This window comes from Carcharodon carcharias, chromosome 23 (genome assembly GCF_017639515.1).
Source record: "Carcharodon carcharias isolate sCarCar2 chromosome 23, sCarCar2.pri, whole genome shotgun sequence".
Taxonomy (NCBI): domain Eukaryota; kingdom Metazoa; phylum Chordata; class Chondrichthyes; order Lamniformes; family Lamnidae; genus Carcharodon; species Carcharodon carcharias.
The window spans coordinates 48,761,307-49,049,664 of record NC_054489.1 but is presented as its reverse complement, the minus strand read 5'-3'; positions in this window follow the sequence as shown (position 1 = coordinate 49,049,664).

Here is a 288,358-nt window from a genome sequence, read left to right as displayed (position 1 = left end):
AGTGCCAATGCCTTGCAAAGAGGAGAGCCAGTGCAGAAAGAGGAGAAATGCTCACATCCGTTCTGCCAGGGTAAGTCACTCTTCTCATCACTCTTAACTCACACGCTCACAAACCCATCACACATCCACAGGATCTCACACCTCAAGGGACATCACCACTAACTCACACACACACCCTCACATCTTCATCAGGATCATATCCTCTGGAGCTCACATCCTCATCCCATCCAATGCTCTGCTCACCACATAAACTTTCCACACAGTGCCATGTGTCCTGCTCACACTCTCTCCATCTGTTTCATGCAGGAGAAGCTGGCTCACATCAGCAGGGAGAGGTCTCAGACTGGGTGTGGGAGTGGCCCAAATTAGATCCCTCATCCATTTTGAGGAGTGTGCCATCACACTGACTGACAAGGACATAGACCGTGCCTGCAGTGATGGTGAGGTCGGTGGTGAACACCCATGGGAGGATTGCGCACCTATCATCTCTCTCTCAATGAAATATGAGTGGTCTCTCTCTCCTGCTTTTGACTCTGCTGCCATGCACTAATTATCTCTACTTTGGTTCACAGGGAGCTCTGCCAAGCGACCGACACTCTCAGCCAGCCAGTCCCTCAGCTCCATCCAGGTCCTCACCTCCAGCCAGGAGGACACCTCCTCCATTGTAGAGCTGGAAATAAGCAGCCTGGAAGACCCATCACAGCGCTTACCCACACCCTGCACCAGTGCAGGGACACACACCTCAATATGACCAAGATCTAGAGCAGGCTCGGGTTCACAATCTGGTGGTCACCACATGGACACGTGTCCGCAGCAGGAGGAGGCAGGTTCAGCCGAGCTCCCTGACACTCAGAGGGCTGCTGGGGAAGAGACATCTGAGTCAGATGATGAACCTCTGGATTCAGCCTTCCAACTCATTGTGGAGAGTCAGCAGAAGGTGGGGGAACATCACACAGAGCTGTTGAAAACCCTCAGCAGAGTAGCACGTGAGTAAGAGGAGCACGTCTGCCTGCTGTCTGATGAAGTGGTGCCCACATGTGCCCATATGGAGGTCTCCATGGGGAGGATGGCAGATGGCATGGTCCAGCAGAACTTGGAGATTGAGGCAGACCTTCAATCCATCATGGCAGCCATGGGTGAGTTCCTGCAGTGGCAATGGAAGAGGGAAGCAGGGCACCTTGACCTCACTCCAGGTGATCAAGGAGTCAGGCTGGGGGTCTCAGGCACCTGAAGGGATTAGGAGCAGCAGCTGGTCACCACTGGGCCACCTGCTCAGGAATCTCAGAGGCTGTCTGCTCCATCTGAGTCCCCTTTGCCTGTGAGCCCCTCAACCTCGTCCTCTGTCACCACAGAGGGAGCAGCTGGTCCACAGGAGAACAGCCAAAGCAAACAAAAGCCCCCCAAGGCCTCAGCTCTCCAGAGGGCACACGCCAAAGTCATCAGAGGCAACAGGGTCAACCATTGCACAGGCTGTCTCCACCCCTGCTGCAGATGTCAGGGTAGCAATTAGAAGAAGTGGTGGGTGTAGAAAAGTTAACAAGTTCTGAGCACAGTTAGTTGCACAGGTGAATACATTTTGTCACTTTATAATCTGAAAATATATTCACTTTCACTGAATAATGTGTAATGTTGTCTCTCAGCTTCACTGACAGGCTACACCAATGCTCCCCCTGCCTTTCCCCCACCCCCACCCCCTGCCTAGCAGTTAAGCTGCAGGCAGCCAGACCACAAGTGATCCTGAAGGGAGAAGCGTGTGTGTGACAGGGCCTTTCGGAGCCTTGTACAAGCTCTCTCCCACACATGCTGGTCCTTCCTCCTCACACTCACCTCAATGTCCTGAGTGTTTTCAATGCTGCCTGCTGGGGTCTCTTTCAGTTGTCCATCTAAGCCAACCTGCATCTCCGCCCACCCACTGATCACGCTCCCAGCAGCACTTGTATCTGTCCAACACAAGGCTCCGCTCACTTTCCGTTTGTAAAACATGGTTGTCATAAGGATCTCAGCTCCCCCATCCTTTCCCCTCCCCCAGTTATTCATGTCCTTTCCCCCATCCACACTGACCTCCCCAACCTCCTCCTTCCCACCCCTGAGTCCTTGTCTGCCTACCATCCACCTTCGCCGTCCCTTCTACTGTCGCACCCCCACCCTCCCACCCTATGTGCTCACTCTGCCCCCTCTCATACTCACCATTCCCTCCTACCACACCCACCCTCAGTTCACTACCAAGGAAGCAGTCCTCCACAGATCCCTCCCTTGCACATTCAGCTTGGCATCAGCCTGTTACTCCCTCCTTCACCCTTACTCCCTCCTCCCCCTGGACTCCTTCCTCCACCCCTCCACCCTTAACCCCTCCTCCTCCTCTTTTCTCCACCTGGACTGCTTCCATCCCTCTGAACCCCTTCCTCCCCCTGGACTCCTTCCTCCCTCTGAACTCTTCCCTCCACCTGGACTCCTGTCCCCTCCAAACTCCTTCCCAGCTCCAAACTCCTTCCCCACTCCGAACTCCTTCCCTTACACCTTCCTCCCCCCTTACACATACCTCCTGACCTCACCCGCCACCCTGATAAACATTCCCATCCCAGTCAAACCTAAAACTTCCTCTCCCATCTATGTTGTTTTTGTTTGGTTTGTTATAATGTAAATCTTAAAATGTGAATCTTGTCCTCTGGTCCTTTCTGATTGTCACTGGGAAATTCATCCTTTTTTGAAAGTTATCGATCTCTAAGGGTACTGTAACGATACCAGTTACTGAGTGGCTTCCCATGACCACATGGTGGCACAAGAGCAAGACAGGGAAGTTCACCAGCAAGCGCTCCCCTTCCTCACCATTGCCAGGTGACAGGTAGATAGGGAGAGGCCACCAGTAATTGCAGTGATGATGGGGGTTAAGAAGCAGGAATCAGGCGGTAGGGGCACAGTAATCCTCCCCTCCCTAAATTGACCTCAATCCTGGGTGCAATCAGTTATGAAAATGTCTTCCTGGAATTCCAGGTTTGATTGTGTTGAAATCAATGTTTAAAATGCTCCTTGAGTTTGAATCCACGCTCTACTCCCCTTCTGCAGCAGGAAGATCAGCTAACCTTCAATTAGCTCTTTGAGGGTCTCCTGTGCCTAACGGGAGGAACTTGAGCAGCCTGTCAACCATTTCTGTCCAGCTCAGGCTTTGAATTTTAATATTTTCCATAGGGCTTGATTATTCTTAGACCGTGATGTTATTGGCCAGTGTGCTTGAAACACTTTAAAACCCGGGGGATTATTACACATTGACTGCTGGATAGGATAGCTGCCTGCTATTGAAGGTGGTGCTCCTCTGCCGGGCCTCCCGGTTCAGCCTCCAGGAGTTGAGCTTATTCAAAACCCTGCTACCTAAATGTCCTAACTCACATCAATCCCTTTCGTCCACCACCCGATGCTTGCTGACCCACACTGGCTCCTGGTCCAGCAGTGTCTCGATTTTAAAATTCTCATCCTTGTGTTCAAATTTCTCCATGACACCCCTGCTCCCAATTCACCTTGGATAGATTTTTTTTACTAAAAACCAACTTGCTAGATCCCAACTCAAGAAAAAAATCAGGGAATAAATCAGAAGTAAATTTCAACTTTAATAATTCCAGTGCTATTGGAGTTGAATTTTGGTCCTGCTCATTAGCAGAGCTCATCAGAATCCCCAGGAAAATGATGTAAAAGCCAAGCTTCCAGGCCTTGAAGGAAAGAAAAAACTTGCCTTTATATAGTGCCTTTCATGACATCAGGATGTCCATAAGTACATGACGCTTGGCTGAGAGCCCAGACATCTATTAGAATAACAGAACACCTGCACCCCAAGGAAACATTGTTTGATTGACAGCACTGGCTCTCTGATCACTTTGATCAATTTCACAATATTTGTTGGCATAAGTAAGTGGTTTCAAGTGTTTGTGGTTTGTGGTTTTTGAAACTTCAAAGGGCCTGGATGATTAACACTCTTATTAGCCTGTCCAGACTGTTTTTTCAAGCATAGGGGAAAGTTATCAATGGAACACATTTTCTTCAAAACTTTTCTTCTACACATCCAACTTTACACTGGGTGTTCATGGGTCTTAGAAAGTGGACAGTGGATCAATGTGTGCCAGAAGTGCCAGAGCTTGGGCTAGGGGGCATGAGAGGCCTGAACGGGTGGGTGGGGGTACGTAACTTGGCATGGGGGCAAAAGAGGGTCCTTTTGAACTTAACTTTTAAAAGGCCCCCTCTTGTACACTAAGGTTCACGACTCTTCTAAGGGGCTGTGAACCGTGACTAATAACCTAGCCTGAATCTATGGAAATTGCAGAGGAATAAAACATGCCTATCCCTGCAATAGAGCCAACTAGGTCAGGAGTGCCAGATGCAGGCTCCTGAATGGCACTCCCAAAAATCGTACAGCCCGGGAAGTTCATGTTTCGGGACATGGTGGAAGTAGAGACCATCAGTGATTTCAAAAATGCACTTGTGGAAAATAAACTTAAAGGGGGATGGGGTTAGAGTGGCTTGCCCTACATAGAACTGGTATCAAATCAATGGCTATATAGCCTCCTTCTGTTTGCCGGAATGACTTCATGACTCATGATCCTGAATTAAAATGTTTTGAGCTGAAAATGCATGTTTTTTTGCCTTATTGAGGTTGTTGAATGTTTCGACCCCAGTGGAAAGGTGTCAAAACATTCCAACGCAGTAACGATCACCCAGACTTGGATCAGGCGAATGACTTCTCGTTCATGGTGGAGATCCTTGGTGATCGGAAAGTGGGAAAGACAAACATTGAAAAAAAAATCCATCTTGGAATGAAGTCCTGCAAATAAAGCTGGCGTAAGAAATGTATAACGAATTACATAATTTTTAACAAAATCATTAAATGTGAAGTTGTGTTTCGGTATGTTAAATCTCTCCTAAAGTTTTCTCACCAAAGGTTGACCTCTCTTTCAAACTTCACACTTGAGTTCAGGAGCTTTCTCTACATATAACAACAACTCCTCTGTAGAGTAGAATATCCTTTTTTTATACTGTCTCTCCATTTTCGTTGTACCAAAGTGCATCACCTCACACTTCCCCACATTGAACTTCATCTACCACATATCTGCCCACTCTGCCAAGGTGTCAATGTCCTTTTGAAGCTCTACACTGTCCTCCTCTTGGTTAACAATTCTCCCAAGTTTTGTGTCATCTGCAAATTTTGAAATTGTCCCCTGCTCACCAAGATCTAGATTATTTATATATATCAGGAAAAGTAAAGGTCCCTGGGGAACTCCACTACAAACGTTCTTCCGGGCTGAAAAATACAACTTGAGTGGACATTCAAAGGATTTTCAGAGAAGGAGCCTTTGAAAAGGAAAACCATTTGAATAATGGCATAGCGGTATGAAGGGTAGATGTTATAATGATTGCAAGTCTGTTGGTGAAGCATGAAACTCGATACTAATATTTTTCATATTAATAGGTTTATTCACAATATGCAGCATAATACATGTCTGTTTCCTGTCTACTACACCCAGTGTCCCAGCAGGCTCTCTTTATAAGTGCTCTAAGCACTTAATTAAACAATGCCTTTCTCCTATGTATCCTAAAAACATAATTAACATATTCTTAATGGCAGAGACCACCAAGGCAGGTTGTTGGTTTTGTTTTATTCTTTCACAGGATGTGGGTGTCGCTGGCTGGGCCAGCATTTGTTACCCACCCCTAACTGCTCTTGAAAAGGCGGTGGTGAGCTGCCTCCTTGAACTGCTGCAGTCCATGTGGTGTAGGTACACCCACAGTGCTGTTAGGAAGAGAGCTCCAGGATTTTCACCCAGTGACAGTGAAGGAACAGCGATATATTTCCAAGTCAGGATGGTGTGTGACTTGGAGGGGAACTTGCAGGTAGTGGCATTCCCCATGTATCTGTGGACATTTCCTTCTAGGTAGTAGCAGTTATGGGTTTGGAAGGTGCTGTCAAAAGAGTCTTGGCGAATTTTTGCAGTAGATGGTACACACTGCTGTTACTGTGAGCAGATGGTGGAGGGAGTGAATGCAGCTGAAGATGGTTGGGCCTAGGATATTACCCTGAGGAGTGCCTGCAGTGAAGCAGATGGTTGGTGGTGTGCCAATAAAGTGGGCTGCTTTGTCCTGGATGGTGTAAGTTTCATGAGTGTGGTTGGACTTGCACTTATCCAAGCAAGTGAGGAGTATTCCATCACACTCCTGACTTGTGCTTTGTAGATGGTGGACAGGCTTAGGAGAGACAGGAGGTGAGTTACTTGCCTCAGGACTCTTAGCCTCTGACCAGCTCTCGTGGCCACAGTATTTAAGTGGCTGGTCCAGTTCAGTTTCTGGTCAAGGGTAATGCCCAGGATGTTGATAATTGGGGATTCAGCAATGGTAATGTCATTAAATGTCAAGGTGAGATGATTAGGTTCTGCCTTGTAGAGACAGTCATTGCCTGGCACATGAGTGGCGTGAATGTTATTTGCCACTTATCAGCCTGAATGGTGTTCAGCCTTGACTGCATGAAGACACAGGCTGCCTCAACACAAGAGGAATTATGAACAGTCCTGGACACTGCACAATCATCAGTGAACATCCCCACTTCTGATCTTATGATGGAAGGAAGGTCATTGATGAAGCAGCTGAAGATGATTGGTCCTAGCATACTACCCTGAGGAACCTCTGCAGTGATGTCCTGGATCTGAGATGTCAACATCCAACAACCATCTTCCTTTGTGCTTGGTATGACTCCAATCAGTGGAGAGTTTCCCCCTAATTCCCATTGATTCCAGTTTTTCTAGGGGTCCATGATGCCACACTCGGTCAAATGCTGCTTTGATGTCAAGGGCAGTCACTCTCACCTCACCTCTGGAATTCAGCTCCTTTGTCCATGTTTAGATAAGGCTGTAATGAGTGGCCCTCGTGGAAAGTGAACTGAGCATCATTGAGCAGGTTATTGCTGAGTAAATTGCCACTTGATAGCAGTGTTGAAGGCACCTTCCATCACTTTACAGATGGTTGAGAGAAGACTGATAGGGGGATAATTGGCCAGGTTGGATTTATCCTGCTTTTTGTGGACAGGACATACCTGGGAAATTTTCTACATTTTCAGGTAGATGCCAGTGTTGTAACTATACTGGAACAGCTTGGTTAGGGGCATGGCTACTTCTGGAGCACAATTCTTCAGTACTATTGCCGGAATGTTGTCGGTTGTATCCTTGACGGTTGTACCATGGACAAGGACATCATCCATACGGTAGATGACTCCTTTCAGGCCCTGTAAGATGGCCGACATTGTGTGCTGAAAAATCTTGGGTGCCGAGGTAATGCCAAGGGGAAAACTATTGAAGCAGAATCTGCCAAATGAGATGATAGATGTTGTCAGCAACTTAGATTTCTCATCTAAAGGAAAGCACCAGAAGCCATTGTTGGCGTCAAGTTTCGAGAATCCTATGCTCTTGGAGGATTTGGTCAAGCTGTTGTCCACTGAGGGCATTGGTTGGAATTCCCTCGCCGCTGAGCTGTGTCAGGTTGATATAGATGTGAATGGAGCTATTTGTCTTCAGAACTAGGACCATCTGGAACACCATACTGTCATCTGAGTGACGGGGGAGGTGACCTCCATCTTGATCATCTCTTCAAGTTGCTGTTGTGCTTGTTTGCTAAGTAGGTGCTGTATTTCCTGCTGTGTAAAGTACATGGGTTTGGCATTGCTTCTCAATGTTATGCTGCACGCAGTCTTCAGTCGTCCCAGCCCAGTGGTAAGTTTTGGAAAATCCTTTTTAAAATTGGAATCAGATCCTTTCTGGGTAGTCGCATTGATCTTTTGGATAAGGTTAAGGTTGACACAAGCTTTCCTGCTCAGGAGAGAAAATTCTTGCTTGTGGAGCAGATTAACATCACTCGAATTTGTTTGTTTTTATATTCAAGCATTTCTTGCAGATTTTTTTTTCATTCATGGGATGTGGGCTTCGCAGGCTGGGCCAGCTTTTATTACTTATCCCTAATTGCCCTGAAGAAGATGGTGGTGAGCTGCCTTCTTGAACCGCTGCTGTCCATGTGGTGTAGGTACACCCACTGTGCTGTTAGGGAGGGAATTCCAGGATTTTGACCCAGCGACAGCAATATATTTCCAAGTCAGGTTGATGAGTGACTTGGAGGGGAACTTCCAGGTGGTGGTGTTCCCATTTATCTGCTGCCCTTGCCCTTCTAGATAGTAGTGGTCGTGGGTTTGGAAGGTGCTGTTGAAGGAGTCTTGGTGAATTCCTGCAGTGCATCTTGTAGATGGTACACACTGCTGCTACTGTGCGTCAGTGGTGGAGGGAGTGAATGTTTGTTGATGGGGTACCAATCAAGCGGACTGCTTTTTCCTGGATGGTGTCAAGCTTCTTGAGTGTTGTGGGAGCTGCACTCATCCAGGCAAGTGGGGAGTATTCCATCACACTCCTGACTTGTGCCTTGTAGATGGTGGACAGGCTTTGGGGAGCCAGGAGATAAGTTACTCATTGCACGATTCCTAGCCTCTGACCTGCTCTTGTAGCCACAATATTTATATGGCTAGTCCAGTTTGCTTTCTGGTAAATGGTAACTCCCAGGATGTTGATAGTGGAGGATTCAGTGATGGTAATGCCATTGAATGTCACTGAATGTCTTGTTGGAGATGGTCATTGCCTGACACTTGTGTGGCGCGAATGATACTTTTCACTTGTCAGCCCAAGCCTGGATATTGTCCAGATCTTGCTGCATTTGGACATGGGCTACTTCAGTATCTGAGGAGCCACGAATGGTGCTGAAAATTGTGCAATCATCAGCGAACATCCCCACTTCTGACCTTATGATGGAAGGAAGGTCATTGATGAAGCAGCTGAAGATGGTTGGGCCGAGGACACTACCCTGAGGAACTCCTGCAGTGATGTCCTGGAGCTGAGATGACTGACCTCCAACAGCCACAACCATCTTCCTTTGTGTTGGGGTTGACTCCAACCAGCAAAGAGTTTTCCACCTGATTCCCATTGACACCAGTTTTGCTGGGGCTCCTTGAGCCACACTCGGTCAAATGCTGCCTTGTGTCAAGGGCAGTCACTCTCACTTAACCTGGGATGTTCAGCTCTTTTGTCAATATTGAACCAGGTCAGGAGCTGAGTGACCCTGGTGGAACCCAAACTGAGTGTCAGTGAGCAGGTTATTGCTAAGCAAGTGCTGCTTGATAGCACTGTTGATGACACCTTCCATTACTTTACTGATGACGGAGAGTAGACTGATGAGATGGTAACTGTCTGGGTTGGATTTGTCTTGCTTTTTGTGTATAGGACATACCTGGGCAATTTTATACGTGGCCGGGTAGATGCCAGTGTTGTAGCTGTACAGGAACAGGTTGGCTAGGGGGGTGGCAAGTTCTAGAGCACAAGTCTTCAATACTATTGCCAGAATATTGCATAGCCTTTGCAGTATCCAGTGCCTTCAGCCATTTCTTGATATCACATGGAGTGAATCGAATTGGCTGAAGGCTGGCATCTGTGATGCTGGGGACCTATGGAGGAGGCTGAAATGGATCATCCACTCAGCGCTTCTGGCAGAAGATTGTAGCAAGTACTTCAGCCTTATCTTTTGCACTGACGTGCTGGGCCCCTCCATCATTGAGGATGGGGATATTTGTGGAGCCTCCTCCTCCAATGAGTTGTTTAATTGTCCACTACCATTCATGACTGGATGTGGTAGGACTGCAGAGCTTAGATGTGATCCATCAGTTGTGGGATCGCTTATCTCTGTCTATTCCATGCTGCTCATGCTGTTTGGCATGCAGGTGGTCCTGTGTTATAGCTTCACCAGGTTGACACCTCATTTTTAGGTATGCCTGGTGCTGCTCCTGACATGCCCTCCTGCACTCTTCATTGAACCAGGGTTGATCCCCTGGCTTGGTGGTAATGGTAGAGTGGGAGATATGCCGGGCCATGAGGTTACAGATTGTGTTTGAGTACAATTCTACTACTGCTGATGGCCCACAATGCCTCATGGATGCCCAGTCTTGAGTTGCTGTTCAAAATCTATCCCATTTAGCAGGGTCATAGTGCCACACAACATGATGAAGGGTATCCTCAATGTGAAGGCAGGACTTCGACACCATAATGAATGTGCGGTGGTCACTCCTACTGATACTGTCATGGACAGATACAACAGCGGCAGGCAGATTGATGAGGATGAGGTTAAGTGTGTTTTTCCCTCTTGTTGGTTCCCTCACCACCTGCCGCAGACACAGCCTAGCAGCTATGTCATTTAGGACTCGGCCAGCTCGGTCAGTAGTGGTGCTACTGAGCCACTCTTGGTCATGGACATTGAAGTCCCCACACCCAGAGTACATTCTGTGTCTTGCCACCCTCAGTTCTTCCTCCAAGTGGTGTTCAACATGGAGGAGCACTGATTCATCAGCTGAGGGAGGGCAGTAAGTGGTAACCAGCAGGCGGTTTTCTTGCCCATGTTTGACCTGATGCCATGTGACTTTTGGGGTCCGGAGTTGATGTTGAGGACTCACAGGGCAACTCCCTTACGACTGCATATCACTGTGCTACCACCTCTGCTGGTGATGGGATGGTGATGGTGGTGTCTGGGACATTATCTGTAAGATATGATTCTGTGAGGATGACTATGTCAGGCTGTTGCTTGACTAGTCTGTGAGACAGCTCTCCCAGCTTTGGCACTAGCCCCCAGATATAAGTGAGGAGGACTTTGCAGGATCGACAGTGCAGATTTTGCACTGTCGATTTTGGTGCCCAGGTCGATGCTGAGCGGTCGGTCTGGTTTCATTCCTTTTGTGTGATTTTGTAGCGGTTTGGCCATTTCAGAGGACAGTTAAGAGCCAATCACATTGCTGTGGGTCTGGAGTTACATGTAGGTCGGAATGGGTAAGCCGGGCAGATTTCCTTCCCTAAAGGACATTAGTGAAACAATTGGGCTTTTACAACATTTGACAATGGTTTCATGGTCATCATTAGACTTTTAATTCCAGATTTTTATTGAATTCAAATTCCACCACCTGCCATGGTGGGATTTGAACCTGGGTCCCCAGGGCATTAAGATAAAGGCAAAACACTGCGGATGCTGGAAATCTGAAACAAAAGCAGAAAATGTTAGAAAAACTCAGTACCTGTGGAGAGAAAAACAGAGTTAATGTTTCGAGTCCGAATGACTTGAAGATTCATGGTTCTGAAGAAGAATTATTCAGACTTGAAATGCTAACTCTGTTCCTCTCTCCACAGATGCTGTCAGACCTGCTGAGTTTTTCTAGCATTTTCTGTTTTTGTTTCCCAGAGCATTACCTTGGGTCTCTGGATTACTCGTCCATCGAAAATACCAGTACGCCATCACCTCCCCAAAACACCTTTGACCTGGAGCTTGATTCCTCCTGGTCCATATAACTGTGTTGTGGGTAGTTCAGGCTCCTGTGAATAATCTGAAATTCATGCGGTGGCTATTTACAGATATTTCAACGTTCCAAAATGTGAACCTGGAATCTTTCATTTCTCCCAAGAAGCATTGTTGGATTCCTTCTTGGTGGGGCTCATCTATCTCAATAACTTGTTTGGGATCCTCCTCATGTTTTGTGGTTTTGGACCTACTCATCTTTCCAAAGTGTCCCAGATGGTTGCAGTGAAAGCACTGCTCTGTGATTGCTGGACGTTGCTCTCATCTGTGAGGTCTGTTTTGTGCCACAGTGCTGACATGGTATGCCACCATCTTATGTTTTGTTTGGGTATTTCTTTCCTTGCCCTGAAATTTCCTTGCCCTTTAGCTGCTTTACGAACTGCACTGTTGGGGTTGGCCTGTACCAAGGTTTAACTTCACCATGCTGAATGGATCAGTTTTGCTGGTGGACTTCTGATTGTCTGACAATTTGAATGGCTTTTCACAATGTCAGATCTTCTTTAGATTGGAGTATATCAGAAAGAACATCATTGGCCAATCACACTACTACTCGGCACCTTGTGAGATCCAAACGTAAGGTCATCATAGTCACAGCCAATCTATATATCTCATTTATGAGCCTACAGGTTCCCTGGGCTTTTCAACTCTTGTTACATTTTGCTAGCTCCAAAACCTTATTCCTCTTAGGCTAAAGTGAGCGTCAAAGGACTTCATGACTTCTTTAAAGTTATCCCTTGTCTGGCAATTATGCTGTTGGCTATGGAACCTACTGAATATAATAGTGTAATCACTTGTTTGGGCTCTGTTTCCTTATTGCAGCCTAATGCTGATGCTATCATATATCGGAAAAATCTTCTTCTCCTTAATGCCTAACTTTGCTCCTGGCCTGGCCCTTCTATCTGCCTTAATTGTTCTGACAGCATTGATTTACTATCCATGGCCATTTTCAGCACAGGGGAGTGAGTACAGCTTAAATGTTTTGCTCTTTCTTCTTGTGCTTGTTAAGATTTGACGGGCTCCCCTCATGGTTTAAGAGCCGTTTTAAACTTCAGTGATTCTGCAAAAACTCTTTTGAACAAATCATTTTGGCCAGCCAGTTGCTTTCCTGAGCTTGGATAATCCAATTTAAGCCAATTTTTTTTGAACTGACTTTTCTTTACATTTTTTTTATTGTTCATGCATGGTCACCATGTGTTATGGCTCTGCTTCTAGGTCCAGGCTGCAGTGTTCTTCAAGTGGTGCTCATTAAACAGCTGGTCTGTCAGTGCTGTCTGATTAATGCGCTGAATTTAAAAGCTTATTTCTGCTCACCCTTTTGTGATCTGGCTAGGTCCTTTGACTCTGCTTTCGATCGAGTCTTGCAGTGGACCTCCAGGTGCTCAGGTGAAGTCCTTTTACGCTGCACAGTGGATCTTTCTTCTGCCCTTCAGGCTCCACACCTGTAATGGAGCTTCTTAGGTGATCTCCAGCTGTGTATTCAAGGTCTTCAAGTAAGCACTTCTTTAAGGTCAGACTGCAGTTTCTTTACTTCTCCATTCTTAGGGATTTTGGGGTCCTTCACCTGCTGCCATCATTTTGTAAGGTTGTATGTTGTCTCATGATGAGGTCCAGAAGCTTGTACGGTTAAACATAACTGTTTATTAATACCACATAACTATATACATATATACCGGATACAGTCCTGACGAGGTGTTATTTTCATGCCACTTCTACCAGACTCACTATTACACTCTATTTATTACTCCCATGTGATTCGCAACATCAGAATGTGCACGGTACTGTTTCCCCAGTCCTACTTTAAACCTTATAGTCCCGAACACGTTAATATTACAGAGTCAGATGTCAGTTAGACTGGGCACAGATGACATATCCCCTGAATAATGACCCAGTTTACTTTTTACAACAAGCAAGGTAACTGTCGATACAGTGCAACCAATCATATTGAAAGCTTCAGTCTAGCTTCTACAACTTCTGTGCCTCCCTGGAAATCATGGCCTCAAATCCAAGAAATGGATTTGAGCGCAAGTGTTGCATTTGCTGCCAGATCTTACTAGATCATCTAAAATAAAACAGCTCCATCTCTAAAACCAAAAGGAGCATTTCAAACTCTACTTCCCACCTGTAAAAGCAGCTGCTTTGAATCCTGCCCTGACCTATAAAATGACTTCTCTATCTGCCCCCCCAACTCACTGCCTGTTCTACCACAGCTCCTCTTCCCTACATCAGCTGCTACTCTCTACCTCACCCCGATCTCACCTCACTCCTACCTCAACTTATCCCTACCTCACCTCAACCTCAAATCACCCCACCTCACTTCACCCCGACATAAACTCACTCCTATCTCACCTCACCACTATATAACCTCACCCCAACGCAACTCATCCCTACCTCAACTTACCCTAACCTCACCTCACTCCTACCTCATTTTGCCCGTACCTCAACTTAACCTACCTTATCTCATCCCTACCTTAACTCACCCACAACCTCAGCTCTGACCCCTCTGATCTACTTTTCCACAATTTCCACTTCAGCTTCCACCAAGATCTTCTTGTCTAATGAGATCCATCAGTTGCTGCATTGAGTCACCTCTCATTTCAGACCATTCAACTGTTCCTCACTGCTCAATGACACTAAGGAGTTGGAGGGGGCTTGCGGGGGTGGGAGAGGCTGCTGGGAGTTGGAGAATGAGTTTGAACGGGGTGTAAGATTTCGGGGTTCGGGACCACAGGTACCTAATTAGGCAATCGACTGATCATAAATAATTTTAAGATAGTTTATTGAATTCATTAAGAAATAACAGTTTAGATATGATACATTCAATGATTAGACAGAAGAATAAGTATATGACCCTTAACAGCTTGTGATAATAGCATTCCGCTCTCTAACCGAAGTGTTAGAAAACTCTTCCCTCACCTTCGCGATCTTCCTCCTCCTCCTCCTCCGATCCATCTTCCATCTGAGGAAGGCAGCTGCCCAACGAGCACTACCACCTCACCAGCACCTCCTCAGCGGTAGCTCAGCCCCCTACCACCAGTATGACGCCAATCTATAGACCCTTTATTGGGGGCTGGTAGCTTACCCAGTGCCAATCATCTATCTAACTATTCTGATTCTGACCAATGGATACAGGACTAGTACTCAAAATATCAGGGTGGTTACCACCCACCCTGTGTGTCACCCTACTCAAGGTCAATGTTTTGGTTTACATCATGCTGTGGGTCATATCTTGGTCTTTTCTAAACACTTGGGAGATAAGGGGGTTTACAGGATACCATCTAACAACTCAGGAATGTCAACACGACAGCCTAAAATAAGACTGTTTAGAAGTCAAAGTGTTTAGGAATCCTTTTTTCAGAAGTCAGTGTCGCTTGGCTGATCCCATGAAATGTAAAAAATACCCACTTATTAAAGACCTCAATTTCTTACAGGGGAGTGATAGCTAAATGTTTGCCCTGAGTGAGGAGATGTGGATAACAAGGGTGAAGAACATGTAGATTTGAGCTGTTCAATGATAGAGTCCTCAGCAATGAGCTGAATGCTCAATGAACCCGTTCATAGTGAAGGGAGGAATATTGACTGGGACACAGGGGGAAATTCTGATCTTCTTTGAACTATGCGACCTTTGACATTCATTTGAACCTAGTTGAAATTGCATTCCACTGAGTATTGAATGCAGCTTGGAGTACAGATAAAGTGTGACAATTGGAGCCCGAGGCTTGACTTATTTCAGCTCTGAGAATTCATCGCACTAACAAGATGGAGGTAACCTTCCAGTGGATTATCAGCTGGGTTTGATAGATGTGGAGGATGAGGATGAGGTAGCTCAGGCATTTGGAGATTGGTGACACCAAGTGCTGTGCTGTGTATTTTTACGGTCTGAGTGGCATCTACTAAAATCACAGGTTGTACTGGGGGCCCTGGTGGGACAAGCTGGGCTTATTTCTGATTTCTGGCACTTTCAGTCCCTCACCTCAACATTTGGTAAGGGAACACCCAGCTGAGTGAGTTGTGCTGTTTGTCTGGATCACCCATCATCCTTAAAGGGAAAATATATCTGAGTTACCCCATAATCCAAAATGGTCCATCTGGGCACTTGCACATTAATCTCATTGCCAAATTTTATGAAGCCATTTTGTGGGGAATCTTTGGGTTCTGGGAGCAGCCATTTGGTGTAGGATTCCTCTTCCATGAAGCATAAAGTTCCACTCGAATGACATCACAAATGGGGGAGGGGGGGGTTGTGTTCAATTTGTGATGTCACTGAAGTGAAGGCTCTTGATTTATGGGAGTTATTGAACTCACTCTCCACAGCTCTAACTTCTGATATCGCTGGAGATGTTAGCTTCCGGAAGGTAAGGATTCAAAACAAAATGGCCATTGAGCAGCGATTTTAAAGCCTATGGTCAAAGGTATACAAGTCTTGTTGTAATATCTGTAAATCTGGCCAAGACCCACACCAGGAATTAAATAGCTAGGCTAACAGAGCATGGAGGGGGACGGGTCTGCGTTTGCATTCTAAGAAGTTAAATCGAGATCCAGTTTGCATGTTCAAATGATATGAAAGATCCAAAATCATTTGTAGAAGAGCAAGAAAAAGCAATCAATTTAAACTGGCCTTAAACTGATCTCTAGACATAAATAGAGAAAAGTGGAAGTAGATTTGACACTTAGTTTACACCAGCCGCATATGCCTTTTGAGGCTTAAATCCATAATTTCTCTTGCATGATGGTGTGGCGTAATGGCAATGTTGCTGGCCTAGTAATCCAGACACCTAGGCTAATGCTCCTGGGACATGGGTCCAAATCGCACCGTGGCAGCTGGTGGAATTTAAATTCAATCAATAAAATCTGGAATTGGAAGCTAGTCTCAGTGATAGTGATCTTGAAACTATCATCGATTGTTGTTAAAAACCCATCTGGTTCACTAATGTCCTTTAAGGAAGGAAATCTCCCATCCTTACCTGGTCTGGCCTACATGTGACTCCAGACCCACAGCAACGTGGTTGACTCTTAACGGCCCTCTGACATGGCCTAGCAAGCCATTTAGTCCAAAGACAGTTAGGGATGGGCAACAAATGCTGGTCCTGCCAGCGACACCCACACTCCACAAAAGAATGAAGAAGGAAAAGTAGCAACATGGATCAGAGATTGGCTGAGTGACAGGAAACAGAGAGTTAATGGAAGTTTTTCAAACTGGAGGGAGGTTTGTAGAGTTCCCAGGGGTTAGCGTTAGGGTCATTGTTCTTCCTGATATATATTAATGACCTAGACTTTGATGTACAACATTAGCAGATTATATGAAACCCAGAAGCATTGTGAACTGTGGGAAGGGAGTGTAGAACTTCAAAAAGGGCACAGACAGGTTGGTGGAATGGGTAGACACAAAGTAGATAAAATTGAGAAGAGTGAAATAATTTATTTTAGAGGCATTAGAGAGAGTGCAGAGAAGATTCATGAGAATGTTTCCAGGGATGAGGAACTCCAGTTACATAGATACATTAGAGAAATTGGGACTATTTTCCTTGGAGAAAAGAAGGTTGAGAGGAGATTTGATAGAGGCATTCAAAATCTTGAAGGGCCTGGACAGAGTAGATAGGGAGAAACTGTTCCCATTGGTGGAAGGATCGAGAATAAGAGGGACCAGATTTAAGGAAATTGGCAGCTGTCTAGACTATTATACCTATTAACATAGAATTATTACATTGCAAAAGGAGACCATTCAGCCCATTGTGTCTACACTGGCTCTCTGAATGAGCAAATCACCCAGTGTCATTCTCCTGCCTTCTAGTTGGAACTGGTTGATATTGTGTACATGACAGGATTAATTTATGACCTCAGAGTAAAGGCATTCCAAAGTAGCAGTGACCACAATATAATTGAAATTTACATCCAGTTTGAAAGGGAGAAAAGTGGGTCTAAGACTAGTATCTTAAACTTAAATAAGGGCAACTATGTGGGAATGAAAGCTGAGCTAGCTGAAGTGAACTGGGAAACTAGGCTAGAGGATAGATCAATAGAGAAGCATTAGCAGACATTTAAGGGGATATTTCAGAGTATTCAGAATAAGTACATTCCTACTAAAAAGAAAAATTCTAAGGGGAGGACCACCATCCGTGGTTAATTAGGGATGTTAACGAAGGCATCAAACTTAAGGAAAAAGCATATAACCCTGCAAAGATGAGTGGCAGGACAGATGATTGGACAGAATATAAAGAATGGCAGAGAATGACTGAATGGTTAATCAGGAGAAAGAAATTAGACATGAGAGGAAGCTAAAACAAAAACAGAATTACCTGGAAAAACTCAGCAGGTCTGGCAGCATCGGCGGAGAAGAAAAGAGTTGACGTTTCGAGTCCTCATGACCCTTCGACAGAACTTGCGTTCGAGTCCAAGAAAGAGTTGAACTCTTTTCTTTTCAACTCTTTCTTGGACTCGAACGCAAGTTCTGTCGAAGAGTCATGAGGACTCGAAACGTCAACTCTTTTCTTCTCCGCCGATGCTGCCAGACCTGCTGAGTTTTTCCAGGTAATTCTGTTTTTGTTTTGGATTTCCAGCATCAGCAGTTTTTTTGTTTTTATATATGAGAGGAAGCTAGCTAGAAATGTAAAAACAGAAAGCAAGAGTTTCTACAGGTACTTAAAAAGGAAAATAGTAAATAAAGTGAGTGTTGGTCCTCTAAAGAGTGACAGTGGGGAGCTAATAGTAGATTATAAGGAAATGATGGAAGAAATGAACAAATATTTTGCTTCTTTGTTCACTATAGAGGATGCAAAAACATTCCAGTAATAGCTGCAAATCAGGAGGTGAACGGGAGAAAGGAACTTGGTGAAAATGAAATCACTAGGGAAATGGTGCTGAGAAAATTGATGGAGCTGTGGCTGGCAAGTCTCCAGATCCCGATGGACTGCATCCTAGGGTCTTAAAAGAGGTGGCTAACGAGGTAGTTGATGCGCTGATGATAATTTTCCAAAATTCGCTAGGTTGTGGAAAGGTTCCATCAGACTGTAAAGTAGCAAATATAACCCCTCTGTTCAAGAACGGAGGGAAGCAGAAAACAGGAAACTATCGGCCAGTTAGCTTGACATCTGTCGCGGGAAAGTTATTAGAATCAATCATTAAGGAGGTTACAGCTGGACACTTAGAAAAACTCAAGGTAATCGGAAAGAGTCAGCTTGGTTTTGTGAAAGGAAAATCATGTTTAACCAATTTATTGGAGTTTTTTAAAGGAGTAACATACACAGTGGATAGAGGGGAGCCTGAAGATGTACTGTACTTGGATTTCCAGAAGGCATTTGATAAGGTGCCACATCAAAGATTATTACAGAAAATAAAAGCGCATGGTGTAGTGTGTAACATATTAGCATGGATTGAAGATTGACTGGCTGGCAGAAAGCAGAGAGTATGTATAAATGCACCTTTTTCTGATTGGCAGTATGTGATGATTGAAGTCCCGCAAGGGTCTGTACTGGGGTCTCAACTTTTTACAATTTACATCAATGACTTAGATGAGGGGAGTGAAGACATGGTAGCTAAATTAGATAGCTAAGATAGATAGGAAAGTATGTTGTGAAGAGGAATGAGGAGGTTGCAGATGGAGAGGTTGGGTGGGCGGGCAAAGATCTGGCAAATGGAGGTTAATGTGGGAAAATGTGAAGTTGTTCACTTTGGCAGGAAGAACAAAAAAACAGAGTATTACTTATATGGAGGATGGCTGCATAATTCTGAGGTGCAAAGGGATCTAGGTGTTCTAGTACATGAGTCATAAAAAGTTAGTATGCAGGTACAGCAAGTAATTAAGAAGGCTAATGGAATGCTATCCTTTATTACGAGGGGGATTGAACATAAAAGTAAGGATGTTATGCTTCAGTTATACAGGGCATTGGTGAGACTGCACCTCGAATACTGTGAGCAGTTTTGGTCTCCTTATTTAAGGAAGGATGTAAATGTATTGGAGGCGGTTCAGAGGAGGTTTACTAGATTGATACCTGGAATGAGTGGGTTGTCTTATGAGGAAAGTCTGGACAGACTGGACCTGTTTCCAAATGGAGTTCAGAAGAGTGAGGGGTGATTTGATTGAAGTTTACAAGATCCTGAACGGCCTTGACAAGGTGGATGTGGAAAGGACGTTTCCTCTTGTGGGTGAGTCCAGAACTAGGGGGCACTGTTTTAAAATTAAGGGTCGCCCTTTTAGGACAGAGATGAGGAGAATTTTTATCTCTCCGAGGATTGTGCAACTTTGGAATTCTCTGCTTCAGAAGGTGGTGGAGGCGGGGTCATTGAATATATCTAAGGCAGAGGTAGATAGATACTTGTTAGGCAAGGGAATCAAAGGTTATTGGGGGTAGAAGGGAATGTGGAAATCGAATCACAAGATCAGCCATGATCTTACTGAATGGCAGAGCAGGCTCAAGGGGCTGAATGGCCTACTCCTGTTCCTATTTCTTACGTTATGTTCTCCCTGTAACCCTGCACATTCTTCCTTTTCAGGTAATAAGCCAATTCCCTCTTGAATGCCTCGATTGAACAAGCCTCCACCATACTCACAGGCAGTGCATTCCTGATCCCAATCAATTGCTGCATAAAAAACCACTTCCACGTATCACTATTGCTTCTTTTGCCAATTACTTTAAATCTGCACCCACCCCTTCTCAATTCTTTCACCAGTGGGAACAGTTTCTCTGTTAGAATGTCCAATCCCTTCTCATTTTTTACCTCAATCATTATGGTTTCCTTTTATACCTGATCGTTAGCTATGTCCCTTTTCCCTGCTGCCAATATACTCTTTCTACTGAGTATGGCTACTCCAAAAAAATGGAGGGGACATCCCCTTCCAGCCCCCTGTGGTGTGGCAGCATGAGCTTTGGCAGTCCGTGCTAACCATTGGCCCAAGCAGCCACCAACAACCAGAGTCCCCCAGCTCTGGGCCACTCTCCATTCAAGGAGCAATTGCTTCATTTGTGCATGGCTGTTTGTATGTTTTTATTTCTGCCTAACGGGCCATGCAAATCGTATGTCAATCACATCAATCATTGTGAATACAACTGATGAATATTGATTAATATTGTCACAGATCACTGATAATTGCCCAGGCTGTATCATTATATTCACTTCATTGACTTGAAATTAGCACTTTAACGAATGCAGTGTAACACATCCTCCCTGTAATCAGTCAATTAATCCTGATTAATAGTGGTTGAGTTTAATGAACTATCAATGTTGTCCCGTTCTTTACTAAAGCTGTCATGTGCTGCAGATAATGATGTTTGCTGGTTAAAGTGCTTCAAGTGAGTGTCATTCTGGGAAATTGCCCATGCATTCTACACAATTAAGTGGAGATGACATGTTTGAATGTAGTTTGGAATATGCTGAGATGACATTCTTGAATGCTGACTGCTGCAGCAAGCTATTTTTGGTTTACTTTTCAAAAATTATGCCGACAGCCTCATCAAGACTACAGCATCAGTACTTGCAATATGTGTGTTCATTATGGTTCCTCAGATCAGCATGGTGCAATGGTAAACTGGAAGAGAGAGAGAGTCCTGTGTTGAAAGTCAGTATGGTGTGACACTAACCTAGGTGGCGAGTCATCGCTGTATCCAGGGTCAACATTGTGAGTCGCTAACCCAAGTACAGAGAGAGTCCTGTGCCCAGACCCTTTAGGACACTTCCTCAAAGAATTGAGGGATCATTAACCAGGGGGGTATAGATTGAGGGTAAGAGTTAGGAGGTTTAGAGGGGAATCAAGGGAAAATGTTTTCACCCAGAGGGTGGTGGGGATCTGGAACTAACTGAATGGATGGGAGAAGCAGAACGCCTCATAACATGGGAAAAGTATTTGGATAAGAACTTTAAGCCACCTAACATAAAAGTCTATGAACCAAGAGCTGGAAAATGATGTGCCACAAAGTTGACTAACTGAGATGAATAACATAGATACATTTGGAGGAAGCTGCATGAGGGAGACAGGAATTGAAGGATATGTTGATAGGGTCAGATAAAGAGGGTGAGAAGAGGCTCAATCGGAGAAGAAACTCTAACACAGACCAGTTGAGCTGAATGGCCTGTTTTTGTGCTGTAAATTCTATGGCCTGAATTTTGCGCTCGTTGGGCGCGTGTGATTGGCTGGTCCAGAAGCAGCCGTGGTGTCCACTTCTGCCTGCGAATGTCAGAACGACACGATTTCATGCTGCCAGCGTGAAATACGCCCGGACATTGGTGCAACACAGCTGGTGGGGGCGGGAATGTGACAGGCGCTGGGTCGAATGGGGGTATGAAACAAGCACAGGCAGCTCACTGAAGGTAACTGGAGATGGGGAGGAGCCTAATGGAGCTGTCAATGAGAAACTGGAAAATTTGGCATAAATGATGGCCTCAGCAGCCAGTGGGCATGGCAGGTGGGATGCCAATGCTAGTAGGCACTCTGCCCTGTGATTCTCAGTCAAGTGCCTGTGTGGTCTAATGGAGGCAGTGAGTGCCCGGCGTGAAATACTCAGGCTGTGGGATGACAAGAGGAGGCCACCCATTCAGATGAAGAAGGCTTGGACAGAGGTGGCTGCCCACGTGAGTGGGCACGAGGTCATGCGCTGCATGTGGATCCAGTGCTGGAAATGATTCAATGACCTTCCGCGCTTCGTAAGGGTGAGTACCAACTTGGCATAGAACTGGGTACAGGTGGAGGGTGGCTGTGTGTCACAGCGCTCAGAGGTGTGAAATGCATAGTGCCAAATGGCAAGTAGCCCTGTCCCTGCCAAGGGTGGGAGATGTTGCTGCTCACCTTGTGTGTATGGAAGGGTGAGGAGTAGCAATGTGACAGGCACCTCAATCTGACTCTCGCTAGTGGGGGGAGGGTGGGGGGAGGGCGGTGTTTGCGAAGCTGGAATGGTGTTGCAGGTTGATTTTGGACGAATGAATGCACTTGTTTACTTTTAGGAGAAGAGAACACATAACGCGCTGACACGCACATGAATGGATGGTGGGGTGCCCAATATCCTGATCCTGTCCAGGTTTGAGATGGGTGCCTTGGACATGGAATGTGAGCGGGAGTAAGATCCACAGGTCTCGAAGAGGCAGGAGGCTCGGAGGACAGTAAGAGTGCAGGGGGTAGATGGGAGACTGAGGGAGAATTCAAGAAGGCCAGGTTGTGACATCTCCAATGAGAAGTTCAAATCCAGAGTATCCATCGCTTGGCCACTCACTGAGCCTTTGTGAGGCACATGTCCATTTTAGCAAGCAATCGTCATGCTTGCACAGACACTTAGTGATGGCATTCTTAGCTGACATATTTTGTTTTTCCCTCACTAACACCATCCTTATGATGTGCAGCTGGCCCTGAGGATCCTTCCTGACACCCGAGCCGGAACTGCTGAGCAATGCACTCAGCTCACACCCGCTCTCTGCACCAAGCACCGTGCAGATACAGGCATGTCAGTGGGCTATAGCAAGTTGGCTCTGTTGGGACTGCACTGTGGCGAGGGCACATCACACTCGCTGGATCAGCTGGTGGAGGCAGAGAGTGCCCACGGTGCCAGCAGTCGGAGAACTGATGGTGATCAGGACCATACTGAGTCTGAGGGAGATGATGAGCCTCTGGAGTCATCCATCAGGTGGCAGATGCAGTTGTTCAGTGTGATTCGTGGGATGATCTGGTGGAGATCCCTAAGGGTTTGTGCGCCATGTCTCTGTCATGGAGCAGTCCATGTGGATCGTGAATGCTACGTTGACCCTGAGCACCGAGCACACAGTGTTATGACTCACTGGGGTCAGTGCACTGCAATATCAAGCAGCCACAAATGTGAGAAGTTTGATTAGGTCACTAGATTGCCCCAATTTCACCTAACTGTTTATTAAACAAATTCTCAAACAAATGCTGTGAGTCAATGGGTAACAGTTTCACTTCTGGGGTGAGGGTTGTGGGCTCAAGTCCCACTCCAGAGACTTGAGCACAAAATCCAGGCTCACAACTCAGATAGTGTTACATTGTCCTCTCTTTCAGATGAACTGTTAAACTGGGGCTCTTATGTACCCAAAGGATATTTCAAAGAAGAACAGGGAAGTTTTCCCTGATACCCTGGCCAACATTTATCCTTCAACTGACGTCACTAAAGTCAGATTATCTGGTTCTTAATCACATTGCTGTTTTTGGGATCATGCTGTGTTCAAATTGCTGCCTTGTTTTCTACATTAAAACATACTGCACTTAAACGCTCTTCCTTGGCTGTACAGGAATCCCTGAAGTTATGAAAAGCAATACACAAAGGGAAGTCTTTTTCTTGGCGATAGTCCTCCTCCACATTTACAAATAAGGAATGGATGCTTGAGTGAGGCAATGCAGCCTCTGTGGCCATTTACCCTTCGGAAGAGTTAATGAGAGAGATTTCCCTCAATAGTGAGAACCCATTGGAAATGTGCCTACCCCTCTGGCCCCACTGCCAACTTGGGGAGTGTTCCCATGCCTGGGACCACTGATCCCTGGGAGTCCAGCACAACAGAAAGGAGTTGGGAAATAGCTGCAGTTTAAGAGGATTCAAGGATTCAATTTAAAGGGAGAGGGGACTGCATAAGTCATCAGCTGGGAAGAATGTGTGCATGTTCACAGGAGCTCACTACATGGAGAGACAAGAGAATTTCACCAAGCTGCTCTTTGAAGTTGCTCCACATGACTCCCATCAATATAGAATCTGAGTGTTGCTTCCTTACTGGTATTCTGTCTGACGCTGCCAAGGAGATGGAATGTCTGCCAAGGCTCACACCCACCACTTGCTCGCCATCAACATGGGTGGTGCAATCCACTCCATAAGGTGGGCAGGAGGAAATGAGTGTGGGATTTAGAAGAAAACTTCCCTAACACAGTGTTATGACTCACTGGGGACAGTGCACTGCAATATCAAGCAGCCACAAATGTGAGAAGTTTGATTAGGTCACCAGAATGCCCCAATTCTACCTAACTGTTTATTAAACAAATTGTCTTTAACCAGTGGCATAAGGAAGAAATATGAACAGCTAACTTCTAACTGTAAAACTTAAACTCTACCACTTCTTAACCCCTATACACAAACACACACACACAAACATAAGTCACACAAAACATGGATTTTAAAGGTGAGATGAAACAGTTCAATGTCACCAAGCCGGAGTGTGGGATTCGATGGGTTAATTTTGATTGATGTCTTCAAAATTCCTTGCAGTTTGTTGTTAATGACACAAGATGGTCTTCCAGCACTTTCACTCTGTAGTTCACTGGTTGAAAACTTGCTTTTCAATGTCTCTACTGGTGATTTTCCCCTTTTCCTCTTGACAGAGGCTTTTTCAGAGGGAGCAGGTTACAGGGATATGAAGAAAAAGCTAGATAGCTAGCCTTTTAGCTTTACTGGAATCTCATAAACACAAGAGAGAGAGGTTTTAAGTGTGTTCTCTTTGCATGCTAGGATCTCTCTGCTCACTGATATCACACAAAACCTTGGTCACCTGATCAGGAGCAATTAAAATGTTGTTGTTAGGCAGTTCCCCTTGGTTCAGGACCGCTTTCTGGCACCATTTTGTCCAACTTGGCACACTCTGTTTCAGGACATAGCAACATTGTATATTCCTCATCCTGTTCCAGTGAACATGTCTTTCAACTGCAGCTTTGATAGTTTTTAAAGCCACAGTCTAATTTTAAAACCACAGTCCAAGAAAAATAAAAATAGGTTCTTTACAGCAGCATCCTCCATTGAGAGAGTGCCTGCTCTCACGGAGATGCAGCTTCAGAACCAGACTTAGGGGTTCCAGGGATTGCACTCAAACCTGCAAGACCACACACAGGCAGTGACCTAGTCTTTCTGCTGGATGTCCGTCCATCAATTGTGAACCAGGAAGTCCAGGCGTGCCTCACACTGACGGACAAGGTGCCTGCCATCTCTGTTGGCTCCTCTCAGAGTGCTCCAGACAAGGGCGGCAGCTCCTCTGCCCCTCTGCCAGTGACTGTGGCATCTACTGAGGCTGCGACGACTGAGGGGCTCCGAGCCAAGTCACTGGTCGCACCCTCCCAAGCGGAGCCTGCTCAGGCCTTGTCGGCCAGAGGATGACTGCCAAGGTCATCAGGGTTGACAGGACAGCAGAGTCAGCAGTCTGCCTCCAGTGCTGCTGCCAGTGAGGCGTGGAGCACCGAAACGCAGCACTTGCAAGTGAAAGTTTAAGGCACCATGAGCACAGGATGGGGTTTTCACAGGTGACATGCATTCATTTCATCAGTGCTATGTACTGTTTTTGTGTGATTTGGCAACCATATTATGTTTTATTCCTTGTTTGCAACTCTGGTAAAAATATAAAGCAAGATTTTGTTTCAATTGCCTGAGTGCCCTTCATGTTTTCCATAGGTGCAGCCTCATCAATGCCTCATGACAGGCAGCAGGGGACAGCAAACTTCATTATAGAGCTTGTGAGGTGACACTGGGGTCATGATGTTCCCTTCTCAGAAATGTGTCCCTAGGAATGAGATCGAAGCCAAGCCTTGGCAGGCCTATTTCTAGGAGTGGTGAATCAAGGTGTCCCTGCCTCCCTGAGGGTTCCTCAAGCCCGCTTCCACATCCTCACCCTGTGACTCCCTGACTCCTCATCAGATCCATCAGTTGAGTGTTCCTCTGAGGCGTGTGGAGCTGCCTTGATATCCCCATCCTCCAATGGGTCCCCCCACTTGCCAGTGTCAGATTGGGCAGAGAGCAGCAGACAATGACTATAAGCAACACGTGCTCCGGAGGATGTTGCAGTGCACCCCCTGATTAGTCCAGGCAGCAGAACCTCATCTTCAGCAGACCATTGGTCCTCTCCTCCACTGCCCTCACGGAGGCATCACTCCTATTGTACCTCTCTTTCACCTCTGTCCTAGGGTACCGGAGTGGTATCGTGAGCTACCTTTTCAATGGATACCCTTTATCACCCAGTGACCAAATCTCCAGCTGAGCTGGAGCCACGAACAGCCTTGACACCTGAGAGATCCACAGAGTGTGTGCATCATGGGAGCTCCCAACCTGCACGGACTTACACAATCTGAGTCCTGTGATCACAAGCTATCTGCACATTCATAGAGTGGAATCCCTTTCTATTCACAAAGACATCCGCCTGACCTGTTGGTGCCACATGAGTGCAGTCTATGGCACCCTGGATATGGGGGAACTCAACAATGCTGCAATGCCTCTAGCTCACTCAGCCTGGCTGGCTTGGTCTGTCTGGTAATGAATGAATGTCTGAACAGAGTGTCAGTTGCCAGCTTGATACAGCTATGGACAGCTCCACACAAATCCCCTAGAGACCCCTGGAAAGATCCCAATTCATAAAAATTGAGAGCTACCATGACCTTCAGAGCCAATGGCATTGGGAGCTCACCCACACAGTTGTAGACAACCTCCAGCCCAATCTTCTGACATAATGATATCACAGTGTCCCTAGAGAGACAGCCTCCTGCGGCTCTGGATTTCAGACATATTGGGGTAGCTGGATCGCTACCTGTACACTCTGGCAGGAGGATAGTGGTGTCTTCTGTTGTCCCCTCTGCCTTGCTGTCCCTACTGCCTCTGTACCTCCTGAGCCTGCACCTCTCCTCCCACAGGTGTCTCCCTGAGACACTTCCTGTGGAAGAGTTAATGAGAGAGATTTCCCTCAATAGTGAGAACCCATTGGAAGTGTGCCTACCCCTCTGGTCCCACTGCCAACTTGGGGAGTGTTCCCATGCCTGGGACCACGGATCTCTGGGAGTCCAGCACAACAGAAAGGAGTTGGGAAATAGCTGCAGTTTAAGAGGATTCATTTAAAGGGAGAGGGAACTGCATAAGTCATCAGCTGGGAAGAATGTGTGTATGTTCACAGGAGCTCACTACATGGAGAGACAAGAGACCTTCACCAAGCTGCTCTTTGAAGTTGCTCCACATGACTCCCATCAATATAGAATCTGAGTGTTGCTTCCTTACTGGTATTCTGTCTGACACTGCCAAGGAGATGGAATGTATGCCAAGGCTCACACCCACCACTTGCTCGCCATCAACATGGGTGGTGCAATCCACTCCATAAGGTGGGCAGGAGGAAATGAGTGTGGGATTTAGAAGAAAACTTCCCTAACACAATTCCCTCACTTCTGTGCCTTCAGCTGTCTATGTCCTAAGCTCTGGAATTTCCTCCATAAACCTCCCTACCTCCCTTTCCTCCTTTATAGCACCCCTTAAAACCCACCCAGCCTAATATTTCCTTATGTGGCTGGGCGTTAAAGTTTGTCTGGTAACCCTCCTGTGAAGCACCTTGGGGTGTCTTACTGCCTTAAAGATGCTATATAAATGCAAGTTGTTGTTGTTCTTATACCATTCTGAACTGCTCATATATGGTCAGAAATGCCCAGGAGCGCTGTGCCCAGAATCTTCAGCAGTGGACAGAAGAGAATTGGAAGGAAAGGGTGCTGTTCAGTCAGTTGCTTCGCTTTGCTTTTTAATGATGATGGATATTTGTAGTTATTTAGACTAAGAATATGAAGCAGACCCACAGGATATATTCCGCACACCACTGCGCATTTACCAGATCTTCTACTGCGGGTTTCTATCACTGTCTTGGATTTGACATTTCGATCAAGTTGCCCTGAAGTGTAGAAGGCAGTGTTTCTCTGCTTGCCAGTTACAAGCTCATGGTGTCACACCACAATTAACCTGCATTCATGGGCATTCACCCAAGCCACACAAAAGAGTCTCCTGTATAATTACACTTATTGAGCAGCCTAATCTGCACGGCTAATACAATGTTTGATTTACTGAGCAGATATTTGCTGAGTGAAGATAGTAAACAGACATATTAAAGGAGATATCCATTCATCTGCATTTTGAATAGTCCAGTGTCTCGGAAATCTGCCCTTACACTCCCAGGAGCTGGAATTGAATTGAAAACAGAACCCAATCTTTGGTTCAATCTGTAGAAGGAGTAGGGAAGAGAGAGTTCAAAGGGATGTTAAATATCTTCCTTGTATTCATCTAATTTATAGAATCTTAGAATGTTATTCTAGAGAAGAAGGTCATAAAGCCCTTCATACCTGTGCCAACTCTTTGAAAGAGCTATCCAATTAGCCCTTATCCCCTGTCCTTTCCCATTGCCCTGAACATTTTTCCTCTTTAGCATTTATCCAATTCTATTTCGAACATTAATATTGAATTTGCCAACATCCTCACAGATAGATCATCACAGCTCACTGTGTAAAAACAATTCTCCTCACGTCCTCTTTGGTTCTTTGGCCAATTATCTTAAATATGTGTCCTCTGGTTACCCACATTTCTGCCGGTGGGAACTATTGACTCTATCAAAACCTCTCATCATTTTGAACATCTCTATCAAATCTCCTTTTAACCTTATTTTTGGACAAATCTAGTTTGGAACCATGTTTTCTGTACACAGTATGCTGACATCCTAGCTGTCTCATGTACCCTCACCTGAAAGCATGGTGACATATCACCTGGCCTCTCCTCACTAGGTGTTCTCTAATCTGGCAACTTCACATCAATGCTGCATGTGAACTGCCGAACACCGTCAGAGATCTGAGTATTCAGGCATTCAGATAGCAGTTGGAGGATGGAGCACCAGGGCTAAGCATGATTCAGAATTGAGGAGGAGCAAGTGGAGGTGACAGCGGAGGGAGCTGGTGAGGGTTCCAGACAGTCCTGTTTACTCCACGGCTCAGGGTTTTTGTAGAATATTGTAAAATGTGAGCATTTTATTATATGTCGCCCTCTCTGCTGCCCTCTCTCGTGGGGAGGTGTAAATAAAGTTAGTTCAATAATGGCTGCCTGTAGTTGAGCATGTGTTTGTCTAACTCAGTGCAATACCCAATATAAAGATAACAACATCATCTATTTTAAGCGGGCAGGTAATGTTGTATATTATAGATCTGAACAGTTTGTTAAATGGCCCTCTCTGCTGCCATCCCTGGTGAGGAGGTGCAAATGAAGTGAGTTCAATAATGGCCACCTACAGTCGAGAAGGCAGCAGAGAAGACAATATGTCAAAATGCTTAGATCTTGCAATAACCTACACACTTTCCCCACATAAACAAAAACTCGCAGATTAAAATGTAAAATAATATCTGTACATATTTCCAAAATTACAGTATGACTAAACCAAATTTTACAGGTTAGGTTGCCCATTTATTATTTATGCTGATAACAACTAAAACATAAATAACCAATACGACCAGAGTAATTTACATGGAAAAAGATATTTTGTTTGTCCTTAACACCAGGATGTATTTAGCAAAAATATTATTCAACAAGAAATAATGAAAAGACTAACTTTTTTCTTCTTCCTTCCTACATACTTTCAATTAACTTCAGTTTTCAACGAAAGAGCACGAGGCGAGAGAGAGAGCAGCGAGATACAGGATAAAAGAGCACGAGGGGAGAGAGCAGCAAGACACAGGGTAAAAGAGCACGAGGTGAGAGAGAGAGAGCAGCGAGATACAGGGTAAAAGAGCACGAGGGGAGAGAGCAGCAAGACACAGGGTAAAAGAGCACGAGGCGAGAGAGAGAGCAGCGAGACACAGGAGTGCAAGGGGGGAGAAAGTGGCGAGACACAGGATAAGAGAACACGAGGGGAGAGAGCAGCGAGACACAGGAGTGCAAGGGGGGAGAAAGTGGCGAGACACAGGATACAAGAGCAACAGGGAGACAGAGAGAAGTGAGACAGAGGATAAAAGAGTACGAGGGGAAAGAGAGCAGTGATGGAAGTGAGAGCAGCAGAGGCCTGTTGGTGGCTCCAGACTAGACTGACCAAGTTCTGTGAAAATCGAAGTATCACGTCACAGGGAAACAGGTAAGTGTTTTGCTGGTGATCCCACGCATAGAATAGGTTCTCCTGATTTGGTCAGGGACAGGCGGCTGTGACTGCAAGTGAGTCAGGTAAGGGGATCAAGAAGCTGGAAGTGGAGGATCCTCAGCCTATGCAATTTTCCAGCAGGTTTGAGGTTTTTGCAGCTTGTGTGGACAAGACCGGGCCTCAGGGTGGCTCAGCAAACTGACCGTGGTGCGGTGGTACAGGAAACCATTCAAACAGGAGGAATAAATGGTAACGCAGTGTCAACATTGACACTGTTTTCTGCAGACAAAAGCGTGAGTCCAGATGGTTGTGTTGCCTGCACGGTGCCAGGGTTCAGGACCCCTGCGCGGGGCTAGGGAGGAACTTTCAGTGGGATGGGGAGGATCCAGTTGTTATGGTCCACGTAGGTACCAACGATATAGGTAGGACAAGGAAAGAGGTTCTGTTTGCGGAAAAAGCAGAATCTCAAAGGTAATAATCTCTAAATTGTTACCTAAGCCACAAGTAAGTTGGCGTAGAGTAAATAAGATTAGGGAGATGAATGCGTGGCTCAAAGACTGGTTTGGGAGAAGTGGTTTTCGATTCATGGGCTACTGCCACAAGTACTGGGGGGTAAAGTGGGAGCCATACATTTGGAATAAAAACAGAAAATGCTGGAAAAACTCAGCAAGTCAGACAGCATCTGTAAAGAGGGAAACAGAGTTAATGTTTCAAGTCAGTATGACTCATCTTCGGAGCTACACAGTTGGGATTGTCTTTGCCTGAACTGTGGTGGGGCCAATGTTCTGGTAAGTCATGTAACTAGGATGCTAGCGAAGACTTGAAACTAAATATGGGAGGTGGTGATAGGGGCACGGGGTGTGTGTGTGGGGGTGGAAGGATCACTTGAGAGGGAATGTGATAAATTAAAGGGAAACAACAAGGTAACAGAACAGGGTAATTTGGGTAATGATAACCAGAGAGTGTTAGGATGGGACAGAGTGTACAAACCACACTAGCAGATAAGGCCAGAAAAGGCCAAAAAGGTAAAAAGAAAGAGTTTATGGTGTATCTGAATGCGCACAGCATTTGTAACAAAATAGATAATTTGTTAGCACAAATGTATGACCTGATGGCCATTACAAAGACATGGCTGCAAGGTGACCAAGGCACGGACCTTAATATTAAAGAGCATTTGATAGGAAGCTCGGAAAAGGTGATGGGGTAGCTCTGTTAATTAAGGATATCATTAGTACAGTAGTGAAAGCTGACCTTAGCTCAAAAGAGCAAGATGTAGCATCGGTTTGGGTAGAGATGAGAAATGGGAAAGGTAAGAAGTCACTTGAGAGAGTAGTTTATAGGCCCCTTAACTGTAGTTACATGGTAGGGCAGAGTACACAGGAAGAAATAAATTGAGCATGTAAGAAAGGTACAGCAATAATCATTACGTAGGGGGTAACAATATAGCATGGATGGATGATTGGTTAGCTAAAAGGACAAAAAGGAGATAAGGGGGAACTGAAGGCTGCAAGGGTGAAGGATGAGATAACAGGAGCAACTGCAGATAGAATAGTATGGTTACTTAAAAAATTAATGAGAAACATTATAATGAAAACGAGGAAGATAAGAATTGTAAATATGTGCTACCATGCCTGTATCATGGAGAGAGACACCATGGCAGGCTGTGGTTCTCTCTCCAGCTTATGCTAAATAAAGCCTTTACTTACTTTAAAGGTCACAGATTTGGAGTGGTTGTTTTTACCACAACAACTGGCATAGTCGGCAGGGTCCTCACAATGTCAGTCACTGGCACCAGATCGAATGTCAACAGCAGAGGACAGGTGAGTATGTTCATTTACTACCCATTAAATAGGGCGGTTGGCATTCAAAGCGGGGAGCTGGTAGGCTGATTTGAGGATCCAAACCAGAGTATGGGTCTGTGAACGGAGTAACTAAGGACAGTGTGGCAGCACTTAACCAACAGCCATGTGGTAAAACAGTGGTAAAGACCATTTCCTAGAGAAAGCTTGGAGAAAACCATTGTAGTAAAACAGTATCAACCATTTCCTAGTGTCCGGTGTAGTGAGAGAAGCACAGAACGCGGAGGGATCCATCTCCTATTAAGAAAGCAATAATAGTAGTCAGAATATAAACATAACATCAACCATGGCAGACAGAAATTTAGAGTAGGGACCCAAAGCGTCCCCCAGTGAAGTTTTGGCAAATAACTTAAAAGGTGAAAAAAAATTCAATTCATGTAAGTCACCGAAGCTTTTCTTCTGGGGAGAGAAGGAGAGAAAGAGAGAGAGAGGGAGAAAGGTGGGGGGTTAATAAACACTGATCATCAGGGGCAGAGGAAATGTGAACTTTGGTTGTTTTGATTATCCCTGCAGGAGGAAGTCACAACACTCCCTTTATCCAGCTCCCCCCACACCCCCACTGCTATTTAAAGTTTCATTGAGAATATGAAAGTTCTAAGTTAAGATAAATGTTATAAGAATGGAAGCATTCATATCTTTATATATGTGTGTGTTTGTGTGCAAAGAAGAATTTGTGTGTGAACTTTAATGTGTCCCTTCCCTAAATTGTCAATTGTGGTTGGAGTTTTGGCACATTGAGTTAAAAGCGTCACAATGTGGATTGTGAGTGGGAGCAAAGGACGGTATAATTAAACAAATGTTAAGTTCTAAGGTTCAAGTTGAGATTTCTGGCCAAAAATCACAATTGGAAGATAGTCTAAAGAAGATACAGCAGATTCCAAACTGGCAGGGAGTTCACTCTTTCCAACAGCAGCTTCAGATTCCAGGCTGCTGAATTAATCCATTTTGTCTCAAGCAGAATGGACCCTTGTGCTTTTATAAAGAGATAAATGCAAATGTAACAAGATTTCGAGCAGCTTTAAGAATCTAAGAATTGATATGTGGATTTTCAGTGCCTCAGGACAGTCACGCCTTAGAGGCTTCATGTTACCTTTTAAAAAAGAATTTGACTTCACCCGTTCAGGCCAGGAGATCTGATACAAACACACTGACCAATGAGCATTAGTACCTTTCAGCAAGCTACTTTTGAAAAACTATGATGCTGTCTAAGATAAAGAATATGTGTTGATAAACATGTGGGACTTTTAATCTGGATACAAATTCATACACAAAAAAGAGGTGATATTAATTTTGATAGTGCGAATTACAATTCTTACAAAGTTTAAAAATTTGAGGTTTGATTCCTGATAAAGTCCTCAAAAAGGAAAGGGAATTTTTATTTTAAAATGTTTGACGAAAATTGGCACTAATTCAAATGCTGCAAGATCCTGTACTGAAAAAAAAAGAGTTTAAAATGTTCCTGTAGGTAGGTCTGTTGCCAAAATATAAAGATAAGCCTGAAGCCTTGATGAAGTTTGGCAGAAATTCAATTTTTAGTAGAGTTAAAGAAGGCAGCTCAACAATGCTGCTATTTGAATCTGGGATAATTTTAAAATGAGAAAAAAAGTCAGGCACAATCTAGTGTGTTAACTTTGAGAAAATAAAATGTTGTTTAAGGGGAAGACGACAAAGAAGCAAAACATGTTAATACCTGGAATCAAATAGAAATGTGTGATTTCTATTTTAAAAATAATACTTTGGACTGTAAAGTCTCTCCAGATAACCTGAATGAGATAAGACGGTGACTATTGCATGTGTAAAATGGTATGAGGAAATGATTAAGGGTAGATGATAGAGTTTGGGAAAGAGGACACAATGTGTGAACTTATTATGAGAACTGAATTTGATAATCTGGCCATCACCTGAGACATTGGAAATGCACAGGGGGAACAAGCAAAGATCTAGAGACAGAGACCCTCTTTGACATGAAATGGTTAATATGGCCTAAAGAGCAAGGAAACTTTTTAAACAATCAAGGCAATAGAGAAACTGACTTTAAGAAAGTCTCAACATGACCATGGCCAGGGGGAGTAAAAAAAAATTAAATTAAAGGTATGAAGAATCTTTGATTGAGACTATTGAAGGATAAGGGGAAATAATACTTTACAACAATTTACCACAAGATGGACACAGGTAAAAGGACAGCTGGAAAAAAGATGAGTGGATGTATTACTGACCATATCCATGTACCTGCAAGCTACAACAAGTAGGACCACAGGATTAACACCATGATGACAGGCAGAGTTAAATGGCTCCAGAGGGAACCACCACTGGAAGTGAAGATACTGACCATTGAAGGATAGGATAAGAAGGTGCATTGTAGACTTGTATATCCAGCTTAAGGAATTGAGGTCCGAGGTGAGATAGCAGCAGGACGTAGTGGAACAGGAAAGAAGTGAGGGGGAGCAGCTCCCTCAGGACTTACCAGCAGTAAGGGTTAAGGGGGCACTGGAATGACTAGGGGCAGAATTTTCTGTTTGGCGTGCGGGGGGGCACATAAAATGACATGAGGTGACATCGGGCGTGTTTCCTGACATCACTGCACATCAATCCGATCTTCTGTTCGGCAGGCACACAGCGGAGTTGGCTGCACACCCATCGAACTGTCAAAGGCCTCTTAAGGCCATTAATGAACTAATTGAGGAAGCTGCCCTTCCAGCCTTAAGGTTGTCATGCAGGTGAGGAGCCCAGGTGGCCTTCGCATTTTTCATGAAACCTCTTCCACAGGCAGGATGAGGTTTCATGAAGGTTTCATTCATCAAATCTAAATTTTTATGAAAATTCATAAACATGTCCCAGCTCCCTGCCTCAGGGAGAATTCTGTGCTCTGTCGTGCGCACGAGCGAAACAACACAGGCCCCGACTCTCCCCCCTCTCCCCACCCACACAGATAGCGCTGACCGCTTCCAGGTGCAAGTCACACCGGGCGGGCCTTAATTGGCCTGCCCATGTAAAATGGCGGCGCGCAGCCAATCGTGGGCGGCAATTGGCTCCGTAATCACCTGCGCCCACTCCTGACTGGCCCACCCAACCGGGAGAAAATTCTCCCCTAGGATCTACCCCGGGATGACAAGGGCCTTACTGGATAATGATGACTAGTTATGTATGTGTATGTTTGGAAGCATTAGGCACAGGTGAAACCTTATAGCTCACAGTCTGTTTCTGTCAGCAGCAGCTCGCTTCACTGTTTTGTTTCAGACAAATCCTAAGAGCAATGGCCATCTGGAGGACAGCAGCAGCAATAATCACCCTCTCAACAACAACAGCAGCAAAGGAAGCACCCACTGTGAACATCAGTAAAACCACCTGTCTGCCTCCAGGACACTACGTGCAGCAACCTAAAGGAGGCGGCAGAGAGTGGATAAGGAAACCGAGCATTTGGATTCCTGATAGAGTCACTACTGGTAGTCATGGTGTTACTCAGGTTATCTTATCGAATAGTGGACAGTCTGGCTCCGGTAACATTACCTCAACTTTTACTCTAGTGACACGGCTGGGAATGTGGACATAAAGAGAGTGTACAACACCAGCTGGGGTGTGGTATCTCTGTCCAACGCAGGACTGAACATTACGGTGGGATGGACTAATCTTCCCTCCTTTGTTTGGGAGCCAGGATTGTAGGGACAAAAACAATAAATGCTGGAAAAACTCAGCTGGTCTGACAGCATCTGTGGAGAGAAAGACAGAGTTAATGTTTCGAGTCAGTATGACTCTACTTCAGAGCTAAAGGGAAGTAGAAATGTGATGAAATTTATACTGTTTAAGGAGGTGGAACAGGTGAAGCTGGATAGAAGGCCAGCGATAGGTGGAAGCAAAGGAGAGATTGACAACGATGTCATGAACAAAAGGTCAAAGGGTTGTTAATAGTGGTGGTGCTGGCTAGAGGAGCTGCTAATGGTGACATTAAGAGTGGAAAGCAGAATGTGATAATGGCCGGACCAGGGTAAGCACTCTGGAAAGTGACAGATGGCCCTAGTCGATGTGGGGAGGGGACAATGAAAATAGGATAAAAGCTAGGGATAAAACAGTCAATAAAAATGGAAATAAATTTTAAAAATAATAAATGAAAATAAGTGGGAACATTTGAAAAATAAAAAATAAAAAAATAAAAATGAATATAGAAAAAAGGGGTGGAACAAAAAGGGGTAAGGATGGAGGAGAGAGTTCATGGTCTGAATTTGTTGAACTCAATTTTAAGATTGGAAGGCTGTAAAGTGCCCAGTTAGAAGATGAGGTGCTGTTCCTCCAGTTTGCATTGAGCTTCACTGGAACAATGCAGCAAGCCGAGGACAGACATGTGGGCATGAGAGCAGAGTGGAGTGTTGAAATGGCAAGCGACAGGGAGGTTTGGGTCATTCTTGCGGACAGACCGAAGGTGTTCCGCAAAGTGGTCACCCAGTTTATGTTTGGTCTCTCCAATGTAGAGGGAACTGCATTGGGAGCAGTGAATGCAGTAGGCTAAATTGAGGGAAGTGCAAGTGAAATACTGCTTCACTTGAAGGGAGTGTTTGGGCCCTTGGACAGTGAGGACGGGGGAAGTAAAGGGGCAGGTGTTGCACCTTCTGCGGTCGCATGGGAAGGTGTCGTGGGAGGGGGGCTGAGGTGTAGGGGGTGATGGAGGAGTGGACCAGGGTGTCCCAGAGGGAACGATCCCTACGGAATGCCGACAGGGGGGTGGAGGGAAGATGTGTTTGGTGGTGGCGTCATGCTGGAGTTGGCGGAAATGGCGGTGGATGATCCTTTGTATGCAGAGGCTGGTGGGGTGAAAAATGAGGACAACGGGGACCCTATCATGTTTCTGGAAGGGAGAGGAAGGTGTGAGGGCAGAGGCGTGGGAGATGGGTCGGACACGGTTGAGGGCCCTGTCAACCACCGTGGGTGGGAAACTTCGGTTAAGGAAGAAGGAAGACATGTCAGGAGCACCATTTTGGAAAGTGGCATCATTGGAAGGACATTGGAGGGACAATATTGCCAAGAGCATTGTATAAATGTTATTAATGGTTTGATTGTAGCGAGATGTGGTTTTAATTTGTCAACTTGGGGGTATTAGAAATCCACTAAGTGCCCAGCCACCACGTCACTGCCCCTGGATGGGATAGTCAAAATCGGGAAACCTAAAGTAGTATCACATGATGTTAGGATGGTGACCTTAGAAGTGACCTATAATGTCACCAGGCTCAGCCCAAACCTTCTAGCGACTTATGGCGATCATGCCGAGTGCGCTAGCTGGGCGAGATGACCCTTACAGCATTTGACCCAGGATTACCAGGCCTGCTTGATCCCGGGAATTCTGGATATCAGGAAGGGGAGAAGGAAGAGCTGAATTTTCTTAGGAGATGTGGGGGATGTTTGTTTATAAGTGCAAATTCAGCCCTGACCTCACTGCAAATCCTTGATATAACTGATTATGCCTCTTGGATAGCTAAGGAGACAGCCGGAGGACGGAGGTTCATAGATAGGGGAATTGAATACCCACTTACAGTTGTACCGGTCCAGGGAGAATGTATAATGTAAGGGTTAAAACTAATATTCCAAGCTATTATTAATGTAACAGATTCACAGTTAAGGGGAGGGCATGTGACATATTGGCTTGGGACTTGATAGATAATGTTGGGCCAGATATTGAAAATATAAGATTTGGTACTGCACCTCTGAACATATCGGGCTGTGGAGAAATTAGACTTCGTTAATTTACAAGAAGAACGACAGGAATTAGTAGCTACATAGCCCATGATAGGAGGCATGGGAGACACAACAACATTTCTGATGAGTATACCACAGGAATATACTAACAGAACATATTGGGGGCGGGGGGAGGGATATAAATTTGAATCCCCGGGAGTGGAAAAGAGTGGGTGGGTGCATCAGTTAGGTTCCAGGGTGTTGTACTGAGTCGCAGTATTACATCATCTGCTCCTGTTATACCCTGAAACCCATCAGTAAAGATTCTGCCATCACGGTGTCAGTTAACCCTCTTGAAGGGACCTGCAAGGCAGTCCAAACCTCCCCTACACAGTGGTGCTTTCTGACAGACTGGGCTAGAGTCAGATATGGAGGATTGGAGTGTAACAATAACCACGCCTTCTGCTTACAGATCATCACCGGCTCCTTTACTGTGCAGGACTTTCATCTTCTGGGTAGGGGCCTCACTGGTTATGTATTCTGTCCATGGTGGGGTGGTACATTAAATATCGATGACACCCCAGGCCAGATGGCTTGGGTAGCAGTGGAGAGAGCCCTGATCAGTACTAGGAGGTCTATGGAACAAAGCCTTCAAGCAATCATGAAGGGAAGGCTGCAGGTAAACCTAGTCACACGGACGGCTAGGAAACTGGAGTACTCTAGAACTCTAGAAATCTAGTCAAGATGCTGAGAATGCAGTCTAACTGGTGGGAAGTAGGGAGGATGGCAGCAGCCATCATGTCTATTGTGGTCTTGTTTCTTAGCCTCTGCATTTGCTGTTACCAGGGACTGATGGTATCCAAGTAGTGCAGATGGTAATGTTGGCTAATAAAGGATATATCCTGGTATCCAACACAACCTTCCAGCAAATCTGGTACACTTATGAAGATTTTGCAATTTAATAAAACTATGGCTCCGGGTCCAGCCTAGGTCATTAGCACTTAGGCAAATTCATAAGAGAACAGTAGGTTAACGGATCCAAAGCCCACCAAGCTCTAATAGATTCCCTCGCGCTACTGATGGGTGGAAGGTCTCGGGAATGTCCTGCCTGGACCAGTAGTTCCTGACCAGGGGTCAAAAGGAGAGACTGAAGTGGGAAAAATGAAATGATTTTATGAAGATTGTTATTAAAAGGTGCATTAATAGACAAATGTAGCAATGAGAGATCTTTCTAGGCATGATGGGAAATTTAGCCAATACTATAGGCATGAAGCAATCTTTAGCCAAGGATAGTTCCAGAGGCAGATAGCTCAGCAGGTGTAACAATAACAGTGTTCACAGACATTCATTACTGAACAGGACAGGAAGGAGATAAGGGAGAAACTAAAGGCTGCGCCCTAGGTTGAGGGGTGAGATTATGGGAACATCTGTTGTCAGAAGAGTATGGTTAGTTAAGAAATTAAAGAGAAACATCATTATGAAAGCCAGGAAGATAAGAATTATAAATATGTGCTACAAAGCCTGTATCATAGAGAGAGGAACCATAGCAGGCTGTGGTTCTCTCTCTCCAGCTTATGCTTAAATAAAGCCTTTACTTACTTTAACGCTCACAAAATCAGAGTGGTTGTTTATTCCACAACAGAGGGATAGGATAATCAGTTCCTGCCAGAGTGAAAAAGTCTACTCCCAGCTTCACCCATGGTCTCTCTGGGATGTTATGCATCATCAATGGCTCTCTAGCTTGTTTAACTGGGTACTCGTTGCAATCACCGCATTGGCTGATGTGGTCTTTAATTTCGTTGCTCATGTTTGGCTGGGAGAGCACTTCTCTTGTCTTGCTCAGAGTCAATTCAATTCCTCAATGGCTTGCAATGATGTGCTTTGCATCTCTCCTCTCATCTTCTTATAAACAGAGAAAATAGGAGGAGGAATAGGCCATTCAGCCCTTCGAGCCTGCTCTGCCATTCATTATGATCATGGCTGATCATCCAACTCAATAATGGGGAACAAAGAAATGGTTGACCAACTAAATATATACTTTGGTTCTGTCTTCACAAAGGAGGACGCCATCGCCTTTTCCTTTTTGTCTGTCCTTCCTAAATACTGAATACCCCTGGATGTTCAGTTCCCATCCCTGGTCAACCTGCAGCCATGGCTCTGTAATCCCGACTATATTATACCTGTTCACATCGATTTGTGTAGTTAATTCATCCACTTTATTGTGAATGCTCCTCGCCTTAAGGCTTGCCTTTTTAACATTACTTCTCCCATTCCCACTATTTCTCACTGAGGCCGTGTTTGATTCTTGCCCTTGATTTCTCTGACTATCACTTTTCTTATTCCCCTTTCTGTCTTTTGTTCTTGTCCTTGATTCCCCTTCTTCTGATCCTTGCATAGGTTCCCATCCCCCTGCCATTTTAGTTTAAACCCTCCCCAACCATTGTAGCAAATGTTCCCCCGAGGACATCAGTCCCGGTCCTGCCCAGGTGTAACCTGTCCAGTTTGTACTGGTCTCACCTCCCCCAGAACCGGTCCCAATGCCCCAGGAATCTGAAACCTTCCCCCTCACACCATCTCTTCAGCTATGTATTCATCCGATTTATCCTATTTCCAATCTGACTAGCACGTGGCACTGGTGGTAATCCTGAGATCACTACCTTTGAGGAACTACTTTTCAATTTACTTCCTAACCCCCTATATTCTGGTTTTAGGATCCCTTTCCTTTTTTCACCTATGTTGTTTGTACCAATGTGTACCACGACCACCCTCCCCCTACAGAATGTCCTATAGCTGCTCTGAGACATCCTTGACTCTAGCACCAGGGAGGCAACATACCATCCTGGAGTCTCGTTTGCAGCCACAGAAACACCTACCTATTCCCCTTACAGTTGAATCCCCTATAACTATTGCATTCCCACACTCTTTACTCTTCCCCTGTGCAGCAGAGCCAACCGTGGTGCAACGAATTTGGCTGTTGCTGCTTTCCCCTGAGAGGCCATTTCCCCCAACAGTATCCAAAGTGGTATATCTGTTTTGCAGAGGAATAGCCACAGGAGATTCCCACACTGCTTGCCTAGAACTCTTGCTCTGCCTGGTGGTCACCCATTCCCTTCCTGCCTGTGGACTCTTAGCCTGCGGTGTGACCACCTCTCTATACATGCTATCTGTGATGCTGTCCACCTCGTGGATGCTCCACAGTGTCCCCGGCCCCCGCTCCAGCTCTGAAACCCAGGCTTCCAGGAGCTGCAGCTGGAGACACTTCCTGTACACGTGCTGGCCCCGGACACTGGAAATGTTCCCGGCTTCCCACATAGAGCAGGAGGAGCACACCACGGCTTTGAGCTCTGCTGCTATGACCTACCCCTTTAACTTAAATTAAACCTTTTGGAAAATACTTAATATTAAATAATATGAATTACTCTAGGGCCCTTCTTCCCTGCTCCTTGTTGTTACAGAATATAACCCTTACAAATGATGAACCCAAAATAAGAACATAAGAACCATGTGATAAAAGTGGTAAATTCTTACCTGAGTGTACTCACGGCACTCAAAGGATCATCTTGTTCCCTCCTGACCAAACTCCCTCAGTGACCTCTGCTTTCCCAGCTTCTCTTCAACTCCCGACTCTTCTCGCACTCTTTTTCCACGGATGTGGATAGGGATGATGACTCTATTTCCTTTGTACAATATGCCATCTTGGGCTGACAATTCATCTCGGTGTGCCCAATATGTGACCACTGGTGTGTCCTTGATGCTCTCAGGCCATCCTTTCATCACTGCTTCTTGTAGTACTTGGACAGTTGCATGATGTTGGGTAGTTTGCTTGATTTGAGCAAGGCGCTTGTCTGTCAGTTTCAATGGCCAGGGATTTTCCAGCCCCACCATGGTGGGATCTGCCACAGGGGATGCGACGGGCCAGCCAAGAACCCACTAGCTTTCAGCGGGACTGGACGATCCCCATGGTGGATGGGGGTAGAAAACCCCACCCCAGGCCTCTGCTGGGTTGATGGCTTCCAGATCATTGGAGCTGCTGCTTCAGGTTGAATATGGAAGATGTCGCATTCTGTTGTTGCATCCTCAACTTCCTTCATGGGCAGTGCTGCCCTCGACAGCATGTCTGCAATGTACGATTATTTCCCTTGCTTGTATGTCACGTACAGATGATATCTTTGTAAGCAAAGTAACATTCTTTGCAGACGCTTTGAAACAGATAGTAGAGGTTTAAGAAAAATGCTTTGAAGGGGTTTGTGTTCGGACTGCACAGTTACTTTGTCTCTCCCAAGCAGGTATTGATGAGAATGCTCACAAGCAAAAACAATACCAGGAACTCTTTCTTGACCTGAGCATCGTTCCATTTGTGTTTGTGCCCTGGATGCAAATATGCTGTGTCCTTGCTGCACTAGGGATTGCTCCAAGACCCATCTCAGTGGTATCACACTGCAAGGTGACTTCATTATTGATGTCATAGTGCTTCGGCACTGGCATTGTCATCACTAGTTGTTTGGTTTTAGTGAACACTGTTTCTTGTTCTGGGCCCCAATACCACTGCACATCCTAGGCAGTGAGCTTGAGTAATGGGGATAGTTCACAAGTGCAACAATACTTTGCACTGCTTTCACATCTATTTGTTGCTGCATCACTGCTACAGCTCTCACCTTGGCAGGATCCAGGTGAAGACCTTTTTCTGTCAGTGCATGTGCTATGTACTTGACTTCAGGCACCTTCAATTGCAATTTATTCCTGTTCAGCTTCCGGTTCATCTGGCAAGCTCTCTCCAGCAGTCTGTTAAATTCTGATCTTGATCAGCTATGGCTTCTTCCATTGTGTCTCCACATCCATAGACTAGTAGATCATTTACTATGGCTTCCACTCGGTGAAGATCACTGACTATCTCATAGTGTCTGTGTTGATACTCTTCTGGAGCCATGGAAATGCCAAACGGCATGCACTACCATCAGTATCTCCCAAACAGCATTCCGAATGTTGTTAGAAAGCTGCTACTTTTACCCAGCTTCACTTGCCATTATCTATCCTTTGCATCTAGGGCAGTAAAGATCTTTGCCTTGGCAAGTTGTGGCAAAATTCCTTTGATTGTTGGCATGGGGCAGTGAGATCTCTTCAGCGCTTTCTTCAGATCCTTTGGGTCTAAGCATGCACTTAGCTTTCCAGGTTGTTTCACTCCTACCATGCTGCTAATCCAGTCTGTGGGAGTCGTCACTTTCTTGAATCCTCCCTTCTTTTCCAGCTCTTCTATCTTGTTTTTTAGGCTTGATTTGAGGGCAGCTGGAACTCTTCTCATCAGATGCTGAATTGGTCTTACACTGTCAGCTACTTTCAGATGATATTCTCTTGTTAGACATCCCAATCCTGTAAACACATCTTCCTACTCCTCTCGGATTTATTCAGTAATCAATGGTTTTGTGTGCTGTGACACCTTGTAAATTGCTATTGGTACATTCAGGGTTACCTGTTCAGGCTTTAAACTTGCTTCAGCTGAGATGGATGGCTGTTGCATCCCATCTATGATCTGGGACTCTAGATCTTCCTTCTTGCCGTTGCATTGGGCTCTCAGACTAACTTGTCCTCGGTCTGAGTATCATGCCATCATATAGCCTCAACCTTACTTTCAAGGGCTTCATTTTTGGATTGCCATGTTGAGCCACTTTGCGCAGGTCTGTGAAGGTCATGATGTTGCTGACATACCAGTGTCTGTCTGGCACATCATGTTCGCTTGATACTGTCCTTCTGCGGTTATTATTGTAACTGTCACATGCTGGACAGAACCAACTTGTTCTATGACGTGTAGTGCTTCATCAGCCTCTTCTGCTGACATCTCTCCTGTGGCTATCTGTTTAGGCTTGTTTGCTTCTTTCCAGCCAAACACTTGTGTGCAAAATGATTTGGCTCCTTGCAGTTAAAACACTACTTTCCCCGTGCTGGGTAATCCATCTTTTCTTTCGTATGATGTTGTTCGCAGTATTTGCATCTTACCCTTTGTCTGCAATTGCTCTGCTCTTTCAGCCTGAAATGTCTGTCAGCATAATGTATCTCCTGGTCTGTTCTGCCATAATGCGCTCTACCTGATGTTTTATAAGCTCTGCATTTCTACACACGTCTATTGCTTTCCTGAGTGTACGTTTCTCTTCTTTCAGTAAACTTGCTCTCACTGAGGGGTCTCGCAGGTCTAAGACTATTTGATCTTTAATCAGATCACCTTTTAGCTTCCCAAATTCATTTGATTCTGCCAGAAGTGTTTCTGCAGTCACATACTGATCTATTGTTTCCTTTTCATCCTGAGTTCTAGTGTTGAATACATAGCGTTTATAAGTAATGTTCACTCAGGATGCAAAATGTGCATTCAAGGCTTTTAAAATCTCTTTTTCCTTTGTTCATCGGTTAGATTTAATACAATTTGTAGCAGTCCTATCCCAGCAGTGTTAGAAGCATTGCTGCTATTATTAGTTCTGGCTTGTTAATTAACTCTGTTGCCCGCTTGTAGTTTTGCCATTACAAGTGGAAAAAACTGCCAGTTCTGCCACAAATCACCTGTCATTTCTACCAGAAAAAGGAAGGGAAAGTTTGCAAACATGTTCACTCACCCATGTTCATTCATTTTACTTGCAGCCTTTGATTTGTTTCCTTTTCCTTGTGTTTTTTTAGCAGCTTTTAGCAGGTTTGAATATTCCTGTGTGCCTTTCTGAGCCGTGACATCGCTGCAGAATTTTCAGAGCTTCAAAACTCTATTTTAGATCCACTTCTGACACCATGGGCGGAATTCTTCCAAAATGAAACTAAGTGTGGGGGCGAGCAGTTTCGCCAGCACCCAGTCTGCTACCTGTGATGGTGCCTGATTCTGCGCTTGGAGCCTCATGAACTATGTAGAGAAGCGTTTTGCTCCAATGAACTGCTGGGTCAGGAGCTGATTCGTCCTTCCACCCTCAGCTAATGGGTTCAAAGGTCCAGGCACCATGTTTAAACACCAGTCCAACACGCAATCTCAATCTCTCCAGCCCACCAGAGATGTCTGCAACCCATAAGAGAAAGGCCGAGAGCCTCAGGACAAAGTCTGCACCCTGCCTCACCCACCAGGCCCTTCAGGCCTTGGTCAGATGGCATGGGCTCTACCCTACAGGTGGCTGCAGGAAGTACAGCAGCCTCACCTCTCCAGCCTGGTGACACCCGCACCCGAAGTGGCACCCAATGCAGGAAGTGGATGAATGATCTTATCCGCTCCGCCAGGGTAAGTCATCCTTCAACACCTTCTAATATCAAACTCTCATCATGGCATCATGCACTCAAACAGCTGCTCTCTTCAGGGGTCTCACAACAATCATTAGCAGGGGACACATATCAACACTCACTCTCTCCCCGAGACTTCCACCTCACCACCATCCCATCGATCATGTTGCTCACACTCCATCCTCTGGCCCTTCTGGGCTCACCACACACAGGGGACATGCATCTCACCCAACATCTGCTCCCTCCCTTTTCATCAGTTGCCTCTCTTTCTTCTTCATACAGGCCAAGCTGGAGCACAACAGGCACGAGAGAACACAGACCGGGGGAGGGACATCCGACATCATTCCCCTCAGTGAGTTTGAGGAGGCTGTAGCCGAGCTGACTGGGGTAGGACAGGGATCGCCCCTGTGGGGAAGGGGAGATCAGCCTCTCCCAGCAACGAAGTACGGATCACAGCTCCATCACTTCACCAAATCCTGTGAGTCACATGCAGCCTTATCTAGCTCATCGTCATGAACTGAAACTCTTTCCAATTTTCTAGGCACAAGCACATCGAGGCCCCCAGGCCAGTCCAGCATCAGTGTGATCCCCGGGACCTCATCTGAAGAGGAATCTCCAGAAGAACCGTGATGACACTCTCACACCCGCCACCAGATCAAAGGGTAGGATTTCCCGGCCAGCGAGTGGGGGGTGGGACCCCGCGTCACTTCAATTTTCAGGTCGATGGGGGCGAATCAGCTGTGCGCCCACCAACCTGTCAAAGGCCTATTGAGGCCATTTAAAAACTAATTGCAGTGGTTAAAGGACCTGCCTGTCCAACCTTAAGGCTGGTGGGCAGCCGGGAGCCCTGGCGGGCTTCGGAGAAAGCATTAAACCTCATCCACGGGCAGGATGAGGTTTCATGAAGATTTTAAAAAATTGAATTAAAGTTTAACTAAAAGTGATGGACATGTCCCAACCCATGTGACAGTGTCACATGAGAAGACATGTCAGGGAAATTTTATTTTTCTATTTTTAACCTTTTTGAATTTGGTGCCGATCTCCCTGAGGCAGCGCTTAGCCTCAGGGAGATGAATGCGATCTTTCCTGCGCATGTGTGCAAAACAGCACACTCTTAGCTTAGGGAATCCCCCCCCCACCCCCCCCCGACCTGTACAGAGAGCACATAACGCTTCCAGGCGGACATCACGCTGGGCAGGCCTTTATTGGCCCGCCCACATAAAATGGTGGCACGCCCCTGATCGACGGCGCCGAACGGAGGCACCCCTGCATGCGCCTGCTCCTGAACTTCCCCCCCCAACGGGGGGAAAATTCTGCCCAAAGACACATACATTGGTGGGGCACAGCTGTAGGTTAGGCTCGGGCTCACTTTCTGGGGAACACCTCACTGACACATCCCGGCAGCAGTCAGAGGCAGGATCAGCCCAGGTCTCCGGCACTCGGAGGGCTGCTGGAGAACAGCCACTCGCTCAGTCCGAGTCAGATGATGAGCCTCTGGAAGAGGCCACCAGCTCAATGCTGGAGATGCAACAACAGGCGGCAGAACATCAGCCAGAGATTCAGCAGTCACTTAGCAGACTAGAGCAAACGATGGAGGAGTCTGTCCATGTTCTGTCTGATGTCGTGGCTCTGAGGTCACCATAGGAAGGCTGGCGATCACCATGGAGACCTTGGTCCATCAGGTCTTGCTGGATTTACGCTGGGCCCTGCACTCCATGGCCACACACCCTGGTGGGCACCATCAGGATGTAGGCGACATGGGGATGAGGCACCTTAACCCCCTCTCCAGGTGCACCATCTCCTGCAGGAGTCAGGGTGGGGCCCTCGGACACCCACAGGGGGGATGAGCATCAGCCAGACACCCTGGGGGCCTCCTCTCAGGACACTCCAAGGCTGTGCAGCCGCTCACAGCCCCCTCTGCCTCTGACCCCACCCACTCCAGCTTCTCAGACCGCCAAGGACGCTTCTGTCCCTGAGCAGGTGACCCTTATCAGGCCGGGGCCCTTCAGGTCAGGGGCCACCAGAGGACGTCTGCCAAGGTCATCACAGACATCAGGACGTTGTAGTCAGCAGCTGCCTCCACCTCTGCTGCAGATGTTGGAGCTGCACCCAGGCCTAGCGGTGGGTTAGGAAGGTTAAAAAAAATTGATGTCACTTTCGGGTCATGGGCATGCTGGACATGTAAATAAGTTGCACTTTTGTTAATACATTTGATGATTTTGTGAATGTTCCTGTCAACTGTTGTGATTTTGTACTTGGGAACCCTCTTATTTCCAGGTTTAGCCTTCCTCGCACTCAGTGATAGTGTCCCATTGTGAGATTCACATCCCTGTGATGTCAACCTCAGTTAAACTAGTCTCCGCACCCCTTGTGTGATGTCAGGGAGATGTGTTTAAATCTTTATTTGAAGTGTGTGATGTAAGCGTTTCTAACCCTTCTTCCTCAGGAAACACCTTTGAGTGAGGGCAGCTCATCAGCATCGATAATCTAGAGACATTTGTGTCTCCTCAGTGATAGCGGCAGAAGAAAAGAGAAGCCCAGGAGGAGGAGATCCCTCGGCATGTCCACATCTCAGTCACAGCCGTGTTTGTGTCATTAGACGGTGGTGAAGGTTTCAAGTCTCCACTTGCATCGCTCTTGTTCCTCAGTGGACTGTCAGTTCCCAGAGTGATCTCACTCACAGGGCCCCACCGACCAAAGCAAAGATCATGCCCTGGCGATTCATGAGGCCAGAATGTGCAAGTGTGAATATGGGACTCGTTCTCACTGCAAGTGGGTGGACATCCCCTGAGATAAAAAAAGGTGGCATTGAGGACTGGGAGAGATGTGGCCATATTCCCTCACTTAACTTTACTCTTCCTGGAACCTGTCAGCGATTAACATATCACGGGCACGTCTCCCACATCTTCCTTCATCATGATCGCGCTCATACTGACCCTCATCAGCCTCCTAAGGTTCCTGGGCCTCTGGATCTTCATCCTCCGATGAGCTCTCCTCCACCCCCAGCTCATCCTCTGGCAGGAGTTCACCTCTTTGCATAGCCAGATTGTGAAGGGTGCAACACATTGCAATGATGCAGAAACCCCATCGGGAGTGTATTGGAGTGAACCACCTGAGTCTTCAGAAGCCCTGTGGTCCGCTCTATAAGGGAATGTGTTGAGCCGTGAGCAGCATTGTACCTCTCCTCAGAATTACTCTGAAGATAACACACCAGTGTAGTCAGCCAGTGTTTCAGTGGGTAGCCCTTATCTCCAAGCAGCTATCCTCAAAAATCTCAGGCACCTAGGAGTGACTCAGGATGTAGGAGTCATGGAAACTCCCAGGGTACCAGGAACAAACGTACAGTATGTGTTTCTGGTGATCACACACCAGTTGTACGTTGATGGAATGATAGCCCTTGCGGTTTATAAACATTAGGGGCTGTTGCCATGGAGCCCGTATAGCCACTGGGTGCAGTCCATTGCACCCTGCACTCTTGGGAAACCTGAGATGGCGGCGAATCCGGTGAATCTTGCAGCCTGTCTATCTTCATCCAGAACAAACCTGGCATAATGATGGGCCTTCCTGTAAAGGGCATCTGTGACCTCCTTTATGCATCAATGTGTTGCGGACTGAGAGATGCTGCACAGGTTGTCTGCTGATCCTTGGAAAGAATCAGAGGCCAAGAAACTAAGTGCAGCGGTCACCTTCAAAGCCACTGGCTGGAGATACTCTCCAAATCCACATGGTGTCAGATCTTCACGAAGAACGTAGCATATGTGATGTTCCAGATCTAGGGACAAGCGCAGATAAGCACGGCATTGCGTCTCACTCATTTGTAAATAGGAGACTCTTGGACAATAGGTCTGGCGATTTGCCCTCATTGCCTGGGGGTCACCTCCTGACCCTCCTGTTCATGCTGCGGCTCCCTTGACCATGTCCCTCCTGCTGGAGATGTGCACGGAGTCGCCTCTCCCTCTTTCACCTCCTCCATTACATTAGGACGCTGTCAAAAGCAGCATTGAGCCCTGGATCCAAATCTGCTTTTGCCTTTTCTCTGAAAGGAAACATTGAAGACATTAATGATTCAAGGGGCAAGAAAGTGAAGCTCAGAAGATGAAACATTTGGAGACTGTAAAGCTCCATAGTTTTTCCTGCCCTACTTGCATGATGGCTGATGCTGCCTTGTCCCTGAGACACTAGCGCACACATCGAGGTGACCAAGATGGCATCACAGATAGGTAACATCCTGAGGCCTGTGTAGGATACTAAAGTTTCAGTGAGACAAGTGACCCAACCTAGCTCTGTACTCCAATCTCTGATGTGGCATTTTAATGACCAATCAGTTGCTCATGGTCAATGAGTGGATGCCCTTTGGCCCATTAGGAGTTTCAATTCTGGTGAACATGTGACAGGCCTTCACTGATGGAATGTCATATATGATACAGCTGTGCCTCCTTCACTACTGCCTGCATTCCCAAATTCTACATTCCGATGTGTTACTCTTGAGATGAGCGACTGTGATGTGAAGCCACTGAGTTCTGAGTCGCCCTTTAACAGCACTAATGAAACCATTGGTTTTCAGTGACTTTCATCACAAGGAGGTCTTCCTCCTTTCTCTCTAAACAAACCCCTGCTCACTCCTGCGGCAACAAGAGGTTAGAGGACGGCCTCAGAAAGGCCCCTTCATGTTCGCCCTTCCCCTGACTGCCATTCCACAGCCTTCCCTCCCCGTTGCCCCCTCGTGTTCCCCTTCCCTCTCACTGCCATTCCACAGCCTTTCCTCTCCTTTGCCCCCATCGTGTCCGTTAACCCACCCCCTCACCTCACAGCCCTCCCCGGGTGGAAATGTTAGTGTCTGAAAGCGGAGGCCTTCATGAGGACCACAGCACAGCGGTATTCCTCTGGACAGTGAAAGCAAAGAGAAGGAGCAGACCAACCCTAAACCCCAACAGAGCAGCGTTCATTGCAACAAAACCAGAGCAGCGCTATGGCATGTATGTTCACTCACCCCGACATTACCAACGAACTGAGGTCCGACTTGTGCAGCCAGCCCTTTACAAATGGGTTTGAGGCTGATGTAATTATCCCGCTGGTGTGACGGAAGATTGGAAGGCATGGGAAGATTTTACAGAGTAAAGGTCCCTCTACACTGTCCCATCAAACACTCCCAGGACAGGTACAGCACTGGGTTAGATACAGAGTAAATCTCCCTCTACACCGTCCCCATCAAACACTCCCAGGACAGGTACAGCATAGGGTTAGATACAGAGTAAAGCTCCCTCTACACTGTCCCCATCAAACACTCCCAGGACAGGTACAGCACGGGGTTAGATACAGAGTAAAGCTCCCTCTACACTGTCCCCATCAAACACTCCCAGGACAGGTACAGCACGGGGTTAGATACAGGGTAAAGCTCCCTCTACACTGTCCCCATCAAACACTCCCAGGACAGGTACAGCACAGGGTTAGATACAGAGTAAAGCTCTCTCTACACTGTCCCCATCAAACACTCCCAGGACAGGTACAGCACGGGGTTAGATACGGAGTAAAGCTCCCTCTACACTGTCCCCATCAAACACTCCCAGGACAGGTACAGCACAGGGTTAGATACAGAGTAAAGCTCCCTCTACACTGTCCCCATCAAACACTCCCAGGACAGGTACAGCACGGGGTTAGATACAGAGTAAAGCTCCCTCTACACTGTCCCCATCAAACACTCCCAGGACAGGTACAGCACGGGGTTAGATACAGAGTAAAGCTCCCTCTACACTGTCCCCATCAAACACTCCCAGGACAGGTACAGCACGGGGTTAGATACAGAGTAAAGCTTCCTCTACACTGTCCCCATCAAACACTCCCAGGACAGGTACAGCACGGGGTTAGATACAGAGTAAATCTCCCTCTACACTGTCCCCATCAAACACTCCCAGGGCTGGTACAGCACAGGGTTAGATACAGAGTAAAGCTTCCTCTACACTGTCCCCATCAAACACTCCCAGGGCAGGTACAGCACGGGGTTAGATACAGAGTAAAGCTTCCTCTACACTGTCCCCATCAAACACTCCCAGGACAGGTACAGCACGGGGTTAGATACAGAGTAAAGCTTCCTCTACAATGTCCCCATCAAACACTCCCAGGACTGGTACAGCACGGGGTTAGCAATTTTTGTATTCATTCATGAATGTGGGCTTTGCTGGCTCGACCAGCATTTATTGCCCATCCCTAATTGCCCTTCAGAAGGCAGTGGTGAGCTGCTTCTTGAACCACTACCATCCACGCGGTGTAGTACACCCCCAGTGCTGTTAGGATGTGAGCTCCTTCAGTGACAGTGAAGGAACAGCGGTATTTTTCCAAGTCAAGATGGTGAGTGACTTGGAGGGGAATTTATGGTGGTGTTCCCATCTATCTGCTGCCCTTGTCCAGGTTGTAGAGGGGGAGGTGGGGGCCGGGGGGTTGGGGGGGGGCGGGGGGGGGCGGTGGGGGAGGGGTGTGTGGGGGTGGTGGGGTGCCGGTGGTGCCAAACATCCGGGCCTGGGGGCTAGGAGGTGTCTGGGATCGTTGTTTTCAATAGATTTCTCAAATCATCCACTGAGCAGCCAGAGCTTCAGACCTGAAAGACCGGCTTTAAAAAAATTGGAACTATTCAGCTGAAGTTTCCGATTTTTTAAAGCCGGTCTGTCAGGTCAGTTTTACTAGTTGCTGCGTTGCTGCTTCTGACCTTCAGGCAACTTCGTGATTCTGAATTTTTTTTTTTAAAAAAGCCCGTCAGAAAACCATGAAGCTGCCCATTGGTCAACAGCAGCAGCAGCAACTGTCAGGAGAGTGATCTCGGTTAAAAAGTGGTAAGTGAAATCCCTGTGATTTTAGAAGCAATTGGATGTTGTGTGTGTATGTGTGTATATGTGTGTGTGTGCGTGTGTCTGTGGGAGGGAGATTGAGGGGGTGGGGCAGGTTGGGGGGCTGGAGTTAGAGGCTGGAGGGGTGGGGCAGGTTGAGGAGGGGGGGTTGGTTTTGGGAGACGAATGGAATTTGCAGGGGAGGGTGGTAGGGGGAGGCTGGACTGCTGAGGGTGTGGTTGAGAGGGGTGGGGAGATGTTGTTGGAGGAGGGGTTGGGGGGAAGTTGAGGGGGTGGGGGAGGTTGTGGGAGTGAGCGGGGGAGGTTGGAGGTGGGGAAAGTTGTGTGGGAGGGGGTGGGGGAGGTTGTGGGAGGAGACAGGGGAGGTTGGAGGTGGGGAAAGTTGTGTGGGAGGGGGTGGGGGAGGTTGTGGGAGGGGGCAGGGGAGGTTGGAGGTGGGGAAAGTTGTGTGGGAGGGGGTGGGGTAGGTTGTGGGAGGGGGCAGGGGAGGTTGGAGGTGGGGGAAGTTGCGTGGGAGGGGGTGGAGGAGGTTGTGGGAGGGGGTGGGGGAGGTTAGGATGTCAGGGATGTTGGGTGGGAGAGGGCGTGGGAAGTTGGGGGTGTCGGGAAGGTTGTGGGTGGGGGGGAGGGAGGTTGGAGGGGTGCGGGGGGGAGGTTGTGTTGGAAGGGTGCAGAGGGAAGGTTAGAAGGGAGGTTGATGTGGGAGCTTTAACTCCCACCAATTGTTGTTCCCCAACCACCTCTGTGTTCGCTGACCTCCACTGGCTCTCAGTCAAGCAAGATTTTTAAATTCTTGTCCTTGTTTTCAAATCTCCTCCTTGTCTCTGTAATCTCCATCCAACTTCCTGAGATATCTGCACTCCTCTATTTCTGCCCTCTTGAGCATCCCTGTCTTTAATTCCTTTAATTCACCATTACTCGATGTGCCTTCAGTAGCCAGGGTCCTAAGCTCTGGAACTCCCTCTCTAAATCTCTTTACCTCACTTTTCTCTCTTAAAGCCTACCTCTTTGACCAAAATTTTGGTCATCAGACCTAATCTTTCCTTATGTTGCTTGGTGGTATATTTTATTTTGCAATGCCTCTGTGAAGAGCTGTTGGACATTTTATAATGTTAAAGCGGTATATAAATCAGAGTTGCTCATTCTTTTGTTCCCTGGAGAAGATCCTTGTATTTCATGATCAATGCATGTTCTGAATTCTGTTACCATCCTTGCAAATAACGTTTGTACCTTCTGCAGTGCCTCAAGATCCCTGCTGCAATATGGAACCCAGAACTACTTCAGTAAGTCTGGTCTATCTAAGGTTCTTGGGGCACTCTCGATCACAATGCCTCTACCAATCAGAGTTCACTTGCCAACCAATCAGCACTCTCTTTCCATACGGTATAAATATGTTGTTCCCAAAGACATTGGTATTTTCTTGCGAATTGTCCTATTGAGTGAAAGACGAGAAGCTTTGACACGAATGTCTTTTTTTCAGCAATACTGAAGTTCTGTAATACCAAACAACTAAGATTCTATATAAATTCAACATTGTATTACTTTCAGAGTTTCTGTCCTGAGAAACATTTACCCCCTGTTCTGACCCACCTTCTGCTGGTATATTTGTGTGGGTACCTTTCATTGTCTGTTGGGCAGCTCTTTCCCATGTTATTCTGCCCAGATGTGATGGTTTGCCTGAAGCCAGTGCTCCTTGGGAACATCTCTCTGACTTTATACAAAACATCAACTTATTCATTAGTCCATATTTCTTTAGGAAGAGGTTATGTTTACATTCATACCTGTCATTTTTCTTGAACTGTTCAAAAATGTTACCTCAACAACATCTCAAACTGCATCATCCCGTGAGAGGCCAGTTCTAATGAGATACGGGTAAGATTGATTGGTACAAGGTTTATTCACTACAAGCAACAGAGGAGCTCTTAAAACTGTGTGACACAGCAGCACAAAAAGTGTTTTACTTCTGCAAATATTCAGTATTCTCAGCCCCGCAGGTACTGACCCATGTTGGGGTACAGATCCCCCTCCACTGTGCAGGCACTTACCCTATTGCCGCAGAAGTTCAAATACTGCAGCTGTTTAACTGCTGCAGATTTTTTGGACCATTACTTGTGTACTCCGCAGCATCGGATTTGAGGGGTACTCCAAAGATGCGCTGGGGAATCCCTCTGGGAAGTTCCCAGGTAAGGGTTTGCATGGTAATTGCCCAGAGGTGCACACTTCCTCTGGTCAATTGCGCTGCGCTGGGAACCATCCGAAAATGTGGTCTAAATTGCAAACTTTGGATGGTTCCGCCAGGGTTACACCAGCAGTTCTCAGAAACAGTTAGAAGAATTAAAACCTCCTCTAACTTCCGGGCAGCTATTGTAAAGATCCAGACCGACCCTGTGGGACTACCGCCACATCCACAATCATCCCCCCCCAGCCACAGGACTCACCCCACCCCCCGAAACCCCAACCCCTTGATCCCCCAACGCGCCCAACCCCGCTCCCCATGCCCCCAACCTCCGACATCCCCAACCCACCCGACCTCCAAATGCCCAACCTCCGACCTCCGATCCCTCACCTCCCCCGACCTCCAAACCCCCACCTACCCTGACCTCCGACAACCCCACCCCATTCCTCCGATATCCCCCTCAGACCACGAAACCCCCCAAACTGCCTCCCCGAACTTCGGAACCCCTGCCCCCACCCCTCCAGACCTTGGACCCACCCCCACCTACCCCTGCACCTCTGACCCAGTCCCACCAGACCTCCGACTCCCACCCATACACCCGGATCTTGGACTCCACCCTACTCCTCATGGACTCCCAAACCCCCAACTCCACCCCACCGGATCTCCAATTGACCTCACCCCCTGTCCTCATAACCCGCTCTGACACACCCCTAATCTCAGACCCCTCTCCCCCTCACTGCCCCCCAAGATCTCGAATCAGCCCTCCACTCCCTAAGGAGATCCGATCCCCCCACCCACCGGGCTTCCAACTGGCACCCCCCCCCTTCCCCACCTCACCCCCACATCCCCGGACTGCCGCCTGACACCCCGGGCATCCCCAACGCCCAAATCCTACCCACTCACCTTAGACACTTATCTTCCTCTGGCCTGTCAATTTCCCCGGCCTTTTAAATTTACCTGCTTTATGGCAGCAAGTGTAGTAAAAAAGGGAGTGTGGCCCTGCTTGAATCTGTTGGAGCTGCACTTCACTGGGGCCTGTGAGGGGTCTTTTGATGCAGGCCCCAAGCAGCTCCGGCAAACGGAAGGGTCGGCATAATTTTCAAGACCAGGTAAGTGTGGATCTATTTCTTCTAATTCCTGCGGCAGCGGTTTCCGACACTAACTGGAAATTACGGCCCATTAAGTGCCGCAGAGCATCAAGCGCTGTAATAAAAACAGAAAATGCTGGAAATATGTAGCTGGTCAGGCAGCACCTGTGAAGAGAGAGACAGAGTTAGTGTTTCAGATCAATGACCTTTTATCAGAACTGGGAAAAGTTATAGATGAAATAGGTTTTGTGTAAGGGGTGGGTGGGACAAGGACAAAAGGAAGGTCTGTGGAAGACAGGAGAGATTGAACAACAGAAGAGTTAGTCTTTCAGGGCCAGAGTGAATGGAGATGGGGTAAGAAAAGAAACAAAGAAACAATTGACTTTTACACAACTGGAATGTCCTGTCACATTCCCTTGACCAATTCCATGGACACCCTGCCTGAGGAGTTCATTCAATGGATACAGTAATGTTGCCAAATTTGCTATGAATGGGACATAATAATTAACTCAGCCCAAAAATGATCCGAGTTTAGAGATATTTTGAGGGTGTGGCACAATTCTTATTGTTTGAACCTTACTCTCGGTAGATTGTAATCCATCTTTGTCTACCCTGTGACCCAGAAACTCCAGAGTTCTGAAACATTTCACGTGTGTGTGCCTTCGCCCGAACTCCAGGCTTTTCCAAATGTTGGAGCCCTTTATTCAGCCTCTCGTCATGGCTCTGCCTGTTTGGAGCTGAACTAAGTATGATATCCAGACGGCTCACTACTGCCTGAGTCCAAACTCACCCCTTGGAAAATTCCAGGGCTGAAGGAACACCAAATGGCAGCCTCTGAAACTGAAATAGACCCATGGGTACATTACTAATCAAATGTGACTTAGACTCATCGTCTAACTCAAGTTGCTGATAAACAATTGTCAGGCTTGGCTTTGAAAAAATCTGTCCCCTGGACAACATTGTGAACAGATCCTCTATGTTTGGTGACGTACCGGGTGGATTACATTAGAGGACCTGATTTACGGTTACCTTATAATCCCCACTTATTCTTACACTACCATCTGACTTTGGTATTACTGCTGTGGAGTAGCCCAATTACTCTGTTCTCCTTTAGACAAATGGCCCATATCTTCTGGTCTCTGGATCATCAGAAACTGCATGTGTGACCCAAGATGCATGTTGGGCCCCTGCGGAAGTCCAGATACGCTGACCTTCATGCAAATTGACCAGGAAGTTTGAACTTCCAACAGGCAATTCCCCTGCTACCCGGAACTATCCGCGAATGTCTCCACCTCTGAGTTAGAGTTGGAGACTTTGACAGCTCCAATTTACTTACCTGTATAGTTACCCAGGAAATGTTAGATTAAAAAACCCCTTGTCCATTCCTGGGTAACTACGGAACTGACCCCCATTCACACACACTGATGCTCCCCATGGTTCCCCCTTGAACCCCCTCATCCTGGACCCGACCTGTCAACTCCTCCCGACCATGCTAACCCCAACTGCCCAACTACGGCTCCTGAACCAACCAGACTACCTCTACTTACCTACTCACCTACCTACCTACTCACCTAACTACCTGCCACCCTACCCACCTGCCACTTGACCCACATGCTACCCTACCCACATATCATTCTACCCATCTACCAACCCACCCACCCAGTTACCTTACCCTCCTACCCACCCTACCCCTTGACTCATTCACACTGGACATTTAAAGTGCCATAAAAAGAGGGCCGTGTCCAGTCCTCTCCCAATGCTAAAGCAGCGATGGAGTTCTCTGATGGACTGTATGTTCTGCATTTCTGGGGAATCTGGGCTCTGGACACCCATCAGGCTGCAGAAAAGTACAGTCAGAGCAGCAATCCGACTGTGATTGCCGGTTCATGGACGATCCAGGCCAATGTTCTCAGTCTCAAGTCTTTTCAGTTCCTGCTCCACTTTCTCCCTTAGAGCAAAGGGCACTGGATGAGACCTACAGTAAACTGGCCCTTGTGTTCCACTGAACCTGTACTTTAGCCTTGTATCCTTGAATCGGTTTGCCATTTTCACTAAACACCTGGGGGCAAAGCTCATTCCAATTTAAACTTATGTGCTGTTAACTAGTTTTATCCTAATAAGGTTGGTTTTTCACCATTCTCTACAATGATGGGCAATTTTGCACATTACTCCTTGTATATGACTGGCATTTACACACTTCCCATAATGGGGATTTTCTCTTCTCCATAACTTGGTAATTCTATGTGTTACAGACAGGGGAGAGAGGCTAATTGAACTCCTTTATTTTCCTTGCCATCTGTACGTAAGCAGAGGTGTATTAATTTTTGAGACAGGCTCTGGTGTGTTCCCCCAGACCCTCGGTTTGTGAAGTCAATTTTAAAGTGACTCACAGCAAACTCTCTTTCGGGTTAAATCAGAAGTATTGTTCATCATACATTCAAACCTGGGGGGTGGTCGTCGAAACTACATACACACACAAAAGCACACAGGAAGGAGTTGGAAAGAAAAGTTTTATAACTAGGAATAACTTAAAACAAAAACCCGAAAAATATGGATATAAATTCACAAGCATGTCCAAGTCCGTGAGGGTTCCTTCATGGAGGAGTTAAAGTTCAGGCGGATTCAGCTAGCTGAATGCAGGAGTTGCAGAATTCCTTTAAAGTTGGTGATGATGCAGTGAGACAAGGTTAGTACACAGTGGCTTGGCTTGGTCTGCTCCACAGGCAGTGACAGGAATCTCCTGAGAACCAGGCTTTGAGGAGGTTTAGACTTGAGGCAGGCTTTGTTGTCAGCCTGGAGTCCTGCTCTGGTATTGACAGGCTGGATATTAAACAGCAGACAGCCCTGGGATTCCAGGAATGTAACATTAAAACTTTCCAAAAGCTAATTGAGCTGAGGTCATGTGGAGTTGCCCATTGATAAGTCAGTTTCAGGGTAACAATCAGTTTCTTTGCTTCTGGTCAAAATCCATCGTTCACCTTAGGAGATAGATGACGATTATTAGCACCTCTGCAGCTAACACAAGTTTTCATGGCTCTCTCTTTGTTATACCAGGCCGAGAGACAGACCGTCTGCTGTTCCCTTATGTTGTTGATTGTAATGGGCCCACACCATGATAGGTGTGAAATTCCACAAAGATGAGAGTTAAGCTTTGTCCTGTAATTACTGTTGGAAGTTTCCAGAACTGTAGCCAAATTGCGAATCATATGATCGATAGCAGCCATGTGATTTAGTCCAGTGCAATCCGTTTTTAAATAAACAGAAGGTAAGGTTTGATTTAAACAGTTTATGATCTCTTTCATGTCTTATGGACATGACATTTGCTTGATTTCTCCAGCTGATGCTGACTCAATATTTTATGGTAGAGCGATTCAGGAATCACACTAACTGATGCGCCTGTGTCAACCTCCATGTTTATCAGATCTCCATCTCAACGCTACTTGGACTGCTGGACATCCTTGGGTCACAACCGACTCCTCATCGAACTGGTGTTGTTTGACAGCCGTGTGCAGTGACTGCCTTTTCCTCCAGCCAGTGTTTTCTCTGTTTATATTCTTTCGCCATGTCTTGGCAAGATGATCCTTCTCCTTGCAGCAAGAGCACTCTGTCTTCACAGATGGACAACTTTGTGCCCAATATTGGCCTAAGCAATGGTAACAGCACATTTCTGTACCTTTGCTCCCACTAACTGTTGTCGTTAGGGCCTTCTGCTTCCTCAGCTTCACCTTAGTTACTTCAGCAGAAGACTGGCAGTTGTTAACTCTGACTTCTCTTGAGTCGCATTCTGCTATGTCCATGGACAATGCTGTTTGGCGAGACATGTCAACTTTAACTTTAGCAATGTTAGCAACTTAGTGTGAATGTGTTCACTTTTTAAACTGCACACAAATCTGTCCCACAATGTTCTACATACAAACATACGAATTAGGAGCAGGAGCTGGCCATTTGGTCCCTTAAGCCTGGTTCACCATTCAGTAAGACCATGGCTGATCTGATTATGGCCTCAACTCCACATTCAATGACCCTGCCTCCATTGCTCTCCATGGAAGACAGTTCCAAAGATTCTTGACCCTCTGGGAGAAGAAATTTCTTCTCATGTCTGTCTTAAATAGGAGACCCCTCATTTCCAAACTGTGTCCCTTATTTTGGGTCTCTCCCACAAGGGGGTGATTTTAATTATTTTAAGTTATTTTAATTATTTTAAGTTCCCTTTCACTTCCTGGTTTACAATTATTTCTGGGATGTTATTTGTATCTGCTACAGTGAAGACAGACACAGAGTCTGACACAGACATAGAGTCCATTATAAAAGATTTAATAGCTGAGCACTTGGAAAACATGACAGAATCAGACAGAGTCAGCATGGATTTACAAAAGGGAAATCATGCTTGACAAATCTACTGGAATTTTTCAAGGATGTAACTAGTAGAGTTGATGAGGGGAAGCCAGTGGATGTGGTTTATTTAGACTCTCAGAAGGCTTTCAACAAAGTCCCACATAAGAGATTGGCGTGTAAAATTAAAGCACATGGGATTGGGGGTAGTGTATTGAGATGGATAGAAAACTGGTTGGCAGACAGGAGACAAAGAGTAGGAATAAACGGGTCTTTTTCCAAATGGCAGGCAGTGACTAGTGGGGTACCGCAGGGATCGGTGCTGGGACCCCAGTTATTCACAATATATATTAATGATTTAGATGAAGGAACTAAATGTAATATCTCCAAATTTGCAGATGACACAAAGCTGGGTGGGAGGGTGAGCTGTGAGGAGGATGCAGAGATGCTTCAGTGTGATTTGGACAAGCTGAGTGAGTGGGCAAATGCATGGCAGATGCAGTATAATGTGGATAAATGTGAGGTTATCCACTTTGGTAGCCAAAACAGGAAGGCAGATTATCTGAATGGCTATAAATTGAGAGAGGGGAATGTGCAATGAGACGTGGGTGTCCTTGTACACCAGTCGCTGAACGTAAGCATGCAGGTACAGCAGGCCTTAAAGAAGGCAAATGGTATTTTGGCCTACATAGCCAGAGGATTCGAGTACAGGAGCAGGGATGTCTTGCTGCAATTGTACAGGGCCTTGGTGAGACCACACCTGAAATATTGTGTGCAGTTTTGGTCTCCTTATCTGAGGAAGGATGTTCTTGCTATCGAGGGAGTGCAGCAAAGGTTTACCAGACTGATTCCTGGGTTGGCGGGACTGACATATGAGGAGAGATTGAGTCGGTTAGGATTGTATTTGCTGGAGATCAGAAGAACGAGGGGGGAAATCTCATAGAAACCTATAAAATTCTAACAGGACTAGACAGGGTAGATGCAGGAAGGATGTTCCTGATGGTGGGGGAGTCCAGAACCAGGGGTCACAGTCTGAGGATATGGGGTAGACTATTTAGGACTGAGATGAGGAGAAATTTCTTCACCCAGAGAGTGGTGAATTAGCTACCACAGTTGAGTTGAGGCCAAAACATTGTATGTTTTCAAGAAGGAGTTAGATATAGCTCTTGGGGTGAAAGGGATCAAAGGGTATGGGGAGAAAGCGGGAGCAGGCTAATGAGTTGGATGATCAGCCATGATCATAATGAATGGCAGAGCAGGCTCGAAGGGCTGAATGGCCTCCTCCTGCTCCTCGTTTCTATGTTTCTATGTTCCTATGTTAAATATTTGCTGAATTTATCCACCATTTCCTTATTTTTCATTAATTCCCCATTCTCAATCTCTAGAGGACCAACACTCACTTTTTTTCCTTTTTAAATACATGTATAAACTCTTAATATCTGTTTTTATATTTCTTGCTAGTTTTCTCTCATCCCCTAATTTTCCCTCCTTTTTAATCTTTTAACAATTCTTTGGTTTTTTTTATATTCTGTTCAATCTTCTGGCCTGCCACTCATATTTGAGGAATTATATACTTTTTCTTTCAATTTGATATCATCTTTAACTTCCTTAGTTAGCCACAGATGGTGTATCCTCCCCCTAGAATCTTTCTTTTGCACTGGAATGCATCTTTTCTGAGTATTCTGAAATATCTCCTTAAATGTCTGCCACTGCATGTCTACTGACCTATCCATTAACCGAATTTCTCAGTTTAGCCAGCTCTGTCCTCACATTCTTATAACGGACCTTTTTAAGTTTAAAATATTAGCCTTAGATCCACTCATCTTTCCCTCAAACTTAATGTGAAATTCATTCATATTATGATTACTGCTACCTGGGGGCACCTTGACAATGAGGTCATTAATTAATCCTATCTGATTGCCCATTACCAGGTCTAGTATAGCCTCTTCTCTGAAACTGTCCCAAAAACACTCCATGAACTCATCACCCAGGCTACCTTTGCCAATCTGATTTGTCCAACCTATTTGTAGATTGAAATCATCCATGATTATAATTGTACTTTCCTCACAAGCTTCCTTTATTTCTTCCCGTAAATTCTGTCCTACAATGTGGTTACTGTTAGGAGGCCTATAAACCACTCCCAGAAGTGACTTTTTACCTTTACTATTTTTCATCTCTATCCAGGTTGATTCTACATCCTGATCTCCAGAACTAAGATCATTTCTCTCTATTGTACTAATGCCATCCTTAATTAACAGAGCTACCCCTCCACTTTTTCCTAGCTTCCTGTCCTTCCTAAATGTTATGTACCTAGAATATTCAGGTCCCAGTCTTTGTCATCGTGCAGTCATATCCCTGTATTGGCTATCAGATCATGAAGATTTATTTCTATTTGTGCTGTCAATTCATCCATTTTGATATGAATGCTATGTGCATTCAGGTACAGAGCCTTTAGTTCTGTCTTCTTACTAATTTTGTAACTTCTAGCCTTATCTGCAGGTTCATTCTTAGGTTTGTACACTCTAGCTGTTTCTGCCACACACTGATCATCATTTCCCTTATTCCTAACTTGCTTTCTTGCCCTGTTTTCTATATTTAATTTATCACATCTTCCCAACCGTGTTCTCTTGCCCCCACTATTTAGTTTAAAGCCCTCTCTACTTCCCTAGTTATATGATTCATCAGAACACTCCACTCCAGCATGGTTCAGATGAAGACTGTCACTTTCACAGAATCATCACACATTGCAGAAGAGGCCCTTCGGTCCATCGAGTCTGCACCAACACATGAGAAACACCTGACCTACCTACCTAATCCCATTTACCAACACTTGGCCCATAGCCTTGAATGTTATGATGTGCCAAGTGCTCATCCAGGTACTTTTTAACCCATCTCCACCACCCTCCCAGGCAGTGCATTCCAGACCGTCACCACCCTCTGGGTAAAAATGGTTTTCCTCACATCCCCCCTAAACCTCCTGCCCCTCACCTTGAACTTATGTCCCCTTGTGACTGACCCTTCAACTAAGTGGAACAGTTGCTCCCTATCCACCCTGTCCATGCCCCTCATAATCTTGTACACCTCGATCAGGTCGCCCCTCAGCCTTCTCTGCTCCAACGAAAACAACTCAAGTCTATCCAACCTCTCTTCATAACTTAAATGTTTCATCCCAGGCAACGTCCTGGTGAATCTCCTCTGCACCCCCTCCAGTGCAGTCACATCCTTCCTATAATGTGGCAACCAGAACTGCACACAGTACTCCAGATGTGGCCTCACCAAGGTTCTATACAACTCTAACATGACCTCCCTACTTTTGTAATCGATGCCTCGATTGATAAAGGCAAATGTCCCATTTGCCTTTTTCACCACCCCACTAACGTGCCCCTCCACCTTCAGAGATCTATGGACACACACACCAAGGACCCTTTGTTCCTCAGAACTTCCTAGTGTCATGCCGTTCATTGAATACTTCCTTGTCAAATTACTCCTTCCAAAGTGTATCACCTCACACTTTTCAGGGCTAAATTCCATCTGCCACTTATCTGCCCATTTGACCATCCTGTCTATATCTTCCTGTAGCCCAAGACACTCCACCTCAATGTTAACCACCCGGCCAATCTTTGTGTCATCCACAAACTTACTAATCCTCCCCCTCCACAAAGTCACCTATGTCATTTATATGACTTACGAATAATAGGGGACCCAGCACAGATCCCTGTGGTACGCCACTGGACACTGGCTTCCAGTCACTAAAGCATCCTTCTGATATCACCCTCTGTCTCCTACAACTAAGCCAATTTTGAATCCACCTTATCAAGTTACCCTGTATCCCATGTGCATTTGCCTTCTTTATAAGTCTCCCATGTGGGACCTTGTCAAAGGCTTTGCTGAAATCCATATAAACTACATCAACTGCACTACCCTCATCTACACACCTGGTCACCTCCTCAAAACATTCAATCAAATTTGTTAGGCATGACCTCCCTCTGACAAAGCCATGCTGACTATCCCTGATCAAACATTGCCTCTCCAAGTGGAGATAGATTTTCTCCTTCAGAACTTTCTCCAATAGTTTCCTTACCACTGGTGTGAGACTCACTGGCCTGTAGTTCCCTGGCTTATCTCTACAACCCTTCTTAAATCACAGAACCACATTAGCTGTTCTCCAGTCCTCTGGCACATCCCCCGTGGCCAGAGAGGAATTAAAAATTTGGGTCAGAGCCCCTGCGATCTCCTCCCTTGCCCCCCTCAGCAGTCTGGGACACAAATCATCCAGACCTGGAGGTTTGTCCACTTTTAAGCCTGCCAACACCTCCAATACCTTGTCACTCCCTATACCAATTTGCTCAAGAACCTCACAGTGTCTCTCCCCAAGTTTGATTCCTTCATCCTCTTTCTCTTCGGTGAAGACGGATGTGAAGTGTTCGTTCAACACTCTACCCATGTCCCCTGGTTCCACCCATAGATTGCCCCCTTAGTCCCTAATGGGCCCTACTCTTTCCCTGGTTATCCTCTTTTCATTGATATACTTATAGAATATCTTGGGATTTTTCCCAACGGTACAGCTCTCACTTTCCCCAGCACTGGTGCCAGTGCCCCATGAATCAAAACCAATTTTTCCCACACCAACCTTGGCATTTAATTCTTTAATCTGATTTACCCGATGTCAATTTGTTCATGGCTCAGGTAGTGATCCAGAGACTATTACCTTTGAGTTTTGGCTTTGTAATTTAGCCCCTAGCTACTCATAATCCCTCAGCAGAACCTTTTTCCTCATTCTACCTATGTTGTTGGTACTTACTTGGACCATGATCACTAGTTCCTGACGCTCCCACTGCAATTACTCCAGCCCAAAGCAGATCTCCTAAATCCTGGCACTGGGCAGGCAAAACAGCCATCTAGTCTGCAGAGAACTGTGCCTATTGTTAGGAAATAGAGATAGTTCAAGCAAAATATATGTTTATTTGGGTGTTAGGAATAAGGTATATCTTTAAGTTTAACATTAATTTGTAACTTTTTCTATTTGTGGGTTAAAAGGTGAAACCTGGGATCTAGTTACATTTTTTGAGTGGAGACAGTGGGTCTAAATCTGTTTGTGTTCCTGAATTTCTCATGAGATTTATGACTCCTGAAGAGAAGTTAAAGCAAACACAAGAGCAAAAAAAACTGTGCTGTTGCTAAGCAACAGGGGTCCAGAAAGGGACACGCACACACATACACAGAAAAACAGCAGTCTGAGTGCAATTGGAAGACATGAAAAGGAACAGATAATAGGTGCCAAACTAAAGAAGAAAGTCCCCAGAATTCAGGGAATGGAACAGGAGAAATCACCAAGAAGATCTTCTGGTCAAAGGAAGGACAGGAACCTGGAAAAGGTACTGTTAACTGAAGTTAAGAGTGAGGAGCAGAGGAAAGCTTAAAGGAAGAAAAGCTGCAAGGAGCAGATTTAAAGCGAGAGGCCAGAAGGTCCAAAGAGATGGCTGAAGGTCTGTAACTCCTTGCTATGGCCATGTGGAGCAGTGGTGTACTGTTGACAACTGAGTCAGTGTGAGACAAGTGCGTGGAAGAAAGCTTGAATGCATGTGGTGACCCAGGGAAGAGGAGTATTGGAAAGACCGTTCGAAACTCTGGAGGTGGACACTTGCTGAAGGCAATTGAGAGAAAGCGTCGGTTTAGGAGAAAATTCCAAAGTGAGTTCTTGGAAAATTAGAGATCAGGAACCCTTGTGTGAAAGACGGAGTTCAGTGAGACCAGTTGGCTCACAGTGTGACAAGCATCTGTGGGGAGTTGAGGAGAGATCCATAGCATCTCTTTGGGGTGGCATCTGTCACTTGGTTTCAGAGTGTTTGCCTATTGGTTTACATGTTCTGTGTACTTACTGGGAACATTAAAGTATAAGGTAACTTGTGTAACTTGTGTTATCCTTATGAAACTGAATATATCTGTAAAGGCATTGTTGTGGGTGAAGGAGTATTGTAATATTGTTCATCTCTTGTTGAATAATTTATTAATTCTTTTGTTAAAAGTTCATCAGCTGACTCCTGTGACTCTGTTCAGTAGCCACTCTCCATGTATCCAAACAAAAGATAAATGTTAGTATCTGTCAAATCTGGTTCCACCTTGAGATCTGGATTGTTCAGTATTAACATCAGCTGGGATCATAATGCTATTCCCCTGACTATGCTGTCCCCAACTACCATTACATTCTTATTAACTCGCCCAACTTGAAAGGCTTCCTGTGCCATGGTCAGTTCACTCATATATCCTGCAGCTAGTGCTTTCATCCATACAGACTGCAAGGACCTCAAACCTGTTGGACAATTGCAATGGCTGAGCTCTTCCGCTTCTACCTTCTGGGTCCCCATTCCTGCCTCACTCGCAGTCACACCGTCCTGCCCCTGACCATAGACCAAATCAGAAGACCCTATCCTAAGAACTGTAACTGCCCCTGGAACAAAGTGTCCAGGTAAATTTCCCCCTCTCTGAATGCATCGCAATATCTGCAGCCTGGCTTCAAGCTCATTGATTCTGAGCCAAAAGTCCTCAAGCTGCAAACACTGAAGACGTGTTTACCCTGGATCACATCGGCATCCAGGGGTCTCATGTCCTGCAGTCGCAACACATCATCTGCCCTGTCATATTTATTATGGGTTAATTAATTTATTTTTCTTAATTACTTTATAATCAATAAGCATTGCTACTCCCAATAACATTTACTAATGCTAGTAAATGTTATTACAACTAACAAAAGCTTTTATTACAAATACTAATAAATTACATAAGTTTTGAAGATAAATGAATAAAATATTCCCCAGACAATCACTTTTCTGTTTTCCTGTGATGTTGTTATGATGTGGCAGATGATCTGTACCAGACAGACCAAATCCACAAGGGAAACTTGGCCATGCTATCACAATGGTTTTGCAATTTGTAATTATTACGAGATGTGTACACTGAATTTAGAAGTAATGAGTCAACTAAGACATTTAGAGATTTTAAAAAGTAAATTAAAATATTTATTAACGAAATAAAAGATCTCAAGCACATACATAAGACTACAATTACTTAATACCATAACAAATCCTAAAATCCCTAATTAACCTGATTCCCAATTACACACCCCCTTTAAGACAACAGTCCAAAATAGATTTTAGATTAAAAAAAACAGGAAGTTTACACAGTACCCACTTGACAGTGAAATTCCAAATGGCTTTCTCTAACTTTAGTTACTGGACAAAACAGACTTATGCACAAGTGGATGGAAGCTTCTTCAAGGCTGTTTCACATACTCCTGTTAGATCTTACATGGCCCCAAAAATGCCTTTCATTCTCCTTTATATATGTTTCTCCCTTTTTAATATATCAATTCAATTGTTCCATGTCTTTGGAACTGTACCTTTCCCATAATATAAAAACTTTCATATTGCCAATATTGTCAGTAACCTTTGGGAAAAATAAAGACAATCCTTAGCCTTACTTGTCTGGCTAGTTGTAAACAGACTAACATCCTTTGAAATCCAAACATCCGTTCACTTATCTAAAAATGCAAATTCCCTTCACACCTTACAAGCTAAGAAAGTATCCATATATACTCTTACACCTTCTGGGCCTGTTTCTGTCAGAAAGATTGCCCGATTCCTTTCCCCCGCTGCCTGATTAACAGCTGGATTATCAGGACCATCGAGGATATTATTAGCAGTGAAAACATCTCCAACTACTTCACATACCCACCAAAATCCTTTTCTCGGTCATCACACTCTCCCAGTGATAGCTGTTGACGCAGAATTTTTTGAAGGTTAGTCCACCCACATGTACAACAGCCTTTTCTCTAAAATCAGATTCTTAAGCCTGTTTCTCAGTCATAAAATATCACAGTTCCTCCGCTGGTTTGCTGGAAGCTTTTTCAACCAAGTTTATTTGGTTAGGGAAATCCACTATCCAACTTTGTTGCCAGACTGTGATATCTTTGAAGGACAGAAATACTGATGCACACACATGGGCCTGAACTTTGCGCTCATCGTGTGTGTGTGATTGGTGGACCTGGAAGCAGACGCGATATCCGCTTCTGCCCACGATCACAAGCTGAACCTGGCCAATTAAGGGGCAGCCAGCGTGAAATGTACACTGACAGTGGCTCAGCACTGCCGGAGGGAGTGGGAGTGTGAGCGTGCCCGGCGCTGGGTCCAATGGGGACCTGGAGAGGGTTTCAAAGTTATACAGGCCGCTCCCTGAAGGCTGCAGAGCTTCAGGAAGCTGCTTCAGATTGAATGGAAGGATTTTCCATTGGCAGGAGTTATGGCCTCAGGAGCCACTGCCCATGCCAGGCAGGAGGGCAATATCAGTGGGCACTCTGGACCCCCCTGCTCCTCTGATGACTGCCTGTTGTCACGACTCACTGGGAATAGTACGCTGTAATATCAAGCCCCACTGTTCCCCGAGCCATCGCAAATGTGAGAAGTTTAATCAGGCCACCAAATTGCCCCAATTCTACCTGACTGTTTAATTTAGGCTACAAGAATACGAGCACCAGGTTTGTAAACTTAACAAGGAAGTAACTGTTTATTAAACAAATTGTCTGTAACCTTTGGTAAAAGAAAGAAATATGAACTGCTAACTTTTAACTCTATAACTTAAACTCTACCGCTTCTTAACCCTGATACACAAACACACACACATACATAAGACACACAAAACATGGGTTTTAGGGGTGAGATAAAACAGTTCAATCTGCACCAATCTGGAGTTCAGGATTAGATGGTTGCTTTCTTCCAAATTCCTTGCAGGTTGTTGTGGCTGACACGAGGTGGTCTCTGGTTGAAACTTGCTTTTAATGTCACCATTGTTGATTTTTCCCCTTTTCCTCTTAACTGGGGCTTCTCTAAGAAAGTAGGATACAGCGATGTGAGGAATAGCCAGCTAGCTAGTATGGCAGGCTTACTGGAGTCTTACAAAACACAGGAGAGAGCGGTTTCAGGTCTGTTCTCTTTTCAGGTTAGGAGCTGATATACTGCACTATCCTCACGCCGAACCTGGCTACTTGGCCAGGAACCAATCAAAATGCCGTCACTCGGCAGCCCCCTCTTAAACCAGGTCTCCTTTCCAGCACCATCCTGTCCAACCTGACACACACTCTTTCAGGGGATAGCAACATTGTAGATTTTCTTCTTCCTGCTCTGGTGAACATCTCTTTTAAACTGTAGCCATGGTAGTTTTTAAAGCCACAGTCCAAGAAAAAATAAGAAAATGTTCTTTACACTGTGCATTCTCCTAGAGGCAGTGAGTGCCCAGCGGGAAATCCTAACGCTGCAGGATGGTAAGAGCAGGCCACCTCACCAAACCGAGAAGATACGGATGGAGGTGGCTGTGCATAATGCTGTGCACTGTACATGGATCCAGTGCTGGAAAAGGTTCAATGACCTTTTGCGCTTCACAAGGGTGAGAACTGACTTGGCATGGAGCTGTGTAGGGATGTCCTGGAGGGTGGCCACACTTCATAGCGCTCAGACATCTGAGGTGCAGAGCACCAAATGGCACTTAATCCTGTGCCATCCAAAGCTGGGAAATGTGGCCACTTGGCTCGGGTGTGTACAAAGGTGGGGTGTGCCAATCCGATGGATGTCTCAACCTGGGTCTTGTGGGGGTGAGGGGTAGTGAGGGGGGTGCGAGGCAGGTGTGGTGTGATAGGTAGAGGGGGGACTAATGAGAGCACATTTTCTGTGCAGGAAAAGAGAAGCCATAATGTGCAGGAGCATGCATGAACAGGTGGTGGAGTAGCCAAGCCCCTGATCCTCTCCAAGTTTGAGATGGACATGGAATGCAAGCGTGGAGCAAGGTCCACAGATCATGGAGAGGCAGAAGTCTCGGAAGAAGGTAAGAGTCCAGTGGACAGGTGAGAGACCTGGCGGAGATCCATGATGTTCTGCGTGCCATGGTCTCTGTCTTGGTAGAGCCCATGTGGAGCATGAGCACTGCATTGACCCGGAACTCCAACTGCACAACCTCTTCCATGGAGAGAATGGTGACTCTCATGGAGAGGCAGCTCAAGGAACAGAATCAGGGCTTTCTGGGATTGCGTTCAGACCCACAAGCCCTCACACTGGTACTCCAGCAGATCACTAGCACCTCTCAAGGTGCTCCGGACGAAGGCAGAATCTCCTCCGCCCTTCTGCCAGTGGCTGTCACATCTGATGAGGCTGTGATGACTGAGGAATGCCCAGCCATGGTGCTGGACGCATCCTTGCATGTGGCACCTGCACAGGCCCTGCCAGCCAGAGGACGGCTGCCAAGGTCATCAAGGCCGACAGGACATCAGGGTCAGCAGCTGCCTCTCATGCCACTGACAGCGAGGGGAACACCAAGACATAGCACTCACAAGCAGAAGTTTAATGCACTGTGAAACATGAGGGGTTGTCATGGGTGATAGAACTTTCATTAATATGTCTGCATTGTACAATTTGTGTTTCTGGCACCACTATACAAATATCTCATTATGTGTAATGGTCTGGATGTGCTTGATGTTTTTCATAGGTGTTGGGCATGGGGGTTACTCATGACAGACAGGAAGGGCTGCAAACTTTATTTCAAAGGTCGTTACTTGACATAAGGGTGAAGGATGGTCTCATCAGGAACAGTCAGTAAGATGGCATCACCCTTGCCCTCACTGTAAATCCTGCCCTGGAGGCCTGGCTAAAAGAACGGAAAATCAAGGCCTCGCTGGTCTCCCTGCCTCCCATAAGGCTTCCCACTTCTGCATCCATGTCCTCAGCCTGGGGTCCACCCTAGGCTCCTCCTCAGGCCCATCACTTGAGTCGTCCTCTGTGGCCTGTGGAGCAACCTCATTGTCTTCATCCTCCAGTGGGTCCCCCGTTGACAGAGCCAGAGTGTGCAGTGGACAACAACAATAAGCGAGATGAATTCTGGAGGATATTGCAGTTCTCCCCCTGATCGGTCCAGGCAGTGGAACCTCATCGTGAGCAACCCAATGATCCTCTCAATTACTGCCCTGGTAGAGCCATGACTTCTATTGTACCTCTCCTCCGCTTCTGTCTTTGGATGCCCGAGTGGTGTCATGAGCCACCTATTCAGGGGAATATACTTTATCATCCAGGAGCCAACCATCCAACTGAGCTGGAGCAACGAAGAGTTTTGGCACCTGCCAGTGCCACAGAATATATGCTTCATGGAAGTTGCCAGGGTACCTGACACAGACCTGCAATATCTGAGTCTGTGGTCGCAAACAACCTGGACGTTCAGAGATTAGGACCACTTTCTATTGATGAAGGCTCACCCGCTGGCACCTTTATGACCATATGCGAGCAATATATGGCACCCTGGATGTGGGGGAGCCCAGCAATTGTAATGAAGCCTCTGGCTCACCCAGCCTGGCTGGCTCTGTCAGTCTGGAAATGAATGAAGTGACCCGTCTGAACAGAGCATCAGTGACCAGCTTGATGCAGCTGGAGGCAGCAGATTGGGAGATACCACATGGATCTCCCACTGAGCCCTGGGAAGAACCAGAAGCGAAAAGGTTCAGGGCCACTGTAACCTTAGGAGCCACTGGTATAGGGCCATCTACGTAGGAGATGTCGAGAGTGTCCCCTCTGCCTGTGACCCTATCACCTCCGGCTCTACAGGCTGAAGAGGATGCAGCTGCCCACCTCAGGAGATCCAAAGCGGGCTGGGGCCCTCAAGGCCTCAGATCTCCATAGGACGTCCACCAAGGTCATCACAGGAATGGGGCTTAGCAGTCAGCAGGCTGCCTCCACCTCTGCTGCCAATATCCAGGATACACCAAGACGTAGCATTAGGGTGAGAAAAATTAAGAAATATGAATGGCTAAATGGTGGCATGGGTGTTCATTTACTGTAGATATCTTTCATCTTTGAGTTCATAATAATGGTCACATTATGTGAATGCCTGTTACATATGAATCTTCGCACCCTCTTATTGAGGGGCTGACCTGAGCTCCCACTCTGAGCCTCCCTGTGTGAGACTCAGATTCAGTGGTGTTTAGCAGACTCACGTTAGTCACATACCCCTTGTGTCATGTAAGGGAGATGTGTCAAGCCATATCCTGAAAGTGTCTGCACGTTGAGTTCTGATCCTTTAATCCTTGCTAAACACCATGGAATTATGTGTGGTCATGTGTCTTGATAGTTTAAAAATAACATTGTATCATCAACACTGAGCTGTGTTCAGTGAGTGTGAAATCACATGACCTGCACCCATTATAGTCTCAATAACCATGTGTGAATCTCTGTGGCTGGACAAAGTGTCTCCTTCAGGTAGTAACGACTGTACAAAGTGAAGCTGATGCAGGCCGTGTGCTGGATGCTGCCTTTCACCTCGCACACCAGCTCGATGCAGCTTTGGGTGCTGACCTTCCCAAGAATGAGGGCCTTGTGATCCTCGAGGGCTGAGGGTCTGAGGCTGAATGCAATGTCACTTCTGATCACTGACACGGTGCTAAGGGACAGGAGAAATACATTCGGATCGCCTTGTCTGGACCTTACTCCTGCTGGAACCTTGTGGCTATCAGTGTGTCACGGGCACCTCTTCCACCTCCCACCACTGCGAGGGTATTCTCAGCTGGAAGATGACCATCGTCACCCTCTTCAGGTTCCTGCCCCTCCAAGTTTCACTGTCCGAGGAAATCTCTGCCTCCTCCATGTCTGGCAAGAGATCTCCCCTTTGAAGAGCCCTTCTTCTCCTCAATCTGAGATCTGCCATCAAGAATTGACCTTGACCCCAATCCTGCTTCTTCCTGTGGACAGATAGATCCAAGAGATGAACGTAGCTTGACCAACTATTACAGACCTCCCACTCTCAGCCAGGAAGCCACTGGCATGGCCTTGGGTTGTGCTTGCGCTAGCCGTCTCACTGTTCCAGCCTTGGAGCTGAGACGCTCCCTCACAGATCATCGGTGTCTAAGGAGCCACCCCAACACCTGACACCTCAATCCCATGGAGGATAGAAGGAGTTTCAGCACTGCCATGCAAAGGCACTCATAGGCTGCCTGATTAGGTCAGGGATTACTCCTGCTTTGCACTTTTGGAATGATTGGATCCTTGTGCCCTGTGACCCGAGTCAAATGGACAATGCGGTTTGCAGTGTTTGATAGATCTTCTTGCATATATCCAGCAGCTGACCTCCCTTAATGGCTGGCTGCCTCTTCCTATCTCCCATTCTTCTGATGGTTAAATACTCAATGAGACCACCTGTAATGTGACACCAATGCCGGCTGCAGTCTCGAGTAAAAGCACACCACGAGCTACTGGTTCCAACTGTAAATTCTCAATCAAGTGTTGATGACCTTCTATCTGCTGAGCCTTCATCTCCAAGTTGAGAATCTAGTAAATATGAGGCTGCCCCCTGAAAGGGCCCTGGGTCCAGCCGGGGGCTCCTCCCACACTGCCTCCGTCCCCTCCCATGGTGATTTTTTTTTAGTTTTATTTTTAAACTGCATAAGTGACTCAGGGTCTCAAGATGGTGTTGCTGCATTTCTACTTCCGGATCAGCTTTGACCCTCCCCCTGTCACCGTCCATGTTCCTCTGATCATCCTGGAACCCTACGATGTTCAGGTGGACCCCCCTCCGGTCACTCTCCAGCCTCCTCCAGTAACCCTGGAGCCCAAAGTATTTGTTGTGGACATTCCTGCTCTCCCCATTGAACCCATCACTGTGGATTCCCCGTGCCCCATGTGGACATCGCCCCTCCCCATCTCGAGGCTGTGTGCACGGTCACATATAGAGGGCATCCCACCACCCCCACCCTCAATCCCCCCCACCACCGAGAGCTTTGAGTACTCCCCCCTTTATTACATTTTCCCCATTTACAGGTTAGAGAAATGGTCATGGTTGGGAGGGATCATCTGCAGCCAGTACCGAGCCAGCTACCCCTGGGATCACCGATCACTGTGTGTGAGGCACTAGCCACACCCTGCACACAAACTGTCCACTGCTCCCATTGAACAGCCAGGCCTTACCCTCCCTGGACTGGGACCACGATGCATGTGCCCTGCGAGGCACCGTAGCAGCCTGCAAAACCCCAGGATGGCCTCAAATATCTCACCCTGACCATTTGGCCTCAGCCCCAGGACTATGATTATCTGATACACACCTTCCCCTCCCCACAAAGTAATGAGTTTCTGTATTCCCCTTCTCTCTTGTGCATCACTCATTCCCCCTTCCCCCAGTCATGAGTCTGCATCTCACTGCCTCTCAATGCCACACTCACTCCACCCATCCCCCTCCTGAGAATCCGTGCACCCCTTCCATGTCATGGTCCCTCCACCACCTCGAGTCATCCTCCTGCCTGCCATCCCTCTTTCCTTTATTCCTATTACTGCCACCCACCTCCAGCCTTCTCTTTGCCTGCCAATCCCTCCCATTCCCTTATTCCCTTCACCCTCATGTCTCTGCCTATTCCCAACACTCCCCACCCCTAGCCACCAGCCCCATGCTGGTCTCTGCTGGTAGAGTGTAACCCTACCTGCACCCCACAGCACCCAGTGTGAGAAGCCCGGCCTGTGCCCCACAGCACCCAGTTCAAATGAAGACTGTCCCAAAGGAGCAGCTCTCTCCTTCCCCAGTACTGGTGCCCGTGCCCCATAAATCGAAACCCATTCCTCCCAAACAATCTTTGAGCCATGCATTTGCCTCTCTAATCTTATTTACCCTACACTAATTTGCAAGTGGCTCAGGTAGTAATCAAGAGATTATTACCTTTGTAGTTCTGCTTTTTAAATTTAGATCTGAGCTGCTCGTAGTCCCTCAGCAGAATCTCCTTCTTAGTCCTACCTATGTCATTGGTACCTACGTGGACTATGACCACAGGATCCTTCCCCTCCCACTCCAAGTTCCTCTCCAGACCAGAAATGTCCTTAACCTTGGTACCAGTAGGCAACACAGCTTCGGGACTCTCTGTCTTTGCTGCAGAGGACAGTATTTGTTCCCCTAACTGTGCTATCCCTTATTACTAAGACATTTTTCTTTTCTCCCCTCACTTGTCTGGCTCTCGGTTACATGGTACTGTGGTCAGTTCACTCATCCTCCCTGCAGTCTGTGCCCTCATCCATACCGGGAGCAAGAACTTCATACCTATTGGACAAGGGCACTGGCTGAGGCTCCTCTAATACTAAATTCTGGATCCCCATACCTGCCTCACTTGCAGGTACACCCTCCTGTCCCTGACCACAATCCAAATTTAATGTTATTAATCTAAGGGGTGTGACTGTCTCCTGAAACACTGTCCAGGTAACTCTCTCCTTCCCTGATGTGTCGTAGTGTTCGCATCTCGAACTCCAGCTCATTAACTCTGAGCCAAAGTTCCTCGAGTAGCCAACACTTACTGTAGATGTGGTCACTGTGCGTCGCACCACTGTCCACCAGACCCCATATACTACAGCTGCAACACATTGCCTGCCCAGCCATCTCTATTCTATTTAATTAATTAATTTGGATGACAAATTTTTTAAAAGTGAATTTCTTAACCGTACTCTTCAGCCGTAATAACATCTCCTGATTTAAACCCCTTGGGCAATCAAAAGAGGCACAGAAGAGATACCCACCAATCACCTACCTGTTTTCCTTTGATGTTAGGTTCTGACAGGTAGAAACAGGGCAGTTTTTATCTCCTGACATTGCTGCCCTTCTCACACAGGTCCTTCTCACACAGGTCCGCTCTCCTTATGGGTTCTCTCTCTCCAACTTCCGTGCTGCTTTATGGGCTCTCTCTCTCTCTCCAGACTCCACGCTGCTTCATGGACTCTCTCTCTCCGAGCTCCGCGCTACTTTATGGGGTCTCTTGTAAAACCATTTACATTTATCTTATATTCTAACATTCAGCATAAGTGTGAGGGAAATGTGAATTAACAAGCCAACTGTAGTTGAACACCCCACGTTACACAATAAATGCCAAATGCGACCAAAATAGATCCCATGAATTTTCAACAATCCACCCAGATGTCAGTCACACTGTGAGTCAGCCAATCTCATCAAAACTTTGCCTCTCTCACAAGGATTTCTAATCTTCACTTTCAAAGATCTCGCCTTGGAATTCTCTCCAAACCTCACTCCAACTCAGGTGGCTTCAACGATGGACCAACTTGCAAGGTTTCAATCGCATCTCTGGAGATTCTGTTAACATAGAAACTAGGAGCAGGAGTAGGCCATTTGGCCCTTCGAGCCTGCTCCTCCATTCATTATGATCATGACTGATCATCCAACTCAATAGCCTGCTCCCACTTTCTTCCCATACCCTTTGATCCCTTTCGCCCCAAGAGCTATATCTAACTCCTTCTTGAAAACATACAATGTTTTGGCCTCAACTACTTTCTGTGGTAACGAATTCCACAGGCTCACCACTCTCTGGGTGAAGAAATTTCTCCTCATCTCAGTCCTAAGTGGCCTACCCCATATCCTCAAACTGTAACCCTTGGTTCTGGACTCCCCCACCATCGGGAATATCCTTCCTCCATCTACCCTGTCTAGTCCTGTTAGAATTTTACATTTTTCTCTGAGATCCCCCCTCATTCTTCTGAAATCTAGCGAATATAATCCTAAACGACTCAATCTCTCCGCACATGTCAGTCCCGCCATCCAAGGAATCAGTAGGGTAAACCTTCTTTGCACTCCCTCTATAGCAAGAACATCCTTCCTCAGATAAGGAGACCAAAACTGCAGACAATATTCCAGGTGTGGTTTCACCAAGGCCCTGTACAATTGCAGCAAGACATCCCTGCTCCTGTACTCGAATCCTCTGGCTATGAAGGCCAACATACCATTTGCCTTCTCTACCGCCTGCTGCACCTGCATGCTTACCTTCAGCGATTGTTGTACGAGGACACCCAGGTCTCATTGCACATTCCCCTCTCTCAATTTATAGCCATTCAGATAATAATCTGCCTTCCTGTTTTTGCCACCAAAGTGGATAACTCCACACTTATCCACATTATACTGCATCTGCCATGCATTTGCCCACTCAGTTCAATTCTCGAGTATGCTCAAACACTAGCTCACAAGCACAATTTCAGCTCTTCGGCTGTGCTAAGCAGAATATCACTGCTCCCAACTGGTATCTTTGCTTCAATAACCCACAGCACAGAATCGTCAATGTTCAGCTGTCTTCTTGGATCTTCAGAGCTTCTCTCCAGCCCAGTTCACTTAAAGTCTGCTCCCTATAGCCCTTTCTCTAATTGGAGCCTATTTCTCTGCTCCTCTCTTTTCTTAATCTAACTGGGACCTGTTTCTGTCCCCTGTCTTTGGGCCCTTACCTGGGACTTCCTTTTGGGACCTCTCCCTGTTCTTCTCCTTTATGTGCTGGCTGGGACACCTCTTGGGACCTCTCCCATCTCCCTTGTTCCCTGCCTAGGACACTTTCCAGTTATGGCGCTCAGCACCTGGTCACCTGACTCAGGTTTTCGTGTCCCTCTTCTTCTGCACAAGTGCACAGGGCCAGTCCTCAGCCCAAATAACATAAGATGTAGAATAACACATGTGGAGCCTGTTCCTGGCCTGCGCACGTGCAGGAAGCCCAAGGTTTGTCAGGACTTAAGAGTTCCTGACCTCCGTGCTCAAGATCAAGATAAGTTGGCTTGCATAACAATGTGAATAAACAAACTTCTTTATTTAAACCCAAGAAAAGCTTGCTGCTGGTTATTCAAGTTGTCCGCACACCCAGGGGTTAAGAAACACACATCTTCCTTTTCAAATACACACTGATTATAGACAGCAAGGGAAGGGAATGGGGGTTTCAGTTCTCTCTCATCCCTGTCCATGACACAGTTGATTGCCATTTAAAATGTCTCCTAGGCTCATTAAAAAGGCTGCATGGCATTTCAGTGGCTGGCACTTCGACTAACATCCCCTCCTAAACAGCAACCAGCTGTTTGGGAGGACACACTGAATTAATGTCAATTTCAAATATTACTTAAAGGGATATTTACCATTTAAAGGAATGCAGACTATTTCATGGCTATTGCTGCTGGAGCCTCCAAGAGATATCAGGCGATCTGTTCAGACACTTCATCAAGATTTCACCAACGCTGGACTAACATTTATTCCAGAAATTCTCTGAGCACTACACCTGAAAATAAACTAAGTCCCATACTTTATTGGCCACTTTACATGAATCTCCAGAGGTCCCCAGCATCACAGATGCCAGTCTTTAGCCTATTTGATTCATTCTATATTATACCAAAATAAGGCTGATTGCACTGGATACAGAAAGGGACATAGGTGTGAAATATCTTGGCTGTCATACTTGAAAACCTGTGCTCCATGACTAACCACACCATAGCCAAACTGTTCCAATACTGCTACAAATCTGACATTTACCCAATGTGTAAATTTGTAATCTGGCCACTTATCGCCTCCTCAGTCTATTCTCAATCATCAGCAAAGGGATGGAAGGTGTCATTGACAGTGCTATTCAGCAGCATTAACTCCCCTGCCCACTGATACTCAGTTTGGGTTCTGCCAGGAACACTCAGCTCCTGACTTATTACAGCCTGCACATACAAACATGGACAAAGAAGCTAAATTCCAGAGGTGAGGTGAAAACGACCCATGACCCATTGTGGTATTCGAGAACTCTAGAAAAATTGAAATGAATGGGAATCAGTGGAGAAGTCTCCACAGGTTGGAACCAAACTTAGCATAATGGAAGATGATTTTGTTTGTTGCAGGCCAATCATCTCAGCCCTGGGCCATTGGTGTAGAAATTTCTCAGGGTAGTGTCCTAAGCCCAACCATATTCAGCTGCTCCATCAATGACCTTCCTCCATCATAAGGTCAGAAATGAGGATGTCTGCTGTTGGTTGAATGGTGTCAGTCTCATTCACAAATCCTAAATCATTAAACAATCCAGGCCCACAATGCAGCAAGATCTAGACAGCATTCAGGCTTCAGCTGTTAAATGGCAGGGAACAGTCACAACACACAAGTACCAGGAAATGCCTTTCACCAACAATAGAACATCTAACCATTTCCCTTTGACATTCAACAGTATTACCATTCCTGAATTCCACACCAGCAACATCTTGGACAGTTCTTCCCAGACTATTTTCCAATGTGATCCCATTTTAACGTTTGAAAATTAACATGATCCCAGATTCCAACCAAAGCAAAACAGCAACAGTGTAACATCCAGAACTTAATTATTAAACTGTTTTCAGGTTAAATTGGCTTCTTTGCCTTTGTAATTGGCTGGCTCACCTTAGGAGATGCTCTTTGAGTTTGTCCAGAGATGGTTAACACCCTTTTAATTTGAACTTGTTGCTATGATAGCTCTGATTTTCGACATTAGAAAGATGATTGTGGTTTCCTGGCATATTCCTTGTGAACGGTCAGTCTCAAAGTGTCACTTGAACTTGTTTGGCTTTGCTCTTTTGCCAGACTGCACTCGGAGACAAATGAGGCATCTTGGCTTTTCCTTAGATTTGCAGACACAAACCCATATTCGAGGAAAGCCTCATGGTATTTACCAACACGTTTCTTAACTTTGTGTTTTTCATTTGCAATGGAGTAAAAAAGCTCACTGCTGGAGGTAGAAACTCTGCATTAAAATTTGTTTGTTGGCAAGTCGCTGTTAATTATCAAAATGACTCTCCAAGAGGCTGCTGAGCAGCAGAGGAGCACCAGGCGAATCAGGAGCTCTGGAACTTTCTGCAGTGGCTCTTTCCCAGCCCCCTCACCCCAGTCTTCTAACCACAACTCCTCCTCCCCCTAACTCACTCATCCTCCAATCACAGCTCCTCCTCTCCTGAACCCATTCATCCTCCAGTCACAGCTCCTCCTCTCCCTAACTCACTCATCCTCCAATCATAGCTCCTCCTCCCCCTAACTCACTCATCCTCCAATCACAGCTCCTCCTCCCCCTAACTCACTCATCCTCCAATCACAGCTCCTCCTCTCCCTAACCCACTCATCCTCCAGTCACAGCTCCTCCTCTCCCTAACTCACTCATCCTCCAGTCACAGCTCCTCCTCCCCCTAACTCACTCATCCTCCAATCACAGCTCCTCCTCTCCCTAACTCACTCATCCTCCAATCACAGCTCCTCCTCTCCTGAACCCACTCATCCTCCAGTCACAGCTCCTCCTCTCCCTAACTCACTCATCCTCCAGTCACAGCTCCTCCTCCCCCTAACTCACTCATCCTCCAATCACAGCTCCTCCTCTCCCTAACTCACTCATCCTCCAATCACAGCTCCTCCTCTCCTGAACCCACTCATCCTCCAGTCACAGATCCTCCTCTCCCTAACTCACTCATCCTCCAGTCACAGCTCCTCCTCCCCCGAACTCACTCATCCTCCAATCACAGCTCCTCCTCTCCCTAACTCACTCATCCTTCAATCACAGCTCCTCCTCTCCTGAACCCACTCATCCTCCAATCACAGCTCCTCCTCTCCCTAACTCACTCATCCTCCAATCGGAGCTCCTCCTCTCCCTAACTCACTCATCCTCCAATCACAGCTCCTCCTCTCCTGAACCCACTCATCCTCCAGTCACAGCTCCTCCTCTCCCTAACTCACTCATTCTCCAATCACAGCTCCTCCTCTCCCTAACTCACTCATCCTCCAATCACAGCTCCTCCTCTCCCTAACTCACTCATCCTCCAATTACAGCTCCTCCTCCCCCTAACTCACTCATCCTCCAATCACAGCTCCTCCTCTCCCTAAACCACATCCTCCAATCACAGCTCCTCCTCTCCCTTGCCCACATCCTCCAATCACAGCTTCTCCTCACCCTAACTCACTTATCCTCCAATCACAGCTCCTCCTCTCCCTAACTCACTCATCCTCCAATCACAGCTCCTCCTCTCCCTAACTCACTCATCCTCCAATCACAGCTCCTCCTCTCCCTAACTCACTCATTCTCCAATCACAGCTCCTCCTCTCCCTAACTCACTCATCCTCCAATCACAGCTCCTCCTCACCCTAACTCACTTATCCTCCAATCACAGCTCCTCCTCTCCTGAACCCACTCATCCTCCAATCACAGCTCCTCCTCTCCCTAACCCACATCCTCCAATCACAGCTCCTCCTCACCCTAACTCACTTATCCTCCAATCACAGCTCCTCCTCTCCCTAACTCACTCATCCTCCAATCACAGCTCCTCCTCTCCCTAACTCACTCATTCTCCAATCACAGCTCCTCCTCTCCCTAACTCACTCATCCTCCAATCACAGCTCCTCCTCACCCTAACTCACTTATCCTCCAATCACAGCTCCTCCTCTCCTGAACCCACTCATCCTCCAATCACAGCTCCTCCTCTCCCTAACCCACATCCTCCAATCACAGCTCCTCCTCTCCTGAACCCACTCATCCTCCAATCACAGCTCCTCCTCTCCCTAACCCACATCCTCCAATCACAGCTCCTCCTCACCCTAACTCACTTATCCTCCAATCACAGCTCCTCCTCTCCCTAACTCACTCATCCTCCAATCACAGCTCCTCCTCTCCCTAACTCACTCATCTTCCAATCACAGCTCCTCCTCTCCCTAACTCACTCATCCTTCAATCACAGCTCCTCCTCTCCCTAACCCACATCCTCCAATCACAGCACCTCCTCTCCCTAACCCACTGATTCTCCAATCACAGTTCCTCCCCTTTCCCATTGTTTGAGTTTATTAACATGCTCATGTCATACACCACCCACCTAGCCTTTTACACCCCTCATCAAAATGGGTAAAAACTTTAGTTCCAATAGAAATATCACTAATTAAACAGTTTTTTAACACTTAAAAATGAGGAATTGTTTGTGGAGGCACAGACCTCAAAATACTGTAAAACAACTGTACCAATGGCTATCCAGGAAAACGAATTATCTCTCTCCGGTTGGGATTATTTCACAAACAGTGTTATCTGCTGATCACCGGGAACCAATCCTCGGCCACACGGTGTCCATAAAAATAATTGTAAACCATCCAATTTTAACACTCAGTTATTTTACGTATAAAAACCTCCCTGTCTTGATTGCAAGCACATGATGGTGCTTTACCCTCCCCTCCCTTCCCCAACCCACCAAAATGGGGATCAATTGAGTTGATCGAGCCAAACAAGCTCTCGCATTCACCCCTCTCTATTGTGTAACTCAGCTAATCAGTATGCAATTAGAAGGTGGGACTTCTACTGAGCAAACTATTGGGATTAAAGGGTGACAAGTCCCCAGGACCTGATGGCCTACATCCCAGGGTCTTAAAGGAAGTGGCAGCGGAGATAATGGATGCATTGGCTATAATATTCCAAAATTCCCTGGATTCTGGAAAGGTTCCAGTGGATTGGAAAAATGCTAATATAACACCCTTATTCAAAAAGAGGGGGAGGCAGAAAGTAGGAAACTATAGACCAGTTAGTTTAACATCTGTCATTGGGAAATTGTTGGAATTCATTATTAAGGTAGTAGTAATGGGGCATTTGGAAAGTCGATTGCAATCCGAGAGAATCAGCATGGTTTTATAAAGAGTAAATCATGTTTGACTAATTTGCTAGAGTTCTTTGAAGATGTGACCAGCAAAGTGGGTAATGGGGATCTTGTGGATGTAGTATATCTGGACTTCCAGAAGGCCTTTGATAAGGTGCCGCACACAAGACAAGATCACATGGAGTAATATATTACCTTGGATAGAGGATTGGCTAACCAACAGAAAGCAGAGAGTCGGGATAAATGGATCTTTTTCTGGATGGCAAGCTGTAACTAGTGTGGTGCCACAGGGTTCAGTCCTTGGGCCCCAACTATTTACACTCTATATTAATGACTTGGATTCAGGGATAGAAGGTACTATAGCTACATTTGCAGATGACACCCAAATAGGTGGGAAAGTAAGTTGCAAGGAAGAAATAAGAAATTTACAAATGGATATGGACAAGTTAGGTGAATGGGCCAAAATTTGGCAGATGGAGTTTAAAGTGGATAAGTGTGAGGTTATCATTTTGTTCGGAAGAATAAAAAGGCAACTGCTTCAGTGCAGAGGGATTGGGGTGTCCTCGTGCATGAATCGCTGAAAACTAGTATGCAGGTACAGCATAAAGAAGACAAATAGAATTTTGGTATTTATTGCTAAAGGCATAGAGTATAAAATAGGGAAGTGTTGTTGCAACTGTACAAGGCATTGGTGAGACCGCACCTGGAGTACTGTGCACAGCCTTGGTCCCCTTACTTGAGGAAGGATATAGTTGCACTGGAGGCGGTTCAGAGGAGATTCACTAGATTGATTCCAGAGATGCGGGGCTTGTCTTACGAGGAGAGATTGAGCAGTTTAGATCTATACTCGCTAGAGTTTAGAAGGATGAGAGGAGATCTAATTGATGTATATAAGATGCTAAAGGGGATAAACAAAATAGACGTGGAGTGGATGTTTCCCCTTGTGGGGCATTCTAGAACAAGAGGCCATAGTTTTAGGCTAAGGGGTGGTAGATTTAAATCAGAGATGAGGAGGAATTACTTTTCTCAAAGGGTCGTGAATCTGTGGAATTCACTACCTCAGAGTGCAGTGGATGCCAGGATGCTGAATAAATTTAAGGAGGAGATACACAGATTTTTAATTAGTAACGGGTTGAAAGGTTATGGGGAGAGGGCGGGAAATTGGAGTTGAGGACAAAATGAGATCAGCCATGATCAAAATGAATGGCGGGGCAGGTTCGAGGGGCTGAATTGCCTACTCCTGCTCCTAGTTCTTATGTTCTTATGTATTTGATGGAAAACAAACTAAAGAGAGGTAATCACCAGTTTTTGGGCTTGAAGCTCATCTTAGCTATGATCCCAATTATTCTTCCCATGGCCCTATATGAGGACTTGACCCATGGTTTGGGAATTCTAATCTTGGGGGCCACCATTAACCATAAACTGAACTTGACCAGCCACATAAATACTGTGACAGTAAGAGCAATATTCACCACCTGACTCCCCAAAGCCTGTCCACCATTAGCCAGATGTTGTGAGTGTGATGGAATGCTCTCCACTTCCCTGGACAAGTGAAACTCCAACAACATTCAAGAAGTTCGATACCATCCAGGACAAAGCAGCCCGCATGATTGACACCCCATCCATCACGTTAAACATTCGCTCCCTCACTGATGCGCAGGGTGTAATTTTCCGTGCCCTTTGGCGTTGGGCATCATGGCAGACTTGAGCAGACAATATGGCGGGAAGGCCAAAAATCGGTTTCATGATGTCCTGAAACCAGTTTGCGATTGTCTGCCCAAGCCGCCAATGGCGGGCTGCATTTCCCACCACCGGATATCGGGAACTTCATTTTAATACATCTGCCTAGCGTTATAAGCCCAGCTGACCGGGAACCATCCCCCCCATGCTGGGTCATCCAGGTCGGGCTGATGTGTTTCACAACTGAACATAAGCGAGGTGCACCTGGCAAGCTGCACTTCACTAGGGACTTTGAGGCTTGTTTATCTGCCTTGCTTCGGTCAGCACTTGCACTCATCAGTGCCAGGCTTCACACGGAGCACCACATCACTTTTAGGGGAGCTCACAGGCAGATCTCTACTTATGAGATCAGCCGTAAGGCAGGGGTGGTTTTCCAACAGCTGCAGGGCCAGGGCTTGCTTGGAGAAGGAGGAGAAGTGGCCTCAGGCAGGGGAAGAGGCTGCAGGGCGAGGGCTGTACTGGGGAAGGTGGGTATCCCAGAGCGTGTGCGGGGACACGTGTTGAACTGTGCAAGTGGCCTCAAGAGAGTGAAGGCTGAGGAGGCAGCCTCCAGAGGAGATGAGTCCAGATGGAGATGTGAGGGTGTGTGTGAGAGAGTGCTGATGTGTGGTGATGTCCTTTGAACTGGCAGTGAGTGAGATGCCAGTGAACGTGTGATGGGCTTGTGAGTGGGTGAGTTTAGAGCGATGAGATGATTGACCAATTCTGATGACATGGATGAGATCATTCATCCTCTTTCTGCACTGGATAACAAACCTCTTCCGTGCAGCGTTAGCACTGACCACCACTGCCACCACCTCCCAAGCTGGAGTGGTGAGACTGATGGGCCTCCTGCAGCCAGAGCGGGGGTAGAGGCATTGCGGCAGGCTCCAACTGTGTCCAGAATGTGTCCCAGGGATGTGTCACTGAATCAGCAGGCTGCAGTCTTCTTGTCTTTTGGGGTCATGTCTTCTGTGCAGCAGTCCTGGACTGGCAGTACTGAAAGGTGTGCGCACAACTACACTTTAAATATGGCGCCCGGCATGAGGAAGCGGGGAGGAGACAGTGTGGCAGGTGAATCAGAGGTCACCCGCCAGCGAAATGATGTGTTTCCCGGGAAGACATGGTTAATGAGGAGCAATTGGGATGATAGTGTGAAAACTCACCATTGCGGCCAGCGGGTAAAATGTCCTTTTGCCTGCCAGCTACTGCACTTAAGTGCAAATGCGGGATGATTCCATCTACAGTAGCTGCCGTGTGTATCATCTACAAGATGTACTGCAGCAACTCACCAAGGCTCCTTTGACAGCACCTTCAAAATCTGCGACTTCTACCATCTCGAAGAAAATTGCAACTAATCTCTGTGTGAGTGCCTAACCTGTAGGTTTCTGGTTTGTGCTGACCAGCATGTTTAAGCCACACACCCATTCTGCAAAGCCCGCTAATGCCTTCTACGATTTTGTCACCGTCTTCCTCACTATTAACTACAGCTCCCAATTTGGTATCATTGCCTGATTTTGAAAGGTTTTCTTTGATTCCAAGTCCAAGACATTTATGTCACTGTATGAAGAGGTTGAGACACAGGCCGGAATTTTACTGCCCCTTCGAGCTGGGGGCAGGGCTGTAAGATGCGCCGAGCCATTCTAAACTCCACTGACTTCGGCGGGACCATAAAATCCCGTTGGGGTAAAATTCTGCCCATGGCGAAGTGTTAGATAAGAGCAAAGTGTGAATTTTAACCTTAAGCATGTTTTGGCCAGAGAGGGTGAAAGCAAAATGCAGCCCAAGACTCCAATTGAGGCCGGGATATTGTAGCTTTTAGGCCTCATTGGAGTGCTATCAGACAACATCCTGCCCAGTCTGGCCGGGAGAGCAACTGAGAGCAGGGAAAGCTTGGATGCCTCTCAGCTTCGGGTGGGCTGTAGGTACTGGATGGGGATTTAGGGAGTGTCTCCTGGGAGGGAAGGGGTAGGCAGGGAAGGGGTAGGCAGGGAAGGGGTAGGCTCTTCCTGGAGGGTCTCCTCGGTCTGCAGACCCATCTCAGCCTGGCAGCAAACCCAGGACTATTTCCCTTTTTATATTTTTAGTGATCAGGTTTGTTTTGTCTGGCAAATGTTAGCTACGCCCTTGGTATTAACACATTAGTTGGTGCTTGAACAATATAGGCAGAGACCGATTAACTGAACAAACACTGGTAGTATATTGGAACTAAAAACAGAGCATTAAAACCATGTGTGCTTCTTCAATCACCTCCAGCTCTAGACTTTCAGTTACCCAGGTAGCCCACGCTGTATAGTGATTGGTCAATACGGTAACATGGTCAACTATCTACACTGTCTTAAAGGTACATAGTGCTCCGCTCTACCACATCCCTCCCTCTTTACTTGAAAGTACAATTGACATGCATCACAACATCCCAATTACTTACATGAATAAGTCAGGTCTCTCAGGGGGCTTCCTTGGACGTGTCGAGTGTTGTAGCTCAATGGCCTCGGCTGGTTTCTCCGAGACCTCTTCTCAGGGGTCAATCAGGCTCTTTGGTGGAAGTGGGCAAGTTTGTGTCTTCAACCCTCTCGGGTCCAACAGGCTCCACCGGTACTTCCAAATCATGTGACATTTATTCCACATGTGGTGCAGACTCAAAATGCAAATGATGACGGTATTCCTTCTTGTGGGACTGTCTCTCTTCTCCAGAGAGGATCCACTTGTCATCTAATTATTCAGCTGTTTATCGACACATTATAGGAGAGAGGTCCTGTCACAGCACTCACTTCACCCAATAGCCAATTGGACCCATCTCCAAAGCTCTTCTTAGGAACTGTGTCTCCCGCCGTGAAATTTCTTCCATGATTATGGCCATCATGTCTGGCCTTCTGGGCCCCTTGGCTTCTCTCCACCACACCCACCCCCCCTCCCTAAATTCAGCCTGATGAGAGTTAGACCGGGGTGCGGAGACATCTCTTCATTAGTAATTCAGTGGGAGTAATACTGGTGGTCGTGTGTGGCATCGTGCATTATGCAAACAGGAACCGTGACAATCTGGTGCTGATGGAATCCCCGTCCAGCTTTTTCATCCCAGACTTAAAAGTTTGGACCGCCCCCTCAGCCAATACGTGGAGTCGGGGTGGTAAGGAGAGGCTTTGATATGAATTGTTCCATTGAGGGTTGTAAACCTATGGAACTCTTCACTGGTAAATGCAGCCCCTTGTCTGACCTGAGCACCTCTGGTAACCCGTGTGCTGCAAAACTCTGTCGCAAACGGTCTATGGGGGCAGATGTGGGTGACCGGACTTCGTAGACATCCATCCACTTGGAATGAGCATCTATTAGTGAAAGGGACATCGTGCCCAAGAAGGGCCCCATGTAGTTGACATGGAGGCTCATCAATGGCCGCCCAGGCCATTCCCAGGAGCTAAACACGGGTCGGGGGGTGGGGGGGTGGTGGGGGAATTCGGGTAGCTTTTGTAGCTGCTGGCATTGAGGACAACTTTTGACCAGGGTTCCGATGTCCATGTCCATTCCTGGCCACCACAAGTAGCTGCACGTGAGCATCTTCATCCTACTAATGTCAGGCTGAACGCTATGCAATTCGGCCAGGAATGGCCTTCGCCCTCTAAGGGGAGCGATAACCCTTACTCCCCAGGGCAATGTGCCGCCCTGGCAGAGGAGCTCATATCTGCGATTGAAATATGGCTTCATGTTATCAGGCCTTGGCTCGCCTGACCATCCATTCAAGACCTGCTCCCGGACGTGAGTGACCACTCACGGATTTGTTTGGCCTGGACAGGGCAGGAATCCAAAAAATTTACTAAGACAAGTTCCTGGGGAATTGGAACCTTCACGTTGTTATCCGGTGGGGGAGGCAGCTCAGCGCGTCAGAATTGGTGAATAAAAGTGTATTCGTGAGCAGCCAATATTAGTGCCCACCTTTGGATGTGAGCAGATGTGATGGGGTATCACTTTATCCTCCCCAGATAATCCCAGCAGAGGCTTGTGGTTGGATGTAATGTGAAAATGGTGACAGTGGAGGTATTGATGGAATTTCTGAACACCAGGCAAGCCCTCCTTCTGAATTTGAGAATATTGTCGCTCTGCAGCACTGAGCGTGCGAGCTGTATAACCAATGGATCATTCGTAGCCATCTGCCATCCGATGTGAAAGTACAGCCCCTACTCCATAAGGGGATGTGTCGCAAGTTAAAATCAACTCTTCCTTTGGTTCAAAGTGGACCAGTAGGGCTGATAAGCTTAACAATTGCTTTACCTTCAGAAACACATTTTGGTGCGGAGCTTGCCAAATCCATTTATGGTTTATCTTAAGCAATGTGTATAATGGAGCCAGGACGGTTGATAGATTTGGGAGAAATCACCCACAGTAGTTTATCGTGCCTAAGAAGGGCCTTTAGATTTGTAATGTTTCTCGGTGCAGGTGCCTCGCGAATAGCCTAGACCTTTTCTTCCACAGGATGCAGGTCCTGGCGTTGACCTTATGGCCCCAGTAAACTACCTCTTTGGCTTGGAAAAGACGTTTTTCTCGCTTCAAGTGCACAGCTGCTTGTGAGAAATGTTTCGGGCGGCTCCCCCAAATTAGCTAAGTGTCCTTCATCAGTTAGTCCAGTGACTAAGATATCATCCAGATAAACAGTGACATGGGGCAATCCCTGAAGCAGATTTTCCATGGTGCACTGGAAAATAGCACACGCTGATGAGACCCCAAAGGGTAGCCAAGTATATTGATACAATCCTCGATATGTATTGATGATCTCAAATTCCCTAGAGCCTTCTTCCAACTCTACCTGCTGGTGGGCATGATTCATGTTGAGTTTTGAATATGTGATGCCCCCTGCCAATTTCAAATATAATTCGTCAATGTTCGGTATCGGGTGTGTATTAAGTTTGGCCACATTGATTACAGTTAACTTATAGTCACCACATAAGCGAACACTTTGGTCTGGCTTCAGTACGGGTACTATGGGTGCTGCCCACTCGGAAAATTACATCGCTTGTAAAATACCCAACTTTTCCAGCCTGTTTATCTCAGTCTTGACCTTGTCCTGTAGAACATCAGGGGCTGGTCTTGCTCTGATAAATCTGGGGTTGCGTTAGGGTCTACATGGATTTTGGCTTGTAGCCCACAAATCCTTCTTAGCTCATCACTGAAAAAGGAAGCGTACTTTTGTAACAATTCGTGTAAGTTTCTCATTCAAATTTGAAAAATCTCAGCCCACCGCAATTTAATCTTTTTGAGCCTGTTGCGACCAATTAAACTGGAGACTCCCCAGCTAAGGGGTAAATTTGCAGGCTGATCGCCATACTGCACCAGGACTTGACATGTCCCTTTCACTCATTTCTTCACCCGTATATGTTTTTAATTTAGTGTCCGATTGTTCCAAACTATTCAAGTGTCTGAACGTATGTTCTCCTGTGACAGACATTGATGCCCCAGTGTCAACCTCCAGCTTGATGGGTTGTTCATTGACTCTAACGACTACCTAGATTGGTTCAGCTCTAGCCACTTTCAGGTTGTGTAATGAGTAGATGTCAGATTCTGCTTCCTCTGGTTCTTCAACGAGATTTTGCCTTTGCTACCCCTTATTTTTAAGATGCTGTCTCAGCCGATCTTGACAGTGCTGCACATTATGTGACCATTGTGGTGGCAGAATAAGTATTTGATATTTCTGAACTGTCGATCGCCTGCAGGCTGCCTGGATGTATTTCTCTCATTAATGTTGTGGGTTTTCACTGCAGTATTGTTGTTCTTCAATGGTCTGTACATAGTGAGCTTTTCCCGCCTTTCCTAGGAGTCCAACATTTTAGCGCCTTTTGTTACTGGCCCTTCCCACCCTACAAGATGGACGGTGCCATTTTGTGTATCTTTTGTAGCCTCTGAGTCTCTAGCAGCCTCTCCATGGCTGTTGCCAATTCTAATGCCTTACTGAAGTCTAGATTAGTTGCAGTTTTGAATAGCATCATCCCCAATTCCACATATCAATCGGCCTCTCAACATGTCATTAAATGAAGTACCGAACTCACAATATTCCATTAATTCCCTTAAAGCAGCTGCACAGTCAGCGATTGTCTCTCTTGGAAGACTATTCCTTCAACTGAATTTAAGATGCTGCATAGTGACTGAGGGCATCCACTTCAGTTGGTCTTTTTTACAATGTTTATTAACTCATCAAAAGCCTTCGTATTGGGGGGGTTTGAAGACGTGAGGCTGCGGATCAGTCTGTGAGTTTTACTCCCGCATGTGGACAAAAGAATTGCCCTCCCCCATGATGTTGTTAGCAGTAAAGAAGAACTCTAGGCCCTCGACATAATGAGAGCAGTCATTGGAAACGGGGTTGAATGGTTCATGATGCCCAAACTGCACACTCGATGACTAAGGAGACTATGCTTTCCAACAGCTTTCAAAGTAGTGACGAAGTTAATAGCTGGCTTGCCGCAGCTTTCCTGATTGCTGTCAATTGATCCAGTTTATCCTCGTCACCAGTTTTATGTTTTTGGTTATCAGGTTTGCTTTGCCTGGTGAACGCTCGCTGAGCCCTTGATATCAACACATTAGTTGATGCTTGAAACAATACAGGCAGAGAGGGCTGATTAACTGAACAAATGCTGGTGGTTTATTGGAACTAAGAACAGAGCGCTAAAACCATGTGTGCTTCTTCAGTCGCCTCCAGCTCTAGACTTCCAGATACCCAAGAAGCCTGCACTGTGTAGCGATTGGCCAATACAGGGTCAATTAACTACATTCTCTTAAAGGTACGTAGTACTCCACTTTACCACATCCCTGTTCTGACCTCGGCTAAAATCCAATTGCATCCTAGTGATGTAACAGGACGCTGACTTGCACAAATTCATGAGGCTCCTAACTTCAGGCAACTGGCTTACCCACTGGCAGATTACTATTTGAGTCAGCGAGAAAGGATTGAGAAAGGATTTTAAGTACCAATGCCATTGTGTTCCATCAGGAGGGTAGGGTTAAGATCGAGCCTCGGGTATTTCCAACAGTTGGCACCTTGAGCTTGGATTTTTCTGTTTGATAATACTTTAATAAAGTGGTAACCTGTTTCTACATATCCTGCCCCCAGTGAGGTACGAAATCTCACAGGCCAGCCCAAGTTGTCCACATGCCTAGCGGTAAAACAAAACTAATCAGAAAATCCAGGCCACGCTTGGGAAGGTACAGCTTCTCAGACTCTGATCTGTATCAGATTGGGCAGCAACTGTACCAGCATGGGGCAGCATGGTCGTTGCTTGGGAGTATCATGACTGAGCTGCTGTCATAAACCCACCAGCAGTTGGTCAATGGGTTCATAGCAGCAGACTGGGGAGCAGGCTGGTCATCTGCTCTCAGTGAACGGGGTACAGCATGACAGAGAGGAATAGTGAGAGCTGTCTGTGAGTGCAGGAAGATCGAGAAGAAATTCCTGATCGGCTGCTGAGTGGTTTGCTGCAAAACTTTCAGCTGATAGATATAGATGGAACAAATCATTTCAACATGCTCAGCATTTTGAGCCTGTTGAATCCATCAGCTGAGCACCTGCTCCGTCAGTTTGGAGGCTATCTATGTTACTAATGAGCCTCAGAGATTAACATCGCGTGTCTACAACTGACTTGACTCCTTTGTCATTTGTAGTCGGTAATTGATAGTTATCCTTAGGGCTTGTATCATAGTCAATTGCCACTCATTCCAAGGTTTCATCAGCTGCACACTACCCATAAGGCAAGAGATTGAGCAGAAGAAATTTGCAGCGTTCAACTATGCAAACTTGGGAAACTACATAAGTAAAGTACTCTGGGCTCCCCTAACGGTTCAGCTGTAATTTATTTAAAATTCATTCATGGGAGGTGGGTGTCACTGGTTGGGCCAGCAAATTATTGCTCATCCCTACTTGCCCTTGAGAAGGTGGTGGTGAGCTGCCTCCTTGAACTGCTGCAGTCCATGTGGTGTAGGTACACACACAGCATTGTTAGGAAGGGGTTCCAAGATTTTGACCCAGCGACAGTGAAGGAACGGTGATATATTTCCAAGTAAGGATGTTGAGTGACTTGGAGGGAAACTTCGAGGTGGCAGTGTTCCCATCTACCTGCTGCTCTTGTCCTTCTTAGATGGTAGTGGTCATGGATTTGGAAGGTACTGTCTAAGGAGCCTTGGTGAATTCCTGCAGTGCATCTTGTAGAGGGTACACACTGCTGCTATTGTGTGTCAGTGGTGGAGGGAGTGAATGTTTGTGGATGGGGTGCCAATCAAGCAGGCTGCTTTGTCCTGGATTCCCTTGCAATGCCCCACTATACTCAAAAGACCAGTCTCAAACCTAGCCTTCACCTGTCAGGTTCACTAAAAACATGTAGACATTGATGAACATCACACCAGAACCATGAGTAAAGGTGGCATGAGAGATGTACTAGCATATGAACAGATGAATTAGGAGCAAGAGTAGGTCATTTGGCCCCTCAAGCCTGCTCTGCCATTTAATAAGATCATGGTTGATCTTAATGTGGCCTCAACCCCACATTCCGACTACCCCTGATAACTTTGTCTCCCTTGTTGGTTAAAAATCTATCTACCTCTGCCTGAAAAAATATTCTATGATCTGCCTACACCAGTCACTGGGGAAGAGAGTTACAAAGATTCACAACCCTCTGAGAGAAAAAAAATTCTTCTTATCTCCATCTTAGATGGGAGACCCCTTATTTTTAAACTGTGGCCCCTAGTTCTAGTCTCTTCCACCAGGGGAAGCATCCTCCCAAAATCTATCCTGTCAAGTCCCCTCAGGATCTTATATGTTTCAATAAGATCACCTCTCATTCTTCTAAACTCCAGTGGATACAGGCCCAGCCTGTCTAAGCTTTCTTCAGGAGATAAACACCACACCCCAGGTATCAGTCGAGTGAAAGCAGCTAGCTGTTTGCTGAGTATCTGGTAAGTAGTTAAGGTCTATTCAATTACTAAGGTTTAAAATAGTATGCAAATTGGTGGTAAAGTTAATGAAATATATTAAACAAGCATCATAAATGAGTGATTAACATAATTAAGTAATTATTTAAAACACATTAAGGATGGCAGGGCAGGTGACGTGTATAGGTTGCAGTAGGTGGGAGCTCCTGAATAACATTGTGATCTTCAATTAGTGTTTGCAGCTCGAGGAACTTTGGCTCAGCTGGAGGCTGAGCTGCAGACTTTGTGACACATTCAAGAGGGGGAATGTTACCTGAATGCTTTGTCCCATATTATTGGCACCCCATCCACAAAATTCATTCCCTCCACCGGCAACACACAGTAGCAGCAGTGTGTACCATTTACAAGGTGCACTGCAGGAACTCCCCAAGGCTTCTTAGACAGCACCTTCCAAACCCATGACCGCTACCATCTAGTAGGACAAGGGCAGCAGACACATGGGAACACCACCCCATGGAAGGTCCCCCCCAAGTCACTCACCATCCTGACTTGGAAATATATCACCGTTCCTTCACGATCACTGTGTCAAAACCCTGGAACTCTCTCCCAAACAGCACTGTGGGTGTACCTACACCATATGGACTGCAGCAGTTCAAGAAGACGGCTCACCACCACCTTCTTAAGGGCAATTAGCGATGGGCAATAAATGCTGGCCTAGCCAGCAATGCCCACATCCCATGAATTAATTTTAAAAATCCACTTTGTCAAGACCACTCAGGATCTTGTGTGTCTACACTGCTGCCACTGTGCGCAGGTGGTAGAGGGAGTGAATATTTAAGGTGGTGGATGGGGTGCCAGGCTATTTTGACCTGGATAGTGTTGAGCTTCTTGTGTGCTGCAGGAGCTGCACTCATCCAGGCAAGTGGAGAGTATTCCATCACACTCCTGACTTGTGCTTTGTAGATGGTGGACAGGCTTTGGAGGTCAGGAGGTGAGTTACACGCCACCTAGTCTCTGACCTGCTGTTGTAGTCACAGTATTTATATGGCTGCTCCAGTTCAGTTTTTGGTCAATGGTAACCCCTAGGATATTGATAGTGGGGGGTCAGCAATGGTAATGCCATTGAGGGTCAAAGGAGATGGCTAGATTATCTGTTGTTGGAGATGGTCATTGCCTGGCACTTGTGTGTCACAAATGTTACTTGCCACTTGTCAGCCCAAGAGTGAATATTGCCCAGGTCTTACTGCATTTGGACACAGACAAGCAGTATCTATGGAGTCGTGAATGGGGCTGAACGGCTTGCACTCATCCCCACTTCTGACCTGATGATGGAAAGAAATGTCATTAATGAAGTAACTAAAGATGGTTGGGCCTGGGACACTACCCTGAGGAACTCCTGCAGCGATGTCCTGGTACTGAGATTGTTGACCTCCAACAACCACAACCATCTTCCTTTGTGCTAGATGTGATGCCAACCAGTGGAATGGTTTCCTCCTCATTCTCACTGACTCCAGTTTTTCTAGGACTCCTTGATGTCATACTTGATCTAAGGCTCCTTTGATGTCAAGGGCAGCTACTCTCACCTCACCTCTGGAGTTCAGTTGTTTTCTTCATGTTTGAACTAAGGCTTTAATGAGGTCAGGAGCTGAATGGCTCTGGCGGAACCCAAACTGAGTGTCAGTGCATAGGTTATTGCTGAGTAAGTGCTGCTTGATAGCACTGTCATGGCATCTTCCATCACTTTACTAATGATGGAGAGTAGATTGATGGGGTGGTAATTGGCCGGGTTGGATTTGTGCTGCTTTTTGTAGACAGCACATACCTGGGCAATTTTCCACATTGTTGGGTAGACGTCAGCGTGTTAGATGCACTGGAACAGCTTGGCTGGTTGGGAGAACAAGCCTTCATTTTAAGCTGACCAGAGCTCTGTACAATTTGACCTCATTTGACCTGAATTCTACTGTTTTATCATACTGTTCAACATCCCACTTTAGATGGTAGAATGATTTTTGATCATCTGATCTACTGTTATGACACAGCAGCTGGTAAAGCTGAGTTATTTAAAAAGTCCAGAGGGAAACTTTAAACAACTGTCATAACTCATATTTTCATTTGATATATTTGAGATGCAACTCTGAATTCAGGCATAAAACTGTCAGTTCTTGCGAGGTTTTTATATCAAATTACATGAGACATTTATTAATTTACACACGTTTGACATATACACATGGCTATAAGTTACTAACATAACTTTTAACAAATTCCCAAACTAATCTCCACCAAGGCAACATAGACTTTAAGCAGACACTAGGCAAAGCATTTTCATCTTATCAATTCACAATGAGGTTCCTTTCACTTTGGTTCCTGTGCAGCCAGTTGTAGGCTTACAGCTGCTTTGATATTACATGCCTCTGCATTGTGCACACAAAACTGCTATAACTGTGTTATACCCAGCACTTCTCTTTGAATGTAAACTCTCATTGTATCATCAGCCCCTTTGAACTCCACCTCTTCTAACAATAAAACCTCTTTCATCATACCAATTTTATTAGTAATATTAACATATTGCTTGGTCTCTGCTGCCAGATTTCACTCCCCTTCTTGAATGCTCTATTCAACAAAATGCAAATGCCCTCTACCTCTCTTACATCTCAAAACTCCTATACATCAAAGCACCTAGGCTAGCTGGCTCTAATCCAGTTAAAACATACACAGACACACCCACAGACTAAACCTCTATTAAAAAAAATAATATCCAACATTATATACATTAATAGCTTCATGACATCTACGAGGAAGTCAAATGTTATGGAGGATAGACAGGAAAGCAGAGTTAAGGCCACGATCGGATCAGCCATGATCTTATTGAATGGTGGAGCAGTCTGGCGGGGCCAAATGGCCTAACCCAGCTGGAGTTTCTTATGTTTTTATCTTATATTTGTCACATTTTTATAATGATATAAAGGCACCTATCACTCATAAATAATTGGGTAAACGCTTTGTGGGTTCATTTATTAAGACTAGCACATGAGAACAGGTATACAAATATGTAAAGCCTGAAGACACATCAGCAGTAGAGTTGTGTGCGCTGTGCTCTGCTCACGGGCCAAAGTGAAACTAAACTGGATCACATGACACACTTCTCCTCTTGTGGTGACATGCTGCTATCCTTTACAGGCATATTACAACACTATTAACTTTGTTGACTGCTGTCCTGCAGTAGTTGGACATGTTTTACTTTGAGTCTCAGATTATTTTCATACCATTCATGAATGTCGATTTTAATTGAATTACATGGGATGCACGATACACCTGGTTTATGCTGCTTTTATCCTCCAAATGAGCACCCCCCCGCCACAACCGCCACCCCCCCCCCCCCCCCCCCCACCCCCCCCCACCCTCCCCCCCAACGCCATCGCCCCCCGGGGCTTTACTTCACCTCACCTTGTCAACATATCCTTTGATTTCTTCCTCCTTCATGTGTTTACCTAGTTTTCCCTTAAATGCACCTATGGAATTCACCTCAACTACTCCTTGTGATAGTGAGTTCCACATTCTCACCACTCTCTGGGTAAAAAAGTTTCTCCTCAATTCACTATTAGATTTATTAGTGAACATCTTATATTTATGGTCCCTGATTTTGACTCTCCCACAAGTGGAAACTCTCGATCTCAACCCTGCCAAACATTCCATAAGGAATAAGGTGAAGAAGACAAGTTGTTATGAGCACAGTTCTCTTCAGGCTTCAATGCTGGGGACACAACACCCTCATTGTCATCTTCAGCATGTCATGAAAGGTCATCAATCTCACAATGATCAAGGACAAAGCACAAGTCACCTTCGACCCTAACAATGGGGCTATCCTTGGGAGGCGCAGTAGCCTAGGGACCATGTGGCCACTATGGAATGTGATAAGCACTCCACTAGCACACATCCTTAAGCAAGTACCCGTAGTACAGTCCATTCAACAATGGCAGCAACAAGTTAGTGGCCATGGAATCCTTCAAGAGGCTGAAACACTATTCTATACATGGATGCACTCATGCCAGTGTGACAGCAACTTAGCAAGGTGGATTTAAGACAAAGAACGTTTGTCAATGGTTAGTGCTTGACCATCACAAGACAGAGCTACATCTGGACAGCACCATCTCTCCAAACACCAGCTCATACATGATTAATGCAGAGGCCACATCTTGATACTGAACTCCAAGATGCCATCCGACATCAGGGCACAATGATCTGTCACATGACGGCATGCACCCAAAGCCGTGAGTTATATTAGCATTGTCCTCAGAGTGCTTCAGCAGGGCCATCATGTGATTATTGACAAACACTCTGCGTTCATCAGAAGCCTGCCAAGTTTATGTCCTGCATTTCCTTGGCACCTGGAAGAGACGTGGCCCAGTCAGTTTTAACAAAGCAGTCAATGATAACTTAGTCCCTTCATAGATACGGATGAGCAGTCAGGAGATGTGCCGGAGCATCGTTTTCATACCATTACAGTCCTCGACATTGTCCATCTCACTAAGGTCAATCTCTTCTAAGTCAATAAGTGCACAGCCTTGCAATGAATTTCTTATTGATTCGAATTCTGTGACTTCACAGGGGCATTCCGTGAAACAACGCTAGTCTGCCATTCAGGAGCAAAGTATGATCCTCACAGGTAATGTGGCTTCGTCAGGATGAGCACACACCTCTGACATCACACGCTCATTCCTGTCAAGCAGACATTTCAAATGTCACTGAGTAGAACCAACTTCCATCGTTCGGTGTCATGCCCGGGGAGAGTGGGAATTAATAAAGGAATAATGTTCAGCCTTAAACACAGAAATTAAATAATGCTGTAGGGAGGCATGAAAGGCTACGGTGCTCGATGATGAATACTACTGTAACCACAGTCTCACAGTCATAAAATAAATATCACTGTAAAGTGCACTTGGGTAGAAAGACCCCAAAGTTGCTTGCAACAACTAACATCTACGAACTACCGACTTCAGTGAGGCAGCATCAGGAAATTGCTGACATTAATGAACAATTTTCATGAGGTCACATAATGTCTGCTTGAGATGCAAGGATTACATGTATCTTGCCAGGTATCAATTCTGTATAGGATGTGCCTTTGTCCATTGTGCAGATGTGGAACTTAAGGCAATTGACTGTGATGAGATTGAGTGAGACTTAATGGAGCTGAGGGACAAGATGTGAGATAATTGGGGGAGAGGTTCATTTGAAACCTTGAATGAATGTAGGATCTTGCATTATATCGATTAGCCATTCAATACTTGAGACTTGGAGAGGGATAAATGCAAAATATACTTACAATAGTAAATTTACAGAACAAATAGTAAACTTTGCCTGTGCCACCATCATGTATCCAAAATTTCTTAATTTTCCTGACTTTATTGCTATGTCTAGGTGCATCCCCGACATCCACAGTAGAGATGGAGGCAGCCTGCTGACTGCTATGCCCTATTGTCTGAGATGACTTTGGCGGATGTCTTCTGTAGGCCCGAGGCCTGATGGCCCCCGGTCTGCTAAAGGTCTCCTGCTCTGGGGCTTGCGTGGGTTGACCTGTTGGGGTTGATGGGGTTACAGAGAGGTGGGGTTTGGGGTGACCCTTGGAGTGACTAGGCTGGATGCCCCAGGATGTCTGGCTGGTGCACCTCCTCCCTTTGGGTGCCAAAGGCCCCTCCCTGACAACTGGCGGGGAAGGGACACCTGGACAGAGGTTGCCTAGCCACTGCTGGAATGTACCCATCGCTACAGGTCCAAGCGCAAATCCAGCAGAAACTGCTGCTGCTCCCTTTCCAATGGAGACTTTGATATGCTCACATATGGCAGCCTGGACATCAGACAGAACGTGGATGGACTCTTCCATCCTTCATTCCAGTCTGTTGATGGCCTCGAACAACTCTGCCTGATGTTTCCCTGCCTTTCTCTGCATCTTGAACATTTCTCTCAGAGCCAATTGAAGAGGCTCAGCATCGCACCCAGCAGGGGCCTGGTCTCCAGCTGTCCCCTGAGTGCCAGGGACCTTGGCTGTCAATGCCTCTGCCTGCTGTGGATACATGTCTGTGAAGTGATTGCCAGATTGTGAACCCGAGCCTAACTCTAGAATTAGCACCCACCGAGGTGCGTGTATCTGCACTGGTGGAGGGTGCAGGTGAACACAGTGTCGGATCTTCCTTGGATGCTCCCTCTGTCTCCTCACCTGAGGTGCTCTGGTGACCAGGGATGAGTTGGCTGCTCGACCTCGTCCTCTGCCTTTTCTTGATCGTGTCTGGAATAGAGAGAAGAGATAATTAGCGATGGACTAGGCAGGCTCCGACATTCTAGGTCATTCACAGTCATTGTCCGCATGTTGTCGATGTATACAGGAGGGGCCATCACTGGTTCTTTGGGGGAGGCCGATCTCACCTTCCACAAAGGAATGATCTCCATCTTGTCCAATGAGCCCTGCCACTTGCTACTCATGGGATGAGAGTGTTCCAAGTTCAGGGGTGTCCCTTGCAACCCCCCAAACCCACCCCCGAGTGATCTTTTCCTGCATAAAGAAATATGGATTGACTGTGAGCACTATGGGTGAAGGAGCATTTCAGAAGCACGCATACCTGTTGTGTGTGCTGAGACCTCCCTTGTTCGGTATAAAGATGCTATTTGTGCCAATCTTATCTAAGATTGTGAGATTAAAGCATCTGGCAGACATGCAGTGCTGATGTCCCATCTGCTGGTTGTGTGTGACTTCCCTATAGGCTCTAACCCTTAGACTGCCTGGTCCCTTATGAGAGCGTGAGTTTGGAGTGAGTAGAAGCTTCAGATCATTCATTCTTTTCTGTGCTGCTGGCCATGGGTGCTGACCTCCCTGGTGACCTCCCCCAGGCCGGCGTGGTGAGGTGGGAGGACTTCCTGCTCCCATCCTGAGGAAAGAGGACCTCCTGTCTTTCCTGGACAGCCTGAAGGAAAATCCTCAGGGAGGCCTCACTGAACTATGGAGCCGGAGGTTTGCTTCATTTCGTTGCCATGGTAATGAAGAAGCTCACTATACACCTGGCCTGCAGCGAGTGAATGCGTGTACAGGTGCCGTTTAAATATGGTGCCAGGACATTCGACCCCATGAGGTAAGGGTGGGGTGGACGTATCCTTGGCCTCGCTGTCACACGATTCGACGAGCTCCTCGTTTGTGCATAATTAATTAGCAGAAAGGTGGAAAATTAGGTGTTAAAATCTGCCCCACCGTCCAGTGGGAATCAAGCTGACTTACTGCATGTCATCCCCCAAACGGAAAATTCCACCCACAAGACGGAAAATCCCACCCCAAGTGCATTCTGCTGGGCTCAGTAACTCCTTGAAGCTGCCACTTCAGTGAGATCACAGCCCATTCTGAAGATGCTGCAACTTGCTGGATTCCAAAGGTATTGACCAATTTCCAGTCAGGTACCACCTGACTACTCTGTTCATGAAAGGCAGTGAATTTAGGTGAGTTATTGGGGTTGGGGGTGGGGTTGGGGTTGGGGCTAGTATTGAAGATTGTGAACATCATAACTGAGCCTGATCCTTTTGTGAGAACATTAGAAATAGGAGCAGGGATAGATCATTCAGTCCCTCAAGTCCGCTTGGCCATTCAATACGATCATAGCTAATCTTCTGCCTCAACTCCACTTTCCTGCCCATTTTCCAGGTCCCTTGAATCCATGAGAGACCAAAAATCTGTCTATCCCATCCTTAAATATACTCAACAATGGAACATCCACAACCTTCCGGAGGAAGAGAATTCCAAAGATTCACAATCCTTTGAGTGAAGAAATTTCTCCTTATCCCTAAATCATTGATGCCTTATCCCATGGCTGTGCCCCTGTGTTCTAGATTCCCAGCCAGAGGAAACAGCCTCTCAATATCTAAATAAAAACAAAAAAACTGCGGATGCTGGAAATCCAAAACAAAAACAGAAACAGAATTACCTGGAAAAACTCAGCAGGTCTGGCAGCATCGGCGGAGAAGAAAAGAGTTGACTTTTCGAGTCCTCATGACCCTTCGACAGAACTTGAGTTCGAGTCCAAGAAAGAGTTGAAATATAAGCTGGTTTAAGGTGTGTGTGTGGGGGGCGGAGAGAGAGAGAGAGTGGGAGGTGGAGTGGGGGGTGTGGTTGTAGGGACAAACAAGCAGTGATAGAAGCAGATCATCAAAAGATGTCAACAACAATAATACAAAAGAACACATAGGTGTTAAAGTTAAAGTTGGTGATATTATCTAAACGAATGTGCTAATTAAGAATGGATGGTAGGGCACTCAAGGTATAGCTCTAGTGGGGGTGGGGAGAGCATAAAAGATGTAAAAAAAAATAAAATCACTGTCATAATATTATTGATATTTGGTCAAATAGATCCCATTGGATCAGCCACACTGCTAATGTATTGTTGTTGACATCTTTTGATGATCTGCTTCTATCACTGCTTGTTTGTCCCTACAACCACACCCCCACTCCACCTCCCACTCTCTCTCTCTGCCCCCCACACACACACCTTAAACCAGCTTATACTTCAACTCTTTCTTGGACTCGAACTCAAGTTCTGTCGAAGGGTCATGAGGACTCGAAACGTCAACTCTTTTCTTCTCCGCCGATGCTGCCAGATCTGCTGAGTTTTTCCAGGTAATTCTGTTTTTGTTTTTGCCTCAGTATCTATCTTGTCATGCTCCTTCAGAACCTTGTGTGTTTCAGTTAGATCACTTAACATTCTTCCAAACTCCAGAGATTATAGACAATAATGACACATGTACACCCCCCAGACAGGAATCACATGGTGCCGAGCTGGAACCGAGGCCTTGGCTGGTTTTGCTTCTCTCAATCCCAGGGACATTGTTCTTCCCAGAAGCCAGACTAAGATCAAATAAGATAGTGATCAATCTTTCCATTGTTTTGGTTCAAACATTAAAGGCATCAGATCACTGATCTACGGGAGGGGAAGCAGCCCCACCCAGCCCCACTCCTCACAACAACCCCCAGTCCCAAATTACCCCTACCATCACGCAACAGCCCACCAGCACCACCCTCTCCTTCCCCACCCAACCCCTTACCACTAGCCCACCCTTTAGTATAAGAGTTCAGTACTAATATGGTTAATATGGGACTATGTACAATACCATCCACACAGTGATGTAAGAGAATACATGACCTGCATCTAGGGGTCAGTCTAGTGTTGGACAGAGAGATGTGCACAAGCCAGCATGGAGACAGCCCCTAGCTTGACTCTTTTACTATGTATATGTACATAGTTGCTGCAGTTAATATATACATACTGTTAACCTACTTAAGACTAAAAGGCTTTATTAACACCTGCCAAACAGTGTCCAGCACCCTACAACATGGTGGCAGTGGTCACCCTACATCACACACCAACCCACACCACCACAGCCTACCCACTTCCTTAGTCAATTCCCCCGCACTCTCTCAAATTCCAAAGCACCACCTCCCACACCTACTAACTCGCTCTCACCAAAACCACCACATACCCTCCCTCGGCACAGCATGCAAGCTCAACACATCCCAACCAACCCCTCCCAACCCCACCCACCCCGTCCCGCCCCACCCCACCCCAACTTCCAACAACCCACTCTCGCCACCTGCCTGAAAACCACTCAGGGTTAAAGCTGAGCCCAAGCTTTCACTAGTTGTGCAAAGGATTCTAAAATCTGACACTAAAATCAACATGAAAGCACAAATAAAGCAAAGCATCTCATTGATCCTGAAAATTCTTCCTAACTGTTTTTCCTAAAGTCATAAAGCCCCATTGCTTTAAGACACCCTGACGTGTAATATCCTCTTTAAAAGGTGTCCTGTAGGTGAGGCACTCACATTAGGAGAAGCCCTGACTGTGAGCATCTCTCATTAAAAGGCACCCTGAGGAAAAGACACCCTCTTTAAAAGAGGCCCTGTTGAGCAGGATCATTAAAAGCAGCGGTGATGATGAAAGTTCTTCATTAACAGTGCAGTTAATGGTGGCGCTCTCATTAAAACAAGTCCTGGTGCTGGTGTGGATTCAATGGCATTTTATTTTTAAGGAGGGGTCCCGCAGCTAATTCTGCCTCTTGAGTACACAGCTGGTTAGTGCTGAGATCACCTGGTTCCTTTCAATTACAACCATCATGAACCAGTTTGACGGATAGTCTTACTGTAACAGTCTGCAGGTGAAGCCAGGGTTAGTACCAATTGAATCTCACAAAAGCAGCAAGAAAGGTTTCACTTATAGTCAAAAATCTACGATAATCCACTCAGCGACAGAGTCTGACGCAGACTATCAGCCAGACCATTTTCAAACTTACATTTAAATTCTGTCTGTGGCATAATGTAGGTTAGATACAGAATAATGCTCCCTCTACACTGTCCCCATCAAGCACCCCCAGGGCAGGTACAGCACGGGGTTAGATACAGAGTAAAGCTCTGTTCAAACTGTCCCCATCAAACAATCCCAGGATGGGTAATTTTGTGCCAGCGTGGGAATTCCTAGTTGTGGAGCGCATTCTGTGTGTTGCGCTGATTTCAAACCCACGAGCACTTGTAAAGGAATCCCTGCTCAATGTGTACCGATTGTACATATTTAAGATAATATCTTAATGGAAGCTGTGCAGAGAAGGTTCACTTGACTGATCCCTGGGATGAATGGGTTGTCTTACAAGGAAAGGTTGGACAATTGGTCCTGTATCCATTGGAGTTTAGAAAAATGGGAGGTGATCTTATTGAAGCGTATAAGATCCTGAAGGGATTTAACAGGGCAAATGCTCAAAGGATGTTTCCCCTTGTAGGGGAGACTAGAACTAGGGGCCACAGTTTAAAAATAAAGGGTCTACCATTTTAAGACCGAGATGAGGAGATGTTTTTCCTCTCAGAAGGTAGTTAGCTTGTGGAATGATCTTCCACAGAGAGCAGTGGAGGCTGGATCATTGAATATTTTTACGTCTGGGTTGGGCAGATTCTTGACTGATAAGAGAGTCAAAGGATATAGGGGGTGGACAGGAAAATAGAGACCACAATCAGATCAGCCATGATCTTATCAAATGGCAGAGTAGGTTCAAGGGGCTGAATGGCCTTCTCCTCCTAAATTGGATGTATGTTCATATTTGCTGTTTGAGTACAAATGAGAGAGAAATTTGGTGATCAGAAGTTTTAATAGATCAAAGAATTCAAATGATTATCAGTTCCTGTGTGATCTGACATTTGACTGTCACCCCGGAGCATGACAAATATAGAATGTATTCAGTGAAGTGTCATGTCCAGTGACTGACACTGAATCATTTACAAACCCCTGCTATTTCAGTTGGGTGGGTGTCCTTACCTCCTACACAGACTGTACAATTTCCACAGAGGATTTGATACTTGGATACAAAGAGAGTCACTTGACCTTGTGCAAGTAAGATTGACAAGTTTTACCACATGCTTACAGTAACAGTGTGCTGCAGCAGTTCTGAAAACTATAAAAGAGCAAAGGAAACAGGAGCAGGAGTAGACCATCCAGCCTCTCCAGCTCACCTCTCCAATCAATACCATCGTGACTGATCTTTAGCCTGGGTTCCAGCTTCCCACTCACTCCTTATATCTCTCGATTGTCTGAGTGACTAAAATCCTGTCTATCCCAGACAAAGTAAATCTTGTTCATCTCATCAGAAATTCCAACTCTGCAGCCAATTGAGTAGATGGAGTCCTGCTGGTCGCTGTATGGATATATCGAAGCAATAACTCCGACTGAGAAGGCATTCAGCTCAGCTGCCTGTTACTCTGCAGTGGACGCTGGAAAGTGATTCTTTTCCTTTGTGCTTCTTCCTGCGAGGCTTGAACAGGTCTACAGATGGCTGGCACGCGGTCACCTGTACCTCATCAGATTGTCCATCAGTCTTCTGTGAACTCAGGCTGGGAGCCTCAGCAGTTAGCACACCATAGCTGTGCCCAATGCCCACAGCCCCATGTTCCAGAAAGTGATCAGTTGGTAACAATCAAGACTGGGGGCTTAGGCTGTAAGGTCTTTGTAGAGTTGACTGTTGATGTCAGTCAGGTAGCTTGTTAGCCAGTCAATACAGCCTACTGGCCAGTTACATGGCACAGGCTGGATATTAACCAATGGGACAGGTATATGGCACAGACCAGATGTCAAAAGAAAGAATTGGGATTTATATAGCACCTCTCATGACCTTGGGATGACCCAAAGTGATTTATAGCCAATGAAGTACTCATGTGACAAAAACAGAAAATGCTGGAAAAACTCAGCAGGCCTAGCAGCACCTGTAGAGAGGTAAACAGAGTTAACGTTTTGAGTCCATATGAGCCTTCTTTAGAGTTAAAGAGAAGCAGAAATGTCATGAAATTTACACTGTTTAAGGGAGGTAGAGCAGGTGAAGCTGGATAGAAGGCCAGCGATAGGTCGGGACAAAGGAGAGATTCTCAAAGATACCATGAACGAAAGGCCAAAGGGAGTGTTAATGATAGTGGTAAGGGCTTATAAACAGTGCTGATACTGGCGTAAAGATAAGGAAGCAGAATTTGATAATAGCAGGACAAGGGTCAGCACTTTGAAAAGGACAACATGAACAAGTGACAGATGACCCTTGTGGAGATGGGGGGAGGGGAGGGGATGGGGTGGGGAAGAAAGGATAGAAAATTGGATTAAAGGGAGGGATAAAAAAGAGGATAAAATAATGTTTAAATGAATAAAAATAAATAAAAATAAAAATAAGTGGATAAAAATAAAAATGAATGTAGAAAAAAGGGATAAAAAAAGGGGTGTGGATAGAAGAGAGAATCCACGGTCTGAAGTTGTTGAACTCAGTGTTAAGTCTTGAAGGCTGTAAAGTCCCTAGTCGGAAGATGAGGTGTTGTTCCTCCAGTTTGCGTTGGGCTTCACTGGAACAATGCAGCAGGCCAAGGACGGACATGTGGGCAAGATGCTGGAAATCCAAACCAAAAACAGAAATATCTGGAAAAATTCAGCAGGTCTGGCAGCATCGGCAGAGAAGAGCAAAGTTGACGTTTCGAGTCCTCATGACCCTTCAACAGAACTAAGTAAAAATAGGAGAGGGGTGAAACCAGCTTATATTTTACCTTCTCCTATTTTTACTTAGTTCTGTTGAAGGGTCATGAGGACTCGAAACATCAACTTTGCTCTTCTCCACCGATGCTGTCAGACCTGCTGAGTTTTTCCAGATATTTCTGTTTTTGTTTTGGTCATGAGAGAAGATGGGGTGTTGAAATGGCAAGTGACAGGAAGGTCTGGGTCATGCTTGCAGACAGACCGAAGCTGTTCTGCAAAGCGGTCACCCAGTCTGTATTTGGTCTCTACAATGTAGAGGAAACCACATTGGGAGCAGTGAATGCAGTAGACTAAATTGAGGGAGGTGCAAGTGAAGTGCTGCTTCACCTGAAAGGAGTGTTTGGGTCCTTGGACGGTGAGGAGGGAGGAAGTAAAGGGGCAGGGGTTACACGTTGTGCGATTGCATGGGAAGGTGCCATGGGAAGGGGATGAGGTGTAGAGGGTGATGGAGGAATGGACCAGGGTGTCCCAGAGGGAATGATCCCTGCAGAATGCCGCCAGGGAGGGTGAGGGGAAGATATGCTTGGTGGTGGCATCATGCTGGAGTTGGCAGAAATGGCGGAGGATGATCCTTTGAATGCGGAGGCTGGTGGGGTGAAAAGTGAGGACAAGGGGGACTCTATCATGTTTCTGGGAGGGAGGGGAAAGTGTGAGGGCAGAGGCCCGGGAGATGGGTCGGAGACAGTGGAGGGCCCTGTCAACCACAGTGAGGGGGAAACCTCGGTTAAGGAAGAAGGAAGACATGTCAGAAGCACCATTTTGTAAAGTGGCACCGTAGGAACAGATGCAATGGAGGTGAAGGAACTGAGAGAATGGAATTGAGCTCTTACAGGCAGCAGAGTGTGAGGAGCTGTAGTCAAGGTAGCTGTGGGAGTCGGTGGGCTTGTTATGAATATTTGTGGATAGTCTATCACCAGAAATGGGGACAGAGAGGTCATGGAAAGGAAGGGAAGTGTCAGAGGTGGACCTTGTGAAGGTGATAGAAGGGTGGAAATTGGTAGCAAAATTGATAAAATATTCTAGGTGCAGACGAGAGCATAAAGCGGCACCGAAACAGTCACTGATGTACCAGAGAAAGAGTTGTGGGAGGGGGCCTAAGTAGAACTGGAACAAGGAATGTTCCAAATACTGCATAAAGAGACAGTCATAACTGGATCCCATGTGGTTACCCATAGCCACACCTTTTATTTGGAGGAAGTAAGACAAGTTTAAGGAGAAATTATTCAGCGAGAGAACAAGTTCAGCCAGATGGAGCAGAGTGGTGGTGGAGGTCCAAGTACACAGAGGAGTACTTATCATGATTTTAATGCAGGAAATGTGGTAGCCAATTTGTACACAGCAAGCTCCCACAAACATCAGATGGATAATGAGCAAAAAATCTGTTTTCAGTGATATTAGTTGAGAAATAAATATGAGGGAATAACACCTGGGATAATACCTGGCATGTGGCCTATGGGCAGAGTCATCCAGTCCCGTTGGTGGTGGGCATCAGGGCATGTGGGGGGGGGGATATTTGGTGGGAGGGCAGAAATCAGTTTCACGCTGGAGTGTGAAAGCACAGCGGAATCATTACTATGGCGAAACGCGAATCCTGTTGGAGGTCAGTGCAAATCTGTTTTGCATCCCAGTAATGGTATGCAGAGTAAGGCATAACTGGAACCGCTCCCCCCCCCCCCCCGCCACCGATGGCAGATTTACCATTATGCTGGCGAGAAAACATATCAGCCCAGAATGTGACATGCAAAAGTCGGTGCTTACCATTAGAGCCTTGCTCAGATCACAGACATCCAAGGAGAAGGAGATGCTGGAGCCCTATAGCTACTGGACCCTGGAGGAACACATGCATCACATGCTGGGTGGATTCTCTTGGACATGGCTCCACCGCGAGGCAGTTCTCGGAAGGTGGGAGATCTACGCTGATGCTCCGGGTCTGCTTTGGAACATCAGGGTTTTGGCCAGGAGCTGCTATGGATGATCGACAAAATAATAAAAAGTCAAAACTAAAGGCACTGTATCTAAACGCACATTGTCTTCAAAACAAAACAGATGAACTGACAGCACAAATAGAAATAAATAAGAACTATTTGATAACCATTACAGAGAGATGGCTGCAGAGTGATATAGATTGGGATCTGCATATTGAAGGGTACGTGACATTTGGGAAGGACAGGAAGTTAGGAAAAGGTGGAGGGGTGATTCTGTTAATTAATGATGGTATTAGCACATTAGAGAGAAATGATCTAAGTTCAGGAAACCAGAATGTAGAAGCAGTTTGGGTTGAGATGAGAAATGATAAAGGCAAGAAATCAATTACAGGAGTGATGTACAGACATCACTTCCATAATGTACATTCTAGCTACACCGTAGGAACAGAGTATAAAAGGAGAGATAATGGGAGCTTGTCAGAAAAGTACAGCAATAATCGTGGGGGATTTTAATCTACATATAGACTGGAAAAATCAGATGGGCAAAGATAGCGTAGATAAGGAGTTCATGGAATGTTTTCGGGATAGTTTCCTAGAACAGCTTGTTCTGGAGCCAACCAGAGAGCAGGCTATACTTGACCTGGTATTGAGCAATGAGATAGGATTAACTGAACACCTCATAGCGAAGGCACCTCTCGGCCGCAGCGATCATGATATGATTGAATTTTACATTCATTTTGAAGGAGAAATGAGCGTGTCCAAGACGAGTATTTTAAACTTGAATAAGGGCAATTATGAGGGCACAAAAGCAGAGCTAGCTAAAGGGAACTGGAAGATGAGGTTAAGGGACAGGTCAATAGAGTTTCAGTGGCAGACTCTTAAAGGGATATTTCAGAATGCACGGAATATATACATTCCAATAAGAAAGAAAAATTCCAATGGCAGGGCCCACCATCCATGGTTAACTAAAAACGTTAATTAAAATATCAAATTTAATGAAAAAGCATATAATTACATGAAGACGGATAGCATCCAGAAGATTGGAAAGAATATGAAGAACAGCAAAGAATTTCAAAAAGATTAATAAGGAAGGAATAATTAGAGTCTGAGAAAAAGCTAGCTAGTAATATAAAGATGGATAGTAAGAGTTTCTGTCGATATTTAAATAACAAAAGAGTTAACAAAGTGAGCATTGGTCCTATAGAAAGTGTGTCTGGGGAATTGATAATGGAAAGTGGGGAGATGGTAGATGAATTAAACAGGTATTTTGCTTCAGTCTTCACTGTAGAGCACACAAGTAACATCCCGGAAATAACTGTAAATCAGGAAATGGACGGGCGGGAGGAACTCGGGAAAATTACAATCACCAGGGAAGCGGCACTGAGTAAATTATTGGAGCAGTGGGCTGACAACTCCCTGGGTCAGGATGGACTTCACCCTAAGGTCTTGAAAGAAGTGGCTAGCATCGGTTTTCATTTTCCAAAATTCCCTAGATTCGGGGAAGGTCCCATTAGATTGGAAAGTAGCATATGTAACTCCTTTATTCAAAAAGGGAGGGAAACAGAAAGCAGGAAATTACAGACCAGTGAGCCTAACATCTGCCATAGGGAAAATGTTAGAAGCTATTATTAAAAATGTTATCACAGGGCTCTTAGAAAAGTTCATGGCAATCGTGCAGAGTCAACATGGTTTTATGAAAGGGAAATCATGTTTAAGCAATTTATTAGAGTACTTTGAAGGAGACACATGTGCTGTGGATAAAGGGGAACTGGTGGATGTACTGTACTCAGAGTTCCAGAAGGCATTTGATAAGGTGCCACATCAAAGATCATTGCGGAAAATAAAAGCTCATGGTGTAGGGGGTAACATATCGGCATGGATAGAAGATTGACTAGTTAACAGGAAGCAGAGAGTTGGCATAAGTGGGTCTTTTTCTGGTTGGCAGAATGTGACAAGTTGTGTGCAGAGGGGACAGTGCTGGGGCCTCAACATTTTACAACTGATAAAAATGACTTGAGCGAAGGGGCTGAGGAATGGTTACTAAATTTGCTCCGACACAAAGGTAGGTAGGAAAGTAAATTGTGACGAGGGCATAAGGAGGCTACAAAGGGACACAGGCCAGGATTTTCCATGCCGACTGGTGTTGAGCATGTTCGGTGGCCTGAGCCGACCAAATGGCAAGAAGGCCAGAAATCGGTTTCGTGATATTGTGAAACCAGTTTGCAATCAACCGCTTCGCCCATTGATGGCGAGCTGCGTTCCCCACCATCCGAGGTCAGGAACCTCATTGTAATACATCAGCCCACCTTACTCATTCCCCTGCTGCTGGACCTGACACTCAAGTCGGCAGGTAAACACGCCGGTACGGAACATGCCTTGACAACTGTGACGTGCAGAGGTTGTAGGTGACCTGGGGGTTCAACTGTGATGGGGGAAAGGAAATGGGTAACTGGGGGAGGGGAAAAGACAGGGGAGCGCACAAAAAATCGAATGCAGACCATGCTGTCCAAATGGAAAGTGAGTTAGCGGTCATGGTGGGTGAGATCAGGTGCTACATGGGAGTGTGATCAGTGGGTGGGAGGAGATGCAAGTTAGCTCAGATGGTCAACTGAAAGTGAACCCCAGAGGGCAGCATTAAAAATGGTCAGGACATTGAAGTGAGTGTGACACATGAAGGATCCGCGTGTGGAGAGAGCTTACACAAGGCTCCAAAAGGCCCTGCCACACACACACACACACACACACACACACACACACTCTTCACCCCCCAGAATCACTCATTGGCCAGCTGCTCCCTCTGCAGTGACAGAGGACGAGGTTGAGGGGCTCACAGGCAAAGGGGACTTGGAGGGAGAGCACAGCCTCTGAGATTCCCCAGTGGGTGACCCGGGGGTGTCCAGCTGCTGCTCCTACTCCCTTAAGGTGCCCAGGACCCCGCCTGACTCCTTGAGGGGAAGGAGCACCTGGAGGGACGGCGAGGTGCCCTGTTTCCCTCTCCTGTTGCCACTGCAGGAACTCACCCATGTCTCCCATGATGGAGTGCAGGTCTGCATGCATCTCCACGTTGTGCTAGACCCCATGGCATCCACAATCCTCCCCATGGAGACCTCCACATGGGCACATGTGGGCACCACTTCATCAGAGAGCAGGCAGACACACTCCTCTGACTCACATGCCACTCCGTTGAGGGCTTCCAACAGCTCTGTGTGATGTTCCCCGACCTTCTGCTGACTCTCCACGATGAGTTGGAAGGCTGAATCCAGAGGCTCATCATCTGACTCCGACCTCACAGATGCCTCTTCCCCAGCAGCCCTCCGAATGTTGGGGAGTTCGGCTGAACCTGCCTCCTCCTGCTGCGGATATGTGTCTGTGCAGTGACCACCAGATTGTAAACCCGAGCCTGCTCTAGATCTAGGTCCCACTGACGCGTGTGTGTCTGCGCTGGTGGAGGGTGTGGGTAAGCGCTGTGACCGGTCTTCCAGGCTGCTTATTTCCAGCTCATCAATGGAGGAGGTGTCCTCCTGGCTGGAGGTGAGGACCTGGATGGAGCTGAGGGACTGGCTGGCTGAGGGTGTCGGTCTCTTGGCAGAGCTCCCTGTGAACCAAAGTAGAGATAATTAGTGCCTGGCAGCAGAGTCAAAAGCAGGAGAGAGAGAGCATTCACAGTTGCTCTGAGAGAGGGATGATGTGTTGCAGGATCCTCAGGAGGGTGTCGCCACCGGCCTCACTGTCACTGTAGGCAGGGTCCACATCCTCACCAGTCAGCACGATAGCACACTCCTCAAAGTGAGTGAGGGGCCTCATGTGGGCCACTCCACCCCTGGTCTGGGACCTCTCCCTGCTGTTGTGAGCATTCTCCTGTGTGGAAACAGATGGAGCGAGTGTGAGCAGGAACATGGCACTGCGTGGAATGTTTGTGTGGTGAGCAGAGCCATGGACAGGATGAGGACACGAGCTCCAGAGGATATGAGCCTGATGGAGATGTGAGGGTGTGTGTGAGAGTTAGTGGTGTTGCCTCTTGAGGCGTGAGATCCCTGTGGATGTGTGATGGGTTTGTGAGTGTGGGAGTTGAGAGTGATGAGGTGGTTGACTTCCCCTGATGGAATGGATGAGACCATTCATCCTCTTCCTGCACTCCTCAGTGCTCCAGTGGCACTTACCGCTGCTGCCACTGCACTGCCAGAGCAGGGGGTAGAGGACATCACGGAGACCTTCCACTGTGTCCAGCAGGCACCCAGAGAGGTGTCACTGACCTGGGCATTGCCATCTTCTCTGCTTTTGGGGCCATCTGTCTCCTGGAGCTGTCCTGGTCTGTACAAGTGAAGTAGGCTGTGCTCTGATGTGCTTTAAATATAGCGCCTGGAGCGAGGGAGTACAAATCCGAGCCCACCCACTAGCAATCCGGAGTGTTTCCCGTGTCTGCATTATTAATGAGGTGGGACACGCCTGGAAGGGTCAACATGGTGTGAAAACCCGCCATTGCGGCCAATGGGTAAAACAACATTTTTCACAGCCGCTACTGCACTTAGTGCAAACCTAGGACTATTTTTCCTTATATCTGTCCTACTTAACACCTGGCTTGGACATAAAGCAAATTTAAAAACTCAGTTGGAGGGCAGAGGAGCAAGAAGGGGAACAAGAGAGAGGAGGCTGGAAGGGTAAGGGAACTGGGAAGGAAGGGGAGAGAGGCAGGGAAGGGAATAAAGATGGGATGAGTGAGGAAAAGGAACAAGAGTAAGGATGAGAGGGGACAGAATGGAATGAACAATGTAAGGACAGTCAGATAAATAGCAACAGATGATTCTCTGGAACAAGTTACAAGCCATCTAATGAGTGCTGCTACTGCAGAGGTTGTATGTCCTGGAGATTGATACACACTCCCAAGGTCAGAAATTAGGCCAAGCTACAGGGAATAGTTAGCTTAGCTTTTCTGCAGATGGAGAGCTGACATTTGGGGTCACCACCTGTTTTAGACCCCTTTCAGCCTTGGTGCTAAAGGCAAAGTGTTGGCTCGTTTTGCCTTGAGTAAGGGTATCAGATAGCTGGGGTGTGGGCTACAGCACCCAGCAAGGGAGTTCCAAACAGAGACCTACTCCCCGCTAATGAGAAGTCAACTTTTGCTTGGGCCTCATCCCCCTCAACCTATCATAACATTGTTAGAGAAACATGACAGACAGCACAGCTTCATTATCCAGCACCACTTGGCCCTGCTGTCTAGTTTGTGCTTCACAGAGGTTGACAGGGACAGATTGATTAACCGGGGGCTTTCCGAGAAATGATTGGCCTTGTGAGCTCCTTCATCCTTTGTAGCAGATTTCCCAAATCAGTTCTGCTTGTGGCATCTTTAAATTAGCAGGACACACATTCACATCTCTGACATGGAAACCTGCATGCTTAAGGACTGATCAATCAAACAAAGTCAACACTGATTGATGTTTTACTGTCAGAATTACACAGAGGGGGTTCAGAAAAAAATGACAATGCAGCCCAAAGCAAGAATGAATGCATTGTGTGCTATTAAAATGCATCCAAGTATAACTCAGTAGCCCAGCAGGTCCTGGGATCTCCTTCAATTAAAGGCTTTCAAATCTATCGCAACACAACGCCTTAATTATTGAGAAGCCTGAGTGAGGGGTCCATTGACCCATGGGTTGGACAGATTGAATAAGAGGAGACGTGAGGAGACAATAAAATGACTTCGGACTTATTAAGGGTATAAAATTGCATATTTGTGAGTGATCCATTGGTCCCAGTCCCCAAATCGTGTATGAACAGGAGGGGGACACTAATTCTATTCTTCTTATATGGTGGTCATGGCAACACTTCTTTTAAATCCCAATTTCCTGAACTTACTCCATTTGCTTTAGTATCCTGGCTTCCCAAGTGTCTATCCCCCTTTTTCACACCTCAGTTAACTTCCCTTTAGCTTCCCAGATAATGCACACTTCTTTCTCCCAACCATTGGTGTAAAGAATATTTTTTTCATTCACTTTTAACTGCCTCAAATTGAATTCTAACATTTTAACTAAAACCTGGGGCTGAATTTTGCATTCCAAGATTGGGCATCCACTCGGATGTAAAATTGCATTAAATTATGTAATCGCGCACGTCTGCAATATTGAGGATGGTGAGCTCGGGCGGGAGTCAGAACTGCACCCGCCGACAATTAAAGGGCCAATTAGGATCAATTATTGACTGGGACTTTACGTTGCCTGTGTGATTTTTAGCCCATGCACGGGCAAAACAGGAGGTAGAAATCATGTTTTAATCATTTCCTCATCCACAGGCAGGATAAAAGATCCCCGGAGCATCAGCACTTTCTCTGTCATTGTCAGTTCTTTGCTGTAAGTGCAGAGTTGTTCCCAGAGTTTCTTGGCATCTCGTGTGATTGTCAAGTCTGCCTTTCAGAATCTCAGCTCCTTCCCTGGGAGGTTACCCTGAGTATTACAGCCCAGCGCTCCTCCATTTTCAAGGCCCTGCTCCTCTGCATCCCATCTAATGGGGATAGTGTATTCTGCTGGTGGAACCTCCTTTGAAGAGGAAGAGAGGGGCAGGAGGGAGAGAAGACCAGGTGAGCACAGGCAGCGTTCCAGGGACAGGCCATTAAGAGGAGAGGCAGGCGTTCAGCTGGTGCAGGGTCACAGGGAGGCCAAGGTGTGAGGACATGCCGACGTCGCCTCTACCCAGCGTCTAGAGTGCTCAGGCAGCGCTCCAACTACCTCCAGATGTCCGAGGCTCAATGCCGCAGGAGGCTCCACCTCTCCAGGGACACGGTGACAGCAACATGTCACATGATAGGTCTGGAAATCACCTCCAACTGTGCGGGTGGATCCCCTATGCCGGAGGCTTTGAAGGTCACAGTGACTCTTAACTTTCACACCTCTGGCTCTTTTCAGGGCTCAGTGGGGGACCCGTGCAGCATTTCTCAATCAGCTGCACACAGATGTGTCAAGCTCGTGACTGATGCTACCTTTAGACACGTCCGCAATTTCATCCACTTCCGGACAGACGAGGTGAGACAGGCAGAGAGGGCACGAGGCTTCACTGCGATGCCTGAGTTGCCCCCGTGTCCAGGGTGTAAGAGATGCACTCACATGGCCAGCAAGGCACCAGCAGGTAAGCCGGGAGCTTCTGGAAACAGAAAGGGCTCCACTCAATGAACGTTCAGATCATCTGTGACCACAGGACACAGATTCTCCCAGTTTGTGCCCATTACCCTGGGAGCTCACATGATGCTTACATCTTGCAGCACTCACAGGTACCGAGGCTTCTAGTGGCTCCCGCGCGAGTGGGTGGATTGCCCCTGGGTGACAAAGGCTATCCCTTGAAGAGGTGGCTGATGACCCCACTCTGACACCCAAGAACTGAGGCCGAGGAGAGATACAACAGGAGTCATACCTCCACAAGGGCAGTGGTGGAGAGGACCATTGGGCTGCTGAAGGTGTGCTTCAGATGCCTGGACAGATCAGGGAAGCGCTGCAGTATCCTCCAGAGCGTGTCTCCCTCTTGGTCGTTGCCTGCTGCGCCCTGTACAACCTGGCTCTGGCAAGGCCCACTGGAGGCTAAGGAAAGAGAGGCAGCTCCTCAGGCCAGGGAGGATGACTCAAGTAATGGCTCAGAGGAAGAGCCTGGGGAGGGGCAGCGCGAGGACATCGAGGTTGAGGACAGGAGGCAGGGACACCAGGGATGCTTTAATGCAGTGAACTTTCTGCTGGGCATCCAAGGCATCGATGCCTCATGAAGCCAATGGCACCGTCTCCTTTGTGAACAATCAGTAAAAGAGAACCCAGCCCAGTATGCCAGCACCACACAACGCCATAGCTTTACAAGCCTGTGCTGCATCTGGCATTAGTTCTTTGGCTCCATGAGTAATGCACGGCGGTGAGGGCACATCACACTCGCATGAGGAGCTGGCATTGGGAGCACAGCTGGAGATCAGGACCACGCTGTGTCTGAGGCAGATGACAAGATCTGGAGACATCCATCAGGCAGCAGGTGCTGGATGTCCAGCGGGATGGGTGGGGAGAACTGGCAGAGATCCACAGGAGGTCACTGCCAGTGTGGGAGATGGATGAGATGCCTAATCTCTCTGTTGGGTGCCCGTTGACCAATGGTGATCAGGGAGGTGCAAATGCACCTCACGCTGGCAGATGAGCTGCTTGTTTTCTCTATGGGCTTCTCTCAGGGCGCTCTGGTCATGGGCACCAGCTCCTCCACCCCTCTGTCAGTATCTGATGATGCCCTGATGACTGGGGAGTGCCCCTTCCCAGCAGAACCTGCTCTGGCTCCGGCGGCCAGAGGATGACCGCCAAAGTCATCACAGCCACCAGGATGGCAGAGTCAGCAACTGCCCCCAACACCACTGTCAGCGAGGGGTCACCAGGATACAGCACCCGCAGAGGTAAGTTGAAGACACCTCGAGCACAACAAGTGCTTGTCGTGGGTGACATTATTTGTGTTGGTTATGTTGATGTGTGTGTTCGAATGGACACTTTATTTGTTTTTTGTATGTTCCTGAGAAGAATCATAAAGGTTTATTTAACTTAAGTGGGCTTAGTTGGCCGAAAGGTTTGATGCCAACTCTTCATGCGAGTGTGATAAGCCCTCACTGCTGTGCATTACCCGTGGAGCGAAGAACTAATGCCCACCGACGTGTGGGTATCTGCGTGGGTGTCTGTTCAGAGAGACGGTGTGACGCTGGTGCAGGTGTGAAGATTTCCTCGGAGCTCAGTGGGGGGTCCTCAGGGTCACCGGTGGCTCCTGCGGATGGTGAACCTGTGGGAAAGATCAGTCCATTCAATCCCCATAGTCACTGTGCATGCTGGGCGGGCCGAGGAGACAGTGGAGAGCTGCTGCATGGTGCCATCTGCATTGGAGCTACACTGGGCTCTCTGGCTGCGACAGTTCAGTTTCTGATGAGAGGAGCCCACTATGTCTCCAATACCCACCACACACGCATCTGTCACCTGGACTCTTACCCTCACCCGAGACCCCCGCCTCACCGTGCCTGGAGGTGCGAGCTGGCCAATGGCGTTCCAGCTCCAGTGCATCACTCTGGTGCTCCGTGAGGATGCACAGATATGGTTCCTCCACCTGCTCTGCAGCACTCCACAGCATTATAGCTGCTTGTCTTCTGACAGGGAAAAATAGAAATCCTCATTATTGTTCCATCTCCATGAAGATCCTTTCCTGATTTCCTGATTCTCCCTCCCCTCCCTCCCACCCGGGTATTAGGCGGGCCCTGACACTGTGGCACATCTCACCCTGCAATGCACTGAGGTCAGTTGTGCTGACATCCGAGCCTTGGCAGGGCAGGCTTCAGAGCCAGTTGGCATCATACTCTTAGACCCTGAACGTTCCAAGCAATGGGCACCTGACTAAAGTTCCTCGCACGGTCCATGCCATCTCTGCACTTACCCTCGCTGACAACAGCAGATCATTGAATCTTTTGTGGCACTGAAGTTGAGTGAGGCCCACCACATTGTGCCCACTGACCTGGGCAACGACCTCTGTCCAGGCCTTCTTGGTCAGGTGGGGCAGACTTCTCTTGCTGTCCCTGGGTATTAGGATATGCCACGTGGCACTGACCTCCTCGAGCAGCGCTCCCAGCCACTCATCTGAGAAATAGTGGCAGCATGCCCATCCAACTTGCCCTCCCGCCTTCCATGAGCAGCAGGTGCTGAGGTCATGACTGTACACCAGGACACCTCTTGAACAGCTTCCAGACAGCTCCCTCAGCCTCCCTATAACTCTGAACTGCCTTCAGGGAGCAGTCTCTTTGTTTTTGAACACCCTCCTGGGTCCTCATTGGACCTGGTACCTGATAATATCACATTCACAGCGCAACCTCGGCCAGGAGCAGGTTTTACATCCACTCCCAGTTGTGCCGACTTCAGGCACACACTGAGGTTAGAATTCAGGCCCTGGTATTACTTTGCTGAGTCTGTATTGTATCATCTCCGGGGTCAATATATCCTTCCCTAAAACTAAACTCAATGTCCTCGATGGGCTCAGGCCAAGGCTTTGTACAGCTGAAGTTTTACTTCCTTCCCTTTTGAATCTAGCCCCCTTTAACCATCAGCCTTTTTGACTGGTTATTGTACTTGTTAATTACTTTTAAATGATTTGTTTACCTGTCTGTGTCCAATAGCATGAGATAGAATAGGGTATGCAATCAGCTGGAGTGGATTCCAATTCACCCTCGTACACAGAATCCGACCTCACCACAATTTTTGAAGCTGTCTTCATGAAAGAAACTTTGAGAAAACTTCAATCATCAGGGACGCATCTTATTAAAGGCTTGTAGCAATTAATCAAAAAGCAGAATATTGCAGATGCTGGAAATCTGAAATAAAAACAGAAAATGTGGGAATACTCAGCAGGTCAGGCAGCCTCTGTGGACAGAAACAAGAGTTAACGGGTGGAATCTTCTGGTCCCACCAGTGTCAGGAATTGTGGCGCGTGGGAGCGCAAAATTGGATGTGAGGCCAAAAGTTGGATTCCCGCTGGTGGGAAAACAATTTAGAATTTTTCCCTCGGCACCTTCATGTGAATGAATGGCGGGTCGATTTTCTCACTCATCCAATGTCAGGAACGCCATTAGCATGCTTTCCTATGTCATGAGTATTTATTAAAACCACAATTCACTGGAATCACGATCTCCCTCCAAATTAAGTGCCACGCCAGTGAGTGGTTAGACTGGTCTGATTCACATCCATGATGTAAGTGGTAGGGCACCTGCCCACCTTACCTTCGCTCACGACTTTGAGGTATGCGCCACATTCAAAGCCTACCTGCAACAGCACTGCTGCCTTCTCTCGCCGCTGCTCTGACTCCTGGGGCAGGCTTGTTAACTTGTCAGGTGGCACGGTGGGCGGGCCAGAGAACGTCGCAAAGGCCGACGTCGGTCTCACACTGGTTGGCCAACGATCGGCCAGCCAGCGAGAGTGGCGGCACTGCAATGCTGAGCGCTGCCGGGGCGGGGTACAGGAGGGCGAGCACGCAGGTTTGCTCATGTGTGTGAGCACACGCGACGAAAGCTTCCTGAGGCACGGAGCTGCTTCTGGGAGCTGAAGAATTTTAAAATCAAAAATTAAAACCTTACAAATGTGAAAAGCATGTCCCCCTCACGTGACTCTGTCACATGCTATAAATGATATTTCAAAATTTTTATTTTATTTTTAATTCCTGTTGGAAGCCTCATCCTGCCCGTGGATCAGGTTACTTAAAAAATCCAAAGGCTGCTTGGTTTTTTCGCCTGCCTACCAACCGTAAGGTTAGACGGGCAGCAAAACATTTCATTCAATTGTTACTTTAATGGCCTTAACAGGCCTGTTAATTGTCAGCGGGTGCGTTGCCAACTCGCATGCACGCCCATCAACCGAAATATCATGCGAGCGAGCGATGATATCTGGATGCTTCCCCGACATCATCACGTGTCATTTTACACTCGAGTGGGCCGGCTCCGCACCCACCTGCTCAGCGCAAAAATTCAGCCCCTGAGCACTGGCCAGACTGCACTCTCAGGTAAGAGGCTGTTGGGGTTTGTGGGCAGGGCTGTGCTGAACCAGGTGAGGCCAGACTGGGGGAGGGGGGATGGGGAAAAGGAACAGGCAAAATCATGTCAGGTGCGGGGAAGGTGGATGTGGGTTGGGAGGAAAAAGGGAAGGTATGAGGCAATGGCAGGAACAGGAATGACTGGGAGTGGGTGGGGTTTGAGCCCAACATGGAAGGGTGCATCCAGACTAGTGAGGGGGTGGGTTCAGTTTATTATTGCATGAGAGGGAAGGGTTGCACAAAGGCTCATGACTGGGGGAGGGGATGGTCTGAAGGAAAGGGAGGATAAGTGTCAGCCAGTCATGTATCTTGGGACTGTTGGTTGATGGTCCAGGTTAGAAATTGAAGCCATTCCTTGGGAGCGTGCTCAATGCTACAGGGCTATGCATGACACGCAAGTCTTGGGCTCAGTCCAGGGAGGATGAAGGCCTGTCTGTGCAATGGAGGTCAAACACAGCATGGTCAGCCCTTCACACACAGGAGTCCTGAGAGTTGGAGGCTCAGTGCTGGGCTGCAGGTGGCACAGTCACTGTCAGGGAAGGCATCTGCAGCCTGTAAATGGAGGACTGGTAATACTGGGAGGGTACTCAAAGCTCTCATGGGGCGGGCCCTGTAATTGCACATAGCCTTGAGATGGGGAGGGGTGAGGTCCACATGTGGCGTCGGGACGTTCATAGCTATCCGTTCAGGGGGAAGGACAGGATTGTCGGCCACAATAACTATGGGCTCCAGGGTTAAAGAGGGAGGCTGGAGAGAAGTGTACCTGCATGTCGTGGAGTTCCAGGAAGATTGGAGGGATTTCCACATTGAGAGTGGGAGGTTGGAATCTGCTCTTGAAGTACTTGTGCAGCACCAGCATGTTGTCAGCTCTCTGGGATGACACAGTTGAGAAGCAAATTTGGAAAAAAATCACCAGGAGAGGGGTCCAGTACTGGACTGCTCCCACAGTCCTTCAGATCCCTCCCATGGACTCCTCCCACATTCCCTCAAACCCCTCTCCTGGACTCCTCCCACACTCCCTCGAACTGCTCCCCTGGACTCCTCCCACACTCCCTCGAACCCCTCTCCTGGACCGTTTTAAGGGGTACCCTAATTCTTGGGATTGAACACATGGAGATCAGGGCTTAGCTGAGTAACATTGTGAAGGGTCCACCATGATATGCCTGGTTTGGCCACCCTAACTCATGGTGCGTTTCCTTACAATAAGGCATCAGTGCTTGGGGCTACATCTGAGTAGCTCTGATTGACCATATAACCGTCACCAAGGAATTGGAAAAGGAAAGAAAGATAAAACTAGGCACAGACAGGGCTGCTGGCGCTGGGTGCTATGGGACACAGACAGGGCTGCTGGCACTGGGTGCTATGGGGCACAGAAAGGGCTGTTCACACTGGGTGCTATGGGGCACAGACAGGGCTGTTCACACTGGGTGCTGTGGGTCACAGACAGGGCTGCTGGCACTGGGTGCTATGGGGCACAGACAGGGCTGTTCACACTGGGTGCTATGGGGCACAGACAGGGCTGTTCACACTGGGTGCTGTGGGGTCACAGACAGGGCTGTTCACACTGGGTGCTGCAAGGCACAGGCAGGGTTGCTGGCACTGGGTGCTGCAGGGCACAGACAGGGCTGTTCACACTGGGTGCTATGGGACACAGACAGGGCTGTTCACACTGGGTGCTATGGGGCACAGACAGGGCTGTTCACACTGGGTGCTGTGGGACACAGACAGGGCTGTTCACACTGGGTGCTGCAAGGCACAGGCAGGGTTGCTGGCACTGGGTGCTGCAGGGCACAGACAGGGCTGTTCACACTGGGTGCTATGGGGCACAGACAGGGCTGTTCAAACTGGGTGCTGTGGGACACAGACAGGGCTGTTCACACTGGGTGCTGTGGGACACAGACAGGGCTGTTCACACTGGGTGCTATGGGACACAGACAGGGCTGCTCACACTGGGTGCTGTGGGACACAGACAGGGCTGTTCACACTGGGTGCTATGGAACACAGACAGGGCTGTTCACACTGGGTGCTGTGGGACACAGACAGGGCTGTTCACACTGGGTGCTGTGGGACACAGACAGGGCTGCTGGCACTGGGTGCTGTGGGACACAGACAGGGCTGTTCACACTGGGTGCTATGGGACACAGACAGGGCTGTTCACACTGGGTGTTGTGGGAAACAGACAGGGCTGTTCACACTGGGTGCTATGGGGCACAGACAGAGCTGTTCACACTGGGTGCTGTGGGGCACAGACAGGGCTGTTCACACTGGGTGCTGTGGGGCACAGACAGGGCTGTTCACACTGGGTGCTGTGGGGCACAGACAGGGCTGTTCACACTGGGTGCTGTGGGGCACAGACAGAGCTGTTCACACTGGGTGCTTTGGGACACAGACAGGGCTGTTCACACTGGGTGCTGTGGGACACAGACAGGGCTGTTCACACTGGGTGCTATGGGACACAGACAGGGCTGTTCACACTGGGTGCTGTGGGACACAGAAAGGGCTGTTCACACTGGGTGCTGTGGGACACAGACAGGGCTGCTGGCACAGGGTGCTGTGGGGCACAGACAGGGCTGTTCACACTGGGTGCAGCAGGGCACAGACAGGGCTGTTCACACTGGGTGCTGTGGGACACAGACAGGGCTGTTCACACTGGGTGCTGTGGGACACAGACAGGGCTGTTCACACTGGGTGCTGCAGGGCACAGACAGGGCTGTTCACACTGGGTGATGTGGGGCACAGACAGGGCTGTTCACACTGGGTGCTGTGGGGCACAGACAGGGCTGTTCACACTGGTTGCTGTGGGGCACAGACAGGGCTGTTCACACTGGGTGCTGTGGGGCACAGACAGGGCTGTTCACACTGGGTGCTGTGGGGCACAGACAGGGCTGTTCACACTGGGTGCTATGGGGTCACAGACAGGGCTGTTCACACTGGATGCGATGGGGCACAGACAGAGCTGTTCACACTGGGTGCTATGGGGCACAGACAGGGCTGTTCACACTGGGTGCTATGGGGCACAGACAGGGCTGTTCACACTGGGTGCTGTGGGACACAGACAGGGCTGTTCACACTGGGTGCTATGGGGCACAGACAGGGCTGTTCACACTGGGTGCTGTGGGACACAGACAGGGCTGTTCACACTGGGTGCTATGGGGTCACAGACAGGGCTGTTCACACTGGGTGCTATGGGGCACAGACAGGGCTGTTCACACTGGGTGCTGTGGGACACAGACAGGGCTGCTGGCACTGGGTGCTGTGGGACGCAGACAGGGCTGTTCACACTGGGTGCTATGGGACACAGACAGGGCTGTTCACACTGGGTGCTGTGGGACACAGACAGGGCTGTTCACACTGGGTGCTGTGGGACACAGACAGGGCTGTTCACACTGGGTGCTATGGGACACAGACAGGGCTGTTCACACTGGGTGCTGTGGGACACAGACAGGGCTGTTCACACTGGGTGCTGTGGGACACAGACAGGGCTGTTCACACTGGGTGCTGTGGGACACAGACAGGGCTGTTCACACTGGGTGCTGCAGGGCACAGACAGGGCTGTTCACACTGGGTGCTATGGGGCACAGACAGAGCTGTTCACACTGGGTGCTGTGGGACACAGACAGGGCTGTTCACACTGGGTGCTTTGGGGTCACAGACAGGGCTGTTCACAGTGGGTGCTATGGGGCACAGACAGGGCTGTTCACACTTGGTGCTGTGGGACACAGACAGGGCTGTTCACACTGGGTGCTGTGGGACACAGACAGGGCTGCTGGCACTGGGTGCTGTGGGGTACAGACAGGGCTGTTCACACTGGGTGCAGCAGGGCACAGACAGGGCTGTTCACACTGGGTGCTATGGGACACAGACAGGGCTGTTCACACTGGGTGCTGTGGGACACAGACAGGGCTGCTGGCACTGGGTGCTGTGGGGAACAGACAGGGCTGTTCACACTGGGTGCTGTGGGACACAGACAGGGCTGTTCACACTGGGTGCTGCAGGGCACAGACAGGGCTGTTCACACAGGGTGCTGTGGGACACAGACAGGGCTGTTCACACTGGGTGCTGCAGGGCACAGACAGGGCTGTTCACACTGGGTGCTGTGGGACACAGACAGGGCTGTTCACACTGAGTGCTGTGGGACACAGACAGGGCTGTTCACACTGGGTGCTGCAGGGCACAGACAGGGCTGTTCACACTGGGTGCTGTGGGACACAGACAGGGCTGTTCACACTGGGTGCTGTGGGGCACAGACAGGGCTGTTCACACTGGGTGCTGTGGGGCACAGACAGGGCTGTTCACACTGGGTGCTGTGGGGCACAGACAGGGCTGTTCACACTGGGTGCTGTGGGGCACAGACAGGGCTGTTCACACTGGGTGCTGTGGGACACAGACAGGGCTGTTCACACTGGGTGCTGTGGGACACAGACAGGTCTGTTCACACTGGGTGCTGTGGGACACAGAGGGCTGTTCACACTGGGTGCTATGGGGCACAGACAGGGCTGTTCACACTGGGTGCTGTGGGACACAGACAGGGCTGTTCACACTGGGTGCTGTGGGACACAGACAGGGCTGTTCACACTGGGTGCTGTGGGACACAGACAGTGCTGTTCACACTGGGTGCTATGGGGCACAGACAGGGCTGTTCACACTGGGTGCTGTGGGGCACAGACAGGGCTGTTCACACTGGGTGCTATGGGGCACAGACAGGGCTGTTCACACTGAGTGCTGTGGGACACAGACAGGGCTGTTCACACTGGGTGCTGTGGGGCACAGACAGGGCTGTTCACACTGGGTGCTATGGGGCACAGACAGGGCTGTTCACACTGGGTGCTGCAGGGCACAGACAGGGCTGTTCACACTGGGTGCTGTGGGGCACAGACAGGGCTGTTCACACTGGATTCTATGGGACACAGACAGGGCTGTTCACACTGGGTGCTGTGGGGCACAGACAGGACTGTTCACACTGGGTGCTATGGGGCACAGACAGGGCTGCTGGCACTGGGTGCTATGGGGCACAGACAGGGCTGCTTTCACTGGGTGCTGCAGGGCACAGGCAGGGCTGTTCACACTGGGTGCTGTGGGACACAGACAGGGCTGTTCACACTGGGTGCTGCAGGGCACAGACAGGGCTGTTCACACTGGGTGCTATGGGGCACAGACAGGGCTGTTCACACTGGGTGCTGTGGGTCACAGACAGGGCTGTTCACACTGGGTGCTGTGGGGCACAGACAGGGCTGTTCACACTGGGTGCTGTGGGGCACAGACAGGGCTGTTCACACTGGGTGCTATGGGACACAGACAGGGCTGTTCACACTGGGTGCTGTGGGGCACAGAGAGGGCTGCTGGCACTGGGTGCTGCAGGGCACAGACAGGGCTGTTCACACTGGGTGCTGTGGGGCACAGACAGAGCTGTTCACACTGGGTGCTTTGGGACACAGACAGGGCTGTTCACACTGGGTGCTGTGGGACACAGACAGGGCTGTTCACACTGGGTGCTATGGGACACAGACAGGGCTGTTCACACTGGGTGCTGTGGGAAACAGAAAGGGCTGTTCACATTGGGTGCTGTGGGACACAGACAGGGCTGCTGGCACTGGGTGCTGTGGGGCACAGACAGGGCTGTTCACACTGGGTGCAGCAGGGCACAGACAGGGCTGTTCACACTGGGTGCTGTGGGACACAGACAGGGCTGTTCACACTGGGTGCTGTGGGACACAGACAGGGCTGTTCACACTGGGTGCTATGGGGCACAGACAGGGCTGTTCACACTGGGTGCTGTGGAACACTGACAGGGCTGTTCACACTGGGTGCTATGGGGTCACAGACAGGGCTGTTCACACTGGGTGCTATGGGGCACAGACAGGGCTGTTCACACTGGGTGCTGTGGGACACAGACAGGGCTGCTGGCACTGGGTGCTGTGGGACACAGACAGGGCTGTTCACACTGGGTGCTAAGGGACACAGACAGGGCTGTTCACACTGGGTGCTGTGGGACACAGACAGGGCTGTTCACACTGGGTGTTGTGGGACACAGACAGGGCTGTTCACACTGGGTGCTATGGGACACAGACAGGGCTGTTCACACTGGGTGCTGTGGGACACAGACAGGGCTGTTCACACTGGGTGCTGTGGGACACAGACAGGGCTGTTCACACTGGGTGCTGTGGGACACAGACAGGGCTGTTCACACTGGGTGCTGCAGGGCACAGACAGGGCTGTTCACACTGGGTGCTATGGGGCACAGACAGAGATGTTCACACTGGGTGCTGTGGGACACAGACAGGGCTGTTCACACTGGGTGCTGTGGGGTCACAGACAGGGCTGTTCACACTGGGTGCTATGGGGCACAGACAGGGCTGTTCACACTGGGTGCTGTGGGACACAGACAGGGCTGCTGGCACTGGGTGCTGTGGGGCACAGACAGGGCTGTTCACACTGGGTGCTGTGGGACACAGACAGGGCTGTTCACGCTGGGTGCTGCAGGGCACAGACAGGGCTGTTCACACTGGGTGCTGTTGGACACAGACAGGGCTGTTCACACTGGGTGCTGCAGGGCACAGACAGGGCTGTTCACACTGGGTGCTGTGGGACACAGACAGGGCTGTTCACACTTGGTGCTGTGGGACACAGACAGGGCTGTTCACACTGGGTGCTGCAGGGCACAGACAGGGCTGTTCACACTGGGTGCTGTGGGACACAAACAGGGCTGTTCACACTGGGTGCTGTGGGGCACAGACAGGGCTGTTCACACTGGGTGCTGTGGGGCACAGACAGGGCTGTTCACACTGGGTGCTGTGGGGCACAGACAGGGCTGTTCACACTGGGTGCTGTGGGGCACAGACAGGGCTGTTCACACTGGGTGCTGTGGGACACAGACAGGGCTGTTCACACTGGGTGCTGTGGGACACAGACAGGTCTGTTCACACTGGGTGCTGTGGGACACAGACAGGGCTGTTCACACTGGGTGCTATGGGGCACAGACAGGGCTGTTCACACTGGGTGCTGTGGGACACAGACAGGGCTGTTCACACTGGGTGCTATGGGACACAGACAGGGCTGTTCACACTGGGTGCTGTGGGACACAGACAGGGCTGTTCACACTGGGTGCTATGGGGCACAGACAGGGCTGTTCACACTGGGTGCTGTGGGGCACAGACAGGGCTGTTCACACTGGGTGCTATGGGGCACAGACAGGGCTGTTCACACTGAGTGCTGTGGGACACAGACAGTGCTGTTCACACTGGGTGCTGTGGGGCACAGACAGGGCTGTTCACACTGGGTGCTATGGGGCACAGACAGGGCTGTTCACACTGGGTGCTGCAGGGCACAGACAGGGCTGTTCACACTGGGTGCTGTGGGGCACAGACAGGGCTGTTCACACTGGGTTCTATGGGACACAGACAGGGCTGTTCACACTGGGTGCTGTGGGGCACAGACAGGACTGTTCACACTGGGTGCTATGGGGCACAGACAGGGCTGCTGGCACTGGGTGCTATGGGGCACAGACAGGGCTGCTGGCACTGGGTGCTGCAGGGCACAGGCAGGGCTGTTCACACTGGGTGCTGTGGGACACAGACAGGGCTGTTCACACTGGGTGCTATGGGGCACAGACAGGGCTGTTCACACTGGGTGCTGTGGGTCACAGACAGGGCTGTTCACAATGGGTGCTGTGGGGCACAGACAGGGCTGTTCACACTGGGTGCTGTGGGGCACAGACAGGGCTGTTCACACTGGGTGCTGTGGGACACAGACAGGGCTGTTCACACTGGGTGCTGTGGGGCACAGAGAGGGCTGCTGGCACTGGGTGCTGCAGGGCACAGACAGGGCTGTTCACACTGGGTGCTGCAGGGCACAGTCAGGGCTGCTGGCACTGGGTGCAGCAGGGCACAGACAGGGCTGTTCACACTGGGTGCTGTGGGGCATAGACAGGGCTGTTCACACTGGGTGCTATGGGGCACAGACAGGGCTGCTCGCACTGGGTGCTGTGGGGCACAGACAGGGCTGTTCACACTGCGTGCTGCAGGGCACAGACAGGGCTGTTCACACTGGGTGCTATGGGACACAGACAGGGCTGTTCACACTGGGTGCTATGGGACACAGACAGGGCTGTTCACACTGGGTGCTATGGGACACAGACAGGGCTGTTCACACTGGGTGCTATGGGACACAGACAGGGCTGTTCACACTGGGTGCTATGGGGCACAGACAGAGCTGTTCACACTGGGTGCTATGGGGCACAGACAGGGCTGTTCACACTGGGTGCTATGGGGCACAGACAGAGCTGTTCAAACTGGGTGCTATGGGGCACAGACAGGTCTGTTCACACTGGGTGCTATGGGGCACAGACAGTGCTGTTCACACTGGGTGCTATGGGGCACAGACAGGGCTGTTCACACTGGGTGCTATGGGGCACAGACAGGGCTGCTGGCACTGGGTGCTGTGGAGCACAGACAGGGCTGCTGGCACTGGGTGCAGCAGGGCACAGACAGGACTGTTCACACTGGGTGCTGCGGGGTCACAGACAGCGCTGTTCACACTGGGTGCTGCGGGGTCACAGACAGGGCTGCTGGCACTGGGTGCTATGGGGCATAGACAGGGCTGTTCACACTGGGTGCTGCAGGGCACAGACAGGGCTGTTCACACTGGGTGCTGCGGGGCACAGACAGGGCTGCTGGCACTGGGTGCAGCTGGGCACAGACAGGGCTGTTCACACTGGGTGCTGCAGGGATCAGACAGGGCTGTTCACAATGGGTGCTGCAGGGCACCATGCTGGGACCAGTGTCCTGATGAACGACGTAACTAGGGTTGTAGATTGGTTTTTAAACTAATTAGTGGGGGTGGGGGGTGGGGTTCAATTAAAGGGAAGTTTAAAAAATCAAAAGGAAATGAGAGAGCAGAAATGAAAGGTAGTGAAGAATTGAATGATAATCAAAGAATGACTGGAAGGGGCAGAAAATATTAGAAGAGTGCAGCAGAGATTAGAACCAGAATGAGTATTAATGGTAAAATGTCAAAGCATAAGGCTCTTTATCTGAACGCATGCAGCATTTGTAACAAGATTGATGATTGACGGCACAAATATACATAAATGAATGTGACTTGATAGCTATTACAGAGGTGTGGTTGCAGGGTGACCAAGACTGGGAGCTCAATATTCAAGGTTATTTGACATTCCGAAAATAATGGCAAAAAGGATAAGGAGGTGGGGTAGCTTTGTTAATAAAGGAAAGTATCAGTGCGGTGCTGATTTGTGATATCGATGCAATAGATACTGATGTGTAATCAAAACAAAAACCTGGAACTCAGCAGGTCTAGCAGCATCTGTGGAGAGGAGCAGTTAACATTTCAAATTCGAATGACCCTTCAACAGTCTGATGTGGAATCAGTTTGTGTGGAAATAAGGAACAGCAAGGGGAAAAAGTCACAGGTGGGAGTCATCTATAGGCCCCTAAAGAGTTGCCGCACTGTTGGACAAAGTATCAAATGGGAAATAATAGAGGCGTGTGAGAAGGGTGCTACAATTGTCATGGATGATTTTAATTTGTATATTGACTGGACAAATCAGATTGGCAGGGGTAACATGTAAGATGAATTTGTAGAGTGCATCAGGGATTGTTTCTTAGAGCAATACATTCCTTGGGAATATCCTATTTTAGGCCCAGTAATGTGTGAAGTGAGATTAATAAGAGATCTCATAGTTAATGTTCCTCTCGTGGGTAGCGATCACAACATGGCAGAATTCAAATTCAGTTTGAGGCCGAGCAACTCAAACCAAGGTCATCAACTTAAATAAGGGCAATAACAGAGCTATGAAGAAAGAGTTGTCTAAAGCGGGCTGGGAAAATAGACTAAGAGCAAGGTCAATGGATGAGCAGTGGCAGACATTTAAGTCGATATTTCATAAAGCTCAGCAAAAATTTATCCTGATCAAAAAGAAGGACTCGATGAGAAGGATGAACCACAAGTGGTTAACAAAGGTGGTCAAGGAGAGTATCCAATCAAAAACTGAGGCATACAAAGCAGCGAAAACTAGTGGTAGGCCAGAGGATTGGGAATTTTTTAGGAACCAGCAACGGATGACTAAAAAGCTAATAAAGAGAGAGAAAATTGATTATGAAAGTAAATTGGCAAGAAATAGAGAAGCAAACTGGAAGAGCTTCTACATGTATATAAAAAGAAAGAGAGTGGCTAAAGTGAGCATAGGACCCTTGGAGGATGTGACTGGAGAATTGATAATGGGGAACAGGGAAATGGCAGATAACTTAAACCAATATTTTGTGTCAGTCTTCACAGTGGAGGATACTATAAACATCCCAAAGATATCAGATAAGCGAGGAGCTCATGGGAGGAAAAATCTTGTAGCAGTTTCTATCACGAGGCACAAAGTATTTGACAAATTAATGGGACTAAAGACAGATAAGTCACCAGGACCTGATGGCCTGCATTCAATGTTTTTAAAGGAAGTGGCTGCAGAGATAGTGGAGGCATTGGTCAAAATATTCTAGAACTCACTGGATTCCGGAAGGATGCCAGAGGATTGGAAAACCGCTAATGTGACACCATTATGACAAAATCATGTTTGACAAATTTGCTAGAGTTCTTTGACGACATAACAAGCAGAGTTGATAAAGGGGAACCAGCAGATGTAGGATATTTGGATTTCCAGAAGGCATTCAATAAGGTTATTGTACAAGATAGGAGCTCATGGTATTGGGGCTAATGTATTAGCATGGATTGAGGATTGGTTAACACACAGAAGACAGTCAATACTAATGGGTCTTTTTCAAGTTGGAATGATGTAACTAATGGAGTGCCACAAGGATCAGTCCTAGGGCCTCAATTATTTACTATCTGTATTAATGACTTGGAGGAGGGAGCAGGGTGTGATGTACCCAGATTTGCTAATGATACAAAAATAGGCGGGAGGGTACGTTGTGATGATGACATAAGGAATCTGCAAGAGGATATAGACAGGTCGATTGAGTGGGCAAAAACTTAGCAGATGGAGTTTAATATATCAAAGTGTGAGGTCATGCACTTTGGTAGGAAGAATCAAAAAGCAAGATTATTATCAAAATGGAGAGAGACTCCAAAAAAGTGCAGCACAGAGGGATCTGGGTGTTCTTATGCATGAAACACAAAAGGTTAGCATGCAGGTACAGCAAGTAATTAAGAAGGCAAATGGAATTTTGGCCTTTAATTCTAGGGGATTGGAGTTTAAAAATAGAGAAGTCTTGTTACAACTGTACAGGGTGTTGGTGAGGCTGTACCTGGAGTATTGTGTGCAGTTTCAGTCCCCTCATTTAAGAAAGAATATACTGATATTGGAGGCAGTTCAAAAGAGATTCACTAGGCTGATTCCTGGGATGAAGGGGTTGACTTATCAAGAACAGCTAAACAGATTAGGCCTTTATTCATTAGAATTTAGAAGAATGAGGGGTGATCTTATTGAAACGTACAAGATTCTGAGGGGGCTTGACAGGGTAGATGTTGAGAAGATGTTTCACTAGTGGGGGAATCTCGAACTAGGGGACATAGTTACAGAATAAGGGGACTCTCATTTAAAACTGAGATGCGAGGGAATATCTTCACTAGAATGTAGTGAATGTCTGGAATTCTTTACCTCAGAGAGCTGTGGAGGCTAGATCACTGAAAGAGTTTAAAGAGGAGGTAGATAGATTTTTGAAATATCAGGGGGTTGAGGGCTATGAGGAGCCGGCACAATAGAGGAGTTGAGGCCTGGGGCAGATCAGCCATGATCTTATTGAATGGCAGGGCAGGCTTGAGGGGCCAAATGGCCTATTCCTGCTCCTATTTCTTACGTTCTTATCTTTCTGACCTTGTGTGATAAAATTTGCTATTGTTTGTTCAAAACCTGAGTAACATTGTGACTTGCTTCACTGAGCAAGTGTCTTAAATATCAAGCTTTATTTACTTTAAACAAAATGTTATTGGTCCCTAAACAGCAGCTTGGGGTCTGTCCAAGAATCATAACATAAATTGCAGGATTTTGAATCTACGGACAAATAGGAGTGCTGATACTTGCTGAGGTTAAAGTTAATAAGATTTCCATGGTGCATTTTACTATACTGATTGAAAAGCAGAATGACCTTGTCAATTGCTAGGACTTTTCTGGGGAGGGAAGATTTATCCCTGAGTGATTTGCAACAATTAACCGAGGCTAAGTTAATCACATTAGCAGAAGGGTTAGAGTTAAAAACAGAGGCTAAGAAAGCAGAAATGATTGAGGTAATAGCACAGCACCTGGGATTGGAAGGAGAAAAAGTAAATCCAGGAAACAATTCAGTTGAGTTGTGTAGAATTCAGTTACAGATGAAGCAGCTCAAGATAGAATGAGATAGAGAAAAGCAGGAACTTGAACTGGAAAAAGAAAAAAAAGTAATGAAAAAGCTTGAATTGGAAGAAAGGGGAAAAGTAATGGAAATGGAAAAGCTTGAGGTTGAGTTTCAAAGAGGGAAATAAATCAGACATCATGAACTAGCTAAAGAGAAGCTTAGGCTGCGGAACTAAAGAGAGTCCAATAGCTTGGATGAGGAATCGTGTCCCATTCTAAGTTTTGATGTAACAAAGAGTCTTTGCCTATTACCTAATTCACGGAAGATGGAACCAAGAGATAATTTATCTCTATTGAAATGGTGGCTACAAAGCAAAAGTGGCCAAAGGACACATGGACTCTCATTTTACGAAGTGTTTTGGTCAATAAGGCTATGGATGTATAATCTAGCCTTTCAGAAGAACAATCTTCAGATTATGGAGTGGTTAAAACTGGGGCACTTAACGCTTATGACGCAAATCAGCTGAAATTTCGAACTTTAAAGAAAAGACCAAATGAAACATATGCATCACAGAACCACAGTGCAGAAGAGGCCCTTCGACCCATCGAGTCTGCACCAACACGTGAGAAATACCTGACCTACGTACCTAATCCCATTTACCAGCACTTGGCCCATAGCCTTGAATGTTATGACGTGCCAAGTGCTCATCTAGGTACTTTTTAAAGGATATGAGGCAACCCGCCTCCACACCCTCCCAGGCAGCGTATTCCAGACCGTCACCACCCTCTGGGTAAAAAATTTTTCCTCACATCCCCCCTAAAACTCCTGCCCCTCACCTTGAACTTATGCCCCCTTGTGACTGACCCTTCAACTAAGGGAAACAGCTGCTCTCTATCCAACCTGTCTATGCTCCATATAATCTTGTACACCTCGATCAGGTCGCCCCTCAGTCTTCTCTGTTCCAACAAAAACAACCCAAGTCTATCCAACCTCTCTTCATAACTTAAATGTTTCATCCCAGGCAACATCCTGGTGAATCTCCTCTGCACCCCCTCCAGTGCAATCACATTCTTCCTATAATGTGGCAACCAGAACTGCACACAGTACTCCAGCTGTGGCCTCACCAAGGTTCTATACAACTCCAACATGACCTCCCTATTTTTGTAATCTATGCCTCGACTGATAAAGGCAAGTGTCCCATATGCCTTTTTCACCATCCCACTAACATGCCCCTCTGCCTTCAGAGATCAATGGATGCACACGCCAAGGTCCCTTTGTTCCTCAGAACTTCCTAGTGTCGTACCATTCATTGGACACTTCCTTGTCAAATTACTCCTTCCAAAGTGTATCACCTCACACTTTTCAGGGTTAAATTCCATCTGCCACTTATCTGTCCATTTGACCATCCTGCCTATATCTTCCTGTAGCCCAAGACACTCACCCTCACTATTAATCACACGGCCAATCTTTGTGTCATCCCCAAACTTACTAATCCTACTCCCCATATTGTCATCTATATCGTTTATATAAATGACAAATAATAGGGAACCGAGCACAGATCCCTGTGGTATGCCACTGGACACTGGCTTCCAGTCACTAAAGCATCCTTCTGTCATCACCCTCTGTCTCCTACAACTAAGCCAATTTTGAATCACCTTATCAAATTACCCTGTATCCCATGTGCATTTGCCTTCTTTATAAGTCTCCCATGTGGGACCTTGTCAAAGGCTTTGCTGAAATCCATATAAACTACATCAACTGCACTACCCTCATCTACACCCCTGGTCACCTCCTCAAAACATTCAATCAAATTTGTTAGGCATGACCTCCCTCTGACAAAGCCATGCTGACTATCCCTGATTGAACCTTGCTTATCCAAGCATAGATAGATTGTCTCCTTCAGAACTTTCTCCAATAGTTTCCCTACCACTGACGTGAGACTCACTGGCCTGTAGTTCCCTGGCTTAGCTCTATAACCCTTCTTAAATAGCGGAACCACATTAGCTGTTCTCCAGTCCTCTGGCACTTCCCCTGTGGCCAGAGAGAAATTAAAAATTTGGGTCGGAGCCCCTGCCTCCCTCAGCAGTGTGGGACACAAATCATCCAGACCTGGAGATCTGTCCACTTTTAAGCCTGCCAACACCTCCAATACTTTGTCACTCCCTATATCAATTTGCTTAAGAGCCTCGCGGTCTCTCTCCCCGAGTTCGATACCTTCATCCGCATTCTCTTGGGTGAAGACAGATGTGAAGTACTCATTCAACACTCTACCCATGTCCTCTGGCTCCACCCATAGATTGCCCCCTTGGTCCCTAATGGGCCTTACTCTTTTCCTGGTTATCCTCTTCCCATTGATATAATTATAGAATATCATGGGATTTTCTACTTTTACCAGCCAGAGCTTTCTCATATCCCCTCTTTGCTCTCCTACTTGCTTTCTTAAACTCCACCCTGCACTTTCTGTACTCCACTAATGCCTCTGCTGACTTGCTTCCCTTGTACCTGCTAAAAGCCTCTTTTTCCTTCTCATTGTAACCTGAATATATCTGGTCATCCATGGTTGTCTGGGCTTGTTACTCCTTCCTATCACCCTAGAGGGAAAATATTGAGCCTGTACCCTCCCAATTTCCTTTTTGAACAGTCCCCATTGTTCCTCTGTAGATTTCCCCACAAGTAACTGTTCCCAGTCTATCTTGGCCAGATCCTGCCTTATTTTACTAAAATCCACTCTCCCCCAATCCAAAACATTTTTTTGCAACTTGACAATTTCTTTGTCCATAACAAACTTAAACAGTACCAAAATGCTCCCCCACCACCACCTCAGCCACCTGTCCGGCTTCATCCCCAGAATTAAGTCCAGCACCGTCCCTTGTTGGACCCTCTACATATTGACCTAACAACATCTCCTGTACACATTTCAAGAAATCCACTCCATCCAAGCCCTTAACACTATGTCTATCCCAATTAATGTTGGGAAAGTTGAAATCACCTAATATAATTACCCTACAGTTTTTGTTTTTACACACCTCCACAAATTGTGCTCATATTTGCTCCTCAATTTCCCACTGACTATCTGGGGGTCTATAATAAACACCTAACAATGTGGCTGCCCCTTTTTTATTCCTAAGCTCTACCCACAAAGCTTCATTCGATGCCCCCTCCAAGATATCATCTCTCCTTACTGCAGTAACTGACTCCTTAACTAATAATGCAATGCCTCCTCCTCTTTTACCCCCTCTCCTGTCTCACCTGAAGGTTCTATATCCCGGAATTTAGAGCTGCCAATCCTGCCCTTCCCTCAACCCCACCTCAGTGATGGCTACTGTTTCATAATTCCACGTGTCAATCCTCACCCTAAACTCATCCGTTTTACCTGTAATACTCCTAGCATTAAAGTAGAGGCCATCCAGCTTTGCCTTACTCCTTTGAAGACTAATGCATCTATACTCCCTCTGACTTGATTGTTTTACTGTATTATGATGTGTCCCTATTCTACTAACATTCTGTGTCCCCTTCCCCTGCCGAATTAGTTTAAACTCCTCCCAACAGCACTAGCAAATCCACCCGCAAGGATATTAGTCCCACTCTGGTTCAGACGTAGACCATCCCACTTGTACAGATCCCACCTTCCCCAGAAATGGTCCCAGTGATCCAGGAATCTAAAACCCTCCCTCCTGCACCAACTCTTAAGCCACATATTCATCTGCGCTATTCTCCTATTTCTGAGCTTGCTAACACATGGCACAGGGAGTAACCCAGAGATTACAACCCAAGAGGTCTTGCTTTTCAGTCTACTGCCTAACTCCCTGAATTCTTGATGCAAGACCTAATCCCTCTTTCTACCTGTGTCATTGGTACCAACATGTACCATGACCTCTGCCTTATCACCCTCCCCCTTCAGGATTCCCTGCTGCCGTTCAGTGACATCCTGGACCCTGGCACCAGGATGGCAACATACCATCCTGGAGTCACATTGAAGGCCACAGTAGTGCCTATCTGTTCCCATGACCTTAGAATCCCCTATTACTATTGTTCTTCCTCCCTTTCTCCCCTCCTGTACAGACAGGCTGCTTGTGGTGCCAGTAGCTTGGCTCTGTCCACACTCTCTGGAGGAACCAGTGCTCTCATCAGCCTCCAAAATGGAATACTGATTTGCGAGTGGGACCCCAGGGGACTCCTGAACTACCTGCCTGTTTCTCTTGGACTGCCTGGTGGTCACCCATTCCCTTCCTTCCTCAAGTCCCCTCATCTGCGGTGTGACCACCTCTCTAAACATGCTATCTACGATGCTCTCAAACTCACGGATGCTCCACCGTGTCCCCAGATGCTGTTCCAGCTCTGAAACGCGAGCTTCCAGGAGCTGCAGCTGGACACACTTCCTGCACACATGCTGGTCCCAGGCACTGGAAATGTTCCCAGCTTCCCACATGGAGCACGAGGAGCACACCACGGCTTTGAGCTCTCCTGTCATGACTTATCCCTTTAAATTAAACCTTTTAAGTCAATTACTCCAGGGCCCTTCTTTCTTGACCCTTGTTACTGCTGAATATACAAACTATAAACCAAAAAAAGACCTTAAACTATAAGTGATTAAAGTAGCAAATACCTTACCCACTACTTACCAGTGATTCCTTTTCCTTGTAGCCTCTACTGCTGCAGCAGGGCAAGACCCACACTCTGAAGATTTAAGAAGTTGGATAGCAAGGAAAAAATGCAAAAAACACATTGTTCCCTATGCACCGAAATCCCGCTTTGCACCAAATTGCCAATGCCCACTCTGGCTGTGCCCCACTCAGGATGTGGTCTCTCCCCTGTTCATGTGCAAGCACACTGTAGTGTGCTTCTCGATAGTCCCTTTCTTAAATAGAGCTGAGGTGGCTCACCACTAGTTAAGCTATGTAGAATTTGCTAGGGAGAATGAAATGCTGTGAGACCAGTAGTTTTGATCCCTAAAGCTAGAACAAAGTTTTGAGACTATGAGGGAACTAATGATAATAGGAGAATTTCAAAATAGCATCCCAGTAGCTATTAGGTCACACTTGGAAGACCATAAGGTTCCTAAGGCATGGGAGGCAGCAGTTTTGGCAGATGGGTATGATATATCACTTAGGCAGCTAAAGGCAGTGGATGTCCGCTTATAAACCCACATGGAACCTAGAGGAACAGAAAGACTCTAGCTTTATGGAGGAGGCAGAAGATCTTCCAGTCAAGAAAATTGATAGAGTAAAGGATAAATGTAATGTAAAGAAACCAGTCTGCTTTTATTGCCATAAGATCAGCCATCTTAAAACCCATTATTGGAAACTGGTCACAGAAATGAGAATACTTATGGAGTCTTTTGAAAAGGCTGCACCAGAAAAGAAAATGAATATTAAAATAGTAGTACTGGTGCAAATGACAGAGACTTCCAGAAAGAAAGTTGCACCAGAAAGTGAAACCAGTGAGAACCTCAATGGTGCTAATATTTTTAAAATAGGAGTAGGTAGAACTGAAAAAGATTAAAAGGGTTTATATTGGAAGGGGAAGTCACTTTACTTTTGCTCAAGAAAGATAAAGATTGTTATCCTGAGAGAAACTGGTTCAGCTCAGAGCTTATTGTTAGCAAAGGATTTGGACCTTTCTTCAAAAAGTTCACTGAATTGGAATGTATTGATACAGGGTTTTGAGCAGAAGTCTATTTCTTACCCATTGCGTAAAGTAAATTTAAGTTGTGTCCTGGTGAAGAAGCTTTGTGTGATTAGAGTTGCTCCAAAATTACTTATTAAAACTGTAAGCTGTATATTGGGCAATGATATAGTGAGCAGTACAGTTTTTCCACAACCTGACAGGAGTATCGCAGTCCTGAAGTTGCTCCTGTGAATAAAAACTCCTCGCCCAACTGTGATCCAGCTGAGCGAAGAACTGTTCTAAGAAACATTACTGATGTACCAACCTCAGTAATGGACAGTACGGAAGCAACAGAAGTATCCATAGAATTGAAAATTAAGAATTGTCAATAAAAAGGAGTGGAACTGCAAAATGACCCAGAAGGGTGTATGACCATGGGAATTAATTACAAGTACTTGCCAGTGTTGACACACAGGGCACAGAAGCAGGAATCCAGGCAAATGGGCATTTCGCAAAAGAGCATTAAAACTTGCTGAGGAATGGAATGATGTAATTTGTGAATTATGTGAAGGAGTTGAAGTATGGAAAGAAAATTAAAAATCCAGAGTAAGGAAGTGGTTGACATTGCTCGAAGAAAATTAAATAAGACCCGTCGGGAATGGGATCAAGAGAAACAAGGAGATCTTAAAATGTTCAAAGATTAAGCCAAGCAGGATACCAAACCCTCCTGTGTGAACATAAAAAACATCTCAATACAGTCCTTAAAATGGCAAAATAAGATTTCAACCAGAGGAGAAATCAGTTGTTGGCACACAAAGTTGCCATTTTGACCTTATTGTCTTGAAATGAGAATTGACCACATTTGAGTTCAAAAATGAGCTTAAAAATGGAATTGCACCTATAACCAATGAAAGCAATGATAAATGGGCTGTGGACTTAACTGAGACACTCTTTGCAGAGTTAAAGACCAGGAACAAAAGAAAAAATGCAATCTCTGAGTTATGATAATTCTATGATGTTTAAATTCTGCTGATCCTACTTGTTATATGTGTTGGCTTGTGTTTTGGTTGAAGCTTTAGAGTACATTATGTTTAACTGTGGAAAACAAAGAACAAAGAACAAAGAAAAGTACAGCACAGAAACAGGCCCTTCGGCCCTCCAAGCCTGTGCCGATCATATTGCCCGTCAAACTAAAACATTTTGCACTTCCGGGGTCCGTATCCCTCTATTCCCATCCTATTCATGTATTTGTCAAGCTGCCTCTTAAACACCACTATCGTACCTGCTTCCACCACCTCCTCTGGCAGCGAATTCCAGACACTCACTACCCTCTACGCAAAAAACTTGCCCCACATATCTCCTCTATAGTTTTCTCCTCTCATCTTAAATCTATGTCCCCTAGTAATTGACTCTTCCACCCTGGGAAAAAGCTTCTGACTATCTACTCTGTCCATGCCACTCATAATTTTGTAAACTTCTATCAAGTCGCCCCTCAATCTCCGTCACTCTAGTGAGAACAATCTGAGTTTCTCCAACCTCCAAAGTTTCTGTAAATTTATAATCATAGCTGTTTATGATGTTAAGAACTTCTTATAATAAAAATGGTTAAGCCATCGTAAAGAAACTTTCACTGCAGTGAAGCTTTCTTTCTTCCAAGGGGTAGGTGGTAAGGATTCCAACTTACCTTAATCTTGAGTACGGAAGTCCAGAACTCCAAGTCCTGACAAACCCCAGTTTTCCTGTGCATTTGTAGGCCAGGAGAGTGCTGCACATGTGCAGTTCTACAGTTCTTCTATTCTTTAGTGCGTTTGTTCAGAAAAAGGGGGTGCAAGCCCGAGTCAGGTAATTGGCTGCAGAGTGCCTGTTGGGATTTATGAATTCCAATTGCACGCTTGTTGTGGGATGTCCGAGTTGGTACTATAGATAAAGTTGATCAGCAGACACTTCTCAGGTGGAACACATTCCGTTTATTTACAAAGGTACTCAACAGCTACTTGTGTGCTTTCACATCAAACCCTATCCCCATACTATTGACTACTAACTACAGAGGTAACCTGCGCTACTCTTCTATTGGTTACACAAGGTCTTGTGATCTTTCTTTATAGCATTGCTCTTAAAAGTATATTACACACCTTAGTTACCACATCCCTCCCCTTTTACTCTGAACATATATCTTACATTTGCAATTATAATTTCCTCAAAATAGCAAATTATATACACAGAAAAGTAATTTACAAATTCAGTCCTTCTGGGGGTTTCCTTAGGTGTGTAGAGCGTCTCAGCTCTACAACTTCAGATGCTTTGTCAGGAATCAGGAACCTCCTTTTCTGGAGTTGTCTGAACATCAGGATCTTGGGGCACATGCAAACCTGTTTCCTCAATTCTTGCAGGTCCATCAGACACATCTGTACTAGATTGAGTTCTCTCAACAGGAAGTGTTGACCCGGTTGTAAACATTAGTGGAATCATTTCTTGGTGATTTGTTTCTCTCTTCCTTAGATGATCCACATGTCTCTGTATGACTCGGCCTTCCACCTCCACACGGTAAGATAGAGATCCAGTCACTGCACCTATTTCACCCGGTAACTACTTTGGTCCTTCTCCAAAGTCCATCTCACATATGTGTCTTCCTCACGGTAAATTTCCTCACACGGCTATGCCAGTCGTGTCTACTTTTCTGACTTCCCTGACTCCTTTCCATATTCCCCTCTAAATTCGGCATTTCATCAATTCTGCAGGTGTGACACCTGTTGCTGTGTGAGGGGTGGTCCTATAATGAATAAGAAAGCCTGCTAGCTTGGTTGCTAAGGAATCTCCAGTTAACTTTTTCATGTCTGACTTGAACCTTTGAACTGCCCTTAGGGCCAGTCCGTTTGAGGAAGGATGGTACGGTGAAGATTTCATGAGTGAAAGTGTTGAGCTTGATAAACTGTTGAAACTCAGCACTCATAAATGCCGTGCTGTTATCAGAAACAATCACTTCTGGTAGCCCATTAATTGCAAAACTTTGACGTAGCTTCACAATTGTAGCAGAAGACGTTGGTGACTTCACCTCATATGTGCCCATCCATTTTGAGTGGATATCGACAACGAGCAGAAACATTGTTCCCATGATAGGTCCCACATAGTCAATGTGTAATCATACTCATGGCCTCCCTGGCCACTCCCAAGGGTGTAATGGAGCTGTTGAAGGTAACTTTTGCAATTGCTGACACTGCACATAATTCTTCACTAAGCTCTCTATTTCTCCATCCATCCCAGGCCACCATAGATACATTTGGAGGTACTATCACTGATGCTCCCCACAATAAGAGGCCATCCTGGCTTATTATTTCATGTCTTCTGTTAAAGTAAAGTTTCATTTAGTCAGATTCAGGCTCTTGTGACCAACCATGAAGCACTTGTTCTCGTACTTGAGATAGGACTGGGTCCCGACTTGTCCAGTCTCTGATCTGTCAAGCACATACCAGCGAGGAATCTAGAAATTTAACAATAAAACAATAAAACAAGTTCCTGTGGAACTGGGACATCATCATCATTCTCTTGTAAAGGCAAATGACTCAGTGCATCGGCGTTTTCAATTTGATTTCCAGGCCTATGTATAAAAGTAACCTGCCAGGATTACAACCTTATTTGTGTTTCTGTGTCTTCTTTTTACATGCCTCCATTTTTCTAATGCTGACTTTAATCTGGGCCTTCTTTTCGACTTCAATATTGGTGAGACTACTCTCAGATGTAAGCTCGACTTGAGTGAACTCAGTGGTTGAGTCTCCCAGAATTTCGTCATCTGTCTGCTTCTTAGAAAATTCTGCAACTTTTGCCTCCACCATCTTTTCAGCTTCATTTAGCTGATTCTTCAGCTCTTCCATCTCTTTTTTGTATTTGTTGGCTGCCTCCTGGAAAATTGAGCATTGTTGTGTCTTCTCTGCCAACTCATCCTTCAGTTTATCCAGGGAAGTGCTGAAGTATTTCTGCTTCTTTTCATACTTTTCCAGTGGTACAAACTTTGACCAGAGGGAATCTTGTCATGTGTGCAGGTCTTCCAGCTGGTTTTCTTTTTCCTTTTGAAGGTTGCTCACGTCGTCTTGAACTCTGTCATTAAGCAGGATCTCTTCGAGTTTCTGCCCTTCCTGCTGCTGTCACTGTGGTTGTTGTTTTGTGTTTTTCAGACAGCGCTTAAGGCTTTTTTAAAAGGGCAACCAACATAGCTGCTTCATATGGTCCTTCACAGCCCCCCTTCAAATATGATGTTGGGCTTAAGTTAATTAGCCACAACCTGGGTCTTTGTGTGCCGACATTCACCCTAGGGGCTTGAGATAATCATTGTCTTTTGTTCTGAAAAGACCCATTCAAGTCAGGAAATCTGTTCTGGGTGGTCTCAGGATATGGGTGTTGACATTTCTTAGCTTGGAATGTGTCCTTCTGTCCTTTTCAGACAGGGTGGTTTGAGTCCACACATCAAGTCAGATGACTCTCAGTGGTCATCTTTTGCAGCATTTCAATGTTCAGTTTCAAAAGAAAAGTTAGTTCCAGAGGATTCCAAACAGCTTACACTTCATTTTCTAGAGGTTGTGGGTAGGACATGCCCTTACTGGGCATGAAAGCTGGTTTTACAAGCATTCAGGTTACTAGTGCTGGCTTCAACTCCTTAACTAAGATGGTATCAGGTACAAAGTGTGGAATAAATCACTGTTTCATCTTAAGCCCCCATTTTTTGAGCAATTCTTTACCTCTTAACATCTGAAGCATTTGGTGAAAATCACTTTCAATCGTCTAAATGGTGTAGAGGTGAGAGGTGTAGGCCTCTAACTACAGGCTCAAAAATCAATAAAAGTAACAACGTGTGTTAGCAAAGACATAAAATCCAAACAAAACATCAGGGTTCATTTCTAGAGGAATAGAATTCAAAAACAGAGAAATTATATGAACGTATATAGAATCTTGGTTAGACCACACTTTGAGTACTGTGTACAGCTCTGGTTTCTATATTATAGAAAGAATATAGAAGCACAAAGGCAAGATGCAGAAAAAATTTATGAGGTTGATACCTGAACTGGGAGGTCTTACCATTGAGTGGGGAGATGGTCACATAGTGGTAATGTCATGTCACTGGTAATTCAGAGGCTCAAGCTAACGTTCTTGGCTAAGGGTTCAAATCCCACCGTAGCAGCTGGTGGAATTTAAATAGAATTAATTTTAAAAAACTGTCATTAGAAAACAAGTTAGTCTCAGTAATGGTGATCATCAAACTGTCGTCCATTGTCATAAAAACCCATTTGGTTCACTCATACCCTTAAGAGATGGAAAACTGACCTCCTTACCTGGTCTGGTCCATATGTGATTCCGGACCTCACGGAAATGTGATTGACTCCTAAATGCCCTCTGAAATGGCCTAGCAAGCCACTCAGTTGTATCAAAGCTGCTATGAAATCTATAATGAATGAAGCTGGATGGCCAACTGGTATCAACCGAGGCACTGTGGAAGACAATGGCAAACTCAGCCCTATCGACCCTGCAAAGTTCTCCTTATTAATATGTGCGGGCTTGTGCGAAAAATGGGAGAGCTGCCTCACAGGCTAGTCAAGAAACAGCTTGGCATGGACATACTCACAGAATCATACCTTACAGATAATGTCCCAGACACCACCATCACCTAGCCAGGGTTTGTCCTGTCTCACTGCCTGACAGACCCACCAGAAGTGGCAGCACAGAGGTATACAGGCAGGAGGGAGTTGCCCTGGGAGCCCTCAACATCGATTCCGGAGCCCATGCGTTGGATTTTTCCCTCATTGGGTGGGCACGGCAGGTAGGCATGAGAACGGCCGCAAAACTGACCGCTGCCCGCGATTGGGCCCTGACCGCGATTTCACGTTGGCGAGCCAATTAAGGCTTGCCCAGCATGAAAAGCGGCTCCGCACTGGCCAGGAAGGGCCCAGCGGGGTTGGGGGCCTGTTTATCACCGGGTCCAATGGCGACCTGGCAGCCCATATAGAGAAGGTCCAGGCAGCCCCAGAAAGGATGCCAGGGACGGATGTCTGGCTGCTGTTCTGAAGTGAACACTAGTGCGGCAGCAAACGCCAGGTGGGAGGGCAGATTGGGTGGGCACTCGCTTCCCCCACACCCCCGTTCCCCCCTCCGCATCCCGCCCGCTTTTCTGATAAGTGGCCTCGTGGTCCTGCTGGAAGAGCTGGTGGCCACCAGGAGGGACAATCTTGCCCCCAGAGATGGGAGGAGGAGGCCATCACACCTTGCCAAGAGGGCATGGGAGGAGGTGGCAGCCTAGGTGAGCAGCCATGACATGTGCAGCACACATGGGTGCAGTGCTGGAAGCACTTCAATGACCCGCTGTGCTCAGGAAGGGTGAGTACCATGTTGGCGGGGGTCAGTGTGCAGAAGTGTTAAGGTGTGGCTGTCCCACTGCAGACCTCAGGGGTGCTAGAGTCTGAGTCCCAATTGTCAATGGCGCCAGAGCTGGCCAAGGGGGTGAGCCCTGGGTGGTTGGACTGAGTGTCTTACAGCTCGAGGGCCATGACTTGGATGTGCCGTGTGAGGTGTCCCTCAGCTGGGGTTGGCCAGGCTGCAATGGTGCTGCAGGGACAGAGTGGGCTAATCAATGCTCTGTTGTTTCAAGAGAAGACGGCCCACAACAATATTGAAAGATCGCGGACCAGCCAAGGCCCCATGGTCTAAATCCTCCTGGGGCCTGCCAGCCAGCAAGGAGCCCTGAAATGAGGCCTGGAAATGTTAAGAATAAAGCCCCGACCTGCGATGAAGCTGCCAAGTACCAATAAGCAACCAGCTGCAAACTATCTCCAAAGTTGCTCACTACCCACACTGACAATGCTGTTGACCATTTTTATCCCACCATTGGATGAGGTTTGAGAAAATGTCGGCTGGCCGCCTGCCTGTTTTGCCCGTGTGACAAGCAGAAAATCACACGGGCAATGAAAATTCAGACAATTGGATTGTTCATGGCTTTACGCGGCCTGTTAATTAATGGCGGGCACTGCTCTGGCATTCGCACATACCCGCTGAGCGAAATATCGCCCGAGTGCGCGATGACGCTGGGGCGCTCAGCCGATGTCATCACACACAAATTTACTCCCGTTTGGGTTGTGCACACACCCGCCTGCAGGACAAAAAATTCATGAAGTTTCATAGCATCAAGTCAAACATGGGCAAGGAATGGGCAAGGATTACCCACCTACCACCTCCACTGCCCCCCTAAACCTCGCCCCCCCCCCCCCCCAACCCCACATCCTCAGCTGATAAATCAATGCTCCTTCATGTTGAAAACCAACCAGAAGAGGCACTGAGAGTAACAAGGGCACAGAATATACTCTGGGTTGGAGACTTCAATGTCCATCACCAAGAGTGGCTCCGTAGCATTAGTACAGACCGAGCTGGCCGAGTCCTCAAGGACATAGCTGCTGGGCTGGGTCTATGGCAGGTGGTGAACGAACCAACAAGAAAGAAAAATCTATCTATCTGTTGCAGATGCATCTGTATACAACAGTATCGGTAGGAGTGACCACCGCATTGTCCTTGTGGAGACAAAATCTTGTCTTCACATTCAGGATACCCTCCAATCATATTGTGTGGCACTACCACCATGCTAAATGAATTTGAATTTAAATGGATTTTGAACAGATCTAGCAGCTCAAGACTGGGCATCCATGGGCAGCAGCTGCAAAATTGTACACAATCACAATCTGTAACCTCATGGCCCAATATATCCCCCCATCTACCATTACCAGAAGCTAAGGGATCAAGCCTGGTTCAATGAAGAGTGCAGGAGGGCATATCAGGAGCAACACTAGGCATACCTAAAAATGAGATGTCAACCTGATGAAGCTACAACACAGGACCACTTGCATGTTAAACAGCAGAAGCTTCATGTGATAGAGAGAGCTAAGCAATCCCACACCCAACGGATCAGATCTAAGCACTGCAGTCCTGCCACATCCAGTCACAAATGGTAGAAGACATTTAAAAAACTAACTGGAGGAGGAGAAGGATCCATAATTATATCCATCCTCAATGAGGGGGGGAGCCCAGCACAAGTGTGAAAAAGAGAAGACTGAGAAGCATTTGCATCCACCTTCAGCCAGAATTGCCAAGTTGATGATCCATCTTGGTCTCTTCTGGGGGTCTCCAGTATCACAGATACCAGTCTTTTTGATATCAAGAAACAGTTGGAGGCACTGGATACTGCAAAGGCTATGGGTCCTGACAATATTCCGGCAATAGTATTGAAGACTTATGCTCCAGAACCTGCTGCGCCCCTAGCCAAGCCGTTCTGGTACAGCTACAACACTGGCTACAACACATTCAATAATGTGAAAATTGCCCAGGTATGTCATGTCCACATTAAGCAGGACAAACCCAATGCAGCCAATTACCGCCTCATTAGTCTACTCTCAATCATCAGCAAAAGTGATGCAAAGGGTCCTTGACAGTGCTATCAAGTGGCACTTCCTCAGCAATAACCTGCTAACTGACACTCAATTTGTGTTCCACCAGGGCCACTCAGCTCCTGAACTCATTACAATCTTGGTCTAAACATGGACAAAAGAGCTGAACTCAAGAGATGAGGTGAGAGTGACAGCCCTTGACATGAAGGCAGAATTTGACTGAATGTAGCATCAAGGAGCCCTAGCAAAACTGGAGTCAATGGGAATCAGGAGAAAACACAAAAGGAAGTTGGTTGTGGTTGGTGGCAGCCAATCATCTCGGGCATCACTGCAGGAGTTCCTCAAGGTAGTGTCCTCAGCCCAACCATCTTCAGCTGCTTCATTAATGACCTCTCCTCCATCATAAGGTCAGAAATGGGGATGTTCGCTGATAATTGTACAATGTTCAACACCATTTGCAACTCCACAGATACTGAAGCAGTCCATATTCAAATGCAGCAAGACCCAGTTCTGTTGAAGAGTCATACGGACTCGAAACATTAACTGTGTTCCTCTCCACAGATGCTTCCAGACCTGCTGAGTTTTTCCAGGTATTTTTGTTTTTGTTTTGGATTTCCAGCATCTGCAGTTTTTTGCTTCTATACTATTGACCAGAAACTGAACAGGACTAGCCATATAAGTACTGTGGCTACAAGAGTGGGTTAGAGGATGGGAATTCTGTGGTGGGTAACTCACTCCCTGACTCCCCAAAGCATGTCCACCACCTACAAGACACAATCAGGAGTGTGATGGAATACTCCACTTGCCTAGATGAGTGCAGCTTCTAAAACCTTCAAGAAGGTCAACATCATCCAGGACAAAGCAGCCCCGCTTGATTGGCATCACAACCACAAACATTCAATTGCTCCACCACCAACACACATTGGCAGCAGTGTGTACCATCTACAAGAGACACAGCAGCAACTTGCCAAGGTTCCTTTGACAGCACCTTCCAAACCCCAACTCCTAACACCTAGAAGGACAAGAGGAGCAGACACATGGGAACACCACCACCTGCAAGTTCCCCTCCAAGTCACTCAGCATCCTGACTTGGAAATATATCGCTGTTCCTTCATTGTTGCTGGATCAAAATCCTGAAACTCCCTCTCAGACAGCGCTGTGGGTGTACCAACACCACATGGACTGCAGCAGTTCTAGAAAGCAGCTCACCATCACCTTCTCAAAGGCAATTAGGGATGGGCAGTAAATGCTGACCTAGCCAGTGACACCCACACCCCATGAATGAATAATATACCTGTCAGGAAAGGATGAACAGGTAAGGACTCTTTTCTCTAGAAAAGAGAAGATTTAGCAGTGATCTGATAAAGGTCTTTAAAATTATGAAGGAGCTTGTTAAGGTATCATAGAGAAGGTTTTCATTGTGAGGTATTCAAAACTTATTATTCCATAATAATTCTGAGCAGAGAGTGGTGAGAATGTGGAGCTCTCTATCACATGGAGTGGCTGAGGTGATCAGCATAGCTGCCATTAAGGTGAAGCTAGATACACACATGAGGGAAAATAGCATAGGAGGATATGCCAATAGGGTTAGAAGGATTAACAGGACTAGGCTCAAGTAGAGTAAAACACCGGCTTGGACGAGTCAGACCCAATGGCCTGTTTCTGTGCTCTAAATTCCATGTACTTCGATGAATTGGTTTTGATGTGTATCAGTAAATATGAAAACAGCCACTGCACTCCAAACGATTTTGAGAATTGGGTATGGTGCCCACAAGATCAGCGGCTCTTGGTGTCTGGAACATAAGTATAAGCTGTGGAAGATGTATCTAAAGAAACACAAGCTCAAAAATTTCTGAGGATGAATGGTGCATGATGTGTATTTCTGGTGCAGTCAGTGTCTTATAGAAGAACTTCCTGCTAGAAACATCCAGAAATGTAATTTGTAAATGTTAATGAGGCAGAAGTGATGTCATTTCAATTGCCCAAGCTATACACTGAAGTGTACTCGATGTTAATTACCCCCATATTAGCTGTCTGTTCAGGGATACTAGACTATGGCTTTGAAAACTAACGGGTATAAAACAGCAGAAATGTTGCTGATTTTTTTTGAGCTGATCTTTTCACGTTCTTTTCAAGTTTTTTCTTTCTCTCAGGTTAGTCAAAATGAGGCAGATGTTTTTGGCTCTTGTTTTCAAACGAGAGCATGAGGTATTACATTTGATAAGAAAATAAGAAGATCAGATATTACTTGTAAAATATGAATCTAAATAGTCTAGAGGAGTAAAAGGATTTGGGAGTACACAAATTATTAAAAGTTACAAAGCAGGTCAATGAGCCAAACAGACCAAACACTAGGATATATTTCTAGAGGAATAGCATTGAAAAGTAGAAAAATCATACTAAGCATGTATTGAACCCTAAGTGTTAGACCACACTGAAAATACCCCAAACAAAAACAGAATTACCTGGAAAAACTCAGCAGGTCTGGCAGCATCGGCGGAGAAGAAAAGAGTTGACGTTTCCAGTCCTCATGACCCTTCAACAGGACTGTTCTGTTGAAGGGTCATGAGGACTCAAAACGTGAACTCTTTTCTTCTCCACCCATGCTGCCAGACCTGCTGAGTTTTTCCAGGTAATTCTGTTTTTGTTTTGGATTTCCAGCATCCGCAGTTTTTTTGTTTTTATCTCTGAAAATACCCTAGATAGTTCTGGTCACCATACTATAAAATGGAAATAAAGGCACTGGAGAGGATGCAAAAAAGAACTGTGACCTATCAGGAAAGGATTCTGTTGGAAGGAGAAGCCTGTGGGGAGATCTAACAGATTTTTAAAATGAAGAAAGGTTTTGAATGAGCAGGTACAAAGAATGTTTCCACTTGAGAGCGAAACTTGAGGCCATCAATAAAATAATCACCAAGAAATCCAATAGGCAATTTAGGAGAAATTTCTTTACCCAGAAATTTCTTTACCCACAGGGTGGTGAGAATGTGAAACTTGCTGCAAGAGATGGTGGTGGTGAATAGTAAAGATGTGTTTAAGGGGAAGCTAGATAAGCATAAGAGGGAGAAAGGGATAGAGGGTTAGGCTGATAGAGTTAGATGAGGAAAGATGGGAGCAGATTGAGGTTAAACGTGAACACTACCGTGGGTTGGTTACACTGAATTACCTCTTTCTGTGCTGTATATCCCATGTAATTTTATGAATTCTAACCATTGGTGGTTACTAGGCTACACATTTGGTATTCCTATCACAATTTTTTGTGGAAAGGGGGGAATGGAGAGATGACACCCACATCAGATGCCACCAGTGAAGGACTGTGCCCCCTGAAATGAACATATAGGTCAAGGCAGAATTACATAATTTCTCAGCTGATCAGTAGTACACCAATTGTAATTCATGAAAGCAGGGTAGATGCCATATGGTACAAACTGTAGTATTAGGGTTCGTGGGACTGTGTAAATAACACCTTCCATAATGATGATATTAGATAACACTTGACTAGGAGAGGAGAGGAAGAATGTTAATGGCTTCAGCAGTGTAACAGCTAGTCATAGATAGATGTTGCATATGATAAACTAGTTGCTGTTTGAACACACCAATGTCTCAGTAATCATTCCTCAGCTAGACTAACCAACATACAACATGGTGGCAGTGGTGATGAGGCAAAAACACTGCAAATTCAATTTTAAAGAAGATTAAATGTCAAGCCTGTGAAAGTGGGGCCAAAACTGCAGAACTCTGTAAGACACAGTTAAAGAACCCCAAAGCTGCTGCATAGATGAGGTGGAAGCAGGAGGAGTCAGAAAATCAACTTTCAAACTCACTCAGGGCTGCATCACAGCACATGGTGGTCTGTGACGAAAATCCCAACCCAGCGATCATAGGCTTCGAGTCGGAGAACCAAACAATGGTCATGGAAATGGTGAGAAATCCTTACAAAGAGTAAAATTGGGTTTTACGGCACACTGAGCAGGCAAGTGTGGCTTAAAGCAAACCATGCAGTCTGAGTCCGAGATCGACACCAATACACTTCACAACTGCAAGGCAGCGCAAAAAAGTAAAGTAAAAGTGGCTGCAAATATTCAATGCTCCAGGAGAAGGAAGTTCAGCGTTCAAGAAATAAATACCAAGTCTAGCAGAAAGGTCCCCTAGGAAGAGACAGTGACCCTAGCAGGTCTCAGTGAGCAGCTGAACAACATACAGGAAGGAAAATTAAAAAGTTCAGGCAAATCACCTAGAAAAGCCCTGGATTCTAAATTTATGCTACCTGAGAGGTTTGGACACATGAAAGGACCAAATCAAACTCCAAACTGGGCACGTTGGAGAAAAAGATTCTTGAGGTTCTGAATTGCTTTGTGATTGTATAGTAAGTCTGAAACTGAACAGGTCAACACATTACTTTACTCTATAGGAACACTAGCAGATGATGTCATTGCAAGACAGGGTATCAGTGAGACCTCTGTTGAACTTGAAGAGGCCTTAAAAGTCTTTGATAATTATTTCCATCTGAGGAGCAATAAGATTCTGGAAAGGGCCAAATTCAACAAAATGGTCCAGAAACTGGGTGAACCAGGAAATGTTTTTATTAATGACATTCACAGGCTGGTTGATGGATATAAGAATGGAGACCTAAAAACAGAATTAATACGAAACCACATTGTAGTCGGTGTTACCGAGGAATCCCTATCAGACTTATTGCAACCTAACAAAGCCCCCACATTAGAGAAAGCAACACAGCTGGTGAGACAAGCAGAGGTCCACAAAACAGAACAGGGCAACACTGAGAAGTGAAGAAAAACCTCAGCTTGGAAAACATCCAGTGACCATGCAATTCCTTAAGCCCAGGAATGTAAAAGAAGGAGCAAAAAAGAAGGTACAGTTTTGAGGGAAAGTACAAGATGCCAGAAAACTCTGCTAGCAATGTTTCACCAATTAAGCGGGTAATTAAGCCCAAACAAAGCCATTGTCTGCAATTTTCTGTTGCCCTTCCTACCTTACAGTTGGTGGACGGACGAATCGGCCAGGTGATCTTTACATTTTTCATCAAACCTCATTCACGGGTGGGATGAGGCTTCTGTGATAAAATAAAAATAAATTTCAGTTTGCAGCATTTTCAGTAGCTAAATTATCAGAGATTTATTATGATGCATGGACACTTTCTTTCAGCTTCTGAAATCTTTATTTTTGATTTGTCAGGTCTTCAGCTCCCTGAGGCAGCTCTCTGCCTTCAGGGAGCTGTCTCCCTCTGCTGGCCCATGCCCGCATTGACGTCAGCGCCTGCCCTCTACCCGTTAATTGGCCAGCCAATGTGAAATCGTGGTCGGAGGCCGATCGCGGTTGGTGATCCGTTCCCTGGGCAATCCCGGGCCCGCTGATCATGCCCGCAAGCCAACCTAAAAATTCAGGCCATTGTATGTTCTACAGAATCAGGAATTCTCTCTTTTAAGTAGAAGAGCTTATCTTATCAGGAAAATGGAAGACGTCAATCAGCAAGAATCAAAAAGTGACTTTAGAAATGAATCCCTGGAGCTATCCAACTGCAATGAAGATCTGAATCCTGGCTTCAGCGCTGACTTTATGGCAACCTTCACAGAGATTGATAGTCCAGCCATTTTTTTTGCAGGAGGACATCCAGGAAGGATGTGGTCCACTTACTCACAACGAATGCACAATGAAAAAATTAGACCAGAAAAACCACCGAGAATGAGAATGATCACTCCTCACTCTAATATTGTTTCAAAAATGGAAGAGGAAAATCTGGTGATGGAAAATTCTGTTCAAATACCACATTCCTCCAACAGTGGTGACCTTCTAGAAAGTGCAAATACACTGATCCATCCACCAAAAGTGGTCATCAAGGATGTAGGCAGTCAAAGAAGTCAAAACCTAGACATGGAACCTTGACACACAATGTCTGCTTTCTCTATGTGGGAAGAAAGTGAACTCATTGATAAACTCATTAATTTTGAGTGAAATCAAGACATTGATCAGGTGGGTCCCTCACAGCTTCCCATCATTCCCAAAGAAATACTTCCAGGGCCAGGGGTTCAGGACTATCCGAGAGCAAGAACGAGAGACTACAAGGAGTCATCGCTCCAGAAGTAAAGAAAGACAGATTAAACCAAACAGGAAAGAGGGCAACCTCAAGAAGCAAAGATAAGGAGCATGTGAAACACAAGGAGACGGATAAAGCTGCAAAATCAAATAATGAAAGAAAGAAATGTGACGGAGAAAAGTATAACAGCAATGAGAGGAAGAAAGAGATCAAGTCCAGGTCCAGAAGTCAGACCAAAGGAAAGAAGGAGAGAGAAGTCCAGAGAGATGACAAGCAACTGAGATCTTATTTAGCACCTGCTTCAGAAGGTACTATGCACAGAAACTGGAGGAATCTTATTTCTATTCATCAAAGATGACAACCAGTCCTACATTTGGAAGAATCAGAAGTTAAGTCAGAACCAGATGCTACAACTCTCAATGAAGGTTATCCAAGGCAAGAAAAAGGAGTTCAGAGGGAGTCTACTGACCTTCCAAGTCTGACAGGAACATGATCAGGGAGAGTTGTGAAACCCCCTGACAGATTGAATCTGTGATATTGGAGACTTGGGGCCAGTATGTAAATATGAATGTAAAATAAAAGTGAAGGCTTGGGGGGGAGATTTAGTATTAGGGTTTGTAAGGTTTAATGTGTGGGACTGTGTAAATAGCACACTCCATAATAATCATGTAAGAGAACATGACAAGAAGAGGTGAGGGGGAATGTTCATATCTTCAGCAGTATAATACCTAGTCATGGTTAGCTGTACATAGTTCAATTGTATAAAATAAGCCAGTTGTTGATTGAACATACCAACATTTCAGAAGTCATTTGGAAGCTACACTAACCAATATATGACACAAACTAGCCTGATCTCATAGAGAATGACAGATACCAGATATTGGGCATGCTGCTGTACTGTGCAAGAAAGGTCAGTGAGGGAAACCAGGGAATTATAAGCCAGTTAGCCTAACATCTGCTGTTGGGAAATTATGGGAGACTATAATGAAGGATAGGGTGGTTAAATACATTGAACATGTTCAAATGATCAAAGAAAACAAGCATGGATTTTTAAATGATAAGTCATGTCTGGCAAATCAGATTGAATTTTTGAAGAGACAATGAAAGTAGTGGGCAGAGGAATGTTTAGGGATGTTATTTATATAGACTTGTGGAAGCCTTTGATGAAAGTCCCTCATACAAGTGTCACAGGCCTTTTTAAGGTGTTTCCCCAAAGTTGCCTGTATATATTTGTATATCTGTGTGTGTGTGTGTGTGTGTGTATATATTACTGTTGGAGTGAGTAATTCATTTTAAAAATAACTCAGCAGCAAAGCCTTTTTTACTTAAGAAAAGGGTTAGTTTATGTCACACTATTGCTCTGGAAGTTACTTAAGGAAAGATTGTTACTAACACATACACATAAAGTTTAGTGATAAATGAAGATAAAATGATACTTATAAGCGTGACTTAAGTTCAGTCTATTTTGGTGCAGGCCTCTTGTGCTTTGAAGATGAGATGTTACGTTGTCTGAAGTGAAGGTCTTAAGGTTGTAGAATTGCCTCTGCAGCTGTGATGGCTTCCACTGTCAAATTGCTGAAGGTTGCTTTAACAGGTGGGCATAGTAGGTGGAATCGGGGTTTACAGGGAGGAGAGAAGGTTCCTTACTTCTGGTTCTGCAGGCGTGGCACTTTTAGCTACCTAGTTACTTTACAGCAGACCAGCAGCTGTTTCCAGATGCCTTTCTCTGTCTCTCCCTGGGTTGCAGCTCCTCAAAATGGTTCTTCTGTTATTCTTGGTTTCGGTCTAGTATGTGGTAGTCATGGCCCTGGACTTACTGATAAGGCTGGAGGCGATACTGTTGGCAAACTCTATCTTTTATTTATCCTTATGCTAACTATTTACAAGGTATTCTCCACACGATGCTCTACATGGAATCATCTCACTCTCTATGCTTACATGATCTTAATTCACTTTTAAAGTAGACTATATGTTTACACATTCAGCATTAACCCCTTATACTACACCTCCCCCCAAGTGTCTGACTCAATAAATGCTATTTACATTATCCTACCCCTCAAAAATCTCTGCCTTCATCTTTGGTTCACAGGAATAAGCATTGTGGTGGCTTTACCAATCTCCCTGACCTTGTTCACATTGCTCAATCTAAGGTTGCATAGGATTCAGGTTTTCTCTGCTCTCTCTTGGACTCCGTTGAGTAGCTTGTGAATCTTCAGAGACTATTGGTTCTCTTTCAGGTTGTCTTCTGGCAATATGGATAGTTAGTCCATTGAATTGGTGGCCTTCTTCTTCTTGATCTGAATGTGCTTCTATTTCTTCTCACTGTCCCATTCTCTGTTTCAATCGGATAAGATCTCAGACTTTGTGTCTTTTCTAGTACATGGATTTCTCTATTCTGGTCTGTAATCCAGGCCGGTTTGCCTGGTTGGAGTTTTGGTAATTCCTGCAGTCTATGGCAATTATTTGTCTGATTTGCATGATACTCATCCTCCTCCCTTTCTCTCTCAATGTCAGAGGTTTTCAGACATGGTATTAGCATCTGTGGCTGAACAGGAAGTTGTGTGCATAGTCATCTTCCCATCAGTAGCTCTGATAAAGCTCAACAGTGCTGAATGTAGATCATCATGCTTTTTCAACAAAGCTTTGACTATTCTTACTCCTCCCTCAGCCTCTCCATTTGCTTGTGGGTACCTGGGTGAACTAATTGTATGGACAAATCCATAGTCTTCTGTAAATTTCTTGAAGCCTTCATTCACAAACTGTGGACCATTGTCTGAAATGACAAGATCAGGAATGCTGTGTGTGGCAAAAACTTATTTCAGTGAATTAATGCCTGCTTCTCAGGTAGGACCATGAAGACATTTAACCTCAAACCATCTGGAGTAACAGTCAACAACTATGAGGCATGTCTTCTCCTTGAGCTTCAATAGGTTCATTCCAAGATGTTCCCAGGGTCTGGATGGAAATGATGATACCATCAAATGTTCCTTCTGCTCTAGGTGATGGATTGTATAGCTGATGCATCTCAAAATCATATCCTCCAGTGATTTTGAAATTCCTGGCCACCAAACTGAATTATGTGCCCTAGCACAACACTTTGTAATACCTGGGTATTTGGCTTATGCAATCTTTCCTCACAGCTGCAATTTTCCAGTCCTGGCAACATTCTTGCAAATCTCCTCGATACTCTCTCCAGAGCAATTATTTCCTTCCTATAATGTGGTGACCAGAACTGTACACAAAATTCCAGCTGTGGCCTAACCAGCGTTTTATACAGTTCCATCATTACACACCTGCTTTTGTATTCAGTAATCATTCAATAAAGGAAAGCATTCCACATGTTCTCTTTACCACCTTATCCACCTGTCCTGCCACCTTCGGGGACCTGTGGACATGCATTCCAAGGTCTCTCACTTTCTCAACCCCTCTCAATATCCTCCCATCCATTGAGTAGTCCCTCCCTTTATTTGCCCTCCCCAAATGCATTACCTCACACTTTTCCGTATTGAATTCCATTTGCCACTTTTCCACTTGCCCAACCAAGCCATTGATATCTTTCTGGAGACAACAGCTATCCTCTTCACAATCAATGCATGGCCAATTTTTGTGTCATCTGCAAATTTCCCATTCATCCCTCCCACGTTTCAGTCCAAATCATTAATATATACAACAAACATCAAAGGCCCCAACACTGAGCCCTGTGGAACTCCTATGGAAACAGCTTTCCATTCGCAAAAACATTTATTGACCATTACCCTTTGTTTCCTGTCTTTGAGCCAATTTTGGATCTAACTCATCACCTTCCCCTGTATCCCATGTGATCTCACTTTCCTAACCAGTCTGCCATGTGGGACCTTGTCAAATGCCTTACTAAAATCCATGTAGACAACATCCACTGCACTACCCTCATCAATCCTCCTTGTTACTTCCACAAAAAATTTGATTTCGTAGGACACGATCTTCCCCTATAACAAAACCATGCTGACTATCCCTGATTAATCCATGCCTTCCTGAGTGACATTTTGTTTTGTCTTTCAGAATTGACTCCAGTCTGAAGTCAGACTGCCCAGTCTATAATTTGCTGGCCTATCCCTCGCACTCTTTTTAAATAATGATACAACATTCGCAGACCTCCAATCCTCTGGGACCTCGCCTGTATCTAGTGAAGATTGGAAAATGATCCTCAGAGCATCCACTATTTCCTTGTCAGCTTCCTTAAAAACCTGGGATACAATCCGTCTGGCCCTGGTTATTTATCTGCCTTCAGGGATGTCAGTCCCTCCAGTATTTCCTCACTCAATATACTTATTGTATTGAATATTTCACGCTCCTTATTAACTAGAATGTCTGCATCATCCCTCTCCCTAGTAAAAACAGAGAGAAAGTACTAATTGAGATCCCTGCCCACATCTTCAGCATCAATGCACAAGTTACCATGTATATCTCTGACAGGCCCTATCCTTTCCTTAGTTATCCGCTTGCTCTTAATGTACTGGTAAAATATCTTCGGGTTTTCTTTGACTCTATCTGCCAATATTTTTTCGTATTCTCTCTTTGCTTTCCCAATTTCCTTTTTACTTGGTCCCTCTACTTCCTATACTCCTCTCGGCTTTCTACAGTTGTTTTCTCTGACTGTCAGAAGCTCTCTTTTTCTGCTTTATCTTGGCCTGTATGCTTCTGGATAACCAGGGGGCTCTAGATTTGGCAGTACCACCATTTCTCTTTTTGGGGACATGTCTGCACTGCGCCTGTAGAATCTCGCTTTTGAATGCCTCCTACTGATTTGAGACCATTTTCCCTGTATTCAGTCCACTTTCGCCAGTTCACCTGCCAGCTTTGTAAAATTTGTCTTCCCCCAATTTAGAACTTTGACTCCTGTTCTATCTTTGTCCTTTTCCACAATTATGCTAAATCTAACTGTACTATGGTCACGACCTCTGGATGATCACCCTCTCCCAGAAGAATGTCCTGTAGCCACTCCATGACATCCTTGACCCTGGCGCCAAGGATGCAACATACCATCCTGGAGTGACGTCTATGGCTACAGAAACGCCTGCCTGTTCCCTAACTAACAAACCCCCTATCACTACTGCTCTTCCTTTCCTCTTCCTCCCTTCCTGTACAACAGAGCCAACTGTGGTGCCACAAACTTGGCTCTGACTGCACTCCTCCAAGGTACCAACATCCTCACCAGTGTCCAAAATGGAAAACCAATTGGTGAGTGGGACCCCAGGGATCCCTGCACCTAGCAGTCTAGTTCTCTTGGACTGCCTGGTGCTCACCCATTCAAATTCTGCCTCCAGGTTCCTAAGCTGTGGTGTGACCACCCCTCTGAATGTGCTATCCACGTAGCTCTCAGCCTCGCAGATGCACCACAGTGACTCCAGCCACCACTCAAGCTCCGAAACCCAGAGCTCAACGTTGTGCAGCCAATGACACTTCCTGCGCATGTGGTCGCCTAAGACACTTGTCGCGTCCAGGACTTCCCACATTTTACAGAGCACACATTCCACATGACTGAGCTCTCCTGCCATGACTTCAATTTACTCCCCTTATGCTAACTTTATTTCCCTTATGTTTAACTTTACTTTGGTTTATTTATACTACTTTATTTTACATGGCCTTGACTTAACTTTACATCCTTATTGCTTGTGTTTCTTACTGAGATCTAAGTAGGCCCTTCTTTTAAAGAGAATGTGTTTTTCTAATTTTCGGCCACTTCTCACCAACTGATGAACTTGTGTTTCTCCGATGATGTCACTCTTGGATTTTTTTCAAACTCAGCCTCTCGTGCAGCTTTTCAACTCCGGAATCCTGCAGGCTGAGAAAGATAGAGACAGAAAAAGAAAAGAGCTCCTGTCTCTCCCCTCCTCACCGAATTGCCTTCTCACCAAACTCGCAGCAATTCCACTCTGTACCAGTGCACTTGAAAGCAATCATTCAGCTTTCATTTAACATTGCAAATAATGCAACTGACATCATTGTCATCAATTGCCCCAAAACACAATGCTCCAACACTTACAATTAGCAACATCACTTATCTTAAGCATTCTGACACTAAAAACAATCATAGAGTTTCTTCTCCATATTTCTGAATTTCGATAGCTTCAAACATCCTAAAACTGAGTTATCTTCAGGCAAAACAGACTGTGTTTTAACATATGTTTTGATAAGCTAGTTTTATGTTTTCCTTCATAACCCATAACTAGTGCAGCACACCCCTGTCCCACCCATACCCCACCCCCGCCACCCCTGTCCCACCCATTCCCCACCCCCGCCACCCCTGTCCCACCCATACACCACCTCCGCCACCCCTGTCCCACCCATACCTCACCCCCACCACCCCTGTCCCCACCCATATCCCACTCCCGCCACCCCTGTCCCACCCATACCCCACCCCACACCACCCCTGTCCTCAATCATACCCCACTCCCGCCACCCCTGTCCCACCCATACCCCACCCCCGCCACCCCTGTCCCACCCATACCTCACCCCTGCCACCCCTGTTCCACCCATACCCCACCCCCGCCACCCCTGTCCCACCCATACCCCACTCCCGCCACCCCTGTCCCACCCATACCCCACCCCCGCCACCCCTGTCCCACCCATACCCCACCCCACACCACCCCTGTCCCACCCATACCCCACCCCCGCCACCCCTGTGCCACCCATACCCCACCCCCGCCACCCCTGTCCCACCCATACCCCACCCCCGCCACCCCTGTCCCACCCATACCCCACCCCCGACACCCCTGACCGCACCCATACCCCACCCCACACCACCCCTGTCCCACCTATACCCCACCCCCCACCACCCCTGACCCACCCATACCCCACCCCCTGCCACCCCTGTCCCACCCATACCCCACCCCCGCCACCCCTGTCCCACCCATACCACACCCCCGCCACCCCTGTCCCACCCATACCACACCCCCGCCACCCCTGTCCCACCCATACCTCACCCCCGCCACCCCTGACCCACCCATACCCCACCCCCGCCACCCCTGTCCCACCCATACCCCACCCCCGCCACCCCTGTCCCACCCATACCCCACCCCCGCCACCCCTGTCCCACCCATACCCCACCCCCGCCACCCCTGTCCCACCCATACCCCACCCCCGACACCCCTGACCGCACCCATACCCCACCCCACACCACCCCTGTCCCACCTATACCCCACCCCCCACCACCCCTGACCCACCCATACCCCACCCCCCGCCACCCCTGACCCACCCATACCCCACCCCCGCCACCCCTGTCCCACCCATACCCCACCCCCGCCACCCCTGTCCCACCCATACCCCACCCCCGCCACCCCTGTCCCACCCATACCTCACCCCCGCCACCCCTGTCCCACCCATACCTCACCCCCGCCACCCCTGTCCCACCCATACCCCACCCCCACCACCCCTATCCCCAATCGTACCCCACCCCCCACGTCCCCTGTCCCACCCATACCCCACCCCCGCCACCCCTGTCCCACCCATACCTCACGCCCGCCACCCCTGTCCCACCCATACCCTACCCCCGCCACCCCTGTCCCACCCATACCTCACCCCCGCCACCCCTGTCCCACCCATACCCCACCCCTGCCACCCCTGTCCCACCCATACCTCACCCCCGCCACCCCTGTCCCACCCATACCTCACCCCCGCCACCCCTGTCCCACCCATACCCCACCCCCACCACCCCTATCCCCAATCGTACCCCACCCCCCCACGTCCCCTGTCCCACCCATACCCCACCCCCTGCCACTCCTGTCCCCAATCATACCCCACCCCCCACCACCCCTGTCCCACCCATACCCCAACCCCCACCACCCGTGTCCCCAATCGTACCCCACCCCCACCACCCCTATCCCCAATCGTACCCCACCCCCCCACGTCCCCTGTCCCACCCATACCCCACCCCCTGCCACTCCTGTCCCCAATAGTACCCCACCCCCCCCACCCCTGTCCCACCCATACCCCAACCCCCACCACCTGTGTCCCCAATCGTACCCCACCCCCCCACCACCCCTATCCCCACCCATACCCCACCCCGCCGCCACCCCTATCCGCACCCACACCCCAGCCCCCCCGCCAACCCTGTCCCTACCCGCACCCTCCCTGCTGCCAATCGTACCTCACACCCCCGCCAACCCTGCCCCCAATCGTACCCCACACCCCTGCCACCCCTGCCCCAACCACACCCCTTCATACCACCCCCCCCCAACCTCCCCCACTGATTGGAGCAGTTTTCTCCCCCACCAACTGTCCGCCCTGGTGCAATTTTCTTCCACCCCACAAACCATGCCCCCCCACCCCCATCTACCCCCACAGATAACAGCAGTTTTCTTCCCCATTTTTCTCCCCTCCCTTTTCCCCCTCCTACACCTCTCTCTCTCCTACCCAGATGTGATGGTGGGGCTGGCTCTGCTGCTGTTTTCTGGAACTCTCTCTTCCACATCTTCTCTCCTCCGCTCTTTCTCTCCTCTCTCCCTCCTCTCCCACCGCCTCTCTTCCCCCTCTTTCCCCTCTATTTTTTTTCCCTCTCCTCTCCCTCCTCTTTCTCTCCCCTCTCTCTTCCTCTCTCTGGTGTGGGACCAGCGACAAGGCATTGGGTTGGGGTGGTCGGGTGAGATTGGTGGCGGCTAGTATATACCCCAGACTAGGGTGCAGAGGGAGTATTGGCCCCAGACTGGGGTGGGGTGAGTATATGGCCTCAGACTGTGGGGAGTGGGAGAGTATATGCCCCAAATTGAGGAAGGGCAGGGGGCAAGTGTAGGCCCAAAGACAGAAGGGGTGGGTGATGAAAGCCAGAGACTGGGAGGAGGAAAGGAGAGAGTCATAGAGGAGTGGGGTTGTGAGGGGTCGCTGGACCACCAGTAGGAGATCGGTTGAGGGGGTGCAGTTGGCAAAGGGACCACCAGGGAATGCTGAGGTGGGTGGGAGAGGAGGGAGGCACCAGCGACACTGAGACTCAGGGCAATCATCCCATGTCCTGCACGATTTGTTCACAGCATGGCATTTAACAAATGAATAACGTGAATTAAGAATGTATGGCTTGTTTCTCAGGCACCTTTTCTAGCCCCCTCACCATTTGAGGTGAGCAGAGGGTATCTTAAAGAAGGCTGCTCGGTCACAGATGCTCTGTCCCAACACAGGTATGAACAACCTTCATGCATCTGTTACCTGTGTGCAGGTTCTTGACTTGGAAACCCCAGGTTCACAGCCCTGTCCCCATCACCAATTCTCCATCACCACAGGACTTGGAAATGGACCCTGGCAGAAGCCTGAGTGTAACTTTGTTTAACCTTGGTGCACTGGAATTGTCCACACAATGTTGACAGGTTGCTGAACAGATTTACAAGGTGCCAAAATACGATGAACGGGACCACCTTGCTGCTGCATCCTTCTTCCACCTTCACAGCCGCACACTAGCCTTTTGCCTGGACTGCGCTTTGTCCGGCATCTCCGCTGACCTTGCTGCTATGCCTGGCCCTACCAGGAGCAGGGGGCATCCAATGGCATCACTCAAGGGATCACTGGAGCGCACAAGCCTCTCACACACGTTAAGGTGGTGATCCAACAGGGAAGAATAAAGGGTGGCCTAGGGGTTAATAAAAGAGTGAAATTTAGGCCAGGATTTTGCCCTCGTCGGGCAGGCTCAGCAGGGGCAGGATGGAGGGGTCGTGAAGCCGACTGCCACCCGCCCTCGGGGCCTGACTGTGCTTTCAGGCTCTGGGCCAATTCATGCCCGCCCAGCGGGAAATGGTGCTGCAGCGCTCAGAGCCTCCTGTGTTGGAGGGGGGGAGGAGGGCGAGTGGGGATGAGCACGGTTGTGCGCACAGAGCTGCCTCAGGGAGATGAAGGGTTTGAACAATAAAAATGAAGAATTTGAAAGTGTTTATAACATGTCCCCTCATGTGACTCCGTCAAATTTGCAGGGACCTGTTAGAAATCTGTTTGAAGAATTTTTATGTGTTTGAAGAATTTTTATTTCTTTTAATTGCTGAACAAAACCTCATCCCACCGTGGATGAGGTTTCGCAAAAAAATCCAGAGGTCACTTGGCCTTTCCACCTGCCCGGCATGAGGTTGGATGGGTAGTGGAAAATTTAATTCAATTTTTAGTTTACTGGCCTCAATGAGCCTGTTAATTGTTGGCGGGTGCGCTGCCAACTCCTGTGTGTGCCCACTGACCGATATAATGCTCAAGTGTGTGATAACGTCTGGATGCTCGCCCAACCTCATTTTACGTTGGTTCAGGTTGGGCATGTGCCTGCCTGATGAGCAGAAAATCCTGCTCTTAAAATAATTAATTTCAACAGAGAAAAGTATTGAAGAAACTTAGGGAAATTGGGTATTGTTGAACAAGGAGACATGCTGTCAAAGCTTTTCATCTTGTACGCGTCAGGACAGTTGCGGGAATACCAACTTTCAAAGTGAGCGACGTTCATACTGCAAGATGAAAGTGTGCTGGTGGGTTGGCAAGTTGACTCTGATTGGTCAAGGCGTTGCCATGGCCCTATCCTCTGCAGGCTAAAGGAACATGCTTAGGCATTTTCAATTAAACAAAAGCATGGGGGAGCAATGGGTTTCCCATTCTCCATAATACTGACCATGAATCGATTATCATAAAAAAAACCCATCTATTTCCTCTTTAGGGAAGGAAATCTGCCATCCTTACCTGGTCTGGCTGATATTTGACTCCAGACTCCACAGCAATGTGGTTGACGCTTAACTGGCCTCTGAATTGGCCTAGCAACCAACTCAGTTGTATCAAAATTGATACAAAGCTTACAAAAGGAGAGGAACCGGACAGACCATCTGTCACCAGAAATGACAACAGCAATCTCAGCCCTGTCAGCCCTGCAGAGTCCTCCTGAGTAAATGCTGGGGCTAGTGCCAAAATTGGGAGAGCTGTCTCAGAGACTAGTCAAGCAACAGCCTGACATAGTCATCCTCATGGAATCATACCTTACAGATAATGTCCCAGAGACCACCATCGTCATCCCTGGGTATGTCCTGTCCCACCGGCAGGACAGACCTGTGGAGGCACAGTGGTATACAGTCAGGAGGGAGTTGCCCTGGGAGTTCTGAACATTGACTTTTTACCCCATGAAGTCTCATGGCATCAGGTCAAATATCGGCAAGGAAACCTCCTGCTGATTACCATCTACCACCCTCCCTCAGCTGGTGAATCAGTGCTCCTCCATGTTGAACTCCACTTTGAAGAAGCACTGAGAGTGGCAAGAACGCAGAATGTACTCTGGGTTGGGACTTCAATGTCCATCACCAAGAGTGGCTCGGTAGCACCACTACTGACCGAGATGGCCAAGTACTGAAATACATAGCTGCTAGACCGGCAGGTGGTGAGGGAACCAACAAGAGGGAAAACCTACTTGACCTCATCCTCACCAACCCACCTGCTGCAGATGCATCTGTCCGTGACAGTATCGGTGGGAGTGACCACCGCACAGTCCATGGGCAGAATTTTCCACTTGTTGGGTAGACATGCGCCCGAACCGAACGAGTGTAAAATGATGCACGATGATGCCAGGCGAGCATCCCGACATCATCGCAGACTCGCACAATATTTCAGTCAGCAGGAGCTGGAGCTGCACCTGCCATTAATTAAGAGACCAATTAAGGCCCTTGACAACTCAATTGACGGTGATTTAATGCCACCCGTGCGATTTTTCGCTCATCGCATTGGCATAATGGGCAGGTGGGCGGCCCACAAGTTACAAAGCCTCATCCACGGGCGGGATATAAAGAGTCAGCAGCATTGCCAGTGTGAGCAGTGAGGGGTTTTGGAGATAGTTTGCAGCTGGTTGCTTCTCGGTACTTGGCAGCTTCATCTGTGTTCGGGGCTTCGTTCTCAGCATTTCCAGGCTTCAGTTCAGGCTCCTTGGTGTCTCCATGGGCCCCAGAGGATTCAGACCGTGTGGACCCTTCCAGGTATCAGACAACCTTCTGTTACCCTGGTAATGGGGATTGTGGTCTCCACTGGAGGCCCCTCCCCTGAGGATGAAGAGAGGGGCAGAAGGGAGAGGAGGCCGGGTGTCCCAGTGCAGCTTCCAGGGGAGGGACCTGTGGGAGGAGAGGCGCAGGTACAAGGGTGGCAGGGCCAGCAGGAGTCCAAGGCAGAAGGGGCTGCAGAAGACACCACTATCCTGCTGCCAGGGTTTACAGACAGCGATGTAGCTACCTCAATATGTCTGAGGTGCAATACCGAAAGAGGCTCCGCCTCTCAAGAGAGACAGTGACCTCCATTTGTCAGATGATCGGCCCTGAGATCAGCTCCGTCTGTGTGTGTGGACACCACATGACAGTGGCTCTGAAGGTCACATTAACCCCAACCTCTATGCCTCTGGCTCTTTCCAGGGCTCAGTAGGGGTTCTGTGTGGAGTCTCCCAATCAGCTGTCCACAGTTGTGTCAATCTGGTGACAGAAACTCTCCTCAGGCAGGTATTGACTTCATTTCTGTACGGACTAGACCAGTCAGGCTGAGCGAGCCAGAGGCTTCTCAGCCATTGCTGGCTTCCCCCGTGTCCAGGGTGCTATAGACTGTACACATGTGGCCATCAAGGCACCAGCCGGTCAGCCGGGTGCCTTCATCAACAGGAAGGGCTTCCACTCCATGAACGTGCAGATAGTGTGTGATCGCAGGATGCAGATTCTGCAAGAGTGTGCAAGGTACCCAGGCAGCTCCCATGTCACTTACATCCTTAAACATTCCCAGGTGCCGAGGCTATTCTGTGCTCCAGCCCAGCTGGGTGGATGGCTGCTGGGTGACAAGGGCTAACCCTTGAAAAGGTGGCCTCTCTGCCACCCAAGAACAGAGGCAGAGCAGTGGTACAACAGGAGCCACACCTCCACAAGGGCGGTGGTAGAGCGAGCCATCGGTTTTCTCAAGATGTGCTTCCGATACCTGGACTGTTCAGGGAGTGCACTACAATAGCCCCCCAGAGCAGGTATCTCTGATAGTGGTTACATGCTGCGCTCTCCACAATCTGGCACTGGCAAGGGGAGACCCACTGGAAGAAGAGGAAGTTGACACAGCTCCACAGGCCACAGAGAATGAATCCAGGAGTGAGTCAGAAGAGGAACATGGTGAGGAGAATGCTGAGGGTGTGGAGACAGACTCAGTAACCTTCAGGGAGGCAGGGACACCAGAGACACCTTGATCCAACACCCCTTCAGTTAGGCTGCCACATAAGTGCTACCACCTCATGCCAGGGCTGCTGCCACCATCCTGGATCTCAGAAATGACCCTTTCCTTTGCCCCCAAGATACACCCAGTGTCTGTGCAATAAAGTTTCGAGCCGCCCACAGCTGGCATTACATATTTGGCATGTCCTGCACCTACAAAACAAACAAAGTGTACTCAGGCCGATAACACAAAACCAAATGTAATATAATGTTGGCTCACACAGTTCATGAACAGAACAATATCAGGTGTTGATGTCACATCATTAAAAAAAGGAAAAAAATATGGGAGAACAAAAGATTCCCCGTGACCGGTCCCTCTTGTGCTTAAAGTGCTTTAAACTTGTGTTTCCGGGTGCTGTGTCTAGGTGTTACCCCCTCGCTGGCACTGTCATTGGAGACAGCCTGCTGACCCTGCTGTCCTGTTGGCATTGATGACCTTGGCGGACGTCCTCTGGCCCGTGGAGCCTGTGCCTGGGAGGGAGCGGCCAGTACAATGGCTGGCATCTCCCCAGTCTCCGCAGCCTCATCAGATGCCACAGTCACTGGCAGAGAGGCAGAGGAGCTGCTGCCGTCATCCAAAGCGCCCTGAGAGGAGCCCACAGAGACAACAGGCACCTCATGTACCAATGTGAGGTCGCGCTGGACCCCCCTACTCACCATTGATGGATAGGCATCTTGCTGGGATGCGGGTGCCTCATCCATCCCACACATGGACACTGACCTCCTGGGCTCAGTGTCTGTGTGAGGGCTGCAGGTCCGAGCGTAATCCCAGGAATCCCTGATTCTATCCCTGGAGCTGCCTCTCCATGAGAGTCATCATTCTCTTAATGGAGGAGGCATTGCGCTCAGCCATGAAGATCAACACAGTGCTGATACTCTGCAGGCACCCCTCCGCTCAGAGAACATGGCATGCAGACCCTCATGGATCTCCTCCTGCACACCCCGCTGGACATCCAGCATCTGCTGCCTAATGGGTGACTCCAGAGGCTCATCATCAGCCTTCGAATCTGCATCGTCCTGGTCTCCAGCAATCCTCCCACTGCTGGCTCCCTGGGTACTCTCTGCCTCTGCCTGCATCTCAAGTGAGTGTGAAGTGCCCTCACTAATGTGCACTGAGATACTAGCCGCTGATCTAATGCCCACCAAGGTGCTGATATCTGCGCTAGTGCCTGGTTCAGAGGGTGGGTGTGACGCTGGTGCTTGGGGAGCTTGGTGGTCCTCCGGGGTCAGGAGTAGCTCCTGGAGGTCCTGACATTGGCTGCTTGGTGGCAGATCCAAGGGAGAACAAGGACATGTCATTAGTTAAAGTCATCACACTGTCACTGTGCATCCAGGCACTCTGGTGAGACAGTGGAGATCTGCATCATGGTGCCATCATCTTTCAATGTTCAATGAGGAATCCAGTCTGGAGGCTTCCATCAATGATGAGACGACACAAGGATGTTTGCACCATCCAAAACTCTCAGCGTTCTGCACTAGACTCTTACCTTCGTCTGGCAACCCAGCCTCTCCGCGGCTGGTTGACTGAGGTACATGGTGCCTCTCCAGGTAGAAGGTGTCCTGTCTGTATCTGGAAAGGATTAGAAGGTGTGAGGGTTCTCCTCCAGTCCGCAACCTCTCAATGTTATTATGGGTCATCTTCTCCTGAAAGGACAGAGGATCATTGATTAGTCCACTCTCTACCTGCAGTGCCATTGCAGACTGGCCAACCCCAGCTGAGGAACACCTTGCAGGGCACATCCGAGTCATGGCCCTCGCGCCACAAGACACTCAGTCAAAGCAGCCTGGGCTCACCCACTTGGCCAGCTCTGGAGTCATTGACAGTTGGCACAGAGCTCCATGGGGTGATGGCCAGACCTTAACATTTCCCCACACTGACCCATGCCAACACGTTACTCACCCTTTCAGAGCTCAGCAGGTCATTGAAACGCTTCTGGCAGCACTGTGTCCAGGTGCACCGCACCCTGTTGTGGCTGCTCACCTGGACTGCTACCTCCTCCCATGCCCTCTTTGTGGGGTGCGGTGGCCCCCTCCTCCCATCTCTTGGTGGGGGGAAGGGTGTCCCTCCTGGCAGCCACTGCCTCCAGGAAGGCTGCGAGGCACTCGTCTGAAAAACGGGGAGGCCGAGCGCCCAGCTGACCTCACCTCCTGCCTGGTCTCTGCAGCCATGTCGCTGCTACAACTCCAACGTGGGCAGCCTCCCTGGGGCTGCCTGCACTGTTTCAGAACCAGGCACCAGGTCCCCATTGGACCCAGCAGCTGACAGGCCCCCGCCCTATCTCAAATATTCTGCAGCCGGCATTCATGCTGCGCTGGCCTTAATTGGCCCATCAACGTGAAATCTAAGTTGCGGCCAGATCACGGGTGGCGATCAGCTTCCCGACCCCTCCCACGCACCCCCGCCAAGCCCACCTAACAAGGGAAAAACTCTATCTCATGTGATGAAGTCCCGTCTTCACAATGACTATATCCTCCATCGTGTTGTCTGGCACTAATAAATCAATAGATTTCAAACAGATCTACAACTCAACACTGGGCACCTATGAGGCGCTGTGGGCCATCAGCAGCAGCAGAATTGTACTCAACCACAATCTGTAACCTCATGGCCTGACATATCCCCAACCTGCCATTACCATCAAGTTGGGGCATGAACCCTGGTTCAATGAAGAGTGCAGGAGGGCATGCCAGGAGCAGCACCAGGTATACCTAAAAGTGAGGTGTCAACCTGATGAAGCTATAACACAGGACTACTTGTGTGCCAAACAGCATAAGCAGCAAGTGATAGACAGAGGTAAGCGATCCCACAACTATTGGATCAGATTTGAGCTCTACAGTCCTTCCACATCCAGTTATGAATGGTGGTGGACAATTAAACAACTCACTGGAGGAGGAGGCTCCACAAGTATCCCCATCCTCAATGATGGGGGAGCCCAGCACATCAGTGAAAAAGATAAGGCTGAAGCATTTACAACAATCTTTAGCCAGAAGTGCTGAGCAGATGATTCATCTTGGCCTCCTTCAGAGGTCCCCAGTAACACATTTGCCAGTCTTCAGCCACTTCGATTCAGTCCACCTGATATCAAGAAACTGCTGAAGGCACTGGATAGTGCAAAGGCTATGGGCCCTGAAAATATTCCAGCAATAGTACCGAAGACTTGTGCTCCAGAGCTAGCTGCATCCTTAGCCAAGCTGTTCCAGTACAGCTCCAACACTGGCATCTACCCAGCTATGTGGAAAATTGCCCAGAGATGCCCTGTACACAAAATCAGGACAAATCCAATCTGGCCAATTACCGCCTCATCAGTCTACTCTCGATCATCAGTAAAGTAATGGATGGGGTCATCAACAGTGCTAACAAGCAGCATTTACTCAGCAATAGCTTGCTCACTGACGCCCAGTTTGGGTTCTGCCAGGGCCACTCAACTCCTGATCTCATTACAGCCTTGGTTCAAACATGGACAAAAGAGCTGAACTCCAGAGGTGAGGTGAGGGTGAATGCCCTTGACATCAAGGAAGCATTTGACCATGTGTGGCATCAAGGAGTCCTAGAAAAACTGAATTAAATGGAAATCAGGGGGAAAACCTTCTGCTGGTTAGAATCAAACCTAGCACAAAGGAAGATGGTTGTGGTTGTTGGAGGTCAATCATCTCAGCTCCAGGACATCACTGCAGGAGTTCCTCAGGGTAGTGTCCTAGGCCCAACCATCTTCAGCTGCTTCATCAATGACCTTCCTTCCATCATAAGGTCAGAAGTGTGGATATTCACTGATGATTGCACAATGTTCAGCACCATTTGCGACTCCTCAGATAATGAAGCAGTCTGTGTCCATGTGCAGCAAGATCTGAACAACATTCAGGCTTGATAAGTGGCAAGTATCATTCATGCCATACAATTGCCAGGTAATGACCATCTGCAACAAGAGAGAATCCAACCATCCCCCCTTGACATTCAATGGCATTACCATCACTGAATCCCCCACTATCAACATCCTGGGGGTTACCATTGACCAAGAACTGAACAGGACTAGCCATATAAATAATGTGGCTAGAAGGGCAGGACAGAGGCTGGGAATTCTGCAGTGAGTAACTCACCTCCTGACTCCCCAAAGCCTGTCCACCATCTACAAGGCACAAGTCAGGGGTGTTATGGAACACTCTCCACTTGCCTGGATGAGTGCAGCTCCCACAGCACTCAAGAGGCTTGACACCATCCAGGGCAAAGCAGCCTGTTTGATTGGCACCCCATCCACCGCTTTCAGCAGTTACTCCTTCCACCACCGCCACACAGTAGCAGCAGTGTGTGTACCATCTACAAGATGCACTGCAGCAACTCACCAAAACTCCTTAGACATCACCTTCCAAACCTGCGACCTCTACCACCTGGAAGGACAAGGGCAACAGGCACATGGGCAAATCACCACCTGGAAGTTCCCTGCCCAGCCATTCACCATCCTGACTTGGAAATATATCACCGTTCCTTCACTGTCATTGGGTCAAAACCCTGGAACACATTTCCTAACATCCCTGTGGGTGTACCTACACCACATGGACTGCAGCGGTTCAAGAAGGCAGCTCACCACCACACTTTCAAGGGCAGTTATGGATGGGCAATAAATGCTAGTCCAGCCAGCATCGCCCATGTCCTGTGAAAGAATTTTAAAAAGTTGTCCTGTAATGAAAGATTGAGTAAAGGGCCTTTACTGTCTGGAGTTTAGAAGAATCAGAGATGATCTCATAAAAACATACAAGATGCTGAAGGGGCTTGACAGAGTAGACACTAAGACGTTGTTTCCCCTGGCTGGGGAATCTAAAACATGGGGGTAGAGTCTCAGGATAAGGGGCTGATCATTTACAACTGAGATGAGGAAACATTTCTTCACTCAGAGAGTTGCAAATCTTGAAATTCTCTATCCCAGAGGATGGTCGATGCTTCATCATTGAATACATAGAATTTTGATCTCTCAGGGAATCAAGATATATGGGGTGCAGGTGGGAAAGTGGAGTTGAGGTAAAAGGTCAGCCATAATTGTATTTAATGGAAGAACAGGCTCCAGGGGCCATGGGGTTTACTCCTGTTCCTATTTTTGTGTTCTTATGTTTCTTTACAACATTATCCACTTAAGATGCTGTTCTTAGTGTCTTCTAAACCTTAATCTTTAAATCCCTCTGCTCCATCATCCAGTCTTCTGCCATTTAAAATATAAGTATTTTTCATTGCCAATGTACTAGCTCATATTTACTGCCATTAAACTCCATCTCTTGCCTTTCATGCCCATTCTCCCATTTTGTCAATTCACCCTTGCTCATGAAGTCCTTTGGTCTTCAGAATGATTTATTTTTCTTCCTATCTTATTATCAATTGTAAATTTGGGCTCCACTTCCTCTAGCCGTGTTTCCAAGTCATTGATGTGCTTGCAGAACAGAAATGGCCCCACTACACTCTTCCCCCCTTTCTGAGAAACTTCCCTTAACTCTTTATTTCCTTCCTTCTGACCCTTTGCTACCCTCCCTCAAATTGCATCCCCATTAATCTGCTTCAATAGTCCCCTGTGTGATAACTTGTCTTAGATTTTCTGAAAGTTCATATAAATCTCATCCACTATGCATTTCCACATTATCAACTAAATTACCAAACCTGACAAGTCCTCAAAGAACTGCACCAGGCTTATCATGCATCATCTTCCTTTGTATCTGTCTGCATGTGTAGTATATCTACATGAATAGATGTACATGCGTAAACTTTTATGTGAGTTTAGCATATGTGTGTATGTATGTGTGTGTATGTGTCTATTTGTGTGCATGTGCGTGTGAGTGAGAGAATTAAAGGAGATTTAGCTGTGAGGCCTTCCAACTTGCCAATATTTGCTGTAAAGGTCTATACATGGTGAATCAACACTTGGATAAATGACAAGGGTGGAGTTGTAACCAAACATGAGACTGAGCCTCAGGAACAGCAGGGTTAAAAGCTGAAACTAAAACTAGGATGAGGTTACTGAAATTTGAAGGGTTAGTGAGTGCCAAGGGGTGATTCAGCACACAGAAGGATTGTGTGTTGAAGTGTCTATAAGACATCTCTGTTTGTCACAGGGCTGCACAGCCTCCTTGTGCCTTCAGCTGTTTTCTTGGTTTGTCAATGTCCTCTAGTGTACAAAGATTGGAAGAGACAAGGATGAGAAGGAGGAGGGTTGTTGCTTTATGCAACTGTGTCAAGCATGTGATATTGGTCTGGATGTGTTTCATCTTTTTACTGCAGGGAAGGGTTTTTGCTGTGGGGTACAGGAAAGCTGCCACAGAAAGAAGTTGATGAAAAATGAAATTTAACCCTTTCACTGGTTTTGAGAGAATTCTCCCCTGCTCCCAGTCCACCATTCAACAGCTTGCCCGTATCTTACTCAAGTCTCGTCGGACCTATCCCAATGATCACAGCTGTAGTTTATTGATGGCCCAAACACATTCTTTTCCATGTTTTCAGGTAGATTTTCCAGCACGCTAGAAAAATACATTGCCAAATCGGTCACCACTAGACACTGAATTTTTTTGTCCACTAATTTTAGTTTGAGTCAGGCCCTGGTCTTTGTTCCCAGCGTACAGCCAGAACATCGAACTGGGAGGTTTAACTCTTTTATTTCAGGAAATCAAACATAACAGACTGATTTCAAGCCAGATGTTGAACGCTGGCAGCAACAGGCCAGGAATCTCCTCATAACTGGTCCCTCAGCCAATGTACTTTACCAGAAGTTTAGTGGGAACCCAACTTGTATAATAAAAATGATAACAGAATTACCTGGAAAAACTCAGCAGGTCTAGCAGCATCAGCGGAGAAGAAAAGAGTTGATGTTTCGAGTCCTCATGACCCTTCGACAGAACTGTCAGTTCTGTCAAGTTCTGTCGAAGGGTCATGAGGACTTGAAACGTCAACTTTTTTCTTCTCCGCCGATGCTGCCAGACCTGCTGAGTTTTTCCAGGTAATTCTGTTTTTGTTTTTGTTTTTGATTTCCAGCATCCGCAGTTTTTTTGTTTTTATAATAAAAATGATGTTTCCACCTTAGTTCCAGAAAAGCGCTGCTGATCGAGTTTGTCATCTTAATAGTGCAGCCATAAAGAAAAGAACAAGCTCACATTAATACAGTTGCTTTTCATGACCTCGGGACATACTAAAGCACTTTACAGCCAGTGAAGTATGTTTTAACTCTTTTGAGTCCAACCAAATAAACTAAATTAACAAAATCAGGGACAAAATAAATGCAGCCCCTTAAGGGGAAACTGCAAAAACAAAAGACAGAAGTTTAAAGGAAACTTACAAACAAATCAAAATGTGATTAAAGGTGTTGATAAAACACCCCAGTCTCAGCGGTGTCCACCAAGCATGGAAATCCGGCAGACACCGCGTACTTCCTCTCCAGAGACACCCGGCTGCAAACATAGCTGCGGAAGAGGGGCAGACAGTCGGGACAGACGACCCCCTCAATCGCCTGCTGCCTGGACCTGTTAATGGCCAACTTGGCCAGACCCAGGAGCAAGTTCACGAGGAGGTCCTCCTCCTTCCCGGCCCCCTTCCGCACCGGGTGTCCATAGGTCAGGAGCGTGGGGCTGAAGTGCAAACAAAACACCAGTAAAAGGTTTTTCAGGAAAATGAAAAGAGGGTGCAGCCTACAATAATTAACATAGACATGGTCCATGGACTCCACTGAAGTATGTTTTAATTGCAGTGTCTGTGTTATGATCTCAGCTGTTGCTAATACTGGGCAAGTCAGAGCCAGAGTGAAACTTGGCTTGGCAGATCCTAACTTTGTTTTATTTTAGAAACGTGGGTGTCAGTTAATGAACACATTCACAAGAGTCTGCCAGTATACTGTTAATACAAAGAATAAAATGTTTATTAAACAAGAAAAAATGAACTATATTACACTAGGCAAAAAGGTTGGAAATATTTCAATACAGATAGCAGAATATATTTTTTAAATATATTTTTCTTTTCCCACCTATTTCCATTATTTTTAAATGTATTTCCATCCATTGTTTTATCTCCACCTTTTAGCCTATTTCGATCCCTTCCCCCCACCCCACCCACACTAGGGCTATCTGTTACTTGCTCGTCCTGCTTTCTACTCTTAATGTCACCATTAGCACATTCTTTAGCTAATATGACCACCGTTAACACTTCTTTGTCCTTTTGTTTATGACATCTTTGGCAATCTCTCCTTTGCCTCCACCTATCACTGGCCCTCTATCCAGCTCCACCTGTCCTACCCCCCTGAAACTAGCTTATATTTCACCTCATTTCTATATTCCTTCAGTTCTGATGAGTCATATGGACTCGAAACGTTAACTGTATTCCTCTCCGCAGATGCTGTCAGACCTGCTGTGTTTTCCAGCTATTTTTATTTTTGATTCAGATTTCCAGATCCGCAGTATTTTGCTTTTATTTTAAGCCCTTGGTAACCCATCTCTTCACTACTAGAGTTGTAAAACCTCATTAAAAATACCTGTGTATAAACAGGGCCCCAGACTTCCCAGCACTCAGCTCATAAAACTTTCTAAATGAAACTAAAACCAGGTTTCACCTTTCTTAACAACCAAATATAAATTTAAATTAAAGTTAAAGCTATACATTGTTCCTAACAATTGATACAATGTTGGAAATAATGCAGTCATTTTTGCACAGTAAGATCACACAAGCAGCAATGAGATCAATGACCAGATCATCTGTTTTTTGTGATGCTGTTTCAGGGATAAATGTTGGCCAGAACACTAGGGAGAACCCTGCTCTTCTTTGAATAGGGGCCATGGGATCTTCTGTGTCCACCTGAGGGGGCAAACAGGATGTTGATTTAATGTCTCCTTCAACAGTACAGCACTCACTCAGTACTACAATGATGTGTCAGCCTTGATATGTGCTCAAGTCTCAGCAGTGGGGCTTGAATCCATGACCTTCTGACTCAGATGCAATTGCGCTACCCTGACATTGTAAGGAGCAAAGATTGGTTATTGACTTTGATAGGACTTCTCAACTGGCTTACCTGAAGTTATTATAAATGAACTGCTCTGCTGATAGATCATACACAAGCATTAACCTGTCTTCAGCCCTTTGAGGTGCTTCTGGACCAATCAGGAATTTCCAGCATTCAGTTATTATCTTTAACCTTGAAATGTTTTGGTAAATTTGACATTCTGACCTTCAAAAATGAATTTTCAGAGTGGAAGTGAAACATGTGCCCAAACCTCAACATTAATTGGCAGAAATTAGCATAATATTTAAATAATTACTCCAGTGCTGACAACACTAATGAAAGGAAGTGCAGAAGTACTGTTCCCTTTTCACTAACTGACCAAGGAATTACCAGAGTTAAGAGCAGAGACTGAATGTAGTAGTAGCTCCAACAGAAGTACCTTCTCCCAGAAGTTCTCAGCATCCTACATTGATTCAAATTAGCAGACAGACAGCATTTTTCAGATTATAGAATTGTATGTGTTGCAAATACTGGCATCCTGCTTTATATCACAGTTCAGGCATCATTAATGATGGCACAGATCAGATGAGCAGGAACTTGTACAAGTCAAGACCCTGTCACGGATTCCCCATCTCATTTTTATGTGTTTCTTTGCACCAGGTCTACAATTTATCATTATGAAACTGTATGGACAATTGTAAACCTTCAGGAAGGCTGTTACAAACTCTTTGTGCTTTCCTTCCATCTCTCCATCTTTCTACACTCCTTTCCTGAAGACCCAGATCCATATGGTGCCCTGACCAATGGCTGCCATCTTCGCAAAGGAAATTTTACTATTATACTGTGGCACATCTCAACAGTCTCTCAAATTGCTTCCAGTGCAACAAAGTATTTTCAAACCACTGATCCTTATTGTGCAGGCAAAATCAGCACTGAGATTAGTGACTACTCAATCTGTTTTAGTGAGGTCGGTTAAGAATAAATGTAGAGGAAAATGGAAGAATGCACACAAAGTCAGAATTTAGGCTATTTGTTGATGATTGCATAACGTTCAGCTCTATTCACAATTCTTCAGGTGATGAAGTAGTCCATATCCCCAAGCAACATGACCCTTCTGGCTTGGACTGATAAAATCGTAGATTGATAACATCATCAAAGAAGACTATTCGACCTGTCGAGTCTATTCCAGCTCTCTGCAATGCAATTTAACTTCTACCCCTCCCAGCTCTTTCCTTGTAGCTCTGCAAATGTTCCTCTTTGGGTGTTTATTCAATGCCCTTTTCAATGCCTGGATTGAATGTGTCTCCAACACCCCCTCAGGTAGTGCATTCCAGATCCTAACCACTCCCTGCGTAAAAAATATTTTTCCTCCTGTTGCCTTTGATTCTTTAGCCAAATGCCTTAAATTGGTGTGGTCCTGTTCTCTGCCCTTCCACCAATGGGAACAATCTTGCTCTATCTATTGTCTTGATGTCTCATAACTTTCAACACCTCTATCAAATCTCCTCCCAACCTTCTCTTCTCTAAGGAGAACAGCCGCAACTTCTCCAATCTATCCTCGTAACTGAAGTTCCTTATCCCTGGAACATTCTCAAAAATCTTTTCCACACCCTCTCTAATACATTCTTCCTAAAGTGTGATACCCAAAGCTGGACACAATGCTCCAGTTGAGGCTGTAACCAAGGTTTTGCACAAGTTCATCATAACTTCTTTGCTTTTGTACTCTATTGTACTCACTTTCTCAACCTACCCTGACATTTGTGTACATATATCCCCAGATCTTTCTGTTCCTTCCGCTCTTTTTAGAATTGTACATTTTTGTTTATATTGCCTCTCTCAGTTTCTCCTACCAAAATGTTCATGTCCTCTTGAAGTCTATCATTATCCTCCTCATGATTCTTTACACCTCAAAGTTTTGTATCATATTGGGTGTCCTTTACACTCAAGTCTAAGTGATTTATATATATCAAGAAAAGCAGTGGTCCTGGAAGCTAGGGGAACTCCACTATTTACCTTCCTCCAGTCTGAAAAATAACCATTCGCCCCATCTCTCTGTTTCCTGTCACTCAGCCAACTTTGTATCCATGCTGCCCCCATTCCTTTATTCATGGGCTTCAACATGCTGGTAAGCCTGTTATGTGGCACTTTAAGGACTTCCAGACAGTGTTTGTTAAACGCACCAACTGCATTACTCCCATCAACCTTCTCTGTTACCTTAGCAAAGGACTCAATCAGTTATCTGAACACGATTTGTTTTTAACAAATGCATGCTCACATTTTTTGATTAATCACACTTGCCCAAGTGACTGTTAATTTTGTTTTGGATTATCGTTTCTAAAGCTTTTCCACCACCGAGGTTATTTGGTGGGTTTATCCTGACACATGTGTCCAATAGGTTGATGTGATGTGTGTAGTGTGTGGGTGAAGAGAGTTGACATGCTTTCCACTTTCCATGTACTGGTTTGCTTCTCATTTCAGCCTAGGCCACTGGCTGGCAGCAATGTGAGAAAGAGAATCAAATGTGTAAGTCTCTCCCTGTCAATACACAGTCTCTCCATCAGCAAGTCCTCAGTTTTGCCTCCTCGTGGCACCCCACAGAAACTGGGTCCCTCGCAGCCCCAGGTTAGAGCTTCAGAGGAACTCGGAGGGGGCTTAACCCCCAGTCATTTAGTGTACAAGCCCACCAGCATTGGACACAGCCTGGTACTCATGAATCAAACGTGCGGCTATTGACACATAGCTCCACTGCTTTATGGGTACCTCGGGATGAAGGCTAAGGAAGTAAATCTTGACAAAAAGCAGGCCAAATCCAACCAGACCAATTACTGCCCCATCAGTCCACTCTCGATCATCAACAAAGTGCTGGAAGGTGTCATCGACAGTGTGGTCAAGCGGCACTCACACTACAATAACCTGCCCAATTTAGATTCTGGCAGGGTCACTTGGCTCCTAAACTCATTGCAGCCTTGTACATGGACAAACGAGCTGAACTCAAGAGATGAGATGAGATTGACTTCCCTTGACATCAAGGCAACTGTTGGATTGAGTATGGCATCAAGGAGCCCTTGTAAAATGGGAATCAAGGGGAGAACTCTCTGCTGTTTGGGAGTCATGTCTAGCATAAAGGAAGATGGGTCTGTGGTTTTTGGAGGCCAGTCATCTCGGACCCAGGAGGTCACTGCCGGGTAATGTCCGAGGCCCAGTCATCTTCGGCTGCTTCACCAATGACCTCCCCTTCATCAAAAGGTCAGAAGTGGGAATGTATGCTGATGATTGCACAATGTTCAATACCATACACAACTCCTCAGTTACTCAGTTTGTGTTCATAGTTAGCAAGACCTGGACAATATTCAGGCTTGGGCTGATAAGTGACAAGTAACTTTCATGCCACACAAGTGCCAGGCAATGACCATCTACAACAAAAGAGTCTAACCATCTCCCCTTGACATTCAATGATATTACCAATGCTGAATCCCTCACTGTCTTGGGGGTTACCATTAACCAGAAACTGAACTAGACCAGCCATACAAATACTATGGCTACAAGAGCAGGTCAGAGGCTGGGAATCCTGACTCACCTCTTGACTCCCCAAAGCCTGTCCATCATCTACAAGGGACACGTCAGGGGTGTGATGGAAAACTCTCCACTTGCCTGGATGAGTGCAGCTCCAACAACACTCAAGAGGCTCGACACCATCTAAGACAAAGCAGCCCATTTGATTGGCACCCCTATCCGTCACTTTCAACAGTTGCTCCTTCCACCACTGATGCACAGTGGCAGCAGTGTGTACCATCTACATTATGCATTGCAGTAACTCACAAGGATCCTTCGACAGTATCTTTCAAACTCTCAACCTCTACCATCAAGAAGGACAAATGTAGCAGATGCATGGGAAGACCACCACCTGGAAGTTACTCTCCAAGTCACTCACCACCCTGACTTGTAACTATATCACTGTTGCTTCCCTGTCGCTGGGTCAGAATCCTGGAACCCCCTTCCTAACAGCACTGAGGGTCTATCTACACTACATGGACTGTAGCGGTTCAAGAAGGCAGCTCACCACCACCTTCATAAGGACAATTATGGATGGACAATAAATGCTGGCCTGGCCAGTGATTCTCACATCCTATGAAAGAATAAAACAAAATCTCTCGGTAGTACAAGGTCACCGACTCCAGGTCCTGGGCCATGCTAATTCCCTCGGCCTATACTCAGTATTGGGAGGTTTTGTGGCAGTGTGGTACCATCAGTGTCTTTGAACCAGAACCTCCAGGTTCATGTTCTACCCCAGGACTTGATGGCCAAACAGGTTGCATATCGACTTCTAAATCCTTCCAACACACGCCAGCGGCAAGCAGTACAAGCAGGAGAGATTGCTGGTCAGCTATGTGATGGAAAGAATGTTGGAGATTTCACCATCACCATCACTATCCATTGCTCTAGACGACAACATGTATGTAAAGATGCATGTCGCCACAGCAACTGGACACTTTGAGTGAACCGTAACACCACACCACACTCATTGCTAAACTCACGATGTCTGCACCGGCTCACTCATGTACATCAAATGGATGTCAGCCATTCTACCCAAACATCTTCTGTAGAATGAACTGGCCACTGGGCCACAACCTCCAGTAAAAGGACGCCTGCAAGCAAGATATGGGGCGGAATTTTACAATCAGGAGAAAAGGGGATGTTACTCCTGATTCAATGTAAAATCAGGCATGAGGGATCAGGTCAGGTCCCCGACCTAATAATGTCCAATCTTAATATTACGGAAGGTGAGTGGGCCCAAAAAATTTGGAAACCTGCCTTATATTTAAAGCCAGTTAAGCAGTGGTTAAGTTAATTAGGTGTTAATGACTCTGATTTAACGCAGTCTGTGTGATTTAACAGTAGTCTCATGGGCTGCATGGGTGGGCAGCAATTGTAGCAGGCTGCTACAAAAGGCTTCAGAACAGGATAAAATCTTGCATCACAAGAGAACATTGAGAGGTAGGAGGATGTGGCTGAGTCTGCAGGACAGGTTAGTGAATTTATAATTTGAATATTTTCTGGATGATGTTGCTCTGAACCAAATGAAGGACTCACTGGGAAGAGGAGCTTGAGCCATGGAGGGACATTACAGGGCAGTCTGCAGTGACAGAAACCTAAGGTACCATGGGGACAGTCCACTCCAGTGGAGGCTCCTCCAGGGAGGAAGAGAGATGAAGGCTACTGCTCAGAGGCAGCAGCAACCTACACACCAGCAACATGCGCATCATGGTGACACTGAAGGCCAGCGAGGGGTGAGTGGGCACATACACCCCAGGAGAAGGCACCATCAGTGGGCAGGCTGTACAGGCAACTTGCAGTCTGGGTCTGAGGGGTGAAAAGCTCTGAAGCATTTGGTGGCACTTTGATGCCTCTGCATTGCTTGAGTGGGCAGAGAAGCTAGAGGCCCAACACCAATCATATCAATGTGGCTTCGCCTGAAACTGTCTCAACTGCAAAGGAATGGTCACTTTATACAAGGTATCCCTAATGCTTGGCCATTTGCTTTGCCTACCACCCCCCACCCCACATGTGTTTGTGCGGTACCTCCAACCACAAGGCAGCCCTTACCCCCTCCAGCCAAAGTCACCTCAACCACAGGGCAGCCTTTGCCCCCACCCCCACAAAGTCATCTGCATTGGAGGGCAGCCTTTTCCCCCTCCCAAGAGTCACCTCAACCATAGGGCAGCCTTTGCCTGCTTCACCCCCCCCAAGTCGCCTCCATAACAGGAAAGCCCTTGGCACCCCAAAAGTCACCTCAACTGCAGGACAGACATTGCAACCTCCCCTCTCCTCACCAACACGCTTCAACATTGAAGTCCAACAGGCGTCCCTCGCAAGCTCTCCACAACATTACTGTGCCCTCACCTCCGAGTTCCCTTCAAAATGCAGCCTGCCAAGCGCACACCTATATGCTGTTATAAAACACATGCAATCACGCTGATGTGGGCAGATGATCCAGCGGAGGGGATGAGTCTGGTGGGCTAGTCTTATTAAGATATGCTGATGTATTACAGTGAGGTTCCCAATGTCCGATGGCAGAAAACATGGCCTGTCATTGATGGGCAGAGAGGACAATCGCAAACTGCTTTCACAAAGTCATGAAACCGATTTTTAGCCTTCTTGCCATATTGTCCGCTCATGCCACGAGCACACCCGACACCAGTGGGCACGGACGATCCTGCCCAGATAGTAAGAGTTTCTATAGATATTTTAAAAAGAAAAGAGTTTACAAAGTGAACATTGATCCTATAGAAAGTCTGAGGAATTAATAATGAAAAATAAGGAGATGGCAGATGAATTGAACAGGTATCTTACATTGGTTTTCACTATAGAGGATACAAGTAACATCCCAGAAATAGCTGTAAATCAGGAAATGGGAGGGAGGGAGGAACTCGGGAAAATTACAATCACCAGGGAAGTGGCACTGAGTAAATTGTTGGAGCTGTGGGTGAGAGGTCCCCAGGTCCTGATGGATTTCATGCTAGGGTCTTAAAAGAAGTGTCTAGTGAGATAGTTGATGCATTGGTTTTAATTTTCCAAAACTCCCTAGACCCGGGGAAGGTTCCATTAGATTGGAAAATAGCAAATGTAACTCCTTTATTCAAAAGGGAGGGAGACAAAAAGCAGGAAGCTACAGGCCAGTTAGTATAACATCTAACATAGGGAAAATGTTAGAAGCTATTATTAAAGATATTATAGCAGGGCACTTCGAAATTCAAGGTAACCAGGCAGAGTCAACATGGGCCTGAATTTTTCCCGTGTTGGTGGGCTCAGTGGGAGTGGGCACAGGTGGTCGCAGAGCCGATTAAGGTTCAGTGTTACCTATGCAGGCAGGGGGAAGGAGGCAGAGCCATGTCCACCGCTCTTTCGTGCATGTGTGCGAAAGAGCGCTTTAATCTCCCTGACGCACGGAGCTGCCTCAAGGAGATTGAAGTGCTTTAGAAAAAAATAAATAAATGGAATAAAAATTTATTGAAACACGTCCCCTCATGTGACTGTGTCACATGAGATGGGTCATGTTTTTACTTTTCAGAAATTTTTAAAACTTAATTCATAAATGCTTTAGGAAACCTCATCCTGCTCGTGGATGAGATTTCCTAAAAAAGGTAAAGGCTGCTTGGGCTTTTCACCTGCCTGCCAACCCATTAGGTTGGATGGGCAGTGAAAATTTGACATTAATTACTTCGTTAATGGCTTTACTAGGCCTATCAATTCTCCACACACGCTCAGCTAACTCCAGCATGCGCCCGCTGAACGAAACATCATAAGAGAGCACGATGACATCAGGACGCACGCCTGACATCATCTCACGTCATTTTACTCGCTGGCGTGTCAGGCCCACCCCTGCACGCCGAGTGTAAAATCCTGGCCGTAGTTTTGTGAAAGGAAAATCACGTTTAACCAATTTATTGTAGTTCTTTGAAGAAGTAATATGTGCTGTGGATAAAGGGGAACAGATAGATGTGCTGTACTTAGATTTCCAGAAGGCATTTGATAAGGTGCCACATCAAAGGATATTGCGGAAAATAAAAGTACGTGGTGTAGGGGGTAACATATTAGCCTGGATAGAAGATTGGCTGGCTAACAGGACACTGAGGTTTGGCATAAATGGGTCTTTTTCTGGTTGACAAGATGTAACGAGTGGTGTGTCACAGGGATCAGTGCTGGGGCCTCAACTTTTTCCAATTTCTATAAGTGACTCGGAGGAGGGGATGGAAGGTGTGGTTGCTAAATTTGCTGATGGCAAAAAGTTGGGCAGGACAGTAAGATGTGAAGAGGACACATGGAGGCCACAAAGGGATAAAGGTTGGTTAAGTGAGTGAGCAAAAACCTGGCAAATGAAGTATAATGTGGGAAAGTGTGAAATTGTCTATTTTGGCAGGAAAAATAAAAAAGAAGCATATTATCTATATGGTGAGTGATTGCAGAGCTCTGAGGTACAGCCAGATCTGGATACCCTAGTGCATGAATCGCAAAAGGTTAGTGTGCAAGTACAGCAGGTAATTAGGAAAGCTAATGGAATGTTACCATTTTTTGTGAGGGGAATTGATTACAATAGTAGAGAGGTGAGACGTCAGTTGTACAGGGCATTGGTAAAACACATCTGGAGTACTGTATTGGTCTCCTCATTTAAGCAAGGATATAAATGCATTGGTAGAAATTCCGAGATTTAGTAAACTAATAGCTGGAATGGGCAGATTGTCTTATGAGGAAAAGTTGGAGAGGCTCGTCTTGTATCCACTGAAGTTTGGAAGGGTAAGAGGCAACTTTTTTTTTATTCGTTCATGGGATGTGGGCATCGCTGACTGGGCCAGCATTTATTGCCCATCCCTAATTGTACTTGTTCAGAGGGCATTTAAGAGTCGACCACATTGCTGTGGGTCTGGAGTCACATGTAGGCCAGACCAGGCAAGGATGGCAGATTTCCTTCCCTAAGGACATTAGTGACCCAGATGGGTTTTTACAACAATCGTCAATGGTTTCATGGTCATCATCAGACATTTTTTAATTCCAGATTTTTATTGAATTCAAATTTCACTGTCTACCGTGGTAGGATTCCAACCCGGGTCCCCAGAGCATTACCCTGGGTCTCTGGAATACCAGCCCAGTGACAATACCACTATGCCACCACCTCCTGAAGATGCTGGAATTCTTAACAAGGTGGATGTGGAGAGGAGGTTTCCTCTTTTGGGAGAAGCTAGGATTAGGGACCATTGTTTAAAAATAAGGGGTCACCCATTTAGGACAGATATGAGGAGAATTTTTTTCTCTCAGAGGTTTGTGGGTCTTTGGAACTCTCTTCCTCAAAGCAGAGTCTTTGAATATTTTTAAGGCAGAGGTAGACAGATCCTTGATCAACATGGGGGTGAAAGGTTACCAGGGGTAGACGGAAGGTTACAATCAGATCCGCCATGATCTTATTGAATAGCGGAGCAAGCTTGAAGGGCCGAGTGGCCTGACCCTGCTCCTAAATTGTATGTTCATATACATTGCGCTGCCTGAGAGTGTGGTGGAGGCAGGTTCAATCGAGGCTTTTAAGAGGGAATTGGATTATTACCTGAAAAGGAAGAATGTACAGGATTACACGGAGAAGGCTGGGGAGTGGACTTGGTGATTTGCTCCTTCAGAGAGCCAACAAAGGCATTGTTCTGTGGGTTATCTTGTGGCCTAATCCATACTGGGATTTATAATCTTTACACATCACTAATCTATACACAGCAATGGCTCATTACCATAACTATGAATCTATTTTGTGACAGATGCGACAGACCAAATGGCCTCCTTCTGTGCTGTTACAATCTGTGATTCTGTGATGACCTCAGGTTTACAGAGGGCAGAATGTGTGACACCAGCCAGCTGTGTACTGAGGTCTAGAGGTAACGAAGGCATGAATGATGGTATCAGCAACTGATGAGCTGAGACAGGGGGCAAAGTCAGGTGATGTTACCAAGGTAGAAATAGGCACTTTTAGTGATAGCATGACTATGTTGTCAGAAGCTGATCTCGAGGTCAGCCTTGACACCAATGTTGTGAACAGACTGGTTTAGTCACAGACTGTTGCCAGGAAGAGATATGGAATTGCTAGCTTTGGAATGAATTTTGGAGTGTGGATTGAAAAGAATGGCTTCACTCTTCCCAATATTTAACTGGACGAAACGTCTGCTTACCTGGTTCTGGATGTCAGATAAGCGTCAGATAATTTAGCAGCAGTGGAAGAGTGAAGAGAGGTGATGGTGGGGTAGAGCTGGGTGTCGTCTGTCTAATTGTGAAAAATATCACTGAGCTTTCAGATGATGTTGCCAAGGGGCAGCATGCAGATCACTCCAGTGCAGTAGTGAGAGAATACTGCAGTGTTGAAGATGCGTCTTTTGGATGAGATGTTAGACCAAAACCCCATCTGCCTTCACAGGAGTTTTAAAGGATCCCATGCTATTTTTTTCTTCCTCAACCAGAATTACCGACAACATTATGTTATTATTATTGTATTACTGAATGTGAGATCTCATTTTTTAAAACTCATTTACATGTTATGTGTGTTTCAGGCACAAATAGTTATGTGGGAGTATGATGTTGTGCCAATAATAGAGACCTGGCTCAAAAAAGGTCAGGAATGGGTAATTAAATGTTCCTGTATGCTGTGTGTTCATGAAAGATAGGGAAGGAAAGGAAGGAGGAGGCAAAACAGTATTGTTTAGGGAGAATATTACAGTTCTGGAGAGAGAGGATGTCTTCAGAGGTCATGGGAAAATCTATTTGATTAAAGGTAAGAAGCAATCAAAGTACAATAGGGTATTACATTACTGACAAGGGTGGTGCTGTTGTTGTCTGGCGCACTGACCTCTACCTTGCAGAGGCTGAGCGTCAACTCGCAGACACTTCCTCCTACATCTCCCTGGACCATGACCCCACTACTGAACATCAAGCCATTGTTTCCAGGACTGTCACTGACCTCAGCTCCTCTGGAGATCTTCCCCCCACAGCTTCCAACCTGATAGTCGCCCAACCTTGGACGGCCCACTTCTACCTCCTACCCAAAATCTACAAACAGAACTGTCCCAGTAGACCGATCATGTCAGCCTGCTGCTGCCTCACAGAACTCATATCTCGTTATCTTGACTGCCTTCTCTCTCCCCTTGTCCAGTCCCTTCCCACCAACATCCGTGATTCCTCTGACACCTTACATCACATCAACAATTTCCAGTTCCCTGGCCCCAACCGCTTCCTCTTCAACATTGTCGTCCAATCCCTCCACACCTCCATCCCTCACCAGGATGGTCTGAGGGCCCTTAGCTTCTTCCTCGAACAGAGGCACGAACAATCCTCATCCACCACTACTCTCCTCTGTCTGGCTGAACCTGTTCTCACACTGAACAATTTCTTCTTCAACTCCTCTCACTTCCTCCAAATAAAAGGTGTGGCTATGGGTACCCGCATGGGCTCCAGTTATGCCTGTCTCTTTATGGGGTATGTGGAATATTCCTTGTTCCAGTCCTACTCCGGCCCCCTTCCACAACTCTTTCTCCGGTACATTGATGATTACTTTGGTGCTGCTTCATGCTCTCGTCGGGACTTGGAAAAATTTATTAATTTTGCTTCCAATCTCCACCCCTCCATCATTTTCACATGGTCCATCTCTGACACTTCCCTTCCCTTCCTTGACCTCTCTGTCTCAATCTCTGGTGATAGACTGTCCACTAATATCCATTACAAGCCCACTGACTCCCACAGCTACCTCGACTACAGCTCCTCACACCCCAATTCCTGTAAGGACTCCATCCCATTCTCTCAGTTCCTTCGCCTCCGTTGCATCTGTTCCAATGATGCTACCTTCAAAAACAGTTCCTCTGACATGTCCTCCTTCTTCCTTAACCGAGGTTGTCCACCCACGGTCGTTGACAGGGCCCTCAACCGTGTCCGACCCATCTCCCGTGCATCCGCCCTCACGCCTTCTCCTCCCTCCCAGAAACATGATAGGGTCCCCCTTGTCCTCACTTATCACCCCACCAGCCTCCGCATTCAAAGGATCATCCTCTGCCATTTCCGCCAACTCCCGCATGATGCCACCACCAAACACATTTTCCCTTCACCCTCCTTGGAGGCATTCCGTAGGGATCGTTCCCTCCAGGACACCCTGGTCCACTCCTCCATCACCTCTTACTCCTCAACCCCCACTATGGCACCTCCCCATGTCCACGCAAAAGATGCAACACCTGCCCCTCCACTTCCTCTGTCCTCACCATCCAAGGGCCCAAACACTCCTTTCAAGTGGAGCAGCATTTCACTTGCATTTCCCCCAACTTAGTCTACTGCATTCGTTGCTCCCAATGTGGTCTCCTCTACATTGGAGAGACCAACGTAAACTGGGCGACCACTTTGCAGAACACCTGCGGTCTGTCCGCAAGAAAAACCCAAACCTCCCTGTCGCTTGCCATTTTAACACTCCACCCTGCTCTCTTGCCCACATGTCTGTCCTTGGCTTGTTGCATTGTTCCCGTGAAGCCCAACGCAAACTGGAGGAACAACACCTCATCTTCTGACTAGGCACTTTACAGCCTTCCGGACTGAATATTGAATTTAACAACTTTAGATCTTGAACTCCCTCCTCCACCCCATCCACTTTCTGTTTCTTTCCCCTTCCTTTTGTTTTTTCCAATAATTTATATAGATTTTTCTTTTTCCCACCTATTTCCATTATTTTTAAATATTTTATGCCCTGATAGTCTTTCCATCCCACCCCCACTAGAGCTGTACCTTGAGTGCCCTACCATCCATTCTTAATTAGCACATTCGTTTAGATAATATCACTACCTTCAACACTTCTGTGTTCTTTTGTTCTTTTGTCTGTGACATCTTTTGATTATCTGCTCCTATCACTGCTTGCTTGTCCCTACAACCACACCAACCCCCTCCACTTCTCTCCCCCCACCCCCCTCACCCCTGCCTTAAACCAGCTTATATTTCACCCCTCTCCTTATATTCGCTCAGTTCTGTGGAAGGGTCATGAGGCCTTGAAACGTCAACTCTTTTCTTCTCAGCCGATGCTGTCAGACCTGCTGAGTTTTTCCAGGTAATTCTGTTTTTGTTTTGGATTTCCAGCATCCACAGTTTTTTGTTTTTATTACATTACTGGGTGTATTTTATAGGCTAGCACCCAGTGGCAAAGATATAAAGAAATTGTTCTTCAGGGAAATTACAGTGGGGTGTACAGAGTGATAATGGGGGACTTTAATTATTCTAATATAGACTGTGATACTAATGGGGTAAAGGGCCACAAGGGGGAGAGGCTCTGAAGTGTGTTGAGGCGAATTTTCTAGATCAGTTTGTTTCCAGTCCATGGAGGAAGGCGGCATTGCTGGATCTGGTTCTGGGGAATGAGATGGGTCAGGTGAATGAAGTGTCATTAGGGGAACATTTAGGAAGTAGTGATCATAGCTTTCTAAGATTTGATAGGCATGGAAAAGTACAAGGACTAATCTAAAGTAGAAATGCTAAATTGGAGGAGGGCTAATTTTAGTGGGGTAAGGGCAGATTTGCCCCAGGTAAAATGGGACCAAGGATTAGCAAGAAAAACTGAAGTGGTTTGGGCTCGGTCGAGTTACATGGTCATCAATGAAAAAGGTTGGTCAGAAAGAGCTCCCTGAAGTATGAGAGAGGAGATGGGATCTTTACCAAGGAAGAAGTCACAGTGAAAGAGAAGGTAGGTCAAATACTGGGTGGACTAAATTGATGAAAAGAAAGAGGTGTTAGAAAGTCTGACTGTAATAAAAGTTGATAAGTCACCAGGATCAGATGTGATGCATCTGGGGATGCTGAGGGAAGCAAGGGTAGAAATTACAGAGGCACTGACCATAACCTTACAGCTGCCCTTAGACACAAGAGAACTGGAGATTTGCAAACGTTGCAACGTTGTTCAAAAAAGGGTGCAAGGATAATCTCAGCACTTAAAAACCAGTCAATTTAATCTCAGTGATGGGAAAACTTTTAGAGATGATAATCAGTGACAAAATTAACAGCCTCTATGGCAAATGTGGAAGGTTTAGGGAATCCCAGCACAGATTGTTTAAAAGGAAATCATGTTTAACCAATTTGATTAAGTTTTTTGAAATGTAACAGAAAGGGTTAACAAGGATGATGTGGTTGATGTGGTGTCTATATATTTCCAAAAGGTGTTCAATAAAGTGCTGTGTAATAAAATTGCCAGCAAAGTGGAGGCCTATAGAATAAAAGGGAAACTGACAGCATTGGGACAAAGTTCTCTGAGTGACAGGAAACAGGGAGTAGTGGTGAACAGCTCTGTTTTGGGCTGGGGAAATACAAAGAGAGGAGTTCTGTTATGATGCAGCAGATAATGGGCAGGATTTCCCCCCATTGGGGGCGAAGTTGAATGGCGGGTGCACACAGATGCGCCTCCGATCGGCGCCCCCAATCGGCGGCCCGGCGCCGTTTTCCAATTAAGTCCCACCCAGCGCGACGTCCGCAGGGAAGCGCTATGTGCTCCCTGTGCAGTTGGGCAGGGGGGGTGGGGATTCCCTAAATTGAGAGTGCGCTCTTTTGCCTGTGCACACGAAAGAGCGCATTCATCTCCCTGAGGCTAAGTGCTGCCTCAGGGAGATTTGGTTGTTCTGTGACAAAAATTAAAAATAGATAAATAAATCCTGACATGTCCCCTCATGTGACACTGTCACATGATTTGGGGCATATCCATAATTTTTACAAAAACTTTAATAATTTTTTTTAAACCGACATGAAACCTCATCCCGCCAGTGGATGTGGTTTGATGTTTTTTCTATTCCCCACTGGGGGCTCCTGGCCTGCCCGCCAGCCTTAAGCTTGGACAGGCAGGTCCATTAATTAGCTAAATGACTCTGTCAATGGCCTCAAATGGCTATTGACTGCTCTGCGGGTGCACAGCTGATTTTGCTGCCCCCCAACCTACCAAGAAATTTAAATGGGGCGCGGTGACATCGGGAGTTCCGGCTGACATCACCATGCTTCAATTTACACATCGGCGAGGGAGCCCCGCCCCCTACTCACCAATGGGAAAATCCTGCCCAATGTGTGCCAGGCAGATCAAATCCACAAGGGAAACTTGATCTCGCGGTCACAATGATTTTGTAATTTGTATTTAAATCGAGATGTGTGCCCTGAATTCTGCAGTAACAAATCCATCAAAACTAGAAAGATTTTTTTTTGGAAACTAAATTAAACATTTATTGACAAAAGAAAAGATTTCAAGCACATTCATAGTTCTACAAATTGCTACTATAATAACTGCTAAAACCCCTAATTAATATGGCTTCCAGTTACATACCCATTAAAAAACAAATAGATTTAAACAGATCCAGGCAAGTCAACACAATACCCAAGACAATAGAATTCAAAGTGGTTTTCCCCAACTTCAGATTCAGACAGCAGCTCAATGTAGAAATGCTGGAAGCTTTTCATACTTCTGGTAGATCTTACAATGCCTTTCTTTATTACACATAGCCTTTTCTCCTTTATACATGTTTCTCCCTTTTAATGCAAATTCCATTGTTCCCATATGCCTTTGGAATTTTACCTTTCTCATAATATAAATCTTCTCAAGGTTCTAATACTATTAGTAACCTTTGGGAAAAATAAACACACTGTTTGGCCTAGCTTCTCTGGCTAGGTGTAACATCCTACCATCTCTTTGAAATTCAAAATACCCTGATTTATCCACAAATGCAAATTCTCGTCACTTCACATTCTAAAACTTCAGCCATGCTTACCTATTTAGCATTTCAAATTTAGCTTCTTTTCATGAATGAAAACCTCCAGATCAGCTGTCTCCAGTTTAATTAAATCACACACACACACACACACACACACACACACACTATCCAAACCCCACTATTAACTTACTTTTACAATAGATCACAATAACATTATGAGAATTATTATACTTTTGTGACACCCCCTCCTTACAGGAAAATGAACAATCATAATTTAGAAGACAGCTTCATTTTTTAACATATCTTACACTACCTTCTATACTTATCTATATACTCACATTATTACATTACCAGATGCATGTATTACCAACAATATAGATACAAATCTTTGGTATGAACAGAAATCATCCCAGTCCAGTGTCTAGGTTTTAAACGTACAATTTTCCTTTTGAGTTTTAAACTCTCGGCAACGCATCTGTAATTAGAATTTCTCATCCAGCCACATGTATAATCTGTAGATCAAGTAGTTTCATAATAAACTCCATCTGAATAGCCTTGCACTTTGGTCTCGAAATTTGTCCATAAACTTTAAAGGATTGTGGTCTGTAGAAACAATTGTTTCTGATGAATTGTTTGCAACTTAAATCTCGAAATGCTGCAACATTAACACCAGACCCAGGGCCTCCTTTTCATTCATTGAATGTCTTCTCTGTTGTACATTCCACTTCCGTGAAAAATATCCTATCGGTTTCTCAATTCCAGTTTCATCTTCTTGCAACACAACAGCCCCAATGTCTATATCACTTGCTTGGCATAACTGGGTACTGCCAAAACTGGTGTCATAGTCAATACAGTTTTCAAACTGTCAAATTCCTTTTGACACTCCTGTGTCCATTGAAACTTCTTGGCCTTTTTTGGTAGTTCAGCCAATGGAGCAATCACACTGCTAAAATTTGGTACAAATTTCCAGTAAAACCCACTCATGCCCAGAAATTTCAAAGCTCCTTGTTTGTTGTAGGCACAAGGAAATTCACAATAGCTTTGACTTTCACATCTCTCAGACCCATCTTACCATGTACAATGGTACGGCCTAGATATGTGACTTGCGCTTTTGCAAATTTACTGTTAGCCAAGTTCATCACCAAATTAGCTCCTTGTAGTTGACTAAATAATTCTTCCAGATGCTGTAAATGCTCCTCCCACATTTGACTGAAAACTGTCAAGTTGTCAATATAAACAGCACAATTGCTCAGCCCTGCAATCACTTTGTTTATCAGTCTTTGAAATGTTGCAGATGCATTCTTCATACTAAATGGCATGACTGTATACTGATATAGTCCATCTGGTATCACAAAAGCTGATATCTCCTTTGCTATCCCCGATAACAATACTTGCCAATATTCTCTCAGCAAGTCAATCTTTGTGATAAACTTTGATTGTCCCACTTTCACAATACAATTTTCCAACCGTGGGATAGGTGGTAAAGAACTAGAAGTTTCAATAGTCCACACACGGTCTTTGTGTTCCATTCGGTTTTGGTACTAACACAATAGGTGAACTCTGATTACTGCAACTAGACTCAATGTCATTTTGAAGCATGAATTCAATTCAATTTATTTCTGTGCTTGTGATAACTGTGCTAGATTTAACCTATAAGGATGTTGCCTTATCAAAGATGAAACTTCTACACTGACATCATGTGTAGCTAAATTTATCCTCCCCAGCTTATTCTCACAAATAGCTTTGTGTGACTGCAATATCTTCTCCAACTCACTTTGACACTTGTCTGGAAGGTAATTCAATATTATATTTAAATTTTAAAGTACCCTCTCATTATCCAATTTGATTTGAGGAAAATCAATTTCAGAACCCTTCATTGCTACCTCTTTTTCTTTATCTACCACCACTAATACCTCCGTTTGGCCCTCTTCCCTGTCAAAGTACTTCTTAAGCATATTTTCATGACACACCCTCTGCTTCTTTCTTCTATCTGGAATATTTATTAAATAATTTACTTCACTCAGTTTCTTTTCAATCCTGTAAGGCCTACTAAACCTTGCCTTTAACGAGTCACCCACTTTTTCCCTTTGAGCTGTGGCTCTCCTATCTGCCTTCACTTTCATCACTTGCTGTAATATCTTTAAATGTTTCCTAGCTAACTCACATGTTCTATCCAATCTTTCTCTGAAGTTTGATACATAATCCAGGAGACGGGTTTCCGAGTTTTGATCCACCAATTTCTCATGAGTCAATTTCAGTAGTCCCCTTACCTCATGACTATAGACTAATTCAAAAGAACTAAATCCAGTTGATGCATTAGGAGCATACCCAATAGCAAATAACAAGAATGGAATTCCCCATCCCAATCCTGTGGAAAGCCCTGACTATACGCCCTCATCATAGTTTTTAAAGTTTGATGTTGTCTTTCCAAAGCCCCTTGCGATTCAGGATGATAAGCTGTTGACTTAAACTGTTTTATCCCCAAACTGTTCACGACTTCTTTAAACAGCTGTGACATGAAATTTGAATCCTGATCTGATTGTATTTCTTTTGGTAATCCATACTTGTAAAACATTTGGTCAACCCTTCTACAATTTTCTTTGTTGTGATATTTCTCAAATGTATCAATTCAGGAAACCTTTTAGATACATCTATTATTGTCATTAAGTACTGATTTCCATTCTTAGTGTTAGGGAGGGGTATTACACAATCAATCATGACCCGAAATGCTTGAATTGGAGTTAAAGGTGCTGGCTTAATCACTGCTTATGATTTCGCTATCACCTGACATGTGTGACATGTTCTACAAAATTTAACTACATCTCTATGCAATCCGGGCCAATAAAAATGTTTTTGTATTTTCAACTGTGTCTTTCTAATTCCTAAATGTCCCCCCATTGGAATTTCATGAGCTATTCTCATGATCTAATCTCTATTTCCATATGGTATAACAATCTGATGTACTTCCCTCCAGCTTTCATCCGCTGAAGCTTGACACAGCCACCAATTTCTCATTAACATATTACCCTTAAGGTAATAACATTTTGGAATATATTCTGTCTCTATTTCTGAGTAAGCTGTCTGACATAACTGTTTTATTTGTGGATCCTTTTTCTGTAACTCTACCAACTGCCTTGAACTAAATACCCCAACTGCATTATCTTTAATTCTTTCTTCCTGAACACTCTTATGAAGGACATTGTCAGCTAATTGAATTTAAACACCTCCTCCCTGCCTTTTAACTTCCTGTTCTTCCTGTTTCAACCTGTGAGCTTGTGATCTTGTTACCACACAATCTGTAACCAATCCAGGGTGCTTTTTCTGCAGCACCTCTATTGAAAACACCTCTACAGGCTGCTCAGCTACAATAGGCATCACCCACCCAGCTTTATCATTACCTAAAATAAATTGGACCCTAAAATGGGCAATTTTTACAACTCCAACAATCACCTGACCTGTTTTCCACTTACTCTTTAAATTTACCTTCCACAATGGGATAGCTTTAGCATTTCCATGAACTCCACTGTTCCTGCAATACTTCCTCTGAACAACAAGTATTACTACCAACAACATTAAGGATTGACTAGCTCCTGTGTCTCTTAAAATTTTAATATCTTTACCTACTCCACCCTGTACACATGGAAAGTCTTCCCTTTCATAGACAAAATCTTTAAATATTTCTGCAACCTGCTCCTCAGAACACCCTTGGGTAAATTGTGAATGCATTCCTTCATTTTTACTCTTCACTGATCCTTCCTGTTTTATCTGTACACAAACAATTGGGTTTTTCCTGTGCCTGAACCTCAGAACCCACTGTACTTTTACTTCCAGAGCTTTCTGTATCCCAATAATTCCAGCAGATTTTCCCTGTGATTTCCAATGCACTGACTTCATGTGCCCAACTTTATCACAATGAAAACACCTCAATTTTCAAGTGTCACTTCTACCCCACGCCTGCCCTTTTAGTCTGAGGAAACATTTCCTGCACATTTGCACCTATTCCTTCTTTTCCCTGACTACCCACCTTCCTTTCACCTTCCCACTTTCTATCCTTCTCTGATCTAAAAGGGTGACAGTAAAAGGGTTTAGATCTAGAACTAACTCATAATCATCAGCTATCTCTGCTGCTTTAATTACTATTTTAACCCTCTGCTCCTCCACATGAGTTCTCACTACCGAAGGAATTCAATCTTTAAATTCTTCCAAAAGGATTATTCCTCTAAGAGGTGTATATGTTCTGTCTATCTTTAATGCCATTATGCACCAGTCAAAATTACTTTGTTTTACTCTATCAAACTCAATATAAGTTTACCCAGGCTGTTTTCTTATCTTCCCAAATTTCTGTCAATATGCCTCAAGAACCAACTCACATGTACACAAAATAGCCATTTTTTCACCACTTCACAGTGAAGCATAAAACTCATGCGCTCTACTCAGTAACCTGGATTGTAACAACAATGACCAGTTTTCTTGTGGCCATTTTCACCTATTTCGCTATCTTCTCAAATGAAATAAAGAATGCCTCCACATTTCTTTCATCAAACTTCGGAAGAGCTTGCACAAATTTAAACATCTCCCCCTGAGTTTTAGGTTAACTGCTTTTCCATCATCAGAAAGTTCCTCAGAATCTGATGTCTCTTTTTTAAAATCCAGCTTTTAAGTTGGTTCTCTCTGTCTCTTTCCTTCTCTCTTTCCTCCATTGCTAACCTTTCCCTTTGGAGATCAAAGGCAGAATTTTCTGCCTACTGGGTGGGCGGGCCTGACCCAATCTCTGGCGGGCGGGGAGCCAATCCCCACTGGAGAAGCGGGCCCCGCCACCATTTTAAGTGGGTGGGCTAATTAAGGCCCGCCCAGTGGTGACTTCCAGTGGGAAGCGCTATGCGCTCCCTGTGCGGGCGGTGGGGGGATTCCCCAAATGCGAGAGTGCGCACATCTACCTGAGGCTAAGTGCTGCCTCAGGGAGATCGCTGACAGTTGAGAAAATATTAAAAATAGAAGAAAAAAAATCTTTAACATGTGGCAATGTCACATGAGATGGGACATGTTCATAAATTTCACTAAAACTTTATTAAACTTTTTAAATCCCTACATGAAGCCTCATCCCGCCGCTGGTTGAGGTTTCATGTTATTTTCTATTTGCCTCCGCAGTTCCTGGCCGACCCGCTAACCTTAAGGTTGGATGGGCAGATCCTTTAATTATTTTAATGATCCTGTCAATGGCCTCAATTGGCCATTGACAGGTCGGCGGGCCCACAGCTGATTTTGCTGCGTCCCCGCCTTCCTGAAGAGTTAAATGGAGTGGGATGACATCAGGGTACTCTCTGTCTCTTTCCTTCTCTCTTTCCTCCATTGCTAACCTTTCCCTTTGCCGCCGACAGCAAAATTCAGCCCCAAGTTTTCGCATTTCCATTTCTTTTTGAAATAATCTCTTTTTGTCCTTTTCTTTTTCTGCTGCATCTAGTTCCAGCTTTTTTTTCATTTCCAATTCTTTTTCCTTTTCTTTTGCCTCCAATTCAAGTTTTCTCAGTTCCTTTGCTTGTAAAAATTCAAGTTTCTTTATTTCTAACTGAAGTCTCACCACCTCCAGCTGCGACTCACTAGTGTCAGGTATCACTTCCATCTTTAAATGCTATGATATCACTTGAGCTATGTCTGCTTTCTTTGCACCTACAGGTAACCCCAACTGCAGTTTATCTGCCAACTCTGTTAACTTACCCTTATATCCTCTTTGTAACACAATTAATGTTATATCTTCTACTTCCAAAAAGGTTTTAGCCATAGATACAGCCATTTTTGCTGTCTCGCCACTTAAAAAACCCCTCACACCAACTCCTGAATTTAAAGTGCTTCTCGTGCTCATAACCGTAAGATTCACCAACTCCAAACCAATGAAGGAATTTCAAATATCCTGCAAACAGCCCCCAATTTGTTATGATGTGGCAGACGATGTATGCCAGGCAGATCAAATCCACGACGGAAACTTGATCACGCGGTCACAATGATTTTGAAATTTGTATTTATTTCGAGATGCGTGCCCTGAATTTGGTAGTAACAAATCCACCAAGATCTTAGAAATTTCTTTAGAAAATTAAATTAAACATTTATTAACAAAAGAAAAGATTTCAACATATACATAGGTCTACAAACTACTACTATCATAATTCCTAAAACCCCAAATTAATCTGGCTTCCAGTTACACCCCCATTAAGGCAACATTAAAAAAAATAGATTTAAACAGATCCAGGTAAGTCAGCACAATACCCTGGACACTAGAATTCAAAGTGACATTTCCCAGCTTCGGTTTTTGTAGACAGCAGCTTAATGCACAAATAATGGAGGATTTTCACACTTCTGGTAGATCTTACAATGTCTTTCTCTCTGATACATAGAGTCTTCTCTTTTACACATGTTTCTCCTTTTTAATGCAAATTCCATTGTTCCCATATGTTTTTGGAACTTTACCTTTCTCATAATATAAATCTTCTCATGGTGCTAATACTATCAGTAACCTTTGGGAAAAATAAACACACTGCTTGGCCTAGCTTCTCTGGCTAGGTGTAACATCCTACCATCTCTTTGTATTTCAAAATATCCTGATTTATCCACAAATGCAAATCCTCCTCACATCACATTCTAAAACTTCAGCCATGTTTATCTATTTAGCATTTCAAATCTAGCTTCCTATCATTAATCAAAGTCTGCAGGTTGGCTGTCTCCAATTCAATTAAATCACACACACACACACATGCACACACACACACGCATTCTATAAAAACCCACACTACTTTTACAATAGACTTCCATTACAGGTTCACAAGGGGTTGGTACTGGAACCACTGCTTGCCTTGATATAAATTAATTACCTAGAGTTGCTTGTGCGGAGCACAACTTCAAAATCTGCAGATGGCACAAAGCCTAGGAGTAACTATGAAGTATGAGGATGATAGTGATAGACTTCAAGAGAATGCAGACAGGTTGATGGAAAGAGCAGACAGGTGGAAGGTGAAATTTAATGCAGAGAAATGCGAAGTGATACATTCTGTAGGAAAGATAGTAAGGGGCAATCAAAAATATAGGGCACAATTATAAAAGGGCTGCAGGAACAGAGAGACCCTGGAGTATCCTTGCACAAATCGCTGAAGGACAGGGTGAGAAAGTAGTTAAAAGAGCATATAGGATCCAGGATATCGATAGAGCCAATGGGTGAAATCGTCCGGTTCCATTAGCAGCGGGCCATCATGGTGGGCATGAGCAGACAATATGGTGAGAAGGCCAAAAATTGGTTTCACAACATCATGAAACCAGTTTGCGATTGTCCACTCCACCATCAATGGCAGGCCATTTTTCCCACTGTCCAACGTTGGGAACTTAATCTTCATACATTTGCATCTCACTATTCTGCCCTCACACCAGAATCAACCCCCACATCAAATTTACTGTCCATGTCGGCATGACTTGAGAACAGTGTGTGCTTCACAACTGCTTTTGAAAGGTGTGACCTGGAGAGCTGAACTTAGAAGGGAACTTGGAGGTGAGTGCACACAACCTTGCGCACCCCCCGTGAGCATCGCCCATGGGACATCAAGGAAAAGGCATCGCACATTTAGGGACCCAGGCAAGTCACTTTTTCATGGCTGGCTTTCAGTGTAGTGCCAGGGCAAGAGTTCCAGAGCTGGTGAGGTCAGAGGGACGGGGTTGAGGGAAGCAGCCACACACTTGGAAACCTGAGCATTCTTCCTCAACTGAGGTGGTTCAACAGCATCTCAATTGACATGGAGTCAGGCCTCCGAAGTTTTCTGCTCACTCAAGCAACACAAAAGTACCACCAAATACTCCAGAACTTTTCACCCCTCAGGCACAGACTGCAAATTAATGTGTGTTTTAGGGGGCAGCAGAACAATTGGCTGACTGGGCAAGTTGTACAATCCCCTTGCGTAAGCTGCTCATGGCGCAGTCACTGGTGGAAGTGCTCACAGCCCCTTGCAATGCCTTTATTAAGGTTTAGACCAGTCTGCCGATGGTTCAAGCTAACAGTGCAGCCTTGCAGTGTGGTTTAGGAGAATGCCTGTGCCTGAGCTGAGAGCACAGCCTGCAGTCCAATGGGCAAAGCTGGCACCAATCAGTCAGGTGGAGTGGGGCAGAGGTGGGTGGGGTTTCAGACAGCCAATGAGCGCACTACACACTGGCCATCCAAGTGGTGGCCAGAGCTCTCCTGCATGCTTGAAGGGGCCTTCAGACTTAACCAGGAGAGGTTCTTAGTACACCCATGCTAACACACACATCTCTCTCTTTGATCCTGCAGGAGGAGAACATCAGGATCATGGAGCTGGTGATTTAGCCTCATGGCTTACAGGAAGCAGAGAAGAAGAAGAGAGCAGCAGAGGCACCTGGCTCAGAAAAGGGAGGAGCACCTCCCTCAAGATGAAGGAGCAGCAGAGCCTGCTGCACTCACAGCTGTAGATCCACAGGGAGCCGTTGCTTGTAGGTGCTTTGCTGGATCCAGGGTCTATAGACAGCACCAGTCATTCCTGCAGATGACTGAGTACCAGTGTCACCGAACACTGTGGATGTTTAGGGAACTGGTCGGTTACATATACCAGCTGCTGCTGGATTTGGCGTCACGGAGACATGGAGGGCATCCACTGCCAGCGGCCGTGAAAGTGACTGCGGGGCTCAATTTATACACCAGTGGCACCTTCCAGGGTTCCACAGGTGACCTGTGTGGGATCTCGCAAACACCCCACACACAAGTGTATCCAGGATGTCATGGACGCCATCTTCACAAAGGCACAGAACTTTGTGCATTTCACCCGGGATCAGGAAAACCAGGAAGTAAGAGCGCTGGGATTTGCACAAATCCCTGGTTTCCCACAGGTACGGGTGTCATCGACTGCACTCACATGGCACTTAGATCTCCATGGCAACAAGCGGTCAACTACATCAACCAGGGCTTCTACTTGCTGAATGTTCAGCTGGTTTGTGACCACCACAAACACATCCTATGGGTCTGCGCACGATTCCCAGGGAATCCTTAACATACTTAGCAGGTCTCAGATCCTTGATGTCTTTCAGGGTCCACAGAGGTTGTAGTGTTGGCTCCGTGGGGCAAGGTCTACCCAGAGAAGACGTGGCTGAAGATGCCCTTGTGGTGGCCTCAGCCTGCAGCAGAGCTCAAAACATGACCTGGACTTTGGTGGAGCAAACGATAGGCATCTCAAAAATAAGGTTCCTGTGCCTCAACCGGTCCGGTAGAGCCCTGCAATACAGTCCCCGGAGGGTGCCATGCATTGCCATCGCTTGCTGCACCCTTTACAACCTGGTGCTGCAATGGGGGGAGGACCTGACTGAGAAGGAGATGGAAGAGCTGCACATCTCCTCCAATGAGGAGGATGTTGAAGGGAATGAGAGGTCCTCGAATGCGAGGATGCTGGCGATGAGGCCATTGCATTGGTCAGACGAGGCAGGCGGGCTCAGGAGGCCCTCATAGCCGGAAGATTTGTGGAGGATGACAACGAGGTGCAGTGAGGACAGTCCTGACATCCTCACCTTGCATGTTTGACTCCTGTGTGTTCAATGGCAGCGCACATACCTTCAGTGCTCAGGCACATGTTGTGGAGATTCATCAAGGGCTCTAATAGTTATTCGATTCCAGGAGGATGATGATGAATTGCAGTGAGGACACTCCATAGATCTTCACACAGACTCTGAGAATGTCTGACTCCTGTCTGGCTGAGGGCAGCTCGCTTGCGCTCAGTGATCAAGGTCATATCATGGAGACGAGCCGTGAAACTTTAAATGCACCTGATCCTTTGCCACCCTTCAACACCTGAGCCCTTCAGGAGAACAGCATCACTGGTCACAGGTGCTGAAGAGACGGGGACCAGCCCCACCTCAAAGGTGCTGACAGCACACCGAGAATGATGGAACTCTGTGACACTTGCCCATTACATTCTGGCAGCAATGGTAAGCACCATCGAGATGCAGGTATCAGTAATGTGTCCAGTGAGTGTGAGGCTGGACCATCACTTTGGTCTGAAGGCTACACAGAGCACAGGGAAGAGGCCCTGGACTGAGACACCTGCCTTTATCTTGTGCAGGAAACAATGTTTCACATCTGAGTGACATGAACACTGCTCATCAGAACCAGGAGCCATAGACAGGGATACATTCTTGGGAGTTACTTGACAATAGCAAACATGATGTACAAGTGAATAACACCCGTGCCCACACTTAACCTTCCTAACCGTGCTGCTACGTCTTAGCGCTCTGTGACATCAGAGGTGGAGGCACCCTGTTGACTGTGACGTCCTGTTTGTGGGCTTCCTCTGGAGGGCCCTGGCAAGCTTTGGGTGTCCTGCTGTGGGCCAGCTGCCTATCCCCGGCCTGTGGAGCTGGAGATGCGGAGGTCACAGGAAGAGGCGATTTGGATCAGAGTCACCTGGGTAGATGGCCCTGGGGTATCGAGCTGCTGGTCCTCCTCCTTATGGGTGCATGATGATTGACTCCTTGATGAGAATGAGAAGCTGGAGTGAGCTTGAGCTGCCCAACATCCTTCTTGCGTTGACACTGTTGGAGGCCAACTATGACGTCAGTGATGGAGTTCAGCCTGTTCAGCAGTGCAAGACCGATGCCCTGGACCAAGGTCTCCATGGCGGTCACTATCCTACCAATGTTGACCTCGGTGCATTGGCATTCCAGCACTATCACCTCAGACTGAAGGTGAACGAATTCATTTGTCATCCCTTGCAATCTGAGGAGTGCACCCGACATCCCTTCCTAACGTTCCCGTGATTGTCTTTACAGCTCCAACAATCGATTGAGGACTGAGTCGAGAGGCTCATCATCTGACTTGGACTCAGCAGACCCCTTGCCTCCAGCAGTCCTCCTAGTGCCGGTGACCTCGGGTGTCCCTTCCTTTGCCTGCAGTGGAACAGATTGTGTGCTGTACTCGCCAGATTGTGAGCCCAAAGCTACTCTACATCTAGGCCCCACCAAGGTGTGTGTCACTGCGCTGGTGGAGGGTATGGGTGAGCGCTGTGATGGGTCTTCAATGGTGCTGCCCTCAGGGTCCTCCTCCGAGGCGCTCTCGGCACTGGAGCCAGGGTCAAGGTTGCCTGAGGGCGACATGGCAGAGGCTTCTAGGAGAGAAAGTGGAGGTTATTAGTGCTTGGCAGCCATGTTGAACAGAGAATAGTGGATTCAGGGTAGCATTGTCAGAGGGATCATGTGGTGCAGGATCCTCATGTGGGTGTTCATCGCTGACCTCGCCGTTGCTGCAGGAATGGTTGACATCCTCTCCAGCCAGCCGCAATGTGTGACTCTCAAACGGTGTGAGGACCTTGATGTCCGGCACTCCACCCCTGGTCTGTGACCTCTCCCGGAAACTGTGCGCAATCTTGTCCTGTATAAAGACAGATGGAGAGAGTGTGAGCAAGGTGCATGCCTGGTCAAATGAGAAGGACAGAGGACAAGGTTGAGGGGGTCACAAACAAGGGGCCTAGAGCGAGTGGACAGCCTCTGAGATTTCTGAGTGGATGACCCAGGGGCATCCAGCAGCCACTCCTCCTCCCTTCAGATGCCCAAAAGCCCTGTCCTAACTCCTTGACAGGAAAGAGCACCTTTGGGTATATCGAGATGCCCCATTTCCCTCTCATGTTGCCACTACAGGAACTCGCCCATGGCTACCATGATGGAGTTCAGGTCTGCTTGCATCTCCGCACTCTTTTGGGCCAAGGTCTCCATGGTGTCCGCCATCCTCCCACGGAGACCCCTTTATGGGTACATGTGGGCACCACTTCACCAGAGAGCAAGTGCACTTCTCCGACTCATGTGACACTCTGCTGAGGACTTCCAACAGCTCTGCGTGATGTTCCCCACCTTCTGCTGACTCTCCATGATGAGTTGGAAGGCTGAATCCAGAGGATTGTCACCTAACTCAGGCCTCACAGTTGCCTGTTCAACAGCAGTCCCCCGAGTGCCAGGGAGCTCGGCTGAATCAGCCTCCTGCTGCTGCAGACATGTGTCCGTGCGGTGACCACCAGATTGTGAACCTGACCCTACTCTAGATCTAGGTCCCACCGAGGTGTGTGTCCCTGTGCTGGTGCAGGGTGTGGGTAAGCGCTGTGATGGGTCTTCCAGGCTGCTTATTTCCAGCTCTTCAATGGAGGAGGCGTCCTCTTGGCTGGAGGTGAGGACCTGGATGGAGCTGAGGGACTGGCTGGCTGAGGGTGTCGGTCGCTTGGCAGAGCTCCCTGTGAACCAGAGTAGAGATAATTAGTGCCTGGCAGGTGAGTCAAAAACAGGAGAGAGAGAACTCACAGTTGTGTTGAGAGAGGGATGATGCGGTGCAGGATCTTACATGGGTGCTCGTCACCAACCTCACCGTCGCCGTAGGCAGGATCCACATCCTCACCAGTCAGCGCAATGACACGCTCCTCAAAGTGAATGAAGGGGCTAATATGGGCCACTTCACCACTGGTCTGGGACCTCTCCCTGCTGTTGTCAGCCAGCTTCTCCTGCATGAAAACAGATGGAGAGAGAGTGAGCAGGATACATGTCACTGCTTGGAATGTTTGTGTGGTGAGCAGAGCCATGGATGGGATGAGGATGTGAGCTCCAGAGGATATGAGCCTGATGGAGATGTGAGGGTGTGTGTGAGAGTTAGTGGTGTTGCCCTTTGAGGTGTGAGATCCCTGTGGATGTGAGTGGCTGAGTTGAAAGTGATGAGAAGACTGAGTTACCTTGGCGGAATTGTTGAGACCATTGATCCTGTTGTGGCACTGGGTGGCTGTCCTCTTTTGCAGGTTACTGGTGCTGACCACCACTGCCACCGCCTCCCATGCTGGATTGGTGACTTTTCTGTGGTCTTCGCCCAGGGTTGTGGTAGAGGACATCACGGCAGGTCTCAACTGCGTCCAAAAGGAGTTCAAGAAATACATCATTAAAATGGGAGGCTGCAGTCTTCTTGCCTTTTGGTGCTATGTCTTCCATGCAGCAGACCTGGTCTTGAACACTGAGAGGTGTGCATGCAGCTGCATTTTAAATATGGTTTAACCCTATGGTTAAAGTGCTGAGCCTGGTTGTTTCTTTTTTCTTCCTCACGCTGTTTTACCCTGTCGGTGTTGTTCCTGGTGATATTGGAATTAAGTTTCTGCATCAGAGATGGAAGTTGTTTGTTCTCAATCTCCTTCCCATCAATAACTCTGATGGTGAGAAACCATTTTGTAATGGTGAGGCTCGATAACTCAGAAGATCTAGATTAAAGTCTTAATTCCTGTTCAGCAAATCTTTGATGGGTTTGTACACCTCTTTCAGATTCTCCATTGGCTTCAGTTAAGACCCCTACTACAATTCTGTAATAATTCAATTCATCCCTTAAGATTCCATAATGGCAGTTCCTTGCCAGTTTCTGGATTACTAGCCTAGTAGCACAGTGCTATCCCAGCAAGAATGAGCTGCTGAATTTCCAATGTTAGAACAGTGTGACTATACATCAAAAATACTTCAGGCTGTAAAGCACTTTGAGACATCCTAAGATTGTGAAAGGCAGCGTTTACAGTAAATGTAAGTCTTTCTTTTCACACCTTTTCTCTGGATGAACTTACCAAGTATTAGAGAGCAAAAGCAACTGAGTGTTCAAATTCAAACCTGATGTCATTGTCCCTGATTCACTTTGTCTTCTCTTTCCAACCTTGGTGGTGTCTTGTGGAGATTCAGTGGTTTGTACATTTCCCCTCACCTCGGGTCCTCAATTTGAACCAAACCTTGTTTAAGGCATCATCTAAAAATTAAAGCTAGGTTATTCCAGGTGATATGAAGAAACATTGCTTCACAGAAAGATTAGAGGAAGTCTACATTCCCTCCCCCAAACAGCAAAGAGTCTGGCGGGGAGGAGTCAGTTGAAACTTTTAAAACTGAGATTGACAGGTTTTTGTTGGGTAATAGTATTCAGGTTTATGCAACCAAGACACATGGATGGAGTTAAGATACTGATCAGCCATGATCTAATTGCATGGTGGAAGAAGCTCAAAGAGCTGAATTGCCTATTCCTGGGGTCCTTGTTATAATGTCCCTGCCAAACCAGCGAGTTTTACAACTGAACACCTTGCTGTAGTAGCTACAAGCTTTCCAGTCATATGTAATGTGTCTGAGGTCTCCCTGTTACTAACATCTGACTGCAGAATCCCAGTACACAGATGACTTCCTTTTGTGAAATAAGGATCTAACAATTTCTGTGTTAACTCAATTTGGTTTCCTGGAGCAGATTTTCTGTTGCTGACAGCTTGCCATTATATGATGAAGTCACATGCTTAACTCTATATTTATTTATTAATTATCATGTTTTTTCAGGGGATCCCTGCTAAGGCCTGTGGCATGTCTGCAATGAATTTCTGTCCAAGGATGAATCACATTATAGAGAAGACCACAGCAAATGGAAAACAGAGTATAGCTGTACAGTATCTGGCATTTCAGATTCCTGCGGCGTCACTATCAATTCTAAATAATCTGTGAAAGTCATGCACTTGAGTTTTGATTATTAAAGTGACCAGGAACAAATTGTATGTTTCTTTGTGACAGGCCGAATGGGAATGGGAGAAAGACAGAGACTGAGAGGCAGACAAAGGTTAGACATAGTGCAGGAATGAGACAGACAGACAGATGGACAGGGGGATCAGAGACAGGGGGAGAATAAGAATGCAAACCAGTTCCTTTCCATTGGGAATACTTTGTTTGAAGTACAGTAGATAACTTCACCAGAGCTGTTCAAAGATACATATGGTCACCTGTGGGTAGTGAAAGGCATGAACTGATGTTCCATTTCTCCATGGTACAGCACATTGCAGACAGACTTTGCCAAATACTGCTCTTTCAGCAGTGTATGCACTGGCCTCTTAATCATTAACCTCCTCTTTATGCTAACTGGCCTTTGATGGATCTCTTTTATCACTGTTAGTGACAGAGGTAAAGCTTTATCCTTGGCACAATGTGTGTTTGCCAGCTTTGCTCAGTTGGTATCTCTCTCACCTTTGCATCAGAAGTGTGAGTTGAAGCGTCATTCTCAGTCTGCTGCTCACAGCTCAGCACAGTGTTGAGGGAGAGCTGCCTTGTTGGTGAAGATACTAACTGAGGTCTTGTCTGCTTGTTGAACAAGATTCTTTGGCAGAATTTGAAAAGGAGTAGAGAGTTCTCCTGGTGACCTGGCCAACATTCCTTGATTCAGATGTAAATCAGAAAATAAGGAACAAAATTCATTCTCATTTGAATGCCTTGATTGAACCTGCCTCCACCACACACTCAGGCAGTGCATTCCAAACCCTAATCACTCACCACGTAAAGATTCTTTTCCTCATGTCACCGTTGCTTCATTTGCTAATCACCGTAAATCAATGTTCTCTAGTTCTCAATCCTTCTGCCAATGGAAACAGTGTTTTTTTCCTATTTTAAGTTGTCCAGACCCCTGGTGATTTTGAATACCTCTATCAAATCCCCTCTCAATCTTCTCTTCACTAAGGAAAGCAGTGCCAGTGTCTCCAATCTGTTTGCATAACTGGGGAGGTGAAATCCCACTCACTATGAGAGAGGTTATCCCCATTTCTATAAAGAAGTTTAACTCCTTTTCCATGAAGAATATCATCTCTATCTCTATAGATAGTGGCTATAGCTTCCAGTCAAAAAGTTTCAGAAACTTCTATGATTGATAGTAAGATTGACATTAACGAGTATCCCTAAGACTGACATTAACGAGTATCCCTATTGTTATAAGGAAGACTGATTCTATCTCATGTAGAAAGGCTGTCCTTTTTTTTAAAGCCATAAAATGTTATTTCTCAAAGCAAATTTATCTCTTTTCCTTTGGATAAGGTAATATGTTCCTACTTTAACTCAATTATTAATTGTTCTTATGAAAGTCTTGCTGTATTTTGCTGGCTCAGCGTTTGTCACTTTAGAATGAATATATGCTGTAAGCTTGTGTTTACATCCCATTTTCATTGATACAGGTCAATCTACAATCCTGAAGTCCTCATTTCTTGGGGGCATATTGTCATGTAGGCAATTCCGCAGAATCAATATATCAACCACTACTGTTCTTGTGAAACTCAAGCTGTTTCAAACGTGGAGGTATCAACATGTTGAGGGCTGTCACGACTCACTGAGGATAGTGCACTGTAATATCGAACCCCACTGCTCCCTGAGCCACAACATATGTGAAAAGTTTGATCAAACCACCAGATTGCACCAATTCTACCTAATTATTTAATTTAGTTTAACAGAATATGAGCACCAGATTTGTAAACTTAGTAAGTAAATAACTGTTTATTGAACAAATTGTCTTTAACCAGTGGCAAAAGAAAGAAATATGAACTGCTAAATTCTAACTCTATAACCTAAACTTTACCCCTTCTTAAATTCCTATACACAAACATACAAGAGACATAAGACAGAAAATCTCCTAGACTGAAAAGAGAAAAGACCTAAAACCTCTTTCACATGTGTGTTTAAGATTCCAGTAATTCTACAATAATAACTAACTGTTTTTTTCCCTCATAGCTCCATAATCTGCTCTCTTTCTGAAAATCCCCTGACAAAGACATTGAAAAGCAAACACTCAACTAATGAACTAAAGACTGAAAGTGCTGGAAGGACCATCTCATGTCATCAATGAAGAACAGTTAGCTAAAGAGACCAAAACCGTACACAATACTCCAGGTGTGGTCTTACCAAGATTCTAAACAATTGCAGCAAGACATCTTTACTCCTGTACACAAGTCTTCTTGCAATAAAAGTCAACATACCATTTGACTTCCAAATTGCTGTTGAACCTCCATGCTGGCTTTCGGTGACTCATGAACAAGGCCACTCACGTCCCTTTGGACATCAACACTTCCCAATCTCCCACCATTTAAAAAATACTTTGCATTTCTGTTTCTCCGACCACAGAAGATAACTTGACATTTTTCCACATTATATTCTATCTGCCATGTTCTCGCTTACTCACTCAGCCTGTCTAAATCCCCTTGAAGCTTCTTTCCATCCCCCTCACAACTCACATTCCGAACTAGTTTTGTGTCATCAGCAAACATAGAAATATTAATAAAAACAAATAACTGCGGATGCTGGAAATCCAAAACAAAAACAGAATTGCCTGGAAAAACTCAGCAGGTCTGGCAGCATTGGCAGAGAAGAAAAGAGTTGACGTTTCGAGTCCTCATGACCCTTCAACAGAACTAGGTGAATCCAAGGAAGGGGTGAAATATAAGCTGGTTTAAGGTGTGTGTGTGGGGTGGTGGTGGTGGAGGGGTGGGGGGTGGGGGGGGGGGTGGTGGCGGGGTGGGGGGAGAGAAGTGGGGGGGGGGGCAGGGTGGTTGTAGGGACAAGCAAGCAGTGATAGAAGCCGATCAGCAAAAGATGTCACAGACAACAGAACAAAAGAACACATAGGTGTTGAATTTGGTGATATTATCTAAACAAATGTGCTAATTAGGAATGAATGGTAGGGCACTCAAGGTATAGCTCTAGTGGGGGTGGGGGAGCATAAAAGATTTAAAAATATTTAAAAATAATGGAAATAGGTGGGAAAAGAAAAATCTATATAATTTATTGGAAAAAGCAAAAGGAAGGGGGAAGAAACAGAAAGGGGGCGGGGATGGAGGAGGGAGTTCAAGACCTAAAATTGTTGAATTCAATATTCAGTCCGGAAGGCTATAAAGTGCCTAGTCGGAAGATGAGTTGTTGTTCCTCCAGTTTGCGTTGGGCTTCACTGGAATAATGCAGCAAGCCAAGGACAGACATGTTGGCAAGAGAGCAGGGTGAAGTGTTAAAATGGCAAGCGACAGGGAGGTTTGGGTCATTCTTACGGACAGACCGCAGGTGTTCTGCAAAGCGGTCACCCAGTTTACGTTTGGTCTCTCCAATGTAGAGGAGACCACAGTGGGAGCAACAAATACAGTAGACTAAGTTGTGGGAAATGCAAGTGAAATGCTGCTTCACTTGAAAGGAGTGTTTGGGCCCTTGGAGAGTGAGGAGAGAGGAAGTGAAGGGGCAGGTGTTACATCTTTTGTGTGGGCATGGGGTGGTGCCATAGGCAGGGGTTGAGGAGTAGAGGGTGATGGAGGAGTGGACCAGGGTGTCCCGGAGGGAACGATCCCTATGGACTACCCACGGGGTGGGTGAAGGAAAGATGTGTTTGGTGGTGGCATCATGCTGGAGTTGGCGGAAATGGCGGAGGATGATCTTTTGAATGCGGAGGCTGGTAGGGTGATAAGTGAGGACAAGGGGGACCCTATCATGTATCTGGGAGGGAGGAGAAGGCGTGAGGGCGGATGCGCGGGAGATGGGACGGACACGGTTGAGGGCCCTGTCAATCAAAGTGGGTGGAAAACCTCGGTTAAGGAAGAAGGAAGACATGTCAGAGGAACTGTTTTTGAAGGTAGCATCATCGGAACAGATTCGACGGAGGCGAAGGAACTGAGAAATATTACATTTGTTCCCCATATCCAAATCATTGATATAGATTGTGAATAGCTAGGGCCCCAACATTGATCCTTGTCATACCTCACTAGTCACAGCCTCCCATCCTGAAAATGACCTGTTTGTTCCTACTCTCTATTTTCTGTCCATTAACCAATTCTCAACCTATACCAGTATATTACTCACAACCCCATGTGCTCTAATTTTGTTTACTAACCTCTCGTGTGGCACCTTATTGAAAGCCTTCTGAAAATCCAAATACACCACATCCACTGGTTCCCCCTTATCTATTCTGCTAGTTACATCCTCAAACTCCAATAACTGTGTCAAACATGTTTTCATAGCTCCACCTTGACTCCGCACACTCTTATCATTATTCTCCAAGTGTTCAGTTATCATACCCTCGTAGATTCTAGCATTTTCCCTACTACTGATATTAGGCTAACAGGTGTGTAGTTCCCTGTTTTCTCTCTCCCGTCTTTCTTAAACAGTGTTATCAAGCAGTGCTTGCTTAGCAATAACCTGCTCACTGATGCTCTGTTTGGTTTCAGTCAAGGGCACTCAGATCCTGACCACATTACAGCCTTGGTTCAAACATGGGCAAAAGAGCTGAACTCCAGAGGTGAGGTGAGAGTGACTGCCCTTGACATCAAGGCAGCATTTGACCGAGGGTAGCTTCAGGGAGCCCTAGCAAAACTGGAGTTAATGGGAATCAGGGGGAAATCTCACCACTGGTTAGAATCATACCTAGTACAAAGGAAGACGGTTGTTGTTGTTGGAGGTCAATCATCTCAGTTCCGGGACATCACTGCAGGAGTTCCTCAGGGTAGTGTCCTCGACCCAATCATCTCCAGCTGCTTCATCAATAACTTTCCTTCCATCATTATGTTAGAGGTGCTGATGATTGCACAATGTTCAACACCATTTGTGACTCCTCAGGTAGTGAAGCAGTCCATGTCCAAATGCAATAAAACCTGGACAATACCCAGGCTTGGGCTGACAAGTTGCAAATAACATTCGCGCCACCCAAATGTCAGGCAATGACCATCTCCAACAAGAGAGAATCTAACCATCACCCCTCGACAACCAATGCATGACCATCACTGAATCCCCCACTATCAACATCCTGGGGGTTACCATTGACCAGAAGCTGAACTGCACTAGCCATATAAATACTGTGGCTACAAGATCAGGTCAAACACTAGGAATCCTGTGGCAAGAAGCTCACATCCTGACTTCCCAAAGCCTGTCCACCATCTACAAGGTACAAGTCAGGAGTGTGATGGAATACTCTCCACTTGCCTGGATGAGCGCAGCTCCAACAACACTCAAGAAGCTTGACATCATCCAGGACAAAGCAGCCCGCTTGATTGGCACCACAAATATTCACTCCCTCCACCATTGATGCAGAGTGGCAGCAGTCCCATCTACAAAATGCACTTCAGGAACTCACCAAGCCCCCTTAGACAGCATCTTCCAAATCCACAGCCACTATGATCTAGAAGGACAAGGGCAACAGAGAGATGGGAACAGCACCACCTACAAGTTCCCCTCCAAGCACTCACGATCCTGACTTGGAAATATATCATTGTTCCTTCAGTCGTTGGGTCAAAATTCTGGAACTCCCTCCCTAACAGAACTGTGGGTGTACCTACACCACATGGACTGTAGCGGTTCAAGAAGGCAGCTCACTGCCACCTACTCAAGGGTAATTAGGGATGGGCAATAAATGCTGGCCTAGCCAGTGAAGCCCACATCCAATGAATGAATAAAAAAAATTTACATTTGCTACCTTCCAATCTGCAGGAACCATTCCAGATTCTATAGAATTTTGGAAGATGATCACCAACACATCTACTATCTCTACAACCACCTCTTTCAACACGCTGGGATGTAGGCCATCAGATCCAACTTTCAGTCTCATTAGTTTCTTCACTACTACTTTTTAACTAATAACAATTTTTTCAACTCCTCAATTCCTCTGTTTCCTTGATTCTCTAAGCATTTCTGGGAGGTTTTTGTATCTTCCTCCATAAAGACAGATACAAATTTATTTAGTTTCTCTGCCATTTCCTTATTCCCCATTATAAATTCCCCTGTCTCTGCCTGTAATGGGCCGACATTTGTCTTTGCTAATCTTTTCCTTTTTATGTTCCCATGGAAGCTTTTACAGTTCTTTTTCATGTTTCTCTCTCATTTACTCTCATAATATGTTTTCCCTTTGTTTATCAATTTCTTCGTCCTCCTTTGCTCCCAATCCTCAGGTTTACTTTTTTGATAACTTTATAAACCTCTTTTTTTGATCTAATACCATCTTGAACTTCTCTTGTTAGTCACGGCTGGACCACTTTTCCTGTCGGGTTTTTGTGCTTCAGGGGAAAGTATGTTTGCTGTAAACCATGCATTAATTCTTTAAATGCTAGCCTTATACACATTTAAAATCGCACCCATTAATGTAGCTTCCTAATCTACCATAACCAGCTTGCCCCCTCATACTTTCATAGTTTCCTTTGTTTAGGCTTAAGGCCCTAGTTTTGGATTGAACTACATCACTTTCAAACTTAATGTAAAATTCTATAATATTATGGTCACTCTTCCCTAAATGCTTCTTTGTATGAAGATAATTAATTATCCCTTTCCCATTGCATAATATTAGACCTAAAATAGCCCATTCCCTAGTTGGTTCCTCAAGGAACTATTCTGGAAAACCATCCTGTATATATTCCAGGAATTCATCCTCCACATCATTAGAGCTAATTTTGTTTACCCAGTCTATATTTAGATTGAATTCCCTATTATTACCGTATTACCCTTGTTGCATGCACCTCTAATTTCCTGATTTAAATGGTGCTCTCCATTACCATTACAGTTTGGTGGCCTACAAATAATTACAGGATTTTTAGTTAGGTGGACGTATGCGATTGGCCTGCGAACAGCTGTGATCGGCTCCAGACCCCGATTTCACGCTGTGTGGCCAATTAACAACCATCCGGCGTTAAAGGCATGCTGAAATGCTCAGTGTTGCCAGGCTGAGGGTGGGAGGAGGGCAGGCGCTGAAGTAAGTGCGGGCACGGGGGAGCACGGAGTGACAGCTCCCTGAGGGCAGAGAGCTGCCTCAGGGAGCTGAAGAATTTAAAAGCAATGAATAAAGATGTTAAAGTCCAGAAAAAAATGTCCAAACATCAAATCAGTCACTCGAACATATAGATGATGAAAATTCTGTCGAAATGTTTTTTTAAATTTAATAACGGAGACCTTATCCCATCCTTGGATGAGATTTCATCAAAAATGCAAAGTCTGCCTGGCAGGTTTGCCCGTCCGCCAACAGTGAGGTTGGATGGACCACAAAAAATTGGAGTCAATTGGAACTTTAATGGGCTTATTTGCCCTCTTAATTGCCAACGGGTGCACTTCCGTCTTCCATGCACGCCTGCCAACTGAAATATCGTGTGAGCGTGGGATGATATCAGATGCTCGTCCGATGTCGTCACGCAACATTTTACGCTCGAGTGGGTCGGGCACGTGCCCACACAACGAGGTAAAAATTCTGCCCCATCTATGTTTGCTGCTCCTTGCAGCTCCTTCATTCCACTCAAATTTATTCTACATTTTGATCCTCCAATCTAAGATTCTCTCTCATTAATGTAATGATCTCACCCTTTATTAACAGCAATATCCCACCTCCATTTTGCCTGTCCTTTCTAAATGTTGAATATTCTTGAACATTTAGTACCCAGTCTTGGTCATTCTTTAGCCATGCCTCCGTAATGGTAATTAGATCGTACTTGTTTACTTCTGGTCAGTGGTTTCAATACATCTACCTTGTTGTGAATGCTGCATGCATCCAGTTAGAGTGCCTTTAATTTTGCCTTTTTATCATTTTTCTGTATTTTGACCCAATTTGTTGCTGGCCTTTGTTTCCACTGCCTTCTAATTTTGCTTACTACTTTTCTTCCTACCGTTACCAGCTTTGTTTCTCTCCTATCTGAATTCCCTCTCTGGTTCCCATCCCCCTGCCAAGCTAATTTAAAGCCTCCCCAACAGCACTTGGAAATCTCCCAGTGAGAATATTGGTCCCGCTCTGCTAAGATGCAACCTATCTGTCTTGTACATCTCCCACCTACCCTAGAACAGGTTGCAGTGCCTCAGAAATCCAAAGCCCTCCCTCCTGCACCATCTCTCCAGCCACATGTTCACTTGCTCGATCTTCTTATTTATGTAGTCGTTAGCATGAGACACATGGTGTAATCCTGAGATTACTGCCTTTTGAACTCCTGCTTTTTGCTCTCTTTCCCAGCTTTTTGAGATCTTCTTTCACGACCTCATCCCTCTTTCTACTTATGTCATTGGTTCCGATGTGGACCACAACCTCTGGCTGTTCACCCTACCCCATAAGAATGCCCTGCAGCCACTCAGTGACACCTTTGACCCTGGTACCAGGGAGGAAACATACCACCCAGGGTCCTACCATTCATCGTGTATTCCCATGCCTTGTTTGTCCTGCCCAAATGCATCACCTCACACTTATCCAGATTAAATTTCATTTGCCACTGATCAGCCCATCTGACCAGTCTGTCTATATCCTTCTATAATCTCAGGCTGTCCTCCTCACTATTTACTACTCCAACAATTTTCGTGTCATCCGCAAACTTACTGATCAACCCTCCTACATTCAAGTCTAAATCGTTTATATGTACCACAAACAGCAAGGGACCCAACACTAATCCCTGTGGAACCCCACTGGACACTGGCATCCAGTCACAAATACACCCTTCAACCATCACCCTCTGCTTCCTGCCACTCAGCCAATTCTGGATCCAATTTGCCAAATTGCCTTGGATCCCATGGGCTCTTACCTTAGCTATCAGTCCCCCATGCGGGACCTCATCAAAAGCCTTGCTGAAGTCCAAGTAGACTGCGTCAAATGCACACACACCTGGTCACCTCTTCAAAAAATTCAATCAAATTGGTCAGACATGACCTCCCTTTAACAAAACCATGCTGCTGTCCTTGATTAATCCCTGCTTCTTCAAGTGTAGATTAATTCTGTCCCTCAGAATTGTTTCCAATAGTTTCCCCACCACTGAGGTTAGACTGACTAACCTGGTATAGCCCTTTCTCCTTTCTTGAATAATGGTACCACATTAACTGTCCTCCAGTCCTCTGGCACCTCTCCTGTGGCCAGAGAGGTATTGAAAATTATTGCCAGTGCCCTTGTTATCTCCTCCCTTGCCTCACTCAAGAGCCTGGGAAACATTTCATCCAGGCCTGGAGATTTATCTACTTTTAAGCCTGCCAGACCACTTAGAACCTCTTCCCTTACTATGCTAATTTCTTCAATTATAGCACAGTCCTTCTGCCTGATTTCTATACCCACGTCATCCCTCTCACTTGTGAACACCAAAACAAAGTATTCATTTAGAACCCTACCTCTGTCTTCCAGCTCCACACACAAATTACCACTATGGTCCTTAAAGGGCCTACTTTTTCCCTAGTTATCCTCTTACTCTTAATGTACTTGTAAAATAACTTGAGATTTTCCTTTATTTCACCTGCCAATGTTTTATCATGCCCCCTTTTTGCTCTCCTAATTTCCTTTTTAAGTTCCCCCCTACACATTCTATACTCCTCTAGGGCTTCCACTGTTTTGAGCCCTCGGTATCTGTCATAAGCCTCCCTTCTTCTCTTTATCTAATCCTGTATATCCCTCGACATCCAGGGTTCCCTGGATTTGTTGGTCCCACCCTTTGTCCTTACTGGAATATGTTGACCCTGTACTCTCCCTATTTCCTTCTTGAATGAGTCCCACTGCCCTGACGCATATTTACCTAAAAGTAGCTGCTCCCAGTCCACTCTGGTCAAATCATATCTGATCTTATTAAAATCGGCCTTCCCCCAATTTAGAACTCTGATTGCTGACGCATCCTTGTCCTTTTCCATAACAACCTTGAGTCTAATGGAGTTATGATCACTATCTGCAAAATGGTCCCCCATTGATACCTCTACCACTTGCCTGGCTTCATTCCCTAAAATTAAGTCCAGGACCTCCCCCCTCTCTTGTTGGACCCTCTACCTACTGGCTTAAATGCATTTCTAGATTTGGCTCCCACTAAACCTATCACACTATGACTAACCCAGTTAATGTTGGGGAAGTTGAAACCCCCACTATTACTACCCTATTATTTTTACACGTCTTTGAAATTTGCCTACATATGCTCTTCTATTTCTCCCTGGCTGCTTGGGGGCCTATAGTGCTCTCCCATCAATGTGATTGCTCCTTTTTCGTTTTTCAGTTTTACTCATAAACTTCATTTGAGGACTTTCTAAGATGTCATCCCTCCTTCCTGCTGTAATTAATTCCTTGATTAGTATTGTGATACCCCCTCCTCTTTTACCTCTTTTCCTGCCTCGTCTGAAGACTCTACATCCTGGAATACTGAGCTGCCAATCCTGCCCCTCTCTGAACCATGTCTCTATGACAGCAATGACATCATACTTCCATGTGTTAATTTGTGCCCTCAACTCATCTGCCTTATTCATCAGACTCCTTGCCAAACTCCCTAGTGCCTTAACTGGCCTATAATTTTTATGCCTTCCAGACTCACTTGCTCTCTCTTCTAATTTTGGCTGTGCATCCTCCCCTGCTGAACCTCCTCTCAGGATCCCATCCCCCTGACAAATTAGTTTCAACCCTCCCCAACAGCACTAGCAAACTTCCCCGCAAGGATGTTGTTCCCATTCTGGTTCAGGTGCAACCCAGCCACCTTGTACATTTCCCACCTGTTAATATGCCAACCATCTTGTTAAAACCAATTATTAGTTAAACAGATGATGGGCTTAATTGTCCCATCTAAATAGAATAAAAAGGTACAGCTGGAACATTTTGTCAGGAAGATATTAGGAAATTAGTAGCACTGAGGATTTGTCTTGGAAATAAACCAGCTTTAACCAAGAGACTAGCCTGGATTAATTCTTCCACCACAACCTCTTATTGTGAATAACATGGTAGCAGAAGATGAACTATAAGCTTTGCTGATTGATTGCTGTATATGAAGATTTCTGCCTCAGTCCTCTGAGGGAAAAGAAGTGTACTGTTGCTAACAATTTAAGTTATGGAATGGTGGAAGGACAGTGCAAATTCTCAAACTTTGACTAGTCACCATTTTTTTCTGACTCTGAACCTTATCAGTAATGGAGGGCTGAAGTTGAAATGTGAACTTGGGTTACTGCTCTACCCTGGAAGAAGCAAGGGAATGCTTTGGTGTTATCATTACCAGTCAAAAGTAAGATTTGGAGTAAAGTACTTTCAGAGTGGAAAGTGGATGATTTGGACCATGAAGAGTGATTAAACTGTCTGATACAATTTTTGGATAAGTTCTACAAAAAGGGTGAGTTATTGGAAGCTTGGATGAACTTTGATAGGTTTAGGAAATCAGATGATCAGTCAGTGGAAGAACATATCATGGATTTTGATAAATAGTGCAGGAGACTACAGAGATTTGAACTTGAAATTTCAGAATCGGTAGGTATTGGCATTTAAATGACTGGATTGTGCTCACATTTCCCATGATGATAGTCTTTTAGTACTAACAGGGGTTCAGTTCCGGGGGAAAGAGTCTCTCTTACATCAAATGGCTGCTGCCGTAAGGAAATTTCTGGGGAAACAGTGGTTCCCTGTCACTTTCTTAGAAAATGTGAACAACTCTGCTGTAAAACAAAGGATAGAGATGGTGACCAAATTTCACGGTTGACCAAATATTAGATGAAGATTCCAATACAAAGATGGGGTTAATGACAAGAGGTCTGAAAATGATTGTAACCGTAGCCAATTTGAGAGTCGGGATAAAAAGCGTATCTGGGATGGTGACTGTAGATGTTTAAACACAAAAAATGCCCAGGGAATGGTTAATCGGTGTGATTCCCAGTACCGTTATGCAATGAACTGTCCACATTGAAGGAATTGTGTTTTTGAAGTGACCCACGAGACGGATTCAACTGAAACTGAAAATGATGATGGTGACTTCCACAATGGAATTGTATTGATCACGGAGTGTTCGAATCCGGTGATGAGTATCTTGATGGTAGATTCCTTTAACTGTGCAGTTCTGGACAGTGGTTGTACTTCTACAGTGTGCGGCATAGACTGGCTTGACTGCTACCTGGACTCTCTCAATGAGGCAGAAAGGCGGAAAGTCATGAAGTATGAAAGCTCTACCTGCTTCAGGTTCAGAGATGACAATACATTAACATCCTCCAAACAGGCGATTCTCCCTAGTAAGATAGCAGGGATCAATCTGGTTATCAGCACTGATGTGGTTTCTAATGAGATACCGCTATTGTTGAGTCAATCTGCAATGAGAAAGGCTCAGATGATGCTAGGTATGAAGATTGATAGGACAGTTTGTGTTTGGGAAACATGTGGACCTACATTTTACTCGGTCAGGCCTTTACTGCTTACCACTAATGAAGCCAGAGATTTCTCATCTAAAAGTTCATGAAGTTTTGTTAACTTCTGAGAATGAGAATTTGGTGGACAAAAAGAAGATCATTTGGAAATTACATAGACAGTTTGCACAGAAGAAACTGAAGACTTTGCTTTGAGATGTGCAAGTGGTCAATAAAGGATATGATGATCTTATTGAACAAATCACTGCTCAGTGAAATTTGCCTTAAATATCGCAAGATACCACCACATCCTGTTGTGAGCTTGTCATTAGCCAGGGAGTTTAACGATGCAGTTGCAATGGACTTGAAAGTTTGGGACAAGGATAGGGTATTTTTTTACTACACTTCATAGATGTGGCAGCCAGGTTTAGTCTATCCACTGATACATAGAAAAGACAAAAGGACCATTGTTAACGTCATGGAGAAATGGGTAGGAACAAGATTAGGAACACCAACAAAGTTCCTCACAGATAATGGTGGGGAATTCGCCAATGAGGAATTTTGAGATGTGTGAAAATTTAAACATCATAGTTATGCACACTGCAGCTGAGAGCCTGTTTAGTAATGGCCTTTGTAAAAGAAACCATGCAGTAATAGATGACATGTTACATAAAATATTAGTTGATCAACCAGGTTGTAAACTGCAAATGGCACTGGCATGGGTGGTGCATGCAAAAAAACTCTCAGCAAATGGTTGGGGGGTACAGTCCGTATCAGCTGGTGTACGGAAGGAATCCAAAGTTACCTTTGGTGTTGCCAGATGCTCCTCCTGCTCTAGAAGGGACTAGCTCCACTCTTTCTGCTCATCTGAACGCTTTGCATGTGGACAGAAAAGCTTTCATTAAAGCTGAGGTTTCAGAGAAAATTCAGCGAGCCTCACGGCACCACATAAGACCATCAGAAATACAGGTTAGACAAGGAAACGGGTATATTATGAAAGGGAAAGCCAGAAAAAGTGGAAAGGACCTGGCAAGTTCATAGGGAGTGATGGGAAAGTAGTAATTGTGCAACGCGGTTAGGATACATTCTTCATGGTTAATTGGCACTGATTCTATCTTTACAGGCTCTGAACAGGACATAGAATGTGAGGAGGCATCATGCACTTCACACACACAAACAGGGTTGACTGACTAAGAACAAAGTAATACTGAAGTACAGGGCAATGCTATTCGTCCAAAAGTAGGAACAAAGGTAACATACATGCCAGAAGGGACCAGTGTGGGAGGGATGCCACCACCATAGGGAGAGCAGGAAAGGCCACTGGTAAATACAAACATTGGCTAAATGTGCAGGATGAAGGACAGGAGGCAAGAGCTATCGATTGGCAAACTGAGGTGAAGATGTGGAAACCCAGAAAGTGCAGTATGAATCCTGACAGTGGACCAGAAATCCTAGAAAAAAATCACAGACTCGCGAACAGAGTTCTGCTTGCATGAGAGAATGATCATATAGTAGCAGTCCAGAAAGGGAGAGGAATGTGAGTAGAGGCCGTAGCTTAACAAGGAGGACCATAGAACAAACTAGCAATCTCAATAGAAGTAGAAGCCCTTATGAAAGAGATTCTAGTAGCTGCTAATAAATTGGAAAGTAAGCTGATTTTTTTTGAAGTGACAAAGATGATCAATGATGGAAGGGCAGTGGATGTTATATACGTGGATTTCAGTAAGGCCTTAGACAAGATCCCTCATGGCAGACTGGTACAGAAGGTAAAGTCACACGGGATCAGAGGTGACTTGGCAAGATGGATACAGAATTGGCTTGGTCATAGAAGACAGAGGGTAGCAGTTGAAGGGTGCTTTTCTGAAGAGAGAGCTGTGACTAGTGGTGTTCCGCAGGGATCAGTGCTGGGACCTTTGCTGTTTGTAGTATACGGAAATGATTTGGAGGAAAATGTAACTGGGCTAATTAGTAAATTTGCAGAATTCACTAAGGTTGGAGGAGTTGCAGATAGTGAAGAGGATTGTCAAAGGACACAATGGGATATAGATCGGTTGGAGACTTGGGCGGAGAAATGGTAGATGGAGTTTAATCCGGACAAATGCGAGATAATGCATTTTGGAAGGTCTAATACAGGCAGGAATTATACAGTAAATGGCAGAACCCTTAAGTGCATTGACGGGCAGAGGGATCTGGGTGTACAGGTCACTGAAAGTGGCAACGCAGGTGGATAAGGTAGTCAGGAAGGCATATGGCATGCTTGCCTTCATCGGCAGGGGTATTTAGTATAAAAGCTGGGAAGTCATGCTGCAGCTGTATAGAACCTTGGTTAGGCCACACTTGGAATATTGCGTGCAATTCTGGTCGCCACATTACCAGAAGGATATGGAGGCGTTGGAGAGGGTGCAGAGGAGGTTTACCAGGATGCTGCCTGGTCTGGAGGTTATTAGCTATGAGGAGAGGTTGGAGAAACTCAGATTGTTCTCACTAGAGTGACGGAGATTGAGGGGCGACTTGATAGAAGTTTACAAAATTGAGTGGCATGGACAGAGTAGATAGTCAGAAGCTTTTTCCCAGGGTGGAAGAGTCAATTACTTTGGGGACATAGATTTAAGGTGAGAGGAGAAAACTTTAGAGGAGATGTGCGGGGCAAGTTTTTTACGCAGAGGGTAGTGAGTCTCTGGAATTCGCTGCCAGAGGAGGTGGTGGAAGCAGGTACGATAGTGGTGTTTGAGGCAACTTGACAAATACATGAATAGGATGGAAATAGAGGGATACGGACGCCGGAAGTGCAAAATGTTTTAGTTTGACGGGCAATATGGTCGGCACAGACTTGGGGGGCCAAAGGGCCTGTTCCTGTGCTGTACTTTTCTTTGTTCTTTGATAAAGGAAACCAAATGGAAAGAAGGAGGAATTTGGGGTATATTCTGAATTACCTGACAGAGGAGAGCCAGCTTTATCTTACAGGTGGATTTGTACAGAAAAGGTACTCCCAGATGGCACATATAAGGTCAAAGCGAGGTTAGTAGCCCGAAACTTTGAAGAGACACTAGGTGATCTCCTAGTATGTCAGAGTAGACTCGCCTACTGCAGGGAAAGTGAGTTTGAAGATTTTTTAGCTATTTTGACATCCTATTCCTGGGAGCGCAAATGGATTGATATAAAGGCTGTGATTTTACAAGGGGAGAAGTTTCAATGGGAAATTTATTTGAAACCACCCAAAGGAGCCGGGGATGTAGAAGGAAAGCTATAGAAATTGAATAAGTATTTATGGATTGAATGATGCGTCAAGAGTTTGGTATTTTTCCGTAATGTCTGTCCTGTTGAAAACAGGTTGCATTCAGTTAAAGGCAGACCCTGTGATGTTCTACTGGTACCATGAGGAGAAACTAACTGGGATCTTTATTATGCATGTTGATGATTTCCTGTGGGGAGGATTTGTAGAATTTGAACAATGGGAAATCGAGAAGATAAAGAAGGGATTCCAAGTCTGAAGTCAGGCTTCTGGGACCTTTAAATACATAGGTTTAGACATTAAGCAGAGTAAGTCAGGAGTGACATTGAATCAATCTTATCTAGAAAATGTTAATTATATCCCAATAACTTGTGGTGCATCCTCACAAGAAGAGGATCCTTCTACCAAGGAAGAAATGGAACAGCTGAGAAGTTTGATTGGGCAGTTGAACAGGTTGTGCACACAGACTAGGCCTGATGCTAGATATGATATGTTGGAGCTGAGTACCATGATGAAACGTGCTATAGTTGAGCAAGTATTGCGAACAAATAAAACAGTAAAAAAAAAAATTACATTCTGAGGAATGGGCGCTCAAGTTTCCAGCCTTGGGTGATCCAGAAGATATGAGGTTGGTCATTTTTAGTGATGCTTCACAAGCCAATCTTCCAGATGGGTTCTCTAGCGCAGCCAGGTTTATCATATTCTTGGTGGGAAAGAACAACAATTAAATGTTGTCCACTGGCTTGGGAGGCCAAGAAAATAAAAAGGGTTGTGAAAAGCATCTTAGCTGCTGAAACATTAGATATGGGGTTTAATTATATAATATTTCTGTCAATATATTGGATAAGGGGCAATGTGAGAAGTTTGCCCATAGAATGTTATATTGATAACTGGACTCTTTGGGACAACGTTCATTCCACACACACTGTCAAGGGGAAAACAGGCTACAAATTGACCTAGCCAGCATAAAGGAGATGTTAGAGAGAAAAGGGATCTCTAAGATAAAATTGGTTGACATAAGTCAACTATCAGACTGTTTTACAAAAAGTACCTGCTCTAAAAAAAATTATTAAATGTGTTGGAAGAGGGGTGTCTTATAATGATGCAATGAAAAATTGTTTTTGTTTTATAATTGTGTGGTAAAAGAAATCTGGGAATTATAGATGTGGAAATATGTGACATTATTTCCTTCTGTTTGTTTTTAAAAAAGTGTTCAAGTGTTTTTTAGTTTTAATTTTAAAAAGAAAAGAGGGGAATCTATTAATATGACAATCATCTTGTTAAAACCAATTATTAGTTAAACAGGTGATGGGCGTTAATAGAATAAAAAGGTACAGCTGGAACGCTTTCTGTGGAAGCTACTAGGAAGTTAGTAACACTGAGGAGTTGTCTTGGAAATAAACCAACTTTAACCAAGAGACCAGCCTAGATTAATTCTTCCACCATAACCTCTTATTGTGAGTAACACCACTGCCCCTAGAAACAGTCCCAATGTCCCAGAAATCTAAATCCCTCCCTCCTGCACCATCTCTCCAGCCATGCATTCATCTGGACTAACCTCCTATTTCTGTACTCACTAGTGTGTGGCATCGGAGGTAATCCAGGGGTTACTACCTATTGAGGTCCTGATTTTAAATCTGCTTCCTAGCTCCCTAAATTCTGCAGTATCTATGTCATTGGTAGCAATATGTACCATAATCTGTCTGTTTGCCCTCCCCCTTTAGAATGCCCTGCAGCTGTTCAGTGACATCCTTGACTCTGGCACCAGGGAGGCACCATACCATCCTGGAGTCACACCTACCGCTGCAGAAACGCCTGTCTGTTCCCCTTACTATTGAGTCACCTACCACTATTGCTCTTCCCCTCTTTCCGCCCCCCCCGCCCCCACCGTGCAGCTGAGCCACTCAGTGCCATGAGCGTGGCTGCACTCCCCAGAGGAACCGTCACTCTCTCCATTTTCCACAGAAAAATGGTTCTCGAGCAAGATGCATCCTGGGGATTTCCTGACTCCCTGCCTGACCCCTTTCTTCTGACTGACGGTCACCCATTCCCTCTCTGTCTGCACTTCCTTAAGCTGTGGGGTGACCATGTCTAAAACCGTGCTATCCACAAAAGCCTCGCGGATTCACCTCAGCGCCTCCAGCTGCCGCTCAAGCTCCAAGATTTCGAGCTCAACTAGCTGCAGCTGATGGCATTTCCTGCACACGTGGTCGGTCAGAACGCAAGGAGCATCTAGGACTTCCCACATGCTGCAGGAGGCACATATAATAGGACTGAGCTGCCCTGCCAAGCCTCTATTTGAAAAAAAACCCTTACTTTAAGTTAAATACAGTAAAGAAATGTTATATTATTTATGTACTTTAAATAAAAACTAGAACTCTTATCTTTCCTTGACTTAATCTATTTTAAACTGGTGAAAAACACTTAACCACTACTTACCAATCAGCTCTCACCTTTGTGCTGACGTGACTTTATGAAACTTCCCTGCACTCTCACTGGTTCTGATCTCTCTGCTGCTCTTTCGCGCTGTCTTGTGATGTCACTCTTCTTATTTTCAACAAAAACTGACTGCAGGATACTCTTTCCAGGCTGCTTCACCGCAATGCTGACTGCAGGACACTCTCTCTTCCCAGAAAACCAAACCCCTTGTTGGGGGTTAGAGAGGTATGGGGAAGGGAGGAGGGGGGTGGGGGGAAGGGACAGAATGAGGACACTGCTTTGTAGGTGTACCCATCTCATCTTATGGTCTAATGGCTCTGCTGTGTTCTGAGAATACTCACTGTTAGATTGTAGAGTAATGGTAAGATTGGAGACACGTTACAAAATCAACTTTGTCTCCTGTTCCATTTAAGGGTCTGTGATTCATCCATAGGATCGTAGAATAGAACGGTTACAGCGCAAAAGGAGGCCATTCAGCGTGTCATATCTGTGCTGGGTCTCTGAAGAAGCACTTCACATATAGTAATTTCCCTAGCTTTGTAATCCTGCACATTCTTACTTTTCCGATGATAAACCAATTCCCTCTTGAATGCCTTGATTGAGACTGTCTCCACCACACTCTCAGGCAGTGCATTCCAGATCCTAGCCACTCACTGTGAAAAAGTTTCTCCTCATGTCACCAATCACCTTAAATCTGTGCCCTCTGGTTCTCAATCCTTCCACCAATGGGAACAGTTTTCCCCCATAAACTAGGTCCAGATCACTCATGATTTTGAATATCTCTTTCAATTCTCCTCTCAACTTTCTCTTCTCCAGGGAAAACAGTCCCAACTTTTCCAATCTATCTTTATAACTGAAGTTCCTCATCCCTGGAACCATTCTCATGAATCTTTTCTGCATTCTCTGTAAAGCCTTCACATCCCTCACAAAGTGTGGTGACCAGCTAGAACTGAACACAATACTGCAGTTGAGGCCGAACCAGTGTTTTATACAAATTTAACATAACCTCCTTGCTCTTGTACTCTATGTCCCTATTAATAAAGCCTAGGATGCTGTGTGCTTTATTAACCACACTCTCAATCTGTTCTGCCATGTTCAATGACTCATGTGCATTTAGTCCCTCTGCTCTGTACCCACTTTAGAATAGCACCCTTTATTTTTTGTCTCTCCATATTCTTCCATCTGTTTTCTTTTGGTTTAGATCAATACTTATATTAGTACTATGGATCTTGCCTTTTCCCTTCCACCCTATCAGCCATCAAGAGTATTGAGCTTAAACTAGTCAGAGTGATGTCCCTGGGGAAAGCTGTGGTGCAGACGTGTTTGACACATGCTTCCTCCTTTTCATTAGAATCCAGGACCTCATCAACAGGTCCACAAGACTTTGGCTTTGGTTCAAATCCCACCGTCAGGTACATTAAGGCAGAGATGGGTCAGGATCAACTGGGCCTTGCAATTATTTCTGATTAAAGCATTAATCAAATCCCAATTAATGACATTTATTAGAACTTTTTACAAACATTTTGCCAACTTCAGACAATTGAAAACAATTTATTCCGAGCTATATCATTAATCAAGCGTGATTAAAGAAGCTGTGGCAAGAATCTTGTCAGGTGTTCAAAATGATAAATGGTGCAGTCTGCAGCATTGGATCAATCAGAACTTTCTCAGACAGGGAGAGAGAAGGACATTCATGAATTTATACTGTTGTTATCCAAACTTGTCAGTGCTGTAAGCAACTTACTCAGGGGCGGCTAGTAGTCACTTGGCCAGAACATTAGCCTAGCGTGAGAAGCTGGCAAAAAGGCAAGGATTGCATTGTTTCTGGTTGCTGATTGGTGAGATATACCAAACTGAATTCCATTTGTTATTTTCCTCCTTTTTTTTTCATTCAAAGGTAGCTCCAGATCTCTCATGATTTTGAATGTTTACTGAGATATGGCATCATTTATACAGAAAAGTCACACTGTATTCAGGACCCCTTTCTGGTTGAGCAAACGCTTAACAGACTGCAAAGCCATGTTGTGATGTCTGACTGACAGACAGCTTGTAACAAAAACCAAGCTCAGTTCATAGAGCTAAGAAGAGATCCTATAGTCATTTACACACCTGCTCTGGAATGATTAATGGGACAGTGCAGAGAGAGCTTTACTTTTCATCTAACCTGACTTGTACTTGTCCTAATTTCCCATCTTCCACCCTCCATAAATTCAGGTGCATGTATCCTAACTCACCCATCACTCCTGTGTTCACTGCCCTACATTGGTTCTTGGTCCAGCAACACCTCTTTTTAAATCCCTCCATAACCTTGCACTCCCAGGGTTGGATTTTCCCATTCTGATGTGAGGTCATCCTTAGTCAGACAGGCTTTAGAAAGGTGAGTGGGACCCGATGCCAACCACTATTCAAGTCGCCAGCAATTTTCAGTAATGTGGGAAAAGTGTGCATGTCATGGACAGGCACACAGCAGTCCTGACATCGCCAACCCCATTTCAGGTCTCCCAGGCCTCTAGAGGTGATAAGTCTTACACCAGCTCAAAGGTACCATGAACCATGGGGGAGCCATGTTCTGGAGTCCGGAACATTTTGACAGGTAAGTTCAGAAGCTGTTGACAACTTTACATGTCACAACGTAATGCTGATAAACTAAATATGTTTTTAATACAGTGATTTATAATAGGGCTTTGTTCTTAAAAGGTAAATGAGTATTAAATGACCAACATTGTGAAAGTGGAAAAGTTTTCAGATGCATTAGAGTACAGTATCCAATGGAGAAAGTGCTCTTCTGCATTGAACATAAGATCATAAGATGATAATAAACAGGATCAGGGGTAGGCCATTTGACCCCTCAAGACTGCTTCATCATTTAATGTGATCATGGTTGATCTGATTGTGGCCTTAATTCCACTTTCTGCCCATCATAAGCTTTACTACCTCACTGATTAAAACCTTGTCCAACTTAACCTCGAATAACTCAGCCTTCACTGCCGCTGGAAAAGAGAATACCAAAGACTAACGACCCTTGGAGAGAAGAAATTCCTTTTCTGCTCCATCTTAAATGGGAGACTACTTATTTTTAAACTGTGCCTCCAAGTCCTAGATCCCGCCAAGTGGGGAATCACACCCTTGGTGTCCGCCTGCTTCCATTTCCACCTTGGACCTGCTTCAGGAGGTGGCAGTCTCTTCTCCAGCCCTTCCCCACCGCCTCACCATGAAGATAGTGTGGGTGGACATTGCCGGGAAGGAGGTGGTATCACAAGGTTGAAAATGGCCTCACTCGTGATTCCCAACTCAAGGATGAAAATCTGACCCCTTACCTCTGTAATCTCCTCCAGCCTTGCTATCCTCTGAGATCCTTGTGCTTCTCCAATACGGACTTCTTCAGTATCCCTCATTTTAATCTCCTTATGACGGCTGTGCCTTGAGCAGCGTAGGCCCCATGCTCTAGAATTCCCTTTCTAATTCTCTTGGCCTCGCTGCCTCCCTGTCCTCCTTTTGAGATGTTCCTTTAAAAACTATGTCATTGTCCAAGCTTTTGTCATCTGTCCTAACATGTGTTTGATGTCCAGTTTTGTTTGAAGATCCTTGGAATGTTTAACTGCATTAAAGCTGCTACTTAAATGCAAGTCATTGTTTTTGCTGGGTCTAACCTGTGTTGCCACTGCCCTGTGAATGATGGCACCGCTGCAGACGGAGTCTTACTTTGTCTAATACATGCAATGTATTGCCCTGGGCTTCATGATGTTCCAATATAGGTGAACCAATACTCCGCAGCTACCCTGTGCTGTACCTGCCCTGGGTGTGTTTGATGGGGACAGAGTTGCTAATCTCTAATAAAGGACTGAATGCATGCCAAAATCTTCCCTTTCCCATAGGATTTTATTTGGGAAGCTGTTGCCGCTGAATGTGGAGTAAACAAAGTTGACACCAAAGGCACCAATTCTGGCAGGTCATCAATTAACACTCTTGATTATTGATGCTATTTGGGTGCAGGGATGTTCATGTCTATCCAAAACCAGTCATTTAGGGCTCCACAGACTGCACAGCAGCGGCAGCACGTGTAGAATCACACCCAGTTAGTGCTGACACTCAGGTAACTAAGTTAGAGATATTTTTCATGTAGCTGGAAGCTGTTCTGTGGGTTTGGAGATTATATTATGGAGGTATTTTGGAACTGTAATACTTCCTGCAATTAAAGGTCCAGCCAGGGGGAGGCCATTTAATGTTAGTTCTGTCCTCTGGAGCTCATCATTGGTTACTGCTGTGGGACATGCAGGAATATGGCTTAACATCAAAATATAATGGGAAGCAGAATAGACAATGTTTGTTTACCTCTAGGACCAATTACAGCTCAGGCAGGTGGATGTCCCCTTACTCTACAGGGCTACAAGTGTCCAACATGAACTATTTACATTCTCATTCAGGGCCCCAGTGACTTTTCCTTAGAGGCTCAGCCTGACCCAGATTGTTGGAACAGAATGAGATCTAAATCCTTCCCTATCTGACAAGAACTTTAGTCCATTTCTAATCTGTGCTGTACTTACGCTGCGAATGTTTGTTTGATGGGTTACTGTGCAGGAGTTTTCCACTGCAGCCCAGTCACTAGTGATCCTGTCTGAGCCCTAAAGGTTTTGGCTTCAGGTCCCAGACTGAGCATAACAATCTGTGCTGACACTTCAGTACTGAGGGAGCGTTGCACTGTTGGAGGTGCGGTTTCCAGATGAGATGTTAAACCAGGATCCTGCCTGCCCTTTCAAGGGTAAAGATTTCATAGTGGTGTTTTGAAGAACAGTAGCGGAATTATTCCTGGTGTCCTGGCTGATATCTATACCTAAGCAACAACACTAAAACTTATTACCTGGTCGTTATCAGATTTGCTGCTTTTGGGAGCATGCTGTGTGCAAATTGACAATCGTGTCACAACAGTGACCATCTTTTAAAAATGTGCTTCATTGGCTGTTTTGGGATGTCCTGTGGTCATAAAGTGCCAAGTAAATGTAAGTTTTCCTTCTTCTGTATCAAACCATATGCTGTACCTGCCCCTAGGAATGTTCAGAGCAGTAATGACAGACTTGAGGCCTCAAGTCTAATCGCTGAATGAAGTTGGAGAATGAATTCCTAGTTTGATATTGCTCTGAAATGACGTACAATTAGCTATAGGTGTCCACATGCACCTACAGTTCCAGGATTTACTCTTCTCTTGCTTGCTGAATGTCCATTTTCTTTTGACAAACTTTCACAGCACCCCTCCTGCCACAATCAGCCAGATTTCCACCCGGGAAGTGGGACTGTATATGTTGACAGGCCGCTGTAGCATGGCACCATTGTCAAAATCTTTGATCCATTCTCACCTGGCATGTATTTCATTTGACACATGAAACAAACGCCAGCACACATACATACATGCCCACCACAAACTTACAGCATATGTGGCTACAAACAGACGGGCATGCCCACCTGGCCATGTGGCCATATAGACAAGCAGCTACAAAGATAACTGTGTGCAGACGTGCAAAGACTAATGCATGCAGATACTGGGAGAGGGGCAAGCATTCCCTGGGTCTCAGGACTGGCAATAATTGGGATGCCTATTGTAATAATTAGTTCCTATTTTACTTATATTTAGGGTACTGCCTCAATGCAAACCTGTCATGCAGCAGGAACCTTCGACAGGCCACAGGTGCATGCTTCAGGTGAGGGTAACAGATGCCACTTGGTGAACCTATTCCAATATCACGGATGGTACAGTCATAACCATATTGAAGCCTTAACTGTTTGGCTTGTTCTCAGATGCTACAAGTCCCAATGTAACTCATTCTCTGTCTCCTTCACTCTACACCTCACCCTTTCCAACACTTTCTCAGAAGGGGGTAAGCTCCTCTGTTGGAATTGCGTGTGTGGGTCCCGAGCTGAGGGGTAGGCAGCATGACCACAGAGACAATCATCCTGGTGGCAACTGAGAAAGGCGGGCACTGCGGAGGCTGCAAGGAGAACAGGGGGATCCCTCCATGATGAGTCACTCTCCCAGGAGAGTTACAAGGGTCCTTTTCCCTGCCATGGCCGGGTAGGACCCCCGATCGGAGGGAAAACTCTGGGAAGCTGCTGAGAGACTGTCTCCATACAGTGACAGCCCATCCACATGGCACAGGAGGGAGCTGCTCTGCCCCCAGCAAAATGCCTGTGACTTGGGAAGATGCCACTCAGTGGGGTTTTTAATTCATTGCCCGCCTTCAGTCAGCAGGTGACCAAGCTGCTGACATTCCCAGCACTGGTAAAATGCCACAGTGGCAGGACTGTGCCCGAGAACTCTTCTGATGCGGTGCCCAGCATTTTCTCCTCACCCCGTCTCCTATCCCACCTCCCAGGGACCGGTAAAATCTCAGTCTTTCTTTTCTTGTGGCTCTCCCCCTCCTTTTTCGTACTGTCCCTTGCTCTCTCGCTCTCTCTCCATCTGTTTTTTTTTTTCCTGTCTTCTACTCTCCATCCTTCTGTCTCTGTCCTCTCTCTACCTCGCTCTATCCCTCTTCTCCTCTTTCACCTTCTCTCCCTGGGCTGAATTTAATGAGACGCGATGATATTGGGCGTGTGTCCTGATGTCCCCGCGCACTTGCCCAGTATTTTGGTTGACAGGAATTGGCGGTGCGCTCGCCCACCATTAAAAAGCCTATTAAGGCCATTAACAGTGCAATTGATTTAAATTTTTCGCTGCGTGTCCAATTTTATGGTTGACGAGCAGGCGGAAAGGCCAAGCGGCCTTTGGATTTTTGGTGAAACCTCATCGATGGGCGGGATGAGGTTTCCAACAGGAATTAAAAAAAAACTTTAAAACATTTAACACGTATATTTAACATGTCCCTACTCGTGTGATGGAATCACATGAGGGGACATGTTTTTTTATCATTTCAAAAATCTTTATTGTTAGTTTTCAGAACTCTTCAGCTCCCTGAGAAATCTCTGTGCCTCAGGAAGCTTTTCCTGTGTATACCCGCGTGCATGCACTCGCCCCCCACCCCCCACCCCCCACCACACAGGCAGCGCTGAGCGCTGCTGCACACGTTTCACACTGGATGGGTCTCAATTGGCCCGCCCAGTGTAAAATCACAGTCCGGCCCCGATCACGGGCCGTTGTCGGCTTCCCAACCATCCCTGCCGAGCCTGCCAACGAGGGCAAAAATCCCCCCTCTGTCTCTGTCTCCCACCCTCTTACCACACGCTCTCTCTGTCCCTTTTCCCTAACTGTCTCTGACTCTTTCTACTCTGGGTCCCTCTCTGTTCCTCTCTCCCTGTCCGCCTGTCCACCCTTTTTCACTCTCTCCCCCTCTCCCTCCGCCTATCTGTTTGATTGACTAACTCAGAGTTAAAGAGCAGTTCTGGCAGAGGCCTGGGCTCACGAGCCACATGTAGCAGCGATTGGACAAGATCTAAACCTGGAGACTGACTTTCAATGAGTTTAACAGTCACAGCTGATGTAGGAACTTGCGGGTCCAGCCACTGGTCCTGAGAGGGTTTTGCACCTTGCAGGAATCTGGGACACATTCTCTGTTGGTCTAGTTGAGCAGCCGTTAATCTGTGAGACTGAGGTGTGGGAGGCTGAAAGGGTTACAGATGTAAACAAGGGTTCAGTTGTGATCAAGCATGACTGCTCCTAATTAAAGTCTTCACTTTCGCTCTGACATTTCAAGCATGCCTTCCAGTTGACTGAAGCCAGTTTGTGCAGCATGTAAGCTTTGGAAATGACTGACAGTGAAGCTACTGCGGAACTGAAAGCAGTTCATTTGGAGAGCTTGAATTTAAATAAGTCATTTTCCTGTTAGTGTACAAGAACATGACAGGGTGATCTCACTCCACAGTACGTACCCTTAATCTCTGTGCACTTGGAAAACAAGGTTATTTAGGCAGTATGAATTCCCAAAACCAAATTCATTTTCTCTTTAAAAGGCATAAGAGGGTCAGAGCTGCTGCTTGATGCAGAGTGATGTTCCAAGGTTGAATTCAGCCACTTCAAGCTCAAATCCTGACTTTCAAGCAGATTCTCAAACTTGCAGGAATGAGATGTTAGTTTGCATCCATCCAGGTTACTGCTGAATGGAGTGTCCAATTGTTCTGTGTTTGATTATGTGAGTCTGTTTATTGTCAGTGCTCACTGAGCTTGCTTGGTTAAACTTAGGTGTGGACTCAGGGAAAGATAAGCAAAAGTGTAGGAAGAGCTAAAGCATGGAGTAAACATTTTAAAACACCACAACTTATTATACATAGACAATACTAGTGTCTTTTCTGCATGGATCTGAGATATAAAATATACAACTTGGATCATTTCTCTCCCTGCTGGTGGGAAATGCTTGAAATGGAACAGCGCCATACCTCCCCTGCCCCCAGCTAGGCCAGAAGATAAATATCTTACTGGTGTTGGTGGAGTTAGATTGGGAACATTAAACAAGCTAATCCATTGGAGGGAGGTCTTGTGGTACCAGAAACTCCAGGTTCGAGTCCCATTCTGCAATTTGGACTTTATGATCATGGAAGGGGCAAACACAACATGGCCAAACAGATTGATTGATGATCAACCTGTAAATCCTTCCAATATACCATGGCAGGCAGTAAGAGCGGGAGAGTTCCCTGGTCAGTCGTACTGCATGAGGCAATGGCAAACCACGACAGTACTTTGCCAAGTATAATCATGGACCAATCCCATGGAAGTCCATGGTTGTCAATGCCCTCTTAGGCCAGGGTACCTGAAGGAGCAGGAGGCATCCATGGGGTTACATTGCAAGTGTTTGATGGGACAGTGTAGAGGGAACTTTATTCTGTATCTAACCCTGGGAGTGTTTGATGGGGACAGTGTAGAGGGAGCTTTACCCTGTATTCAACTCTCTCTGCTTGACACTGCTGACTAAAGGGAACAAACAAATCCCAATGGTACTGTTGGCTGTATGCCTCTTAATCTGAGATTAGGGAATCTGAAAACTGGATTCCTCTGGTTACTGAAGCGTAACGTTATGAATCCATTTGTGAGGAATTCTTTCCGATTGCCAAATACAGTCAAATTATAAACAACTTCACAAAAAAGAGCATATTTAGAAATCCTGATAATGTTTAAGAAGCAAAATAATCATGGGCACATTAAGTATGGAATATTGCCACAGATTACCCATGAACCAGTGCAATCCTGCAAATTTCAGGAAGGAAGAATGATAGAATAGTACACACTGTTAGAAATGAGGTACAGAGACTAAATAATAATTAATATACGAGGCTTCATTTGTGGTTGTGTCGGTGTCACAGACTGACCTCCCCATTCCACCATTTTTTTCATGAATGTGGATAACAATGTGACAATGGCCAAATAAGCTGATTTTGTGATGTGGATCGAGTGTTAACTATTGGCCAGGACACCAGGGATAATTTCCCTGTTCTTCTTCAAAATAGTGCCAGGGGTTGGTTACATCCACCCGAGCAAGCAGAGGGGACCTCAGTTAAATGTCTTAAACTAAAGGCAGCACTCCTTCGTTACTGAACTCAAGTGTTAGCCTTGATGTTATGGTCAGTTCTGATAATGTGTTATATTGGACGTTAATGCTGTTTCTCTCTCCATAGACACTGCCAGGCTTGCTGAGTTTTTCCAGCATTTTCTGTTTTTTATTTCAGATTTCCAGCATTGTAGTGTTTTGCTTTAATACATTAAAGCCCTGGAGTGGGACTTAAATCCAGAACCTTGTGATTCAGAAGCAAGCAAGCTAGCAACTGAGCCACAGCTGACATTGAAGGAATAGCTATACAGAGCAAATAGCAGATTAGTTTACATTGTTAGCTGAGGTAGTAAGCTGTGTCTTGTCCGGGAGAACTTCTTCCTGAAACTGAGTGATGAAAATGGAAAGAGACATTTCATCACCTCACAATGCATCAGTGAGCCCATCCAGTAAAATAGAGTAAATAGTTAATAAATAGACTGAAGAAGATGGAGAGAGAACAAAAAAGGGAAAAAAAAGATGTATTATCCTGCTTTCAAAGCAAGTGTAAAGGTTGACCGATTTTGGTTTTTTTGTCCACTATCTGTCCATCAAGCTATTGGATGCTTATGGAATTCCTCAGATTCAATAATCTCATTCCACAGAAATCAGCAAATCAATGTGAAGCTGCACTAATAATGGTTTTCACCACTTGCAAGTTGATCAATCTCCATATATTTCAAACATGCTCCTCGTAAACCATACAGCGAGGAATTCGAACAGCAACGGCCACTGGTGAACTCTGTCCTTCTGACCACGTCTTCACTCTTTTCCTTCCTAGCACTGAAGAGGGAGCTTACTAACAAAAAGATGGTAACGAGTCTTCCTGGGTGTCAGTTACCCAGCACACCAATACTGGATCAGAATCCAAACGTCCTGCAAAGACATTGGCAAAAAGAATGACAAATTGAAAGGAGCTACCAAGGAGAAGTGAAACAGAAATTCTGCTGATTTGCCACTGACTGCAAATATATATATTTGAAATGTAGAATTTGCGCTATTCCAGCAATCATACAGGAATTAGACTGTTATCTGAAAAGCAAGACTGTGTGCAGGGTTACAGGAAAAAGGCAATGGAACTAGGTGAGTTGCTCAATCGGAAAGCCAGTGCAGATACGATGAGCCAAATACACTCCTTCTGCACTGTAACAATTCTGTGATACTGATGGGTGGGGCAGGAGGGTGAGCGCGCAAGTTTATACATGTGCAGGGAAAGTTCCGTAGAACCATAAAAAAGTTACAGCACCGAAGGAAGCCATTCAGCCCATCTTGTCCATGCCAGCCCAAAGACACCCAGGTGCTCTTTCTAATCCCACCTTCCTGCACCCGGCCCATAGCCCTGCAGTTTACAGCACTTAAGGTGCAGATCCAGGTACATTTTAAAAGAGTTTAGAGTTTCTCCCTCTACCACCAGCTTGGGCAGCAAATTCCAGACACCCACTACCCTCTGCATAAAAAGTTCTTCCTCATGTCTCCCTACACCTTCTGCCACTTATCTTGAATTTATGACCCCTGTTTCTAGAATTCTCCACCAAGGGAAACAATTTTATCCTGTCCACTGCATCTATTCCCCTCATAATTTTGTACACCTCAATCAAGTCACCTCTCAGACTGCTTTGTTCTAAGCAAAATAACCCCAACCTATCCAAACTCTCCTCGTAGCTACACTTTCCTAACCCTGGCAACATTCTTGCAAACCTCCTCTGCACTCTCTCCAGAGCTTTTATGTCCTTCCTGTAATGTGGTGACCAGAACTGCACACAATACTCCAGTTGTGGCCTCACCAGTGTTTTACACAATTCCAACATTATATCCTTATTTTTATATTCTATGCCTCTGCCAGTGAAGGAGAGCATTCCAAATGCCTTCTTTACAACCTTGTCTACTTGAACTGCTGCCTTCAGGGACCTGTGTACTTGTACTCCAAGATCTCTCACTTCATCTATCCCTCTTAGTATATTCCCATTTATTGTGTAATCCCTATAACTGTTTGACCTCCCGAAATGTATGACCTCACAATTCTCTATGTTAAAATCCATCTGCCACTTTACCGCCCACTCCATCCCATATATCGTTTTGGAGATTATGGCTATCCTCTACACTATCTACTACTCGGCCAATCTTTGTGTCATCTGCAAATTTCTCAATCATGCCCCTCACATTCACGTCCAAACCATTAATATATAACACAAACAGCAAGGGTCCCAACACCGAGCCCTGTGGAACACCACTTGAGACAGATTTTCATTTGCAAGGGCATCCATCGACCATTACCCTTTGTTTCCTGTTACAAAGCCAACCTTTTATCCAGTTTGCCACATTACCCTGAATCCCATGGGCTTTTACTTTCCTGACCAATCTGCCATGTGGGACCTTGTCAAATGCCTTGCTAAAATCCATGTACACAGCATCCACTGCACTACCTTCATCAACACTTCTTGTCACTTCCTCAAAGAATTCAATCAAATTTGTGAGGCAAGACCTTCCTTTAACAAATCCATGCTGACCATCCCTGACTAGTCCATGCCTTTCCACATGACAGTTAATCCTATCTCTCAGGATTGATTCTACTAATTTGCTCACCACCGATGTAAGACTAACTGGCCTATAATTGTTTGGCATTTCCTTTGATCCCTTTTTAAACAATGGAACTACGTTTGCATTTCTCCAGTGTTCTGGTACCTCCCCTGTATCTAGTGAAGATGATTGGAAAATCATCCTCCGAGCATCTGCTATCTCCTCCCTGACTTCCTTCAGCAGCCTCGGAAACAATCCTTCTGGCCCTGGTGACTTATCAACTTTCAAGGATTTCAACCCTTCGAGTACTTCCTCTCTCTTTGATTAGCCCGTCCAATATCTCGCAGTGTTCCTCCTGGACTCCTATATCTACATCCTCCCTTTCCTTTGTAAACACGGAGACAAAATATTCATTCAAAACCCTTCCCAAAGCCTCTGCTTCTACACACAAGTTTTCATCTTCATCTCTGATAGGTCCCACTTTTTTCTTAACTAACCTTTTAGCATTAATGTATTGGTAAAACATCTTTGGGTTATCTTTAACTTTACTTGCTAATCCTTTTTCATGCCCTCTTTGATTTCCTTATTTCCTTTTTTACTTCCTCCCTGCGCTTCCTATATTTGTCTAGGCTATCTGCAGTGCTTAGTTCATTGTGCCTATCGTACACTTTCTTTTTCTGTTTGATCTTCCCCTATATTCCTCTAGACGACCAGGGGGATCTAGGTTTGGCAGTACCACTCTTATTTTTGTAGCGGACATGTCTACTTTGTAAAATTAGGATCTTTTTAGTGCTTCCCACTGGTTTTCCACTGTTTTATCCTCCAGCAGTGTTGTCCAGTCCACCTCAGCCAATCCCTTCTCATTTCGGCAAAATTTGCCTTCCCCCAGTTCAAGACCTTTACTCCTGCCTTCTCTCTGTCATTTTCCACGGTAATGCTAAATCTAACTGAATTGTGACACTGTCCTCGATATGGGCGCCAACTGTCACTTCACCCACTTGCCCTTCTGCGTTCCCCAAGACTAGGTCTAGAATTGCATCTCCTCTCGTTGGGTTTGTCACTAATTGGTTGAAAAAGATTTTTCTGGATACACCTGCATGAATCTTTCTCCCTCAGTGCCCCTTATATTGTTTGACTCCCAGTTGAAGTCTCCTACTATTATTGCCCCCTTGTTCTGACAAGCAGAAATTTGCCTACATATTTGTTCTTCTATCTCCCTTTCACTATTTGGGGGTCTGTAGTATACTCCCAGTAGTGTGACTGCTCCTTTTTTATTTCTAAGCTCAATCCATAAAGCTTCATTTGTTGACCCATTTAGTATATCATCCCTTCCCACAACTGGAATTGATTCTTTAACCATTAGTGCTACCACCCACCCCACACCACCCCCCCCCCTCCTTTTTTATCTCCTCTACTTTTTATCTACTCTATCGTGTCTGAAGACCCTATAACCAGGTATATTAAGCTGCCAGTTTTGTCCTTCCTTTAGCCAGGTCTGTTATAGCAATGACATCCTCCTGCCATGTGTCTCCCTGTGCCCTTAACTCATCTACTTTGTTTGTAATACTCCTTGCAATGAAGTATAAACAGTTTAACCCTGTCAATTTCCTGTGCTGGACACTTTTTGTAAACTTTGCTTCTCCTGTAACTCCAGGTCTATCACAACATCCCTGGCTAATGTTCTACTTCCATTTTTCTGATCTGAATCTGAACTATCTGATCCTACTCCTGGGATCCCATTCCCCTGCCACACTAGTTTAAATACTTCCCAACAGAACTAGCAAAAGCCCCCGCAAGGACACTGGTCCCAGCTCTGCCTGGGTGCAGCCTGTCTGATTTGTACAGGTCCCACCTTCCCCCAAAACCGGTTTCAGTACCTCAAGGATCTGAATCCCTCCCAGCTACACCATCTCTCCAGCCTCGTGTTCATTTGGTCTATCCTCTTATTCCTGTACAGAGCTGCCTCAGGAAGATGAAGATTTATGAAAATAAAGAAAGATTTTTAAAACGATCACAATATTTCCCCTCATGTGACTTTGACATGAGCAGGGACATGTTAGAAATTAGTTTGAAAGTTTTTAATTCTTCTTTTAAGGATGGATCGAAACCTCATCCTGCCCGTGGATAAAGTTTCACAAAAAATCCAAAGGCCGCTTGGCCTTTTCGCCTGCCTGTCAACCATAAGGTTGGATGGGCAGTGAAAAATTTAATTTAATTAGACCTTTAATGCCCTTAATAGGCCTGTTAACTGTCAGCAGACCACTGCTAACTCCTGTGCATGCCCACCGACCAAAATATCACGTGAGTGCACGATGAATTCAGGATGCTCACCTGATGTCATCGCTCGTCATTTTACGCTGGTTTAGGTTGGGCTCATGGCTGCCCGATGAGTGCAATATTCTAGCCTTGAACTCGAAACTCTCTGACATGCAATCCATTCAGCCACAGCAAGAGGAATGCATTTTAAAATTAAGATCATGTGAATGTCATGCTAGAACAGGACCCTTATTGCAATATTACAGGCAACCCGCTGATCTCACCCCACCTATAACATCGATTCATTCTATTTTGACAGGGAAAACTGATTTTCAATAGGAAGGTCCAGAGTTGCACCAGAGAAGGCAACAGGATCCTAATAACCTTTATCAACTGAGACTCTGGAAGGTGTTACTTCAGAAGATGTCAGAATGAAGCTTTTTGCATTTGACGTGTACAAAACTCACTATCAGATATTACCAATTTCACACTGAGATCATCAATTTTAAAACTTATTACTTTAAAGACAGCCATGAATTGGAGACGAGCCCTACTGAACTCAGAGCTGTGCCTTCAACTCTCTTCACAGATAAATAGGTTTACCAGCTGTCCCAGATTGCAAGGGAGTCTCCCGGAGTAACAGATTATTCAGGTAGTTTAGGAAGAGACAGTGCAGGAATCCTCGGAGTGTGTTGCTTTCAAACTGCTTATCAGTACAGAATACCAGTGAGGGTGATAGCATATTTGGAGAGTGCAGTCTAGAACACATCCACTTCACTGCACTGGGGACCACAGCAAAATACAGTGGGCAAAGGAGATTTGATAGCCTGGGGATAGACAGGCAACTCTGCAACAGCCATCTTGCCTGTGACCTCCCTGCTGCCAGGGCAAAAGGACATCACAAAAAAGGGGCAGAGCATTTTTGAGGAGGGATATGGAAGAGCCAGGAGCCGTGGATAGGCATTACACAGGGAGGCGAAAGGATGTGGTTCTGCAGTCAGAGTATCAGGAGGTATGAACAATTAAACAGCAGGACCTCCAAGGCAGGAATCTCTGGATTACTCCCAGTGCCACACATTAGTGTATTTAAGAATAATGGGATAAAGCAGGTTCATGTGTGGCTAGAGAAATAGTGTAGGAGGGAGCGCTTTGGATTCCTGGGCACTGGGGCTAGTTCTTGGAAGGATGGGCCTGTTTAAGGTGGTTGGGTTGCACATACATTGCACCTCAACAGAGCTGGTTCTGAAAAAGAGTCATTTTGGACTCAAAATGTTAACTGTGTTTCTTTCTCTCCACAGATGCTGCCAGAACTGTTGAGTTTTCTAGCACTCTACTTTTATTTCAGGTCCACAGCATCCAAAGTATTTTGCTTTTATTATTACCTGGGACCAATGTCCTGTTAACTAGTACCATGGGGGAGGTTTAAACTAATTTGGCAGGAAGTGGGGGTGGGGTGCAGGGAGGGCACCACAATCAATTATTAGAGAGGAGAAGCATAGACTAGGAAAGGCTAATAGGATTAGAGTAAAGAATCATTCAGAAATAGGAGAGATCAGACAAATGCATCGGAGATGGAAATAAAAACAAATCTGAGATGGGTTTGAAGTAAATTTAGATACAGTAGCAACAACAACTTGGCTCAAATAAGGGAGGATTGAGGAAGAAGGGAACAAAAGATCATCTATAATGCTACTAGATGTATTCTGTTGGTCATTGAATAATGAAAGTAGAAAGAGAAACAAATTACTTGATGTAGTTCATGCATTTTTCTGTATGTAATAGAGGACTTCAACTATACAAATATAAACCAGGATAGTAACAGTTTTTATTTTATTTGTTCATGGGATATGGGCTTTGCTGCCAAGGTCAGCATTTGTTGCCCATCCCTATTATCCCTATTTGCCCTTGAGAAGGTGGTGAGCTGCCTTCTTGAACTGCTGCAGCCCACATCATGTGGGTACACCCACAGAGCTGTTAGGAAGGAAGTTCCAGGATTTTGACTCAGCGACAGTGAAGGAACAGTGATATATTTCCAAGTCAGGATGGTGTGTGATTTGGAGGGGAACTTGCAGGTGGTGGTGTTCCCATGTGTCTGCTGCCCTTGTTCTTCCGGATGGTAGAGCTTGTGAGTTTGGAAGATGCCATTGAAAGCCAAGGGAAGATCCTTAGATTCACTCTTTTTGGAGATTTTCGTTGCCTAGCACTTGTATGGCATAAATGTTAGTTGATACTTCCCAACAGAAGCCTGAATGTTGTCAATGTCTTTCTGCATCAGGTCATGGTCTGCTCCATTACCTAAGGAGTTGTGAATGGTACTGAACACTGCAATCATCAGCAAACATCCCCAACTCTGACCTTATAATGGAGAGTAGGTCATTAATTGATGAAGCAGCTGAAGGTGGTTGGGCCTAGGACACCTTCCTGAGGAATCCCTGCACTGATATCCTGAGGCTGATAACCAAAATTATCTTCCTTTGCATTCAATATGACTGCAAACAGCAGAGAGTTTCCCCATTGATTTCCATTGACTTCAATTTTGGTAGGGCTCTATCACACTCAGTTAAATGCTGCCCTGAGGTCAAGGGCAGTCACTCATAACCCATGTGAATCGAGTAAGTAGAGAGAAACTGATTCCAATGGCTGATAAGTCAATAACCAGGGAGCACAGATTTCAGGTGATGACAGGAGAAATGGCATTTTTCCCACAACGAGTGATTAGGATTTGGAATACACTGCTTGAAAGGGTGCTAGACACAGAATCACTAGAAGCCTTCAAAAGAGAATTGGAGAAATATTTGAAGGGGAAAAAATTTTAGGGATCCTGTGAAACAGAGGAGTGGGAAAAGCTGGATTGCTTTTCAAAAGAGCCAGCACAGACTCTGTGGGCTGAATGGCCACATTTTCTGCCATACTATTCAATGATTCTATGATTGTAATTCTTGGGGACTGCTATGAGCGACCTGGGAGAAAATATGGAAGGGGATTTTGTGGTCAATAAACAGGTCTGTGGATTGCTTGTGAGTAAGTCCAGGAGCAGACTCGACCTCTGGCAATATTGCTTAAAAACAATGCACCAGAATTTGCTGTCAAAAGATCAGTGAGGTTCATGTTGCTCACCATTATTTATGTGAAAATGTCAAAGAGCCATAAAAGTTAGAAAGAGGCCATTCAGCCCATCATGTCTGCACCAGCCTAGAAAGAAAAAATAAAAATCTAGCTGCCCATTCTATTATAACAATATAGGGTGAGGGGCAGTTGCATGGCTAAGCATGAATATCCAAAAGTTGCAGTCTGAATTTCACCATTCTACTGTTACCTTTGTAGAATCAGCAACTCACTCTCTCCCTCAACATTGAAATCCATTGGATTACAAGGTGTAGCTGTATTTACACTGTAGAAACAAACTTATCTCACCAAGGAGTGTTAATTATTGTCAGTTCAGGCTTAAGCACTGTTTTGATGGTTGTTAATTACTGTCAGACAACTTATATGACACTGAAAATTAACCATTACAAAGAGTCTCATTCCTTCAGGTTTTAATTATTGTTGGAGATTTTTAAAACCTCAAATTTATATTTTTTAAACTTTTTTTCTCTCTCTCTTAATCCAATCTTTCTTTCCCTCTCTTTCGTTCTTTATTTCTCTTTCTGTATCTGATTTGACAGTGAATTCACTCACTTGAATTGAAGCTTCCTTCACAGTCCTTGGGTTGTTTATTTCACAATCTTTCAATCTGATTAGTTAGGGAGATACCCAGTTGCTGTTTCTGACTCCACAGGTGCTTCCTGACCTGCTGAGTAGTTCCAGCATTTTCTGTTTTTACCCAGTTGCTTGTCCTGGTCACTCAGATCCCAGACACACTGCATCCCCGCACTGTATTGAAATCACCCTGAACTTTTAACAACTGTTACACAAAAAATGTAACCTAAGTGTGCAAAGGCAAGTCTAACTAATGGCAGACATTAGCTTCACTCCTACAGCAAATTATAACAATATATTACAGCAGTGGAATGTAAGGGTATCAGGAAGGATGGATAGGCAGCGGAAGCTCTGTATATAGAATTAAGAAACAGCAAAGGGTGTAAGTCTCTGATGGGAGTTGTCCACAGACCTCCTGACAGCAGTGATATAGTCGTGGGATGAATAAATATGGAGATTAGAGAAGAATGCATCAAAGGCAAAGCAGTTATAATGGCAGGTTTTAAGTTTCACATTGGCTGGAAGATGCAAATCAGCTCAAGTGGTGAGGGTAATGAGTTCCTGAATTGTATCCAGGACAGTTTTCTGAAACAATTAGAACCAACCAGGGAATAGGCCATATTGGATTTAGTAATGATTAATGAGCCAATGTGATCAGAAGGCAGCATCTTGCAAACAGTAACCAAAACATGGTAGAGTATGACAGTAAGTTTGAGAAGGAGATCAAAGTTTTAAACTTAAATAAGGGTGACTTTGAAGGAATGCTGAGTGTGTTGAACTGTTAATAGTAAACACAGAAACAGTGGGAAGTATTCACGTAAGTATTTAGTACAAAATATGGCTAAAACATTCTCCTAAAGAGCAAAGGTTTCACTTGTACAGTCAAACAGCCATGATCAACATTAAGATGCAGTATAAAACTAAAAAATTATTGCATTTATAGAGTATCTTACACTACCTCAGGTCATCCCAAAATGCGTTACAGCTCATTCAGTTCTTTTGAAATATAGGGAAGAATTTTCAAGTTGGCGAGTGGGGGTGGGGCTCGCTCACTGATGTGTAAAATGACGCATGGTGAAGTTAGGCGTGGTCCCAATGTCACTGCGCGTCATTTAGATTGTCAGTTCAGCGGGCACGTAGCTGTCTCGGCCTGCCAATCTGTCAAAGGCCTATTAAGGCCTGGTAAAAAGTAATTAAGATTGGACAGGCAGCTCCGTTAATTACATTCATGTTGTCGGGGGGGTGGGGGGCAGGTGAAGAGCCCAGGCGGCCTTCGCATTTTTCATGAAACCTCATCCGCGGGCGGGTTGAGGTTTCATGAAGGGTTTAGTATTCAAATAAAAATTTTTGAAATAAACAATGAACATGTCCCAGCTCATGTGACAGTTTCACATGAGGAAACATTTCCTTCAGTTTTTTTTCCCATCTTTATTCAAATTTCCATAAGTTAAACAAATCTCCCTGAGGCATCTCCGTACCCCAGGGAGGTCTCTGCATTCTTTCACACGTGTGCGAAAGAGCGCAGGGAACCACTAGGAACCCCCTCCCCCCACCAGCCGCCTGCACAGGGAGTGCTCAGCGTTTCTGGGCACGCGTAACGCTGGGTGGCTCTTAACCCATGTAAAACGGCGGCGCAGCCTGGGTACACACCTGCCCCCGCCCCCACACAACCCCCACTATGGGGGGAAATTTCTGCCCATAGTCACTGTTTTAATGTCAAAAATGGTAAAGGAAAGTGCAAGATTTTGGGGGTTTGGGGCCACAGATACCTAAATAGGCAGTCGACTGGTCGTGAGTAATTTTAAGATCGTTTACTAAGAAACAACAGTTTAGATATGAACAAAGAACAAAGAAAAGTACAGCACAGGAACAGGCCCTTCGGCCCTCCAAGCCTGCGCCGATCATATTGCCTGTTAAACTAAAATATTTTGCACTTCCAGGGTCCATATCCCCCTATTCCCATCCTATTCATGTATTTGTCAAGCTGCCTCTTAAACACCACTATCGTACCTGCTTCCACCACCTCCTCTGGCAGCGAATTCCAGACACTCACTACCCTCTGTGTAAAAAACTTGCCCCGTCTCCTCTAAAGTTTTCTCCTCTCACCTTAAATCTATGCCCCCTAGTAATTGATTCTTCCATCCTGGGAAAAAGCTTCTGACTATCTACTCTGTCCATGCCACTCATAATTTTGTAAACTTCTATCAAGTCGCCCCTCAATCTCCGTCGCTCTACTGAGAACAATCCGAGTTTCTCCAACCTCTCCTCATAGCTAATAACCTCCAGACCAGGCAGCATCCTGGTAAACCTCCTCTGCACCCTCTCTAATGCCTCCATATCCTTCTGGTAATGTGGTGACCAGAATTGCACGCTATATTCCAAGTGTGGCCTAACCAAAGTTCTATACAGCTGCAGCATGACTTCCCAGCTTTTATACTCAATACCCCTGCCAATGAAGGCAAGCATGCCATGTGCCTTCCTGACTACCTTATCCACCTGCGTTGCCACTTTCAGTGACCTGTGGACCTGTGCACCCAGATCCCTCTGCCTGTCAATGCACTTAAGGGTTCTGCCATTTACATAATTCCTGCCTGTATTAGACCTTCCAAAATGCATTACCTCACATTTGTCCGGATTAAACTCCATCTACCATTTCTCCGCCCAAGTCTCTAACCGATCTATATCCCATTGTATCCTTTGACAATCCTCTTCGCTATTTGCAACTCCTCCAACCTTAGTGTCATCTGCAAACTTACTAATTAGCCCAGTTACATTTTCCTGCAAATCATTTATGCATACTACAAACAGCAAAGGTCCCAGCACTGATCCCTGCGGAACACCACTAGTCACAGCTCTCCCTTCAGAAAAACACCCTTCCACTGCTACCCTCTATCTTCTATGACCAAGCTAATTATGTATCCATCTTGCCAAGTCACCTCTGATCCCGTGTGACTTTACCTTCTGTACCAGTCTGCCATGAGGGATCTTGTCTAAGGCCTTACTGAAATCCACGTATATAACATCCACTGCCCTTCCATCATCGATCATCTTTGTCACTTCCTCGAAAAACTCGATCAAGTTAGTGAGACATGACCTCCCCTTCATAAAACCATGCTGCCTCTCACTAATATGCCCATTTGCTTCCAAATGGTAGTAAATCCTGTCACGAAGAATCTTCTCCAATAATTTACCTACCACTGATGCAAGGTTCACCGGCCTGTAATTTCCTGGATTATCCCTGCTACCCTTCTTAAATAATGGAACAAGATTAGCCATTCTCCAGTCCTCTGGGACCTCACCCGTAGCCTGTGAGGATACAAAGATTTCTGTCAAGGCCCCAGCAATCTCCTCCCTTGCCTCCCTCAGTACTCTGGGGTAGATCCCATCTAGCCCTGATGAATATGATTCATTAACTAATCTGACAGAAAAAGTATTTGAGGCATAACAGCTTGTGATAACAGCATTCCGCTCACTAGTTGAAGTGTTAGGAAACTCTTCCCTCGCTCTCTCGATCTTCCTCCTCCTCCTCTGGCCCATCTCCCATCTGAAGAAGGCAGCTGCCCTACAAGCACTACAACCCCACCAGCACCTCAACCGCATACGATCCCTCAGCAGGCCCTCACCAGTATGTGACCCCACCAGGTCATGGCCCCTATGCATGAGTACTTGTCAATATACCCTTTACCTGGGGAATGGTAGCTTACCCAGTGTCAATCATCTATTCAAACTATTCTGACCAATGGATGCAGGGCAGGTACCCAAACTGTCATGGTGCCTATCACCTCCCTAGTTTGTCACTCTGCTCGAGGTTGGCTTTTTAGTTTACATCATGTTGAGGGTCATATCCTTGCATAAGATGCCTTCCTACCAGTTTAGGAATGTCAACATGGCAGCCTAAACTAAGTGACCTTGCTGTTTCTGAAGACTGTTCAGAGGTCAAAGTGTTTAGAAATTCTCTTTCCAGAGAGAGAATCAATGCTGTTTGGCTGATCTCATTAAATGCAGAAAATAGCCGTTTATTAAAGACCCAATTTCTTACAAAATGAGTTACACCCAGAGGAGTAGTAATCCAGGCAAGTGAGAGATATAGAGAAAGCAACAAATGGACTGAAAGAGTAATGACAACTTGCATTTACATACCATCTTTAATGAGGTAAAACAACCACAGATGTTTCAAAAGTGCATTATAAAACAACATTTCACACCGAGCCATGTAAGGAGAAATTAGGACAGATGACCAAATGCCTGGTTAAAGAGGTAGGTTTTAAGGAGCGCTTTAGAGGAAAGAGAGGTGGAGAGGCTTAATGGGGAAATTCCAGAGCTTAGTGACTAGGTAGCTGAAGGCATGGGCACCAACGCTGGAGTGATTAAAATTGAGAATGCCCAAAAGGCACAATTAGAGGAATTGTTAAGAGTTACAATTCCCTTTCCCAAAAGGTTATGGGTGAAGGATCATCTGGAGCTGTTGAGACTGAGATTCATAGATTATGTTGGGTAAGAGTATCAAGGGCTGTGGAGAAAATATGGGTAAATGAGTTGAGGGAAAGATCAGTCTTGATCCGACTGGGTGCCAGAGCAGGTTTGAGAGGATGAATGGTGTATTCCTGTGTAATTGTGACTGCCCGTCCAGACAATTTCACTTTAAGCCAAAGAGGGTGGATGCTAAACCTGACTCTCACAATATCTCTGGATTCTAAAGTCCACCTCTCCGTCTTTCCTAACTCTTGGGGATCTATGCCAGCTAACTGTGGGCCAGGGCATTGTGGCAAACCTGCCTGAGTTTCCATCCATTCAAACAAGTAGCTCCTTCACATGCTCAGTGTGTTTAGTAAAATTGTTGGATTGCAGGAAGATTTAGCACTGAACAATGAGCTCTAATTGGCTCTCATATCTACAGCCTTTGGCAGAGAATTTCAGATTTCTAATATCCATTTTGTGAACCCTTGGATGTCACTTCCAAATGGCTGAGCTTCAATTCGGAGATTATGTCCCCTTGATCTTGAATCCCCAATCAGAGGTAATGGTTTCTCTCTATCTACCCCACGGAATGACTTTTAATCTTTTAAGCTCTCCAGTGGGATAACCCATGCATTTTCTCCTTCCAAGGAATAGCATTCAAATTTATTCAACCAGCCTTCACAATGTAACACTTTAAGTCCTGAAATAATTCTGCTGAATCTGTGCTGCACCCCCTCCAATGTCAATATACCCCTCCTAAGTGCGGTGACCAGAAGTGAACTCAGTATCAAGGTTTTACAACTAAAGTATAACTTCCTCCCCTTTCTGTTGTAGTCCCCATTCCAGAAGTTTAGGATTATTCCCCATTTGTTGCCAATTAGCAGTGCCTCTACAGGGCATCTTGACTGTAGGTATACCTCCTGGAATGTTTGCTTAGTGCAGCATGAAGAATGGTACATTGTCTTTAACAAAGCTTCTCATATACCAACATATCAAGGCTATGTGGGTCTCATAGTGTTTGCTTTATGGATACAACATCACACTTGAGCATTGAGCTCAGAGCCTGGTCTACAACTTGAGGTAAAATTGACCAGGACACCTCTCTCAGATTGAGGTCTGTAGCATAATATTTGGCACCCACGTATAGAGCTGGAAGTAATGATACATAACTCCTGGCTGACCACTCATAGTCCAATAATACCACCCATCCCACCCTTTGGTAGTTCAGGAAAACACACTTAGATATGCCTGAAAATATGATGAGGCATGATACAGAGAGGGCAATGAAAAAGCCTGAAAGTAATGATGAAATGGATCACATCGACCTGATTAATAAGGTGACAGGGAAGATGGATGACTAGTCTCAAGGCAGTAAAGAAAAATTCTGAAAAATTGAAAGAGTAAATTAAGACAAATCTTTTGTAAAATAGTGTCTGGAGTTAACAAGACTACAAAGAAAGCTTGAGGCATAGTTGGTATTAAAAATGATTGATGGAAAATACTACATTAATAACACAGAGCAGACAGGGATATATCAAGAGGAAGGTTCCATGAGTAACCCCCTAAATTCCACACTAATGGCATTAAAGAAACCTCTTGAGATAATGAACAACCTGTTGTTATAACTGACTCCAAGCAAGCAAAATACTGTGAGGCTATGCTTAAAATTTGGGCATGAAACAAATGGTGGGGCCATCAAAAAGGACCCTTAACGCATCCTGCTGATTGGCAGCTATCTTTGAATTAAAACAAGCTTGAGCTATAGGAACTCCATGCAAGAGTAAATTGTTGGAGCTATGAGCTGACAACTGCTTGGGTCCTGATGGACTTCATCCTAGGGTCTTGAAGAAGTGGCTAGTGAGATAGTTGATGCATTGGTTTTAATTTTCCAAAATTCCCTAGATTCAGGGAATATCCCATTAGGTTGGAAGATAGAGGGATATGGACCCCGGAAGTGTAAAATGTTTTAGTTTGACAGGCAATATGATCGGCGCAGGCTTGGAGGGCTGAAGGGCCTGTTCCTGTGCTGTACGTTTCTTTGTTCTTTGTTCTTAATAACAAATGTAACTTCTTTATTCAAAAAGGAAGCGAAGCAGAAAACTACAGGCCAGTTAGCTTAACATCTGCCATAGGGAAAAGGTTAGAAGCTATTATTAAAGTAGTTATAGCAGGGCACTCAGATAAGCTCAAAGTAATCAGGCAGAGTCAACATGGCTTTGTGAAAGGGAAATCATGTTTAACCAACTTATTGGAGTTCTTTGAGGAAGTAACATGTGCTATGGATAAAGGGGAACCGGTGGATGTACTGTACTTAGATTTCCAGAAGGAATTTGATAAAGTCCCACATCAAAGCTTATGGCATAAAATAAAAGCTCATGTCATGAGATAATGGACAACCTATTGTTATAACTGACTCCAAGCAAGCAAAATACTGTGAGGTTATGCTTAAAATTGGGGCATGAAACAAATAGTGGAGCCATCATTAAGAACCCTTAACACATCCTGTTAGGGGGTAACATATTGACATGGATAGAAGATTGATTGGCTAACAGGAAGCAGAGAGTTGGCATAAATGGGTCTTTTTCAGGTTGGCAAAATGTAATGAGTGGTATACCATAGGGATCAGTGCTGAGACCTCAACTGTTTACAATTTATATAAATGATTTGGATGAAGGGATGGTTGGGATTGTTGCCAAATTTGCAGGAAGAATAAAAGAGAAGCATATTATCTAAATGGTGAGAGATTGCAGAGCTCTGAGATGAGAGGGATCTGGGTGTCCTAGTGCATGAATTAGGAATGTTATCATTTATTGTGAGGGGAATTAAATACAAAAGTAAGGAGGTTATGCTTCAGTTATACAGAGCACTAATGTGACCACATCTGATGTATTGTGTACAGTGTTGGTCACCTTATTTAAGGAAGGATGTAAATGCATTGGAAGCAGTTCAGAGAAGGTTTACTAAACTAATACCTGGAGTAGGTGGTTTATCTTATGAGGAAAGGTTAAACAGGCTAGACTTGTATCGCTGGAGTTTAGAAGAGTAAGAGGTGACTTGATTGAAACATATAAGATCCTGAGGGGTCTTGACAGGGTGGATGTGGGGAGGATGTTTCCTCTTGCGGGAGAATCTAGAACTAGGGGTCACTGTTTAAAAATAAGGGGTCGCCCATTTAAAATGGAGATGAGGCAATTTTTTTTCACTCAGAAGGTCATGAGCCTTTGGAACTCTTTTCTTGAAAAGGTGGTGGAAGCAGAGTCTTTGAATATTTTTAAGGCAGAGGTAGATAAATTCTTGGTAAGCAAGGGGGTGATAGTGTATCAGGGGTAGGCTGGATGAAGATTTGTGATTACCATCAGATCAGCCACGATCTTATTAAATGCCAGAACAGGTTAGAGTTGCCGAATGGCCTACTCCTGCTCCTTGGTTGTATGTTCGTATGTTTGTAAGAGGACACTGGAGACAGGGAATACATTGGATGGAATTTTATGGATGCTTATGAGCAAGCTGGCAGGTGGGGGGCCTGTGAGGGGCCATGATGGTGGTACGATGCTCGTCACCTACCCACCCTCACTGGTATTTTACAAGCAGCAGGGAAGGCATCATTTAACTGCCTGCCCTTAGGAAAATAAAGCACCCACATGGCCAATTAATTGCCCCTTAACGGTCTTTTTCTGCCACTGCTGGGATTTTTCTAATGGTGGGGGGTGTCCAAACCACATGGTGAGGCTGCTAGGTTTCACTTGGCAGCCATTTTGCAACCTACTGCCCTCCCGAACTCGGTTCTCAACCACCTCGCTGGGGCCAGCCAAATGGGCCCTGGCAGAAGACCCCAACTTACCTTCTTATCCAGCTCCATCGACGATTGTTGTTGGGGACTATTTGCGGTGCTAGCAGTGACCAGCACTCCCAATGGCGCTGCTGGGACTAGAGAGCTGCCGACCATTTGATTGGCTGGCAGCTCTCAGAGTTGGGACTTCCTTACAGATCAGGGCAGAAGTCTCACCTTGAGCCAATAAATGGCCTAATGACCTTAAAATCAACTCCGAACTTCCCAGCCAAGCATAGTTGGGCCCACTCCCCTCTTTCCAGCCAGGAAAGGGGGCCACTGCTTCCATGTAAAATTCAGGCCCATTGTGTGGGCAATTGTCAGGCTGACTCCTTGGCAAAGGCAACTGCTTATGAAGCACCAAACATAACCATGGCGATACATGGACCATCTTCCATTGGTCTGTTGTCAAAGGTGACATGACCATGGATGGAGAGCAGAATACAGTATACAAGACCCATAAGAATGATGTGGATCTTCTACACACAGCATGCAACAGGAAGGAAAAAACTTACATTTCTGTAATGGCTTTCATGGCCTTAGTGTATTCCAAAGAGATTTACAGCCAAATAATTACTTTTGAAGTGTAGTCACTGCTGTAAATGGGAAATGCAGCAGCAAATTTTGTGCTGTACAGCAAGATGCCACAAACAGCAATGTGATATTGACCAGATAATCCGTTTTCATTTTGTAGGATATAGAATAAATATTGGCCAGGACACTGGGTGAACTCTTCTGCTCCTGTTCAAATATTGCCATGGAATCTTTTACATCCACCTGAGAAGGCAGGCAATGCCTTCATTTAACTCCATTCATCTGAAAGAAAGCACAGGGGAGGTGGGGGCGTAGTGATATTGTCACTGGACTAGTACTCCAGATACCCACGCTAATGCTCTGGGGACCTGGGTTTGAATCCCATAGTGAAATTTGAATTCAATAAAAATCTGGAATTAGAAGTCTAATGATGACCATGAAACCATTGCTGATTGTCGTAAATTTCCATCTTGTTCACTAATGTCCTTTAGGGAAGGAAATCTGCTGTCCTTACATGGTCTGGCCTACATGTGACTCTTAAATGCCTTCTGGTTGGCCTAGCAAACCATTCAGTTCTCAAGGCAATTAGGGATGGGCAATAACACTGGCCCAACCAGCAAAGCCCATGTCCCATGAACGAATCTTTTAAAAATCCCTCAGTACTGCATTGGAGCGTCAGCCAATATTAGCTGCTCAGGTGCTGGAGTGGAACTTGAAGTCACAAAACAAGAGGCAAGAATGCAATCAATTGGCCCCTGGAACTTGGATAACAAAGGTTATATTGGCTTTCGGACAGTAAAGAAGACCTAAATTCCCCAGAAGTTGAGAGAGATGATATTATAGAGTTGATCCAGAAAAGCATGGAGTCTTTGCTCCAGCTAGCTGCACTTTAGTTGCCAAATGTGAAAGAAGGTGTGTAGGTGTGTATCCTCTTATATTAGGCTATAAGGGTCAATTCTAATAGCCACAGCTAAATAGTTAAGACAGACCCATTTGGCCTATATGGATTTTGTGAGACTCTAATCCATGACCACCATGGGCATTAAATACCTACTGGTCCTCGTTGATCACACACACACTACACAGAAGTCATCTTCCCGCAAGACATGCACCTAGAAATCATACAAGCTTTCCGACACAGAAGAAAGCCATTTGGCCTTTCATGTCTGATGAAGAGTTACCCAGCTTAGTCCCACCTTCTTGCCCTAGAGCCTTAGCCCGGCAGGTCGTAACTCTTCAAGTAGATGTCCGAGTACTTTTTAATGTGGTGAGAGTTTCCACCTCTACCACCCTATCAAGCTGAGTTCCAGGTCCCTACCACCTTCTGAGTGTTTCCTCATTTCCCCTCCTATCCTTCTGCCAATTGCTTTAAATCTATGTAGCCTGGATTTTGACCCCTCTGCAAAGGGAAATAGGTCACTCCTGTTTCTCTCTCTAGGCCCTTCATAATTTTATATGCCTCAATTAAGTCACAGGAAACCTCCTGTGTTCCAACAAAAACAACCCCAAATGTTTGTGAACAAGTTACTCCAAGCAGCAGTGCCCACCCTGGGTTGATATCCATCCTGCACTTTCATAAAGCTCTCATTATATAAGTGGCATTACTAGACCACTCACACTATGGGTAAAGCATATCACTGTGAAAGTGTGCAGCTGGTAGAAAGGAGAAATGGGATCTTAGGGCAGTTTATAAAAAGATCTGTCTGACTCCTACCAGGAAAGCAATCATGACCAACCCCTGAATTGGATAAAAATTGGGGTTAACAATCATCTCAGAAAAACATGAAATTTGAGATAAACCATCGGAGATTCCGAATAGAAGAAACCTAGAGGGAAATGTGAAGACAACTAGAAGCAAAATGGATTCCCCAAGTAGGAGAATGTTGAGGAAAATTTTCACCAAAGAATCAATATCTCTGAAAGAAAGCTGCTCAAGTCACCAAAGTGCTACACAATAGGGCTTCTGAAAAAAACATTAGCACATGTTTCCAAAGACCAGCTAAAACTAGTGCCTTAAGGTTTCTTAGAGGGATTCAGCACTGTTTGGCTCAGAGTGGGATTAATTGCAAAACAAAAACAGAATTACCTGGAAAAAGTCAGCAGGTCTGGCAGCATCGGCGGAGAAGAAAAGAGTTGACGTTGCGAGTCCTCATGACCCTTCAACAGAGCTGAGTGAATCCAAGGAAGGGGTGAAATATAAGCTGGTTTAAGGTTTGGGGGGAGAGAAGAGGAGGGGGGGGTGTTGTTGTAGGGACAAAAAGCAGTGATAGGAGCAGATCATCAAAAGATGTCACAGACAAAAGAACAAAAGAATACAGAGGTGTTGAAGTTGGTGATATTATCTAAACGAATGTGTTAATTAAGAATGGATGGTAGGGCACTCAAGGTATAGCTCTAGTGGGGGTGGGGGGGGCATAAAAGATTTAAAAATAATGGAAATAGGTGGGAAGAGAAAAATCTATATAAATTATTGAAAAAAAAAGGAAGGGGGAAGAAACAGAAAGGGGGTGGGGATGGAGAAGGGAGCTCAAGAGCTAAAGTTGTTGAATTCAATATTCAGTCCGGAAGGCTGTAAAGTGCCTAGTCGGAAGATGAGGTGCTGTTCCTCCAGTATGCGTTGGGCTTTACTGGAACAATGCAGCAGGCCAAGGACAGACATGTGGGCAAGAGAGCAGGGTGGAGTGTTAAAATGGCAAGCGACAGGGAGGTTTGGGTCATTCTTGCGGACAGACCGCAGGTGTTCTGCAAAGCGGTCACCCAGTTTACGTTTGGTCTCTCCAATGTAGAGGAGACCACATTGGGAGCAACGAATGCAGTAGACTAAGTTGTGGGAAATGCAAGTGAAATGCTGCTTCACTTGAAAGGAGTGTTTGGGCCTTTGGACGGTGAGGAGAGAGGAAGTGAAGGGGCAGGTGTTGCATCTTTTGCGTGGGCATGGGGAGGTGCCATAGGATTAATTGATTATTCTCTCAGATACTGGAGACAGTGCAATCTCAGGTGAGGACATGTGACCCTGAGACGGAGAGATGTGGAGGGAAGAACTTCAAATCATCAAAAAGAGGGGATTTATCACCCAAGCTTCCTCAATTTATACCTCACTGAATGGCTAATAGAGATGTCAGACACAATGGGCAGGATTTTACATCCTGCAGGAGGGTGTGCGCCCAACCTGATCAGACATAAAATAGCGAGTGATGACGCCGGGTGACTATCCTGATGTCATCGCGCACTCGTGCGATATTTCACTCAGCAGGCGTGAGCGGGTGCTGGAGCCACGCCTGACAGTAATTAAAAGGCTACTTAAGGCCATTAACAAGCCAATTGACAGTGATTTTTCCGTTGCCCATGTGATTTCACAGTCATTGCACGGGCAAAACGGGCAGGCAGCCAGCCGACATTTTCAAAACCCTCATCCACAGGTGGGATAAAAGGGGTGTGCAGCATTACCAGTGTCAATAGTGGGGACCTTGGTAGATAGTTTGTTGCTGGTGACTTGTTGGTACTGGGCAGCTTCATCTCTGTTCAGGGCTTTATTCTTAGCATTTCCAGGCTTCAGTTCAAGGTTCCTTGGCGTCTCCATGGGCCCTGGAGGATTCAGAACGTGTGGACCCTTCCAGGTATCAGACAGCCTTCCCTTACCCTGGTAAAGGAGATTGTGATCTCCACTGGAGGCCCCTCCTCTGAGGAGGAAGAGACGGGCAGAAGGGAGAGGAGGCTGGGTGTCCCAATGCAGCTTCCAGGGGAGGGACCTGTGGGAGGAGAGGTGCAGGCACAAGGGGTGCAGGGCCAGCAGGAGTCCAAGGCAGAAAGGGCCACAGAAGACGCCACTATCCTGCTGCCAGGGTTTACCGGCAGCGATGTTGCACCTCAGATATATTGAGGTAGCTATGCCAAAGGAGGCTCTGCCTCTTAAGTGAGACTGTGACCTCCATTTGTCAGGTGATTGGGCCTGAGATCAGCTCCGGCTGTGTGGGTGGAAACCCCATGCCAGTGGATCTGAAGGTCACAGTAACCCTCAACTTCTTTGCCTCTGGCTCTTTCCAGGACTCAGTGGGGAATCTGTGTGGAGTCTCCCAATCAGCTGTCTACGACTGTGTCAAGCTGGTGACAGAAGCTCTGTTCAGGTGGGTACTGACTTTTATTCTTTACCATAATATAAAAGCAAACATGAACTCTGTCCTCCATCCCCATCCCCTTTCCAATCCCCCTTTTTCCAATAATTTATAACTTTTTTAATATATTTTTCTTTTCCCACCTATTTTTAAATTTATTTCGATCTATCATTTTATCTCCACCTTTTAGCCCATTTTGGTCCCTTCCCCCCCACGCCACCCCCACTAGGGCTATCTGCCACGTGCTTGTCCTGCTTTCTACCCTTAATGTCACCATTAGCACATTCCTTAGATAATATCCCCACCATAAACACCCCTTTGTCCTTTTGTCTATGACATCTTTGGCAATCTCTTCTTTGCCTCCACCTATCACTGGCCCTCTATCCAGCTCTACCTATCCACCTCCCTCAACCAGCTTATATTTCACCTCATTTCTATATTTCCTTAGTTCTGATGAAGAGTCACGCGGACTCGAAACATTAACTGTATTCCTCTCCGCAGATGCTGTCAGACCTGCTGAATTTTTCCAGCTATTTTTGTTTTTGTTTATTCTTTACCATATGGATGAGGTCAGTCAGGCTGAGTGAGCCAGAGGCTTTGCAGTGATTGCTGGCTTCCCCCGTGTCCAAGGTGCTATAGACTGTACACATGTGGCCATCAAGGTGCCAGCAGGTGAGCCCGGTGCCTTCGTCAACAGGAAGGGCTTCCACTCCATGAACGTGCAGATAGTGAGTGATCACAGGATGCAGATTCTACAAGTCTGTGCAAGGTACCCAGGCAGCTCCCACAACGCCTACATCCTCAGACACTCCCAGGTGCCGGGGCTCTTCAGTGCTTCAGTCCAATTGGATGCTGGGTGACAAGAGCTATCTATTGAGGAGATGTCTCATGACGCTTCTCTGCCACACAAGAACAGAGGCAGACAGTGTTACAATACGAGTCATGCCTCCACAAGGGCAATGGTAGAGAGGACCATGGGTCTTCTGAAGATGCGCTTCCAATGCCTGGACTGTTCAGGGGGAGCACTACAATATCCCCCAGAGCAGGTGTCACTGATAGTGGTTATATGCTGCGCTCTCCACAATCTGGCACAGGCAAGGGGGGGCCCCTTGAGGATCTTGAGGCAGCTGCACAGGCTACAGAGAATGAATCCAGTAGTGAGTCCGAAGAGGAGAACAGTGAGGAGAACACTGAGGGTGTGGATACAGACCTCAGTAACCTCCAGGGAGGCAGGGACATCAGGGATGCCTTGACCCAACGCTCCTTCAGCTAGGCTGCCAAAGATCAGCTTCAACCACAGCCAGGGTTACTGCCTCCATCCTGGATGTCTGAAATGACCCTTTCATTTGAACCCAAAGAACACTCAGTGCCTGTGCAATAAAGTTCAGAATCACTTAGGTCCAGCATTACACATTATTGATCCCGGGGATGCCAAAGTAAAAAGGAGAAGCATATTCAGGCCATGGCGACAAAAACACAATTGATCTCATTTTGACAATTCCAAACTATTTACATAACCTTCTCTGGTCTTCATTCCCAGACCAGTATAGATAAATTAAACATAAATTAACATAAAGTTACCCGTGAACTGTCCCTCTTGTGCTCATGGTGCCTTTAACTTACATTTGCGAGTGCTACATCTTGGTGCTCCACCCTCGCTGGCACCAGCATTGGTGACAGCTGCTGACTCTGCTGTCCTGTTGACCTTGGTGACCTTGACAGACGTCCTCTGGCCAGTGGAGCCTGTGCTGGCCCCGCCTGGGAGGGAGTGGCCAGTGCCATGGCTGGCATCTCCCCAGTCATCGCAGCCTCTTCAGGTGTCACGGTCACTGGCAGAGGAGCTGCTGCCCTCATCCAGAGTGCCCTGAGAGGAGCCGGCAGAGATAACAGGCAGCTCGTGCACCAACGTGAGGTCGCACTGGACCTCCCTGTTCACCATTGATGGACGGGTACCTAGCTGGGATAGTGGGTGCCTCATTCATCTCCCACACTGACCTCCTGGGCTCAGTGCCTGTGTGAGGGCTGCAGGTCCGAGCGCAACCCCAGAAACCCCTGATTCTGTCCGTGGAGCTGCCTCTCTGTTAGAGTCGCCATTCTCTCAATGGAGGAGACAGTATGCTCCGCCACGATGGTCAATGCAGTGCTCACACTCCTCATGGACTCCTCCATCATGGAGACCATGGCACACACATCCTCATGTATCTCTGCCAGAGCCTCCCGCACACCCTGCTGGACATCCAGCATCTGCCACCAGATGCCCATCACCTGCCGTCGACTGCGCATCATCCTGGTCTCCAGCAGTCCTCCCACTGCCGGTGCCCTGGGCACTCTCTGTCTCCGCCTGCACATCAAGTGAGTGTGAAGTGCCCTCACCAATGTGCACCGAGATACTAGCCTCCAAACTAATGCCCACCAAGGTGCTGGTACCTGTGCTGGTGCCTGATTTAGAGAGCGGGTGTGACGCAGGTGCAACCAAAGCTCGGTGCTCCTCTGGTGTCAGGGGTGGTCCTTCGGGGTCCACAGTGAGAACACCTGTGGGCGAACCTAAACAGGAGAAGAAAAACATGTCATTAGTTAAAGTCATCACATTGTCACTGTGCGTGTCAGGCACCCTGGTGAGACAATGGAGATCTGCATCATGGTGCCATCGTCTTTCAGTGATCAATTGGGTCTCCAGGTTCGAGGTTTCCATCAATGAAGAGACTGCACTAGAATGGTTGCACAATCCGAAACACTCATCTCTGTGCACTGCACTCTTACCTTCATGTGGCACCCCCACCTCACCACGCCCGGTTGCACGGGGAGCGTGCCGGCTCTCCAGCTCGAGGGTGTCCTGCTCGAACCTGCTGAAAAGCAGCAGGGTGACCAGGCCTCGACCTGTATGTAGCCCCTCTGCTTGGATATGGCTCGTCTCCTCCTGAAAGGACAGAGGAGCATTGATTAGTCCACTCTCTACCTGCAGCACCATTGCAGCCTGGCCAACCCCAGCTGAGGGACACCTCGCAGGGCACATCCCAATTGTAGCCTTCGAGCCATAAGGCACTCAGTCAAGCAGTCAGGGCTCACACCCTTGGCCAGCTCCTGACAGTTGGCACTCAGACACTAGCACCCCTGAGGTCCACAAGGGGATGGCCAAACCTTAACACTTCACCACACTGACCCATGCCAACACGGTACTCACCCTGCCTGAGCACAGCAGGTCATTGAAGCGCTTCCAGCAATGAACCCATGTGCGCCGCATCATGTCAAGCCTGCTCACCTGTGCTCCCACCTCCTCCCAAGCCCTTATAGTGAGGTGTGGTGACCTCTTCCTCCCATCCCTGGGGCGTTAATTGGCCCACCAGCATGAAATCGCGGTCGGGAGCTGATCACAGGCAGTGGATCGTTTCCCTGCCACTCCCAGACCTGCTCACCATGCCCGCCCGATAACCTCAAAATGCTGCCCTATAGTTTGAATGATAACAGGGTGCAAGTTGAGCCCTGTACTGGTGAAATAGGAGGCAATTGAGTAACGAAGATGTTGAGTGGATCCTACTTGAACCTACAGTAACTACATGAATTACTATAATGACCACCAATAACACATTGGTATAAATGCTTTTTAACCCTAGTATCCAGAATAACCACAGTGGTAAACCGCACTGCTTAAGATAATCAGTTTCCAAGGGGCAATGGAAATGCTGCCAGGGATTCCATCCAAAGAATATTACCAGTAACACAAGTAGCTTGTTAGGTTAAACTTGGAAAAGAGATGAAAACAAAGACATCATTATTAGTGATCATTCCACAACCTCCATGTTCCCATCCAAGTCAAACCATCCTGACGTGAACACTATTCCTTCTCTGTCGCTGGGTCAAAATCATGGGACTCCCTTCCTAACAGCATTGTGGGTGTACCTACACCATGTGGACTGCAACAGTTCAAGGAGGCAGCTCACCACCACCTTCTCAAGGGCAGTTAGGGATGTGGAATATGAGAACTTTTTTTAAACCATTGTTCTCATACCTAGAAGGCTCAGAAAACAAGAACATCGATATAACCATCCCTAATAGCCTTAGTTGTGTCTGTTAAATACAGTTCCTTTGAACAAGAAGTGCAGCAACCTGATGGAAGTACTCTCCCAATGAAGATAGATTGAAAAGCTTTGTTAAATGATTCAATACTCACATGCTAAAATGTCATTCATGTGATTGTGTGGCTGCTTAATTCATAAAACTGGCTCTTGCAAGTTCAAGTCATCTTCCTTATTTGAGCCCTTTCTAGTTTATTACTTCATTTTGATAAAGTTAAAGGTTCCTTGAAAGAATTCCAAGTCACAGTTAAAGCATTAAAGAAAGAACTTGCATTTATACAGCACCTTCCATGATCTTAGGATGCCCCAAAGTCCTTTACAGCCAACGAGATACTTTTGAAGTGCTGTACTATAGAAATGTGGCAGCCAATTTGCAGATAGTAAGCTCCCACAAACAACAATGTGATAAATACCAGTTTGTATCTTTTCAGTGATGTTGGTTAAGAGATAAACATTAGCCCTAGGATACCTGGGAGAAGTTCCCCTGCGAATAGTGCTGTGGGATCTTTTACATCCACCCATGAATGGAGTCTTGGTTTAATATCCCGCCTGAAAGATGGCACCTCTGACAGCGTGACACTCCCTTAGTGCTGCACTGACCTAACAGTGTCTGTGAAATTGCATATCTTGATAGCAGGTCAATGAGTTTTGTGATGTAGATAGAATTTTTATTTTGATATATTCATTTATGCATATGTATGTATATATTTACAAGTATATCCAGCTTAATAGGACGATGTTTGAAATGCGCAGCTGGAGATGGGCTGTCTGTGAGAAGATGTGGCTTACTGTTGGTCAAAGTTGAATTCAGAATGTTCTTTGCTAATGATAATCTTCATAGCATCAACATACTATCTCAGCAAGTCAAGACCCGGGTTTCAGACTGAAGGAGTGTGTTCCTAATGCTGGGTAACACCTGAACTGCAACACCTTTGCCCGGTACATTCTGGAAGCAGGAGCTATACTCTACCAGGTGACTACAGCTGCAGCAGATAACCACACATTCAGGTTGCTGCAACCTTCAGAGAAGATCTCGTGCAGTCTCTCATGTACTTTACGTTCAGTTACAGCTTTACTGGGTCAAGTCTGGACAACAGGAGCACAACTGTTTGGTTTAAACAGGAGGCTTTGAGTGGCAAGAGGAGCCATGCATGCTCATGGAGTCAGCAAGGAAATAACAGTGGGATGATACGCCACATCCTTCCTGAACAAGGTGAACAGCAGTTCTCGGAGTGAACTTTTTTGAACGTAACATTCAAATGAATAAGTGAAACATGCAAGCAGCAGGCACACAGCGCTCAGGAATTTATTCTCTTCCTCCATCATTGACATGCCTCTTCCTCATTGGAAATATGGAGCCATCAAGCAATTCCGAAGAATAGTTTTCCTTTAATCACACCAGAGGTAACAAAAATGAAAATAGCATCATTAGTTTATACCATGAAAACTGTCTGGTCCGACTTGTTCAAATGAGTTAGAATGCAGAGAGAATGCAAGATGAGCCCTAAGACCAAGGGGTGTTCCCATGATGAGCTACAACAGGACAACTACTGGTGCTGTAAGTGATGTTGCCAGTGTTTACTGAGATCTCTCACTTACACTGGAAATTCTGTACTGAAGGGGAATTTAAAGAATGAGCTCACTTGAGGAACTGAGCAGCTGTCATTGCGCCACTGGGCACAAGGTTGAGACATTTAAAAGTCCCAGTGCGGGGCATTCATGACACCAGATACTTGACTGTGGCAATTTCAAAGGTGCCTTAACTCCAGGATGGTGCAGTGGGTACAAGAAATGCTCAGTGCAGAACTGAGTCACTCAGGACAGGAAGATCTCAGAGGCACTGCCCAATGTGTGAGGAGGCAAATGATCTCAAACAGTGAGAGCTATGGGTGGCAATACAATCTACCTCGCTTTGCTCTGTATCCAGGCTAGAGACTGGAAAATGGAGGGTTCAGGCAGTGATGGTAAGTATTGTGTTGTCTGTTGGAAGGATAATAGGGACATGAATGAGGAAATCGTCAGACTCAGCTGTGGGAATCTGTTAAAACAGTGTCAACAAAACACAAGAAAATCCAGATCTCCCTTCCCCAAATTGGGGTTTTCAAGACTGAGATCGATAGATTTTTAGTAGGTCAGGACATCAAAGAATGTGATAAGGTGGGTAAATGGATTGAGGCCCAGGTCAGCCATCTTCTGATGGAATGATAGATAAAAAGATCCAGCACAGAAGGAGGACACTCAGCTCATTGTGTTTGTCCAGTTAGTTCCAGTCCTCTGCTCTTTCCTCATAGCACCGTACTATTTTTCCTTTCAAATATTTATCCAATTCCTTTTGAAAGTTACTGTTGAATCAGCTTCTCCCACCCTTACAGCAGCACATTCCAGATCACAACGTGCCATGTCAAAAATCTTTACACAGGGACCCTGGTCTTTGCAGGCAGGAGAAACATGTACACACATTGCACCTGTTTCAGCTAAACAAAATATGTGACAGCCACTCACAGACTCATTCCTCAGCGCAATGCCTTGACCAATCAAGGTCAAGCTGCCTGGTTTAAATTTCAAGCAATGCTTGAAAACTGGCAGTTAACTGTCAGTCACCGTTGCTGGAGCATTCTCCATGGCAACATTTCTATCAATTTGAATCCACTTGCCAACCAATCAGCACCCTCTTCTCATACAGTATAAATTGTTGTCTCCCCTTTTATTGGTATTTTTGCGAAGTGTCGTGATGAGTGCAAGATGTAAAGCTTCAACATGTCTCTTTTTTCAGCAATAAAAAATCTGTCTTCGAAATGATGGCCTGAGCATGCAAGTCTAGGTCAATTCCTCCAGTCTGAAAAATAACCATTCACCATTCTGCTTTCTAGCACTTGGCCAATTGTCTATCCATGCAACACTGTTCTTTTAACCTCATGAGTTCAAATTATGACCAGAAGTCTATTAACTGATTGAATCAAGGTTGACACTCCAATGCAATATTGTGGAAGTACTGCACCATCAGAAGTGCTTGTCCTTTGAATGAGACATTGCGCCAGATCTTCTGATCAGCGGTGATGCTGGGGGTAGTTGAGTTGTGGGGAGGTGAACAGTTGAGTTGGAGTGCATTTAGGTTGTGGGGTAGTTGGTTCCAGACAGGAACAGTTGATGAGCATGGAAATGCCATAGCTTGGCATAGGGGGCATGAAGGGATGTGGGGGTTGGTGGTAGGACAGAGCTTGGCATGGGGGCATGAGGAGGATCTTTTGAACTTACCTTTTAAAAGGTTCCCTCATGTACACTAGGGTTCATGTTACTCAAAGGAGCCATGAACCAAAACTCATTAAAAAACATGGCCGGACTCCATGAAAATTACCAAGGAGAAGGAGATACCCATCTTTGCAATGGAGTCAGCCAGGTTGGGAATGCTGGATATGGTATTTTGACAGGAACCAGCCAACATCCTTCAAAAGCACAGCTGAAAATCAAACAGCCTGGGAATGGGGTTGGGAATTCAGGAATCAGGATCTGTCTGCCATTTTTAAAGAGCTCCCAAACCATCCTGACTTGGTGAAAATCCAGGCCAGTGCCTTCGAAAAATAAAATGAACTTTTCCATTCAGGATCCAACACATTAACAAACTGAGGCTGTTTGAAAAGAAATTTGTGGGTCAATAGACTGAGAATGAGCTGGAGGGAGATATGAAAGATGGGGCAGTGACAGGGAGTGGATCTCCAGGATATGAGATGAATATTACTGAAGTGCTGAATTGATTAATATGGCCTGGAAGAACTGAATGTTAACGTAATTCATAGGATGACCAGCAAGTGAAAAAAACACACAGCTGGTTAAAAAAATAAATAGAAATAATGTTGAGGTCATGGAGAATGCGAGATATATGCTCATTAAATTACAGATGCTATGAGAGCTAAAACAAACTAATACACCAAGGAGTTTGTGAGGCAAAACCCTGGAACTCCCTCCCTAACAGCACTGTGGGTGTACCTACACCACATTATCTGCAGCGGTTCAAGAAGGCAGCTCAGCACCACCTTCTCAAGGGCAGTTAGGGATGTGCAATAAACGCTGGACTAGCCAGTGATGCCCACATCCCATAAAAGTTAATTTTAAAAGTTCAAATAATCTAAATTCTGCATGACTGCAGATAGATGTTTTAATTGCACATTATTTGGGCAGTTGTCCCAAAACAAGATGAATTTCATTTGTTTTGAAGGTGTGTGTGCATGTGTGTATGTGTGTGTGAACCTGTGTGAGTGTGTGTGTGTGTGTGTGTGTGTGGAAGATGCTCTGTTTTCTGAGTGGGGTGGATTAACAATTGTGTACCACACTCCTGGGCCCAGAAATTCATGAGCATCGTCTTTTGCTTGTCCATGTCCAACATGGTGGGTAGTGAATCTACGGTGGCAATTGAGTGTGTGCTTTGTGCCTGTCATTTTGGGGTCTTTGGAATCTGCAAAGCACCTGAAAAGCATTAGACTCAATTTCTAGGCTATGATATTTACAAAGCAGTGAAGAGAATGTCACATCCTCACTGATTGTGCAGATTGAATTATTGGTGATGAGGTAGTAAGAATCTGCAATAGATGCATTTGTTTATACATTCATAACTACTACCTCATTCAATTACTTCACAGATGGGAGAGCAATCAAATGGAGCATCTATCAGATGAGCATCATTCAGTAAACACTCCATTACACCAATTACATTGCCGTTAAGAACCAGACCAGATAAAAAACCTCAAGATATAGAAACAGTGCTGATTCCTTTAAATTGAAAGTTGCTTCATTCAAATTATTGACTAATTAATCATTTTAAAAACAAAAATGACTTTGAATTGCTGGGAGTAGCCTGTAGTAAGAATGAGAGAACATGGGTCTTTGATACAGGCAGAAACATTTCAGATTTGCATTAAGTGCGGTGGTGAGATGTTTTAGCCATCGGTCGCAATGGTGGCTTCTCACGCTGTATCATCCCAAACCCGCCGCATTAATTATACATTCCCAGGAAACACGCCGTTTCCATGGCGGGTGGGTTCTCATTTTCCCGCCACACCATCACCTCGCTGCTTCAGCACGTTGGGGGCTACCTGTAAAGTGCAGCCAAGTGCACACGTCTCAGTGCTTCCAGCCAGGGACTGCTGAAGATAGGACTGGCCCGGAAAGGCAGCCTACCTGCTTCAGCAACGTGTACCTCGAGTGCCTTTTGAACACCATGGAGTCCCACCGGGGTGTCCTCTACCCCTGCTCTGGCCAGAGGATGAGCAGCTACATCACCAATCCAACATGGAAGGCAGTGGCAGCAGTGGTCAGCGCCAACGCCCTGCAAAAGAGGACAGTCACCCAGTGCTGCTACAGGATGAATGGTCTCATCTGTTCCACCAGGGTAACTCACTCTTCTCATCATTCTCAACTCCCACACTTACAAACCCATCACACACCCACAGGGATCTCACACCTCAAGGGACAACACCACTAACTCTCACACACACCCTCACATCTCCATCAGGCTCATATCCTCTGGAGCTCGTGTCCTCATCCTGTCCATGGCTCCGCTCACCACACAAACATACCACCCAGTGCCATGTGTCCTGCTCACACTCGCTCCATCTGTTTCCACACAGGAGAAGCTGGCTTACATCAGCAGGGAGAGGTCTCAGACCGGGGGTGGAGCGGTCCACATTAGGCCCCTCACTCACTTTGAGGAGGTGCCATCACGCTGACTGTTGAGGGTGTGGTGAGGTCGGCAGCAACAGTGAGGTTGGCGGAGAACACCCTCCTGAGGATCCTGCACCAGATCATCCCTCTCTCAACACAACTGTGAGTGCTCTCTCTCCTGCTTGTGACTCTGCTGCCAGGCACTAATTATCTCTGGTTCACAGGGAGCTCTGCCAAGCAACCGACACCCTCAGCCAGCCAGTCCCTCAGCTCCATCCAGGTCCTCACCTCCAGCCAAGAGGACACCTCCTCCATTGAAGAGCTGGAAATAAGCAGCCTGGAAGACCCATCACAGTGCTTACCCACACCCTCCACCAGCGCAGAGACACACACCTCGGTGGGACCTAGATCTAGAGCAGGCTCGGGTTCACAATCTGGTGGTCACCACATGGACACGTGTCCGCAGCAGGAGGAGGCAGGTTCAGCCAAGCTCCCTGACACTCAGAGGGCTGCTGGGGAAGAGACATCTGTGAGGTCCCAGTCAGATGATGAGCCTCTGCACTTGGCCTTCCAACTCAACGTGGAGCGTCAGCAGAAGGCAGGGGAACATCACACAGAGCTGTTGGAAGCCCCCAAAAGAGTGGCACATGAGTCAGAGGAGTGTGTCTGCCTGCTCTCTGATGAAGTGGTGCCCACATGTGTGCATACGGAGGTCTCCATGGGGAAGATGGTGGATGCCATGGAGACCCTGATCCAGCAGAAAGTGGAGGTGTGTGCAGACCCATACTCCATCGCAGGAGCCATGGGTGAGTTCCTGCAGTGGCAACAGAAGAGGGAAACAGGGCACCTCGATGTCCCTCTAAGTGTTCCTTCCCCTCAAGGAGTCAGGCTGGGGCCCCCAGACACCCATAGGGAGGAGGAGCATCAGCTGGACACCCCTAGGTCACCCACTCAGGAATCTCAGAGGCTGTCCTCTCTCTCCAAGTCCCCTTTGCCTGTGAGCCCCTCAACCTCATCCTCTGTAACCACAGCTGGCCAGTGAGTGATTCTGGAGGGAGAAGTGTGTATGTGGTAGGGCCTTTTGGAGGCTCTTGCAAGCTCTCTCCCATGCACGTGGATCCTTCACATATCACACTCACCTCAATGTCCCCAGCATTTTCAGTGCTGCCTGCTGGGGTCTCTTTCAGTTGTCCATCTGAGCCGAACTGCATCTCTACCCACTCACTGATCACACTCCCAGCAGCACCTGATCTCACCCACCACAACTCTTGTTTCTCTTTCGATTTGGACAGCTTGGTCTGGATCTGTTTCTTTGTGTACTCCCCCATCTTTTCCATCTACCACCTCACTCTGCCCTCGGTCATTCTCACCATTCCCTCATACCACGCCCACCCACAGTTTACTCCCCAGGAGGCAGCCATGGACTCATCAGAGCCCTCCCTTGCACATTCACCTGGATATCACCCCCCTCTGGACCTCATCCCCCACCTCCGGCCCCCTTTCCCCCTTGGAACCCCATCTCCTCCTAGGCACCCTTCCCTGCCTTAGTCCTCCCCCCAACTTCCAGAATCCACCCATGCTTAGTTCTTCCCACTTCCGGACTCTTTCCTCCAGCATTACTTCTCCTCCCCGTTCCTGACTCCTTTTTACACCCGTACTTCTTCTTCCAGCCTTGCTTCTTTCTCCACCCTTAGTCCTTCCCCCTTCCCTACTCCTTTCTCTACCCTTACTTCTTCCCACAGTCTTACTCCCTCCGCTCTCTGCACTCCTTCCCCTCTACGCACTCCTTCCCCCTCCAAACTCTTTCCCTTACACATTCCACCCTCCTTTAGACCTACCTCACCAGTTGCCATCTTCTCCCCTGTTACCCCTCCTCCCCTGTACTTCTCCCCCTCTCCCAACCTCCCCTCGACATCTTTATTCTTCCCTCCCAACCTCACCCCATTCTGACACCTCTTCCTCTCCCAGTCGATCCTAGACTTTCCTCTCCCACCCCCAGGTACATCTTCCTCTCCCGAACACAGCTGGACCTTCTCTCTACCCCCTCGACCATCATCAGTTGTGAGCAGACCCTCAATGGTGACTTTGCAACTTCCGTGAGCTGCTTTGCAGCAGACCCATGTCCATGAGAATCCACCCAGCAGAGCCATGTCCATGAGAATCCACCCAGCAGAGCCATGTCCATGAGAATCCACCCAGCAGAGCCATGGACATTCCTCCAGTGTGCTGTTGCGGTCGGGCTCCAGCATCTTATCCTCCTTGGATGTCCGCGATGTGAGGAAGGCCCTGGAAATAAGTCCCAACTTCTGCACGTCACAGCTGTCAAGATGTGTTCTGTACCAGCGTGGATGGACAATCCAGCAGAGGGGGATGATTCTGGTGGGCAGGACTTATAATGATATGCAGAAGCATTACATTGAGGTTCCTGACATCCAGTGATGGGGAACGCAGCCTGTCATCGAAGGACTGAGCAGACAATCACAAACTGGTTTCACAATGTTGTGAAACCGATATCTGGCCTCCTCGCCATATCGTCTGGTCATGCTGCCAAGCATGCCCAATGCCAGTGGGCACGGAAAATTCCACCCAAATTTTCACGATAACTGAGAGGTTACCAGTTCTGTAGTAGCGATCTTGTGAGTGTTCTGGCCATCATGGCATTACTTTCAAAACTTGGTTTCCAACAGAAAACAGTAGAAGATCTGGACCTTATTGCGAAGATACTTAAATTCACAATAATAATATTTGATAGGGTTAACAGTCACTTGCTTGCACTGGAGACAACAGAAAACCACAGTAAATTCAGGCACTAAACAGATCCACACAATCCCAGAGGGGAGAGAGGGCAGGTGGTTTGTGAAGCCCTCAGATAGGAACATTGTTCTGCATTCATGCTGATCAATGGCAGTTTGATAGCAGCATAAGTCCCCCATCACACTGAGTGTTGTTGGAGCTGCACCCATCCAGGCAAGTGGAGAGTATTCCATTACATTCCTGACTTGTGCCTTGTAGATGGTGGACAGGCTTTGGGGAGTCACAAGGTGAGTTACTCGCCACAGGATTCCTAACCTCTGACCTGCTTTTGTAGCCACTGTATTTATATGGCTAGTCCAGTTCAGCTTCTAGTCAATGATAATACCCAGGATGACGATAGTTGGGAGATTCAGCAATGGTAATGCCATTGAATGTCAAGGGGCAATGGTTAGATTCTCTCTTGTTGTAGATGCATAAAGGAAATTTTATTTTTTCCCTAATATTATTGTGGGATACTTTAAAGCAGGCTTGTGGGGGCTGTGTGTGTGTGTGTGTATTGTGTGTGTGACTAATTTAAATAAACTGAAGGAAGTCAGACTGCAAGGTTTAAATCGTAAAAGGGGTTAATTGTAAAAGCAGGCATTTTGAAATGGAAATGGACGAGCTAACATTTGCATTTGTAAATAAGTTGAAAAGATGTTTGAATTTCAAAGAGGAATTAGAAGGTGGCCAGGAAAATGTTTGTATCTTGCAGGTTCTCACAGGCAACCAAGTAGTGGGGACCCAAAAACAAAGACAAGATGAAAACATGAAAGATCTTATATTTGGAAGAGTATGTTTTAAACATTCTTTGAAACACAATGGATTTAAAGATAAAATAAGAAAAATAATATTTAAGGAAAGATTGAAAGCTATACGGTGAGTGGTCAGGTAAGGTCCTGAACAGTGTACTGTGAAGTACCAGCTGCTAGCCATCCCAGAGAAATGCTTGCTTGTTCCAGAAAGCAAGGTTTTGTTACAAGCCTTGGATTTCCATTGTCAAGGGAGAGGGAGAGAGAAGCTGTGAAATACCTCCCATATAGCAACAGTGGGTGCCTTGTGCTAATATTATTGGATGTTTTATAGATTAAGAATCCAGTTGGACTGTTACCTGAGGTAAGGGTGTTTATTTGGGAGTCTAGTTAAGTAAAAATCTTTTGTGAAATGTTGAAAGCCTAAATTTAACTGTGCAACTGTAATCTTGTGTGATTAAAACATTTATTAACAAAAGAAAAGGAAACTTAATTTAATATTTAAAACCCATAAAAGTAATAGTGGATACTTCTGACTTCAGTGCTCATACATTCTCGTAATAACAATACAAATTGAAAATTATTGTGAAGCTTGGCCAAGTTTCCCTTTGGGATTTGATCAGGCCAGCAATTACCACCTGCCATATCATGCCTGGCACTTGTGTGTCATGAATGTTACTTGCCACTTGTCAGTCCAAGCCTGAATATTGTCCAGGTCTTGCTGCAGTTGGACATGGACCGCTACAGTATCTGAGGAGTTGCGAATGGTGCTAAACATTGTGCAATTATCAGAAAACATCCCCTGTTGTGACCTTATGATGGAAGGAAGGTCATTGATGAAGCAGCTGAATATGGTTGGGCCTAGGACACTACCCTGAGGAACTCCTGCAGTGATATCTTGGAATTGAGATAGCTGACCTCCAACAACCTTCAACAACTATCTTCCTTTGTGCTCGGTATGACTCCAACCAGTGGAAAGCTTTCCCCCTGATTCCCATTGACTCCAGTTTTGTCAGGGCTCCATGATGTCTCACTCAGTCACATGCTGCCTTGATGTCAAGGGCAGTCACTCTCACTTCACCTCTGGAGTTCAGCCCTTTTGTCCATGTTTGAACCAAATCTGTAATGAGGTCAGAAGCTGAGTGGTTTTGGCAAAACCGAAATTAAGTGTCAATGAGCAGATTATTGTTAAGCAAGTGCCGCTTGAAAGCACCGTTGATGATTCGTTCCATTACTTTACTGATGATAGAGAGTAGACTGATGGGGCAGTAATTGGCCGGGTTGGATTTGCCCTGCTTTTTGGGTACAGGACATACCTGGGCAATTTTCCACATAGCTGGGTAGATGCCAATGTTGTAGCTGTACCGGAACAACTTGGCTAGGGGCACGGCAAGTTCTGGAGCACAAGTCTTCAGTACTATTGTCGGAATATTGTCAGGGCCCATAGTCTTTTCAGTATCCAGTGTCTTCAGCTGTTTCTTGATATCGCGTGGATTAAATTGAATTGGTGGAAGACTGGAATCTATGATGCTGGGGACCTCTGGACGAGGCTGAGATGGATTATTCACTCCCTACTTCTGGCTGAAGATTGTTGCAAATGTCTCAGCCTTATCTTTTGCACTGATGCACTGGGGTCTCCCATCATTGAGGATGGGGATATTTAGGGAGCCTCCTCCTCCAGTGAGTTATTTAATTATCCACCACCATTCAGGACTGGATGTGGCAGGAATGCAGAGTTTAGGTCTGTCCCGTTGGTTGTGGAATCGATTAGCTCTATCACTTGCTGCTTATACTGTTTGGAACACAAGTAGTCCTGTGTTATAGCTTCACCAGATTGACACCTCATTTTTAGGTATGCCTGGTGTTGCTCCTGGCATGTCCTCCTGCACTCTTCATTGAACCAGGGTTGATCCCCTTGCTTGGTGGTAATGGTAGAGTGGGGGATATTCTGGGCCATGAGGTTACAGATTGTGGTTGAGTACAATTCTGCTGCTGCTGATGGCCCACAGCACCCCATGGATGCCCAGTTTATTTGCTAGATCTGTTTGAAATCTATCCCATTTAGCATGGTAGTAGTGCCATACAACATGATGGAGCGTATCCTCAGTGTGAAGACAGGACTTCAACTCCTCAATGACTGTGTAGTGATCACTCTTACTGATACCGTCATTGGCAGATGCATCTATGTCAGGCAGGTTAGTGAGGGTGATGTCAAAGATGTTTATCCCTCTTGTTAGTTCCCCCACCACCTGCTGCAGACCCGGTCCAGCAGCTATGTCCATTTGGGCTCTGCCAGCTTGCCACTGAATCACTTTTGGTGATGGACATTAAAGTTTCCCACCTGGAGTACATTCTGTGGTCTTGCCTCCCTCAGTGCTTCCTCCAATTGGAGTTCAACATGGAGGAGCCCTGATTCATCAGCTGAGGGAGGGCGGTAGATGGTAATCAACAGGTTTCTTTGCCCATGTTTGACCTGATGCCATGAGACTTCATGGGGTCCGGAGTCGATGTTGAGGACTCCCAGGGCAACTCACTCCCGACTGTATACCACTGTGCCTCCACCTCTGGTGGGCCTGTCCTGCTGGTGGGACAGGCCATACCCAGGGATGGTGATGGTGGTGTCTGGGACATTATCTGTAAGGTACGATTCCTTGAGGATGGCTATGTCAGGCTGTTTGTGAGACAGCTCTCCCAATTTTGGCACAAGCCCCCAGATGTTAGTAAGGAGGACTCTGCAGGGTTGACAGGGCTGGATTTGCCATTGTCGTTTCTGGTGGTCCGTCCTTCACTTTTCTCGTTTTAGCGGTTTGATACAATGAGTGGATTGCTGGACCATTTCACAGGGCAGTTGAGTCAAGCACATTACTGAGGATCTGGAGTCACATGTAGACCAGACCAGGGGCAGGATTTGAGGTCGCGGCTGAGCGCGGTGGGCTGGCCTGGGAATGGCCTCAAAACGGTCCACTGCCTGCGATCGGGTGCTAACCGCAATTTCACAATGGGGGACCAGTTAAGACCCACCCAGCGTGAAACACGGATCCACACTGGCCTCGAAGGGCATAGTGCCAGCCACCAGGTCCAATGGTGACCCAGCAACTATCTTAAAAACAGCCCGGGCAGCCCCTGGAAGGCTGCCGTGGAAGGACATCTCCTGTACTTTTGCTATGGAGTCGAGTGCAGCTAAACACGCCAGGCAGGAGGCAGGTCGGGTGGGCAGGTGGGAGAGCAGGTTGGGTGGGCAGGTGGGAGAGCAGGTTGGGTGGGCACTCGGCTCCCCACTTTTTTGATGAGTGCCCCGCTGCCCTCTTGGAGGAGGTGGCTGCCAGGAGGGACACCTTTGTCCCCAGAGATGCGAGGAGGAGGCCACAGCACCTCACCAAGAGGGCATGGGAGGGGGCGGCAGCCCTGGTGAGCAGCCATGATGTGGTGTGGCGCTCCTGGGTGCAGTGCTGGAAGAGGTTCAATGACTTGCTGCACTGAGGAAGGGTGAGTACCGTGTTGGCATGGGTCAGTGTGCAGATGTGTTAAGGTGTGGCCGCTACCCCGTGGGCCTCAGGGGTGCTAGAGTCTGAGTGACAATTGTCAATGACGTCGGGGCTGGCCAAGGGACTGAGCCCTGACTGCTTGGACTGGGTGTCTTACAGCTCGAGGGCTATGACTCGATTGTGCCCTGTGAGGTGTCCCTCAGCTGGGGCTGGCCAGGCTGCAATGGTGCTGCAGTGAGAGAGTGGGCTAATCAATGCTCCTCTGTTGTTTCAGGTTGAAGGCGGCCCACAACGATATTGAAGGGTCACAGGTTAGCAGAGGCCCCGCTATCCTTCTAATTCTTTTCAGATACAAGCAAGATGCCCTGGAGCTGGAGAGCCGGCACGCTCCCCATGCAACCGAGCATGGATAGGCGGGGATGCCAGACAAAGGTAAGAGTGCAGGGCACAGAGGTGAGACTTTCAGATTGTTCAGTCATGCTCGTGTAGTCTCTTCATTGATGTGAGCCTCGAACTTGGAGACCCCATTGATCATTGAAAGACGATGACACCATGATGCAGATCTCCATTGTCTCAACAGGGTGCCTGACATGCACAGTGACAGTGTGATGACTTTAACTAATGACATGTCCTTGTTCTTCCTTTTAGGTTCAACAGCAGGCATTTGCTCTGTGGACCCAGAAGGGCCCCCCCTGACACCGGAGGAGCACCGAGGTCCAGTTGCACCTGCATCACACCCCCTCTCTAAATCAGGCACCAGCACAGATACCAGCACCTTGGTGGGCATTAGATCAGCAGCCAGTATCTTGTGCACATTGGTGAGGGCACTTCACACTTGCTTGAGGTGCAGACGGAGGCAAAGAGTGCCCAGGGCACTGGCAGTGGGAGGACTGTTGGGGACCAGGATGATGCTCAGTTGAAGGCTGATGATGAGTCTCTAGAGTCATCCATTAGGTGGCAGATGCTGGATGTCCAGTGGGATGTGCGGCAGGGTCTGGCAGAGATCCATGAGGGTCAGTGTGCCATGGTCTCCATGATGGAGGAGTCCATGCAGAGCATGAGCACTGCATTGACCAATGTGGGTGAGCACACAGCCTCCTCCATTGAGAGAGAGGCGACTCTCATGGAGAGGCAGCTCCAGGGATAGAATCAGGGGTTCCTGGGGTTGTACTCAGACCTGCAGCCCTCACACAGGCACTGACTTCAGGTGATCAGTGTGGGATATGGATGAGGCACCAGCTAGGTTCCCGTCCATTAAAGGCGAGCAGGGAGGTGCACAGCGACCTCACGTTGGCACACGAGTTGCCTGCCATCTCTGCAGGCTCCTCTCAGGGTTCTCTGAATGACGGCAGCAGCTCCTCCACCCCTCTGTCAGTGACTGTGGCTTCTCTGCCTCTGTTCTTGGGTGGTGGAGAGGCGTCATAAACCACCTTTTCAATGGAGAGCCCTTGACACCCAGCAGCCATCCATCCAGCTGGGCTGGAGCACTGAAGAGCCCCGGCACCTGGGAGTGTCTGAGGATGTAGGCGTCGTGGAGCTGCCTGGGTACCTTGCACAGACTTGTAGAACCTGCATCCTGTGATCACACACTATCTGCACATTCATCACTTGGAATCCCTTCCTGTTGACGAAGACACCCGGCTGACCTGCTGGTGCCTTGATGGCTACATTTCGATGGCACCCTAGATGCCAGGGAACCCAGCAATCACTGCAAACTTCCTGGCTCACTCAGCCTGGCTGCCCTCGTCCATATGATAAAGAATAAAGGTCAGGAGCCACCTGAACAGAGCGTCTGTCACCAGCTTGTTGCAGCTGTGGACAGCTGATTGGGAGACTCCACACGGATCCCCCAGTGACCCCTGGAAAGAGCCGGAGACATAGAGGTTGAGGGCCACTGTGACCTTCAGAGCCACTGACATGTGGTATCCACACATACAGTCAAAGCTGATCTCAGGGCCGAACATCTGGCAAATGGAGGTCACAGTCTCCCTGGAGAGGCAGAGCCTCCATCGGCATTGCACCTCATAGATATTGAGTTAGCTGCATCACTGTCTGTAAACCCTGGCAGCAGGATAGTGTCATCTTCTGCGGCCCCTTCTGCCTTGGACTCCTGCTGGCCCTGAGCCCCTTGTACCTGAGCCTCTCCTCCCACAGGTCCCTCCCCTGGAAGCTGCATTGGGACACCCAGCCTCCTCTCCCTTCTGCCCCTCTCTTCCTCCTCAGGGGAGGTGCCTCCAGCAGAGACCACAAACCCCATTACCAGGGTAAGGGAAGACTGTCTGATGCCTGGAAGGATCCACATGGTCAAACCTCAGGGGGCCTTGGAGACACCAATGAGCCTGAACCGAAGCCTGGAAATGCTGAGAATGAAGCCCCGACCAGAGATGAAGCTGCCAAGTACCGAGAAACAACCAGCTGCAAACTATCTCCAAAACCCCTCACTGCTCACACTGGCAATGCTGCTGACTCTTTATATCCCGCCCGTGGATGAGGTTTATGAAAATGTCGGCTGGCTTCTTGCCCATTTTGCCCGTGTGACGAGCGCGAAATTGCATGGGCAACAGAAATATCGCTGTCGATTGGACTGTTAAGGGCCTTCAGTGGCCTCTTGATTAATGGTGAGCGCAGCTCTGGCACCCGCGTGCACCCACCCGACCAAAATATTCCACAAGTGCGCGATGACATCAGGACACTCACCCAACATCATCATGTGCCCACCCACAGGATGTAAAATTCTGTCCCATGTGAGGATGGCAGATTTCCTTCCCTAAAGAACGTTAATGAATCAGGTGGATTTTTACGATAATGGTTTCATGGTCATCATTAGACTTTTAGTTCCAGATGTTTACTGAATTCAAATTCTACCATCTGCTGTGGGATTTGAACCCCAATCCAATAAAGCATTACTTTGGAACTCTATTCCAGTGACAATATCACTGCACCATCGCCTCCCCTGATGTGTTAGATTGTACCTCACACCAGTGGGGAGACAAACAGAACAAATTCTGTAGCATAAAGCAGGAGAAAGTCACTACAGTAAGTCCTCAATTAAAGTTGTGGTCGCGTTCCTCAAAATCGCAACTAAATGTGAAACGGCCATAAGTGAATCATAAGTTCCCATAGGGAATTGATGTTAAAACCCGAGTTAGGTTCCTCTGTCTCTCTTTCTCTCTCTCCTTCCTCATCCTGTCTCTGTCCGTCTGTCTCCAGAGCCTGGACCCCTTCCTGACTATCTTCAGGGGCCAAGCCCCTGTTCCATGGGATACCATGGAAGAAGCTGGGGTCGGGGTGCGGGCAATGGAACCAGGAGGGCCACACTAGGAGTCAGTGGGGCTGCAGAAGAAGTCAGGGTGCAACCAAAGAAGCTAGAGGCAGCAGAAGGAGCTGTGGGCTGCTCCCTGCATTCCTCACCACCACCCCCCCCCCCCCCCACCTCACCCCCTGGCCCCAGGTTACTCACAGTTCATCATCCAATTGATGGCCAGCAGTTTCCGGTCCCTGCCCTGTGCTCTTGCTCTCGAACCTTGGGCCTTATGCCCTCCCCGCAGCCTGGGCCTCTGGTGACTCTGGCGGCGGCTCAGGCATCAGAACATGGCAGTGGCTGGCCCAGAATTCAGCACAGGGTCAGCAGGACTAGATGATGTAAAATCAAAAATGGCAATGTAAATCGAAAGAAAGTTCCTAAAGAGTACACAGCGTTAAAGCAAAATGACTTTAAGTGGGGCAACTTAAAGTGAGGACTTGCTGTACAATTATTTGGCATTAGCTTTCACTTAAAGTCCCTACGCCTTCATTAAAAGGACCATGCCCCAAATTTACACCAAAATAAAAAGGTGACATAATTGCAAAAATTTGAACATCAGTAACTTGAATCCAAGTGTAAAGCATGAATAAAGGAATTCTGAAAGAGGGTGACAAAGAATCTCATGAGCGTAACTATTAAAGTGAACTGAAAATATTACTTCATGATACATCATGCCAGTAAGACCACAGGTGGTAAAACTAAATATATAATACATCTTAGAAGAAAAAAAGCTTTACCCAAGGATATATTTGGTATAATCTGCATGGTAAGAAAAGGGAGTCAGCAGTGATAGGGTCATTAAAGACGCATTTATATACTACCTTTCACAACCCCAGGACATCCTAAAGCACTTTACAACCAATGAAACACTTTTTTTTGAGCTGTAGCCATAGTTGTGATGTAAGAAATATGATAGCCAATGACAGCACAGCAACTCCCACAAGCAGCGTGGGGTGCACGCGGGTGCCAGAGCTGCGCTCACCATTAATCAAGAGGCCACTGAAGGCCCTTAACAGTCCAATCGACAGCGATATTTCTGTTGCTCATGCAATTTCGCGCTCGTCACACGGATTGGCTGCTTTTTTTTTGGTAATGTTGATTGAGGGTGAACGGTGAACAGAATACGGGATAACTCACCTGCTCTTCTTTGTAATAGTTCCATCAAATCTTTTGCATCCACTCAAGAGAGCAGAGTTTAGTGTCTCATCCAAAAGATGACATCTCCAAAACTGCTGCACTGGCTCTGTACTGCACTGGTAGTGAAATTAATTTGAATTGTGTTGTACTTCTGCAGTGACTGTAGCTTTAAGGAATGTAGTGACTGTAGCTTTAAGACTTATTGTACTGTATAATATCATGTGACAGTGTGAATGAATCAGCCCAAAGCACGGGGAACCTTAGGGGTGGAGTTTTGTGTCTAGCTGTGGATCTTGATGGAATCATCTAACTGCTGCTGAAGCCCTGTAAATAAAGTTCACTGTTTTTTATGAGAAACCTGTCTGGAAAATCAAATCTATAACAACCGGCGATGAGGTTCTGGCACTGTCTCTCACCCAGTGAAAGTGAGTATCTCATTTTAAACAGAAGAAAGGGAAAATATACTCACCAGGAATGCCACTTATTGGCAGGATTGACCCCTATGGCTCATCCACAAAGGACTGGAGCCAATATATAGGATGCCTCAGTTTCCATTTCCAAGCAATTGAAATAACGGTGGAGGGAAATTGGAAAGCAAGTCTCCTAAGCATCTGTGGGAGTAAAATTTATAATTTAATCCATAGTTTGACGGCCCTGAACGCTCCCGATTCAAAGACCTTCAGCGAATTGTTAAACCTCCTAAAGGGTCATTTTCAACTCAAACGCTCCCTAATCATGCAGAGGTTCAAATTTAATTCGAGAGTAAGAGCCCCAGGTCAGACCATAGCAACATATGCAGCAAAGCTGAAATAGCTAACTGAACATTGTGACTTCGGGAAGACCCTAAATGATATGTTAAAGGATTGTTTGGTTTGCGGTATGCACAATGATGCCATTCAACGACGGTTCTTAGCTAAGTAAATGCCAATTTTAAAGGAGAATTGGAAATAGTGCTTGCGATGGAAAGCATTGAGCGAGATTCTCAGGCCATACAAGGTGTACAAAATTGTGCCATTTTCCAGTTAGGGTGAGGACAGACCACCGGGTGTGGTGCGAAAACCAGGGAGTCAGTCGCAAAGCGGGAGACAGACCCTGCTACCTGAAAATTTTAAAAATATACAAGAGATAGGGCAGCAGCAAATCTGAAAATTAATTGTTACCAATGTGGAAGTAACCATATCATTGAAACTTGCAATTTTAAAGAGGGGGGAGTGCCATTGTTGTCATAAAATATCCAGGACAATATCCAGGCTTGGGCTGACAAACGGCAAGTAACGTTCACACCACACAAGTGCCAGGCAATGAAAATCTCCAGCAGGAGAGAATCCAACCATTGCCCCTTGATATTCAATGGCATTACCATTACTGAATCCCCCACTATCAACATCTTGGGGGTTACCATTGACCGGAAACTGAAACTAGCCATATAAATACTGTGGCTACAAGAGCAGGTCAGAGGCTAGAAATCTTGTGACGAGTAACTCACTTCCTAACTCCCCAGAGCCTGTCCCTCATCTACAAGGCACAAGTCCAGAGTGTGATGGAATATTCCCCACTTGCCTGGATGAGCGCAGCTCCCACAACACTCAAGAAGTTTGACACCATCCAGGACAAAGCAGCCCACTTGATTAGCACCACATCCATAAACATTCACTCCCTTCATCACTGACGAACAGTGGTAATAGTGTGTACTATCTATAAGGTGCACTGAAGGAATTCACCAAGGCTCCTTAGACAGCACCTTGCAAATCCACGACCAATAACCATCTAGAAGGACCAGGGCAGCAGATACAAAAACAGAATTACCTGGAAAAACTCAGCAGGTCTGGCAGCGTCGGCGGAGAAGAAAAGAGTTGACGTTTCTTTTCTTCTCCGCCGACGCTGCCAGACCTGCTGAGTTTTTCCAGGTAATTCTGTTTTTGTTTTGGATTTCCAGCATCCGCAGTTTTTTTATTTTTATATAAGGGCAGCAAATAGATGGGATTAGCACAGCTGTAAGTTCCCCTCCAAGTCACTCACCATCCTGACTTGGAAATATATCACCATTCCTCCACTGTTGCTGTGTCAAAATCCTGGAACTCCCTAACAGCACTGTCGGTCTACCTACACCACATGGACTGCAGCGGTTCAAGAAGGCAGCTCACCAGCATCTTCTCAAGGGCAACTAGGGATGGGCAATAAATGCTGGACCAGCCAGTGAAGCCCACATCCCATGAATGAATAAAAAAAGATGCTAAAACAATGTAAAGCAATATTGAGACAGACTCCCAGGCAGCAAACTAAACTGACGAAAGTACATAATGTGGAAGAACCAAAAACCACTAATTCCGACGTTTATTCTCTATTTAATGTGAAAGCAGGGAAAACAGAGCCAATCACTGTTACCCTGCAGGTCAATGAAAAACCTTTGTTTATGGAAGTGGATACCAGTGCATCAACCACTGTATAGTCGGGGAGCACACATTCAAATATTTAAACAAGGGTCCTGAACAATTGACTATGGAGCAGAATTCTGCTGAATTGAAAATGCATTCTGGTGAAGCCATACAAGTGAAAGGTATTACCTTGTTATCACAAGCACCAGAGAGCACAGCTCCCAGTGATTGTAGTGGAAGGTGAATGACCAAGCCTTCTAGGTTATGATTGGTTAAGAAAAATTAAACTAAATTGGTCTGAAATTTTCCAGCTGAGAGCTAGGGAACTGCCAGAGCTGCTAAAGAAATATAACAAAGCCTTTCGAGAGGAACTGGGGAAAATCAAGAGCCTGCAGATTAAGATCTATGTTGACTCTGAAGCAATTCCTCATTTGTTAAAAGCCAGACATGTGCCTTATGCCCTGAGAGAGAAGGCTGACACTGAATTAAACCATTTGGAGAAGCTGGATATTATTCAGCCAGTTCAATTTTCAGAATGCAGCATCCATAGTCCCTGCCTTGAAACTGGACCAGACCTGGGGTTTATAAGTTAACAGTAAACAAGGCTGCCAAGCTAGACAAGTACCTTATCCCCAGGATTGAGGATCTGTATGCCAAATTAGAAGCAAGGGGGACTTAAGTTAAGTTAGATATGAGTCACGCATATCAGCAGCTGGAACTAGATGATACATCTAGAGGATTTGTAACTACAAACACACACAAAGGGTTGCATCAATACACACGCCTGCCTTTCTGCGTTTCTTCAGCTGGCGCAATTTTCCAGAGGGAGAGCTTGCTGCAAGGACTGTGATCTACCTGGATGGCGTCCTAATAACTGGGTCAACAGAAGCAGAACACTTGGCTAACTTGGAAGAAGTCTCAAAATGATTCTTGGAAGTGGGATGCCTTGGAAGCAAAGTGTACCTTTCAGGCAAGCGAAGTCATTTACTTGGGCCATTAGGTGGATGCCCAAGGGTTACACCCAGTAGAAGAAATAGTTAAAGCTATTAAGGAGGCACCTTCACCTACAAGTGTCTCAGAACTCGTCATTCTTGGTTATGGTAAATTATTACGGTTGATTCCTATCCAACTTATCAATAGTCCTAGCCCCTCTACGCTCATTATTAACGAAAAACCAACGTTGGTCTTGGAAGTCACCTTAAGAAGAAGTCTTCACAAAAGTTAAACAACCCCTGCACTCTGTGAACTTGTTAGTACACTTTGACCCAACAAAAGAATTGATGCTAACTTGCGATGCATCACTCTATGGCATGGATGACAGTTCAGAAAGGCCAATAGACTATGAATCCAGAACCCTCTCTACGGCCGAGAAGCTTTATTCATAAATCGAGAAAGAAGGGCTTTTGATTATTTTTGGAGTTAAAAAATTCCAACAGTATGCACATGGCCCACATTTACTATATTATCTGGTCACAAACCGCTCTTGGATCTGTTTAGCGAAGGAAAAGTGATCCCTCCCACAGCTTCCACAAGAATTCAGAGATGGGCTATGATTTTATCAGCAAATGAATATACTTTTATGCTCGGACCAGGGATGCATATAGGCAATGCAGATACCTAAGTCACATTCCTTTGCAGGAAAGCATGGAATATGCTCCAACTCCCCAAGAGATCATATTAGCAATGAATTTCCTAGATTCTTTGCCAGTATGAGCTAAAGAAATAAGAAAATGGACAAACCATGATCCAGTCTTGTCTAGAGTATGAGACCGGGCATTGAAAGGATGGTCCCAGGACCTAGTCCCTGAAGAATTGAAGCCATTCTTCACTCGAAGGGATGAATTGAGTAGTCAGGATAGTATCCGATTATGGGTTGCATGAGTCATCGTTCCTTCACAAGGAAGGGAACCACTCTTCACTGAGTTGCATAGCATGCATTACAGAATCACAGAATTTTAATGGCACAGAAGGAGACCATTCGGCCCATCGTGTCTGCACCAGCTCTCCAAATGAGCACTATGACCTAGTGCCATTGGCCTGCCTTTTCCCTGTACCCTTGCACATTGTTTCTATTCAAATAATCATCTTGAATGCCTCGATTGAACCTGCCTCCATCTCACTTCCAGGCAGTGCATTCCAGACCTGAACCACTTGTTGAGTGAAGAAGTTTTTTCTCACATCACATTTGCTTCTTTTCTAAATCACTTTAAATCTGTGCCCTCTCGTTCTTGATCCTTTTCTGAATGGGAACAGTTTCTCCCTATCTACTCTGTCCAGTCCCTTCATGATTTTGAACATCTCTATCAAATCTCCTCTTAGCCTTCTTCTCTCCTAGGAGAGCAGTCCCAACCTCTCAAACTCTCCTCATAGCTGAAGTTTCTCAACCCTGGGACCATTCTTGTAAACCTCTTCTGCACTCTCTCCAATGTATTCACATCCTTCCTATAATGTAGCACCCAGAACTATACACAATATTCCAGCTGAGGTCTAACGAGTATCTTACATAAATTCAGCATAACCTCCCTGCTCTTATACTCTATACCCTTGTTAATAAAGTCCAGGATAATATATGCTTTGGAATTTCCAAAATGAAGATGCTTGCACAGAGCTATATCTGGTGGCCAGGTATAGACAGTGATATAGAAAAAATGGTTAAAAACCATCTCCAGTGCCAGCAACTTCAGAAGATGCCTGTTGCAGCCCCATTGCATCTGTGGGGATGGCCTGATCGACACTGAGTGAGACTGCATATAGGTTATGCAGGTTCATTTCTAGGCACCGTGTTTCTACTAATAATTGTTGCACATTCCAAATGGTTAGACACGTACAAAGTTAGATTGCCAACGTCAGGTGCAACTATAGAAAGGTTACACCAAAGTTTTTCTATATATGAATTGCCAGGAGTCACTGTTGCAGGTAATGGTACTACATTTACTAGTGCTGAATTTCAAAGATTCGTGACCCTAAATGATATCAAACATGTAAAGACAGCACTGTATCATCTGTCGTCTAATGGATTAGCCGAGAGAGCAGTACAAATTTTTAAAGTTGGGATGAAAATATTATCAGGAGGATCAATGGAGACTAAACCTTCACATTTCCTGTTTCACTATAGAACAGCCAACCACATTACTACAGGTTCAACAGCTTCAGAATTACTTATCAAGTGCTGTCTTTGTACGAGATTAAGCCTGGTACTTCCTAATTTGGAGAGGAAGGTAGAGAACAGTCATGGGAATCAAAAAGTGATTCATGATTTGCATAGTCGGGAGCAAGAATTTACGGTTGGTGAAACAGTATTTGTACAAAACTTCGGTGGTGGATCGAGTTGGTTACCTGGTGTAATAGGCTCTGTGACCAGACAGTTGTCATACCATGTAGAAGTGGAGGGCCAGATCACCCAAAAACACGTGGATCATTTTGAGAAGAAGGAGATGCCCCAACAAAATGATGTTCCACCTGTAACCATTGTAGAACCTGTGGTCCCTGTTGTGATCAATCAATTGAGGATAGACTTACCAGATGTTTCTGTTGGCGTGAATAAGACTGAACTGCCTGCGCCTAAGGAGGTACCTAATCCAGGTTATGTGGATTCTGTAAGAGATTCTAAAGTCGTGGTGCTACAACGTTCCACCTGGACCAGGAAACCACCGGAGAGATTGAACTTATTATTTCCTAACCCATGTGTATATTCATAATGTCATGAATGTAGTTGTTCTTGTAAATACAAATAGTAAAAAAAATTAAAGGGGAAGGAATATAGCAACTGTATAGTGACTGTAGCTTTAAGACTTATTGTACTGTGTAGTATCATGTGACAGTGTGAACGAATCAGCCCGAAACACAGGGATCCTGAGGGCAGAGTTTTGTATCTAGTTGTGGATCTTGATGGAAGCATGTAATTGGTGCTGAAGCCCTGTAAATAAAGTTCACTGTTTCTTACGAGAAACCTGCCTGGAAAATCAAATCTATAACAACCTCTCATGCTCTGGCACTCACTGACTGTTCATCTGCACAATCTAGCACCTAAAAGTGGACTCATACCCTGATACGATTTGAGAGCCTTCTTTTAGATGCACTGGTCATGTTTCTGAATACAAATATTCATCTCTGCCACCAAGGAACACTCACAAGTTTTTCTTATATATTAAACCCCGCAGAAATTAAACAGCTTTCTAGGGATGTCAATTTTTTCAGCTCGTGTTAACAAGATGTTAACAAGCTATTAAGAAACCTCAAAGTACAATTCCCTTGAGATCCTTGTCTTATGCACACATTACATTTCAGCTCCTCTCAGCTGCAACTCAGGATTTTTTTAATCTAAAGGCCGGCGCAGCAAAAATCATTTATGAGCTGCAATAAAGGTCAGAGGGTATGACGTTAAAACAGAGACTGGATTAACATTGCACACCAAGGCCCAATTATCCCCTGCCCTTCAATTTTACTTCACCAAAACACTATCTAGGTCTTGACTTCTCACGTGCAACTCTTTGGGAGATTGGTTAGTTAAATGTGGAATGATGAAGATAAGGTAAGCCCTGAGGATATAAATTTACTGCAAAGTAAATTAAAACAGATTAGTAGTTTCTTTTCTTTTCACTTTTCACTATGTTTTCACACTTATAGAATTCTCCGGTCAGCGAGCGGGGGCGGGGCCAGCTCACCGACATGTAAAATAACGCGCAGTGACGTCGGGTGGGAGTCCCAACATCACCGCACGTCACTTAGATTTTCAGTTCGGCAGGCGCAGAGCCAAACTGTCAAAGGCGTATTAAGGCCATTTAAAGAGTAATCAGTTCAATTAGCTGAGCTGCCCGTCCAACCTTAAGGTTGTCGGGGGGGCAGGCGAAGAGCCCAGGCCGCCTTCACGTTTTTCATGGAACCTCATCCATGGGTGGGAGGAGGTTTCATGCAGTGTTTTAAAATCTAATTTTTTTAGAAAAAAATCATTGACATGCCCCATGTCACATGAGGGGACATGTTTAAAAGTTTTTAATTTCTTTATTTAGAAGTTTAAAACTTACACAAATCTCCCTGAGGCACAAAGATTTCTGTGTTGTTTTGTGTGCATGTGTGAAACAGCTCAGGCCTGGACTCAGGGAATCCCACCCCCCCCCCAACCTGCACAGGGTGTGCTCAGTGCTTCTGGGCAAGCGTCACGCTGGGCGGGCCTTAATTGGCCCACCCACATAAAACAACAGCGCATCCCCGATTAGGGGTGCCAATCAGGTTCACACCCGCCCTGCCCACCCCCACATAACACAACATCCCCCCCCCGCCCCAACGGGGGAAAGTTTTTCCCATAGAGTCATATAACCACAGAAGGAGGCCATCTGGCCCATTGAGTCCATGCCATTTTTCTGTATAGCAATCCAGCCAGTCACACATAGAAACATAGAAAAATCGAAGCAGGAGTAGATCATTCAGCGCTTTGAGCCTGCTCCGCCATTCAACATGATCATGGCTGACCCTCTATCTCAACAAATACTTCCATTCTCTCTCCATACCCATCGATGCCTTTAGAGTCTAGAAACCTATCTTTTTCCTTCTTAAATATATTCCGTGACTTGACACACTTCCCTACTCACCCCAATCCCTGCAAATTTATTTCTGTCCAGTGCCCATCCAATTTCCTTTTGAAATGATTGATCATCTCCGCTTCCATCACCCAGTGAATCCCAAGTCATCACCTCTCATTGTGTAAAATAAGTTCTGTGTCACATTCCTCCCGCTCCCCCTATTTCTTGCCCAAAACTTCAAATCTGTGTCCTCTAGTATTTTATCATCAGATAATGGGAAAAGCTTTTCTTATGTAAACCAGTCATAATGTTGTACACCTCTATCAGATCTTCCTTTGTTCCAAGGAGAACAACCCCAACTTCTCCAACCCAACCTTGAAGCTAATATCCTTCATCATTGGGACCATTCTGGTAAATCTCCTCAGCACCTTGCTAAGGTCCTCACATCTTTCCTAAAGTGCGGTGGCAAGAATTGGATGCAATACTCTAGAAACTGTATCCAAGCACTGACCCTTGGGGAGCACCACCATCTACCATCTTCCGTCTGAAAAACAATCATTCACCAGACTCGCCAGCCGGAATTTTCCGTAAATGAGACTAAGTGTGGGCGGTGGGCTGTTTCAGCAGCACCCACCCCGCTGTCCGGAATGGTGGGAATTCTGGGGATTATTAATTATCATTAATTATGCAAAGGCGCATATCGGTCTGAATCACCTGATGGGCCGGGAGTTGATTCTTGTGGCCATTATCAGTGGGCAGGGCCAAAGGTCCAGGCACCATATTTAAACACCAGTCCAACACACAACCTCACTCTCTCCAGCCCACCAGAGATGTCTAGCAGCCAGAAAAGGAAGGCCGAGAGCCTGAAGAAGATGGCAACACCCCCCACCCCCCCACCCCCATCCATCAGGCCCTTCAGGCCTTGATCAGAGGGGGGCAGGCGCACAGGCATGCGCTCTATCCCAGGGATGGATGCAGGAAGCACAGCAGCCTCACCTCTCCAGCCTGGGAAGCTGTCGCGGAGCAGCTGGTAACTATGCCCAAAATGCCATCCTGTGCAGGAAGAGGGTGATTGATCTCATCCGTGCCACTACAGACCCAACCTCTGCTCCATCCCTTCTCATCACCTGCCTTTCTTTCTTCTTCAGACAGGCCAAGCTGGCACATAACAGGCGCGAGAGAGCACAGACTGGGGGAGGGACATCCTACATCATTGCCCTCAGTGAGTTGGAGGAGGCTGCAGGCGAGCTGGCTGGGGAGGACAGGGATCTCCCCTGTGGCACCAACTGAGTACGGATCACAGCTCCATCACCTGATCAAATCCTGACAATCACAGTGAGCCACATACAGTCTTATCTAGCTCATGCTCATTAGCTGAAGCTCTATTTTCTATTTTCTAGGCAGATCAAGACCCCCAAGACAGTCCAGCACCAGCAGTGTGAGTTCCCAAACCTCATCCAAAGAGGAAGCTCTGAAAGAACCATCACGATGTTCACACACACCCTCCACCAGCTCAGAGACGCACACTTCGGTGGGTCACAGCTGTAGATTAGGCTCGGGCTCACTTTCTGGGGAACACCTCACTGACACATCCCCGCAGCAGTTGGAGGCAGGAACAGCCCAGGTCTCCGGCACTCGGAGGGCTGCTGGAGAACAGCCACTCGCTCAGTCCGAGTCAGATGACTCTGGAAGCGGCCACCAGCTCAACACTGGAGAGGCAATGACAGGCGACAGAACATCAGGCAGAGATTCGACAGTCACTCGGAGACTAGAGTGAATGATGGAGGATTCCGTCCGTGTTCCGTCTGATGTCATGGCTCCAACATGGGAGCACCTCGAGGTCACCATGGGAAGGCTGGCGATCACCATGGAGACCTTGGTCCATCAGGTCTTGCTGGATTTACGCTGGGCCCTGCACTCCATGGCCACACACCCTGGTGGGCACCATCAGGATGTAGGCGACATGGGGATGAGGCACCTTAACCCCCTCTCCAGGTGCACTATCTCCTGCAGGAGTCAGGGTGGGGCCCTCGGACACCCACAGGGAGGATGAGCATCAGCCGGACACCCTGGGGGCCTCCTCTCAGGACACTCCAAGGCTGTGCAGCCGCTCACAGCTCCCTCTGCCTCTGACCCCACCCACTCCAGCTTCTCAGACCGCCAATGACGCTTCTGTCCCTGAGCAGGTGACCCTTATCAGGCCGGGTACCTTCAGGTCAGGGGCCACCAGAGGACGTCTGCCAAGGTCATCACAGACATCAGGACGTTGTAGTCAGCAGCTGCCTCCACCTCTGCTGCGGATGTCGGAGCTGCACCCAGGCCTAGCGGTGGGTTAGGAAGGTTAAAAAAATTGATGTCACTTTCGGGTCATGGGCATGCTGGACATGTAAATAAGTTGCACTTTTGTTAATACATTTGATGATTTTGTGAATGTTCCTGTCAACTGTTGTGATTCTGTACTTGGGAACCCTCTTATTTCCAGGTTTAGCCTTCCTCGCACTCAGTGATAGTGTCCCATTGTGAGATTCACATCCCTGTGATGTCAACCTCAGTTGAACTAGTCTCCGCACCCCTTGTGTGATGTCAGGGAGATGTGTTTAAATCTTTATTTGAAGTGTGTGATGTAAGCGTTTCTAACCCTTCTTCCTCGGGAAACACCATTGAGTGAGGGCAGCTCATCAGCATCGATAATCTAGAGACATTTGTGTCTCCTCAGTGATAGCGGCAGAAGAAAAGAGAAGCCCAGGAGGAGGAGATCCCTCGGCATGTCCACATCTCAGTCACAGCCGTGTTTGTGTCATTAGACGGTGGTAAAGGTTTCAAGTGTCCACTTGCGTCGCTCTTGTTCCTCAGTTCCCAGAGTGATCTCACTCACAGGGCCTCACAAACCAAAGCAAAGATCATGGCCTGGTGATTCATGAGGCCAGAATGTGCAAGTGTGAATGTGGGACTCGTTCTCGCTGCAAGTGGGTGGACATCCCCGAGATGAAAGAAAGTGGCATTGAGGACTGGGAGAGATGTGGCCATATTCCCTCACTTAACTTTACTCTTCCTGGAACCTGCCAGCGATTAACATATCACGGGCACGTCTCCCATGTCTTCCTTCCTCCACAGCGTGATCGCGCTCATACTGACCCTCAACAGCCTCCTGAGGTTCCTGGGCCTCTGGATCTTCATCCTCCGATGAACTCTCATCCTCATCCAGCTCATCCTCTGGTGGGGTGGGGGTGTGGGGGGGGGGGTCACCTCTTTGCATTGCCAGATTGTGAAGGGTGCAACACACTGCGATGATGCGGGAAACCCTGTCGGGAGTGTATTGGAGTGAACCACCTGAGCGGTCTAAGCATCTGAAGCGCATCTTCAGAAGCCCTGTGGTCTGCTCTATAAGGGAGTGTGTGGAGCTGTGAGCAGTGTTGTACCTCTCCTCAGAACAACTCTGAGAATGACACAACAGTGTCATCAGCCAGCATTTCAGTGGGTACCCCTTAACCCCAAGAAGTCATACCTATAGACATAACGGCTCCTCAAAGATCTCAGGCACCTAGGAGTGACTCAGGATATAGTAGTCATAGCAACTCCCAGGTTATTGTGCACAAATATGCAGCATGTGCTACAAAACAATTGTACATTGATAGAATGATAGCCCTTGCATTTTATAAACATTAGGGCCTGTTGCCATGGAGCCCGTATAGCCACATGGGTGCAGCCTATTACACCCTGCACTCTTGGGGACCCTGAGATGGCGGTGAATCCGGTGAATCTTGCAGCCTGGCTATCTTCATCCAGATCAAACCTGACATAATGATGGGCCTTCCTGTGACCTCCTTTATGCATCGATGTGTTGTGGACTGAGAGATGCTGCACAGGTTGCCTGCTAATCCCTGAAAAGAACCAGAGGCCAAGAAATTGAGTGCAGTGGGATACCCTCCAACTCCATGTGGAGTTAGGTCTTCATGAAGAATGTGGCATATGTGATGTACCAGAGCTCGGGACAAGTGCAGATGTGCACAGCATTGCCTCTCACTTATTTGTACATAGGAGATTCTTCTATGATAAACCCTAGGACTGGTGAGTTACTCCCATTGTCTGGGACTCTCCTCCTGACCCTCCTGTTCGTGCTGTGACTCCACTTGACCATGTCCCTCCTGCTGGAGCTGTGCATGGATTCACCTCTCCCTCCTTCACCTCCTCCATAAAATTAGGACTCTGACAAAGGCAACATTGAGCCCTGGATCCATATCTGCTTTTGCCTTTTCTCTGAAAGGAAACATTGAAGACATTAATGATTCAAGGAGCAAGAAAGTGAAGTTCAGAGGCATTTGGAAACTATAATGGTCCATAGTTTTTCCTGCCCTACTTGCATGATGGCTGATGCTGCCTTGTCCCTGAAACACTAGCGCACACATCGAGGTGACCAAGATGGTATCACAGATATGTAACATCTTGAGCCCTGTGTAGGATGCTAAAGTTTAATTGAGACAAGTGACCCAACCTAGCTCTGTGCTCCAGTCTCTGATGTGGCATTTTAATGACCAATCAGTTGCTCATGGTCAATGAGTGGATGTCCTTTGGCCCATTAGGAGTTTCAATTCTGGTGAACATGTGACAGGCCTTCATTGATGGAATGTCATATATGATACAGCTGTGCCTCCTTCACTACTGCCTGCATTCCCAAATTCTACATTCCGATGTGTTACTCTTGAGATGCAGCGACTGTGATGTGAAGCCACATCAGGGCTCAAGATGTTACACATCTGTGATGCCATCTTGGTCACCTCGATGTGTGCGCTAGTGTTTCAGGGACAGGGCAGCATCAGCCACCATTAGCCTTTAACAGGGCTAATGAAACTATTGGCTTTCAGTGACTTTCATCACGGGGTCTTCCTCCTTTCTCTCTAAACAGACCCCTGCTCACTCCTGCGGCAACAAGAGGTTAGAGGACGGCCCCAGAAAGGCCCCTTCATGTTCGCCCTTCCCCTGACTGCCATTCCACAGCCTTCCTTCCCCGTTGCCCCTCGTGTTTGCCAGCTTAGCTCCATGCCTCACATCCCGCCCCCCACAGTTAAAGTGCTAGTCTCTGAAAGTGGAGCCTGCAAAGGGACAGTGAAAGCAAAGAGTAGGAGCAGACCAAACCTACAGCCCTGGCAGGGTGGTGTTCATCACAACAAGACCAGTGCAGCGTTATGGCAGGTACGTTCCACTCACCACCTGAAGTTACCAGTGAACTGATGTCCGACTTGTGCAGCCAGCCCTTTACAAATGGCTTTGAGGCTGATGTAATTTCCTGCTGGTGTGACAGAAGATTCAAAGTACGGGGAAGATTCCAGTGAGCAGCTGTTTTAATGAGCATTCACGACATGCCAATTAGTGCAAATAGTGTTCATGCTCCTAGTTGGCGCGATAACTGAACCACCATCAATGCTCCATTGGGAGAATTGCAACTTGTTTTTCTGAAGTCAGATTTGTGGCCTTTTTGCCTGCTGCTGGATTCTCCACTCACACTCACCATAAAACCCGCCATGGGTGGGATGGGAGAATTCAGGCTGCTGTTTTCTGTCCTTAAACCAATTTTTTCTCCAAGCTGACACTGACCCTCCTATTCCATGAGCCTCAATTTTGTAAACCAGCCTTTTATATGGTATTTTGTCAAAGGTTTTCTTAAAATCCATATAGACCAACATCTGCCACATCCCCTTTATCAATTTTCTCTGTTACAGCATCCAAAAATTCAATCTGATTAGTCAAACACAATCTGCCTTTTACAAATCTGTGCTGGTTATCCTTAATTAACTCAACCCTGTTAACTTTTCCCTGATTATTCTTTCTAAAACTTCACCCACAACTGAGATTAAACAGACCACCTGTATTTACTCGGATTGTCCTTCCACCCTTTCTTGAATAAGGGTGTCACATTTGCCACCCCGCAATCCCCTGGCACCTTTCCCATATCTAGGGAAGATTGGAAGATTACAGTCAGCCCTTTCGCTATCTCCACTTCCACTTCCTTTCTTGAACTAGTTAACTGCTGAAACCTGAGAAAAGTTAAATACATCATCCAGTTTCACACTTTCCATTTGTAGCAATGTGCTACATTTGTTAATTACCATGTCGCTGGGCTAGTAATCCAGAGACCAGGGTAAGACTCTGGGGACCTGGGTTCAAATCCCGCCACAGCAGGTGGTGGAAATTGAACTCAATAAAAATCTGGAATTAAAAGTCTGATGATGACCATGAAACCATTGTCAATTGTTGTAAAAACCCATTTGGTTCACTAAAGTCCTTTAGGGAAGGAAATCTGCCGTCCTTACCTGGTCTGGCCTACATGTGACTCCAGACCACAGCAATGTGGTTGACTCTGAAATGGCTGAGCAAGCCACTCAGTTGTAACAAACCGCTACAAAGTCACAAAACAGGAAGGAAACCAGACGGATCACTCAGCATTGACCTAGGCACCGGAAATGGCAAAGGCAATCTCAGCCCTGTCGACCCTGCCAAATCCTCCTTACTAACATCTGGGGGGAGAGTCTGTCTCACATACTAGTCAAGCAGGTGGTGAGAGAACCAACAAGAGGGAAAAACCTACCTGACCTCATCCTCACCAACCTGCCTGCCGCGAATGCATCTGTCCATGACAGTATGGTAGGAGTGACAACCAGATAGTCGTTGTGGAGACAAAGACCCGCCTTCACCTTAAGGGTTCTGGCACTACCACCGTGTTAAATGGGATAGATTTCGAACAAATCTAGCAGCTCAAGACTGGACATTCATGAGGCACTGTGGGCCATCAGCAGCAGCAGAATGATACTTGAACAAAATTTGTAACCTCATGGCCCGGCATATCCCCCACTCGACCACTAGCGTCAAGCCAGGGGGTCAACACTGGTTCAATGGAGAGTACAGAAGGGGATGCCAGGATCAGCACCAAGCATGCCTAAAAATAAGGTGTCAACATGGATTACTTGTGTGCCAAACAACACAACCAGCTGTTGTGTTCAACTATATTGTGTTCAACTTCAGCCAGGACACTGGCAGTATTGGCTTTAGTGCTCAGTGTTAAGTATGGAACCATTAGGCAG